Here is a 288358-nt window from a genome sequence, read left to right as displayed (position 1 = left end):
TTAAAAGTACAGTTACTAATACACACAGAAAAGATGTATGACTATCGATACCTGCTTCAAATTTTGTTAAAAAGAACCTCCTGTCATTACTTGGAAAAAAACCCCCAAAACAATAAATCATTGATTTCTGGAAAGTGGGTCTTATAGAATGGAGACTAGGAGGATCGAGTGAAGGTGATGAAATGTGAGTGAAATTAGGGAAAAATTACAAGGAGAAAGGAGGGCAAGACATGAAGAAGCGAAAAATGATCAGAAAAGGAACAGAAAGAGGAAAGAACGGAGGCTCAAAAGACAAATGCAGGTGGATGGAAACAGGACTTGGTTAAAGAAGGGATAATCCCTTGATAGGGCACTTCATTAACATACTAGCTTGTGCTCCCCAGGGGGTTTCACCCATCCATCTTCCTTACTGCTTGATCCACTTGAAGGTCCCCGAGGGCAGGAGATGACCCCCCCGGACGGTTCGTCAGTCCATCACAGGGGAAAAGACACACAGAAGCAGATAATCACACACACACTTACAATCACACACACTTACAATCACACCGACGGGCAATTAAGAGTCACCAATTACCTTCATATCAAATCAGGAAATGGTAGCGCCATTTACACAATGTTTTCAAGTGAAAACGGAAAACATTGGTTGCATTTTGACAGCGGTGCTTGGAGTCATTGCAAACTTTTTCAAAACTGCCCCTAAGATGGAACTTTTTGAAATCACTCCGACTTAGACTCCCTGGAAACTAGTGCTGTCAGTCGAATTTACTAATTAATCGCGATTGTACATGGACTATAACAACAATGGCGGCCTCCAGAGTGACATGACTCCCAGTCCATATTCTCCTGGGACTTGCTCGTTTTATAGCTGAGAGTCACTTGGAAGAACAACCCAACTGTGTTGCCTGTCTCTGCAAACATTTTCAGCATTTCTGTTATTTCAGTGTAAACGGACATCACGTTGCCACGTAAGCATGAAAATGTTCTGAAATGAAAATGTCACAATGATGCATTTTCGCTTGAAATGTTGTCACATAAAACGGCCCCAAAAATGGGATACATTTCTCTCTGGATTCTTCAGTTTTGGTCTTCAGGTTTAGAGAAGCAACTTTGTTTGGTGGCAGGTTGAAATCTCACTGTGGACAGGCCACCACCACGACGGTTGCCAGTCACTCCCAGCACATCTAGTTAAGGTTAATTACAATTGAATCGGTTAAATGGAGAGACATAATCTCCCAAAGTGGATCAATAAAGCATCTAATCTGATTAATCATGTGTTTTTTGAAAAAAATCTTTAGGCGTCCGGTTTGAGGCTTTGCTTTGCTCTGAGGGTGGCAGATTGTGCTTGCTGGCTTCAATCATGAGCAGACTGGAAACCTGACATTATTATTATGAATTATTATTATTGTCATTATTTGTTTTGTTTTTTTAAATATTAATCATTGACTTAATATTGTTTGGAAAAATCTGAAAGAAATGACATTACGAAATGTCGTTGGCTAAAAAGGATAAATGAGTCCACAGAGGAAGGCTGCAGAGGAAGCAGTGGATTTAAGAGTAAAAAGGGTAAAAAAAAAAAAAAAAAAAGTGAAGCAGGCCAGGTGCAAAAGAAGGGAAGAGACAAGGTGTAGAGAGAGAAGATGGATAGATTTTGTGGTGGGTAGAGGACTGGTAGAGGAGATGTTGGTGGAAGGCAGCCAGTGGCAGCGTGAGACAAGATGCTGCAGTGTCAAAGTTAATCGATGCACGCCGGGATAACATATGCCATTCCGTGGACGCATTACAATGTCAGGAGTGTGTGTTTGTGTGTGTGTGCATGCAGCAGGCACGTGCACTCGTCGGGTGAGAAAATAAAGCAAGGCAGAGAGGACGAGAAATCACACACTTTGCCGATTTATCCTTTAATAATGGACCTGGAGAAGACTGGGGAGGAATCGTTCCCGAGATAAGTTATGAGATGAGGTGTGGATTAAAACTGAGGCAAATTATTAGTGTGACCTTGTTTCGACAAACTGAAAGCCGTTATTCAAAGGCTGGATAAACGTTTAATATGTGGCTGCATGTACGACATTAAAAACACATTATGACGTCAGAGGTTGATCAGTTTCTCATCAGTCCTCCGTGTTCCTTTTCTCTCCTGATTGTTGGAATGGATTTTGGAGTTAATTCAGTTGCGAGCTTATCAGTTTTTGTGAGTTCTATTACGAAGAGTTTGAAATGTGTTTATTCCCTTACCTGACAGATACGAGTTTGAGATCCCCCAACAGGGCCTTGAGTGTTCTTCCTCTGCCTTTGTGGATTTCTCTAATCTTCTCTCACGATCCAAAGAAGACGCTAGAGATTATAATTCAATAAAGAGTGAGTGATTTATCGGTTATTATCACTGAGACATGCTGGACAACTTTGGGATAGACTTCCAACTTCACAGGGTGTAAAAAATCGACGCTATTGACAATTATACTTTTGTTTTCCTCTTCCCAGTATTTCCTGTTTGCGTTTCCTCTTGTGTCTCATTTCTTCACCTCATGCAATATTTTCCTCTCCTGCTCCTTATTACCGCCGACCGCACCCTGATGTGTTTTCAGCCGCTCCCCGTCTCTTCTGGTCTCCGTGTTCACTTGACTACCTGTCAGTCCACAGCCTTTGTTCCTACCGTCTCACTTCTTGTGTCTCAGTCTTGTGTTTATTTCCTTTTATTGTGCATTCCCCTCCCCTCAGAGCACTTGTGACATTTAGCTACTTTACAATCTTCTCATGTACCGCTCAGCAGCTCCCGATGCCTCTCGAGATAAGAGCCCCTCCCTCTATCTTATGGAGACGTCTCTGCGTCTCTCGACCTACAAATCACCAAATCATTGATAACCTGCTCTGTGTATTTAGCCTTTATTTCATCGTTATGCCACTACAGATTTATATTAGCGAAGCTGTCACATAAGACGGGCAGTCTTTGCATGTCAACCATCTTCGAGGTCCTCTGATGCATTCCTTTTCATTTTCCGTTCCTTGTGAAACCCCAAAAGATTCAAAGAGAAATGATTGAGAGGAAGGAATGACAGAGAATGAAGTGAATGATACGCTGCCACATTTCTGGGACATATTCAAAACCAGGACATCACATTCAAACTGTATTGTAGTAAAAAAAATAATAATAATGAGGAAAATAATACACTTTCTTTGCATAATATTAAAAGCTATTTATGGCTCGTGCCTCTCAGGAAACTCGGCACAAGTTGGGATAACAATTGATGCTAAATAAATGTGAAGAAAATAGTAAAGGAGTGCAGGGTGGAGCCGCTCTCCATCCCATGATTTTTTTCCCTCCTGGCTGAGTCAGGTGTCGCATTAATCCCTCCCCTGGGATTAGCCCCGCTGCTACATCAGAGATGTGACGAGATTATGTTTAAAAAAAAAAAAAAAAAAATGCAGAAAAGAGAAGAAGGAGGGAGAGGGCGAGAAAGATGAGGGTAAACAACAAAAGGACATTCAGCAGAACAGTCTGGAATTGAAGTGAACTAACCAGGGGCTCACCGGGCCGGCCTGTCTCTGTAAATCTACATCAGCGGATTAATGTGGCTGCGGCGAGCCGAGGAGGGAGAGAGAGAGGCCTGGAAGGAGGCGAAGTGAGGGATTTGCTCCGTGCACCTGTAACCCTACCTGATGTAGCACTCAGAGACAAGGGCATGAGGGAGCGGCGGGGGGGCGAGTGGCGAGAAAAAGACGAGAAGGAGCAAATATAGTACGCCGATGTGGGGCTGCACCTGTAGCGTTGCGTCACCGCGGAATTTTTGAACCGGCTCCTTTTTCCTCGCCTCATTTTAGCCTCTGCCCCCTCCTCCCATGTCCTCTTTGCCCTTTGCTCGCAGTGTTCTCTCTTTCCCGTCATCCCTCTCTTCTTTTCAGCTCAGCTCAGCTCAGCTCCCGTTACCCTGCAGCCACTGTACAGATTTGACTTGGTGGGCGATGAGCCCGCAGCCAGCCTGAACGCCGCGCTCTCCTAAAACCCAAGCTGTATATTGTCAGAGGAGCTTTTGGAGAAGGAGGCAATTTTTGGGAGAAAATGCCTGCTTGACTCTTCCCTCCGTCGGCGGCTCAGGGCTCAGTTTAGACCGGCGCTTCGCCTCACTCCAGCCTCTCAAGGTTGGAGTGACTACAGTGCAGTGAATGCAATGTAGTCAATTAGGCGGGGTTCGAATCCTTGCTCTGCACCGGTGGGGGAAGCTGAGTGAGTAACACTTTCGCCTCACTTAAAGACTGCTGCCGAGGTGCAGACACGCAAGGCACTTAGTCCCCAGCTGCTCTTTGGCTAACAGAGGACAACTGTGGTTATACTGGGCAGAAGAGAACGAAGGAGCTGAATGTGAAGCAGGGCAGTGGGAAATGAGTGAAGTCAACAAAGTCACACGATAGAACAATACAAACTCCTGCTTTATTTTTTTATTTTTTTTTATTTTTTTTACACAGGATACATTGATGCAGTTTAATTTGAGCACTATTAAGTATTATTAAGATAAGGGGTAGTTACAACTCAGTTTAGGAAGAAACTCAGGAAAATCATGTAAATCAATGTCCCCGTCCAGGAAATGTCTGAAAACACAATATATGTCTTTAGAAACGGATTCAGTGTTATTGTGGAGATGAAACTCTGTACTTATTCAGAATTATAGAGAATTGTCATCATTGTGGCTGCAACAAATTAGATGTTATTAATCACGGAATTCATATTTCTCATACATATAGATGTAATTAAGTTTGGATTAGATTAAATTGGAATTGAATTAAGTAAAGGTTCAGGTTTGGAAATCACTAATTACTGAGTTCCAAGCAAGTCGGCCAGAAATCAATTTAATTCAATACAATGCCTCCTGAAAACATGAAAAAAACTACATGTGTGTATTTTGAAGTCGCGTCTAGTTAAATGGAAAGGTGCAGTCATATTTCAGTTTAAAGTTAAGGTTTTGAATGAGATTTAGATTCTGAGGAGCTTACGGTGGGAAAGCTGTAGTCATCGTTCACTTTAGAGTGAGTATCTAGTATATGAATGTACATCAATGGAATGTCCCAGAAAATGTTTTATTTGTATGTGTGGTCTTTGTTTCCCTATATATTGGTGGGAATATCATGTCTGATTGTGCCTGAGGATCAACTAATGTTATGTGAAAGACTTAATACTAGAAGTTGCCAGAGCAGTTGCCCCAGAGCAGTTGCCCCAGTAAGGCAAGAAAGTGTGTGTGAAGCCAAAGCAGTCATTTTTTGAAATGTCAACTTTAGAAAGCAGCAGGAGGCATTCAGTGCAAACTTACACAGTGTGATGAATAACCTAATCTTAGCTTTTATGAATATTCATATGGTTCTTAAAAAAACCCAACAACCTTTAAAAGAAGAATCAGTCAATACAAGCAGTATCTCTGACACAGTGACGCCCACTGCTGTGACTGTGAAGTGACTGAGATTTAACATTTAGCTCATTGTTCAGCTTTCTGCTGCGAAAATGTTCTGAAATGATGGAAATTCTGTTTTTAAAAATACTAATTATGTCCCTTTTCTACATGATTCAGTCGGTTTGTTTTTCTCTATCAACAATCCTCAAACTCTTTTGGAGAATTTGACTTGATCAACATTTTAATTTTCATCTACTTTCAATTATATAGGATGAGTGAAATGAACTACTGCTGCTCGGTTGCCACTGACAGAAGTTTCCAATAAAGACAATTTTTTTTATGATTGAACAGCTTTTGTTTATTAGGACCAATCTGCAAATGAAGCCAGTAAATATGATCCTGTGTAGTTCCGTGTTTTGACTGTAAATGTGGAAGCTGATATGAATGCAAGAGTTGATGATCCATGCAATCACTGGACTAGCTCTGTTTCGATTGGCTGATCACTTATATGTAATGATGATTGCCCGAGCTGGTTTTCAGAGGTCTTTTGAAGCCAGTAATGAGAAGACTCATTCATCTTCTAACTGTTTTCATCCCGGTGTGGGACTGATGGGAGCAGCTCTCTTCTTATTGATCCAAGCTGCTGCTCAGCTGGCTTATATTTAGGGGCTGGGGTGAAACCCCCAGGGATAAAATACCTTTAAACATAATCTTTAAAAACAGTGAAGAGACACGTAACTTCATTTTTCTTTACCACCATCAAAGTGAATATCCATAATTCCAACTTTATGTGTTCAGGCTGACTTATTTAGGTTTGCTGTACGCGAGACGTAACATTCAGCCAATTCTGGCTCTTTTAAATTTTATGTCTCACGCCGAATGAAGCCGTAAGTGGTCCTCCCTGAGTCCGCAAGATGAATTTCAATATGAACTGACAATTAAATTCAATGGACTCCTCTCTTAAAGGAACTGCTTCAGAAGCCAGACAGTGCTTTCCACTGTCAGCCACATTCACGACCACCAACTGACACAGCTCCCCTCACACATCATTTCACAAATCGGCAAAGTCACCAAAAAAAAAATTATCCGTCACGTGTCCTTCCATCTTGCGATCCACTGTCCTTCATGTTCGGGCAGAAGTTTGCAGATTTATAGCACCTCAATCAAGTGAACGGGGGTCATTATCGGAAATCATCAGAGCATGAAGAGATACCACGAACTTCAATTATGAGTGGAGCTTGAAGACATCTAAGACGTGTAGTGCAGGGTCTCTAGCTGGTTTACAGAGACCAGATTGGGTCTTGCTATTTCAGTTTGAGAAGCACATGAAGATCCACTGGCTGCTGTGCACTTTTCTGCATGATAATTATCAACAAGATGAGAAAGGGAAAAGGACTGTCACCTCATTTATGGCTCAATTACAATAAATAAAATGAAAGGTATTAAGATCTGCACAGAGCGAACAGAAACATCTGTATCTCGGCTGATTAAAGATGTATTATCCATGGATTTTGGCTTGGTGGTTTCATGGGTCAGATCAAACGCTTTGAGTCTCTGTGTTATCTTTGACTCTGATTCAAGATCAGAGCGATCAAGCCAGCACTTTCAAAGTGTGCAGGAAATCTAATCCACGTTTCGAACTCGAGCTGCACGACTTCACAGTGTCTTTGTGATTGCATATAAAGGCCTAATTGATTTTGGATCAGTGAATATCACAGCCACCCTGCGGTTTTTCAGATGTCTTCTTCTGGCCTCAGACCTTCCAGTGCTGGTTCAATATCCAGACGCTCAGATCTGCTTGGAAATGTTACTTTTTTTCTTTCTTGGACTTTATGCGCGTGTGATAAGATGGGTGTGGCCAAGAGGCACTGCAGTGAGGGTGCGGTTCCAGCAAGAGTATTGTTCTCTGCACACGTGTGTGTGTGTGTGTGTGTGTGTGTGTGTGTGTGTGTGGTTTCATTACAAAAACAAACGGCAATGGAAATGCCAAGACGATGCATTTTCACACGTAAACGGGACGTAAAGGTTCCTATTTTTCCTGTTAACATGATGTCCCTGATTCCTAGTAAACTACTTTCAAAAGACAAGCAAAGTGAAAAGCACAATCTATTTGTGCAGCGCACGCCATTTAGCATGCTTTACACGGGGTCTGAGTGCGCCGGGCCTTATGGCTTTATTTCACAGTGAAACTGCTGCTAGGTAACCAGAGGATGGTTATTTTCTTGATGAACATTGCCTGCGCGGGTCTTGAAGAACCTGCGGGATGCCTCACACCACAGTGAAGACAGCAGGATTACTGTTCACTGTGCAACGCTGTATACTTAACAGAATGCGTCAGAAATACTACACACCCACTGACCCCACCCCGCAGGAATAACCCCACTCTCTGCTTTTTCCTCTTTGACAAATAGCTCACATGTTGAATCACCAGCCATGCAGCCACACTGTGTGCACAACTATAGGAAGTTTAAATGCCAGAAATCCAAGCTGATATGATTATAGATGATCTCACTGTGGTAAGGGGCTTCTACGCATCGGCGTCTATAAGAAACCCACCGTGACGAGCTGGATTAGCGGCACAGACTGATGGATAGATAATTGTGGCTCATTGCCACATGCAAATAATAACACACATTAGACTAAAAAGTTCCTTTCAATGCTACACAGCTGCCTCGTGGCATTTCTGTCGGCTGAAGTGAAAAATCACATTGACATTTACGACGCATAAATAGCTTCGGTGCAAGCGCAGATACACAAAAACAACGGAAAAGAACAGCGGCTGTATGTATGTGGCGGCTCGACGCGCCCTCGCAGCGAGTGGATCATCAACCTGCTGGAGAGACAATAGTGATGCAGCTGTGGAGCCGTATTTCATTCAGGTCTTTCGGAAGAATGACTTCCTGCTGCTTGTGACTGTAATTGAATTTCCCCCGACCTCTTCTTCTGCAGCTCCGTCGCCTCTTGCTCAGAGCGATTTCTGTAGATGCCCCCGATCTGCCCACAGTCCAGCGGGCTAATAGGATGATAAGCACCATTTGCTTGAGAAGATCTATTTAGTTGTACCTAAATCCCTCCTAATTCGCTCATTTTCTTCACTTTGTTCACAAATGGCAGAGATGAAAGTGGTATTGCATAATCGATCAGCTGTGCACAAGTGATGGTTGCAGTCAGACCTTTTGCATGATACTGCGTATTCTATGTAATTTGATCTATCACTGCATGTGAATTGAAATTGTATTGTAAATCTCCTGAAATTACACACACAGTATCTACTCTTTACCAAAGGTGCATTTTACATTTCTCTGTTTTGCTCAGAGGCACTGCGGCACAACTCTTGACTTAAAATTCAATGTCAACAAAGAGAACACAGTTTGATTTTAAAGTTTGTTTTAGGATTGTTCTTTAAGATTGCTTGTTACACTGGAAATGTTTATTAGTCAAACATCAAAGTCATTTTAGTTATTTTGTGCATGAAGTACATCATGAAAATATTAACATTAAGCTCACTTTGTAATAAATGTTATATAAATCGTTTCAGTTGTATTTTTATTATAGTTATTATAGCAGTTAGTTTTTAAGCATTTGTATTCTGTAGCAGTTCCACCGTACATATAAAAGCTAAAATAGTGTTTTGATGACCTTGAAAGTGACTGATTACAAATATGAAGTAGAATTGAAGTTAAAAGCATGCAAACAGAAGTATTGATTGCTTTGCATTCAGTAGGCTCGGTCTGCTGGAAACTGTATTGTTTAGGTGTTCATTTGATTTCATTCACGATGGAGTGTTTGGATGGATGCCACAAGCATAAAGTGAAAGTGGTGAGGTTATTAAACGTACTGGATCGTTACTGCGAAGAGTACCGGTCCCAACAGTCAAAACTGTGGCAACAGGAGAGGCTAAGAAAAGTCTCCAACTTTTCTGTCTGCCTCAGCAGTACAACACAGCAAATATCTCACAGAGAAGTCCACAAATAAAAGTTGAGGTGGGGCATTTGACCATCTCACCACAATAGCAGCATTTTTGCTGAAGGCTGAGCCGACCGCACCTCCTTTTTTGACTATAATGTCACAATCATAAACATTGGAAACCTTCTCACGTTGTGTCATATATTAATCGAGAAGCATAAACTCTCGTAGTTACGTCTTCCTATCTGCTTTGTCGTCCCGCTGTCATTTGCAGTGTCTACTACATGCATGTTATCGCTGTCTGCGACACTGTGTCTTGTTCTTCACCAGTGGAAGAGTCAGTCTCATCAAACTGTCCATTAGTGGAGGCCGTCCGCTGCTCTCCAGTTGACATGAAGCTGTGTTGTGCTGTCAAAAGTCTGTGGGTTAGCTGCTCACAGACCAGATGAATAAAAGCACTGATGCACAGCATGTAAGGTTAAAAGGGAGTTAACGTGGTCTGACATGCTCTCAGCTGGTCGACGGGGGGGGGGGGTCAATTATAGGCCAGATTTTTGGCTTGTTAAAATGCTCGCAGATGGAAACTGCTCGTATGCCAAATGCCAGTGGATTCAAATGGTGTCGGGTCACCCAGAAGGCCGCTGACAGATATTAGTGAGTCCCACAGATATTGGAAAGTTGGGGAACACTGCACTTAGTGGATCCACAAAATAACAAAATTTGGTTTTACTTTGTGAGAATTGTGGAAAAACAAAAATGCTAATGCATTCAGAGACAACGAGCGTATGTCAGGAGGCAGGATGAGTTCAGAGTCGAGGCGGTGACTTTAATCTGGCACGCCGTGGTGACCAATCTCAAGAGACAGTGGATGCAGCAGCCGCCATGCGACTTGGCAGGTTTTGATGTCTCGTTAGAGACACTGCACCGATCATTGCTTTGTCAGAAAGTGGAAAAACCAGCTGAGTGGATTTTCTGAGGGGAACGTGCTGAGATCCTGCAGAACGTTGGCCATCGAGGCAGCGCGCAGTCGTCCACACCTGCTCTACTGGGCTGGATTGGGGATTTAGGAGATGCTTGTGGCACAGGTGGTTGAATAATGTGATGAGCCTGGGTGGGAAACTTGACAGGAGATGGTTAGTAAGCACATGAGGAATGAGGCTTTTTTTTTTTTCTTTGAAAGAAAAAAGCGAAACATGACATGTAACCACTGACTGCAACAGCAATTATGTAGTTTCTGCATGCTGCAGGACGTTCTCCCCAGGCGTGAAGACTCTTATGTAATCCTTGTTTAAGCTGGAAGGGAAGATGTGTTGTAATGTATGTTTGAGGCACATTTGAAATATGAAAGGAAATGTGCAAACAGCAAGAAAGACAAAGACCGACCAACACATCCCCATTAAATATAAATACTTTTCCCTGTGAATGGAAAAATGTAAATCAAAGCTTGTGTTTTCTCATCTTCCATTGTTCTGTTGCGTGTTTGTTTTCAAGGTGCCTGAGTCAACAGCTTTCTAACCTCAGATAAAAATGACCTTGTGGGTTTCGGTGCATTCAAGACGTGCTCTGTATTCCGATTAGAGAGGATCCGGTGTGGTTATCTTGTGTGTGTGTGAGGTAAATGGTTCACGGTTCTCTGTCCAGCTGTAGGAGTGTGGTGGCTGGCCGGAGTTCAGGTCCTCGGGGAATCTATACGTATGGAGAAAGGTAGTGCTGCAGGCTATAATGATGTTATGCTTTGTTGACCTCTGTCGGACTGATTTTCTATCAAACAGGTACAAACAAGCCAACAAACTGGGGAATAATAGGGAAAAAGAATAGTTGTTCCTCAAGATCTCCATCACCGAAACTGGAAAAACAAAACATTTCAACAATTCAGGCTGAATTGGTGAAATGTTCATGTTTGAGCTGGAGCTGGTCCAATGCCATTGTTCATGTCCCAGAAACCCATGGGGCAGGTTCCCAAAGATGTCGTCAGTTTGAGGAAATGAGTGGTAATGGTCTCTTTTTCATATATTGGTTTATTTTGTGTAGAAGTGACAATTTTTAAGGGAAGTATATTTTAAAGATTTTTTCTGGAAGAGAAAATAAATGAGCCAGAAGCTGAGAAGCCAATCAGCGAGTGACCAAGCAAAAGATGGAATGTGGAAGAATTCTGAGATAAACAACAGCGACCAAGAAACTCTGACTGTAAAATATATCTTTAGCTTGTGCTGATTGGTGATTCAACCGTATGTTATGTTTTTGAATGGTGTTTGAATGTTTTTTCTCTGCATGCATGTGTACAGAGGAATAAAGTAGACTACAAAACACATCACCAACTACCGGCTTAGTGTGCAAACTACAACATTTTCAATAAGAATCACATTTTAGTAAATATTTATAATTTGCACATCTCATTTCTGTTCTCATTTACTGTGATTTCATGGTTTTTATATGTCTCTGTAGGCTTTGACTAATCTTGTGCAGCTACATTCTGCTGGCCACGGTTCCCAGACTGTTCCAGTTGCTATTTCTGTTCATTGGTTCCTCTTTGATGAGGAACTGTTCGAGTCGCTGTTTTTGCTGGTCAGTTTATCTGTTTGTGTGTCTCACGCTACAACAGTCGTCCTCCCTCCATGTTTTCTGCACCTCTGACTGCGTCTGTGTGTTTGCGTGCCATCAGTTGGAAGCTGTTTGATATTTTGATGTTTTATTAGCTTCAGTAACTTTGAAGAGACTTCCATTTTCATGCTCCGCGGAGAAGCTTCCAGCCTGGTTGTTGGTGTTATTGCTCTGATGATAAACATGCTCCCTGAATTATCAGGGTTTAGCTGCTGAGTTCAAACTTCACTAATCTGTTTCCAAATACAGCGACTGCACCTTTTATCTCTTCAACCCAAACAAACATTTATGCAGAAAATGCATTTCCTGCTAAAATGAAGGTCAACAAAATCGTAGCCTTCCTGCTCCAATGTTACATGAACACATCACGTTTATCTTCCAGATATTTCGCCACCATGTAAAGTATAGTTTATGTGCATGCAGTGACTTTGAATGCAGCTTTGAGCGGTGCTCTGTTTTATGAAGACTTCATATTTGCTCCTTTTTACTGTTTCCTATCTGTTTCCACTTCTGTTGTGACAGTGAGTGAATCGCTGCAGCAGATATCACAGAGTCGATCTCCTGTGCCTTTCACTCTTCCTTTATCTGTCTTTTCTTACTATGAACATCTGTCTTCATACATGTCCAAGTCATTCAGGATCTGAAAATTGTTTGTCTTTGGGACCTTTTTTTATATACCTTGAAAATACTTCTTTTTTTTTTTTGGTTTCCTTTTCACACATTTTTTTGGAGACCTGTTGGTACAGTTGGCTTTAGACTTTGTGATCCTCTGGGAAAACTGATTTCAAATGCCCCCCTGGTTGAAGTCAAAGTTCATCTCCTGATACTCAATAGGACTTTGTTCAAGTTTACACCCTCTCAGCTGATCACGTCATTGTGTTATAGTAAGATATTTTTACCATGTGTACATTTGGTTTCACAATCAGCTTAAAGCAAGGCTCAGCAATTTTGTTGATTTTGTTTAAGTTAAATTTTGTTTAATGTTTACCTTTATGTCTCCAGCTCGAGAAAGAGCTGAAGGCCACCACTTAATGTGTGTCTTGCTTTCACATCTTTTTAACAACTAATATATTTTGAAGTTCTGATCGACAAAGCATTGGTTGGCAGTGTTGAGTGTTAATCTCATGAACAATGGAGAACCTTTGACGCACTCCCCATGGAAAGTAATTGAGGACACTCATTACAATGTCTGCCATGTCTCTCCATTGTCTCCTGAGAGGCATTATTATGTCAAACTGCCATATGTCCAGATGTCATTAAACCCATTTCCTAATAATGAGGACCTACACACAATCTTGACACAATCTGTGTGATGCTCTTTATCAAAGACATCAGCAAAGACAGCAACGATACAGCTTTTCTCAGCCATGCAATGTTGACCATACTGTTTTACCTTGTGGGAGGGGGGGAGGGTGTCCCAGTGCTCCTGAGCTGCAGCCAGAGCAGCAGTGCTCTGTCGGCGACCGCCCACCTCACCTGCTAACCTAATTAGTATGCACTGCATGGTGACTTGGTACGCATCCACTCACATTGTAGGGTCAATGTTTCCACTCGCTGATCTGGAAACATAATGGTAGGGAAGGTGTGATGAATTACACTACTTACTCTATTAACATTGCTCGTGGGGGATAATGGTGAGGGCTTCTGCTTTCGCCGTGGCAGAAGTGCCTGGTTTGTGGCGAGGTGTGTTTGGTTAGCGGTGTGGGTCTTTGTTGAACCTTTCTTCCAGGTGGAATATGAGGTCTCTTCTGGTGGGGATTGTGGGTGGGGTCATGTTTGGGGGTTGTGGGGTGGATGGGGCTGTCTATTTGCTCCACTCGCTCTGGTGTCCCTCAGGTGCCAGTGGTTGCAGCTCCAGTCCGTGGGGCCTCGGGGCTGCTTTCAGTGATCTCTGCGACTGTTGGTACGTGGGTCCTTGTGGTGGTTGCTCGCTCTGCCTGACCCCACTGCACCTGGACCTTGACTCCGGGTTGTGTTAATAATCCCCCTTACATACTGAGTGCCACTCCAGCGCTTGGCGAGTCTCATTGCAGAGAACTGTTTATTTGTGGCAGATTGATGTAGTCCATCCCTGCTCCCCCTCACCCTCCTCACTAATGCCTCCTTCCATCACCAATTTCAATCCCACTCACATTTGAGCCATTGTTTACATTGTTTCTTGTATTATTATTATTTTTCATAGTATCAGAGTCTCATTAAAAGTCACGCCCTGCTGTCTCACCTACTTGAAGAGCACTGTGAAGATTCTCCACCTGCACCAGCTCCGATGTTGAGGAATAAAAAAAAAAATGCCTACAGGCAAACACATCAATAATGTAACACTGTTTGAAATTCCTCACAATGAGTGCTTTTATTTCAAAAGAGAATTGTGTTACTTATATGTTGTTGATGCACTCATGCAATCAGCTTCATGTGTTGAATGAATCTGATTCGGGTAAGTGTTTGTATATTGAAACAGATTCTTTATCATTCTTTATGAAAATATAATGTTGCTGCACGGATGGTCATTCAAAGCAAGATCCTGCTGAAAATTAGCCTTTGATCTGCTTTTACTCATCTGGATAAATTTGTTGTTACTTTGTTGATATAAAGTGGATGAAATATTCTGTAAACCCATTACGGGGCAGGAACATCTCCAACCAGCTTGGTTATCATTAGTGTTAATGGGTGTGCTCTGCTGCGCTGGCGTGCAAAGTGCTGGTCAGTGCCACAACATCACGCGCGCTACAGCTGCAGCTAATTGGCTCCGGCGTGTGTTGGAAGGAACAGTGGTAGTTTTAGTTCTGCTGATTACATGGCGAGAACCAGAAATGACACAAGTTTGGAATTTTAAGTAAGCAATACAATTTTTATGATCTTTTATACATGCCTCTGCATAATATATCCCTTAGCATTTTCTTAACTCCCACCACCACCATCATGTCTTCTCCCCACACATTTTTGTCTCACTGATGTTATATCTTCATCCTCAATCAACTGCAGCTGCTCTGTGTGTTTTTAACACCTCCACATTGTTTGGACTACCCCGACTTAAAGATTCATTCTCAACTGCAACTGCAAGCTTTTGTTTTTGTTCAGTACCTTCATCAACGGCTGAGAAAGTTATGTTTTTGTCTTCGTGTATGTATGTATGTATGTATGTATGTATGTTTGTATGTATGTATCAAATAGATTTTGGGATGTTAATATTCAACGCAAAAACCTTTGAAAAGATTTCACGTACAAAGCGGATGGGAGAGGCACCTCATAGAGGAGATAAACATCTGTTGCCAAGGATACGCTCCCTGCTCAGTGATGTTGCTACTTGACCTACCTCGTTAGCATCAATATGAGGTCATGCTAGCCATGCTAACTCAGTTACACAAACAAATGTGGCGGTGGCGAAGGTTATGCGCTTTACCGGGTACCCGTTCCACTTAATGGAATCTCTTTAAGTAGGATGTTCAACATGCATCTTCTTTGCATCCTAAAGCACCGTGGCTCCCTGATCCTGTGTGGTTAATGGAGTGCGAATGTTTTTGCAGATTTCCCCACTTTCCTTTTACTGCACCAGTTTAATTTACATTTCATCCTCGTATGGCCTCCATCTTTTACATTCATAATCGTGCTTTTCTCTGTAATCAGACCACAGCCTCTCACAAGCATAGATACATTGTTCAGCTGTTTTGCTGACTAAAAATAAATGAGGCTGCTGTTCAGCTAGTTCATGCTGCTGTTATGTTTGTTTACTTGCACACAACTTTTTTAATGTAGGCTGAAGGTTCTTATAGTGGCACAGAAAGGTCATGATGGCAGCAAAATCTGCCACACAAAACCTGCATCATGAAGCCATACATGATTATGATATTTCACCCAAAAACAAAAAAAAAACAAATGTCAGAATTACAAAAGCCACAACACAATGCAAAAGCTATTACAGGATAGTGTAAACATCTGAACTATTGAACCAGGATGCTTGGGTTGTAGTGTTGTCTTGTGGGTATTTACATGTTTGTTTTGGGCTTTTACATTGGTATTGCAACTCTTGCATTAGAACTATTTGGAGCTGCCATTCTGAATATTTATCATTACCAACAACTTCAAAATTATTCCTCTAATCCTTTTTTTCTAATTCTTTGTGTCATTAAGCTTCAATGTCATCTAAAGAGTATTAAAACACTTATTAAAGCACTAAATGTTTTAATCCACTATTAAAACTAATCCTCAACAAATGCACAATTTCTTCCAGTTCAAGTTTTCTGAATCCATTAGAGTGTCTAAAAATAGATAAAAGCTGATGATTGTGATTCGTTTTCAGAGTCTAATCTAGTTCTTAATGTCATGCAGACTTTTAATATACTGATACATGTCATGATGCCCCTAAAAAGTCTCACCTGGACTTTCGACGTGATGGCCACATCAATAAAATCCAGACAGCCTTTAAAAGTAATGAGCCTCTGTTTTAACTTCTTACATAACGTCTTTCCTTCAACATCCACAGTTTGTAGCCTCACTGTGACAAAGGAGAGGCTCCAGGACTTTTTGCCACCTGTGTCTCTTGGTTTTTCCACAAACAGAGCTAAAAGCTCACTATTTTAGCAAAGCGAGAAGCACACGCCGACGAAAGATGAATGCTCCAGAACTGTCTGCTGCAGACAAATAACAAGCCATAATTCAAAATGTCATCCCTCCATATCTCCCCGCTTCTCCAACTTCAATGCGTCTTATCTCTGTTTGGGCTCAGTTTTGCAGTGAGAAGTCTTACCTGTACCTTCCTCCGTCCTCTAAACTCCAACCTTGAGTCTCCACTTTTCTCTCTACATTAGTTTCTAGCCTGAAGATTGCATGCAAGGCGACATACCTTCCAATGATTGCACTTCAAATAAATATGGTTTCTCCTCCCTGTCGTCCTAGATCTCCTCCTCCCTCAGAGATGCTTTAATGTTTACAGCTTTCTCCCGGATTCAAACCATGAGAGAGGGCCTTCATTTTCCTCAAATGTTTGGAGTTATAGCCCAGATACAATCATTACTTTCCAGATAATCAATACGTCCCAAACCCATCTTCATGATGAAAATATTCACCAGGAGATTCTTTTCAAAGGCACCCAAGGAGGATCTTCCCCGTGGACGTCAAAGCATATCTCATAAATTTGCTCTCAGATAGAACAGGATATAAACTTCACTGTCTTGAGACATGCTATTTAAAATGAATTTGCTCCACGCTAAATGGAAAAGAGGCAAAGTGCTGAATGTCAGACAAGGACATTGCCAAGCACATGGACAAGGTCACACTTGCTTCGTTTTGCATGCAGTTGGTCAAGTTTATTTTTTTCCCTCAAGAATATATATTTAATTTTAATGGATGAAGCCCTTGATTGCACCAGGGCAACTTGCATTCATTTATCTAATTTCTATACCTGATTTATGTAACTTTGGGCCTGATTCAGTATGATGGTGTGTAAAGAAGGCTCATGCAAATCACTGACCTGAAGTCTTTTTTTTGGTACCATGTGGAACCTTATTTACTGATTCACTGAGTGATAAATGAGAAGTGTAAACAAGCTGCCAGGAGGGATTCTCATCCTGCCCTCTGAGATAAAACACACAGCAGAAACTCATCCTGGTCAGTCTCAAATGTCGCCGTCCGGCTGCAAGGTCATGCTAAAATACTCCGTCGCTTGATTGTGAGAGACAGAGTAATTTGTTTGGCTCGCGTCCTTGCAGCCTACCAGGACCTCGGCCTTAACATTCCGATGGTAAAGTGAAGAATGACTCCTTTAGACGAGTCGATGTCTGCTGCTGCGTCAGCCTGGAAAGACCGTTAGTGTTCAGTCTGTAATCGTACGCATCAGTCGTGCTTGTGGGTGTTTTTCCCAGTTTGGTTCCAGTTGTGGGTCCAGTGTGGTTACTGTTCCAAAATGATTTCCTTTTTGTGACCTATATTAGTTAACATTGTTTCCTCACATCCTGAAGACCAGGACATGATTCTGAGCCAGGGTCTTTCTTTCTGTGTGCAAATGTGCATGTATGAGTTTAATCTGGGTCCAGCTTCATCCCATATCATATACTTGATGATTTGTGGACTGTATATCTCTGTGTTAGTTGCAGTGGACTTACCTATGGAGGGTTCACCCTGGAATCCCCTCCCTGCAACCTTAAATTGGATAAAGTGGGTTTAGATGATGGATGTATGGACCACAGTTCCGTTCACCGGGTGGCAGGATCATTTAGCCAGTTGCTGTGATGAACGACTTGTGCATTAAAACAGAAAACTCTGTTTCTGAACACGTTTGACCTACTTACTGCAAACATTTGGGTCTGTCCGTAGTGTTCTACAATGAGCAAATCTTAGTTTGTCTGGAGTGAGTTTGCATGTTGCCCACTAGTTTAGTTTTGCTTAGTAATTCCTTGCTGACACCACAGGGGCTGTACAGGTACAACCAGGCTGCTGCTCTGGTCTCTTCCATGATCTACCTCCTCCTTTGCTCTTTGTTCAGTGGGATTGGCTCCAGCGACTTTAAACCCTCAGATAGAGCAGATTCAGAAGAGAATGGAGCGAGAATGAAAACATTCATTTCAAACATTAGGATATGACCTACTTTTGCTTAAGGCAGGATATTACCCTTAATTATACTGTTATACTGTTAACTTCACACACTCTGCAGCGATGTGGGGACCGGCTCTGGAATTTGTCGGGGCGCCGTTTTTCAGTGAGCGCAGAGAGACGCTATTATTCTTTAAGAGATCCACGTTTGGAAACTGTCAGGCTGTGCCATTATTCAGCCAATGATAAGTTTCCTGACTCACGCTTGACTCAAGGACATGAGATTCATATTTAAATGAAGCAGCGTGTGCTGTGCTCAAGGCGTGTGACCGAGGCAACATGCGTGCAGGTTTTCTCTACAGTCTCAGCCCCAAACAATCACGAGGGAGATTTTAATCAGCAGCATTTCCCAGCCTGAGGTCGGAACGTTCAACTATATTTCATGAGAGTTACTCTACAAGGGATCATTTAGGTGTTATCGGACTTCTTTTGTCCCGGGGAAGTTTTGAAAAGGGAGCATATGTTCAGCCACACCGTTCATCACAGGCTTCACATGCACACATCCTTTTATTTTCTCCTATTCAGCAAAGCGATGCTACGCATGAGCATCTGAGGGTTTACCGCATTGCTAAAGGGAATATCAGTGTAGCAGCAGCTCATTGAAGAGACTGCTGCACACGCAGTTTCTCTTCAGACAGAGGAGTCCAGATAACCCGTCTCAGAATAGACTTTAAAGGTACATAGAAGAATATTTCACTTGTCAGATACCGGTGCTTTGTGTTGTGTTGTGCTTGTTCCAAAACCCCAAGGAGCATTTAAAATGAACCAAATTAACATTCATCAAATAATAAGAAATAGAAAAGTCACAATAAAATCAGTACGGGAGCTCAGTGCTCATGTCATAATCATGTTCAATGGACTGCGCCATCATCATCAGACAGGTGAAGTCCTGCAGGAGTTCTGTCTTCATGTTGGGAACAGTCAGGTGAAGCAGGGGCAGGAAGTGTGTGAGGTGAGTTGTGCTGGAGTTTTACCAGATGTTCAGACCACATTCACGGTGCAGATGACACAGGGAGTAGTGGGAACCACACTACACGCCCTGGAAGTTATTAAATCCACTCTGAAGCAGTGGCTCTTGAAGATGGGTGCTCCAACTCCACCCACGCCAATGTCAAAAACCCAAAGCCAATTAATTATCTACAATATTTTCTTGCCTGTGAATAAAATGTCCTCCAAAATGCACATAATTACTGTAAGAGGAAAAGTCCTCGATTGTTGTGGGTCTCCTCTTGCTGCTTCAGGTTGTGTTTTCTCCTGATCCATACCGATGGTTCATTAGTGGGGCTTGCCCCTCTCTCACCATGCAGTGTGTATTGCATGCAGTAAAGTGTAAGTACACATGCTCAGACTGTGGCTCCATTCATTCAGTTCACGTGATTTTGATGCCTAGTGGGGCTTGAAGCCCGAAGCTCCACTATCCACGTCATTTAGAAGCTCAGAGCTGATTTAGGCACTGCTTCACAGAACCAGAGCGACTGGTCACAAATACCAGCTTGTTAGCAGCTAAAGCTAATCAACAGTTAAGAATCAAAATGAATTAGGTTGATTATTTACTAGAGTAGGAGTTTGAAACTCTTACTTTGGTGGAGAAACTGGGTGACACGATGTTCAAGAATTTCTGAGTATCTCAAGGTTGTGCAACTGTGCCGGTGGTCTTTGAAACAGCCGACCTATGTTCAAGTCCCTACTCTGCTTTTCTTTTTATCTGCTATTTCCAGTGCACAAACCTTTCATGGGATCAGTGCCTATATGGTGCGTAGAAGTCCATTTATGAGCACTGTATGTGTATTTGGTTGCGCATATGTACAAAAGTCTCAGTTCAGTGAGACAAGGGTTTTCATGTACTTAATGACCAAAGTCTTTCGGGAAAACTTCTTTTTTCTTTCTTTCTTTTATATTTATTTATTTGTTTTGAGCGGTGAGAATAGTATAGAAGAGCAATAATCAGCAGATGGCAGTAATGCAAGTTCATGGACGCCAACTGCTGTTAAACCTAACGTTTTCATCATTTGACAAAAATGTGCAGAAACTCGGGAACTTGTCGAATGTAAAGCATAAGAATAGTACCTTATCAAAACCATGTGATATTCGGCTTTTCATAAATAATTTTTTTTTTTAACAATTTTGAGTTATGGCTTGGATCTCTGTACCGTTTCTTTTTTTTTTTTTTTTAAATAGACCTTTGGAAAATATAACTGCCCACCCCTGTTCCTGGTAGTTGCCATCACTGCAACCTATCAAGGCTATCCATTGGGTAGTTTATGGACCTTTCACATGTCAGCTTCAATTTGGATTTTCAATTGATCTAGGAAATGTGCCTCTAAGACTCTTTACTGGAGCTCTGGTATGGTCGCGACCAAACTCTGTTCAGTTTGGATAACATGCAATCCCCCGCACAGAAAGAGCCAATGCCCAGGCTCAAACCAAAACCAGGTTGTATTCGCACGGTGAGGAGGGAGAGAACTAAAACAGTGACTCTGTGAGTTTTAAGAACAAATCTAGTTGAAATGATCAAGCTTTCACTGTATCAGTTGCTTTCATTTCGTTGGCATTTCCACAAAGTAAACAGCGGCGATGTACCTCCAGTGTTCCCTCTTCACGTCTGTCTTTGTGACAATTTCTGCCCCGAGGTGATAATTTCATGGCAACAGCAATATCATCATGTTCGTATGGCTTTGACCTTTTAACTACTGGTGTACTTGAAATGCTGGTGATGTAAGAGCCGGCCCTTCCACTGTAACTCTCTGAACACGTGAACCAACATAAAAGTTAAAACACTGCAGGCCGTTGGACGCTTGCCCAGAAAACTTTGGAAGTGGGGAAGAATTCCCACCGTGCTGTTTACCATTTTGTCACCTTTTGCATTAACAAAGTGTGCAGATAAGGTTTTGAATACCAAACCTTTGTTTTGTTATTTCACTAATTGCCTCGGCTGAGGCACAAAGTCCCCGCCAGCACTCGTGGCGTCTCTTTGTGAACGTCAAACACAAATCATCCCAGATTCTGAGTGGATTCCTAATTAGTGGAAAGGTGCTGCAAATCAATGGATGCTTGTATTGCAAGGAAGCGATTTCTCTTCAGGGAGAGATCAGCAGGGAATTAAACAGCTGTTATTGAAAATGACTGGGCCAGAATTATACAAAAGACAATTTACACCTTGTTTCCCAGTTGCTTATTCTGCACTGTTCAGTGTGTTTCAGGAAGGATACCAATGACATTTTTGTAATTGTTTGGGGTTTGTTTACCTTTCTCTACATAGCTGTTGATGAACCTTGGGACTTTCCCGCCCCCCACTTGTTCTCGCTCAGAGTCAACAAGGTTAGTCTGTTAACAGTGAGTCGGTGTTGGTCCCCGAACATTTATAATGAAAGTAAAATAATTTTTTTAAAAACCTCAAAGTTGATCATATATCCTTGAAAACACTGGGAATGTATACTTTTGACAATTATTGTTTAGAATCGGCGTTAAATAACATATTTTATCCAATGAAAGATTATTCGGGATGATCAGCTGAACCTAAACCGACGTCTGCGTCAGAGTGAAGTGAAGAAGACATTGCATTTAATTCTGCCCGGCTTGAGGCGATGAAGAGGGCGTTTAATCCCAAAACAACCAGATGAACTCAAAATAATCTGTGTTTGTCATCTGAAATAGGTACAAGTTACATCTGGGAAACCGTTTAGTAAAAGCGACCTAACATCAATGTAAAGCTGCCAAGGCATCAGTTGTACCGTAGATAAACAAAATACACACCATCGCACACAACTCGATGATGGAAATTACTTTGGTTTAAGATTGTTTTTTTTAATTCCAAATAACTGCTCTCAATTAACTCCAGCTGTGGCCTTGGATGTTCTTGTCTTCTTTCTTGTGTATCTACAGTTTCGACAAACAAATCAATCAAAATGTTGTGGTTAAAGTGCTTAGCTGATCACTTCACTTTTGTGAATTAGTTACAGTTAATCGCACATTTGTTCTTGTTTGCAGGGCATCAATGCACAGTGAATAGCAATAATTTATTGCAGTCTTTTTGAAATGAGCATAATGATACATTTACAAAATACACTATACATTAAAATCATGTTTTGGTCAGAGAGTTAATTGGGTTTCCACTCAACTATTCCAATACTTGCTACCTTTTTTGTGGGGAAATTCTTATGATCAAAGTTGATTATGATTTTGCCATTTATCCCCAAAACAAGATGTTTACCACCTTTTTGAATGCAATTGAACTATAATACTGTACAGTAAAACAATGTAAAGGCATTTCTAGTTGATAATCAATGTGTGACTGCAAAGAATATTGGTCTTACTTGTCATCTTACCTTTCATTGTTGTTTCAGCCAGTGTGCTCATGTTATTGATTTTGGACAAGACTGTTGGGAAAAAAAATGCTCTGCCACACAGTTGAGAGTGTAATCAGATTACATTCGGCTTCATTGTCAATTCAGAACAGACCTTCCCGTGAAGTTCTCCGAGCTCTCTCATAGAAATTGTTGAAATGTGTGACAGCAGCAACTGGACAGAGCGCCGAGCACAGGGAGGTTTTTGTCACCGCACGTTCAGGGAAGCAGCCGACTTCAAACAGCGGAGCGTTCACTGTGGATGCCCCCCATGGCGTCTCTGTAAAATCAAAGCCGCTGACAGTTTTTGGCTCTTCTTCAGACAGACCCTTTAAAATTTAATGATACATGTTGCCTGCCTGGTTCCTGACTTTTTCCTAACCTCCCTTCTGACATTTCATTAATTGTGCATCCCGGCGCCGTCAGCCTGCCCGGATATGCAACGCTGCTGTCTGGAGGCGGCACCTGAACGCCTCTGTGTGTCGCAGCTCGGATGATGTGGGTCAACGTGTGATCAGATCAGAACGCCTGTGTGTTGATTCCATTTTCAGCAGTTCAGAGATCAGCTCCAAGTCGTCCGAGTTTGACAATATGAGAAGTAATTAGCTTTTTTTTGTGTGTGTGTGAATAGTTTAGACACCGTTTGGGAAACTCTAATCCTGCCCGGTTTCAAAGTTCTGTTCGTGACACTTTGCTCTTTGATTGAATTGATCCACTCTGGTGCTGAGAACAGAGAAATAATATCTACTATGATATATACATATACATATACATAATATATATACATATATACTGTAATTTTTCCTCTTTTTGCTGCTTCTTTTTATCAGTTTACTATGACTACCATTAGCTTTAGTATCACCAATGGTCAAAGCTGCCATCTCAATAGTTAGAATGACACTGAACTCCAGTTTGCTGCGTCGTAGATGAAAAATGTGATTCTCCGCATGTGACGTAAAGTACTGTTTAATTCAAGAGACCACAGCAAAAACCACCACTGTTATTGTTACAGCCATTGTTGATTAGTTCGACAACTACTTTGTAAGCTGCACAACGCCGTGTGTAATGATGTAGAATGTGCATATTAGAATGGATGTTTAGCATCTCTAGGCCCGCTCGCTGTGGAGCACTTTGGGAGAGGATGATTTAAACCTTGGCTTCATTAATAAATACAGAGTTTGTGAAATGTTGCCAACAGACAGCAGCAAGTACGTGCAGCAGTTCCAGCGAAGCGTGCAGGTGAGGAGCGCTGCAGCAGGCGTAGCTCCAAGCTTTAATGCAAAGTTCTTCTGTGAAAGGGGTTTATTAGGTGTTGTTGCAGCTGCTTTCTGAGCCAACTTGCACATTTCGATTGTGTAACTTTTCTTCGAGGCAATTGCCAGTGCAGGTTCTTTTCTGCTGTTTTCTTTGAGTGGTAGCTCGTATCACAAAGTGGCCCCGGGGTTCAGGAGGCATTCTGAGAAAAGTATTGTACGCAATCGAAGCGTAATGCAGTGCACTCTTTATCAATACTGCTGATAATAAAATTCATAACAATAATTGAGCGGTGCGTAGTATTCCCTATAATGGTGCTTGTAATGCTGCTGCAATCTCTGTTCAATAACTGCCCAGAGAAATTGAATTTTCACTGGCTCAGCAGGGGCTCCACTGTATTACCATACCTGCACTCTGCTGCCATTTCGGTCCGAATATTGCACTGTCTACCTTTCTCAATATCGGTGCAATCAGCTGAGCTGCTGCGGCTAGTCTCGGTTGGCAGCAAGCGACACGTCCCAGCCTCAGATTAACTCTGCAAATGCATTGCAAGAACCCGGAGCTGTTTTTCTGTGTTGTCTTATCCTCTCTCCATGTCCTTTGACAGGCTCGTAAATAATGCAGCAGGACTTTGCCATGATAACCGGCCCAGAGGCAAAAAGCACGCACACACACTTTTTGTTTTGTTTTTGCTATACTGTACATCTCTCCCAATCTTACTTTATGTTGCTGCGGGAGTTCTGCTGATTTCAGCTGTGTTTAAATGTACTCCACGACACTGTTTTCCCTCACTCGTTTGCTTCCAGTGTCATGTTTACAGTTCACAGCTTGCTCCCTCGCTGCGCCGGTCAGAGATCGACAGGCGAGGCAGATTCTCTGAGTTCCTTCGGGGCATGGCTGTTAGCTGTTACTTCGATCATGTCAGCACACAGATACTGATAATGATGCTCTGCCGTGTTCACGCGTCCATGAATAAATGAGTGTTTGAAAAGAAAACTTTCTTGTGGAGTTGATGTGGCTGTCTGAGTGCACGAGGCCTCTGTCCTCATTCAGAACAAATAACCTTGCAGGGTATTGATTTTTGCTCTTTTTGTAGAGTCCTGAGCAAACACCTGGACGGGAACTCTTTGTAGTGAGATATTACACTGAGACAGGAAAAGGTCCAGAGGAGGTCCGTCCCAGGGATTCTCTGCAATGACGGCTTGAGAGTTGCTCTAAATCCAACTGTACACACACAGTGAGAAGGCTTATTGAACTTATGTTCAGATATTTTACTCCCTTTTATAAACTTGCTTCTGAATTATTGAATATTTGCACTTGTTGGTTTGTTGCAGTGTTGTAGAAGTGAACCTTCCACTTCTACAACACTGCAACAAACCCAATATACAGCTTTCATCTGGAATGTTGTTTAAAAAAAGTAAAGAAATCACAAAAAGTGGTCATTTGTACATGTAATTGATTCGGCCCCGTTTGCACGCCAGCGTTTTTAGTGTGAATAAATTGTTCTTGTGTTTATGTTCCAGAAAAGTTTTGCGTTTACGCGACAACATTTTGAAAACACCACAAGTTCATGCTGAACCAGGGGTCTGCAGAAAGTTGCAGGGAGGAAGAGAGAAAAGTAATGGCTTCTAGCAGTGGCAAAAAAAAAAAAAAAAAAAAAAGCAATGGGAGAGAAATAAGTCCTCAGTGCATCATGGGTAGTGTCCAAAGAAGTAAAGCAGTGAACCTCAAGGATGGTGGAGGATCATCTGAGCCAGCCATGTTGAAAAGAAAAGTTTTCAGTCTCATCTTTAAAGTGGTGAGCGTCTTTGCCTCCCGGTTCCACCGGAGAGGAGCCTGATTGCTGAAGGCTCAGTCTGCATTTCCCAAGGAGGTGTCACATGAGGCAGCACAACGAGGTCCTGCAGTCATGGTGAATATGTTAACGGCCTTGCATGTGAAGAGAGAGGGATTTTAAAGCATTCCTTTTTGGGGAGGCAGCCAAGTGAAGCCAATATAAGAGAAATATGGACTCTCTTGCCAGTTCCTGTCAGGACTGTTGATGCAGCGGTTTTGATCAGCTGCAGCTGAGATATTTGAAGTCCCTGATAAGAGGCTATTATAGCGGTCCTGCCGAGACGGAGCCGTCGGATGGACTCGTTCTTCAGAACTACTTTGAGAAAGGATTTTACTCATTTCAGTGCTATTATGCAGGTGAAGAAAGGCAGAACGTTGCTTTAAATGTGAGTTAAATGACAAATCCTGATCAAGAATAGCTAAAACGGACTAAATCTGAGTCATTGAAGGACAAATTGAGTATAATCTCCGTCCATTGATAACTATAGGGTAATATCATATAGTGTGTTTACTGACATTATTAATATGATTTGACAGCAAGATGTATGCATGTACTCCAGAGTCGAGAGTTGAGGTTAATGGTGATGTTCAGACATTTAATCCTCTGGAAAAACAAAGCCTCGGCCGCGAGCTGCGCTGCTGCTGGCTCCACTTCGGTCTGTGTAGAAGCATTTTATATTCTTTTATTACTTATTGCACAGCCTCGTTAGCTTTGTAACTCCACGATTCGACGCCTCTGGTGCGTGTAAAATGAGCATTTATCTTCTCATTTTCTTGCTTGTTTCTGTTGCTATTTCTGTTGACTTTTGTTTTCATGTGATCATTAAGTTCTTCTGGTTCATTTGTTGTTCAGGTCGTGATGTCTTCTTGAGATAATTCCACTTCATCCTGTAAGACATGTTTGTGTTAAGCATCATGTCAGCATAAAACAAATCCATGTAGTTTATCTCACCTTTTTCATGTGAATTTCTGGTTGGTTGGGATAATGGCTCAGAATTTATAGCTGTATGTTCCGTTTTCTTTAATGAAAAACATAAAAAGATTGTAGACTCCCTTTTAATTTGCATTGTCAGGAAAGATATTTTTACCCTCAGTGATGGACAAGAGTTCCGGTTGTTTGCAATCTAAAATGTGTTTTTTGTCTTCTTGTGAGCTTGTCACCCAGTCAATTACCTTATTTTCAAAGCTGAGTATCTCTTCAACTTCAAATCAGGCATGACAAATATTCACACCGTATTGCACAAATACTTTAGCCCTTGACACCTCGAAAAAAGCAGGAACTTCACAAATAAGGAGACACGCACAGAGTAAATGGTTCTAGGAAAAGACAGTTTTTCTTTCAAAACAAATACACAGGTTAGTTTATGTTTATGACAAATTCAAGCAAAAACATGAGCACAAAAGATTGTACCCATTAGTGTCCGTTCAAGATGTCAACTTTGTGCCCTTTGCAGACATTTTCAGAAGAATGACTTTTTTTGTGGCTGTGCTTAGAGTAAGGATGGTGAATCAATACCACTGTTACAGTCCTAATCATATTAATATTTTAGCAATATGTGTTTTCACTATGTGACCCAGTAACCCAGCTGGGAAATCAGAGAGAGGAACTTGAGTGACCTAAAGTATGAATAGAAATGTTTGGACTGATCTGACAGGAACGGGATCCACAGACCTAAACTCAAAATTCTTTTTGACAACTTTCCTGATCCATGCTGCACTCTTACTGTGATCTGCTTTAGTTTGAGCCTCGAGGCAAATTCCTGCAATTTCTTCACACAAATCGATTTCTCTTGGAAACCATTTTAACAAACTTTCGGTGAAGACCATCTCCTTGTTTCTCAAAAACAAGACATTTGCAAGTCAATAACCGACAAAATTAACTTCACGAGAGAGATATTTCTGAGGAATTGTTTTTTCTTCGCATTTTGCCCTTTTGCCTTTATTATTAGAGAAGAACGAGAGGATGATGGATGGTGTAATGTCAAAGTGGCTGGTAGATTAGCCATATTTACACCAGAGCACAGCTGCAGAATATTCGCTGCCTGCCTGCTGTTAATTTTCGAGCCTGTCTGCTGAGGAGGTTTGAGGCCACTTTGTATTTGAACGAATATAACGTCCTCCAAATTACTCCATTTAGGCGGGACCTACTTAGAGAGAGAGTGTGTGTGTGTGTGTGGGGCAACAAATTGAATTCCTCTCACCGCAGGTGGACAGATGGGTTACACAGAGAATGGATGTTCTGTGTTTATGGGTTAAAGCAGGTGTCTCATACAGAAGCAGACAAAAAAGCGCATTGGAAAAATATGCCTTGATCCCTTTCCCTCACACAGACACAAAGGCACAATGAGAAACCCACACACACAACATAATCCCCTTCGGTACCTTTTGTCACCTTTGCCGTCTGGTTCAGCTGTGATGGCGAGCCAGCCGGGTGGCTGGAGCGTCTTCAATGTGGAGGGCCGTGAATTTTTGCCACTGTGATCTACAGGGAGACGTGAGGTTCTAACCCTCTGTGTCCGTGGACGCCGTCGGGGCACCACGTACATCCACTCCCACAGCTGTTCACGTGGCACAGCCGCCATGTTTTTCCACTTCAAGGGCTCCTGTCTGAAATAAAGCAAGTCCTCTTTTTTTTTTTTTTTTGGTTTACCCTTTATTAAAACAAAATGTCCTTTTATTTACGGTGCCAGCTCCAGATGGTGTGAGACATAACCTCAAGACCCCAAAACTCTGAGGCGGGTTTGGTTTGACAAGCCTGGTATGTTTTAATTTCTAATCAGCAAAGAAGGCTTTCACAAATTGTGTACACCGTCCTGGATCATGTTCACTGTGGAGCCGCCTTGAGGGGATAGAAATGCTGGTTTGATGAAACATGCAGTAAAATGTCCAACAACTTGTTTTAGTGTTGTAAAGTTTTTGTGATTGTAATAGTGTCTGATTAACATTCTTTAAAAGCCGATAGTAAATTCTAAAACGGGCGACTGTGCAGACGTTACCACATCGCTTAATTCCATCTTTTGCAGTACCGAATTTTAAAGTCGGGCCATATGAAACATTTGATAAACGCTCGATTGAAGATGGTTTGCCGTCTGCAGATCAAGATTGTTCTCCAGACTGGGAAACACAGCAGTAAATTCTCCTTCTTGATTTTCACCAATAGATTAAACACAAAGGAAAACTTCTATTACAATTCCAACGTGTCACATGCTGTCCAGCATCCTTACTAATATCAAGTGGAAATGTTTTTTTTTTTTTCAGACATCTGTTCATATTTTCAGCTGTGTGCAGTGTTTTGCACTTACCAGGAAAAACAGTTTGCTTCAACTTTACGCAAGTTGTATGACGCGACAAACCTCCAAATGGAATCCATCGCATTTATTTGAATTTGCCGTCAAATATGTTTTTGTTTTTCAAATAATAACTTTCTGCTTCAGTGATTCTGGGGACCTGCAGAAGGCGAACACGTTATTTCTGTTAATTTCGTTCTGGGGTTTGTAACTGAAATGCCTTGCTTAAGGGCACCTTATCTGTATGTGCCAGATGAGCGGGCTTTTAGCCTCAGTTTTCCGACTTCTCTAATCTTGCACGATGGAACAATATGGCTTCTTTGCTCCCCCTAGTTTGCGTGGCTCGCCACCAGATCTCTGCGGAGCTCCCCAAAGTCTGCAGATAACCGCCAGACGACTGCCGCTATTCAAACCAACGGCTCGGAGTTGTTGGTGTGTCCCTGAGATTGGCAGCGTATGGCCTCTGATGGGCTTGGTCTCTGACACATGTGAACATAAGAGGACCAGAGAGCGGCGAGCAGATGGCTCCTCTGCTCTGTTTGAACGCTGCGTTTTAATCGAAAGCTGTAAATTGTTTATCCGGGCTTCAGTTCCAGCATTTGGTTAAAAGAGCGGATGGTAAATACCCCTCCCCCCCAATCTGCTCCTCCAGCTCCTCTCCTCCCAAATGTATATGACCTTTATCTTTGCCGTTTATTGACTTCAGGACTTGGTGGCTGCAGATGAATTTTTTTTTTTTTTTTTTGAGGGAAGAAAAACATCACTTCCTGTCGACAAATTCCTTCTGCAACACGTCAACCGTGTGTCATCACTCTGTTTCTCAGATCGACTTGCTGCTTCGTGGGACATTCAAGAGAGTTAAAGGAGGTGTTGTTGGGGCTGGATTCTCCTCTTTTTTTTTGCTCCGTTCTTCCTCCACCGAGTGCCAGGTGGTTTATTGGCCGTCCGTTTCATGACCGGCAGCCTCGCGGGCGAATCTGACAGCAGGACGATGAATAGTGTTGAGCGATGAATCAGTCTGTGTCCAAAAGGTTTTTTTTTTTTCTCTCTCTCGCTCTCTCTGTCTCTCTCTCTCTCTCTCTCTCTCTCTCTCTCTCTCTCTCTCTCTCTCTCTCTCTCTCTCTCTCTCTCTCTCTCTCTCACATGCTCCCTTAATCCTGGTGGAGAAAACCCTGATCGAGGAAAAAGCAAGATGTTAAAGTCAGAGAGGCAGCGACTGTTTTCCCCTCAAGATTACTTGATTACTTACTTTTTTTTTTTTTGCTTTTATTTTCCCCCTCCATCTCTTCCCTTCTCCATCTATTAATTCTTACTTTGCATTCTCCAGCTGCTGGAAATGAAAGACAAGAGAACGGACAAAAAGAAAGAAAATGATAAAGAGAAAAACGAAGGGGGAAAATGTATGAAATAAAGAGAGAAAGACACAAAGGCAAAGACAGTTATGAACAAAGATTGAAAGAAACACAATAAGCAGCAACAATATGAAGGAAATAGAATGAAAACTGTAAAGAAAGATGGAAGCAAAGAAACTGAACGTGTCAGAAAGAGAATGAAAACTGAGAACAAAGATTTTCTATGATCTTTCTCCATTACATCAGTGATCCTCCTGTCTTTTAATAAACTTTCCCTTCATTTCTTTTTTCCTGTCTTTCACAAGCATCACTGGCCTGTAACGCCATGTTTTTTTATTCATCCCCTTCTTCTGTATCTCCTTGTCAAGAGTTGTTTTTTGCTACCCTCCATTGCAGTCTCACCTCTCCACACCTTCATCCCTTCCCCTTCTCTCTCACTCTTACCTTAGTTACTCTTTTCTTCTATTTTCTCTCTTCTTTTCCTTCAAGCCTGACTTCCTTTGTTGCCTTCCATTTAGAGACTCCCTTTCCATTTTTTTTCTTGACTCCATTTCCTCACTCCTTCATTTCATTGCCTTTCGTTGTGACTCTCATTCCTTTCTTTTCTTTAAGTCTCACCTCATGGTGACCTTCACCCTTCACTTACTTCTGTTTTTCTCTTTTCTCATCTTGCTTTAGTTTCTGGGAAACTCCACTTCGAACCTGGTTTCACTTTGTTCATTCATCTTTCTTTTTTTTGTTTCTCTTTCCTGAAGGTTTCAGTTCTTCTTGACTGTTATTCACTGCTTTTTATGCTTTCTCTTTATTCATTTCTTCAGGTTCCTTTTGTTCTATGTCTCCCTCCTCCGTTTCGTTATTGCCAGCATTTTCACGCCACTCATCTTTGTTTCTTCCTGCAATGAATGCCTTTTCTTTCTTACAATTATTCCCTTTCCACACATCCTGTCATCCCCTTTCTTTCCTCTTCTCTCACTCCATTCTCTTTCCAGACATTTTCAATTTTGTACCTTTTTTAAACCCTTAATTCCTTCAGCTCACCTCTCCTTAAGTTTTCTTTAAACTAATCTCTCATCCACCAGTTATTTTGTATAGATTTTAATTTATTCTTTTCATTTTCTCCTCTCCTTATCACGTCTTCATGCCTCTATTTCCCCCGTTTTTGTTGAATTTTGGATTTTCTTCTCTCCTTTCTGACACTCTTACTTGCAGTCGCTCATCCTTTCATTCTCTTCTCTCTCTACCTCTCCACCCTTGCTTCAGTTCATTCCATCCTTTCATCATTTACTCTGCCCACTTCAGAAACATTTTTTCCCCCTGCTTAGACCATTTACTCCTGCTGCTTTTCCTAATTTCTTTTCCTTTTTTTTTCATCAGTTTTTTTCCCCCTCCTATGATTCTTCCTCCTCCTCAGACTTTGAAATAGTGTATTTCCTGCTGGTCAGTATTGACCAGCCTCTTTCACTCGGACTTCCACTCTGCAGCACAAACGGCCCCGGCCACCATCTTAAATGTATTCTCAGCTGCGACTTACAATCGTCTTCCAGGAAAACACATAAATGAGGGTGTTTCAGGTGCGGAAAGTGCAGATGAGAGCAGTTGACTTGATGCTGTTAGCCCTGCGTGGCGTCATGTTCATTGTGATTTCAACCGGTGCTCAATCTGCTGTGTTGGAAAACCACAGCGATGGCTGGGAGCTCTCAGGCTCAAAATGTTTCAGCAGAACAGGCCCAGGTATAGGGCAGAAATATCAATAGACTGACCAAAACCCCTTTACTGCAGGTCAAAACTGTCTGAGAACAGCTCAACTCCATTTTAAAAGTGCAGGTGGAAGTTAGTTTCAAATATAACTCATCAAATAAATTCAAAATCGCACCTTTTGTCACTTCCCCGTCGGGACGTTGTTAACACTGTAGACACAGACACTTTGATTTTCATTAAAATACCTGACACCTAATGAGTGTGCACCGTGTAAAAAGGTTCCATTAGTGATGTGTCAAAAGTAACACCCATGAACTCCTTTCCGGCTTCAGTTCTTTGAGATCCTCGTTTTGTTTTCAGTGAATCTCAAAGTAACAGGATGTACTTTTTAAAGTCTTGTGTTCAAGTTGACCTACTAAGAGGAGAGACACTGAGGATCGCCTCAGGCTTATCGACCAGATTGCAGAAAACACTAAGAAGAGCTTTGGCTAATTTCTGATTTACAACATCTGGAAACTTTTTCGTTATTTATTATTACATCTGTCTTTGACAAGGGTCACAGATCAGCTCAGCGTTGAGCAGTGGTGAAAATACAAACCCATATATATTATATGATATTGTTTAACAAGGTGGACGTTGGTTCAGGAGTTGATATATTATTATTATTTGTATGGTAGATGGTTTGATCCCTGACATTGGTAAACGTTGATGTGCTTGCATGTCAGCAGTGGGGTGGACATTATTGTACTTTTATATAAGGTTGAACTATCAAAGTGCTTTGATGTTGTATAGCTGAAAATGTTGCTGATGACTCCGGTCCGTTTTGGAAATTTAGTGTATTCAGAAAAGCTTCTGATACAAAGAAGGACATATTTGCATCTGGAAACCTACGAGCAATTATCTAGAGTATGCCACTGCTTTAGAAAGCACCAACCACTAACTGACAAATATGTTTTTGTCATCGTTTTCATCTGGAGCTCAGTCATTTCATTTGCTTTCATGAGGAAAATCAGTGTTTGTTAAGAAAACCATGAAAATAAGATTATCATGTCATTTGTATTTGATTACATTTTGTCACATTGATACAAAGCAATCAATTATTTTTTCAATTCTATCATTACTATGATTTCAGCATTAGTTTGCTAGTGTGGAAAACCTTGTCGTACATTAGTAATTTTCTGATAGCTGAAAAAAAGAGCAGTTTGAATCTGCCATTAGTGTTCAGTCCTCACTGATCAGACTCCAGAAACACACATTCACACATTAAAAAAACTGGTTTTAAAGGATCGTCGGACACTTCAGGCCATACCCGTAGAGCAGAAATAAAACATGAAAGTATTCCAGGTGAGCCGTTTAAAATAGAAGTGTCGGATACATGTGACATGAAGGACCTGAAAACAAAGCCTTTGTTTCCAAGACAGTGGTGACAGCCAGTGAAACTGTGAATACTCATCCATCCATCCATCCTCTGCACACACTTTATCTAGCTTTGGGTCACAAGGACACGAGGAGCCGACGCCCGCTGACTGCCGATGAAGAGCAGGGCACGTCACTGGAATCGCTCATGGACACGCCCACATCACACTGCAGCACTGAAAGATGTATATCCAGTTTTGATTAAGCCTAATTTTTTTTATAAATATGGAGACGTTTTCCTCTTATACATCATAGAAGAAGTGGAGAATGTTTATAGAGGCTCATATTCCCCAATGTTTTCAAATCTTCTTGCTCCACCTTTGTTTGATGGGATAATATTAATAATTCATCTCTGATTGTTCCTGTTTTTTTTGGGAGGGGTTTTTTTTTTTCTTCCAGCTGAAGCAAAAGAAAAGTGACCATATATAATCTGACCTAAAATTTATGTCAGCTTCTGATGCAGAAAGTCCAAACGGTGGCTTAATCTGTGGCACGTTGCGTGAATGAATCCCCGTAATTGTGCAACAATGAAGTGTGATAACTGCAGCTACTGTATAACGACTCCAGCAGAGTTCATTAAGAGTCTCCCCTCTGGAGGGGGAGTGGTGTGTCAAAGTAATTTAAACCACAACCGCAAACACATCCACACACACACACACACCACATGGACCAGTAATCTCTGCTCCCTGGAGGAGAAAGTTGAGCCTCTTGAGCCGCATAAACACGAGTCATTAAAGAAAACCAAAAGACCAAAACCATCCTGCCACCCCAACGTCTCTTTATCGCTCAGATGAAGGCGTGTTCGATTTCCTCGCCATGACTTTGCTCTTGCACCGCCGCCCCATCACTCCCCCACAGATTACAATTAAGGTAATGACCGTTAAAAATTGCCCCTTTATCAATTACTTTGAAACTGCGCGGGAGCGGCGTCGTTAATATCCTCCCGGCCCTCGACGTGCACGCCCTCGGCTTCACGTGCACATTTCTGTCACAAGCTCAACCTTTCCCCAGCCTTCTCATGCATGTTGTATATGCTTTTGTAGTTTTAGCGGCGGGACCTTTAAAACGTGTGGCGGACGTCTGTGTCGACGCGTTCACAAGAGCTGCACGATTCGGCTTGGAAAAAAGGTCAGACATAGCATTCTCTTTCTATTCATGAAGGCCTTCACACACCAAGGAGAAAACGTGCTTCTTTTTTTTCCCTTTTTTTCGTCAAGTTGTTTTTCTTTGCCACAAATATGACAGCTTTTTTTTATATTCTCAATAATGGTGATAAATGCTCTGAGGAGTCTACTCAACAAATACACAACCAAATGAAAACATTGGGGCTTTTGGAATGAACATGAAAATTAATCTTCTTTCGTCAAATGAAGAGGGAGAAACCAATTAAACACAGCGGGAAGGTCATGGGTTTGAATACTATGTGGAGTTTGCATATTCTCTCCAAGTGTGTGTGGGTTTGTTCCCACTGTCCCAAACAATTGAATGGCAAGATGCTAAAACTCAATGATTATCTACGATTAGAGCGAGTCTGTGCCTTGTAATCAAGATACTTATATTAAAAATGGCGTTTTTAGACAGATTGACATATCTGTGAATGGACTGTGTAACTTCAGCCCCACATATTGGATAATGTCTTCCAACATACATAGGTACGCTGTGATGTGACTACAGTAACAGGATCAGACAGACGTGGATCCAAAATTTGTATTTCACTATCTTTTCAAGTGGGAATAATGCGGATTTTAGTAGTTTCTGATGATCCCAAACAGAGAAACGGACCCCTCCTCCTCACTGCAGGATTTCAAAGTTGTTATTTTGAAATGGCTTTAAAGCCATTTGTGTCTTTGTACTGCATTGCAATGTGATATACAACAAGAATTGTTTATGTATGCACATCTGCTTGGTCTGTTCCAAGACCTGAATATGTGCACAGCTCAAATCCATCTGTGTGCTGCTTATGATTTGTGCGTGCTCGAAGTCTGATTGTCTATAAAGCAGGAAACAAAACATTTCACCGCTCACCCGCACCGCCATCCATATGCTCCAGGTGAGACGATTACTTATTACACACACACAGACACACACACACACACACGGTGCTACGCATACATGGCTTTGGCGCAAAAATTCCTTTTATGCAAAAAAAAAAAAGCCAAGTGCATCAGTTTAAGAAAAACTATGAAAAAGCAGACAGAAAAACAGAAATGTAGAAGAAGCAGAAGCATCGAAGTCGCCAGGCGTAACCTGCCTGCAGGGATTCTCGGCCTATAAACTAATGATTGCCTGTCATCAAGATGAATTTGCTTGGCATTTATGTTTAAAGTCCCCATCTGCATTGCAGCTCTTGTTGGGCAGGAAGATTAAAAATCATTCAAGCTTATGAATGAATTAACAATTAAGTCGCTTCGTTGCTGTTATTTTATGAGAATTCTCAGCTATTTTCTGTGAAAGTGTCCAACGACTAGTTTGGTCAATCATACTCTGCACGAGCATAAACAAGCAAGTAATTAACTACTTTCACTGTTAGCCAGGCAACAAATGTTAATGTCAGTGTTAATGGGCTATAATTGCAATAATGCAGACTCGACACAAACGCAGATCACTGCGAAAAATCAAACTACTAAAAATGTGTATGAAACTCCCACATCAATGGAAAGGATGTTAGATTGTGTGCATGCGTGTTTGCATTTTCATGTTGCAGCTGCTAATAAAGCTACAATGCAGTCAAAGGCAGAATGTTAAATATTCAACAGGTATTTAATCATTTAGACGACTACGGCTGCAAACCAACTCATGTTTCATAATCACTTTTTTCTTCAACTGTGACATCACCTCAGGCTGGATGTTTCTTTAAAAGCAGCAGAGAAAGGTGGTTAACTTAAATCCTCAGTACATAAAAAGGAAGAAAGTACCGCGAGGCGAAATAAATAATAATAAATAACAAAAGAGCTGTTGTTTTCACATAATTGTGTTGGATAATAAGTTTTCATCCTGTTACCTGATGACAAAATAACTCATTTGGCCTTTTGTTAATAAATGGTTAATTTTGTTTGTCTAATTAAGCAGATATAAAAGAAAACGATGCCTGGAATCAGACCTGGGTCCTCTCACTGTGAATGTCGCTGCTCACCACGGCAACCCCCCGGACGGCCCATTGTTTAATGCATTTTGAATTAACTCTGAATTTGCTGAACAAACATCACTATTGAAGAAATATAATGATTCTGAGGATAAAACTCTCCTGTTTGCTGAAATGAGTGGAATTTCTATGAGAGGAGCCATACAGAGCCCCCACAATCACCGAGATTAAATCTGGGATATCTTTGATTACAAAAAGCAGAATAAAGGAGCGATAAAAGGAACAGTGGAAAGAATAGAGTGGTTTCTTATCAGAGAAAGATAAAATTAAAAACACTGACCGCTTGTAATTAAACCACATAAGATCTTCTCCAAATGCATTATTAAACAATATTGGCTCCCCGGATGTCTCATTAATGCGGCTGTGTTCTGGGTGACAGCTTTTAAAAATGGATTCAGTAATTCAAGATGTGGTAACAAAGTCCGGCTTGTTCCCGCATGTTGTGAAGCAACGTTTCAACATGTGAAAGGTTTTTTTTTTTTTGCTGCCTTTTCTGTCTCAAAGACAGTGATTTTCATTTCTCTTCGCATTGCTCCATGGATTTTTTTCTTCTGCAGCGGCTACTGAAGCCCGTTCTTTCTTTGATGCTGCAAAAATCAATAGACAAGTCACTTTTTGACATAGAAATTGTAACTCCAATTGCTGGTCACCATTGATTTCTGTCTGAATTCAACCTGCGAGCGTTTGAGCAAACATTAATTCACTGCGGCAGATAAAGCACACCAGCCTAAAATTAGTACATTGCTAAGCTTGTTAGTTACTTATTTAAAAGTGAAGTCATCGTGGCTGTAGCATCAGGTGTCGGGAGGAAGATGCTTTCAAATCTGGATACTATTAAAAGAAGATTGATTTATGAATGAATGTGTTTGTAGTTTCATCCACTAGTGGCCCAACATGAAAACTACATCATTTTCAATGTTTCCAAAACTTTTGCCTACAGTTATAATAGCTAAATGAAGCTTCATTAATTTACTCAAGTTACTCAACCTATTGTCAAAAACTAACTTGTGGGTATAATTTCAACACTGTTCAGTGTCGACAAATGACTCGTGTCTTCACCCAGTTACATTTACTTAAGTAACTTTTAGGATGAATTGCATTTGTGAGAGTAGTTTTCAAATTTAAGGGAAAAAAAGGGAATTTTACACTGAGCTTCTTGTGGCTTATTTCCTTCACTTTTTAAATTAGATTCTATTAAAATAATCTTGGTATTTATTTGTACTTAAGCACCATCATCTGATCATGTGACTGTAAATTCAAATAAACAACTCTATATCAATCTGCAAAAGAAAAAAAAAATCGCAAAATGAACAACAATTACAGAGTGATTCTTTTTGGGACAAAGTAGGATAAAAGTCCACTTCAGTTTATTTTGTTTAGCCATTTACCAATAATCCCTGATGGTGTAAATTAATGTGTTGGAGTGTGTGTAGCAGTCACAAGCAGTCCTGAATTAACAAGTTTACTCAAGCAAATTTTTTATTCAATATTATCAGAAGAAGCAATGTTCCTTTAATTAAAACTTGTATTGTTCCCAACAGTGCCAGTTGAACAGTTTCAATGAGCAACAAAAAGACGACTCCAGGCAAATTACTTAGAGAATTATTTGATTTCTTATTTTTGGGTTTGCTGCTGAAATTCTCAAAAGCTTCAGAGAAAGGTAGATAAGCAGCAGCAACCTGCTTTAAAACAGCAATCAGAGCAATACACATTTAAAAAAAAAAAAAAAATTGGGATACAATTGTTTTGGCAAAAATGCAAATTGAACTCCAGAATGTCTTTTTGAAGTTTTAGTAAAAGTAAAATCATCAATATTCCCGCTAAGTGCCTCGGAGTACGTTCAGTTCTTTTGTTTTTTGAGTTCACAAAGTGCTGTAGAGCCGACGTTTGGCGTCTTCCGGCAGAGGATGAGTTTGATTTCTGTGCTAAGAGCCGAAAGCACTTTGGTGTGCAACTCTTGTAAATGGAAACGACGTAAATCAGCAAACTGTGGAGGAGTTGCGGTGGACATTAATGAAGGGGCGGTGCGCTCTTGCACCGCTGAAAGCCTTTTCACGCCTCTCGGACATCGTCAGCAGTTTGAATGTAAGTGAGTGAAAGGAGAAGAAAGGTCCGTCGTTTGGTTTGATGGAAGAAAGAAGGACGTCCAACGTCTGAAGCTTTTGTGTGAATTTCTGCTGATGTGTCCGTCTGTGACGCCCACCTTCTGTAGTTTCTGTCAATTTAACGAACATTTGCAATTTTTTACATGTTCCCCCTGATGAGCGTCATTCTTCTCAGCTGTAAATGAAGCGAGCTGCTTGTGCCGGTCTTTACTCTGCGGGAAGAGGCGGACAAAGTGTGTCTCATGTCAGCTGAATACATGACGCAGCACTTCTGACTCGCCCAGTCCGACAGTCGGATGCTCGGCCGAACCTGTGAGCTGGGTGTTCAGTGAAACGTTTATCTGGAGACTTTCCAGAAACGATCGACCGAGCCTGAATATTCAGCACACTGATGATGAAAATCTATAATTAAAAAAAGAAAAAGAAAAAAAAGCCCCACTGAATGCGTCATAATAAATTGATTTACTCAAAAGGATTGTGGACAAGAAACTCAAGGGGTAGAAATCAGAGCACAACTTTCACCTTTCCATTAATCATATAAATACAATTCTACGACTCCATTCAGGAAGAAGTAATGAATTTCCCAGCATGCATTTTTTTTCTTTTACCATTTGAGCATAAATCAGAGTATCAGAGAATCAATAATTAACTGAATACAAGTTGTGTTTTGCAACTAGATGTCCAGAGTAAAGGTGACAAAGGCAACAAGGACACATTATTAATTAAAAAGGTATAAAATAGGCTACGATGACAAAAACCTTCCATGTTGTGTTGTACGTTTTGTTGTCCCATAATATCCTAAAAGAAACTTTACGTAACTTTGAGGCGGTAATGTGACAAACTGTAGAAACTTCAAGGGGAATGAATACTTTATCCAGGCACCGTATGGAAGCATATGGAGCAACACTGAAAAAGCAAAGGGGCTATTCTTTGTCATGTTATGATGTAAAACTAGAGTTAAAGAGATGAAGAAGGAGCACAAACAGCTTAATGCATCATTTTTGCCTTTTCGTGTCATAAAAAGCTTTGCATTTACACAACAACTTTTTGAAAAAGACCTTTGTTTACACCGAAATAGCGGCAATACTGAAAATGATGTAGTTTTCATGTCGGGCCACCAGAGAGTGCCGTTGTTTTTCTAATGAAACCACACATGTGGAAAGAACAATATTGTGTAAAGTAGGCAGCTTTTCAGAAAAGTTCCTCTATTAAAATGAAGACAAAGTCAGAGCATTTTTGAAAAGTTCCACCTTGAGAGCCAGAGTACCGTTGCTGTGTTGAGGCCCCCCCATGTGTCGCCCCCTGCTGGTGAGGGCGAGCCGCTGTGCGCCCTCCGCTGAGCTCCGTTACGATCAACAATGACGGAGGCTGAAGTGCAGTGGTACGAAGAGCTCGGTAAACTCAATGAAAATGTCATGAATAAATAAAATAAAAAAAAAAAATGTAATATAAAATGTGGAAAACTATTCATTTTTATGTTTCGTCCGACCTTTTGAGCCGCAGCACCGACGCACAAGATGACAAGAGGGACTAAATCAGTTTCCTTTGCATAATGACTCAAGGGATGAATGTATCACGGACCTTATTTGTCATGATTGCCAGCAGATCTTTTTTCCCCCCGAGCCGAAGTGATGTGTGCGCTGGAGACTAAACACTGAATGTTGTTGCTTTTGGTGGGGGGGGGGGGGGGAACAAAGCAATCTCGGCGACGAGGCTCAAGTGTATTTTTTCATGATTTAGCGAGTTTCACAAGATCTTCTCCCCACATAAAGTATCTCGCTATCAAACCGGGGGGGGATCTCACATGTTTTTTGTTTTTTTCTCCTCCCGCATTAAACATGAGCCGGCGTGCAGAAAATAATGAGCACAGACTCGCTCAGTGATTCTTCACAGGCAGCTTCGACCCCCTGCCGGCGCTAAACGCTTTTGGGTGGCCGAAAGTTTATCTAATGAACGTGTGAAATTACACTTGTGATATAACCTCATATCCTTGGTGAAGAGTCCTGGTCGCTTCTCCAATAATGAGTATTTGCAGCCTGGAGGCCCCGGCTGCTAATAAATCAAGCAGAGTTGCTTGAAAACAGGAAACAAAGATCCGGTCTGAGTTCTTGTTTTGTGGCTTTGATTCGCTTGTTGCTTGGCTTTTATCGTTCGTTATTACAAAAACTGCCAGCAGGACCCACTAGTGGTCTTTCAGTAAAATCTATACCGTTTACATTTTTTTTGCTATTTTCCATCGTTTTTAAAATGTTGCTGTTTAAACCCCAAAACCTTTCTGAATGAAAAACACAAAAACGACACGTTTTTATCTTGAAATGTGGCATAAACGGAACAGTTAGAACGGTTACTCCTTGCAATTTTAGCTTTTTAAAACCTTTTATTGGTTTCATTTTATGATTTAAGCCAATTTACCATTTTAGGGTAGGGCAGCAGTTTTACGGATTTATAGCTGTTTTATTTATTTTACTTATTTTTTTTTAAGTTCAACCACCAGAAAGTGACAGGCCTTGAGGGAACGTGCTTGGATCCGTGATAGACCTCGGGATGAACCGTCGTGCACCTTGGAGCCTCCGAGACCAAACAGCCACTTGTCAAGACTAAAATACAAAGAAAAATTTTTTCCAAAATCCCACGGTGCACTACGTTTAGGGCAAACGGGGCTGCCGTTAATGTATAATGTATACCTAGCGTTATAAGCTGATTAAACTGGTAACTGGCTCCACCTGCGTTTTAAGATCAATATTGATCAATACTGCCTTTGTTGGAGGTCAGAGATTTCCAACCTTTCACCCATCAATGATCTCATAATGGCCAAACTAAATACCTGCCAATTATATTTGACTGTTCACCATTTTAAATGTAATAAAGCCAATCGTGTGAGTTTTTAAATACATTTAAATGGCATCAAAAGAAATGATTTGAAACACTGCAGCCATTAATACATTACTGTATGAAGAGGACTACTTTTTTTTTTTTTTTTTTTGAAAAAAATATTTTGAGTTTTGTTCTTTTTCCATGCAGTTTGCTTTGCAAAATTTGTTATATTCCTATATTGAGAATACATTATATGCAGTACTCCAATACTATGTACTCAGTACATTTATTAGCGATATTTTTCTCATTAAAATGGCCAGAATGTGAAGAAGGTAATGCACCTGAACACATCACTTAAAGCTGTCAGCTACTAAGCAGCATTTTAACTTTTCAACTACACAGCTTATTTCTTTTCAGAAATACATTTCTCTGAACTGTTTCAGTAATAAAAGAGACGGTTTGTGTCCGACCCGACCGGGGATGTTGGACTGGTTTTAACTGCAGGAAGTGTCTGCAGACAGGGGGCGGAGTCACAAGACCTTATGCGAGCTGGGTGCACTGTGCGCCCCTGTTGAGTTTGCGCCCTGGGCGGCTGCCCACTTCGCCCACGGCAAAATCTGTCACTGCCTTGGAGGAAGGATTGTTCTCTTCGAGTCCACTTCTCTGCGGAGTTTGTAAGTTCCTTCTATGTTTGTACAGTCCAGAAAACCTGAGTTGTGTGCAGGTCAGTGTGTGTCTCGGGAAGTTTTTGTTTGAGGAGAGCTCTCCACTTCTCCACCATGCCTCTATATTGTAATTAACCTGGTGGCACAGATCAGCAGGATACACAGCAGCTTTGACAGACTCATTAGTTTCTTTGGGTGGAGTTTGGTGAAGGAAGCAATCACACACAGGATCCATTGAGTGATTGAACGACAGAACCGGTGTGTTAATTATCTCCAATTGGAGAAATCTGCCAGCGAAGCTTCACATCAGCGCTGATATACGGTGGCCTGTGATGAAATCTGAGAATATATGTCTCCTGTTTCCCCCCCTGCTTGCAGGCAAATTAAAAGTGAAGGATTTGGCTTTGTTAATTAGTGCACCTTTTCCTCTGTAAAACACACAGAGTCCATCTAGTCAGAGCCTTAAAGAAAGTGGTGCTCAGCACTTTATAGTCTGTTAGTTGAATGACACTTGTACTGCGAGCTATTGGTGTATTGAGCCGTCACTTTATATGTCTGCAGCATTTCTTATGAATAAAGCGGCTCCTTTGGGTCTAATTTCCGTCTTCTTGTCCAATTTATCCCAAAGGGAAAGTTGTGGAAGCTAATGTAGCTGAGAAATCGAATTTTATATTTTACTTTATCTTGGATGGAGCTAGAGCCTGGCCAAAATGTTTCTTCATTTGGGGAAAAAACATACAATTGGAAAAAAAATATTTTGAAACTGAATGTTCAAGGTTTGATCTTCAATTTTGAAAAATTAAAAACACTGTATTAAAAAGAAAAATAAGTGTATGAATTTCTTTTTTTTTAACTTAGAATTTTGATTCAGCCCTGGAATTGTCTTGATAAAATCCTTCATTTTCATTTTTCACTCTGAAATATACATAATTATAAATGTAGGTGTTATTTTTTTCAGTTGCAGGATTAATGTTTTGAGATTAGGATCTTATTATTTTCATATTCTACTCCAGTTTCAATATTTTTTCACATCGTTTGTTTTTGTTCAGGTTACAAATTTTTGTCCCCTTTCTGTAAATTCAAAAGAATTCCAGAGCTGAATCAAAATTCTAAGTAAAAAAAAATTCATACTTTAAAATTTTTTTTTTAATAGTTTTTAATTTTTCAAAATTGAAGATTTCAACATTTCTTTTTCAATCACATTTTTTATTTTCAAATGAACAAACATTTTGGCCTGGATCCAGCTCCACAATCTTGTTTCTCAAGGAGAATTTTGAAATCTAAATAATAATCTACTCTTATATGTTTGGCTCTAATGTTGTACTTTTGCTGTGTCAAATTAAGATTTTGCATATTTGGTATGAATTAAGGGCTGAACAGTGGTTAGCTGTCTTACCTCACAGGGAGAATTCCTGGTTCGAGTCTGGTATTGATGATCAATCTCTGCAGTTTGCGCGTTCTCCCTGTGAATATGTAGGTCTTCTCTCTGGCATATTTTCAAATCCAGATCGAAAGAGGTGGAGAAGGTGATGAAAACTAATGATCGTGAACGAACGTTTAACAAATATGAGTAATGAATGGAATGGGCGACAGGAGAGGAAAACTGACATGTTAACAAAGACCAAAATCTGACATGGTCTGATTTTATAAAAGTCTTATTTCCAAGATATTATTAAACTTTACTTTCTTGTAAAGTAATCACACTTTCCTGCACCATAGTCACCCTTCTTTCATTTCACGTCTCTTGCGTCACACTTGAGTTTTCCCTGAACTCCGACTGCTCTCTAAACCTCTGCAGCCACTCGTGCACACGGTTAATGTCAGGAGGTAACTTACTGCAGTAATCCACTACTTTCTGCTCCTCGTACTAGTAGAACGGATGTGTTCATAAAGTTTTGCATTGTTTCATTCTGATTAAAAACAATTGCCACCAAAAGCTGCACAGTAATGTTTCCAGTTCAGCGAACACAAATCCCCGCCGGAGACAGACAGACGTAGTAAATATCATCGGTTTACAACTCGCCTCGGTACTGAAACGACTGTAAATAACGTCAGGACTCTGTACCGTTAAGGCTAGTGATGAATTGACGTATTCCACATTTATAATGACTTCATTTTATTGGGATTTTAAAGGCTAATCTTTCATTATAGTCAAACATTGATGCACCAGTTATTTATTTGTGAATAGCCCGGGGCATTTTCATACAGATTGTATGTGACAAATTAATTGAAGTAATGAAAATGCCTCCTGGTCTGCAGCTCAAATGCTCAACGTTACGACGAAACAACCGAAGTCCCAGGCTCATTTGTACCCAAAGAGCCAGCTGCTGGGGGGGGGGGGGGGAGAGAGAAAAGGCATGTAATAATAAAAAGACATGTTTTCTCCTGCTGTGATAAAAGCTGCCGAGACGCCCTTGAGCAAAGCGCAGAACCTCTCTTTGCTCCACTGGCTCTGCTTTGGCAGTTTTGTTGCTGAGGTGGCAGCTCTGCTATCTGCCCAGGATAAATGGAGCTTAAAAAAAAAAAACTGCGATAGGTCAGAAACGTCATTATGTATCTTATTGAAACCAGAGGAAGTCTTCTTTAACTGTGTGAAATTTCCATTCCTGGCACAGTGGCGGGGAGTGGATATCCGTGGAAAGCGGTTTGCTGTGACGAAATTGAATCCCATCCATCAGAATGTGCGTGCGTGCGTGCATGCGCACATGCAGCTGGATGTTCAAATCAACATGTGACCTTCCACATGTGCAATTGTGTTTCTGGGGGAGGAGTTGGTTCTGCGTTGGTACATTATTTAGGAGGAGGGGTTGGGGGGGGGGTGCTGTCAGTGTTCGTGGTCAAGGAACAGCAAGATGGATCGTGGGATGTGTTCGTGTGTTCGTGTGTGTGTGTGTTTTCAGGAACGCATTGGTTAAAATATTAATGAACGGTTCCACTCTATCAATAAGGAGAGCTCATTTGTAAGAAAGGAACATTGTTTATTGATGCGATACAAATTAAATGTTTGATAGTGTTGAGGATGAGGACGAGCAGCAATTTTATCGACACTTCAACCGGATGACAGCTGTGAGACAGACTGGACTCTCGGGGGGGGGGGGGGGGGGGGGGGGGGTCTTGATGCAGGTGGAGCAGTGGTTGATGGAAGTGTGGGATGGTGTGAAGTATGAGAAATGGCGGCACTCGGAGAAAGAAATACAGGAAGATGATGGGACAGATGCACACAAGTTTACACGACAACACAGTCAAAACTAAAAATTTTGCGTCGATTCTGCAACATTTTTGAAAACCATGTTTACATGGAAACATCAGAAACGCTGAAAACAATGCAGTTTTCCCACTCGTGGGTGCTGTTCACTTGAACATTGTGTTTAATGGGGCATTAGTTTCTCCAATAAGAGCTGTCTGTCTGCGTGTTGGTGGTTCACGTTAACTTTTTTGGTTGCTGCTTTTTACCTTCAGACTCTCGAGCGTCTTCCTCCCACTGGCCGACGTTCCTTCATGGGTGAATCGGTCTTAAATCAAGCGTCGTGACTCAGCGGATATCCACATTTCCTTCTCGCCGTGTGTAAATGTGACTTGCATATTGTCGTCTTGCACTGGATCAGTTTTTATTTGTAGAAGTCTGAAACTTGCATAGCGTGCTTTCAAACCTGAACACGATGAAAATGTATTTTTTTCCCATAACAACCACAAAAACTCATGTCAGTCCAGTGACAACCCCCCCCCCCCCCCCCCCACTGTAAATGTCTATTTTTTTTCAGAATGAGTGAAAATTGTCATTTTCTGCCCTTTCGTCATGAGGACATATTGATCTGTTGTTTGTGGACGCCGCATCTGTGCACCACAGTTGAGTCATCGCTGTATTGCCGCCTGAATATCCACCAGCGAAGGCCGTTCGAACCGGAGCCGTGTCGCACAACGTGACAAAACTCCAGCAAGAAATGGCAGCTGACATCTGACGATTTCCTCGAGTTCTGGAAAACTTTACCCATATATTTAAAACGGCTTGGAAACGTTATATTTCCTGATTGTTTCTCCAGCTGTAGTTGCAGTTTAAGCATTTGCTCGTGTGTTTCTTTCAATTTTGTAGCTTTCCTGTCGTTTACGGCCACATACTCCATTGTCTGTCAATTTGATCAAAATATGAGATCTTACAGATGATAATGGACTCCATTAACATTTAGACTAGTTTATGTCATTCTATGGCCAAATGTTTTCAGTTATATTTAAGGGGAATTTTCAACCAAAGACTGAAAAAGTAGACTGACAACGTGTCGCAGTCCAGCTTTAGCTCCATCGGACTCTGCGAACTATTGTTTTAGTGGGTTTATCTAGATCATCACGTCTCTTTCTGCTGCTTTTCTTTTGGGTTTTAGTAGCTGTGGCTCCACCAGCAGTGTGTGAGTTGGTGGCAGAGAAGATTATCTGATGGCAGCCATCTTCGAACTCGTCTCACTGTTCGATATAGAATCAATGGTTTCAAGGCACAAGCACTGACACTGAGGTGATTCACCGTTTGTCTGAGACGATTGAAATGGTGATTCTTCTATAGCTTCATACACATAAACCGCCACACAATCCTCGGAGATTGTGACTTCTGGATTTGGAGTGTTTGATGATACGTCAGTCTGAAATGTGCAGATAAATCATTGATCTCTGAAAGATGCCAACACACTCAATGAGACAATGTTTGCACAGTCGATGTATAAAGACTTTACTGAGACACATACTGTACAGCTTCAGACGCTAAGCTAATGAACCGGGCTACTTTTGCTTTGACTGCCATGAAGTCGGTTTCTTACAGACTGCGTGATTATATGCTATTTTCGATGTAGGTGCACAGATGACATCGTCTTGAGTGTCTTGGATAGAGAAATCTCCACAAACAGATGCTTTGACACTCCAATGTGATCGTTTTGAATCGGTTTCTTTTTTACCTCTTGTGTTGTTGTTGTTGTTGCAGACACAATACGCATGCTTTCCAATGTCGTCACCCGGGTGTGTGTGTGTGTGCATGTCAGGAGTGTGAAGAGGCAGACAGCTCCCATTGCTCTTCGGGTTGAGAGCACAGTGTCTGCCGACATGTCGACAGGCTCGCAGGGAGAGATACTGCTTATAATCACAGTGTCTGGGCATGTCGGTTCAGGTCTCAGCGTCGCGTCTCTCTCGGTGTGTCTATCTAAACGCCAGCAGTCAGGTCGGTTAGACAGTCGCTTTTGGATGACCACATTTTAGCCTTCATATTTTTTTTTTCTTCTTTGCCCCATTCTTTGACTGTCTTCATCTAACGGCCTCCGGGAGGAGATCTGTCCCCGGCTGAAATGTGGCGTGTGGGTTTTGTTCCCGTCAACTGCAATAGGGTGACACATTTTATTGTGCAACTTTAAACCCGTTTGACAAGCGCTTGTAGTGAGGCGAAGCTTCTCCGATGCCACACGGGGGGGGGAGTGCACTTGTGTTTGCATATCATGAATGCGTTTGTTCCTGTGCGAGGCTCGTAGAGTGCCGCCGCCCCGACTGGTGCCAGTCTAAGTCGGGCAATGACGGTGCTTTTCTCCGAGACAGAGATGGATGGCCGTTCAGTGGAGGGTCAAGGATACAGCTGCCTCAGCCTCCGAGCACCACCAGTGAGAAAGAAGCTTTGGCTCCAGATTATACAAAGGTTGTTCCAAAATTATCTTTTGACAGGAGATGAGGAATAAAAAAAAAAAAAAAATACAGCTCAGTTAAGAGCTTCTGCTGTGATCATCCTCCAGTGAAAGTCAGAGAAATGAACATGTGATTCAACACCGGCGACCTTGACTCACATTTCATCTCCGCAAAAAAACAATCTGTATGACGATGCCCGGGGCTGTTCGCAGCTTTAACTCGGATTTTCCTGCATTTCACCAAACTTGTCAATTGCGACTGTCACATAGATGATTGAGCAAAATGGTGTTAGTTTTGTTTCTGTGGGGGCGATTTTGCCAACAATCAAATAGATTTGAGAAAAAGTAGGTGTTGTTGATATTTTCAGTTTCAAGCCAGAATGCGAGGGCAAAGTTGGAGTTGTGCACATGAAGCCTGCAGCTGCATCCGAATACTTTTCAACTTGGTTTTCCATTGCATGGCCATTGAAACTTCCATTTCTTCAGTCCCACTGAGCAACAGTGGTCCCAATCACCTCTTTAAGGCTTAAAGACATTTTTATAATATAACTGACTTAAAAGAGCATCTTTACTAACTTTAAAAAATGGCGGAATTAAACAAATGTAAATATTCTTTCATAAATAATTCAAGGGTTGGATTTTTTTATTGGTGTGTCCAGCCCTCTGTCTAATGTAAGCTGGAATAGATGGTAAACTAAAAAGTCCCACCAGTTATGTGGGAAGTTGTATTCTCTTTCTCCGGGCCTCATTTTGTGCTTGCAAAGCTGTGAATAAACCCGCCCAAGAGACATATCTAATTGAGTTATCATTGCTATCAACTCAACTTGGTCAACTACTTCATTGATTTGTCTAGAAACGACCAAATGTAAAAAGAAATAAAGGCTGATCGGCTCTCTACTTATCTTTGCATTGCTGGCCAAATGTTGGAGCCCCGAAACATCATTTCCAGAGTGTTATTAGTTCACCTGCAAGCCCTTCATTATCTACGAAGATAATGGGAGCATGGACGCAGTGGCAGCGGTGGTTAATTACTTTGTTCAGCAAAACTACAAAGGACGAGTCGAAAGTTTCAACTTGACTTTTCGCCAAATGCGTTTCTCATGAGATCACTGATGCGAGGAGAAAAAGACACGCATCAGCTGATCCGTCCATCGTGTATGAGTGAATGTGACGCATCGTCAAGCAGGAGATGTTTATTTGCATAAGAGTATAACTGAATAACAATACATTGAGTCAATTTCATCACCACTGTCATCAATAAACCTTTTCTTCATCACATTTAATTAGATATATATTGATTAAAGTTAATATATTTTTGTCAAAAATATAGAATTGAACTACTTTGGGATGGTTGAACATTCACCAGGTCAATGTGACCCTGTAACTTTTCTGTTGGTTCACAGGTGAACATGACATGAGAGTCGTCGTTACGGAGGTGTCCAAGGCGTTCTGGTTCTCTCTAATCAAGTTTCCGATGAGACGATTTTCTCTGTATCTTTTCACATCAGCCTCCTAGTTGGGTGTCATGGAAATCTCCTGAATGCAGCTGAAAACCCACGTGTGTCTTGTGTCGCCTCAGGAGCCGTAAAGCAGCAAGGAAGAAGGATTCGACTGCAGTTATTGCAAATCAATTTTATGTAAAATAGCAGTGATTGATTATTGAGAATATGTGTTAATATTTCTGAAATCATCATCTTTGGAGTCTGGAGTGTTTCCCGCTTCAGACATGGGTTTATAAAAAATGTCAATATCACTTAAGACATCAAACACATAGGGGCCACAAGCAGCCCAGCTTTTATCTGTGGTGGGCTGGACTGGTAAAATAGTGCTGTAATAACCTTTAAACAGTAACTTTTCATTTGCGCAGACATTAAAACAATGTGGTCCATCCGAGGAGTTAATATTGGGCCGTCACGCAGGATAAGTTTGCTGAACAACAGGTTCTTTAGCCAGTAAATAAATACAGGAAATGATTAATCTGTGATGAGCTGGAGGGTGCTTTACCACGCTTTTGGCTGCATTTCAGTTTGGACTATCCTGGAAAGTGATTGAATGAACAATTTTTGAATGTATAATATTAGAATGTGGTAAACATATTGTATTCAAAGGACTATTTTGGTATTTCCTCTTTTTGTCCTCCAATTTGCTTTACATTTACTTGGCTTTATCAAACTGTCAATGTGTGCTGTTTACCAAAAAGAAATGGATTTCCACATATCTCTTCGAGGATGTCCACATTTCTTTGAACTGGCTCTTGATGGGTAATGGGGGTCAAGGGTGGAGGGAGTTATTGATTTCCTTTGGATTACTGCAAACAAGAACCCCATCTCTCTTTTGGCCTTTAACATTCCCTCACACACACAACCTCACACACACACTTTATTGTTTTGTCAATAGCATAAAACCTCACTTATAGCTTTTTCACTGTCATATATATTTATATACACACACACACACACACATGCAGATCTGCAAACAGCTGCCTCAGCGTATGGTGCTGACCAGACTGCTGGCTAAGCTGTAATCCATTCTGCTGCTGCAGATGTGTGTGTGTCTTTAAGTGTTAGGTTTATAGCTGTGGCTCGGTTCTTCAGGGAGTCTGGGACTTTCACATTTGTGTGTTTGTGTGACTGAGTGAAAATGTGTGTGTTTGGGAATGCTTCAACCCGTGGAGTCACTGTCAGAGGTGTGTGTGTGTGTGTGTGTGTGTGTGTGTGTGTGTGTGTGTGTGTGTGTGTGTGTGTGTGTGTGTGTGTGTGTGTGTGTGTGTGTGTGTGTGTGTGTGTGTGTGTGTGTGTGTGTGTGTGTGTGTGTGTGTGTGTGTGTGTGTGTGTGTGTGTGTGTGTGTGTGTGTGGGCGGGCTAGTCTTCTTCCCTTTAGGTTATCTTGCAGGTGTCTTTGCATGTTGCACATCACATGACGGCAGAGTTTGTTCGTTAACGCAGTTGTTATTGTTGCTGCCAGGCGCTTTGAAGCTCACGCCGCCGGCTGACACCGAGCAGATAAGCTGCGACCACACGGGTCGCTCCTGGGCAAATCCACACTGGTCAATATTTAGGCAACAGCAGGGCCCAGTGGTCCTTGGACCTGAATGGCGTTGGTTTGATCCCAACAGGGCGGGATTTCAGATGGCAGAAAATGTGAGTTGCAGCAGGAAAGTATGATGTAGTGTTGTTTACTGGAGTAATGGTGGTAAAGTGTGGGTGTTGTATTGGAGGTTGGGTCATGAGAACATCCATTGAGATTATACTAATATAATAGAAATAGTTGATGGGGAGGAGAAAAATAGTCATGTCAGAAGGAATTGAGTGACGGACGAGTCAAGTAATTGAGCAAAACCCGAAACCATGAATCGCTCCCGAGGTTGAAAAATCATCCTGGGAACATATGGGTGCATGAATATGATTCTTTTTTCCTGTTCATTCATCATGATTTAGGTCATCTCCTAAATTCTTTGACTGAATCGCAGAAACAAAAGGCTCTTCATAAACCTGCGTGTTTGTTTTGGGGTTTTGTGTGTGTGTGCACACAGGTTTAGTAGATCAGGCTCAAAGATGTCCAAACCAATTACTCACAAATGGCCTTCGTCTTCAACAAGGTCTTCATTCTGCAACTGATTGGTACCACAGAAGAAGTAACTCTGTAGCCTCTTGGCCACTGGTCCAAACGTCATACCCTTTCTAAATAGTTCCAAGTAGAGGTGGTTAAAGCCCACAGTTATACCTACAGGGGTTTTTGACCTGCAACCTTGGCTTCACAGAAATAACTGACTGTAAACTATGTGACCATTGTATCTTATGTTCATTTCAACAAAACAAACATGAAGCTCCCTTTTTTTTTGTCCTGAACTATTCCATCAGATTGGTGTCTCCAACTAATACTAGATGTAAACGCCGAGGCCTGCCATGTATTTTGATTGTATATTATCTCCACTCCTAGAGATTGACCTCCACCCTCCCAGTAATGGCGTTGATGGCAATCACCAAAACCTAATGTAGCTCGATAATTATCAAATAATTAAAGTCTTCTTCTGATAAACTCTTCGATCACCTGCTGGTTTTCATGCTGGTCTTCCCTGAAGGGAACGACTAATTACTGGCCATATAATTTCAATCTGCACCTTTTAATGAACTGAACATGCTGTGATCATTGCTATTACCTGTAATTAATCATCCCAGTGAATGAAATATTAAATCAGGGATTTATACCAATGCCAACGTTTCACGAAACTCACTGTAAGTCGAGTATTTAACGTCTTTAATGAAATAATCTGTTTATTTCACCTCAGCATGAATGAAAATGTGCAACTCTGTGACAAATGGAATGTATAATGTCTGTATTCATCAGCCTGTGTTTATAATCCTCGTTTGCAGGCTGCCAGAGCTGAGAGCCAGACAGTTGGCGAGATATTAGCAAGATATCTCTCATTGGCAGCCTGGCAGGCCCGAGGAGCCTGTGAGCCTTATAACCAAAAGACTAATTGAAATACTTGAAATGGCGGGAAATGTGCATGAATTATTAGCCTACTGAGGATAACTTTGGGTTTTAGTTTGGGTTTTTGGTAAAAAATCCGTCAAAGAAGAGGATCCAGGTTCCAGATGTGTGACACGCTTCCAGCAGTGTGTGTCTGACACCTGAAGCTGCTGTTGGTGCCGAGGAAGATTCTCACTGTAAGCAATGGTGCTTGAATATATCAGCGGTTGTGTGTGTGAATTGGTGAATGAGAATCACCAATCCAATCCATCATGTGGATCACATGATGGATTCTGGGATTTCTCAGTTGTTGATATACGTCCAACAAATAAAATCTGAAGTCAGTGGAATTGGTGGGGCTTAGAGAGAAAACAATTCAACAACTACTAGAATGTATACACCACAGTTGTTTGGCATTTAGTTGGCACACACTAAGAGACGAGAGCATGGATTGAAAAGAACAAATCTTTATTCCTTTTTTTTCTTGGCTGTTTTAGAAGCCAAGTAAACAATGTTTTAGTGTTTTGTTTTGTTTTTTGCCGCCGTACTGATTTCTGATTCGCAATGCTGTTATCACCCTATTCTGTGTTATTCTTTTTGAAACACTCTTGGCGTTATTGGTTTGAGTGAAACGAACTCCGTCATGATTTCCTATCGTGCAGTTTTCATGTTGCATTTGTGGAGGCAGGAGCTCCGTCACAATCGACATTCATGCTACTTCCTCAATCCGCCATTAGCCTATTGGCATAGAGATGAATAAATGCTCTCATGTAAGTGACAATAAATACGATTTTGAAAATATTTTGAACTTTGAATGCAAAGCAAACCTGCTGGAAAACCACAACGTGAGCATGAAGCCTCAGACACTTGTAGCCACATGGCAGCATTCATGTATTCTTCCTTGAATCAACAACAGCACAGTGCTGCTGCCGCTGGGTACTTTTGTTCCGACCAGCCTGCACATGTACGCTGCTGCAGATATAATGAAAACCAGAACATGTATTGTCTTGCATGCTATGGTTTCTGCGGTTTCCATGGTCACACAGCGCAGCATTGTTGTAAGATGCAAAATGACCAATCCTGCATGCAAAGGCAATGAGAGTCTCCACACTGACTTCTCGGGGCTGGTTTGGATGTCGTGGATCATCTCTGCAGCGCATTCAGGATGTGCTTCTGTTTGAGTAACACTCGAACAGGGATCTGCATAAAAACCACCAAACCTTTGCAGTTTTTTTGTTTTTTTTTAAACGTCACATAGTGCCGTCTTATTCTTGTGAAAAGGTTTACTTGGTAATGTGGTCTGAAAAGCTGTAGGTGCTGAACAATGGTCCCGGGACAAACCGTTCCAACAAGTGAAGCAGACAGGGATTTGTTGAGCAGCATCTTTATGAATGGGAGCAGGAGAAGAAAGCATTCTGTTTATAATCTTACAGGATTATGTCTCTGTGAGGTAGGTTTCTTTACATGGACTGGGAGACACTTATAGCGTCAACCAAGCGTCTATCGGGTAGAAAAGACGGATTGCACTTGAGAGATGTGCAGATAGGGTTCAAGATACACTTTTACCTAATTTCTGTAATTTGTAAAAAAACAACAAAAACTCATACTGTAAAATGTACATGCATATAATTATGCCACAATGTTGAGTAACTACAGCTCTCATGGTGTGCTGCTGTTAATATTAATAATTTTATAGTACAATGAGCAAATAATTTCACGGACTGTACACTAATGGAACATCTGTAAAGGAGTGGGAAGAAGAGTGCAACTTATTCAAGTCTGTAAACTCATAATGATAGAAGATTTAGATGATAAAGTAGGATGTTTGGTGCTAAAACAGTAAAAACAGCCCTGCTGCAACATATACATTCATGCTGCATAATGGGTATAAGGCAACTTGAGGTTTATACAGTAGAAATCGTCTGTGCTGCAGCATTAATGTGAAAAAATATGTTGTTGTAAAGTCCAAAATTAGAATTTGTGCGTAGCCAACGTATTACATTACTGTAGTGACAGACTCCAGTCCACTTGTGATTCTTGATAATGTGATGTTGCAGCGCTGCTCCTCGTGGCTCTTCAAATTATGAGGCAATGCAATTCATTCAGGAAAAAAAAGTCAATTAAAATCAGAGACCACAACAACCAGCTCATTATTTTTTAATTACATATACAAATGAGTTGCGTATACATCCATGGCTCTGCTGCAGAATTACTGCAATCTGTGGCAGTCATGGGGAAGTACACATAACTCTCAGCAGACTCCAACAATGATTTCATGTCTTTATGTGCATTATTAGAAAAAAAAAAAGAGCATCCAGGGTTGTGATTAATACTAGAGACTGGCGCCAAAATCAATTGTTAGTAAATAGACTTTTAGCAGAAAAAGTAGATTTAGTGTTTATTTGTTGCTGCCTCAGCATTGTAATGACAAAAATGATCAAACCTTTAATGTGTTTTCAGCTTTTGCAGAACGTTGGTAAGCTTTCAAGCAGGAATGCGGTCGCCTATAGTGTATGTTTTGAGCTGACAGCAGTGCTTCTAGTCATCAGAAGGCAGAACTACTCCAAATCGTTTCTATTGTCACTGTGAGTCAGCAAAACTCAAGAGAAAAACTCCTGAACAAAGTTTTGACAGGAATGGCTGCGACATTAGTCGATTCACATTCTTTTGTTCAAATTCAGTCAGAAGCAGCTGAAACTACATTTTTCAAAGGATTTTGGTTGATTTCATTTTAAAAAAAAAAGGAAAAAATGGAGGCAATTTTTTTTGTCACTGACTGAAGTGATAAGAGGAAATGCACTTCGCTTGGAGCCGTCAACAAACTGATAAGACTTGATTACTGTAATCTCAAATTCATTTGCATGAGACATTTTGAAATGGATTCCTTGGCATGTTTAATTCAGCGTTGTGGTGAAATCTGAAGTCCCCCGCAGAGAAGCCTTCATTGGCCTATCGGATGCTGCTTTATTGATCAGATGACCTACTTCCTCTCTTTTTTGAACAATAGTGTAACCCAGAAAAGTTTGAAGCTGCCGCGGACATCAGCTGAGATTCATGAAGAAGCACAGGAAGTCCTCTGAAGCTGTACACGTTGTTTTTGTGGCTCTGGACTATTATAATGATGCTGCTTTGCTTTAACACAACAGTGTTATTCTTCATTATCCCGTTCATCCATCATGTGCAGCGCTTCAGAAATCCCCCTCTACTATCAGTATAATGGAGCATTTAAGGGTATTTGTGTTCTGCGTGCAGTCCATGGTAAACAGACCAGAAATCACAAAGCTCTCTATCAACATTTCTTCACAAAGGGGAAAGAAAACCCCTCGTATCTCCAAACATCCATTTTCTACTCCACTTTTTCTTTGTTGTGGTGCAGAGTATGCGTGATAAACATCTCTATATTTATTTTGCAAAACCAAATAATTACTACAGAAAATTACTGCAATCTCGAGATAAAGCCACTTTTAATGAAACCTTCTGCTGCAAAATACAGTTAAATATTAAAAAAAACAAAAAACAACTCTTCTTCTGTAGCTGTTTCATTTTGCATGTTTGCACAAACTCACCCTGGCAGCATAGCTTCGAAACTAATGCAAATTTGTGATCTTTCATGGCAGCGGCAGATTTTTTATCTCAGGTTTCAATTTTTATAAATTTTTTTTTTTTTTTTACAATTTTCCAATTTGCTTGGTGGTTTTGCCGGATTGGAGGCTTTTGTGGGCCGGTTTTGGCCCATGGGCTTATGTTTGACACCCCTGCAATATAATAATGATCAATACACCCTTATATACTGATCTTTATTTAATTACCTGCCATATATACTAACTGGCTAAATTGTGATTATTCTCATAAGAAGGCGGCTTCGCATGGAGGGGCTGTCAATCGGATATTTCATTACTGGGGTGTTTTTGCACCTTTTAATATGAAAGAATTGAAACCATGTTAGTTTTCTCACAAATCAGAGGATTCTGAAGAGAAAACAGTGGAATAAATACACCTCCATTTGAGAAAGGCGAGTTCCTTGCTACTCCATATTTAAAACCAGTCCAGGTCTTCCCCACTGCTGTGCGTACGGTGAAGAGAAAAGGCTCCAGAGTTACTGTGATGCATTTCCACGACTGCATTGGATGTGTGCCGGTCCTCTGTGGCTGCAGCACGGTGGAGTAAATTAAGGATTGTTGAAGCTGGATGTATAGAAGAAGAAAGGAAAATAATAGAATTCAATAAAGGTCAATTTCGGCAGCTGGGGAGGCGGCTTGCATCGGGAATCCATTAGTCATTGCGGCTGTGCCTAATTAAGTTGCTTTTGTATCGCCGGTTGACCGTGCAGCGATGGCAGTAATGGCGGTGTGGACGCCTTTTCCCATAACAGTTTGCGTATGAAGATCATCTGTTGTGTGCTTCTGTCAAACACTGATGGAGTTATATCAAACTGTCCGTTCAACATTAAAGACGCGTTTCTGCAGCGTCGTCACGGAGTTACGCCACATGCTTCAGACACACATTGAAAGCGGTGTTGGTGAAACGGCTTCGGCTCGGATTGAACTGTGTTCTCGCCAGGTGAGAAATGGCAGCCGTCCGTACTCGCCCACCTCCTTGCCATCATTGCCGTCGGCAGTGCGAGCCCTTTAATATCGGCCTGAATAATGCAAATGCGTTCCACAAAGCCAGAGTCGCTGCTTTACCTCATCCCAGTCCAGAGCGAGCCACATCAGGAGTATTTCTCCTCCTGCCATCGCCTCAATATCTCTTTTCTCCCGTTTTCCACTTTGCCCTCCATTTCCTGTCTCTCAATCTTTTCCCTCCGCTGCTCTGCTCATTACAGCCCACACTCACTGGAGTTTATTGCTTTGCTTTCTGCTTTTTCGCATTTGCTCCTTTTCTTTTCATTTTTTTTTTTATTTTTATCTCCAGAATGAGTGAATGAAAATGTGGTCATGTGCACACGCTGGCCATTTCGCTGATTTGTTCTCTCCATCACCTCCTCGCTGCTTCCCTCTCTGCCTCCCGGTGCTTATGGCTCCGTGTCCGTGAGAGCTTTTCTGACATACTTTCAACCCAAACTGCGCTTCATGTTTCCTCCTCTGCTGCAGGTTAGTTGCTCCTCATTTACACAGTGAGAAGTTTTTCACCCTGCATATCTCCACACCTCAGCCGCTCACTCCTAAGACTCCTCGAAATGGAAGCGAGGGGTCGCAGGAGTGGAATTAAAGACGGCAAACAAGAGGAGGAAAACCCTTTTGTATCAGAGCAGAGATAACGTGATAGTGGGGGGGGGGGGATCACACTGCTGGTCGTTTGCAGGAGCGATTGTGTCTCTGCTTGTATGAATGCACACATCCTTCACACTGATTCCAGGAGTTATTTACATAGCGTATATACAATATGAACTAACCTGCACCTGTTCCAGACACCTGCATTTCCATATTGGTCAGACATGTAATGTTTCGCTTCTGGATGTTTACTGAAGCGCATGAGAGGGAAAAATATGTAACCTTCAGTTTGTTTCATTAGGAAACTGTAGAAAACTCTTATTTGCAATTATTAAAGACATTAGTTATTTATTGAAAAGAACAGTGGATTAATTTTGTTATTAGGAAAATTAAGGTTTTTTCTTACCGTTTATTGAAAATATGAGACGAGCTACTTAAGACAGCCTGTTGGATTCACACTGGGTGAGGTCCTGAGTGTGGGAGAGACACGGATTTCAATCCCTTGGTGTAAAAACCAACTGAGCGTTGTTTTTAATTGCCTCCATTAATGAGTCCTTTTCACTGTGACACATTAGCAGAGCCGTCGGGCTCAGGGATAAGTAAACAGGATTTCAGTGAAAGAGCAACTGTTCAGACCACTGAACTCAAACTTCCAGCCCACACACTCCCCCGAGAATTACCATTTATATTGCAACTTAAATGATCAAATGCATATAATTTCTTTACAAAGATGATGAATAAAAAGTAGCTGTTGTGGGGCAGCGTGGCTCGATTGGTCAAGCGGTCGTCTCCCAATCGCCTCGCTTCTGTCAGTCTGCCCCGGAGCAGCTGTGGCTACATACGTAGTTTACCACCATCGAGTATGGAATGAATAATGCAATGTAAAGCATCTTTGTGACTTTCAAGCACTTTTTTGGCACTCAAAGTGTGAAAGGCAATGTTTCTTTACTTGCTGTCCAGGCCCTTCTACTTTTGTATTATTGTAGTTTATTTATTTAACAGTGCAGCCGGCCTCTCGCAGTCCTCTTGTCAGAGCTTCATCTTTGACAGATCACAAACATCCTGTGTGAGTCTCCTTCTCTTGAAAACCTTCAGTTCACTGGCGTTGCTTCAGTGCATCGACTTCCAGAAAAAACAGGAGCACAGTTACCTTTGAATGCGTGCAATGACTTAATGCGAGTTGTGCCATCTGTTCTGTGAAGTTTTATTCCTTGTAAAATCAGATATAATTGACCTTTTTATTGCAATGTTAATGCTTTTTATTTGGAAACCACCGTCAGCAGTGTGGTGTGTGTGAGTTGTTTGGGAGGGAAATGCGTTTCAGCACCTTGGCATGAGTTTGAGCGAGCCTGAGGGGGAAAGCGGGTGGGAGGGGGGTTAATTAAAGAAATTGAATGGAATGAGGGAGTGTGTAATGGAGGGCAGTGGAGGTAAGAGGGAGGGAAAGATGGACGATGTGTGTAGGTAATGTTCAAGAAGCGTATCTGTGTGTGTGTGAGAGGTATTTGGCATGCTCAATGGCTTGAGGATGATGCATCGACTTGCACTGTTTACATTTCCTTAAGTTGGTGAACACCCGGTCAAGGCCTCGGCTGATTCGCTTCCTGTCACGTATTTCAGTCTCACACACGCACACACACACATACACACACCTACCCACCACCGAGTGATGGATTATTGAACTCTACACTGAAAGTTATATTTCTAGAATATTGTGTGATCTGGCATTATAAATAGACAATCAAAGCTGAGCTATTAGCCTTTCTCATGACATGTACATTTGCTACAGTTAACAAAGCGCATTAATGAAGTCTTGCTTCTCTTCTTTGTGTAATAGATGTCCTTGCGTGAGAAAACCCATCATACTCGGCTGTTGTAACCCACAACCACAACAGAGGGGAAGCAATGTTAAGAACTTTAATTGTGCTTCATCACTAACTATGGATTAGAGTGGGTGTTTAAGGAGCCATGGCTGTGGACTGATGAGTACATTTCACTGCAGAAATCAAAGAAAGAAATATGATGTACATTTCAGGACATATTCACTATGATGCTGAAGTTTTTTTTTTTGTTTGTTTTTTTTTCAAACTCATCTTAGTTCAAGGATTATATTCAGTCCAGTGTAATCACAATTCAGAATAACCAGTGAAACAATATCCCACTGATAAATGAATCTTTTTAGACAGCCTAAACATTTTGAAAGAAAATGATTCATGCAGAGTCAGCATGTTTTCAAAAACCTACCTTATGCTGGAGCTGTCATGCTAATTAGAATGAATGACCCTGTGGTTCTAGATTTCTGGGATTAATTATATTGCAAGCAAGAGTAGCATTAGAATACAATCTAATGCTACACTTGTTTGCTGCGTCACTAATATCACGCCACTGCAATTTCTACTTGTGTGGACAAATTTCAGATCGTAGTGGACACAATATGCACAACGGCTACTTTTAAAATTCATTATTAGGTTTACAGTTTGCAAAGGGATCCTGCAGGCTGACTAAACCCACGCTGAGGCCACCTGTGTGAAACCCAACCCCAAACGCTCATGTTGAGTTGGTCAGTGTTGCTCTCTGTGGATGATTATGCGTTCTCTGTGTTCGCCCCGTGATGGACGGCCCACCTCTCCACGTGTATCCTGTCCTTCGCACAATGTCAGCTGGGATTAGCTCCGGCTCCTCACAACCTTAACCCATAATGCCCAGCTGTCACCCATCCAACATGACACTTCCTGCGTCAGCCGTGACTCAAACTAATGAAGGAAGTTTGCGATCTTAAATGACTGACATAATTACGGTGTTCGCTTATCATGGATAAAGCAAGTACATTGTCTGTCTTCAGGCTTATTTATGCTCTCCATACACACAAATGCAGATGTCAACATCACCACCACTAAAAAAAACTCTGCATTCAGTATCTTGAAATGAGCATTGTTTCATTCAGAGGACTGTCAAATACCAAAGGGAAACATAGTTTGTTTATTTTTTTTAGAGAGAGAAGACGCAAACGTGATCAAAATGGCCTCGTGTATCTGTATCATATCGAGCATAAATGACCTTCAAGTTACCTACAACACACACACACACACACACACACACACACACCACCGCCACCAACAAAACAGCAACATCCTCACTCAGTCTTCTTTTAAACATTTAAGAAGATCTTAGAAACAGGGTTGATTAGAGGTATAAACAATTCCAGGTCTGAAAACACTTTTAGTATGATCAAGAGATTAAAAATCAAAAGATAAATTGAAGCGCAAACCCCTCTCGATGGGACAGTTGCCATCATGTTTAGATATGCATTATGCTTTTCTCGTCAGAGAAAAATATTTTATTGGGACGCATGAGACAATGTTGACAGCTGTTTAAAAACCATATATTTTATGACCACATTCAACAGGAAATCGAGCAAAGTGATGCTTGAAGATCAGGATCACAATCGACTATTATTTTCAGTATTAAAATGATCATCCAAACTGTTCTTTCTACAATTCAACAAAAGTGCGGATACTGTATTGTTCATCACTATGTTCCATTCCCTCTCTCTTCCCTTCACCTGCCTCCAGCCGACACACACACAGAAAAAAAAAAAAAAAATCATTATTTGCAGTGTGTCTGTACAGTAAAGGGACCTTCGCCCCCCCTGCTTGTTATGAAGCCAGGAGTCGTTTGCCGGGAAGCGCACAGAACAGGACACCCAGCAGGTCGCTGCCTGTAATGATGCTCTGTGGAGTGAAGGCCGCGCTGATGGCTTTTTACATGCATCTGCACTGCGCCCGGGTGTAATTGCATGTTGCGCGTAATAGTGTGTGTCCACGTTCACGCTCTGTTTCATGCACTGTGTTCATTTGTCCATGTCTTTGATATGCTGATAAGTATGCATGAAGTGTAGTTTTTTTTTTTTTTCTGTTTTTTTTTCTGAGGCGCGGCCCTGTGTTTGTGGGTGCGCGCGTGGCGGCGAGTAACGGCAGATTTATAGGCATGCCTCCACGCTCACCAGTGATGTGGGACCGAGTCATGAATCAGCTCGGCCTGTAATGAATTCTGATGGCCCACAGGAGAGGAAGAGGAGGAGGAAGAGGAGGCATGGCAAAGGGGAGAAAGAGAAGAAAGGATGGAGTGGGAGAGGAGATGGTCGGAAAATTGAGGTTGGAAAGAAAGAGAGAGAAAAGAACGGAAGGCAAAGATTGAGAGGGAGAGGAGGGGAGGAAGGAAGGAAGAACATTGTGGAGCTGTGTGGGTCCATTGATTGATCACAAGAAACACAGTTTGGTCCTCGCACTCTGGGTACTTATGGAGGAAAATATCACTTCTCACAATCTCCTTTTCTGACCTGATATCACTGTGAAACCATTAAATACTTTCCTGTAGCTACAAAATGTATAACAGTTGTTTAAATCGCATTAGAAACCACAGCAGTGTTTTGATGCAGCGTGTGATGAATAATTAAAAGATCTAAATGCAGCTCAGTTTTGAATGATTTCTTTGCTTGTTGCAAAATCTGAGCTTTTAAAATGTTTGTAGTATAGAGATAAACCATAAAAAGAAGGCTTCCCAGGGTAAGTTTTACAAATATCAGGTGTGTGCCATATAATATCTGATGTGAAAAGTAGTGAGCATTGATAGTACCGTTCTAGTAAGAAATTAAATTACCTCAATTTTGACCTAAATACAGTCATTCAGTTCCATATAACTCCTTTGACACAAACATAATCACTGTGAAAACGGTTATATTGTTACTCTAACAGGAGGAATACAATCCTGTGTGTTTAAGGTTTTCTTCACACTTGGGATGTTCCCAGCCTCACATATATCCGCTGACTAAACAAAAAAAAAATGCTGAGTCCAAATTTGACACAATTTCCAGTTGATTATTTAAAAAAAAAAAAAAAATTCTCCCTGTCTTTCTCAGATTCATTTGAAGCCTTTAAGCCACAAACTTAATCAACAATGTCTTGATGCTGCTGAAGCTGGACACTCTTTGTGCCATGACACTCTTACAATTTTGCATCCCAGCGCTGTGTCAATGTACTCAACTTATTCGATCAATTTCCTGACATGTTTACCTTTAACAAAGATGGGAGCATATCTTGTGAGGCTACTGCAGTAGCCAGCAGTTTTCTTCTCAGACCGTGCAGATGATGTTTCTCCGGGTAAACGATGTCAAACTGTTATTTCATCTCCATTACATGATTACATATATTGAATACATTTATTATTTTAATCAAAGGTTAAGTTGTTGTGTTTTTGTAACCAACTTTGCGCAAACACTACTGAACCAAATTCTATGAAATGTTCAGGGATGATTTGTCATAGTCCAAGGACCAATTAATCAAAATTTGGAATGTTAACAAATAACCCTTTCTGTATTAATGCCAAGAAACTGTGAAAAAAAAAATCCTTTGTAAAGTGGATGAGTGAGGTACCTCTGCTGCCATGGAGATGCTCCCTGCTCAGTGTTTCACACGGTGATGTAGCAACCTGATCTACCCAGTTAGCATTGAAATGAGCTAAAGGCTAACATGCTTGCGATGTTAACATGGTTCAACAAACAAACGCAGCGTTGGCGACGGTATATGCGCTCTACCGACTTGTGACGTTAGAATTGAGAACCCTCATGAAAAAAATACATTTGCAAACAAAGAGGTGTAATCGTACAGTGTAACATGTTACAAAAAGCCCACTGTAACCAATTGGAAAGCAAAGCCAGAAAAGTAACCTAACTCGCATTGTTTGAGCATCAAGTGGAAACGGGAAAATGAGTCATAGCCTTAGCATTAAAAAAAAAAAAAAAAAAAAAACATATATGAAGAGAAAAATGTTGAGGAAAAGGAAGCTGCTGGGCAGCAGAAGTAGATGTAATGAACCCGCAGGGGAGCGGCCACGCTCACTCTGCCCTCGGTGCAGGAGGTTCAAAGCTCCTGAGGATGTGCACTGTATTCAGCTTTGTGGGTAAGCTGACCCAAATTGATGTGGATTGATCGCGGCAGAGACTCCCGACCGCTCCTCTCCCCCCCCCGTAGAGCAGCCGTCTCCAGACACATCTGCGGGTGCATTACTACAGAGCCTCGTATCATCGAACTCCTGGGTTTTAATTTCTCTTCTCCGTTTGTCCGTTGAAAGATGCCCGTTTGTTGTGGAGCGGCTCCAGATGGTGATGTTCACGAATCGCAGCACCGACATGCACACGCGCAGCAAAACACTTCCAAACATCACCTGCAGGGCTTTTTTGTCTGTGCGCAGCCCTGCTCTCATTCATACACTGGATTTAAAGTATTTCGCTGCATGTGCCTTGACACTTTCTCAAGGATTTGGTTATTTGCCTTCAGTTGCAGATGTTTGAAATGCCGCAGGGCTGTGGTGCACCCCCCCCCCCCCCCCCCCCCCCCCACACCCGCGTGTCAGGCAGCAGAATACTGATTGATGATCAATCATGCATTAGCAGCCTTCGCACAAGCAGAGGAGGGGAAAAAGAAAAAAATCCATCTCAGCCAGCACTGCAATGTGCAGAACTTACGCTCCAGCTTCAAGCCACACACTTTGGCAAGGTTTTGTCTTCTTATTCCTGTGGAGGGCATTTCTGGAGGTTTCATTGTGTTTTTTTTTTCCCAGCAACAGATCCATTCGCATGCATGTTTTGAGACATTTTTGTCACTGCAGCTGGTCATCCCTCATGTTTTTCTTGATTTATAACAATCATACCGGTGTTTTAAAAAAATGTCCCAAGTTCCCTTGATTTTCAAATCATAACCATGAGGGTATCCCTTTGTGGTTACGCTCGTTCCTGAAACTAATTTTATTTCCTTTGGCATTTTGCGCTGAAAAGATTTACACAGTTATCAAGAATGAGGGGAAAAAAAACCAAAACACATCAGTCGTCATCATATATCCAAAGGATTAGCACTCAGTAATCGACACACTGATTTTAATTTCACACTATGATAGACGGATACATAAAAGAAGTATTTTCCCCCCTTTTTGTGTTTTCACACAGATTGGAGTTCATTTACACAGCTAAAGGATTGACAGGCTGCGAGTCGAGCTCTACAACGCTGGACGGAACACATTACTAAATCTGTAATACTGGAATCACGTGGTTGTGAGATTGCAGTTGCTACGCCAGCATTTCCACTAATATTCAATTACTAATCAATGTAACAGTCGTCCTTTACATGCAGCCAGCACCTGACAGGCGTCTCGTGACAACGAGACGTGTGGTTTTTGCCCACTCATAGGTTTCATTCTTTCTTACAGAATAAAAGAGAGCTCATTTTGTACTTCATAACAAGGCTATTATGCTGATATGTGGACATGTGGATGCTTTATTTTTGGTCAAGTAAGAAGTAGAAGAAGACATTTTTATTTTATCCAGGGAGTCCTAAAGACTAGAAAGTTTTGTGCAATGCAAAAGATGTTTGAGGCACAGCCCACAATGTCGCTGGACTGCAGTGCAGCATGACAATTGGAGGGAAAAAAAAAAAACGGTTGCAAAAAAACACAATGATTCGCCTTGTCTTTACAAGCATGGAGCCTTGAAACATCTTTATAAAATATTTTACCTCTCATTCAAGAGCAGTAAAGGTGAAATCTGATCTAAAGAAGCCATCTTTATCGAACTCAAACTTGGAAAAAAGTAACATCGCTGCTGTCGAGATTAATGGACAAATTCAAACTGAGAGGGAACAATGATGCCTGAAATGTGTGTGAGGGAGACGTAATACTTGTATTGTTTCACTACAATCTAATATAGAAAGACAACAAGCGCAAGTTGTTTATACCAGTTGAATGCATCTGGATGCGTGCCATCTCCAATTCTTAGTTCATTATTTGAGCTTTAAGCACACTGACTGTCTCCACGAGCAGCAAGTGTAACACCGAGAGCAACATCATCAAACGATTGATGAAGCTTCATCTGTTTTTTTTTTTTTTTTTTTTATTTCATTCAGCAGCTGTGTTTGTCAGCATCCCTCCTGAATTTAGTCTTGCAGTTCCGGAAGTCAAAAAAGATTCAAACGCGGTTGATTTTCAGTGAACGGTGCGTTAATGCAATCTCAGATCACCTGTATTTCCAATACTCCAGCCAGTTACTTTCACTTTGAAGACTCAAAAGATGATGAAAATCTTTTCAGAAGTTGTGCTTTTCTCGCTACAAGAATAATCTGCGGCGCCCGTGTTAACTTTAATCGATACACAGAAGATAATCTCGTCCCGTGGAAAGATAAGGCAACATAAAACAAGATGAGGTTTTAATGATGCTGAAGGGAAAGTGGGTCACGGCGGCGGCAAACTGAGATTTTTGAAGAAAATATAATAACTGGAACATGGTGGAGATTGGAGATGAAGATAACAACCTTTATCATCATTAATCATACTGACATTATCACCTTAAAATAGCTTTTACCCATAAGGATGGCTTTTCTTAATCGTGAGACTCGGTATGGGAGGCCAAGGGCAGTTCCAACGCTTCAATCAGGAACAAGTTCAAAGTCACCTGGTTCCATCCTCATGTTGTCAGTGTGGTTTTGTCTGGAAACACTCAGTTTCAAAGGTAAAAACTCTGTTTTGACCGTTGAAATATTTTTGAAATAGTCTGCTGGGATTGGTTCCTTCATCTTGATGCGGCGGTATCGACAACGGAGGAAGGAACTGATGCTCAATCTTTGAAATGACATGATGTTTGTAGTTTATTTTATATTTAGGTTAACTGTATAGACAATAGCTAACATTCTGGGTACTCAAAATGTTAGTCATATTCCCCCTGTTAAAGACAGTTGCACATTCAGCAGGTTTATTATGGTGAAATATATGTTCTGACTGACGGATCTACATTTGTGTTTTTATCAGAGATGTGTGAAGTCTTTAAGATGATAAAAGGTTGGCGATAGCAACAGAACTGCCAGAAATGTCACACATTTTCCCGGTCTCCTTGCGTTCCCTACAATTTTTAACTTTTAAACAATATTTTACACCTATTTTATGTCTGCTGAATAATACTTATTGTTGGCATCACTATAAACATGAGACAATGTTGTCACCAATGACTATTCGGGATGTGTCTCAATATATGTTGAGTTCACGATTTAAGTTTAATTCAAGCAGTACAACCATTTAGATCACAGAGCATCTTCCCCCAACTGACGTCCACTGTCACTCAAAGTGGAAAACACACAATCAAATAAATGTCTCTGTCATGTTGGATGCAGTGTTTCAGCATTCCCAGCATGTAAACGGTGCGGCGGCTGAGGGCTGACATCACGCCAGGAGCCCGGCAGCTGTTTGGCAGATTGCTGCACGTTCTGAATATGTCCAAGGCTGAGTGTCAACAGCTTGAGCCTGCACACTGCGAGCAGCCAAGGCCAACAACATGACTAATAGGACATATTAAAGACTGTGTAGGATTCAGGTATGAATCACATGAAAGCTCATGGTGCATGCTGCAGTCCTCTGATTCTGTACATAGAACGATGTTCATCCAGTATTTGGGCTTTTCTTGAGATTTGAGCTTGTGGTCCATCACCTTCTCATCCACTAATCCGCTTATACGTAGGTCCTTTGTCCTTTTGGGAGCTTTTGACTTAATATGAGCAAGCAGGTCATTTAAGCTTCCTCGAGGTAAATGGTGAAAAAAGTCAACTCTGCACACAAGCTGATGAAAAGTTCAGAGTGCCTCTTGCTGTAGTCTTCTGTATTCCCATCTGCAAGAAAAGTATTCAATCATCACTTTGCTGCTTCATGTGTTTCTGTAGGAAAAGTAGAGCAAGTCTGTAATTCAGAATTCTAATTATATTGCATTTGCATCATGCAATATTTCTATTTCAGTATGAGCGTAGTTTTTCTATGTCCATACTGAATTCAGTCCAAGCATTATAGGTAAAAAAATCACAGATGAGCACACGTTGTACACAAAAAGAAAATACGGCAGACTCTTGTCTTGTTGTCGATTGATCTACTCCAAGATATAAGAAAATAATTCAGGAGCATCTTTGAAAAGTGGCAAGCCCGAGCCTGCAGCCAGCGTCTGCTGGATTCTCTTTCGACAGTGTGGAGCGAACATGGCGTGCGTTAGCATGCGAGTGCAGCGGGAGGTTTTGCCGACAAACACTCTTGCGTCACGCTAATTGAGCAGTTCAGAGCGAAGCCTTTCAAAATGCGGGCACATAATGTTTCCTCCAATGAGCTCATTGTGTCTCTTCTTTTGAATGTTCTTTAGATAATTATCCTTCTTTTAACAAGGTTCTTATTTCCCTGCACGATAATATGCACTAAGACATTGACTCAATGTAACTGTGGATTTCAAGGACCTGAGTGCAGGTCAGACTATATTGTTTGAGCTTAAATGTGGGGGTATTTTTGGTTGATTGAGTGGAAATATCTAAAAGCTTTTCACAACACTTGGACTTGGTTCACTGGTACTTGAATCTCTCTGTTTTTATTCTGTTCATATGTCACTCTTTATTCTTTGCTCTGGGTACATTTAGCAAATTCTTGTGTCTGTAAAAAATGTTTTTCTTTCATAAACTCTGCAGTTCCTTTCTGAATTGAATTTGTTTGCAGGGATGGAAAAACAACACAATAAGATATTCAGTGTCAATGGAGCATGCATTATATTGCTATAAATGTGACTAAGGATATATTCAACGAGACGGGGCAACACATCATCAGTCATTCTTTCCGTCATTTGCTGGCTTGTCCTTTTTACATATATTCTGTAAATTAAACTCGACTTCTTTCACTTACTGGCTGCTTCATTCTTATAGAAAACAGGGCCATGCTGATAGATTTGCATTTGCTTATAAGGTTTCATTTATGTTCTGCAAACAGTCGTTATTATATTACATTTTGAACCATCGTTGATGACATCCAGAAAACATCATTACAATGATTATAGCTCAATAGGTTCTGTCCCCTTCATGACTGAATCTCCTCCTTTGAAGTAGTTGTGTGTTTAGTTTCTCAACCCTCCACTGTGTTGAAAAGCCTGGTGATAACTGTCTCTGCTTGGTGCTTTTACTTTAAAACACCCGTTAATGGCAGGAAGTGGTCGGACAGAAACTCACCTTGTAAAGTAACCTAACGGCTAAGAAATGAGCATCAACAGCAAAGCAAAGGAAGGCTGTATGAAATGGGCTGTAAAGGTTCTATTGCTCCAAATAGTCATTTGTTGGATTTACTACAAATTAAATGCAACAAATGAAAATGTGTACTTTAAATGTTACGAGTCTTAACCAACACTATTCACCCTGTGTCATCCTACTGATGAGCAAAAGAGAAAAAAGTGGAAAATCGGCAAAATCGTCTTCATGTGGCAGGATGACTCTTTGGTGTTTAGTTAAAAAAGACTGCTCTAATACAAGTTCTGCCTCCTCTTACATGTGTTCAATAACTATGGTTCGTCCAAACGTGGCTGTGTCACCAAACGACTGCAGCATTTAGTATAAGAATGAAATACAAACTATTTTTTCATTGTCCACAACTTGTGCTGGGGTGCTCTTGAAGCGTGAGGCTTCACTCAGCTGCTAACAGGCAGTGGGCTGCTTGTGTAAGTGTTGGTCAGTTGTTACATGTGTGAGTGTGTATCACCCTTTAGGCTACCGCAAACACCCGCAAATGGCACATAATGGTGAAAAAGAAATGAGGAATCCTCTTGTTGAGGATGTTGAAATGTCTACCTGACTCTCGGTATGAGTAATAATAATCAATTGTGTCTGGTGTATAATCACAGATCATTAGAGAAGTGTTTATTGAGTAGCTTCACAGTTTCATACTGGCCGTATTTGTGCTGTCAAAGAAGTGCGATATGTAGTTTCTTTCAGTCCGTGAGGCAGAGACTTGAGCTGAAAGTTATGTCGAGAATTGGAGAAAAAAAATTGATTATTGCCATATTAAACTCAGTTGAATGAAAACTTTCATGAATGTACTCGCCATAAATCGCAAACCTTGTTGGAAAACTCTTCCGTCATGTGTGTTTTCAGAAGAACCAGCAGAAAACGTTGTGTTCACTGGGTAAACACGCTCAAACTGTAAAGATCAGACTGATGCTTTTAATACTGGATTAACAGCAGTCTTCAAAATCACACATTCGACTGCTGTTTTAATGCTTTGTGACATAAAATCTACGCATAAACATGGAGATGGTACTCAAAAACCTTTTTAGGTGTTTCAATTCCTTGTTAGATTTCATGAGAAATGGTGACAACAAGGCAACTTGCAATGCTTGCTAAGTGGCTATTTCATCTAAGGGAGGAAACGCAACCAATACACAGAAACAACTGCACACACAGCATGCAATAACTTTGAATGAACATTGCATTTTGAATCAGCTCCAAAGTGAATCTCAACACAGTGGCAATGTTGGCGCGACCTCTCCTGTTAAAACCTCAGGTTTCATTTCCAAACAACAGTCGATATTAGAATCGGTAAAGAACCAATAAAGAGCAGAATCAATTCCCATCCCTACTCATAAAGCCTGTTGGGCTACTGATTAATAGTGTCGTGTTCGTTTTAGCTTAGAATTCTTTCATAAAATGCATCTAAAATATTATCCTCAGTTGTTCTCATCAGTCTGGACCCGCTCAGAGGACACAATGCTTCTAAAGCCCGTCACAGACTCAGACTATGGTTTGTTTTGCCCTCTTTTGAGCCACACCGGTTTAATTGTACTAAATCTAAACTCACTGATCTTTTCTTCCTTGCACCACTTGTTAGCCAACATTATAGATGACAGTGAGCGACGTACAATGCAGTGTGAACAAACAAAGCCTGCCTGCAGGATTCCTGTGTACAGAACCCAAAGTGCATTGGTTGCTGTAATATCTTCATTACCTTTTTTATTTTCTTGGGATTTCAATTCAGTTGGAACATTTATGTCCAAATCATTGAGGAATATCTCTTCAAGGTTGATAATTTTCATATATTGTAAAGCGCAATTCACTGCAGCCTCAGTGTTCAGACTGGGATGCTCGGCTTGGCCTTTTGTGTCTCTGCCCTCTCACAGTGTGTTCCTCCTCTCTCTCTGCATATATAGTCCTCATATATCTGACACTCCATTCATCGCTCAGTTCCTCCTCTATACCTCTGTCACCTCCAGTTCTTTCTTTACGTTTCCTTATTTTGCTTCTTCTTACTATTTATTCTCCATAGTCCTGCTCCTGCCTGATCCTCTGAGCACCCCCCGACCCGACCCCCCCCCCCCCCCCCCCTCCCCCCTGCCACAACACTTGCATGCTGCGATTCGTTTCTCTGTCTGTGTTGGATCGTGGAAAAACAAGTACATTTGTGAGAGATGAAAAACCAGTCTTCCAAACTTCGTCTCAGAGGAAATGACCTGACCCGCATTCTCGACTTTTCCTTTCCCCCTCTGCTGATTTATTCAAGCTACAAAGCTGCACTATGTCAGTCTGGATTTCATATTCGGCACAGGAAACGTTCATGTACTCAACAGGCGTTTTGTTTGAGGACAATTTGGTTTCACTTGATATTGTGGGATGGTTCTGCTTTGTTTTACTGTGGTTTTTGCTCCAAAATCAGGATCTGTGGTGGCTTTGCTGCCTTTACTGGCAGGTGCACAGATAAAGTCTAATTTGTTTAGTGTAATGATCAGTTGGTCCATTCGCCTCATACCGAGAGTGTTCTGCTTTTATTGGTGGTTTTATGCATGTACCTTCCCTTTGTGTTTCCTCTCACAGTTTCACCCTATATGCATCTTATTGCATATAAGCGACTCAATGTGAAGAGCACCCAGTAAACAGAGGCATTTACAAATTGAGTTCCTGAAATAGCTAATATTCTATTCATGCATCTGATGAAAGCCAAGCGACTTGCACTGATTTTATGTTCGAGCATTTGCGGAGATGAAGAAAGCCTTTGGAGAAAACTCCAATCAAAGGCTCATGCAGGCCTTTGCTAGCTGGAAGAGGCTCCAGCCACAAAGATCCTGCTCTGGATGAAGTGCATGTAGACGCTAGGTGGAAGAATAGTAATGTGGCATACACGGACCGTTGCCTCTACTTATAAAATATATCAAAGTGGTTGTCTTCTTTGCTATATTGATGTGAATGTGGAGCTAAACACTGGTCATCAGGTATGATTCCAAGATTAAAGGGCTTGGTTTAGACGACGTCCTATCCCAAAATAATGAAACGGGTTTTTTGCCGAGTGTCTGCACATTTCAATGAGGAATTCAAACGGCAGAGAATGTGCAGCTTCTTCGCCGCAGAAATCGTCTTGTATTTATGGAGTTACCGAGTGTCTGAGCAGGAGCAATAAATATAAAGATGAGTGGGTGGAGTGCGTCATTTATTTACATTGTTTACTGGAGAATGAGCCTTTGGGACGGCTGCATAAATCAACCGTCCCACAGGAGATAACGCATCAGCGCGTACTGTTAGCAACGCTCGTAGGAGAAGGTATGATGGGAGTTTTCTAAATCGTTCTCCTCTGTGTTTCCTCTTTAGGTTCTCCTCTGCTCATCAGGTGAAGCATTGTGAGCCGCTGGGGCCCCTCCCCCACCCACCACCTTCCCTCCCCTCCTCACCCCGTTCCCCCCCCCCCACCCCCCCACCCCCGCCCGAAGAGGCGTCACCCTCCAGACGACATTCCTCAACTCCCTCCTGGCCTCACCTGCCAAATCCCATCCGACGGCTGCCACTGGCCCTCCCTTTACCCCATGGTGGCCCCAAGGCCCACCCTCTCACTGCTGTTGGCTGTCCTGGCCTGCTCGGGGCCCGTGCACCCCTCGCCCCCCCTGCTGCTCCGGCCCCGGGAGAGAGAGAGGGACTCGGGTGGTGTCAACATTGCCGTGGTCCACTCGGGCTCCTCCCTACTCCCGGAGACGGCGGCGGCGGGAGGTGCGGGGGTGGGCGAGCCGGGGCTGGGAGTTGGTCCCGGAAACGGTCCAGGAGGGGGAGGGGGAGGCGCCGGAGGGGCGGCGGGAGGAGGAGCCGCAGGTGGTGGAGGAGGAGGAGGAGGAGGAGGAAGGGGGGTGACGGATACAGCTTCATTGGCAGGAGTGGCTGCGATGGCCGCTTTTTCCTCCTCCTCGTCTTACCTGTCGCTGGCGGCGCTGGTGGGGGAGACGGTGATGACGCCCTCGGGTCAAGCCAACGTCATCTACCTGGCCGTGAACGAGAGCAGCCCGGGAACACTGCTGCTGCAGCTGTGTGAGCTGCTGGCCACCACGCCACTGCAGGTTCGTCCCACCTCTCCAGATAGGGTTGTCACAATGACAGATTTCTCCCTCAAAATCATTGCGTCTCATGATGCCAGCGCTCCAACAGCGAAGCAGATTGTACCACACAATCTATCAAAGTCTTCTTCAGTTTTATTTATCATGCGTTTAGTCTTTTACTCTGGATCTTTAGTATTTCTGGCACAACTGGCACGCCATCCAACTTTTTCATTCTCCAGAAGATTAATTTTTTTTCTTAGGGTAGCTGAATGTTTTCTGAGCGTATCCGTCTGTGTGTATATATATATATATATATATATACATACAAGTGTGTGTGTGTGTGTGTGTGTGTGTGTACAGACACACACACATCTACTTCGATGACCATGTCACACTTGTACTGAAGAACCTCTCAAAGCTGATTAATTCACTTCAGTGTGACGAGGATCTTAAACTTCATAAAAACTTTTTAAAAAACATTTTTTCAATCAAGTTCACTTTTCTTAATTAAGTTACATTTTTATGAAACATGGTATACACTATACTACTTTGCAAAATTTAGTATCATTTAGTATATAATGTACTACACACAACAAGCTGTTTTCTACCCGAGTATCCTCAATATTCTTTAACTCATTTATGTATAATGATATATTGTACAAAATGTTAGAGTTCTGTGCTGTAAAAGTTCTAAATTTCCCCAGAGCCCTTTATGTGCTTTATTATATTGTATACATGGGCATACAGCTGTTTTATCCTTTAAAACCATTACATTTTCTGTCAACTATTTGATATTTACAGGATTATCAAATATCAACTCTGATAAAATATTCTTTACTGCAGGAGACTATTTTTTTTTTCTTTTATAGAATCCTTTTTTTAAAGAACAGGTATATAATATACACAACAATAAGACAGTCTTCTACTTGAGTAGTCTATAATCCTTTTGCCATTTGCAGTTTTACTTGTGGGCATCCTTTTGCATTAGTAAGTTTACACAAAAAACAGGAAATAGCAACTCCACAGGGCACCTGTACTATAATGTATTTTAGGGTAGGGGTTTTATCTGCAATAGTTTAATGATGGACCCCATTACACCATGTACAAGGTATTCTGCATTGTAGGCACTTGCATGATTATAAGAGTAACCTTTATTCAGAAGCAGATTGAAATTGCTCAGCAAATCAGCTCAATTGGGATAATGGTCGCAGTTTTTTTGAAGACTCTTCCCTCAAAAAGCATTCACTTGGTTGCACAGGGAATAAAGGGTGGCGTGCAAATCCCGTTTAATTTCAGACATCTGCACATGTGGCCACTTGCCAAAAGTTGTGGGAGGGATTGTCGTTGTCAGGAAGTTAGTGAGAGCTATGCTTTTCCTCTTGTGTTTTGTTCATTCATGTTCATTGGGCTGTGTGTTCATCTATTCACTCATTCATTCATAGTATGACTTGTGGATTGGAGCTGATCTGAGCTGCGTGTGATCACACAGATGGAGGTAAAAAAAAAAAACATGTTGCATGCTTTACTGCTCATTTGTTTGCCATTTATGAATCCATTTGTTCCATCCATTGCCAGCACATAATACTTATCCAGTCTGTTGTTTTAGAGAAACAAACATTGAGGGTCTTGTCTTCCATCAAGTTTAATATTAACCCTTTTAAGTGCAAGCTTATTTCCAGGTCCTGTCAGTTTGTCTATTTGCATATCAAATGCTTCCCTGTGTGAATTGAGCTGTCGGCTGCACTTAGCTTCAATTTGCTCCCCAGAATCGCTACAAGAAAACAAGCACTAAGTCATCAACCCAGCACCAAATCAAGATTGCACCACCTCGTATCATAACATGGACTAATGGCAATTTCCAGCACTTTCATGCCTTCTTCCTAAATGTATTAGCGAGGTGACAGGTTTGTCTTCAGAGCTAATATCACACACATACACACACAGAGCAGGTGGACAAAACTTCTCCAAAACTTTATTTTTTTTTTGCAGTGGCAGTTCAGCGTGAACACAACAGCTGCACTTGTTAGTGAGCCATGTCGGAGCTGAGGTGGCCCGTAAGCCGAGAGCTTATCTGTTGTTTCTGAGGTGTATAGCAGCTTGAGCTGTGCGAAAACAACACACACACACACACACACACACACACACACACACACACACACACACACACACACACACACACACACACACACACACACACACACACACACACACACACACACACACACACACACACACACACACGCACACACACTTCTCTTGACAGGATGCCAGTTCACTGCACGGGCTTAATGCTGATTTTATCTTCAAAACATTGATTGGCAAGCAGCAAAAAGTTTGTGATTTTTTAAAAACCTCAAATGGCAATTTCATGTCTTAACTGAATTTGAGCTTTTATCTTGAATAATCTGAGGAGCATTTAAAGAGTCTTGTTCTTGTTCTAATAGTATGCTCATATAATAAGATGAAATTCATTCGTCAGTGTTTTTTTTGTATAACAGTGAAACCGGCTGCAGCTTTAAGAAGTAAAATCCTGCGTCTAAATTTGATCGAATGGCCTTTTCACTCTGTAAACAGTAACTTCTACATCTTGCGTCCAGGGTTTGGTGTTTGAGGAGGAGAGACCGCCGCCTCCGAACCGTGCCCCTCTCGCCCCCATGCTGGAGTTCGTCTCCGCCCAGACGGGGGTTCCTGTGGTTGCAGTTGGGGGAGGGGCCAGCCTGGGACGAGAGCCACAGGTAAAGACGCTCTGCTGGTTTTGCATCATAGATCTGAATCGGACGATAAAACCAAGACGGTTGGAAATCAGTGCATGACTGCATCTTGACCTTTACAAACCATTTGGAGTTTGATCCGCTGGGATTCATTTATTATTGCGTTCATAGTTTGTGTTCATTACTAGAAGTTTGGGGGTTTGTCCCAAACAAGCCTTTTTTTCAAACCTGCTGTCAGGTTGCAATCTGTATACGGACTAATCTGATTTCGGGGGAAAACCCAATGCTATTACAAGGTGTGAAAAGCACGCAGACGGCAATGGGGTCGGGATGCAATCGGATCAGCCAGAACACATCCAGAGGCGGTCAAGCTCCCACCGTGATGGAATCCCAGAAGGTGTAAATATAATCTGTACAGCGTGACCATATCCTGGCGGCTACAGCATGCTTTAAAGAAGCTACAGGTACTTGCTGGAATATCTGCTCAGTTCTGGTAGCAGTTGGTGGATCTATTGATCTATTGTTTATTTACTGTTTGGAAATTCTGAATTTTCTGCAACAATCTACAACTATTTAATATGATGGGATACAAAGAATACATGGTATCGTCTTACTTTTCTATTTCAAATACCAACGTCACAGATTGAAATGAAAAGACATTCAGAAAAAGTGTTTTTAATGGAGATCAGTGTCACATCAATGCCACAAAAAGTAGGACAGGTTGTTCCAACTTGCACGACATAAGATATACCAATGTTGTTGATCACAATCAAACCTCATAATCCTGTTATTTCTTTAAAGGGAAACATTTTGCTTATCTTGGGCTTTTTAAAAATAAATGATTAACATTTCAAATCCATCAAAATGGATATAGTGAGTTAAAATCTAAGAAATGAATGATCCTTTGGTAATTCTTCATCTTGAAATATGAAGAATTACAAGATGTATGATGGTTTAATAGTTAGTTTGGCCACAAGGCAGAGCAGAGGGTTGGAAAAAGCTTCGAGAGACTGAACAACATATAACTTATAAAGAACATGGATTGTAAAACCCAAAGAAAGAGGCCAAAATGTAATAGTAAAGCTGCAGCGTCATGTGATCATGGGTTTCTTTTGCAGTGATTTGGTCCATTGTTCATGTCAAAATATTAATTAGAGCAGCTTTTGAATCGGCATGAAGCCTCCACCTACCAGCAGCAGGAAGCGAGGTGAAGTTTGTTCCAGGAAATGTTTTGCCTCACGTATTTACCCTCACGTCGCGCGCTCAGCACCCCGACTGAGCCGAAATTTACATTCCAGGCTTTTGAGTTTTGAGTAATGTGGATATAATTCTCTTTATCTTGAACCCGGGCGCTGCCTGTCTGAGGGAAATACAAACGAGCGCCTGAACGAGCTGTAATGTTTGTTCAGACTGAAGCCTCCTGCAGGATGCGTTTATTTGCTAAACGCCGAGTGTTTCGGAGAACGTTGGCGGTCTGACCTCATCAGTGAGCCGTGATGAAGAGGAGGGGGGGAAATTAAAATGTTGTCAGAATTGCTCCAGTTCTGTCACGGCCGCTAAGCTCATCAGAACGGCTTCTCCTCGCCAAGTGGAGGAAATGTGCCGGGAATCGGAGGTGATTTTTGTGCATGCTTCATCAATGGCGCCGCAGTCCTGTGCAATTATGGTCAAACGTCAGAGACGAGAAGAGGTGCATCAGCGCCTGCTTCTTGGCCAGAAATTATGAACGTGCTAATTGACGGCGGCTGCTGTGTCACCTTGTCGCTGCAGCGCGTCGTCATGCGCTCATTACTGGACCGTGTCGTCGCTACAGTCAGTTAATCCAGTTCCACCGACGGATTGCCGGCGATAAGTAGATCAAGCTAAAGCAAGGCGGGCTAGCATGACAGGTGTGATATTTAATAAGCGGGCCAGTTTGTTTAAAGTGCATCATCTTGACAGTGTAACAAGGTTATTGTGATTTCTACACTAATGCAACATCGGCTCCGGTAACAGTTAATTTAACACAATCAGCTCGACTCTGAACTGTCAGCCTCTGCAAATGATTGAATATCAAAAGCAGCTTTGTTTTCAAGTGGGAGGAGAGGCTGCTGAGGTAAAGACATACTTTTACACTTCATTACACCCTCTTTGATTTCATCTTTACAACACTGTGTGTCTACCCTCGTCTGCAAGAACACGTGTCACATCAATGTATAAGTCATTTACATCCTAATGACTATTTATGTACTGTTGGAGGTCACAGTTGACGTACTAATTTAATTATTAAAGAATATTCTGTCTTGCATAACAGTATAAAATGCAATGATTGTATCTATTATCTGTAGATCGTGAGATTTTCTGTCTGTTGTATATTGGTGGCTCAAACTGACCCCTGTGGCATCGTTTAAAAGATAAATATGAAGTTCAGCAATATTTGGATTTTTTTTTAAATTTTGACTACATTGGGGAATTTTTTTGTGAATTAGTTTTGAGCTCATTAGTTAGCTTCACAAAAAATAAACAAATATATAAAAAAAGCTCTGTCTTGTCACTGGCCTGCTGCTAATTCAACTAAAACACTTAAATTTGATTATTTTTGTTTCAAATCTTGTTCTTGCTTCTGAAATTGTCTCAAATTGAAAATATTATTTATTGAAAACTCCTAAGCCCTGTCAAGATGACAACACTTCAAAGGAACATTTTGTTTTTGTTCTTTTTTTTTTTAATCATTTTTGCTTCAGAAACGTTTTGCACTTACACGGTAACATTTTGAAAACAAGAGCAATCAGAAATCTCTTGATATCCTCAAAAGGTTGACCTGGGCTAATATCTGCCTGTGGTGACGATTTCACCAAAATTTGAGCAATAGTTTTAACGTAATCTTGCTCACAGTCATACAGATAAGTATCCGCCAATGATTTAATAACATCCTTGGCGGAGGTAACAATGTCCTTTTACATGACAACGGCAGAAATACTGAAAATGATGTAGTTTTCCTGTGCAGCCACTAGTGGGTGCTGTTGGTGGTTTTTGTAATGACAACCTCACACATGCAGAGAACAATGCGCTATAAACATAAACAATGGGAGTACACAGACGACCAAGTTAGATTATTACGGTAACTGTCAACTATAAAATGCTGTTTACAAAATATTGCATTTTTGAGTAGCAAAGGGGAACTCTACGTAAAGGAATATACGACAGAGTGAGATATGTTAGTAGAACAGAGGCAAATTCAATTCCTCCAAGCTGAGAGTTTTGCTTTGAATGTCTTCCAAAATAAACTCCAATCAATTCTGAATTTCCGTTGCTTCTGAAACGCGACGTCAGTTTCTTCACGTTTCTGCTGAACGCCCGCGGGACAAAGGGGAGACTTTATTTTGACTTGAGGCGGGTCACACGGATTAGCACGAAGTCCTCGCGCCCCCACATGCTCCCTCCTCGCTCGCTCTCCGCCGGGTTGAGGGGAGCAGACGAGCTTACATCATAAATCGCGCCGCCGGTTTGATATGTGACCCAGTTCAGTTCGGCGCAACCTGAGGTGAGGCCCCGGCGACGCGGGAGGGTGGGACCGCTCCCCTGAAGTTCCCCCCTTTGATCATCCACGCGCTCCAACAGATGCGCAGCCTTGATGATTCAGTTAAACACATGCCCTCTGTCTCGTATAATGCCGACAAAGAAGAGAAGTAATTACTCTCAAAACACTCAGAAAATGTTTGGATGTCACAAGTTCGGCTCTCGTGCTCATTTACGTTGCAACATTCAAGGACCAAAAGAGATTTTTTTTTTTTTTTTTTTTACATTTTCCACCAAACAAAATTAATCTGGATCACAAAACATGTTTAACATTTAAATTGAGGATAATGAAGTTCTATCAAGTTTTGTGCTAGATTGAATATTGGAAGTTTCATCACAGCAGTTCATAATTGTCGACATATTATGTTTCTTTTTTGCTTTTGTCGCTATTTTTATTGGATTCTTCCAGTTCAGTGGTTTTTAACTGTTTTCCACTCCTTTTAAGCGGCAGTGCTTTCAAAAGGACACTGAGAACTTTTGATCTGTTTTGTTGTGTCCGTTTACATGACAATGGTGCTCGGAGCCACTGGAATTGCAAACTTTTGAAAACTGCTCCCAAGGTGGAACTTTTTGAAATAGGGCTGACTCCGTCTCCATGGAAACGGTGAAAAACACACCTTTTCTGAATGCTCTGATTGTCTGATCCGAAATATTGGCCGTATTATTGTTGGCTGGAAATTAAAATGGCTCAACAGGTTTGTTTTTTTTAAATCTTTACAAATAAATGAAATTAAGAGAAAAACCTTAAATTATATATAGTTTTGGGTTTATAGTTCTAACCACTAAAGAGGAACTTTAAAGTGCCTTAGACTCTGGGTTTAGTTAGCATAAAGGTTTTTTTTTTTTGGTCATCTGGTGCTTGGCACATCTATTAGAGTAAATGTGATTGGAAGCAGTGAGAGGAAGGTGATTGTAGATTCACAGTGAAATCCCTCTTGAAGAGATGAGGACTTTGTGGACAGACGGACCCTTGACATTAAACTGAAGTCAATCCCGAAACAAAACTGAGTCTGACCAGACACACCCACTGTGATTATTCACCTCCATTGCCTCCGTTGTACTATTACAGGAAAATCCTCTGAGAAGTTACTTGTGTGGACACTGTGATGGAAATGTCTGTTACACGTCAGTTCATCACAAACGTCTCACTAAGTTCTGTGTCTGGTTTCTTTTTTCTGGCTCCTCTCATTGTGTCTCTGTGACTTCAGTCCTTCTCAGTCTGATGTCACTCCTGCTGTCGTCCCGTTTCCCTTCGTGTTAATTCGGTCTGGACATCATGTCCCTGCTGTCTGTTCTTTTTTTTTTATTCTTTTGTTTCTCCTCCTTTTGTCTGTTGCTGAGATTTGTGCTTTAGATTTCCACCTTATCTGAATGAAATTCTGATCCTTTACCTGCGACCCTGATTTGCATTCAAGGCGCAGCTCAACGAAGGCACTCTAAATGCAGTCGCATTGAAACAAAATAAAACCTTTGGCTTCGTGTAAAGCAATGCAAGACATGATGTTTTATGAATAATTTTTTAATATGCCTGCATTTGGTCCTGTTATGGTAGCGGATAACACTTTCTCAAGGGACATGGTACAGTTTTAAAAATAATGTTCCGCTTCATAACTAATTACTGTTTTATTATTGCTGCTGATGTTTTAGTTACTGACATTCTTACTTGGAATAATTGCCCATGAGTATAGCATATCTTCCACAAATTAAACTCAAAGGAATCCGTCATAGCCTGAGCCACACAGGCCTGACAGCTCACAGGGTTGTGGACATTTTATTTAGACAGTCACCGAGTTACTTCACGGCTAAATAACTGTTTATTTGCAGAAACTAGTGAATTAACTAACTGCCCTGTTATTATAGAGTGATTTCAGTCATTTGCAGAACACAGCATAGACAAACCGCTCCTCTGCCACACTGGCATGCATTTCCGTCTCTTTTCAGTTTCTTTAACACCGGTCTAAATGGAACGACGTCCTAATGACAACCAGCTTTCTACTTTCAGCATCTTTGACAAATTATATAGACGATAAAAAACAATTCCTTCAAAAAATATGAAATGATGGTTCTGTATATGTTGTGCATGTTTTATGACATCTAAATTCTACCAATAACTTATTTAATGTTTGATGTATTGTCTTTCTTTTAACAATATTTGCAAAATACACTGGTAGATTAAGCCATGTATTTAAGCAAAATCTCATTAAGAACTCATTCTTAAAAAGTCGCCCGGTGGACAATTGTTAAAAAAAAAATCTGTGGCACCTATGACTCAGAATAAATTACAATCTGACTATATTGATGCGGTTTATTAGAAAAAAAGTGAACATTGACCAGCAAATCAGTTATTTGACTGACTTTCTCTTTGGCATGGGATTGAATATGAATTATATCACTGGCTATTTTGAACGTTGATGTTCACATTCACACATGTTGACATTACCGTACCTCCCAGACACTCACGTGTTTGCTGGATCCTCTGCCACCCCCCCCCCCCCCCCCCCCTCCCCAGGAGAGCGGCTCCATCTACCTCCAGTTCACCTGCTCCACCTCGCTGCAGCTCGAGGTGATCTTCGAAGTACTTGAAGAATACGACTGGACCTCTTTCTCTGTCGTCACCACCCGTCACCACGGCTACGAGGACTTCCTGGCCATGGTCGAGGGCATGACGGACGGCTCTTTCATCGGCTGGGAGAAGAAGAGCGTGGTGATCCTGAACGTGACGGACGATCCCGGCGGGGCGCGGACCAAACGGATGCTCAAAGACAACGAAGCCCAGGTGAGGGGTCAGAAATACAGATGTCAATTTTGATTGTTCAAGGGTTGAAATGTTTAATCCAACGTCATGTAAAAGTATAACATTCAATCTGAGTTTCTTCTGCCGGAGTCCACCAGCTTCGTTTCAGCTCCTGGCTCAGATAACAGAAACTGTATTTTTCAGCCATGAAATAAGAGTTATGACTTCATGCAAAAACAATTCTAAAAGACATAATCGTGCAAATATGCAGTAACTTGTGATGCGCGCAATCACAGAAAGAGAAAATCTAAATAATAGAACTTGCAATTAGATTTTAGTTGTTCTTTAAAAGTCTAATGGCAACACCGTGGGATGATTTGCACCTTGAGTTACAATATGGCGGTATAAAGCTCCTCCTTCTCCTTTGGGGGGTTTTAACCAGGGAGGTCTGGGGTCAGGGAGGCTGAAGCAATGCAGCCACGGCATCAACAACAACGACTCACCGTGGAAGCTCATTAAGCTTGTTTGAGGGCCAGCGATTAATTTATATTCACACTCACACACACACACTATCTTGCACACCTGGGAGCTTTGTAGTGTAACAACAACATTTATCTGTTGTCTCTGCGGTCTTCTGTTCTTTTTGCAGCGGGTGAGTGTTCAGTTTTTTTTGTTAAGTGATACTTCAGCGGGGCTTCATTTGCCCACTTGTGCCTTTTGATTGGAGGATTTTTCGGCACGAGTTTCATTTCCCACAAATGTCACAACATGAAATCAGCATGTACAGCTCGGTATTCATCAAATGTACAAGATGAAAGCCCTCCTAAGAAGCTTACTTGTGGCGAAAAAGATGGTATTTGTGTGATGCTCAACTGATTCAATTGGGTGCTACAAGTGAGCGTCATTCCCTAGTGTACTTGTAATGACGGAAAGAAAGAGTTAGACAATTTCTCACTGGCTGAGGTGGAGTAGTGAGGAAGAAGTCGTGAGGCAGTCATTTATTGATATCTGTTCTGAAGACTATATACACATCACGGTTGTTTGTGGCTACCTATGAGCCACAAGCTAACCTGCGTTGCCAGTGTGGATTAAAGACTTCCAGTTTCGGTTTGGACCAATCGGGCCGAATTCTGATCACACAGGGCTGAGATTGGAACTAAAACAAATGAAACCCCTTCTTGCTCAAGATCGCACGTTCAGATGTTCACGAGAGCATCGTGATGGATTATCTCTTTAATTTAGTGGCGAAAAAGACAGAAAATATCAAATACTAGCAGCTAGTTAGGTGAGTGTTTGTTTGTGAGAATATTTAGTTTGTCCGTGTTTCTCTGGAAACGCAGTGTGACATATCTTCCTCAGGACTTAAAGGTCTCTATGCTTTTATAACATGATATGAAACATCATTTTTTTTTTTCCTTTTCCTTTTTGGAAGCATTCTTCTACAGTGTCATAGTTTTTTATCTAAATATTATGAAAAATCCCCAGGGTCTCAGGTTGCAGTCTCGAAAGTGCAGCCTGAAGCAGATTTGAGAAATTAGACGTTACACTGATCCATTGCTCAGAAACTTTTTCCAACCTTTAACAGCATAAAGGTCACAAATGAAGAGACGACTGTTCAACATAAAAGCTGTGGAGAATGAACATATTCCAGAGGAAATGGACGGTTCAAAGCAGAGGAGACGCCTTCTGAGGTGACCTTCACTGAGGTCCAACACATCAGATAAGACGAAGGAGTTTCAGTGCACCACTGGACCTGTTCCCTTTCTCCTTTTTCAGCCTTTGTGATGGAGCCATATATTCTCACTCCTCCTTTCACACGAGAGCTATTTTGTCTGCATTCATCCTCGACTCTCATCTTTTTTTTTTTTTTATACCATTGTCAGCTTAAATGACCTTTTGTTAAAATGAAGTCCGTGAAAAGGAACAAAGAAACATAATAAGCAGAGAATGAGGTGACCCAAACTAAAGACACCAGAGTGAACATGATGTAATATAATGAAAGTGATATGAAATGAATGAGCTCCATACACACACATGTACATGTTTCAATTTAGATCTTTCTTCATCGTTCTTTTGGTTGAGAAGATTGGACAGAACATGCCGGGATTCAGACACGGGAACCAGTGAAGCGTGTTGAGATTCATGTCAGCAGCTTTGAAAGTTAATACATTCAAAGAGAAGATTTTTTTTACTGCCAGTGACATTTGTATTTATTACACAAAGTTGGGAGGGAAAGTGACATTTACTGACAGTTTTATGTGCCCCTGCCTGCCACCGATATTCACTTTGATCTCCCATATTTTTGCGTCTTGATTGATCTTGACGGTATTTAAAAGCTTAATGTGCGCCATACGTCAGAATAATCACATCCAAGAACAGAACAGATCCGTGTCTTCTCACTGTCAACTTTACTGTACATCTCCTCTGGAAGACGCCCAGTTTACAACAAAAGTCACATTTCTATTTTGTAGAGTAAAAGTGAGAATCAAGCCATGATTTGGTCATTATTGCTCTCTTTGATATATTGTTATCACAACTTTTGTGACACTCGTGATGTAAATGTGCAAGGTGAAACTATGAATGTGGCAAAAGACCAAAAAAAAGTAAAACCTTTTTCATTATTAAAATGTAATTAAAACAGACCAACTTTACACGATTTGATGAAACAAGCGTGACGGTTGCAGGATGTGAAGCTAATACATATCAGAAGGTTTTGTCAAATTGCATCAATCCCAAAAGCTCCATTAACATGCAATTATAAACATGCATATTTATTAGGAAATTGAGCAGAAGGGAATATGTTTAGGGGAAGTTGTGAAACTGTCTCCATCACCACAGCGAGCCACACTCCGTGGTTGTATCTTTGATAGTTTCAGCAGCTCAGCTGTGTAATTATCGTTTTAGAAATGGCACTGATAAACTCTGTTGTCTTCTTCTTTTTATAATAATAATAATAATGATAATAATAATGATAACCTGGGACTTGGTCGTCTGTTCACACAAATGTATGAATTTCCCAAAAGTGGTTAATAAAATCTGTTTATTGTTAAGTTTACTGGCAAATATAAGGTTTGTTCTTTACACACGTGCGTTTGGTTTCATTACATAAGCAAACAGCAGCACCCTCTCCACGCCACCACGAGACACATAACTTTAGCTTTTAACTGAATGCGCCTGTAACACATGGAAGCTGGAGTGTCACGTGATACTTTGAACTCATTTTACAGACCGGTGTTACCGTTCATTTGCAAGCAGCTGCTGGGGCCCCTGAACCAGCGTCCAGGTTCACACCATCACGACTGCATCAGGTCGTGATGCATAGTGCAAGGCTTTCGGATCATGTCCAAGGATGTGTTGTTTTTCTGGGTTTTTTTCCACTGAAATGTTGCCCTCTGGGTATTGTGTTCTACAGTCCCAGGGTCAAAATCATCCATCAATATTTTGTATTTTCAACAGCGGTGCATGAATAGACGTCCTTGGACAGAGAAGCTTATTTTCCTGTGTTTATTTTTGCTTTTTGGAGAGCTTGCATGCTTTCAAAGCGGATTTGGTGTGCATGTGTGATGTGAATTACTTTCCATCGCAACCTTTTTCGACTCTTCATGTATTTTTGTGTCAATTATTATAAAGATAGTCAGAATGTGCTCCAGCCTGCCTTTTATCAGTACAGATCACATGATGCAAAAACGTTTATTTGTTTGAACTAAAGAGTCCAGATTCCTCCCACAAATCCAAAGACTAGTTATTCCCAGATGTATGTGTCAGTCTGAATGAATTATTCCGAATTAAGTGATCAGGCAATGTGCAGGCTGATTTATTTTCTTAAATATCAAAACAGGGGCCAATAACCTGGATTGTTGTGGTTTTAATTAGAAAGTACCTGAAGTTCACCTTCAAGGCAAGCTGGCAGCAGTAACGGACATGCTTTTAAAGATCTATCGCATCGTTTCAATTGGCTCAGGTCAATGTAATCAAATAGTACTGTTTGCATGACACAATTTTAATCAGATTATTTGGTTGTTGTGTAATGTGGTTGATTGCTTACTGTCCATTTAACCACAACCATTGTTGATTGGGATGAAGTCCAGCTTTCTGTGATTGTAGTTGTAAAAGCAGATCATGAAGGATGAATTATGGGACATTACTGTTTTTGGTTTGCTTGCCAAAACTGAGTGGAAAAAACGAAACCACTTTTTCCAGTTGCTGCGATTTATGGATTTAATGTTTTGGCCTTAATTGCGATGTAAATTATGTTTCAATAAGTTGCATTTTTCCCCATTTAGAATGCGACTCCAGCAATGGATTGGTATCTGGCTTGGATCATACTTTCTACGGGATTGCATCTATGATAAGATAATTGGACTTGAAATTGACAGAAAGGGTATCTATTGCATCTTTTATATAGACGTTTAAAACACAACCAATGTGTGAAGTAAAGAAGTGAAAAGCCAGAGTCGTTTATTGGGTTTTTCACTGTTTTTTGCCAAAAATACTTCAACCCCTCATTGTGCCCGTCACACTGCTTTCTACATTATTGTGCTCCATATCTCTTACCTGGACCCTTTTTGTATTCTGTTAGGGTGGTTGTATGCCAGCGTTTGCATAATCCCCCATGTTGCTACATCCTTTGATGGAAAACCAAAGGCTACAGCTTCCTAATGCATCCACACTGGAGCTATAGTGCAGGTTTTGTATTTAATACTGTTTGTGGATACAAGCTCTGCATTGTGAGCATGTGCTGATATCTTTTCTTCATGCGCGCGCGCGCGCACACACACACACACACACACAGAGACTCTGTGTCATTGATTGAACAGGCTTCATCTGTTCTGTGATATGGGGGTAATTCACAAAGAAGGAATTTCTTTTTCTGCATCCTGTTTTATTCCTCTGCTTCACTCACCTCCCTGCCCGTCTCATAGACAGTGTATGTGGATGTGAACAATCTGTATTTTATTTAGCCATAGAATTGAAATTAGCGCCTTTCGTCCCGAAAGAATTCCTGTGCTCCTCCAAAAACATCAATGTTCCTTGCAGACCTGACAAGCCTGTGCCATGGCTAATGCAAAATTATTAATCTTACATGTTTTTTTTTTTTTTGTTTTTTTTTAAATGCATGATCTTTGAAGCACCAGGGAAGCTGGAGTTCTGCGTTTGGCATTTATTTTGCTTCAAAGGCTGCCCTCGCCAATTAGCATACGGCAGGCAGCAGCTGATGATTTGTATCTGTGTGTTGTGACTGGGAGGAACGACAGCGAGCGTGCTGCTTTCCCTCCGCATGCTTGAATTGCTTCGGTTTGTCATCACAGCAGAACAAATGCATGACAGACCAAGCAGTGCACCGACAAAGAACCTGCGCAATCCCACATATTACAATGTCATTTGCCAATCAAGTGTAATAATTTCAATCTGACCGCGTCTGACCAGCCGTTTCAGTGATTTACAGTGCAGTTTATACGACCTTCATCAGCAGCACTGCGAAATGCCAACTAAGTTTTGACCATGTTTGACTTAATCATGCATAGAAAAGGGTGTTTTCTCGAGTTCAATTTAAATCAAGAACATTTAAATGGATTTTGAGCTCGACTACACAATCAATACTATATTTTTGCACTGAAAGACATTTGAACGCTTCAAACACATTTCTGTCAGAATCAAGTTCAATACGAAACGTGCTTTTAAAAGTTCGCCTTGGGTTACCGATCAAGAAGCAAACTGGAGGAAAACATTGAAATATCAGCATTTCTGTTCTTCCTAGCGCTTCTTCTGGACCACGTTAAGTTATTTTTTCCTATTGAGTCAATATGAAGCATGGAGTTTCACTTAAAGAAGAAAAATGTGATTAATCACAAAATCTAACATCAATCTTCTGAGACTGTGTGTTAATGCTTCCCCTTTCATTCCTCCAGCAAACGATGTATAATGTCAATATGACAGAGTTAGGGACTATAAGCACGTTAAACTGAAGTCTGATGGCAAAATTAGCTTCTTTTGAACTGCGCATTATGTCCACCAGCTGGATACTAACTGTGTGCCAGTTGGCACGAGGCTTGTGGTCATCCATCCACCCATCCATCCATCCATCTATCCATCCGTCCATAATCGCCACCCACTTGATCAAAACTAATGTTGGGGTGTGCTGGATAGGATCCAAACCGAGGCTGGCCATAAACCAGAGTGCTCTTTTTTCAGATCGCCTGTCAGTCACAGGGCTGACAAACAGAGTCGCAGCCTATTCAGGGCCGGTTTTGGCCCAGTGGCCTTATGTTTGACATCCGAGAAGATAGATTGTGGGTTTCGGCTTCCGCTCACAATCTGAAGGCATGCCTGATGGGTTAAATGTTGACTTTAAATATGCTGTGGTACTTGTCTGAAGAGATGATGGACAAGATATTAAGGAGCTGATGAATAAATGAGACACGGCACTCTTCCTGTTACTTTCTGTGCGGACTTTACATATCATTAAAAGACCTGCGCGTGATTGTGTGTGTCTGTTGACATGAACACAGCATCTCCTTCCCCTTCATCCAGCATTAACATGAATAAACTCTTTAATCACAAACCTCATTAAGATAAATCAGGTATTGATGATGGATTGATGGCTGCTGATTAGTGCTGTTCTTTTGTGCCTTGGCTCATCTCATTATGAACGTTTTCTTTTTGTCCAACCATGACATGGAGTGTGTAGTTGAGGTGGAGAGTTAGTGTTTTTAATTGCTTTATTCAAAGAAGCGCTGCATAAAAAAATGGAAAACATTGATCCAATATGCTTTCTGATGCTAGTTGCATGTAACAAGGATTCAATCTGAAGCATTCCCTCTCAAATATAATGAAACATTCAATCTGAGACTAGTTTTTAAGTAAATTGTGTTTTGTGTTTGGGGATATTCTGGAAAAATGTTTAAACCGTTAAACTCTGCCACGGTAACGTATGAAGACCCACAGGGATCTAAATGAAATGTTTTTTTCCGAAGATGAGGTGTCCACAATTTGAAAAATGAGACACCGGCCCTCACAAACTGATTGATGGCACAAAATTATAACAAATTATGAGTCTTTCTGAAGGCTGGCAGGAATAAGTGGAACTCAACTCCGTCTCCCACGGATCAGGAGGAGGAGGGGGGGGAGCGTTTCATCGCCGACATGTGGAGTGACAAACTTCAAGCCCGAGGAGCGCCATATGTAAAGAGGTTTAAATATACACTTGACTGCTCGGGGGACGTGATTGACGGGGACCGAGGAGTCAGTGTGGACCTCATGCGAGCCCCCCATCCCATCCGCTGTCAGCTGAGTGGGCGGGACCGACGTCATCTTGCTGTCCTCTCTGACGTGAATAGCAGCAGTGCATGTGCAGCATGTGACAGTGTCCCCCCCACGCCACACGCCCGCTGCGATCGCTGCGCTTGAGCCAAGCGTCTCCGCTCGGACGGAATTCAGTTTTTTAGAGACTCGTCGATTGTCTCGCAAAAAAAAAAACGACGGCGCCAATTCTCCTCGAGTGCTTCCTCTGAGTAATCAGCTGAAGCACCCTCGGCTTCGCACGCACGCCGAGTCCCCGCACTCCTCCACTTTTTTTTTTTTACTCTCACTTTGTCTTTTTAATCTCGCCCTACCCTCCCATTAAATCCGCTGCCTTTAATAATGTATGAGGAGGAATTGCAAGCAGACCGAGAGGCGTTCTTTTTCAAGTGCAGCCCACTCTGATGGAAAAACACATCGAGAGGCACCAACATATAAGTGCAACAAGTATATCGGTGTGTAAATTATTATAATCCACAGAATTGTAACCTCCTCATTTCTTGCCACTCAGATCGACAATACCTTGTTTCCTTTAAAACTGACTACATCCATCTGTTCTTCAAACTTCTTCATGCCTCCTCTGTTTGTCTTTCTCCTTCCTCCTTTACATTCACTTAAATCCTCCTCCTCCTCCTCTTCCTCACACCGCTTCCTGCATTAATCCACTGCTCTCGTCGTCCCGCAGGTCCGGCTGCTGTACTGCTCCCTGGAGGAGGCCGAGCTGGTTTTCCGGGCGGCCTGGGCGGCGGGTCAGGCCGGGCCCAGTCACATGTGGTTCGCAGTGGGACCGGCTCTGTCCGGACTGGGTCTGGAGGGGCTGCCAAAGGCCCTGTTCGCTATTCGGCCGCAGGGCTGGAGGGACGAGCCACGCAGGTACGAAGACGTCGAACGGTCTCACAGATTTCATGGGTTCATTCAACGGTTGAAACTTGAGGGACATTAGAGCAGAAAAGAGGGGATAATAAATGTTTTTACACAATGCTGGAATACAGTATAGTAAAGTCTAAGATGGTCAGTCGGCTCCCTTCAGACGGCAAATATGAATTTCATGAATGATTCTTTTATGAAAAGATTGATATTTACGCCTTTTAATATTTACCAAACAATGTTTGTTCTTTTAATCACAGAAAAAAGTGAAAGTAGTTTTTACAAAACCGGCTAATTGATGTGAGCCACCTTGTTTCTTCCACGAGCTGCAATAATCTAAAACCACAGCGACAATAAAGCTCCATACGGTTCCAGTTGAAATCACCATCAGCTGCTGGGATGTACATTATGTCCATATGGCAGCAGTCATGAGTGCAACCTTTTCATTTCCGACATCAGACAGCTGATGGCAGCTGTGACATGTGAGGACAGAATAAGAAGAATCTTACTGAGTTTTCCTCAGAATAAATATAAATAACTTGTTTTCTTTTAATTTATTTCCCCTCTCTAATTACATCAGGCTTTTAAAAAAAAACTGTTTTAGGATTAAAACGATAATCCTTCATATCAGACATCAATTATATGCACTTTCAATTCCTGTTTTTAAAATTTCAAAGGGAATGCCTGAAAGGCATCACAGATCAAAACAGATGTTTGTGTTTCATTGTACAGTTTAACATGTGCTGTTAAAAAGTTGTTGAACACCAGCGAGATGTCATCCTCTATCAAACAGAGCCTGTCCACTACATTGACATTGGTTTTATACTTCAGGGTTTGAAAAAACTAAAACAAAATCATCCATTTAACAAGATGCAAAGTAATATACCTGCAGCATCTTTTTCCTGTTTGTGCACGTTTAACCGTGCTCATCAGGAGCAGCTTCTTCCCAGAGGCATCACATTAGTTTTAGTCTTCAGCTAGTGCCTCATTTGCATGCGATTAAGGCAATGAAGGTGCATCCTCTTATTACCAGTTGTTGATTCAAAGGCATGGAATTTGACGCCGTTATCATGTTAATCTATTCAGATATGAAGTTCGAGTTAGGAGCAGCTATATGATTTGTTCTAGAAGTTTACACCTCGAGGTCCCATAACGCAAACCCGAACAGGAAGATCTTACAATCTTTTGTTTTCAAACCAGGAAGTGAACGTCTGTTGTGCTCAGTGATTCTCTGTGTGAAGTGTGTTTTCATTGTTGCATTACCACGATGAACGATTCCAGGCAGCTCAGGCAAAGGCAACAAAATGACATATTGGTTGGAAGTTCCCCAGTTTCTGGTTGGCAGACTGGAGATCGACTGACTGATTCTCATAAAAGCTGTTTAAGCTTCCTCGAAGATGTTCAGGAAAAGGTTCCAAGCAGTGCTTGTTTGTATAAATGCTGCAGATATTCAGACTGTCAACAATGTTGCTTTTTATATTAAGATATACCTGAAGAAGCTCTGCTGACTTCAAACACAAAACGATAAACATTTCAAAGTAATCCGAGGAGCCCTGGAACAAGTGCAGTAATGGCCAATAATACATTGATTTTAGCCAATTTGGTTGTAATAAAAGGCCATTACTTTCCAATAATGTCATAGAATATCTTTACTAACATAATTGAGAGAGAGTACTTCATTCTATAATAATATCCTCCATAAATTAATATGTCTACAATGTGTTCCACAACAACACAGGCACTGGTTGGTTCGCTGAAATGGGCGTTTTAGCGCTCAGCTCCCATCTCAACCAATGAAAACTGTTATTAAACTGTTATTATTATTAAAATTCAACATTTTGAATGACTATGCCACTTGAAATCTGGAAAAAAATACGTATGTATAGTTAATGCAGTCCTGTTTATGGATTTTTACAATATTGGCTGCTTTTTAAACTTCACTTTACTCATTTTTTTGGCAAAAATGTAGATGAACAATAATATAATATACAGTATAATTTATCATATATTCTAAGGTATGTCATCATTTGCTTATTACCTTAAAACAGCCATAGTTATGCCATTATTGGCTGTTAGAACCCCTCTCTGGAATGTGTCGTGTGGTTTCTCAGTCTAAATTTGATTGACGTCAGATCAGGCTAAACCTGGCACGACACCATAAGGGCCTGGACCCAAAGTTTAGAACCGTTTCCTTAAGGCGGGTACTCGTTGTGCAACTCAGACGAATCACGCCAATGTCTTTGGATGTCATCACCACAATCACAAACAACCCGTGATTATTTTCTGACATCGCTAGATGTGTACTGGCGTCCGTCCCGCTAACAACAACAAATGGAAACTCGGCAGAGAAGTGGACGCCAGCAGTGCAGCAAAATCAGTAGTTAGCAGAATCCCAATGTGGTCAAATGCTGGGTCATGTTCACATTCTCAGGTTTAATCCCAAACCTTTTTTTTTGTCGTGCAGATTAATACCAAAACTACAGCTTGATTCTTTCAACTTTACATGCTTCCTGAATGCACCAGCGACATACGCAGATGATATCTTGCTATTTTGTGCTGCAGTACATTACATTAGTGGACATTGTGCATTCAAATTACTTAAATTTTACATTATAATCACCTGCAAATAGCTTTCAAATACAAACACAACTTATTTTGTTGCGTTTGTTTCAGTTGTAGAAACTTTATTTCTCTGTACGTTTTTTGGTTTGTTTTGTTTTTGTTTTTGTTCTGTTTTGTTTTGTTTTATTTTTACCCATATTAAGTGAATTCTGCAATGCTGAATCTTGAGCTGCTGGGAGACAACCTTGTGATTTAAAAAATTCATGAGGATCAGTGAGCAAATAAACTTTCTTTTCTTCACCCCTGAAAGTGTTTTCTTTCTCCCCCTTATGCAGTAACATGCTCTGTTTATGATGTTGGGATGGCCTGATTCCACTGCGGGGGTCATTAAATTTTCATCAAATCTCATCTAAATAAACTGACCAAATGAATCCAGGTGGGAATACGATCATTCATTGATCTTCAACACTATCGGGGAGAGAGGTGCAGGAGGAACACAGTTACTAAATAACCAGCAACTGTTCCGCAGCAACAAAGTGGAATGTTTGATCAGCAAAAGTGAGTTTAATGTCACTCGAAGAGCAAAATGGAGTTAACCTCTTTAGAACAGAAAGAAAGATGGACCTGATTTAATTTGCTTTGACAACTAAGAATGTGCAGAGACATCGTAAAACATTCTTAAGAATGTATAGTAATACTTGATAAGACGGAAAACCTTCAGCAAGCTACAAGAATATGGAATCCCTTGTTCGGTATCTTGTCTAGAAACGGGGGCAAAATGACAGAATATCGATTTAGCTCATTTGCTTTATTTAAAGTTGAGCGTTCCCAATCTAGGAAAATACTGGGATAAGTTTATGTGAATTGATTATTGTGCAATGCACAATGTGATTTCTGTATTGTTCGTTATTACATCTGTTTTAAATGCTTCGGAAAGGGAAATGTCATTGAGTGCTGTTATTGTGGTGAGAGGCAGTTCCTCAGCTGACGCCCCACAACTTTTATTTCTGAACTCTATGAGATATTTTCTTGATGGTACCTTTCCTCTAGTCTCGCAGTTTTTCTGAATCTCAGTTCATTGAAGCACTCCATGGCAAACAAATCTGAAAATAATATTTCCAGCTGATCATTCTCGTGTAAACAGTGTATAAATACTACTGTTGGCACATAAACGTCGATCCTGGCTTTATTCTCAGATGATCACGTGCAACAATCACACAAACCTAATGCACAATTTAGCACCTTTTACACTGAACCTTCTTCCAGTGAATCAGGCTTTAAATATCCACAAAACCATGTGATACAACTTTCATATTGATTTATGTTCCTGCACTTTAGAATCCTGCCTGTCGGCCGGCCATGTTCAGCCCTCCGAGTGTGAGAGCTCTCCCCGCTCTCCAAGCCGCATTTCATGCCTTCATTTTCGAGCGCCTGTGAAATTTATCGTCGCCGCTCGAAGCCCATGTGAGCAGCTCGCTTGTCAGAAGCAGACAGCACATCCCTCTGTGGAACACAGACGCCGTGTCCCGACGCCGAGGCTGCGAGCTTGAAGCAACGTGACACAGATTCCGCTAGATATTTGATGAAGCTCGTCCCCGCTCAGCCCTGATGATGACTTCTTACAAACAACCTGAAATTATGCCTTCATCCATTATCTATACCCACCAGGGTTTAGGTTGTAGGGAGCCGGAGACAATCACTCTTAACATTGGGTGAAATGCTTAATCCTGAATTTGTACTTGATTTATCAGGCATCTGTACTTTACTTGAATGTTTATTTTAGAAATATTTGTACTTTCTTTCCAATCATTCAACTAGTTCTTTACTTTTTTATAGGTTGGTCTACAATCTTTATGACCAAAAATCAAAACTGAAAGCCATTCTTGCACTTTCCTGAAAAATTTTAACTGTCAAAATAACGATTACACAGCTTAGCTACCTTTATTTACCAAAAGCTGTAATTTATCTTGTTTTTTATGAAATTCAATGACATATTAGCCATTATAGCAGTTTAAGCTGTCTTCACTTACACAGCGATTTCAAGTAAAACCTAAAAACCTCTGTTGCATTTTGGGGATCTGTTTAGACGACTAAAAACACAGTTTGTTTGTTTTTAAACGCTCAGACTCCGTCTCCATGGAAGCAGAACCACAACTTTTCTGAAATGCTACAGCACAGATGTGATTTGTTTGTTTCAAGTTGATAATTGAACCAAGGTAAAAAAAAAAAAAAAGTCCCAAACAAATTGCCCATGTTACATTCTCTGACTTAATGAGTTGAGGTGAAGCATCTGAATACACCATTAAACAATTGAGCGATGGATTATCGGATACTCAGGGCTCCAAAGGAAATGCCTAATGCACACTTTAAGTCTGTGCAATTAAACAACAGAAATGACTGTGACAGTGGCTGTGTGTAAATGTAGCTGCAACTCATCCTGAGCTGCTGTTTGTGTTGTTGTGACAGCTCAATCCTCCAGAGAGCTGTTCTCAACCAAAAAGAGATGGTCCCATGATTTGGTACGGTAGTTTTGCGTTAAAGAAGCTGCTTGCAGAAGTTTCACATTCCTGCACAGATAACAGTTTTCTCCCATGCGTCGTTATCCTCTATCTTTTTTCTTTTTTTTTTTGATTCTGCATGCAATTACATTGTCGGATGATCTCTGTTCTACCACCAGTAAAGCCAGCAGGTTTTTATTCATTTGACAGAATGTGAACGAGACGCATGAGAGTGTGATCATTGTGCTTCCTCACCTGGAGAGGGAGCGTCGATGAAGAAAACCAAATTTCATGCACAATTCCTCACATGCACTTTTGAACTCTCCCCAGCAGTCGCCTCCTCTCTCTCGCCCTGCTTCGCTGGTCGCGTTTGAAGTGGTAATTCACTGAATTATGGAGGCAAAAGTCCATTCAAATGCTTCCTGAATTTTGTCTGGCTGGCGAGCGCCTCGTCACGGGCAGGACCAACTGTTGGTCCTTAATGTTTTACTCTGCATAATGAATCACGGAATCGTGTCTAATCAGCTGTGAGGAGTGTTTGCTGTTGTTTATAAGTGCTGACTTACAAATCAGACTTGACTTGACAGTCATATTAAAATGCGCAGCTTTTATAAGAGGCTCTCGCTTCACACAGATCAAAGTCTGATCTATTATTAAATTGTCCTGAGACGGACTGCGAAGAGACTCTAATATTTATTTATTGGAGCTGGGGATACTTGGCACATAAATAAATTTGGCAACTGGATGCTACGCGTTGTACTTAAGTCATGATTGTATTCATGCATCACCGTCGTGCTACTTAATTCATGGTTCATTATCTTTAACTAAGCAGGTTCAAGTTTTGAGCTCTTTTTAAAGTGTCGTGTCATGGATTTGACTACCGGACAAATGGTGACCTGGTTTATCACCTAAATATCAGTATCTCTGGACGAGCTGGTGAAACAACTCAATAGTGTCTGCAGTGATTTGTTGGAGAAATAAAAACACTTTATAGTAAAGGCAGGTCACGCCGATGCATCTGGGATTTAGCTGGATTCATTACAATATTGGTTATTTAGATCACTGAAAACTACACTGAAGAAGGAAGTCTTATATTTTCTCACCACCAAAGCCTCATGTGGAATGACCGCACACAGTTTTTAAGTTGTTGGAGAGTTGATTCTCGTGCTATTTGAACCACAACAACTACTAACCAATGGTGTATTTACTCTCTTGTTGCCATCTCGTCATTGCAGCTCAGCTATATTACAAAAGACTTTCATCAGCATCCCAGTGCATCTCTCTCACGTCGTCCTCTTACAAATCCCGCAGGCGCATCGCCAAGGGTGTCTCTGTGCTCACCCACGGGGCGATGGCTCTGCGGAGGGACCAGGGGGCCTCCAGCAGGGCGCAGTACGCCGGGAACTGCCAGAGCGACGGGAACCAGACCCACCGAGTGCCAGACAGGATCAGGTGAGCAGGCGGGAGGGGGGGAAGGGGGAGGGGGGGGTGACTTTGAATGTCGATGTCATTCCCAAACAGCAGAGTGAACGAGCAAATACTGCAGCAGCGTGACGGGATAAACAGTGGCCGGCAGCAAAACCACAGAGCTGAGTCATTCTGGACTCAGAGCAGCTGTTCGCGTTCACTCCCCGCAAGAATTAATACCTACATTCAGAACTTTATGGCTCTGTGTGTCTTGACTGTTGCACATTGGCTGTGTGTATTTACTGTATTGTGATTACAAGGATGGCTCACTCTGGCTCTACGACATGTAATACCACTGCGCTTTGTGCAGATCCAGTAATGAAAGGCCTTGACACTGACAACATATTGATTCCACAAGTCGGCAGCGTTGCTCAGGGTCACATTAGCCAGCCAGATACCAAACAGACACTGTGGCGTATTCAGGGCCTGCAGGACAGCGCCTCTGTTTGCTGTTCATACGTGACGAGATTAAACCCACTTCAGTGATGCTGACCCATCCCCGCTGCCGAACCCAGGTGTACCCGTATAAAACTGATTCAGCAGATTGTCTTCTTGATGGTTATACTCAAACCACAGAACTGAAACAGAAAGGTTTTGACTAACGAATGATTGTTATATTTTGGGGAAACTATTGTGCGCGTGTTTAATTGTAGTCAAACAGCCCCTCCATGTGTTTATTAGGAACAGATTGGATTCACAGCATCACATCAGCAGGGCCAATGCAGTGTTTTCTCTGTCCTGACTGAGCGTCTCTTGAGGCATGCACAGCTGAATTCAGCCAATACTGCTCAAGGTTTTTAAATAAATGGCCTTGCCCTAAAAAGCACAATGGGAACAGATGGGTCCAGGGTCTTTTTGGCAATCGTGGTGCAGTTAGTGATGCAGGTCAATGTTGGAGGATCAATCCTTCAACTCACCGTGTCTCTGTGTCGAAAGGGCGCCTCATTAAAGACTCAAGTTGTTCCCAACGGTGAGTGCAAGGTATCAAGGCTTTTAATATAATTTCTAGAAATGAATAATGTAATGCAAATAGAAAATATACTGATCCAGGTTAAGCTCCTCAAATCTACTTTGTTTTGATCAACACCGCCGTAGCAAGAGACATTCAACAATTCAAGCAAAATGTGAGGAATGCAGATTTCCTGCAGACGTATAAGAATAGAAAAGCCACAAGACCGTTTGCCCGTCACACTGAGAGTGACATGAACTTTTCAGAGGAAAGTGAGTGAAGCAGCAGGCGAGCACAGGTCCAAGTATCAAGAGCAGGTTTGATTGACTGCTGCTGCTCTTTGGCTCAGTCCCCGGTGAGAACCTTTTGGAGAAGTTGGGTTTTGCTGGGTTTTCAGCTGTCAGGTCCACAGGAGCCGTCTGGTAACCTGCTGCGACACCGGCTCTGGAGATTTGTCCCGACGTTTACTAACATGGTTGTGCCGACGAAGAGAGGGAGGAACATCATGCGCCGGCGGTGGTTTGTGCGGTAATGAGGAGGGAAACGTGAGCTGATGCTTTGCTGAGTGAAAACATGCTGGAGAGCAGGCTGCGGACACTTTTCTGTCAATATCACACACATTAAGAGTTTGATACACACTGATAACACATTATACTACATATTGTGTAAATTATATACATTAGAAATGACAAATATAGTTACTGTTTTGGTTTAATTAGAGAAGACATCTTCATAGAAATAAACAATTTGATGGTAAAGCTGTGAATGATTTTGATGAAACAATCATTTTTATCAGTTATTCTCATTTGGCCTCCTAGAGATTCATTGAAATAATAAAATATTCTTCATAAACAATGAGTCGCAGAGGTTATAGAAGACTTACAAATATTGTTCATTTAAAAATCCTTAACTAGCACAAAGGTTTTTGATCCTCCTTTGATTTAATAGCCATAAATATCTCATTATATCAGTAAATTAAAACCAGCCTGGGTGTATGAGTTTCATGGTTTATAGTCACCTTCCAACACGTTGAGAACCTTTGACCCAATGCTAACTGTTAAAACATCAGCTTGATGTGTTCAACTACAAAGCTTCAATTTCTATCGCAGAACAAAATGAAAATAACAAATTTAAAACGTTTTTTTTTTTTTTGCTGTAAGAACTTGACAAAATGTAATATGTAATGTTCCCGGAGGAGTGTTGTGTGGCAATAAATGCAGATGCAGCAGGTTCAGAGAGAGCGATGGTGCAACGAGGAGGCTAAATTCCAACTGTTCACGCTAGAAAATAACAGATTGGTGCCGATATGACAGATTGATGACGGTGTCAGAGAAATCTTCCTCGCTCAGACAACAAGTGCGAGTGCAGATGGACGGTTAGTGCAGGTTGGCCGCCTGAGCTCTTTAATGAAGTCGGCAGGCTCATTTTAAACTCGGCAAAACATTTCATGCCCTTCAGAATCCGGCTTTTTGTATGCTCTCAATCAGCGGCGGGGGCTGTCTGTCACGCTGATGGGCGCCGGGGCTCATGGGAGTCTCGGCGAGCGGCAGCGATGGTCCCCGCCGCAGCAGCGTGAACGACACCTGTAACACGTGAAGGCTTTCGCTCTCCGGGGAGACGAGCACCTTTCTAAAAATGGCTGCGACTAATGTGACGCTTAGACACAGAACTCGACCGGTTTTTACCATTCGTTCGGCCCGATTCAATCCTGAAATGTATTTATTGTGAGAACATTTGGTCCCTTTGAATCTCGGTAACAACAGATTATAAAGATTACTGTAATTTGACCACTTGTGGGGAAAAAAAAAAAAATCTCTGCCTCTTATTCAATCATTTGCTCCAGAGCTGCTGTCTCTCTCGGCGTCCTGCTTACTGAGCTGGCTGTTGCTTCAGCATTGGCATTGGCAAAGCGGTTTACCTCCTGTCGTGTGAGTAACATCAGCATTAGCGTGTAGCCACAGTCTCTGCGACGAATTAGCAGCCTGAATAAATGCGAGCTCCCCTCCGAAAGAGCTCAGCTTTATTTAACTCTGCTGTTTTGTTTGTTGTTGTCTCGTTTAAGAAGACGTGACATCATTTGTTCCCCGACTTGCATTAAACAATTTAACAGCCATGTAGATATTGGGCAAAAACAAAGAGCATCTTCTTCCAAATAACCACAAAGCTCAGTAATGTGTCACAGCAAAACAAATATAATGCTCTTTCACAAGTTGTGTAATTATTATTTTTTGAATCATTTTTGCAGCATCTGTGAGATGAAAACCATAAAAATATAGCCCTTTTTTTCCTGCAATAGTAATATGTGTCTCCACTGAAAGTCATTAGGAGCTGTTAAAAACAAGCCCATCCCCAGCTTCTATCTGTACATGGATTTATCGGTGCGGGTGGAGAGGTGGGTTGGCTCGACTCTCAGTAAGACAAGATTTACTCACTGTCAGGAGCACTTACTCACCGCCGCCGCTTGCACTGATCAGCGATCACATAGAAACGACAGCAGCTCGCTGCACCTTCTGTTAGAGATCGCTGGAGGTGTTTTCCACGTTTTTTTTTATTCCCAACCTGAGCGCGAAGTGCTAAATCCGTTTCCGTATCACTTCGGTTTCCAGATTGTAGTTACACACGGGGGGAGTAAAGCGTGCCAGCGTGAAAACGTGGCTGCAGTCGCACCTTTTTTCACATCTGCTTTTCTACAACAACAACAACAGGAGGTGATTTCAAATGAATGCACACTAATCTACAAGGTTTTTTTTGGGGGGGGGGCATTTTTCACCTGAGAATGGCACCTGAAATCAACCATCAGCGATTAAAATCTGAAGGTTTCAATGTGTTTATAAAGATTCAAAGCAAAATCTCTCCTTCTCAACATTGCTTAATGAACAACTTTTTTTAATTTTTTTTTTCTGTGATCATAATTCCTCCAAAGCTCAGCTCTGAGATCAATAGTTCTTTAATGGGCATTGTATGATTGCTGGAAACAAATCAACAGTTTGGAGGTGGATGGAGGCCGTAATCATTTGAGGCTCACTCTGGATGTTTTGACATGAGCATGTTTGATACTCAAATAATAGATATTCAGCGACACGTGCTGGTGTTGGCAGAATATTGTGTTCACATTGTCATTCCAAGTCTGTTTTGATTGTGAGCTCGCTGACAGCTTGTCATTATGGGAATAAAACGTCCTGCATGCTTGATGTTAACACCAACTGTGAGGCTCCATCTGAAAATATCTCCCGTCTTGTCGGTTTTTTTTAAATTTCACCGCTGTTTACCTTTGCAAACATTCTCCGATTTTAGTCTGGATGAAGTATATTTTCCTCAGTCAGAGCAAAGTCAGGGTGGCGCTAAAAGAAAGTTAACCTGTATTTTTTTTTCACTGTTAACTGTCTATATAAGTCTATTGTAACTAACGTTAGCATTAGCAGCTTTAGATAACTACTATCCATGTATTGGCTTGTTGGAGGGCCATCTCAGGCATCTTAAATCTGCCTCATTCAAGAACATGCAGCTCATAGAGCCTCTTCCACCAAATAACTGAAGCTGAATTCATTACACTGACATGGACATCGTTGACAGCTCGGCGAATGTGAGGCAACAACACTCCAGGAGGACAGCTATTATTAAGACATGTCCAACTGATGGATGGAATCACATGGAAAGCAATAATTACTTCCCTTACTGCAAAATGTAGAGTAACCTCACTACTATTTTAAGGACTATATAGAAATTAAAGTTGTTGAGAATCTTGCTGCAGCTTCTTTTGCCTCCCAAGTTCTTTATTTTGCATTTTCATGATCTAAACTTGTTGTTTCAATAGTGCAGCTGTGTAGCTATTTCACTCAGTCCTGTTTACTGGAGAGAAGGATTAGCATTATCCAAGATAGCTGGGATGCATTACAGCCTTATATCATTGTTTGCGTTTGTTTATTCATAAGAACCGTCTGTTGCCTGTTGGCATTTAATCTTAGCTGTTTTGTTGCAGCACCAACATCCAGATGATAGAACACAGTGCTGTGAATATATTGTGCTTTTAATTTGTGTGTTATCTAAAACAAAAACAAAAAAAGGGATACAATTTGTAAGATCACTTGCAAAGGGGACTGTAAAATTTTGTCGATTTTACAGTAGAACGAGCTGCTGGAAATGTTTCTTCCGTGTTTGTTTGCTTCTTGAACTGATTGACTGAAGAGCTGAACCCCCACAAGCACAAACATTGAGTACGATGCATCTGTGGAAAAAGTTATAAAACATGTTGGACCAACAAATGAAAAAACAGAAAATATCTTTTGACTAAGTGGTGGGCAGCCAGCCGAGGAAATGCTTCAGCAGACTCCGGTCTGAAACCGGAACTGATTTCGTATGTCATCTCAAACAATGCAAACATTTTCAGACATCGTACATCACATTGTGAGTTGCACATTAATCCATGTGTATAAATACCGCCAGTATTTTGCATGTTTGGCTCAAAATATGACTTGTTGTTAATTAAAAAAAAAAGTTTTACATTTCTGTGTAATCTATTCCTTGTGCCTTCACTGAGCAAAGGCCCTCACACATAAGAAGACCATGAAACCACTGGTAATTAATGGATCCTCACACTTGCCAATATTTGCTCCTCTCCTTGAACAAGAATTTCTGAATAAGTGGGAACAGAGCAGATGCATGATCAGCAAAGCTCTCCTGAATAAATCATTGAAGAACAATAAATCATATTCCATATTATTAATCATCCCGTGCAATTATGTACTACATGAAAACACGAGGATGAAGTTTGACGATGACGCCCTTCTCCACATGTTGGCGCATGAATCATTTATGATTGGAGAGAAGCGGGCACGGTCGAACGCGGGAATCTTTTCACGGAATGAGAGACGTTTTGAGAACAACATCCACAAAGAAACAGTCAGCTGAGACAATAAACATTCTAGTGCTATTTTGCTTTCAAGCAATCTCCATTAGTCCGTCTTGCGGGTTCTTTGTGTTCTTTTTGACAGCCGAGACAGACGCGTGTGTTTAACAAGAAAAACACATGAAACGAGCAGCATTTCACCCCCAAACACCTCTGAACACTTTGCTGCACATGTGCGCAGACGCTGGCAGCTCAAGTGTCAGGAGGCTCAGGCAGGGAAGAAACACAGAGTGTGTGTGAGGAAGACTTGGAATGGATGGATGGATGGATGGATGGATGCAACACAATGCATGAGGCAGGTTACAACCTGGGCGGGTTGCCAGTCAACAATTTGAAGCCTCCGATTTACCTTAACAGCCACATCTGTGACACACAAGCAGGTAGAAGAGGAACTTTCTATGGTCAGGTGACGGGTACACCGTGAAGAAAATTCCAAATGATGTTGCTTAAAGTCTGTGGTCTTGTGTGGTGCAGTGAGATGGCATTACAGATGGCTGACTTTCTGACAATCTCATGACTACTCACAACGACAAGTAGCTGCCACCAACAGCTGCTCTGCACTGAATCAAAATGCAGACAACGACACCATGAATATGACACGACCAACGCCATTGTCCTTGTGTGTAGACGTGTGACGGAGTCGGTGTAACCACAAGTCAATGGGCGTCACCTTTGATTCAGAGGAGGATTTGTAACACCCGTGATGTTTTATTCACCTCATATCAGATAATAACAGGAAGGAGCTGCAGTTCAGGAAGTCTCTGTTTGACAGGAATGAGTTCTTTTCTTTGACTGGAGAACGGTGCCATGTTGAACGCCGCCATGTTGCCTTTTAACGCAAGCCGCTAATTCCATGTAAATACCTCATTGTCCGTTGACATTTAGATTCACACTTTTCTTTTTCAGCGAAGCCCTTTGACTTGACTCATGTCTCAAACGATCCGACTCAGTGTGAAGCAAATTGTGCCCAACAAAACACTGACGGCCTGTTCACCTGGTAAATCCACGTAAAAGTCTTGTGGATTTGAACAATTAGAGTCGCCTCGGTCATCAGGCAGGCGGAGGATGAAGGGAGAGCAGCTTGAGAACGGATTAATGCTGTCAGACAACACGTGCACAGGGAGTGAATAAGTTGTAGACCTAAAGGAGGGACTGAAAGAAAGATTGATAGTTTCTCTGAGAACAAGAATTAAAGAGTGCTTTTCTGTTTTATATTTACATTTAATATGAATGTTGTCATTCTTGAAAGATTGAAGCATTCAATGAAATTTTGCAACACAAAGGACAAAACGTGCAGGGGAGATGGCAGAATGAGCAGTCTTATTAATAACGGCTTTAAATTATAATACGTATTGTTTCGCTTTCCAGTGATGAAGCCTGATGTGAAAGTGTAGTGAGGCAGAACAGATTGAGGAAGGATGAGAAGATAACTTTCTTTGTTCTCTCTGTTGGTCTTAATGATAACTCTAAAAAAAATACCCAAACAAAAGTGATATTGCACGCACAACACACATTATTGATTTAAGAGCGTTTGGCCATGCTGATATTTTAATGGATTCACTCCATCTGGAAACGTGTTGCTTTTAATTGCTTTTTTTTTTTTTTCCCTCATGTGTGCAATTCAGTTCAGCCTCCAGCAGAGAGTCATGTCCTCAGCTGGCTCCTAATGACTTTTGTATGTCAACTTTATGAGGTAATATTTTCAGTATTACACGTCAATCGGCTGATAATCACATCCTACATTGTCTTTTTTTTTTTTTTTTGCTAAATTCTGGAGTACTTTGATACGTTTAATAACTTCCTCCCCAAAAAACCCCTTGCATGCAATACCTCTATTTGAATCCTCCTGTTTGCATGTGATGTCACTCGTGGTTTTATTCTTGAGCTGCAGAAATTACAAAAAAACTCAGAGCTCCATTTATTTGCATGAGCGTGCAACTCGGCACGCTTTACCACATCCTACATTTGGCTCAGTCTGAATGAGTCAGTTGAAATAACATCAGTTAGGAGAAGATAATCTACGATAATATGGATGTTAGTATTTCTGTGCTAACGATAAGACGCAGCAATAAAACAGCTGAGATCAACAAGAAACATGCAGACGGAGGCAGAAAGCTCCCATTCAGTGTTTTTTCGACGAGACATAATATGTGATTTTATGGATGCAGAATTTGCAGTGACATTGTTTCTGCCCCCTCGGAGAAGCTCCTGTTACAAATGTTTAACACGCTGGAGAAGCTTGCTGTGATTGTCGGGGGTCATACTGCAGAAGTCCTGGAGGAGAACAAGCCCAATGAATCCGAGTTATTAGTGAAATAGTAACATTCCGGATGTTAACAGGCAGCTCGGTGACAAATGGAGACACAGTGGAAGTTGAATCAGGGGCTAAAAGAAAGAAAAAAACCCATAAGAGAGAAGATGAAGTGAAAAGAGACGAGTAAGAGGAGAATGACGCTCAGAGGCAGAGACAGTGGATGAAGAGTCAGACTGGAGCTCAGCCCGTCACCTCGGACCCTCGGGGGGGGGGGCCCGACTGCTCATCTGGAGCGGAGGAGTGTCACACCGCCTGCTCTCTGTCTCACTTTCTTAATAACCACACCGTAGGGATCTTCAATAGCCAAATTCAAACACTGCTTCCCTTCTGCTTCCAGCTTCCTCCAGCCTCAGAAACGGTGTCATTGTGTCTTTTTATTGAGATTTGCCCTCAGGAGGCATCGGAGATTTGCCTCGACACGCAACGCAACTTTTAACGGTGAAGTGATTTCACCGTGCATCGGTTTACTGAGACAGAAGTAAACTATATGTTTATGTAAGGATTAAGTAATAATTAGGATGTGTGAACAGAAGTAAATAGATCCCACTAATGTGAGAAATGGAGCTGCGAGACGGGCTTGTATTGCTGAACTTCATCTTCCATCATATCATAGATGAACGACTCATTTGGAGGATCCCTTGCAGTCTTTTTTGTCACTTGTCATTCTCTTTCCTTCCTTCTTTCTCTCCTTCTCTGTCTTTTTCTCGCCTTCTCCCGTTACTCATCAACATGTTTGCTTGTCACCTTCCCATCTGTTGTGCTTCCTGCTCTCCCTTTGGCTCCGCCTCTCTCTCTTTCTTCTGGCTCATACTCACTCTGATTATTGCTTTTATTGCTGGGCTTGACAGATTTCTGTCTGTTTCTTTTCATGTTTTTCATAATTTCTTTATAAATTGATTTGTCATCTCATAAAAAATTCAACATTGTTAAATTTCTTCTTATCACAAGTCCTAAAGTGATCGCTCCCCGACGCTGTGGCGTATGTGATTGTTGTCAGAATTGATGGTGAATAGGATTATAGTGTTCGGTCTGAATCCTGCAGAAAACCTCCCTGAAAGTGAAGGCAGACTTTAATGTGAAGGGAATTGGAGGACAGTCAGACCTGACCCAGAATAGAGCTGAGGATAATTGGACCCAATCCAGATGCAGTCAAGCCAAACAAAAAAGAAACCGACTCTGACAGCAGCACATTGCACCCTCGGTTAATAGCAGCGGCGGACGTGTGATAATATTCGAGCTGATCGCTCTTCCCACTCTCTGCCTCACATCCAAAACAAGACCGTTTCTGTTTGCTAATAAAACTAAATGTATTCAGGACTGATCCCAACATCACTTCCAGGCCTTGGTCAGCTATCCGACAATACATCATGGTGTTTGAAAGCACTGAAACACAAAACTGTTGGATATGCAAATTCATATTCTGGCCTTTATTTGGATGGTAACAGGTTCTGATTAAACTGGAGGTTTCACTTTATTTTGAAAAGCTTTACCTACACTTTGGGGTCGCTCATGGGCCTGAAGCTGTGGCGCATTAACAGTAACATTCAAACCAGTGAATTGGTTACGAGCTTCATTTTCTAATGTCAACGCCACCACTTCTCCTTTTACACATATTCTAGAATGACGTGAAGCCCAGTTTATGTTTTGTTTTGTTTCAGAAAAGCTTCACGTTCACATGGAAACATTTTGAAAATGGGGAATGTCAACTATTAAAAAAACGATTTGAACTTCGACTGAGCATGTGCAGAAGTCCTATTTACAACGGATGTGGTGTGCATGCACAGTAGCAGCATTTCAAGTACATTGTATTTTGCCTCGTCGGGACGGAGCATTTTTCAAAATGTTGTGTTTCCACAGAGACGGAGTCTGAGTATCTTGAAAAAGTTCCACCTAGAGAACCGTTTACAAAAAGTTGCATTGTCAATGGCTCCAAGCACCATTGTCATGTAAACCTCCACCCAGAACGCAAGGAAATGTTTCTGTTTTCACTTTAAAAATGTTGTATAAACGGGGCCTAAATCTTAGAGTATAATCCTTGGTTTTGTTGTTTATTAGTTTTATCATATTACATGTTTTTTACCGGTCACATTTTTCTTGACTATGTAAGATTCACCGTCTCGCTTTGTTGACGCGCCTCAAGAAAACATCCTCTGTTCACAGTCCCGCCTCAGACGCTTCCAGGTTTCAATTCCATCTTTTCATTTATTCTCATGACGGGTCCGACAACTGTGATGTGACATGTCAGTGATTTGAACTGGCTGTGATTAATGCGGAAAAGCAAACATAACACTTTTGTTCAGTTTGTTCCATCTGTCTCCTCCCAGAAGTTCTGCGCTTGAGAAGTATAAACTGTCTTGGTCAGGATTAACTTTGTTCTCGCTCGATTAAACAGGCAAAACAAAAATCGCTCTGTTTTTGTGGAGTATATACAGGATATCCCACTGGAGTAATCTGCTCTGTCAAAGTGAACATCAGTCATCCGATCTTTCTAAGCTAAAGACGCCCCAGATGGAGGCTGCTGCAGCCATTTGAAGGATTTCATGATGGACTTCATTCGGAATGCTGGAGCGTGTAGTTGTGGTACCTGACCTGAGCAAACTGAGATTGTGCTACGTTAACAGTGTGCTGATCTTTTACCCGTAACAGTGAAAGACTGGAAACAACAAAGATATTGAGGGCTTGGTTCAGAACCTTATACATTTACTGGATCTGTAGAATTTGTGCGGCTTTCTGGACTGGGTTCAAGAAAAACAAGGTAACAGTACTAAAAGAACAAGGCTTTTCCTGAGGATTTGAAGTTGTATTTTGTATATTAATTCTGTTCAACTTCATGTAAAGCAGCACATATACAGCAGCTTTGCCATGTTTTTTTTTTTTTTCTTTCAAGTTTGTTGTTGCCAGCACGTGCAGACTGGAGAAGCATTAGTTGTGCTGCTGCGGTTCCTTAAGAGAAGGAATATCCACTGTTTTAGACTTTACCTCATTTCAACCTGTTTGGCAGAGCTTATTTCTCTTTTGGGGCAACAGATGTCTTTCTTGATTTTTCCTCGTGATGTTTCCTCGATGTCTCACCTGGACAATTGTTTACAAAGTGCCTGGTACCAAACAGGAAACCACCTCTGCATTAATGAATTGTGGATGGCATTCGCTTTTGGCCAAGATAATGATCTGTCACCGCCTTGTCCTCCTCTCTCGGCCCGTCTCTGTCTCTCTCTCTCTCTCTCTCTCTCTCCCTCTCTCTCCCTCTTTCTCTGCCTGCCAGCACCGACTCTCCATCTTGTGGCTTTCCTCTTAAACATACATGAAGCGTGTCCCTAAGAGACGAGTTAAAGTTACATGACTCCAGTCCTCCACAGTCGGAATAATTTAGTGAGACGCAGAAAACCAGTGGAAGGGCAAACTGTGACTGGATTCAGTAAAGTGTGCTTAGGGGGGGTTTAAAAAAGGAGGGTTGACTTTGCAGTGTAATTATTCCAAGGCTTTCTTAATGGTTGTGCTGGAGGTGATGGCCGCCGTAATGTTCCTTCATCCGCCTCCGCCAATTATGTGACAAGCCTTCACACCGACTGCTTTTCCCGAAGCTTCCTTCGTCTGCACTTCTGGAATGTCCATTGAGAAACAAGCACATGCAAAGTCTTCTGTCAGGGAAGGAACCATTTAGACTGCTTTAATAAGCACAGATGCTAGCTACGCATTCACAGGCAAAAACATTTCATATCTCATAGTTTCCTGCCGATCCTGCTTTTTCTCAAAGGAGTTCTTTTTTTTATTTTTGCAAGTCCGATCTCAATCTGTGTGCCTGCCTCTTTAAGAGGCGCTGTGCAAAGTTTACTATCTTAGGCATCTGATTAATTATATATTTTGTTTTGCCTGTATTTCGCCATGGGAGCATGTACACAAAAGCACATCAAAATGTGCACAAAATTCAGAAATTGTGAGTTTTGTTAATGATTTGGCTAGCCGCCAAAAAAAAAAAATGGCACTAGTTATTAGTTTCCAGTACCAAATCAACAATCATTGAGTTCTGAATGATAAAACACCTGGATGCTATGCAGAATATTTGCGTGATGTTAAAATAAGCACCACTCAAGCTGATTCTTGATTTCCAATCATTCCTTCGTACAGTTTGTAAAAAATATCCTGCTTCCAATCCAAGTTAAGGCCGTGGACCGCCAACCCCAGCTGACAAAAGGTCAAAGAGCAGATGCACTCAGGACAGGTCATCAGCCATCCATCACCAACTGAAACATTCAGATGCGAAATACAACACATCAAATACTATGAGGAGAAAATTGTGATTAGATTAATGAAACAGTGTAAACTTTCTGTGGTTTTTAAATTGTTCCCTCATCCTGAAAAATATGGTGACATCACTAGAAAGTAAACACATTCCAAGCAATTAATATCACAAACAATCCAAATGATCTTTTTTTTTTTTTTTTCATTCATTTTTTCAACCTTCAACACTCTCGGTAATTACTTATGTGCCACATTTTCACCACAGTGGATCAAAGAGCTGCACCAACAGGCCCGTAAGCACAGATTACTAAAACAACAATCAGCATAATAATCTTGCCCTTATCATCTTTTTTTTTTTTTTTCCAAATTAATGTCGCTCGCCTGAGGGACCATTAAAACATGCATGATTTTTTTTTTTTCTGATTGTTTTGAATGATTTTGCAAAATATTTTGCAGATTCATGGAAATTTGACAACAACTGCACATTTTCGATCTTCTGATGCCATTTTTTTAAATGATAGAATATTAATTAATCTGCCCAATCATCTGTTAGCTCATTGAGATAAATTGTTTTCTTTTTAGTTTGTTTCAATCAATCATCCACCATCAATCTCACTTTTACCTCCTCTTCTTCCATCTTTCTCATTCATAAACGCATTTCCCCCTTTTTCCTTTTCTGTGCCCCCTTCACTTTGCTCTCTCTCGTTCTTTATTGCTCCTTTCTCCTTTATTAAATCATCCCCTCTTGCCCTCCTCTTTGCTTTTCCAACCATCCATCCATCCATCCATCCTCCAGGGACGGCAGTCACAAAGGCATCCGATGCATCGTTTTGCATGTAAATTGGATAATTGGATTTGGCCGCATAAGGCATGTTGTGGCAGGCAGGGAGAAAGGGATGGAAGAAAGGATGGGGGGGTAATAAATAAGGAAGGTGGGGTCGAGAACAAGAGCCACACGAGGAGGTGGAAGTTCTCAAAGAGTCCGCGGTAGAAAACCTGAAATGTATGCACATTCACACATTACAATGCGTCCACTCACAGGCGGAGATGAAGGAGCGAGTTTAAACGCGGCTGCAGTCGCACGCGACCAGCTGACAGAAAGACGTAGGTGCGTCGCAAACTTGCCCTTGAAACGTAGGAGGCTTAATCAGTTTCTGCTGGCCTGCCTGCGGCGCGCTCTACCAGGGGAAGCTCTCCAAAAGCAGCAAAGCCATGCACAATTAAGCATGTAGCCCAGGGAATTACAAATAGGTGAAACGTCACGCATGTCTGCAAAGCAAGGTTCCTGCATCATGCCACGTCATGTCGTTTACTTTCACGTTCCTGCGACATGACCTTTAAAGGTAAACACTGTATTTCTAAAGTTCTGACGCAGGTTTTCAGGTTTCTATTGAGGGATGAACTGCAAAATAATATAAAAATATCATAATATCCTTCAATCTCTTATGTAAGCAGGACATTTTGAAGCCACTTGGCTCAAAATTGAAGATTACCCTTCATTGCAGGGATTTTCCAGATTTACCAAGCCCAGCATTGTGTGCATTGACTCTATTTATGATGATCACTCTTGTAGTAGTAACTCCATTTATGTACGTACAGTATGTACTCCTGCAGTCTATTGAGTTCAGTAAATATCTCTTGTGGTTGAAGCCAACTCCACAGTAAATCAAGAACCCTAAATTAACTGAATTTGTTTGATAAAATAATTATTTTTTTGCATAGATCCACTTTAAATAACGGAACTCCCTACAGGTTGCACCTGAAGCTTAATGAAGTTTGGGTAGATGCACTGCACAGCTTGGCCACATATTTGGTGCGGCGAGGGAAACGTAGGAAGGATGAATTAAAGGAGCAACACCAATCCCAAGTGCAAGTTACCAAAAATTAGATTGATTTAATTGAGTTGCATCAATATTTGTTAATTAACAAGACTCCCTGTTTCCATTTCCAGAATGAAAGTCGAATGAAGATTCTGCCTCAAAACTTCCATACGAGTTGAATCACGATCAGCGTCGTGAGATTAAACGGTTCTATCCGTCCTTTTCTCGTCTGGGAGAATCGTATTAAAACGGGTGTAAATATGTTCTTTGAAGTAGTTACAGCTGAAAATAGGTTGTCTGCATGGACGTAATTCAGACTTAATTACCTAAATGGTCACTGCAGCGCTACGGCTGATTGGTTTTAAAGGGTTTTCTGGAAATTGAGCCTCATTCAAGGTGGTGATCAGGCAGTAGCCGGCTGTGAGCCTCCACATCACTTTCCCACATTATTTTTCTTCCCACATGGTGTCTTTTTCAATGCACATTAATTCTATTTTAATGTTCCATCACACTTCCACACCTCCCCCCCCCCGCTGTGTGCAGCTGATCTGACCTGCCCGCAGAGGAAGGAGAACACAGGGACTCCACAAGGAGTACCCGAACAATCACATTACCCCAGGCATTATTTAATCAGGGAGGGATCGCCGAGCCCGCTCCCATTCACCTGCTCGCCGATCCGGTGCTCCCGACGTGGTAGTTGACTCGCAACATTCACTGCATGCTAAGTCGCCGGTGAGAGCGCGCAGATCTCCTCTGGCTTTGTGACTTCCGCTGCCATCAGTGTGAAAGCTGTCAGCTCTCTGAATCTCTGACACACACACACACACACGCACGCACAGGTTATCCTTGCCGCGACCTGTCCTCTCAGCGCTAATGAAGGCAGTCACGTCAGCGGGATGATGGAGGAGAAGTGCTAATATGAATGTGCGCGCGGCTCTTTGTGCGTGTGCATGCATCTGATACAAGAGCTGCCAGTCTTGCTTATAAACATGCAAATGGAAGCTGTGAAAGGAACATTAAGTTTCTCACGATGATGTCTGATGTCCCTCCCTTCCTCCACTCGTTGCCCTCTCTTCCTCCTCCCACCTCTTTAATTGTCTCTCTGCGTCTTCCTGCCTCTTTCGATCACTCTTGTTTCCTCCGTCTGATTCATCTTCTCCCTCGTCTCTCCTCGGCCGTCTCCTCCTCCTCGTCGTTGCCCTCAGCTTCTCCTGTCCTTCCCCTTCCGCCTGTTATGTCCTCCTCCCCTTGTTACCCCCCCCTCTCCCCTTTTTACTCCTTTCCCACTCCGCTTTCTCTCATCTCTCTTATCCCTTCCTGTCTTGTGCTCTCCTGCTGTGCAACACTATTATTCAATGTCTTATGTAATAAAGTGTCCCATTTCAATACTTTATTACATAATTAAACAAACTAAATCTAATTTACTGGCATCTTATCGTGCCTTTACAACCTGTTCTATAAAATCTGGTTTCATTCCACCTTGTTGGTGTTTAATTAGATATTTTGACCTCCTACCTCACGCTCAAATTAACATTTTATGCAGGTTATTATTTGTTTGCCTTGTGTTCTATGTTGGTCTCTCGTTTTACAATGGAGAAACTGGTTGCAATATGTTCGGAGAAAGCAGTGAAAAAAGAAAGAAGGAAAACATGGGAGTCATTAAAGGTGCTTAACTGTGCACCCAGAACAACTACTAAACGCAGGAAAACAAATTCAGCAGTAAAGTATTCAGATGTTCCCTTTTTTTTTATTTTGAAAGCTTTACATTTATATGATAGAAAAACAGTGCCCATCAAACTGCTACATAACATGAATATTGATGAAATGTTTTATGCCTTTCTATATACGACCATCTATTCTTCATTGTCCATTCCTCTTTATCCAAATCAGGGTAGCAGCTGATTAAGGCTCTTTTTACTTTTACTTCACAACGCTTCAAGTGAAAAAACATTGTTTTCGCGTTTTGGTTTCAGAAAAGTTAAATGTTTACACGGCAACGCTTTGAAAACAACGACCATTTACATGGAAACGGCAGAAACGCTGAAAACAATGTTTTCATGTTGGGCCACTAGTGGGTGCTGTTGGTGATTTTTACAATGAAACCACACACACACACAATATGAACAATATGCTATAAACTTTAACAATGGGAGTATGCAGACATTCTAGTGGACATCGACCGAATTGTTTTCAGTTTGTGAACCTCAGCGGATAATGGCAACTCTCAAATAATAAAAAGCAGCCGAAGGATAATGTCAATGCAAGCTTAGAGGAAGATTCAATATGTGGGATGAGACCTTTGGGGTATCGTAGTTGGCAGTTTTTGATTTTCTTCTCTGGCTTTTTTTTCTCTGGAGGATTTGCATTTCTTAGTTTTGTTTTGCAGGTTATTTAATATATTGGTCATTGGTGGAAAATCCCACGATAAAAGACATCTCAATGTTCTATTATCCATCAGGAAAAAAAGGAGAATTGCTTTTTGTGTATTTCCTCCCAATGGGTTGGAAACAGTGCACAATTTTGCTTCTGACATGTTTCAAAATAATCAAGAGGGAATCCCTCTCCCCACCAAAACACAAAACAATAAATGGATGAACTGATTTAATTTGGAGAAATTTCATTAAAGACCTCTTGATGAATGAGTTCAATTCTTAGTATAATAGTCCAAGCATGAACTATTGAAGTAGAATACAGTGATGTAAAATACATTGCCAAATAGCACTTTTACAACAAAGAAAATAGAATCCAAATGCAAATTTTCTCACCATCAAAATGAAATTTGCTGAATTTGTTGACTAAACTGTATTAATCTAGTCTCGTCAGACTGTAATCCGTAAATCCACCAAACGCCAACAGTCAACAGCGGAGAAAAGCTGTTTGGCATCGACAAAGTTATAAAGCAAAAATGTTTCTGGACTCACAACCCTCCTGTTCAGCTTTGTTTGTTAGTCCTACAATTGCATCTTACACCCAAATACATCATCGTCAACACCATCCACTGAACAGTGAGATACTAGTTGGTTCCGGTGCAGTGGACCGAGACCAGAGCTTCCCAAGTAGTACTACGACAGTACTATCTGGAATCATGTTCTCTACCGATCATGTGGAACTTCAAGGGTCAGGCTTTCTGGCAGTGTAACATATGTTCTGAGAAGTGGCGTTACGACAGAGAGACCGTACTGAGCACCGGGAGCACCGAGTTTATGGAGAGCTGCTTAATAAGAGTGATTATAGGCTGCTGCAAAGACGTGCCGCCAAAAAGCTTTGCTGGCAATGTGAAGGCTTTTATTCATCAACTGGTGGTCACAGGTGGCGATGAGCTTCAGCAGTCAATGCAGAATGCGAGCGGAACATTCGTAATGCGCATTATGTGACTGTAAGGCTCTCCCTAATGGATCTCGATGCCTGTAATTTCTGACTGTCACTCCAGGGTTTTACGTCATGATCGCGACTTGCGGACATTTTTCATCGTCATGAATTTTTTAGTTAACGCACAAGCCTCTCGTCTCGATGTCCTCCATGTTTTCTTTTCGGTTTTTTTGGAGTACAAGGCTCTGCTTGGAGACGACAGAATTGTGTTTGCCTCCAATGCCTTGTTCCAGTTTGGTCCCGGCCATGTAAGACAAAAAAAAAAAAAACAGAAAAACCAAACGCATGTAATGCCAAGCCGTGCACATCGCCATGAAAACCCCTGTGGGACGAGACCGAGACAGAATGAAGGATGGGGAGGAAGAGGGAGATTGATGGACTTGGAAGGAGCAAAAGGAAATAGAGAATCAAGAGATTCAAAGAGAATGACAGCGAGGAGGGAAATTACAGAAAATGAGGGATGTACAGAGAAAGAATAGGAAACAGTGAGCGATGGAACAGCTCTCGATGTGGACAAAAGACGGACAGGATTGTTTTCATCGATACGCTGCCTTTTTTCCTCCCGTCTTGAAGAAAGCCAAATACTTTTTTTGCTTTTGCTGGGCAGCGAAATCAAAGCTCCGATTGCATGAATAATTTCTTATTTGTCAGCAGGATTTGTTTTTAACCGTCCATCTCCCCGTGAGTCCGAAGCATAAAGTAATTATTCCGTTCCGGACCAGAGACCAAGAGCATATCGCTATCAAACGGCATCCCCGTTTTCAATATTTTATCATCATTTCTCTTTGCCGTTTCCACCCCGCTGTTCTTCTCCCCTTCTGCGAGGCGGCCACGGCTCAAGGGCCGAGCCACGCGCTTCAGATCGTATTGATTTTGTTCCGTTGTCACGCGCCATCAGCGCCCGGCTCTCGCGGGATCGCGAAAAGCATCAATTCATCATTTGTGCAGGAGAAATGTGTTATTTACACAAATACGAGCGTCGTGCGTCAGATGTGCTGCGTCGGCTCCCGCGGGACTGCCGAGCCTTGGATGCCTTGGGTTTTCATCATCAATCAACTCCCTTCTTCTATATTCCCACCGAACTAACGTGACCCCGATACTGTCCACGGGCTCGGTCTTTATGAATGGACGATGCTCAGCATTGATATGAGTGAGAGATATAGAAAACTTTCAATCAGGTATTCGGGCCCGAGCCTGAACAAGTTTGAAATATAATGATTTGACTTTTTCTGCAGTCTAAACAAAAAGTAAAGTCAAATGAATTGGGATCGGGGGGGGGGTTAGTGGTTCTTTGTGCATTCCGGCTTCCTCCCACAGTCCAAAAACATGCTTTTGAGCTTGTTTGACGTGAGTTTGTGTCTTGTATCGCACACGACAGAGATGTTCGGTTTGTCATCATGTGACTGCTCAAAGTTACAAAATTGTGCTCACATTTAGGACATTAGATTTAACTCATGCTCGGCCCCATTTTAAATGACGTTTCAAGTGAAATCGCATTGTTTTTTGCATTTTCCTTTCAGAAAGGTTTCGCATTTACACGGCAAAGTTTTGAAAACGTCTGTTTACGTGAAAACGGCAAGAATCACTGAAAATTATGTTTTCATGTTTCGATGAGTGGGTGCTGTTGTTTTGTTTTTGAAATGAAACCACACACACACACATTTACACAGAGAAAAATTTAGTGGCAGACATCTACTGAGCGTGTGCAGAAGAACTGTTTACAACGTCCACATGGAGACGGTCAGAGTTCCACCTTGGAAGTCATTTTCAAAAAGTTGCATTTTCAGTGATTCTGAGCACCGTCGTCACGTAAACGGACCAAAATGCGACAAAAGTCCTGTGTTTTCACTTGGAAATGTCATGGAAGCAGGGCCTTAGTTTATTTTGCAGCTCTGTCATCGATTCATCAATAGTTGTGCCAGAGTAATACTTCTCACACTCAAATTATCAACAAGACTCCTCAGTCGCTAACATGGTGCCTCAAAGCGAAGAGGCCTGAGGTTGGATCTGCTTCTTCTCACTTGTTAACTTTGTGTCGTGGGGTTTTTTTCCTCCAAGCCAAACACAAAAGCATTTTTTGGTGTGTGACTGGTTGCTAGAAAGTAAAAAGGTTCATTGTTGGGTTTTTTTCTCAGCATTTCTTTAGTTATGAGTACAGAGAAGCCGAGAAGCTGCATATTCACCATCCTCTCTGCGGCTCGACAATGTGAAGGTGAAGAAGAACAGCCTTCTTTGGAGCAGGGACTACCATTTAGTGAAGTTTGCTTCTGCAAACTTCTATCTGTGGAGAAATCACATTTCACATTTTGGAGAGGGCCTCCTCCACACGCCAGTGCAGGTGTCTGTGGGAGTTTTTCTTTTTTATTAATGTCAAAACTGTGCACATAATGGCACGTTAAAGAGGAGGTGGTTTCTATTTTCCTGTGGTTCACTGAGGAGCCGGACGATGGTGCTGTCACTTTTGGCATTGTGATAAAATAAGTCATTTTCCCAACTTTTCGTGCAAAAACAGAGTTTAAAAACAAAAGTGATATCTGGCCCGACAAACTTTTTCCATCTATTCTATTTATCAACTAAAGAGTGATAAACTTGAATTTATTTTTGCTGTAAGCTGTTAATTTTAAATTTTAAATGATACCACTGGTAACAATGAAATAATAAATAATAATAAAAAAAAAAAACACAATGAAGCCAATCATTTAGCTTTTGAAATCAATGAATAGCAAAGTTGGATAGAAGTTTTCTCATGCTAGTGCGGGTACTTTTGATTGCTTCAATTATTTTTGGAGTACCCAATTTGTGCTATTTACACTTTAATTGTAAGAAATGCATCCTTCATCCGACTATTCATGTGCTGAAGTGTCATTGAGCGTCACATTCAACCCCAAATTGCTCCCAGTGGAGGCGGAGGAACCTTGAACGCTACCTGTCGCCACTGACGCGTGGGTGAGTGTGATGAACAGTGTAAAGACTGTTGAAGCTGTGAAAATACACAATATAGTTAATTCATTTATCGTTATCATTTGTCTGGGACAAGTAGAGGTTTGCTCGCTTATATGGTCACACCAACAGATTGCTGATTACTGCCATCAAATGACATTTGCATGTGTCTTGACCAACCAATGAACATTGAGAAAGGCTTTAACTGAGGTGAACATATCTGAAATCTCAGGAGATTAATTCAACCAACTTAATTTGCTCTTTTAACATGTATATGGTAAATATACATGGCCATAAATATTGTAAATGGATTTGATCAACTTACTGAATGTGTTAATTACCTTGTAAACTTTACACTGTGATTAAATCTGAAATTTGAAGAAAAAGAAAAATGCAATATGGGAAAGAAATAGATTCCAAAAGTGGCACAATGAAAAAATAACTTTTAATAAACTCTGAAGCTAAAAGTCACGGGAAGGCAGATGAGGAAATGCTATAAATGCATTTAAAATATTATGTATTGATAAACAATGGAATGGTTTTCAGCTACTGTGGATCATAAATGATTTCAGGTAATTCACAGAAATTACAGACACAACAAATATTAATGTCTGTGAATGCGCTGAATGAAGTGTGTCTGTGAGATGCAACGTCTGTGCAATGAATTAGTGATCAACTTCAACAAGTGTGTGCACAATATCCTGTTTATACCCGTTTTTATACGAGCAACCCTTTAATAAATCAGGTCTGATATGAGTCTGCTCTATCAGTTTGATAGAACATATTTATATAGTTTTATATCAATCTCTGAGAGCACATTATTCGCCTTGTCATCAGACCACTAATGTGTTATTTCACAGATTAAACTTAATTAAAATGTGTCCATTGAAATTGACTAATAGTTCTCAGACGTCTCTTGGCAATGTAAAAAATACGAATATCACAAACCAAAATACAGAATTCCAGAGATTTTGAGCGGTAAAATATCAGATAAGTGTGTTACAGTGTGTATCATTTATTATTCTTTTGCCGGTGACTCACCTGCTGATACAGAGAAGGACTTAACCTGTCTGGCTCTTCCCTTTTCATCAGACCGACTACATCCAGCGAGCCACTGATCACAGATTTGTTTCTGCGTGTTTCCCGGGTTGCCTCTCAGCAGCTCCCTTCAAATCTTCCCCGGTGGTCGGCTGTTTAAGATGCAGCGGTTCGGGCTACTCCAGACTCCACAGTCCTCCTGACGACATCTTAAAATGTCTCACACCCAACCTTCTGACGATTTATGAATATTAAAGAGCCACACGCAGCCCAGTTAAATCACACAAAACAGATCCGCTGCTTCTCCGCTCTCCTTCACCACAAAATCTATGAGTCACCCAGGAGTCATGATTGTCTTTACATCTCTGTCAAGCCCACCCCCCCCCCACCCCCCCACCGGTGTTCACGGCCAAGAGCCTTTCATTTGTGCAGCGTGATTCAGCCAAAGGCCTGTCGGTCTCTCATCGGCTGTGATACGTCTGTTTGTGTGGGTAAGGACAGAAGCATTAAATATAGGCATTTTTCTCCACGGCGTGCGACGTGAGTCAGCCACCCGAGGACGCGGCCGAGGCCTTCAGCCACCCCGTCACGGAGAGCGATGGACTGTGAGTCGTCTCATTCAATAGGAGACTATAAGTGTGAGAGAGGAAGAAAAAGAGAAGGACACTTGTTGAGAACGCAGGAGTATTCACTATGCTTTTTATGCACCTTACACGAGGAGAACGTCCGGGTCGGTGACAGAATAGAAAAGAAAGATGGAAGTTCAATCGGCTGAATCGGGAACAACTTCATGGGTATAATATGTTGATGTACAATCTTTTACAGTCATATAATGTCAGACGTGACATAAATCCCTCCCGCCACATCTTTTCGAGCTATTAGGAATATAATATCAACTTTGTTTGTCATTTGGGTTTAAATGACATATATAATAGTCCGTCTCATCCCACAAATGCAAAAGCACGTTGAGTGGCAGCTGTCAGCATAAATGTGTAAGTGTGTGAATGGCGGTGAAATGCTTCGTATGAGTCCATTTACCTCTTATATAATGTTGCATGTGATCGCCGGCAGGCTGAATAACAAACTTGACTATAAGATATGTTGTGACTGTACATTGTTGACAAAGCACAGATGGACTGATCCCAGTAAAGCCTTGCTCTGGAAATGAACCAAACAAAATCAAACAGAACCTCAGCCGATGAAATATCTCACAGGAAGATCGTTTCATTCATCTTTCCTTCAAGCATTATAATTTAGATATGAGATAAATGGAGGCACTAAGTCTTTTGTTATATTGTTTAAAATGTCCAACATTTTGTGGCAAAAGTGTCGGAGAAACCCACGACTTGTTTGTTTTCTTTATTCTCCTTGAGTTTCATCAGAACACATGGAGAGAGAGGGAGAGTGGATATTGGAGTAAAGTCTATAGTAGCGGCAGTAAGAAGCTGGGTCACTAAACCATTGATTGCATCGTCCTGCTGATCTTTACGTGGTTCCAAGACAATCACAGAGCATTCAGTCGAAGGTAATTCATTAAGAACTGAATGAGATGTGGAGGGTCGTCGTTATCGAGGCTGTTTATGGGCGTCGCCTCACAATGCCGGAGTCTCATTTCATTGAAGAAAATCAACTAATCCCACTGCGCTCTCTGCGCTTTAGTTAGTTTGGTAGAAAAAGAAAGAGGTTTGGAAATGTAATGTTGCAGCTTTGATTTGATTAAGAAAAAAATTGTGTTGTTTTTTTTAAAGACCCTTTTGAAGATTTTCCAATCCAGTGAAAATACATCGTTTTTGCGTTTTCATATTAGAAGATTTTGGTGTTTACACAGCAATGTTTTGGCAAAAATATACGTTTCCACATAAGGAAAGCTGAAAATTCTATTTTCAAGTTCGGCCACGAGTGAGTGCTGTTGGTTGTTTTTGTGATGAAACACACGTCCATGCTGATTAATACGCAATAAACAAATGATAAAGATAATGAAGTTGGATTATTACAGGCGACTCGCCATTATAAAACCATCTAGTCCCAGGAGAATCTGGACTCGGATTAATGGACTCATTTACTGAGCATGTGCAGAAGAACTATATACTAAGGCTGTGGTGTACAATTGCATTAGCAGCATTTCAAAATTGTAACTTTTTCTTCTCGTTGTGATTAGGGGAATAATTAAGTGTAAACTCGTTTTTCTGAACAGTGGTGGTTCTTGAAGTTAGTAGGTAACACTGTCACTGGAAAATACCATCATTTTGGATTTACTGGCATATAAAAGTTATTAAAACATGACGAATGCTCTATCAAAGGTTCAGCTACATACCCAGTTCCCGCCATCACATCATGATCCAGCACAACGTTACAGTCCAGCGCTTCCTAAATCTCATCTCACTTTACTGCAAACATTTCACAGATAAACAATCTGATTGTGCTTTGTGTTGATATCCAACGTGTAATTCATCCCACAACCGCGCCACAGTTCAATTGCAAAAAAAGCAATTAATATTCAAAGTGATGTAAGAATATTTCCATGACTGAGAAGAAAGTTTCAACTGACACGTGTCCCCATTTCGTTATTTCAGGGCATATTGCAGTCGTTCCCTGTTTGAAATTGCGGTAAAGATCACAAAGGTCTTTCTCTTTTTAATAACATTGAATAAGTTTGAAATATGAAAAAATAATATCTGAAACAAGAAGATTTTTTTAGTCTACAAGCTTTTATTTCTCTGGAATGATGCGTCTTTGATTCGCAGTGTAGAAAGACATGAGCTGTGCTCTTTTTGTGTGTGTGTGTGTGTGTGCGTGTTAAAGGTTGCTCAAAGCTGCCTTCACGCCATGATTTATTTATTCTATTTTTTCTTTCCATTCCAAAAATATATCCAATAATATGGAACATCAAACCTCTCGCAAATAAATAAATAAAATGGTGAGCTACACATACGAGGAGAGAAAGATGAAGCAAGTTGGAGAGTAAATGCTGACAAATCCCAGACTTTCATTATATGAAGCATGAAGCAACGCTTGATCATTCACTCACTCATCTCTCTCGCTCTCTCTCGCTCTCTCTCTCCCTCCCTCCATCTCTCTCCCTCCATCTCTCCCTCTTCTTACACATTTGAAGATGTAGTAGTGGTTACAAAACCACTTTCCGCCAAAGAGACCGAGTCTGGAATGGAAAATTCACACTCGCATACCAGCGTCTGTGTTCATGATCGCAGGAGTGTGTCCATTAACACACACACCTGTCTTTTCCAGTCAATGATTTCTCTCCTCGCTTTCCTAAATACCACACCTGAGTGGGCAGACGAGTTATTGCAAATAACAGAATAAGACTTTGGGTTTTGTTTTGTTTTGGGGGGGGGTTTTCACAGTGATTTAGCAATGTTGAAATGAAGAGTGAAAAGAAGCATCACCAGCTGTTCCAAAAGTATTTTGTTGTATTTTTCGGGGATTCAAAGACAAATCTAGCGTTCAGTGTTACCACCTACTGGCGTTCCAGTTGTGTTTGGTTATTTCCGCACAGTAATACCAATGCTTCACCGACCCAACGCTCCGCACTCGGTCCCAAAACCCAACCAGGTTGTTTTAATAGGGGGCTGGTGTGAAAACACCCGGAGTAATGTGCTTGTTGTGGTGTTGCTGTAAAACACACGCATACCAGCGCCTGTGTTCATGATCGCAGGAGTGTGTCCATTAACACACACTCCTGTCAGCAATTAGTCAAAACTCGGATAATGTTGCGTTTTCCCGTTTGATTTAATCGCCCATTAAGTTGGAATATTGTCAGTGAAGCTGCAGTTTGTTCTGGTTTGGCGTTTTTTTTTTTTTTTCTTCTTCTTCTCTCTTGCTTCCTCGGGTATTTTAAACACTTTTCTGGGCATGAACTTCTCGGCGCTTGGCCAGGTGTGCCATTACCAGCTGGACGTGTCGCTGGACTGAATCGTCACCTTGAGGAAGTCGGCGCTCAGCTGCCCACCGGTTTGTTCCTGCAGGCCTGTGTGAGCACGCAAAGGTCAGGGTGAACTTCTGTCCCCGCTGATGAAAAGATGGAAGAAAGTTTCACTCTCCAAAGCAACCCCCGAATTGTGCATTTAACCTTCCCTCACCTCCCGTCCTTAATCTCTCTGTGGCTTTCCTTCCTCTCCTTTGTTCCTTCTTCTTTTTGCTTTCTTCAGTGCTTCTTATTTTGTGTTTTTTTTCCCCTCATTTGTGTTTTTCAGGTCGTCTTCTTCAAATCTGTCTTTCTCTTTTTGGTTTATTTAATTCCTCTTTCAAGTGTCTATTGAGTGTTTTATTGACATTTTCTATTGTGTTAATGTTTTTGGTCTTTCCAAGTCTTTCTCTTCAACTTGTTTTGTATATCTTTTTTGTGTCTCGTTATATGTCTTCTCGGTTTCTTCTTCAAGTGGTCATCTCTTGCGTCCGTGTTTTCCTTCAAATGTTCTTTGTGTATTTTCCAAGTACTTTTGTCCTCTTCGAGTCTTCTTCCTCGTGTCTTTATGTAATCTTCTTAAGGTCTTCTTCATGTCTCTTCAAGTCTTCTCAAAGTTTTCTTTGTTTTATTACTTTGTGTCTTTTTCAAACGCTCTTCTTAAGGTCTTCTTTTCTTATTGCAAGTCTTCTTGTTTTGTGTCTTTTGTATTGTAGTTTTTTTCTTTAAGCATTTTCAAGATTCTTCTTTTTCTTTGTCCTTTTCAGGTATTCTTCTTTTGTGTGTCACCTAAATGTATTTATCAAGTCCTCTTCTTTTGTGTCTTCTTCCTCTTCAGGGCTTCTCAAGGCAACGGTGTCCCTTTATTCCCTCTCGCGCTCTCGTCCACAATGTCTGTAATATAACTGATAAACTCATAAAGCGGGCACTTATTCCACAGGTAGAGTCTTTCCCCGTTGCTTGATGCACAGCTATCATGTAATAAATTCATTGATTAAATCAGTCTCCAGCATGGTTCCGCTGTGGTGTAAATATTGTGTCGATGGGGCGCTGCGTTATGTCCCACTGAGACACTCCGGTTCGCCCTCTTCTTCTCCTCTCCTCTACCCTCATGTGATTCTACCTGATGGGTCACCAGTTCAAATCTACATTCTATTTCAGAGAAATTAATTACAGGAAGTAATTACAATGTTATTTGTCCCATTAGCCATTGACTGCATCCCTGCAGCAACTTTCATTTTGTATCTTAATACCGCTGACTTACAACAGGGAATAACAGTCAATCAATTAAGGCTTTTTGAAAATGACTTTACTTGATTGATTCGTAGTTGTTCCGTACATGTAAAGAGCAGCCAAGCAAACCACAACCAAGAGACACTGTGTAATGATAAAGAGGTTATATTGATACCACGTGTATATATAAATATACTCAGAGTGGGACTCAAAATAATCGCAAATATCTCCCATAACCAATAATTGACTACAATAAACATAATCTAATAATGTGAGCGAACGAAACTGGGAACTTTGTGAAAAAAGTCACAATAATATAAGTCAAACTCAACATTGCCTTTGAGACTCACCTCAGCCCTCATAAATCCTATTGAAGCACTTATAAATTTTAGTCCTAATGTTGTTTCACTATTTCATGTATTTTTATAAAAAAAACAAATACCAGAAGAATTGAAGCTACTCGATTTACTTCCAGGTTTTGTGTGGTTTCTGGTCTGAAAAAGAAAATAACAAATAGGATGATAAAAGGTTTGTGGGGGAAACATCTTCAGGTAACATTTTTAAAATACAATGTTAAACTTCTTTGTTTGTTGGATTTTTGCTTTACATCTGTTTGGATCAGCAGTTTCTGTGCTTCCAATGTTGGTGAAGGTTTTTTTTTTGCTGTGATCATCGGATTTTTCTTTCCCCAAATCCTTCATTCTTTCTGGGACCTCTCTGACTGTCACCCCCGATTCCCTCCCTCTCTGTACTGTACCTTCTGCGGGGGAGAAAGAAAAAAAAAAAAAAAGAGAGAAGAAAATGTGTGTTGGTAGCAAGGAGCCACGTGGCATTCAACAGAAGTGAAGAATGAAGGACTGAGGGAGAATTGTAGCCTTGGCACACTCGCCGGCCGGCCGGCGGGCAGCACTCGGCGGAGAAGATGGAGATGCTGCTGACTCGTTCCACTCCGAGCCCGGAGGCAGGCTTTTTCTCTGGGGTGAAACCAGGTGAGACGGAAATATTGGAATCCTCATGGGCCTTCCAGATGTCAGCCAACATCAGCTGCTTGCAGGCGCCCGGCGGGTCAGAAGTCTCCCCGTGCAAAACGCCCGCCGGCAGCTCCTCTGCAGTCAAAACCTGGGTGGACATGAATCCACGCAGGTAGCTTTTTGTCAAAGTGCCCACAGAGATTGCAAAGTGTGTGTGAGGTTACGTCTGTGGCTGATGTGTTTTGGAACTGGATTTTTTCTTTTTTTCTTTTTTCATTTCAGCCGCTGCAGATAGACATGATTACACGCGCAGCAATACTCCCAATATTACTGCGACGTAATGGCAGTGGAGGTGTTTATCATTACGCCGCCGAGCCACCAATCACTTGATGGATGTTGTGATTAGAAGGTAGAAATGCACAACCTCCGGAGTGAATCGGGGGAAGCAGCTGAACACGTCCCTTGAACTTTCCCGCGACGCCGCCATTTGCATGCGTTCCGCAGCCACTTCGCCGAGTCGTCCGCCTCCAAATTTCAGCTTCCTCATATTGTTTGTTTGTAATGACGAGTTCCTGTTGCTCTTGAAATCCGACTTCATGCATTTTTACCAAATCTGTCTCATACGAGCAGTGGGATGAGTGCGCTGCCCGGCGGATTGTGATTCACAGAATAAATTGAAGCAGAGTTTTTTTGTTTTTTTTTCACACCTTTACCACCGTCAGCATGTTCAGTGAGAAGCAGTGCACTTCAGGCGTCTTTATGAGGCAATATTTGTTTGTGTCAGCATTCAGTATGTCATATTTCAGCTCTTTTGTACAAAGCACAATATAGTGTGCTATAGTATGACTCAGTATTGTGTAGGCAGCCTTTCCTACTGAGCAATACATTGACTTTTTAAAGGTAAAAGGGAAAAATTTGACTTAAATAATTTTTACTCTTTTCGACAAACTTTTATATTAACAAATGGATTTAAAAATTATGTTTTAAGTATCAAAAGTAGAAACAAAAAGTCTTATAATATGCTTAAACAACTCTCCGGGGTATTTCACATATTTCAGTGGGAGTTCCTAAAGGACGAACACAGCTTCTGCAAAGAAAATAGCAGAGAGTATGAAACGTTCTATCCAAGTAATGCACGATCTTTTTTAATTCCTCTTAAAAAGTCGCAGTGACTCGACCCATCTGTGGTGACGATCACATTTTAGGAAATTATCTCCAAATTGTGCAGCATCTAAGAGCAACTTGCTTTTGCAATTGCATATAAGTATTTTTATAAAATCCCAGAAAGTGACTGTTGAATTTCCATAATGTGGTTGCCTGGAGTCGTTTTTACTTAAATAGAGCACATGTGCTTTCTTCACCAGTGCGTTTCTCTGATGGAAATAGTTTTATGGTTGATCGTTTAGTTGATCATTTAGTGTTATAAAGTAGTTATTCGAATCATTAATTACTTATTACTGCATACATTTGTTCATGATTGAGTAAAATAAAATTGGGAAAACGGTAATAATGACTCTTTCCTTTGTTATCAAACAAGAAAATGGTTGCCAAGCTGCTCTCTCGCCATCCTGTTCACTAGTGCACCATGCATCATGATGTAAATTAGTACTCTGATAGGAAAAAAAAAAAAGAATATTGGCTTGTTCATTACAGCCATGGGTCATTGGTTTAGTAGCAGTTTAATAATAAGATTTTTCATGAGATAGTTGATCATTTGTCTTAATTTTAAAGAAGCGTTTTTGTCTCGCAGGGAGCAACCGTGCAGCACTCGGCCCGCTGTTCTTCTTACAGACGCACCTATAGGAGCAAAATCTCATTTCCCTCCTGGACTGTAAATCCTTGTGAAGAATAGCTCCCTCTTAAAACCAAAATGGAAATATATTCCGCCGGTTTAAAAAAAAATATGTATTTAACATGGAGAGCCTTATTTAATTTACAATGGGATGGATTAAGCTCTCGCTCACTTCATTTAAAAGTCAAGCACATTAGCAGTGATACACATATAATATCCTGATTTCTGTCGTCCATATTGATGTTTTAAAGTATTTTTACTTTTCAAATTGAACTGGTTGAAGATGTTTGAACCACACTTAATTATTCAATCATCTTTTGAGAATTGGCTCATTATGAGTCTTTTACTTTGAGGAGTGAAAAAAAAAAGCATCAAAGGTTGAGTTTCTAGTGGCATCACAAATATTTACCATATTCCTCAAATGTCATTTCTGTGAAACGAGAGAGAAGTCATGAAGTGGATCTTTAATGAGAGCTGATGAACTGTCTTCGACCAAATGAACTTTTAATTAAGAGTCACTGGCACACTTTTCTGAGTCTTCTTGCAAATGCGATAAAATCTCTTTTAATTATGCAGTTATTGACTTGGGTAGTTTGGTTTTAATGAACATGAACATGAACTTGCAAATTCTGCAGAAGAAAGTACACAAGCAAGGAAATCATTGTCCATTTAATAATTCCAGATTATAAATCGGATTTTCAGTCAAATAAATCTGGAAACTTCCCAGAACACACAGTGGAGCCATTGTGTGGTGGTTCATGCTTCTTGCCTCACAGTCAGAATCTCACTGGTTTGAGTCTGGAGCGGCTGGGTGGAGTTTAAAAACAATTTAAAAACAAGTTGGATGGAGACCATAAAGATTCCTTGTATCATTCGAACGTGAAAATCCTGATTTAGATTTCCAGTCAGGTTTGCAAAGTCTGCCTCTGACTGTACAACAGTGCGGCTCTCCTTTTTGAAGTTGCGGGTCTGTTTCCAGGCCTGAATGCATTTGATTAAGTGTCATTTGCGTTGTTGTCGAGGTTTTCTTTCAGCCGACTCTCGGCTATGTTTGAGAGTATGGTTTCATTAGGATGCTTTTGATGTGCTTTTCTTTTTTTTTTTTTCTTGATGCTTTTAAGGTAGATGTTTCATTAGGAAACATCAAAAGTAAAGCTCTCTTCCTCGGCGGCTGTCGCTCTGCTTCGGACTAACACTCCTCGGTTTTGTCTTCCCCGACATTAAAGGTGCACTGGAGTGCTTGTTCTGCCAGTGCCTACTCTTTCAGCCTTCCTCTCCTCTTAGTTTTCCTCCTTTGTGAGCCTCCCGCTGCTTTCCTGTCACAAGATTGCACCTGAAGATGGGGAGAAGATTTTAGCGAATTCTCTCTGCCTCCCCTCCTCTGGCCTTTGTTTTCTCGCCTCCTTCTGGTCTCCACACTTCAACAATGTGATTTCCTCTCATATGAGCACAAATGTGTTTTGTCTTTAGTTCAGAGTCCCTGATGTTTGTTCCCTGCAGTGAAAGTTTCTGCTCCACTCATATGGCTTTGGTTATTTGATTCTGTTTTTTTTCCTTCAAGCTTCCCCTTCTGCCTTTCTTCTTTTTTTATTACAATCTTTCAGATATTTCCTTGATGGCTTCTTTTCTTTTTTTTTATGGAAAATTAAACTGTTGATTGAGATCCATTAGATCAAACATGCTAAATTAATTGTGTGCGTGCGATATTGTGTGTCAATCATGATCCTCAATGCCTCCAATTAATAACTCCTATGTTTGACCCCCCAATTTTTTTTTCAGTGTATTGTTTGGTTTTTTTTTAATTTGTTAGCATATAGAGCTATAGGAAACTTTCCAACAGTGTGTAATGCTACAACAATATCAATGTCAAAAGTCACAAAAATTAAATAATTTGTTCTAAATGAATATCACTGCCACAACAGGCAGCCCTCATGTGAAACATAACAATATCGAAAAATGGTGATCGATTTATTAATCATATAACCAATAATCACCATGATATTTATAATGAAAGTAGAAGTTGATATCATGTAGTGAAGAAATCAATGGATAAGATGAAGTGTTTGGAAGGTTTTCACATCCTGTATTTATGGCTGATGAGTCTTGCAGAGAGAGTACGCAATGTTTTCTTATTTTCTTTTCTGTCCATTTTATTTCAGCATTTGATGTCTCTCTTTTTTTCCCCCCCCTGCAACTGTGAAGACACCGGAGCCGTACGGCGGTCGATATCACTCAGCGCTCGTCTCATTGCCTTTTATTGTCCTTTTATTGTGATAACGTGTTGGCTTTTGACGGCGTTTGTTTCTGCAATTTCATCAAGCTAAAGCCGTTAGTCAAAGCAATACGCATTTAAAAATGCATCGATAAAGGAGCAAGTGTGGCAGCATGTCTTTATTCAAAGACACAACCCGGAGAAGCCGAGGAGTACTAACAGGCTGGAAAACACAGGAGGGTGTTTTACGCTGTAATAAGAAGCTCTAACCTCTAATTTTTGTTTCAGGTACTTCACAAACATATCCATCGGTGGGCGGGACTATTCCTTCAACAATGATGGCTACCTGTCCAAACCTCTGCTGGACGTCATCTCCTACGACAATGGGAGGGGCTGGGAAGAGGTCAGTACACAGCTGGGCCCGATTGGCGCTAATTGTCGTAACGCGGCAACTAGATAGACTAACGGCAATTTCACAGCCCATCGCACCTGCTAACTCATCACTGTTCACTTTCACCTTCCTGCATTCTCCCTCCCTCCCGTCTTACCTCTCCCAGATCTCATTAGATCCACCCTCCCCTCTCCCCCCCCCGCCTCTCGTGCCTCGGTTTGTCAGGCTTGTTAGCCGGTGTTTACCCAGAGCCCAATATCCTCGCCGTCAGGGGCCGTGTATGGCATTTGTACAGTAATAGCACCAAATCCAAGGTCTGCCCTCCGCGAGTGATTTCAATTCCTCAAGACTTCCTCCGACCTGAGAAAAACAAGTAAACCTTTTTGTGTTTCCCCGCTGTGATCCATTTGTTCTTGACTTTTTAAGACTCGGTGTGTTTACTGACGAGAGCAGACTCAGGGCCCCATCATTTCAAGGAAGATAACCAAAAAAAAAGTAAAATCAACATTTAACAAGTGGGAAAAAAGGGGAAAACACACATCAGTGTAACAATGGGAAATTACTCAAATCTGTACGAGTTCTTCACTAACCTATCACAGGTATACTTTGTACTATTACATCTTTTTTAGTTTGTCTTCAGAAAAGAACCATATAAATGATACAGGATTTAGTTTAGAAGGATTTCAGGAATAAGTAAATTCAATTTAGAGAATTATCACACCCGTCATATCAGTACAAACAGTGTGGAAAACACTGTACATGGTCTTCATTAAGTAGTAAAGCGGTCGAATCATCTTCAGCTGATTTAACCCTTGTTGTTTTCAGCTCAGCCCCATTGAATATTGAGACTTAAGAGCAGTTTTCTCAATCCACAGAGCTTCTGTCTGAAACACAAAATCAATATGTATCATGGTGACCAGTGCGATTGATCAACAGCAGACGTCTGTGTCCTTTGTTAATTATGACTAATGCATTTTGTTCTCCCTCCAGTTGGGTGTAAAATGTGTCTGGCAACTAATTTGTCAAGATTAACTGACTTGTTTGAAAAAAAAAAAGGAAGAAGAATGTCCAGAAAACGGACTATGGCCCCATTTAAATCACAATTTTTTGAGTGAAAACTGAAAACGTTCATTGTGTTTTAGGTCTCCATTTCCACCCCAGAACAGTTGCTGTACATTTTATGAATGGATGCATGTTTACAGTCACAGCAGCGTATTTTTATTTTTTTTAATTTTACAATATGATTATTCATTTTACTTGCATGGTATGCTGTTACATTAAATATCGCATCATTCTTTTTATTTGTCACAAAATGTTTTCCCATTGAGGACTCGGACAGGATATTGGATCCGCGCGCTTCTTCACTGAGTTGTACAGGACTGGGTACATTTTAAAAGTGTGGGTTGTTCTTCGTCCTCAGCCTGTTGCAGAGGTGGCGAATGTATTTCTTTTGTTTATTAAAGTGGAGAAAAGGATGTGAAAAAAATACCGATTCAACCTCTGGATGATAATATATTCTGGTCATGTACATGTTAACAATTTACACACCACTTTATGTACGTGGTTTATATGTAAATGTACCCCCGCAGCTACAGCGTATACACCCCCTTTTAAACCACACATAGACACAAACAGTAATCGTGTCTGAAAAGGTGTGGGAGGAAGCAAAGCTTTTTTTTTTTTTTTTATTCTCTGCTCTTCTTTCTGAAATGTGCTCAAGCAAAATTTAAATGTGACTTTATTGAGAATCAATGCCTTTTGAAGGCATTGTGAACATGTTGTGGTGGGTGGCACATGAACACTCGCAACAGTTTACAGCGCCCATGAGTCAACCAGTATCATCTTTTTTTTTTTTTTTCCCTCACTCAAAACTCACAGCTTAATGTGAATTTTGTGACTTTACCTGCTTCTGGCCCGTCAATGTCTTGTGGTGTTAGTCCTGCATTCATTATTAAGTGTGTGTGAATAAAAGGTGAAAGGCCTCGGGGTTTTCTCACACTGAGTAGCTCTCCGTCTCCTGAGCTTTCAGCTGTCCCACTCACCGGGAAGGAGGTGAATACCATCTGCATTTTAAATTAAAATGTGCAAGTTTTTCTTTTTCGACCTCCATGATTATCAAATGAGTGGCAGACATTTAACCTCATCATCAGTCATTTTAAATTCTGTAACTTCTACACATTAATTGTGGAGCTGTGTTTTTATCAAGGAAACATTACAAAAAAAAAAAAATCCAGCAAACAAACAACTGAAAAAGTCCAAGGTTCTGAAAGTACACAAAATAGATGCAAGAGCTTTCCACTTGTTGTTACTCGACTTCCTCTTTTGGGTAATCGCTCCATCCATCCATCCATCCATCCATCCATCCATCCATCCAGATTGCATAAGGAAAACTGAGTACCCAGAGCCAACTGACACATACACAGAAACAACATGCAAACTATATGTCGAGTATATTTGTGCTTTGAGTCGAGAGTACTAAAAAGTACTCTGCTGTGTCCTCAGATGTCCCACTCATGATACAACAAAGTATCTTGACAGTGACACACGGATTATGAATCCTGAATGTGGGAGAATATTGAACTGAAGAGTTTTATAACTCATCCATGTTGTTATCGGTCTGGTTTTGCAGACGATAACAAGCTTCAGAGCAACATTCAGGTCAGGGGAAATACATGGAATCAAACCTGACAAACAGAGACACACTGATTATAAAAAAAAAAAAAAAAAAAAAATCAGAGACATCGCTTTAAGGTGCATCTATTTTTGGAGTGTGTCGTCTATTTGCAGCTTGTTTCTTGTGTTTTGTTCGATCCTTTGTTTTTGTTGCATCAAGTCTGTCTTTTTGTCTGGCCTTTAGGAGATTAGAGACAATAAGATGTGTCCAGCGCACAGAGACAACAAACTGAAGTGATGCTTCATTGGTCTCCACCTTTTCTGAGGCGTCTCGTGGTTCCTGCGTTGAGTTTTTACTGAATGAAAGCTGAAAGAGGAGACAGGTCACTCTCTCCTCCTCGGTGGGTTTGGGGGAAGATACTGACTGCAGGAAGCAGGACAAAATAGAAAGACGACAGATGAGAGTTTAAGTTACACTGCTGTTCTGAAAAGGCGTCTGCTGTGCTGCTCCTTCATATCTGATGTTCAGGTTTGGTGAAGAGCAAATCAGCACGGTGCCCAAGTTCAAATAAAAAAACCCTCCCACGACTTTACCACATCTCCAGTCTCCACATGTTTCCTATTCTGGGTTCTTATTTCAGTCTTTCAGTCCATTCACCGTTCACAGTAGATACACATGCAGCTACACTTTACGTAAGTATGTATAGGCAGTCAGTCTTCTAACACCAAACACAAAGTGACACACACTGGCGCTTACAGACAATGATAATAGTCGGCAATCAACCTATTTAACCTTCGGTGGTGGCAGGATAATACAGAACATGTAAATTTCACACTGGCCCGGTGTGCTGATTACTCCGACACTGTACAGCGAAGAAATTACTGGAATAAAAAAGTCCTCTGTGTATAAATGCATTAACAGTAGATAAACGGTTATGTGTGGCAATAAAAGAAGCTGTTTGTGACAAACCCACGGGGAATTATTACCCAGCTCTGAAGTTTCCCTCAGCTCGATTCACTGTTTTAGCTTTTTTTTTTTTTTTTTCCCCGCTCATCCCGTACAGCATTGGCTTGCTGACGCTGGACAAACCCCACAAAGAGTGAACACAATGGAGCCTGGGACATAAGACAGTTTGCTCAGTCGTACTTTTTAGATACCACCTGCTTGAAGTGCAAGTTGGAGATTAATGTGGAACATGCTGAGGCCTCCCGATTGAAACACCATCTCTACGCTGATGACATGTTTCAGTTCAGATCACGACCAAGCCATTGTAGTGAAACGGCCCCTCTCAAAATCCCCAACACATCCTCAACATCTTCATCCTCTTTGATTCCAGTGCTGCTTTTGACATTATCAAACATTCCATCTCTAATCCTCATGTCTACCTTAACTGGATCAAATAATGTGTATCCCACAGGCTACAGTTCATCTCCATCATGAACTGCCAATCCCTCCATGCTCCTCTCCCCCAACATTCACTTCTCAGTCCCCACCACGTCATAGTATCTGTATTATCATACAGATTATTTGATGATATCCAGCTCCTCGTCTTCACCAAGATTACAAAGTCCTGGCTCAAATACATTTTCTTTTAACTGAACATTGACAGTCTCAACCTCCTCATCTTCTACCAGCACATCAGACACAAAGTGGAACAGCCTCCTTCCACATGTTTGCTCTTCTCTCTCCTCCTCCTCCTCCTTTTCATTGCTTCCTGTCTCGACTGTAACAGTCTCCTCTACTGCTCACCAGCAAAAACTCATCATTTGCAAAGCCTTGATATACCGCACTACCAGTCTGGACTCCTTCATTAGCTCCCCGGATCAGCCTGTTCTATCACCGTTCCCTCTCCAGAAGCCACCTACGAATCCCTCATCCAGTCAGAAGGATCCAACCCCTGCAAAGCAACTTGTTTGGCAGAGATGACAATATAAGGGAGAGATGAGCAAGCCAAAGCTCAGGACAGGGTTGGTTGGCGAACTGTGGCTTTACTGTATGTCCATGATGGGATGAATGAGTGAGTAAGTAGCTTTGACGAATAGATCTATAGATTAATTGTAGAAAGTCATTAGTGTAAGTGTCTTGTGCTTTGACCTAAAGGATCTCATGCAGTGTGACTTCACTGACCCTCACTGCTCTGTCCTTCACTCCGACGTCAGGTGTCCAAACATCGCAGTCCTCCGTCTTCATGTTATCTGAATTAACCTTTGCTGAACTGAGTCATGACGCCTATTTGCGGAGCTCAGCGGTCTCATGTCGGCTGAATGAACATGGGGCTTCACAGCTCATTGAGAGATCTGTGACAATATTTATCCAACAGTGAGAGAACTGACAGAGACTTTTATTTACTCTCGCTTCGGGCAAAGAAAAACACATTTTCGGATTTTTTTTTTTTTTGTGTGTGGAGCATTTCTGTTTCTATCAGGACATGAGCGAACGCTAACGGTGCTAACCTGCTGAGTTGCCCAGGAGGTGGTAAACAAATCCAAATCCCTTAATTCAGGCCAGAGTGAAGATCCAACTTTTTTTGGTGAATATAAATAGAACTGAGCATCAACGCTCAAAGAAAAGTTTAGTACTGCGGTTGTGTTTGATCCTCTGACTCCACATGACCTTTGTCCTCCGTTTGCTTTTGCTGCTTGTTCTTTCATCAAATCAGCGGTTCTCGATTTTCTTCAGGTTTTATTGTTGTCTGCACATGTCTGTGTGATTTCATTACAAAAACAAGCCACAGCGCCCTCCCGTGGCCTGTCATACTAGCTACACCATTGTTCGCTGTTGCGGTGTAAATGCACCACTTTTTTTTTACAGGTTAGGTGTTGTCACATGAAATTTTGTCAACGGGGCCTAAAAGTGAAACCATGAAGTTTATAATCGCACAAGTCAATTTATCATGTAGTTCAGTGCATGTCAAATACATTTTAGTTCAACGGCCACACCTGCTACTCTTAGAAAATGTGTTAAAATGTCTGTTTCTTGGTGAGTTGGCCATATTGGGTACTCTAGCAGGCCAGTTTTGGCCCATGGGCCTTCAGTTTGATGCCCGTGTTCTCAGTGAATCAAGGCTTCATCGTCTGCTAGTTGAGGTTTCAAATGGAGCAACGGCTCAACAGGAGGCGAAAGAAGAGCACAAACCATGAGAGAGAAGCCGCTTTTCTTAGCCGTGGTTAAATTGCCCCCAGTGGCAAACAATCTTCACTTTTATACATCCAGAGCTGCTCAGAATTAATCTCATTTAACTTATACAAAGATGCGTCGTTAGACAATTCCGATTCTCCTTTATATCAGTGCTTATTCCTCAGCTTTACAGCAACACTTGAATATTGTTGCATCGAGTCTTTTGCAGTGTATCCCTTCAGAGGATTGTGCTGTTTAGTTATTTATGTTTGTGCACACTGCTGCAGAATGCATTGCAAATGAAAGGCTTCTTTTGTTGGATTTTTTTTGCTGTCGGTCGAGGCTTCTTTCATGAACACCGTATCCTGTGAATGTTGGAAGTTACGTGATGCAACAACACAGCAAGTCACCTGAAATTTGTTTGCACTCCGAGCATAAATAGGCCGCATGCGGCGGATCACTGAGGGAGTGAGACGAGCGAGGGGGAGTGCCGTTCTCACCGGTGTGACCGAGGAGCTGCACACACTTTAATTCCACTTCAGATTAATTTAAAGGTGCAATCAAAGTTTGACGGCCTCACAACCTGGAGTGATCACAGTCCATCTGCGGGGTTGATGGAGCTGATGGAGCTCGTCGTCCAGTTTAGTGATTCACAGGAGGCTCCAGAGGGGAGCAGGTTTTAAATCTCACCTCATGCTGAGGATCATTCAGTCAACTGCAGAAACATGAAACGCATACAGAAAAATCATTTTAAAATCAATATGAATATGAAGTGAAAGCGTAGCATTTATCTATCGAGCACTTTCAAACTACAAACCGTTGATCAGGCTGATTAGAGTTCATTTCAAAAAGCACATTTAGAACTTTATATAGCAGCTGTTCATAGTCACTGGATTCAAATATTCTTCTGCCAGCACTTTTTTATTGAGGGTATTACCAAAGTAGATTGTTTTCCTACAATCGTACATTTGCTTTACTTAAAAAAAAAAAAAAGATTTTAATCATAGAATTTCCATGGGCACAATGTTAGATTTCCAATTACTGAGTACAACCACACCAGGATAAACATATTAAGGTAATGAGGAATCTGTCAAAAACATTTTAAAAGTACTGGCATCAAAAAGCATGAAGACGTGGACGAGACATCATGGCACATGGAGGGGGAGGGGGGACTTTAAAGGATATAATTGAAACCCATTAGTGTAATAAAACGTTGAGATGTTTGTTTGGAGCTTGAATATTTTAACCTTTTAGTCAGAGTCAGTGTCATGTGGAGCAGGGTGACACGACTAACAGAGTGATTGGAGAATGTGATTACAATGATTAACGATCACACGAAACAATCTGCAGGAATCACATCTAACAAATGTATTAAACATTTTCTTATCTCCTTCCTATATCACATTGCCAAAGCAAGACATTCTGCTCGAATGCTGTTATGATGTGAGCTATCTGTACTAATACTCTCAAAAAGTCTCATATTTCAAACCAAAATTGTAATACCTTTACTCATTACCATTTCTACCATTCAACTGTATACAACTGCTATAGTAAAGAGCACATTATCATTACTGTATATTAATATGTACAATTAGTGTCATGCAAATCTGAAGTGTGTACTGTAATCATGTGTTCATAGCGGCCCAGCCTTGTTTCATACAGTATCTTTCTAGCATTTATTTCTGAATGAATGCGTTTCCCCAGCTCCAAGCCAAGCGGAGTAATGGTGACTCACCCTGGAACAGTTTGTACGATTGTTATTCTCATCACTGAGTGTTTGGTCTTTGTGTGAAAAGGTCCTCTGGTGCTTTGATAGTGATGAGTTGTACCTCTGCTGCTGCTGCTGCTGCTGCTGCTGCTGCTGCTGCTGCTGCTGCTGCTGGGGAGAAAAGTACTGGAGAAAACGCTTATTAAAAAAAAGTCAAATCATTGACAGGAGAAAGGTAGCAGATCAGGTTATCGATCCTGCAGAGCATTTTGGTGACAATGACTGCTAAAGTCATTCTTCAAGACAACTCAATGCATGCCGGAGTGTTGATTTTGGACGTAATGCACATTGAATTATTGATTCATCCAAGTCGTGGACCCAAAAACTATCGAGCTCTGACACTAAACGTGCTGTAAGAGTACTGTAATGGACTGTAATGGAAAACCAAGATGGACACGGAGGGACTGAAAATGATTGTCACTCTGATGCTTGAAAATTACATCCCATGTCTGAGGATATTTGTTCGAGCTCCATGGAAACTGTGACCCACAGAATAGCAAACAATTTGCTCTCGCTGTATTCTGCTCTCAGGCAATCCATGGATTCAGGCTGTGCGTGTGTGTGTGTGCGTGTGTGTGTGTGTGTGTGTGTGTGTGTGTGTGTGTGTGTGTGTGTGTGTGTGTGTGTGTGTGTGTGTGTGTGTGTGTGTGTGTGTGAGTGAGTGAGTCTATTAAGCAGTTGATAAGGCGTTTACATTCGTTAATGCAAAACATGTTAGAATGGGTGAAATGGAGGACAAGTGAGCAGAGGAGAGCAATTTATTGCACATCACAAATTATGTGATGTGGCTATTATTGTTTATGCAGCAGGGGGAGGAAAGTGCAAAACCAGAGAGAGACGGAGCGAGCGTCGGAGGAAGTGCAATGAGGTCCCTCGTTTGCATCACAGTTCCCCGTGCTAATATGTTAAAATGGCCAGAATGAGAATCAGAGGATTGTGTGATAGTTGTGTGTTTTATTCATGTCGCTACTCTGTCTTTGTTTTCCTGTTTGTACAATGTTAAATACTCTTTTATGCTTCCGTCTACCACAGAATGTTACTGAACTGATCGCCCACCTGGGGACAAATGCCTAGTTCAATTGCACCAGCTGAGAATAATACATGACTTCTATTGTCCTGCACCACAGCAGATCTTTTAACATGTTTAACGTGCATATGGGGTTCTGCAATCAGGATTTGTTCATTGATAGATTAATGTAATTCAGAATCGCTGTGATTTAGGCATGGTTTATGTATATGTAGTGCCAGTTATGTGTGTGTCTACCTTTGAACTCTGATTTAGTGAAATAACAGTAAGATGGATACATGTAATCACACTGTAGTTCAAGGACTGCTTCTTATTTTTATCAATAAATAAAAAAATCATAGCCATCTTAACTGAGATTTGTAGACAAAAAGGAAAAAAGAATGCACTGTCCACACTGTTTGAGAAAGGAATGTTATTTAAAATACCACCTTATCTTGAGACATTAAAACTTTTGGTAGAAACCGAATGATCCTTCCTTAAATCAGCCGTTGTTTACAAGCCTAAATCTTACTTTCTGGATGCATTGGATGTACACTTGAAAAAGGACATAATGTAACTTCTACTGTTTATAGGAACATGTCATCAGCATATCATCAAACATAGTTTCAAAAAAGCAAATACAGAATAATTTTGTGTCCAAAGTTGAAATCTCAGTTTTGATATGTTTTTTTTTTTTAACCAATTCTACAAATACTGTGGGTTTAATATTCAGAGCCACATTAATGATCATTATTGATGTCGAATGGGGGAAATGAGCGTTTGAAAACGGATAGATAATACATTCCCTAAAATATATCACATAAAAAAAGCAGTCACCTCAACAAATGCAAGCTGCGATGTTGATAAGAGAATTATAATTTACTGCCGCACGTAGTAACAAAAGCAAATCCTCACAAAGTTTATCATCTGCTTTTTGTTAAAGATCCAGTCATACGATTAAAATTAAAGTGAGGGTTGATTCCAGCCACGCAGCGATTAAGGTGAAGGTAATCCTAAAGTCCTGATGAGCAACAAAATCACGTGCATGCATGGGTTTAAAGAGGCTTTGCATGTTATTTTTCTCCACAAATCCCAGCAGCCAGGTCTGATGCACCAGAGCATCCTCTGAAAGTAATCATGTGAATATTTGACACCATTTAGCATTTTGTTGCACGTTTGACACATCGTCGTTGCACATCCATCAAGGAAAAATGCTCAGCAGATGTAAACACATTTGGATGTGGGCCACTCTAAACTACTGAGCCAGTAGTTTCCACGAGCGATCGTCTTCTAGTCAAAGACAATGAACTCAGCCACGGTAAACAGGCTGCTTATTGTACGGGCTCACAGTATTCAAGGAGACATTCTCCTTTGCAGCTGCCTCAGTGGATATAATCCAGCCAGCAGACAGATGGACCGGGCTACCTGCGGTCATCATATCCGCTAACGTACTTTAAGCAAGTTGCAATCAGAGTTGTCGGGTTCCCGTTGTTCTGTGATTTGTAATGCTGTCCCCCGGAGGCTTTCTGTGCAGCTCTGAGGATCTCCAGACACAGGGACCAATCACTGAATGCAAAGACTCGGGGATAATCAGTCACTGGCGGCGTCAGAGTGGCGGAGTACCTATGTACTTCTGTGTTTGCCAGTGACACACGGCAATTTAATGCAGTAGATAATTTTGAACAACATCTACAGACTCATCTCGGGGGCTTTTTCCATCATTAATACAGCCAATACTGAAAGCATGAGAAGAGAAATGAAAAGTTGTGCAGCTCGGTACACAGTTCTTAAAATATCTGGGACACAAGCATGCCCCAAGTTCTAATGGACTTATGGCAAAGTACTGGACCACCTCTTTTGATATTATTTTCAACACTTTTATCCACTACAGCTGAATGAACCTCTTCCTTCCAGATCCAGTAGCAGCGTTTAAAGTCAAACTGATTGCAGCTTTGTGAAGGCTACGATTTCATTTCCACTGGCCTTGAAGTTCGATTAATTTTGTGTCATTCCTGATCCTGAAAGGCCAAAGACTGAGGTTCTCCACGACGGAGTAGCCAGCTCTTAATCAGATGATTGAAGTCTCTTAAATTCGGATAAATGTTTAATCGGTAAATGTTTCAGGTCGTGGCCATAACTTAACTTTAACATTTTGAATTAATTGGGTTGTTGCCATGAACATTTTTTGATTCCATGACATCTTTAATTGTGCTGTCAACTTTATTATGCTGACTGCCAGTCAAATGACCTGCTAAAACAAAATTCAATTGTAGGAAACCAAAAATATTACATTAACACCCAACCAACTTGGTTTGTCAATATTTTACTGAAATGTGATGATATTTCATGTCTCAACAGCTCTTAAACCAGCTCTTGCAACAGGAGAAACGAAAGGCATACATTTAAAAAGAGCAAAATAAAAAGTATGCGATAGTGGCCTGAATAGATGGATCACACATTATTTCAACTGAAGGGAGTGAGACATGCACAGGACAAGAAGATTAAATCAACCTTAAATTTCAAGTAAGTTATGAAACCACTAAACTTGTCAAACCAAACAAGGTTTCTTATCTCTGTCTGACCAAATATTTTAAAGTCTAAACTTTATCTATCAGAACTGACTCCATGATGGATTTTTCCTACACAGGGCCTGTACAGGGAGACTTGTTGTTTAGGGCCTGTTTACCAGACATCCATCAACTGCATAATTTTTCTGTTTTCATTTCAGACAGGTTTTCAGAAACAAAAAGGTTCTGAAAGATCTCATGTCCACATGGAAACAGCTGAAATTGCTGGCGTGTGCATGTTGGGGCCACTAATTATTTGGGGGTTTTTTTGGGATACGAATGCTTTTGTGCAGACGATATTATTTCATAAACACTGAATCTTCTATGCCTTATAGGCATCTGTTAAAAACATAGAGAGGAACTAAAGGACTTCACCATCTGTTTGTTTCCTCCAGGTCGGCTGGTGGGAGAACGGACATCTTCGTCTTCGTTACCATTCTTTGTCTCGGTACGGTTCCTTCTTGAAGCCCCTGGACGATGCCCAGCACCTCCGAGTGGTCACACTGGAGGAGAGGCCCTTCGTCATCGTGGAGCCTGCTGACCCGGGTACCAGCTCCTGTATCCGGGACTCGGTGCCCTGCCGCATGCCTGTCAACTCCAGGTATTGTGCCACCACCACCACCACAATGGCAACCTTGTGTTTCCATCTTTCCAAACACAGTTTTTAGTTGTTAGAACAATTAGTGCATTTATTAAAGTAATGAGTGTTTTTTTCTCAGGTGAAAACTTGTGAACTCACAGACCTTTCAAACAAGCTCTATATGGCTAATAATGGATTTTGTTATTAAACATTCTCAGACGCTCGGTTTGGTTTCTTTCACTGCGAAACTTTTCAACTTTTCTTGACATAAAATTGACGGTTAAAGTAGCCATTAGAGCAGAACACTGCTCTCACTCTTTCCTCGGCACAGCGGTGGTGAACAACCCATCATCTCCTTGTTCAATTTGAGTTTGATTAAAACAGCATAATGAGAGGTTGGAAATCGTCCAGAATGGCCCAAACAATAGTGACAGAAATAAGTATAGCTGGAGTTGAAGTCGGTTTTGTGACATGTCAAAGAAAGTGAAAGGGCAGGATGACTCGCTTTGACCATGAACAAAGTAAATGAGAAAACTATCGCCGTCACCAGAACATTACAAGCCCTTAACACCTTCTTCTATTTTTCCCCCCATTCATAGCTATACCATCAGACAAAAAAAATAGTTGGTAAAGTTTGAAAAAGTAGTAAGAAAAGAGCATCTTGATATCAGAAGGTGCCATGTACTGATCCCTTGTGAAATTGAAATGTCTCGCCACATGTCCACAAGCGGGACAGTAAATCTTCACCATCTGCAGGTGTTGGTGTGGAAAAGCTTGAAGATGGATTCTCAGTCTGTTGTCACTGGACTCCATTCACAATAACAACATTAATCATCCCAGAGATTTAATTTGTATCCTTCCATCCATCCAAGTATGTTGTACTTTAGATTCAAGAACAAACACTATTCTGTCAAAGCGCTACATTAAAATCTAAGAAGTAGAGTTCTTATCATTTAATGAATCCAGGTGATTAACAGGGAGTGGAATTAGGAAATCCCAACTGCATCAACCAGCCTTTGAAGTGTGAACGTTCTGGACTTATAAGATCTTAAGTGTTATTAAAAGTCAGAGCTTTTACAATATACCGTAGTTTGTTTTGTGGTTATTGTAGTTTCTAAAATGTCGTATATGTTTTCAAAAACATTGAAACGAGTGAAAATGCTTCTTCAAGGATTTTCATGAAAAGATTTGCTGGGAGCTTTCTGACAGCCCGGTGTTCAAACACAGACCTTCTCACTGTGAGGTGACAAATAACTCACTGAAAATTAGCATTTGATGATAAAATCTGACTATAAAAATGTATTACAATTATAAAATTGCACCAGATCAGGATTATTTAACATTACTAAAACATATTAGCTATTTATTCATTACAGTTGATTCAAAGATCCCGTGTAAAGCTAAATGACCTCCTTCTGCAAGTATGTTGCGCTTAAATAGACGAACACAAAAATTGCAAGCACGAAAAAGTGGTTTGACACAGAAAATATGTATTTATGATCAAAAGTCTGCAAGTAAAAGCTGTGGAGAGCATCTGAGGAAATGCCTTTTAAAAACAAACAAACTGCAGAACCTCTGATTCAGTTTAATGTAAAAACACACAATCCTCAACAATACAAATATTTTCAGATGTATTAAAGCACATTGCATATTGTATCTTAATCTATTAGCAGAACTCCTCAGAGTATACTGCAAGAAATGGAGCAAGCGGCCAGTATTTTTATTTCTCACATCAGACAATTTGCTCCAACCCTCAGAAGATCAGCTGTGTGAATACATTCAACATCATCCTGTTTTGTGTGAATATGAAGTCGCTTTCATTAAAATACAAGTCAAAACACTGTGTGCGCGTGTTTGCATCTGGCGTCTCCCTGATAAGCTTCCTTCAGCGTATGACTGGGCCAATAGGACGATAACAAGTTCACCCTCCATCAATGTTATTGGTTGGGAGAGGTTTTCTGCGGTTAATGAATTTACTCAGACTGCAGGGTTCCTCCTGACTCGCCGCTCTGTTTTCTCCCTTATTTATAACATATTTTAAGTTCCTACTGCGTAATTGGTTTGTTATCTTTTTTTTCTCACCTGCTGCAGCTCCTCTGATCTTGCTGCAGTGCGGCGCCTCAGATATTTAGCTTTTATTTTCCCCATGTCACCATAACAAGGTCATGATTTGGTTATTTTGCACTGAAAACAAACATCGATATAAACTGCTCAGGCTGAAGCGAGCACCAAAACTAAACAGCATTTATGAAAGCATTTTTTTTCTATGAGAGCTACAACAAAAGCATAAAGACACTGAGCTTAGGATTGAACAAATGCACTGGATTAGACAAGTGACCACCTTGATGGTGAGTTCCACATTTTGTGAAGTTCAGTGCTGACGATCAGAGTAATTTCTGTTAAAGAACAGTGGCATTTTTGAAAAATCTCATATTAAATAAACTTCCTGAAGCACACCGGGCTTTGTTCTGAAACATTCCATGAAAACGTCAACGGGGGGAATCTTAAATCAAACGTTTTGACTGTACATGAAACAAACAATACAACACTTTGCTTTTATTTGAAGGTGGCTGCTTTATTTCCATTGTACTTCTTTTATACGTGTTGGTGTCTCATTGCTGTTTATCCGGTTTAGTTAGTTTCAATAAAACAATGTCAAACAAGACAAGTAAAGAAATGCAAGAATGTGAGCGATACAGACTCGGAACAGATAATAACTCTGCAGCATACTTGCTTTTTAATGATACGTGCACTCATATCAAGTACGACTGAATTCAGCTTATGGCTTTGCATTTGAAGAATATTTCTCTCACTCACAGCTGAACAGTTTCAGTTTATCAGCTAAGATCGAATCACACTTAATTAATTTAGTACAATTTAGTGCAGTCAATTAATCCCATAATTTATTATATATCGGGTTGTGGGAAAAATCACACAGGAAAGAGTAAAGTACAATTTCTATATTCTTCTCCCTCTCAAAGTACAGCTGCCACACGAATCTCATCTCACATTTTCCTCCTCTCTTTAAACGAACCGCCCTCGTCAACATTTATCCAAAACAAATCAATCTTTCAGTACATATAAAATGACCTTTTGGTTTTATTGGTTTCTCTGGAACAGAATAATGTAGAACATTTAGTCTTAAGTACAGTGAGTGAAAATCAGGTCAGCAGGTGAAATGCATCTAAAAACAAGCTCTCGTTGGGTAGAAACCAACCCAACCTGACAACACTACCACTACTACCAAGATCTTCGTTATGCTTTTGTCTTCAATAAATGGAAAAACGCTGACATGTTTGATTATCACCTGTGTGCACGTCAAACCAGCGCAGTGACAGAATGTGGAGCAAGTCCTGTTTACTGCACCTTCATGCAAATGGCAAATTATGTTGTAGGACTCAGCCAGTAGTTTAAAAGATGTGGCAAACATTATATTCTATAGAACTTATTGAGAAGTTCAGTGCAGAAATGTTAAAGATTATTAAGATATAAATAGTGGAATGATTATCATTTTACACTTGCAACAGCTTGTATAAGTGGCATCTGATGGTGTTATTTATGTATATATTTTTACTTGCCTTAGAAAGCCACAATGTTATCTAATTGTCCCCAAATTATTCATTTTTTACTTTCCTCAGACTTTTCCGATAACAAATTATGTGCTAGTTTTACTTCTCTCCACTACATTTGCAGATTTTTATTTCTTTTTCTGCTGTTTTCTGAGGAAAAAAAAAAGCTCTTTTGATGTAATGCATGGCTTTGTGATATGACCTGAACTGGTTTTAACAATCATGCAACAAACAAAAGGCATAAAGAAAGAAAGATGCATGGTGCTGTAAGTGCTTTAGTCTCTGGAAGAATCCACTTGTTGTGAAGACATTTACAATAATTTGAGCAACTCTGTCTCAGAAAATTGATCTCGGCACAGCTTGTTGTTGAAAAGAAAATGTTTTCAAAATGCATAAGCTGTGTTTCTAGGTAACAGAGCCACAAGGTTTCTATAGCCGAGTGAGTGCGGGAGCATCAAATGGGCACTTTGCCATGGAGAGCTGATGGAGGGCGCAGCAGCCACACCGCTGATAGTCATCGAAATGCACTTGGATTCACACGTGTGCAACCTCCTCACAATGCTCTGTGACTGAAGTGCTCTCAAGATGGACACTCAGAATTCAGGCATACAGGCATTGAGTGGCCGGAGCAGGGTTGCTGTTTTTCTGTGTCGTCAGACAGCATAAAGTGCACCAAATGGAGTTTGGTTGGGTTTTAATAATGTGGTGCTTTTCCCTCCTGAGCTATCTGGCCTGTTGAGCCTTTCCTCTGCAAACACAAAAAACAGCCCAAACTTGTCAGTATCGATCCCTTCACAGTCCCCCAACAATAATTCATACCTTCCTCTCTCTACTGTTCTTCATCTATTATGTTTCCTCTCGCCAGAGGTGTTCATCTCTTTGTTTTCAGTTCCCCAGAGAAAGTCATTTTCCTTCCTTTTTCAGTTTCATCAACAGCCAAACAGTCTGTCCCGGTCAAATCATCCTTGATTAAAAACAATGGAGACGAAACTGTTCAAGTATGTCACTTAAATGTCTTTTCTGGCCTCATGTTCTCAGTTTGGGGGTGGACAACTCCGGGCCCATGAAGCACTGCTGCAAAGGATTCTGCATCGACGTCCTAAAGCGACTGGCCAAGATTGTTGGCTTCACCTACGACCTTTACCTGGTGACAAATGGCAGACATGGAAAGAACATTGATGGGGAGTGGAACGGCATGGTGGGAGAGGTAAGGACACTGCTACAGGTGATCTCATTGTGTAGTCAACACAACTGGTTTCTTGCTTGCTTATGTAGACTTTTGGGGTTTTTTCTTGAGATGACTGTTGTATTCGCCGCCATAGAAATACGATTTAATTGAACTGAGTTGAATGGTTGTAAATTAATTCGTCAGTCAATCATATCAATTGTGGTTGAATTGATTTGATTTGTGAAATAATTGCAATTGATTTTATATTGAGATTGTGTCGCATGACCTCCTCACTTGTACTGTCAATTTGGGAAACGATCTTGTTGCCCATGTCTCTTATAGGAGGTCTTTTTTTCAGTAGCTTTGCTCAATCTTGGTGTGTTTGGGACCAACCAATATAACAAACTGGTGCAATCACTATGTTGAGCCTATAATGATCCAAATGGAGGCCTGCCATTACTCAATTACTTCCAATAAATTGTGCGAGACAAGGGACTGATGGTAAACGACCAAATGGAAATGGTCACCAGACATGTGGGCGTCCTCTGGACAGAAATTAGTCCAGTAGAATAAATTGAGTTTAATGATACAAACCTTGGCCATCAGCAATGTTTATGGTTCAGAGAGCAAAATGGCTCTTTCTGATGGAAGGCCGCTCGAGATCGCTCCTTCATTCTCCTCTAAACTGGCACACACACACACACACACACACACACACACACACACACACACACACACACACACACACACACACACACACACACGTACGCAGCCCCTCCACGCTCACCTGTCCCGCCCCCTTCTCCACTCTCAGCCAATCACAGGCCAACTCACTCTAAGAATCTGAACCAACAATCATCATCCCTAAACCTTAACATTGCAACAATACCAAAACTGCAGACATGTTGCACTATTTTTGTCATTTTCCTGAGTAAGCCCCGCCCCTTTTTTCAATCAATTAATCAATCGATGAACGACTTATTTCATTTTAATGAACTTTCTCGTGATGCAACATAAACTCCTGCTTCTGTTGTAATTGTATTTTATGAGCTCTGGTTGTGTACAATATCATCGTCTCTTACAGTCCCATGAGAGCCTTTACTCATTATTGAGGAAGTTATGTGACATAATATGCGTTAATGAAAACTTCCAGTAAGCCGTTGCAATAAGCACGCTGTACTCCCAACTTTAAAACCACTTTTCGTGACTGCAAAGTAAACCAGACAAAGATTTGCTCTCTTCTTTTTCTCCATCACTGTGGAGAGAGGAAGGATGTGCAGCCCCAGATCCATCAAACTTCTCACTCCAGCGGAATTCAAATAGTAACATCGGGGAGAGATAAAGTATGAGTTTATGGAAATCTGTGTTGAGTTGAGACTTGAAAGAAGGCACAGCTCACAGCGTGCGTTTCCTCTGAGGAATTTATTCTAAAATTCAGCGGCCCTGATCACAAACACGCCATGACCTCTTTTTTGTATATGGCTCAGTGAGATATTGTTGTTGTGTTTTTAAATCCCAATTTCTCCCTGTAAAGTGGTACTTGCATTTTCCTTTATGCTACCCTTTTTTTCCCCCCCTCTTTCCTTTTGTTGTGTTTACAAAAAGCGGGTTTGATTCGAGGGCTCCTGTGAAATTCTTTTTATCCTGCTTCAAATCCTTTAAAACGTGACCCAGTGAGAGAGGGTTGGACCCGAATCGAAGGAGAAGAGAGGAAATATGGAGGGGGGGCTGTCAAAAAGATTAGTGCTGGAGAAGCTGAGAGAGAGCGTCGCTCTGTGTGTGTATGTGTGTGGGTGTGCGCACGCGCGCGTGTGTGTGTGTGTGTTGGCAGATACTTAGCCGTTTCCATGTTGCCAATCCCCCTCTGGTGGCTAGATTAATAAGGTGGTTTAACATGGAGTTGGATGCAAATTACCACGGCGTGTTCAGGACTGTGATCCAGTGCCGCTATCTTTGTGAGAACCATTGTAGTAGATGAAGTGACACTTTTGGGATTCTCACCTCTTAAACACTGGAAGTCCTCCAGGTGTCGATTGAAGGTTATGTGCCGAGCTGGAAGCTAGTATTCTCCTTTGTTCTCAGTTTTGTTTTAAGTATTGGTAGAAATGTTGTAGCTCATTTTTACTACCCTGCATTAATCAAGCTCCATTGAACGAAAACACAAAACTGCTGTTGCCTTTTGGGTGTTTTTTTTTTTTAACACAACACTGATGCTTGGAGCCGCTAAAAACACAACTGTCTGAAAACTGCTCCCAAGGTGAAACTTTTTGAAAATGCTCTGACTCTGTTTCCATGGAAACAGGGGGAAATACAACTTTTTGGAAGTGTTGCCACAGCTGGAGTAAACTGGACAATAATAACTGGGACTTGGCAGCTTTATAGTTGACAGTCACCGTAAAAACAATCCGACTTGGTCGTCTGGCCAAACGAATATCCGTTTTCTCCCATTGTTAATGTTTGTTGTTGGTTGTTTTTCATCACAAAAACAACCAACAACACCTACTAGTGGCCCCACATGAGAACTACATTGGTTGTTTGAGTTTCTGTGTCAATGGACACCATTTTCATTTTTTGTAATTTTCCTGAAACAAATACTCAAAAACAATACTGGAAACATCATGTAAATGGGGTCTCAGTCATATTTACTCGTTCGTGCAGGTACTCGCACATCAATGGGAGAAACTTGGATCTTTTAGATTACCACATATCCTTTCAGAAATGTCAAATCTGTGATAGTTTGTGTTTAATATCTTGAGTCAGCTGATATTCAGGAGTTCACAGCTCTTTTGAACCAAATGATTTGTGTATCTGTGCCCAAAGCCTGGAAGTTATGTGCACGTGAGGAATGAGTGAATGTGACCTCCAATGCAAAGTGCTTTGACATTGCTGATTCGGTTGAAAAGCCATTTATAATAAAAGTCAATTTACCATTTAAACTTCATCAAAAACAGGATGGGGACATTAAGCTTTGTCCAGGACACAATAAATAGACACTTTTAATACCCCTCGATTTGACATTCATAATTTCTCTTCGCTCTTGGCTCTCCTCATGAAACACGGATGTAAATGATGATAAAATTGCATGAACCCTATTCAAATATGCTTCAATTTGGAATTGTTTTGACAAATCTTTCTTTGCTGCGCTCGCCTATTGCGAGCTTAACGCTACAATCTAGATATGCTTTATTGTCAGTTAATTGATGCTATTGTTTGTCTGCTCATACTGTCTGTCGGCCCATCCATCCGTCCGTGCACCTCCTGCCTCTACACTTTTGAAAGCACGGTCTGCACGAAAAGGCATAATGCTCTGCCCTTGGTGGTTTTATCTGGCAGCCGTTTTGTTCAAAAAAGTAGTTTGTTTGTCCTTTCATCTCTTTCTGTGCCGCCATTGTGCCCATTTTACTTTAATCTCCCATTACTGCTGAACAAAGTGAAATTTCACTAAAGACCAATGAGTCCTGACCCTTCAGACTTCTGTGTCCTCGTCCTTCAGGTGCAAAAAAAACCCCCAGCAAAAACTTTTAACAATCACCTTTTTTTTGCGATTTCTCGTGATGTCTGGCAGCCTTGCTCTTTTTGTCCCTTTTCAATGAACACCTCCCGCTCGGGGAGTAATTTCCTGCGTCCTTAATGTTTTCTCAGCCTCTGCTGTGAATCATCATCCCAGTGAAATGTGTTGCTGTTACAGCACTGAAGTATTTCCTGAGCAGAAGTGCCACAGGTGCTGCTTTCAGCCCGAGCTGTATTGAAATATCTTAAATGACCCAGTTAAACTAAATGCAATAATCGTCTTGAATTGATTGATCCTGACAGACTAATGACACAGTATCAAAGTGCAAAACCTGAACATAATCAAATGCTTGTAGAAATCCACTTTAAAGTGTCTCTGGAGGCTTCAAAAGCAAACTGGATTTTTCAAAGTAAACTATAAAAGTTCAAGAGTGTTTTTTTTTTTTTTTTCCCCCGCCTACTCTCATCTACTGAAGGTTTGACTGAACACACGTAGTTTCTACGGTGTTTTCTCTCTCAGCACTGAACTATGCATTGAACCGGACCCGTGTCTGCATCCCATTCGTTGACAAACGCCGTGGAGCAGTTTATTGTATGACCAATAAAGAAAAAAGAAAAAATAACAATACATTGATCTTTTTTCCACTTCTTCTCAACCACTGGAGCTCAAGGTTTTGCTTTGTTGGCTGTTTATGTTTGGCCAACAAATCGAAGATGAAATGCACAAAGGAGACATTTTCACATGTCACAGGCACATGTTGGTGGCTCATTTCCGAACGCTCTGGCCCTGTTTACAATGTTTCAGGTGAACATGCATCATTTTTACCTTTTTGCTTCAGATGTATTACATGTTTACACGGCAACATTTTGACAACGATGTCTGTTTACACGGAAACGACAGAAACTCATAAAAAAGATGATGGCGACAGTACCTTGTTGACGTCAGTCAAGTTTCAATATTCAAAGTTTCATTCAATATATTTAAAGTTTCATTTAATATACTCAAGGTTTCAACTGACAACAAAACTTTAATTTTTTCCACAACAGTGCTGTGTTGGATCATTGTGGTGGTGATTTTACCAGGAGCAAACTCGCCAACAGCTCTTAAAATATAAAAAAGAGCCAAAACAGGAACTTTTACACGATACCAAATAACAGAGACGATCTGCTGTTGGAACATGAGGCCTCTGAATCTTGTCACAGCCTGTGTTTGGTTTGTTTTGAGCCCCTCGGTCCGTGCTTGTTTTCAGTTCAACTGTACTGGAGTTTGTTTGGAAGCTACTGGAAACACTGATGCATAGGAGGGTTGCAGGCAGGCAGCATTGGCACCAGGGTTGCATTTAATTGGACCAAACCGGATACATGTGAACACACCCATGAGATATTGTTTAGCTGGACAAAAGTCTCAAAGTAAAGGAAGTTCTGGCTCTGGGACCAATCACAACTGACCGTGGGTGAGTGCAGGGCTAACCCTGGACAGGTTGGCAAAATTGATCAGCTAGTAATAAAAAGAAAATTGAATTAATCATGATTAATTTCAGATTTCTTTCATATTTTGATGGCATATTTCTTGCAAACAATATATTGCTGTCCACTTTTGTCCACGAATATTGACTTTATGTGTAATTGCATATTCACAGTAAATTGTCTCTAATTGTCCGCTCCATCTCTAATTGCCTGTGTTAGACTGCTCATGCATAAGTTACCTCTCCAGGATGCACCCTGCCCTTTTCCTATTGTTTCCTGCCATAGACTTCAGACTCTGCATCTCTCATTTATATAAAGCAGCTTTTGAAGATAATTGTTTACCAGGCTTTTCCAGGTGGTGGATATAGCCGTTGTGTTTGTTGATCAGTGCTTACAAAACAGCTGATTATCTATTCTTAGTCCGACACAAGCAATTAGCCATGCAACTATTGTTTTAATTGTTCGTGGACGTGTTTGTACATTGGAGTGGTTTTAGATGAGGCTTTTCTCACTTTCATAATCAGACATAGACGATTCGCTTTCACTTCAGCACAACATAGAACGCTTTGATCAGATGAATCCAAACATAAAGATGTCAAACCATCAGGACAACAGACAGGAGGAAACTGGGAGGTTCGATGCAAATCCATTAAAGAAGAAGAACATTTTAAGGGCGGTGAAATGCATCTCCGTGGTGGTGACGCATAACTCCAGAGTCTTTTGTCTTTTCCCAACTTTTGGTGCCTGGCCAGGTCTGATTAATGAACCGCTGGTCTGCAGCCAGCTCCTTTTAACCTCCAAAAATCCCCAAGCTGCAGTCAAGTAACCTGTGTTTCTTGCCAGGTGATACACGAGCCGCGTATCTCCTCACTTCTTCACCTTCTGACCACCTGTGTCTCAGTTACAGCCGTCCGAGGATCTCTGAAGAGCCCGGCTCAGTCCCACATGTTCCGCTCAGACCATCCCCTCTTTACTTTTTCTTCTCATTCACACCCGTTTGTGCGTGATTGAACACGATGGCAATGCTCTGCATTGTTTCGAAATGGTCGGCTCCCAGCAATTAAAATGTTGTTTATTTGACAATGGTGCTCAGAGCCAGTAAAAACGCTTTTTAGAAAAGATCTCCCAAGGTGGAAGTTAAGAACAACGCTCCAACAGAAACTTTTCTGAAAAGTAACCCATAATAGCGATCTAACTTTGTCGTCTGACCTTACGAATGTCTGTGTACTTGCCATTAATAATTTTAGCGTATTGTTGTGGGTGTGCGTTTGTGTCGTTTGGCTGCAAAAATAAAATCCCTACAGGAAAACTACATTGTGTTTCTGCCATTTCCGGGTAATCGGACATCTGTTTAGAAACATGAAACGAAAACCCAAAAGTGATGCATTTTCATTTGTAACATTGTCGTGTGAACGGGGCCTCAGACTACAAAATACATGGCAAACTCCAAGACAAAAAACTCATTTAAAAGTTACTCAAGCTATTCACACAAAGTCCATCCGCATCTGTCTGGTTGCACTATTAATGCTATCCAAACTGCCGCGAGTCGGCAACTTTTTGCATTTCAACCTTTTTGGTGAGCTGACTGCACATCGTTTGTCTTCCAGGTGGTTAACAACAGGGCGGACATGGCCATCGGTTCACTCACCATCAACGAAGAACGCTCGGAGGTGGTAGAGTTCTCGGTTCCATTCGTGGAGACGGGTATTAGCGTCATGGTTTCCCGCAGCAACGGCACTGTATCACCCTCCGCCTTCCTTGGTGAGTCTGTCACATGAGCTGCATTTACTTTGGGCTGATTTCTGGTATTTCCATATTGGTGGTTCGTAGCGGCTGTTTTTTGGAGCTGCCACTGCATATTGTCATTAGTTCATAAATCTGCTTCTTTAGAAATCTTGAAGATTTCACAGCAGACCCAAGTCTAACAGATGGAACCTACAATTTGGAGTAATTGAGTTTTGAAGAAGAAACCTACATTATTTCTGCACTACACAGCTGTAGACAAAAGGAGCTTTAAGCTGCATTTACTGCTACTAAAGCAGCAAAACCACTCAAAGAAAATGTAGTACTGCAAAATGTTACAGAACCAGGGGCTGCAAAAAGGGTTTAAAATATAATTTAAGCCAGCAGTGGTACTGAGGTACAGACTATTGCGTCTAAAAAAGTAGTGTCTTAGTTAAAAGTCAAGAAAAGAGGACATCTGGTGTCTCCAAACAACGTATATCAAATCTTTACAATTAGAGTAGAGACATATATACCATATATAATTCATATTGTAATTATTCAAACATCCAAACAACGTACATAAGTTCTGTGTATTGCTGTTCAACTTTGTCTGTTTGTTTACTCAGAGTGCACCTCCAACAAGTCCAACCGAAATAATCCGTTCAAACACTTTTACCAAAACGTAAAAGCCAAAAGTAGAGCTTGCACTCGTCAGCGAAGCACCACAGAGCCATGTTGCTGTAAGACATGGATAATGTAGAAGAAGTAGCAATGAAAGTATTGGTCTGCTATTACTTTCCAGCCTGTGTGGAAAATCTTTCTAAATCCACTTTATTGCCCGAGTGTTTTGAACAAGCCAAGGTTTGGGGGAGCAGAACAGGCAGGAGGGGAAAAGAAAACATTTACAGAGAAGAATTCCATGTCCTTTTTCTCAATGCCTACATTGAAAAGTTAAAATACTTAAACCTATGTTGCACAATTACTGTAAGTGTTGTCCCTTAAGGTTTGGTAGGAATTAGAATCATATTGTCTTGCATTGTTTTGAGAAAAAAAAGGCTTCAAAGCTGATGGGTTACTTTGAAACTGAGCGCTAGCTTTTACATGCTTTTTTCTTCAGAAAACAGAAATAACAATGAGGAAATCAATGAGTTTCATGTACCGTTATTAAATGTTATTTGATGATGCACGTTTTTCACACCCGGATTGTTAGCCTCAGACTAATGGAGGCTAAGAAGAGGTAATAAGATTAAAGGATATGTCTGTTGGGGGGGGGGGGGGGGGGGGTGAAATAGCTGCTCTTGCACCTTGCTCATTACGGCATCATGTGAAGCTGCCAAAACAGCATGGATCTCTGTAATTATGTTAGTATGAACATGATCTTGGGCCACATAATATGAAGTGGTTGTGGCATACTGGTTGGTTCTCTCATCTTGTTCTCCTTATGCATGTGTGGGTTTGTCCGAATGCCCTAATGACAGAGAACGTTTTACACCTTTATGCGTTGAGCCATTACTTTGGCCCCCAGGACTTCTCTCAGTACAAGCGGCCAATCACAGAAAAGATTCAGAAGCACGAAATAAATAGCTGAAGTACAACAACAATTACAACAAAATATATCATCAAGTTTGTTCAATTCCCTTTTTAAGTTAAATCCCAGTTGCAGAAGGAAGTTCATCCGATGTAAAACTAACACAGTCGTCCATACAAGTGGCAACAACTTGTTGTACAAGTATGCCACACACACAAGCTTATTTGCAAAGTATAAACAAAGAAAAAATATTGAATAACATGAGATATCAATTAATGAAGGAGCAGAGTACACTGTGGACAGCAGAGAGACACAGCATCACACATGCAAAGTCACAAATGAACCTACAAGCAAGTGTTTAGACTGAGAAGAGGCCAGCTCTGAAGATAATCAACACACACACACACACACACACTTGGACACCATGCAAATAGATATTGAAAATAGGCTGCTGAGGTTGCTGAGGAATGAACAGGACAACAGTGCTGAGAGCTACACGGTACTGCGAATGATCCTCGGTTATGTAAGAGGCCTTCGCTTCTGATGAGCTTTTGTCTCCCGCTTGAGGAGGCTCACACTCCTGCCTTTGCATCTCAAAGCAAAGCAGCCGACACAGACTTTAGATCTGATATTGTCGCCATTCAAATGAGTTTCCACAGTGAAGCAGGGTGAGCGTCTGTTTCTAGTCATTTAAAAGAAAAAGAAAAAAAAAGACCATTTCAGTCAATGAAGGCTTATTTTTTTTTCCAAGATAACGCCTCTTAATTTACAAATCTTCTTAGACTAATTCAAGACATTTCTTTGCATGACGAGATGGAGAGATGAGAGAAACAGTGGAAGTATATTAACGAATACGAGCGAAATGGGAAAAAAGAGCGATGCAGTGAACTAACCACAAAAGAGTGAGAGGAAGAAAAGAGGCACAGTGGCTTTTGATTTAAGGAGCGATAGAGCCGTTTCAGATGTTGTCAGATATTGTAATCTGAGCAGCGGCTTGTTGACATGCTGCTGTGTATCTGTGTGTATCGGTGTGTGTGTGTGAGTGAGTGAGATTGTGTGACTGCTGTGAAGACTTGAATCTCAATACACACATAGTGGAGAGGAGGAGGAGGCGAGCCATCAGCGATACCAAGTGAGAGAGTGCCAAGATGACCGTGGAGAGCAGCTAGATATCATGGCTGAGGACTTAATGGTGCTCAAATATGAATATATATCTTTACAGGAGACAAGAAAAGGAAGTCCCCAAATCTGATTCGTGGGCAGCAACTGTTTAAACTCTCCATCTGTGCTTCAAACCTGCAGCAGTGATTGTTGCTCGCGCCGCAGGGAGACACACTGAATACATCTGCACCAGCTATTCTTTCCATCAGAATAATTGCATCTGTTGGGCATAATTATCTGTCTCGGGTGTCTTGCTGAGTGATGGCGCAGGAAGACGTGTCAGGTAGTTCATAACACGGCATTAAGTCGGGGAGATGGAGGAGTCGGCAGTTCCAAGTGGTTGCTTTTTAATGTTTGAACAGATGTACAAAAAAAAAGCTACTTCTGCATGTTGGACATTGACTCATTTGCATTAAAAAAAAATTAATCTACGAACAATGGTGTCTGTTTTAAAAATCAATTCAAGAGTGTTGTGCTCGGAGCATGCTGAATGAGGACTAGTGTTCTTTCCTTTGACCTTTCAAGTATTTCATTATGTGTTTTAATTGTGATATTCATATCTGTGTTTTGTCAGTTTCAGTAAAAACCTTTTGTAGTTTTATTAAAGCTGGCGAGTCAATCCACTCCTGAGCTCAGTGAGAATCTGAAATCAAATATATGAGAAAAAAAGTGAATGCGTGATAAAATAAACATGAAGTCAAAAACGAATTAAATGACCTGATTGGGATTAGTAGAAGCATTTCCCTGCACGGTTTCATGGTAGCCATTGTTATCTTTGAATAGGAATCATAATGAACTGATTCTTTGAGTGTTAAACTAATATCTACATGACAATGGTCTTTGGAGCCACTGAAAATGCTACTTTTTAGTAATGGCTCCTCCTCTAAATGGGGGAAAATACAACTTTTTGACATTATGCATATACTCCACAGCCTTAGTAAACACTTCTTCTATAAATGTGCAAGTAGATGGACAACAACAACAAAAACGATAGTGTGCATACCTTTGTCAATGTCACATTTGTCACCATGGGAACCCAGGAGCTGTTCCATCCTGGATGATGACAAATCACCCCTGAACCGTTCATGCAATTCGGGTTCCAAAAAGTTGGTACAATACATGCATACAAAACAATAAATAAATAAATACACACTGGCAAAAACGTAACCTCTCAAACTTTCGTTGGCGAACATAGCAAAGTTTGCCTCCAGTGTCATGACTCCCAGTCCATGCTTTCCTGGGGCTTGGTCGTTTTATAGTTGAGAGTCACCATAATAATAATCCAACTGTCTGTCCATTCAAATGTCTGCGTACTCCCATTGTTGATGACTATATTGTATTATTCTCTGCATGGATGTTTGTGTGTAGTTTAATTTCATGAGGCAGCCAACAGGACGTACTCGTGGCCCAATATGAAAACGACATTGTTTTCAGTCTTTCTGCTGTTTCCATCTAAATGGACATTGTTTTCAAAATGTCGAGTAAATGTGATACTTTTCTGAAAAGAAAACGCAAAAAGGCTCCGTTTTCACTTGAAACAAGGTTTTAAATCTTTTTTGTAGAGTCTAATTCCACTTTTTATGCAGGCAATGAGCAATGTGCAATCCCTCTTCCCTGTATTCTCTTTGTGTATGTATGTTGTCATTATTATTTGCGAGACTTTCATATTGAAGCTGTTCAGTGCTGCAGGATAATTCTGCCATAAAAACTCGCTTTATTTTAACCTCAGTTGAAAGCTGCTCCACCGTCTTCTCCCTCAACTCCGTACGGGATCTATTTCATAGTTACACAGCCGCAGTAGTACATCTATCCATCTGTCAGAGGAGATTTAGGAGACAATCTGAAACATGTCATGGTTGGACGGAGGTACAGAGCTCTGAAGGCCGTTTTATCTTAAGTCTGCTGGGCCAATGGGGGCCGACTCACACTCTATATTACAGCTTAGCCAGTCTGATTGTGTGGGAGCGAGGCTGAGAATGAATGTGTGAGAGTGGATGAGATGTCGGGATGAAAAAAGGAACAGAAACAAAGGTATGGAAGGGCGAAATGATAGCAAACAGAATTGCACAAGCAAAGGTCACCGGTGAAAGAAACAATTGAGTGAGAAAGACAAAATGCTGCGAATGAAGTTGCAGGACTTTTTTTTTTTTTTTTTTTTACTTTTTTGTTTTTATAAACTGATAACAGCTCCTGCAGGGAAACCTTACAGAGCCAGTGACATAGAAGAAGAAAAAGGACGTGAAAAGAGTGAAAAAGGAAAGAATTAACACTAAAAATATGATATTCTATCAGTGGAAAAAGTAGCATGCCCCAGCTGTAACGGCTCGTAAACCCCTGCTGTGAGTCCTGAAACCACGGCTGCTCAGGTCGCATCAGGAAGGGCAAACAGCGAAAAAATACCTGTGCCAAAGCAAGTATGCGGACAATGAGATGAGTTGTGGTAAAGCCAGGAGTCAGCAGCTAAAACTCTGAAACTGAGCCACATTTCAGTTGTACTTTACTGAATCAAAACAACGTCTAAGTCGGTCATGATATCTATTAGAACTAATGATGGGTAGCGACACGTTACAAGTAATGTGTTGCTGTAATCTGATTACTGTCTACAGCATTCTGACGACATTACATTCCGATGATACCGGAAAGAGAAACTCAGTGAGAAAACCCTGGACATTCATTTATCTATTTGGGTTATAGGAGTACATATCCTACTTTTTAAATTATTTTTTTTAATTGTATATGCTGGAATATGCAAAAAAAAAAAAAGAAGAAAAACCACACACAAGTTAACAGAATAAATAGTTGCTTTATTTCATTAAAATCTGGTGTAAAGTTCAGAAAATAGGTTTAAATGTTCAATGTCAGAGACTGTTGCATTTAATTTAACTTCTGCATGATGCAATGAAGTGCATGAAGTTAAAAGATTAAATGAACAAAACGGGTTCATAAGAAAAAAAAGTGCTTCATTTGATTCAGTTTTATATGAATGTGCAGAACAAATAGAAAAGAAGCTGTAATGTCTAATGCATAATAGCGAGTTCAGGCTATGCATCATGTTTTTGAAAAGTAACTAAAGTCAAATAACTAATTACTTTTGAAAATAAGTTATCCATAAAATAACTGGATTATTTTCTCATGACAGTTTTCAGTAACTAATTACTATTTCCAAATAACACTGATTATTATTACTGGGCACACATAACTGGACGTTATTCTGATCACAAGTTGGGACAATTCTATCAGAGTTTAGCCTCCTCATTCAAACTGAATTTTATTATTTGGACCCAATAAGTTTATATGCAGATGATATATTCCAATACATTACAGCTCTTTTGACCTGACTTCCATCAGTCCATAGTTTGATTAACCAGCAAGTAGCTCCTAATGTGTTACTTGTTCCTCTCTGCTACCAGGAGATGGCACACAGATGTGGTTTCAATCTTGCCATCAAGTGTAGACATGTTTGTATTCTATTTATTTATTTATTTTGGGGGAAAAAAGGCATTTGAAATTGGCCCTGTGTGTCAGCGAAGCAGAGAGTGTCGTCAGGAGAATGAGAGTGGAGAGGGACGGCGGCATAACCCGACAATCAGCTAAAACGCAGAGTAAAGTACATAACACCTGAAACACTGAGGTTTTTCGTCACGGTTTGTGAAGTACTTAGTTAAGGTGCTCAGAAAAATATTGACTCTGCTGGGGAATATTTTCTTTCTGAGGAGGATTTGTGTTGAATAAAATAATTCAGTGACGGTGCGCCTTTGCGTGGTGGAGCGTCTGTGCACAGTGACAATGCACACAGACCATGAAATTGCAAATAGTTGATGATAGATTCTTAAAAAACCTGTCACCAGTAAATATAGTTTTGACTCTCTCTATCTGCATGATCACTGTGATGACTTATGCATTGGTGTGTTTTGTGTCATGGTGTCTATTATATCATGGTACAAGAAAATACTTAATCAAAGCAAACGGTTCATGATAAATGATACAGATGGCTGGTAATGGTCGACATAGAATATAATTCCCATGAATGCAAAACAGTGATGTTGATACCATTCCTAAAAATGGGAATTCATCTCGGACAGAGGGAGTGAACTGTGTAAAATCTGATCTTGGCTTTGGGCACGTCTGATGTAATCCAGTTTAGAGATACTATTTCAGTTAACAAGCGTATCGTTGGACCTAAAGAAAACCTGAGCAGGTAGAGAGAGATTATGAAAACTCAGTTTATTGTGATTTAGAAAAAAAACTCTCTTTAATACACATCATTTGCTTGATTTTACTTTTAGTGCAAAATTTCTGTTAATTGTTTTACTTCCATCCATCTCTCTTGCTTTCATGCTGTCACAGTGGTGAAATAAAAAAAAAGATTTTCAATATAAATAAATAAATAGATAAAATGAATTTCTATTTTCTTTCTCTGTCAAGGTTGCTTGATAGGTTGCTGTACATGTTGGTATAAGTCTTCAAATTTAAATCTAAATATACTTACTGCACCATAAATGAGCTCTTTGTACAAAGTAGTAGTTCCTCTTAACTTTAACCTTCAATTCTTCCTATATAAGCATACAGGCAGCTCACACTGTGCTGCTGTGTGTGTGTGTATATGTGGAATTGAATGATTGACTGCAGCAGCGAGGCTGTCTCGCATATCGACAATTCAAACGTAAAAGCTTTTACACACCGACAGTAAAGCCGACCTCTCAGACCAAACCACCAACTGCTTTCTTGAGAGCTCTCGAGAGTTGCTGCATTTAGTTGCAGCCAATAGAAGAATGAAACAAACAAAAAAACAAAAACACATACATGCTTTTACAAGTAATAAGTCCAGTGAAATGTTTGGCTTCATGGTGAAGTAGCACTTCACGGATGGCGGTCTGTAATCTGTTAGTGTCAAACTCTATGACAGCCAGTTTTACAAACAGAACGATATATATATATTTTTTTTTTTTCCAGTCTGAACATTTACCTTGAAGTAAGTATCAACCTCAAACTCCACACAGGAGGTCCATCCTGAATCTGAATGGGGGTCTTATTCCTATGTTGCTACCCCCCGTTTGGATGGCGATAACCCCATTTTCAAAAAGGCCCACTTCGGGTTCTGTTTTCAAAAAGTTGTGTTGTCAGTGTCTCTGAGCACTGCCATTGTGTAAACGGACCCCCAAAACGCAACACAACTTTTACGTTTTCACTTGAAAATGTTGTCGTGTGGCCTCGAATATCCGACCTGCCGTTATATTCTTCTTGTGTTTTGATCACGCGATCATGATTGTAGCACGCAGAGCTAAATGTGATCGGGGTATTATTGTTGGGTTTTCACACTGGCAGTTTGAAAAATATAGTGGAGTCAGAAATGGAGGAATATCTCTGTGGCTCCACCCCAAAAAAAATGTTGTTTACTCTTGTCAGATGTTTTATTTGGTTTCAACAACATCGATCCATCCATTTTCTGTTTGGAATCTGACTGCGATCTTCTCCTCCCGGGCGTTTCTCAACCAAACAAACATGCACCGGGGCTGGAAGTGGCGACACTCGCACCTCCACAAATGAACCACACCAACAGAGCAGTCGCACCGGGCGTCGCTTTAATTGAACTCAACCTGCCGAGTGTGAACTGACTCACACACTGCTGAAGCACTTCAACCTGTGTTGCACCTGCTTTGACCATTTTCATTGTATTTTTAACATCAATGTGGTTTTTTTTGTTTGTTTTGTTACCGTCCCATTCCCTCGACTGCAAAAATAAGTTTCCTGTTAAAAGACAACTTGCCAGATCCGATGAAAAAAAAAAGAGCTCTAGTTGTTCTGCAGGCTGACTTCATTAGCATTAATATTAACTTGTAGAAATAGTGGCTTTAATGCATTATCAAAAAAACATGTTGTCTTCATTTCAGCTGTTTTTGTCTTCTTTCTGTTGCCATTACTTGGCCAGACAGTATTATTTGAAAGCATTTAGAGCATTTTCCAGCATCTTCCTCAAACAAACTGATATAACTTGAGCTGAACATGAGTGAGTGAGTCAGTCATCAGAATGAGTCAGTCATCAGAATGACTCACTCACTCACAGTGACACACTGACTGAGCAGAGGTAATCCAAACACTACTCTCCAAAGAAACTTGTTACATTTTAATTTCAGCAACCATTAATTTCATTAACAGACAACACTAACTTAGGCACTCTTGTGTTTCAGGTGTGCTCTGTGTCACATAATGTCTGCATAGTGAACACTTTGGTGCACACCATGGCAGCAAGACTCCCCGCAGGAATAATCTTCGGTACCACATGTTCCATATGGAAAATGGAATATTAACAGCATTCATGTCAACGTTTTAATTGAAGAATACCTCACTCTAATTACAGGCTGTAATGGCGCCATTATGTTAATGTGAACTCAGCCGGTGACATGTCATCCATAACTGTGTGCTTGTCCTTTGCCACTTTTATTCTTTCTGTGCTGTGGTTCAAAGTGTGGCGAGCCCTCGCTCACATCCTCCTCTGTTCACCGACGGAATGAAGGGCACCACTTTGGAATCACTAAAACATGTTCTGGGAGGGATCCTGGCGAGCAGATCGAATACGGAATGATAGTCGCTGCAGCCAAAAATGCCCTTGAGGAAGGGCACATCAGCCTCATTAACCCCGACCTTAACCCTGCTCGCCGCCGTGGATTGTTCACTGGCACCGACACCTGACTGGAGCTGGACTGAGCAGCTGTGGCTCAGGCGATAAAGCAAGTTGTGTTTTAATGCCAAGGTTGCCGGTTGGATCCCCTGTCTCACACTTAGATTCGAGAACCTAACCGCACGGCGCTCGATATGTGGGTGAATGTGGCGGCATAAAGATTTCAGACTATTGAAGCTGTGGAAATGTGCCGTTTAAGTTCATGTGATGATATGAAGGAAGACGGTTTTAAAATTGATCTTCTCCATCTCATATGTCTCAAGAGCACTAAATAATATACTTCAAAACTGATATTTCAACACTTAGTTTTCAGATTTGATCATATATATTTATATATCCCCTTGTAAATATTAATCTATATCTAAGTATACACAAAATACACAAATATAACATATATCTAATAAAACATGTCTGAACAGTAGTAGAAGAAGCAATGAATCACTAGGTTTGCATTATAATATCAAATCAGATTAACTCACAATTTGTAGATGCATTTTCTGTTCGAGCTCCTACAATCCTCTTGTCACATCTTATAAAGTCCTTCAATTTAATGTGTAATATTCAAACTGTTGCCCTACATTTGACTTTCCTCTGCATATTTCTAAAATGAACATCATTTTCTGGTCATTAGTCTGACATGCTACAATAGACGACATCCGAATTGGGAACATTCATTTTTCACATTTTTTGTGTGCTTTTTTTTCCAGGTTAAAGCATAAATGAGGTGGTATAAAGAGCGACTTGGCTAAAAAAAAGCACCCGTGTTCATTTCCAACAATTCCATCAAATAATCTTAAAGTTTCAAACTGGCAAACGACATGAAGACACGAGGAAAATGTGGTCAATACATGATTAACCTTGATTATATACATATGTGACAGACTCAGGTCTAAAGGGAATATATAGATGCTTGGAACCAAACTCTGAGAGAGTGCATAAATGCAACATAAAACACAGAAGCACCTTAACTCAAGGCTGACAGCACTTTGGAAAACAACCAGAAGCTTCTTCAGACTTCTTTCCCGAATGAAAGACTATAAATCAAATGCAACCTTCAGTGTTTGCCGTGCGGCGTGTAATTACGTCCCGGCATTCTTCTTTTGTAAAGGTAAATTTGATTTAACCAGAGGCGCACGGGGCCTTGTGGCTGCGTTAAACTAAAAAGGCAGTATTTCCACTGGAAGGCCAACTCATCAATACACTCCACATGTTGAGCTGATTCATGCACAGTTGATGTTCCTAGACTGAAAAATCCAACCTCATCGGAAATGTACAAATACTATGAATATATGTATGTAATGTTTTACATGACATGTAATGCATTCATTTACTCTTAACTACATGCTTCTGCAATGTAAGAGAAACATAAGGGTTCATGCGAACACCTCCAGGCCTTTGAATCATGAACTAACCTCATGGATTGCAGTAGGAACTTCTTTAAAAACCCACACATGCACAGCGAGAACATGCAAACTCCACAAAGAAACTCGGGGAGAGTACTCACCAGTATCCCACTGACACAACCCTGGAAGTTGTGCCTTGCTCAATAATTTGATAAAAGCTCCGTTCCACAGAATGTAATCAAATACTTCAAATCACTTTTAAATTGCTTTTCCCGGGGCTACCACTAAAACACTATTTAACAAACAAGCTCAGCGTCACACTCAAATCTCAATGTTTTACAAAAACGCTCCGCAAAAGAACATTACAAGTCACGCTCGGCCACTTAGAGGTACATCATGGAATATAATAAAAGCACTGGCTGTAATCTTCAGTCTTTCAGCCATCAGTTAACAGAAGTAAAGCATGAATTATTAAAATCGTATCTCCTTCACGCAGATGCATGTTTGCACACGATTCTTTGGTTTAACATGTTGCTCCCGGTGCATTCAGTACTGGGCCAGATGAAACAGTCCTGAAAAGCTTTTCTTCAGTCAATGGACGCAAACATTGTCATCTATTTGTCCAACATGCTGATTGACTTTCCCTCAGTTTCAGTGGAACAAGTTGAATTACTTGAGATAAACCCGATACATGATAAATCCTTCTTTTTTGAATGTGTATTTCCAACTTTTCATCTTGTCAGCAATGGTCTTTTCCCCATTTTTAACATTAAAACTTAAATATTGAATCCCACATTGATTGAGTTTTTACTTTTTTTTAATTCTCCAAAAATGTTCCTTATGCTATAATTACTACAGCAAATGAAGCCAACATTAAATGTCCCAATGAGTAATTTGTGCAAACTTATATTTACATTATATCCAAACTGTAAGTTGCCTGAATTGAGATATTTAAAACCAAAAACCTACATTTTCATCTCATTTAAGAAATAAATGAACAAGTTGAACACTTTTTGAATATTTCTCAATAAGTATCTGTCGATCATCAATCCGGAGTGATTTAATCTCTTCGCATGTTGCACTGATTCTCACAGCATTTTCATTTCTTTTGGACTTTTATTTTGGAGACACGTAAATGAATAGAAGTCACACACGTGCACGTGACTTGCAGGCAATTTGGACTCACGATCCTACTTGGTCGTCTGTCCGTACGAATGTATCTGCCATTGTTAATGAAAAGTGCGTGTAATGGACATTGTTTTCAAAACGAGGTTGTGTAAACATGGTACCTTGATCGCTATAAAAAAATGTCTCTATGCTTGAAATTTAATTCCCTCTTTCAAAATGTTCCCGTTCTTACATGTTTCGAAGAAATCCAATTAACATGAGACATCTTCATTGTCGTCCTCGCCTCCTCAAACATTTACATTTCAGCTCTTTAGTTATGAATATAGTGCGTGTGGAAGAGTTTATACATCATACATGTCAAGCCAAATTTAATAAAATGCTAGATCATTAAAGACTGAGTAGAAATAAATGATGCATGAAAAAAAAAAATGACACTTGTTTCAGCAGCGATGACATAGCCCCCCCCCCCAAATCCAGTGGGAATTAAAGTCCTGGTGGCAGAGAATGTTTGGCAGCTCGTACGTCCTTAAAAGCCCAGTAACTCTGTCTGGTTGCGGGTTTACTGGATAAATCCTGAGCTTCTCTCCACATGTTTCATCAACATTTGTCTCTGCTTGGAAAAACCAAAGCTAAAAGCCTCGCATGTAAACTTCTCCTCGTCGCCGCACAGGTTTGATTTAGTGTCTGTTCCTGGATGCGAGGCGGAGAGATGAAGGGGTGGAGGAGTCGACCTCTCCGGGTTCGGCTGCCAACGCTGCAGCTGTCAATCACAGCAGCAACATCCTTCACTAATTTGGAAAATCTCTGAAGTGTCTGCTCACTCCTGCAGTTACACCGGCACCCATATTTTTTTTTTTTTTTTGTTCCCACAGACAGACAAGATGACGGGAAACTATTTCCTTCCTTTCTGTGCCTGGAGGCTTTCTGTAATAGGCGGCTGCCATGCTTTGTCATGCAGCCAAGAAATGACACTTAATCCTGAAAGCAAATTAAAGATGAATGTAAGTGATGTAAAAGCGAGGTTTTGTTTAGTTAACTAATATTTATTTTTTCCTGAAATAGATACAGAGCTGATAATCCATCACATAGATGGATATTTTTCTTCCATAACCACACTATTCATGGTGAGAACAGCGAGGCTGGATAACATCATAGAGATAACATAGAGACAAACTACCACACACGCGACCAATTCAGAGAAAATTAACTTCCCGGGTTTGTCTTCAGAAAGCAGGAGAATCAAACACGGCTCCTTTTGCTGTGAGGAAACACTGAGACCAGCTGATTCATATTTCAATCACATTTTCTGTTTTAATCCCCTTGAGGAGTTCATTTCTTTGCATTTAATCAATCCTATCACCGTTAACCTTCGCTACATAGACTACGCTATATTGCCAAAAGTATTCGTTCGCCAGCCTTCCCACCCATATGAATATGATATGAAGTCATTATTGAAATTTCAGTTATTTCAAGATGATCTATTCACTATTTCTCACATTTTCATCCCATTTGTGTGCAGAGACATTGTAAAGCATTTCATAGAAAGTAGTTGAAGCTCTCAGAATGTTCATAATTTTTTTTGGGTGGCTTATATAAGCCTTCAAAAAAAAAAAAAAAATGCTTCTCCGTATTTGTAGCATGTGCTTGTTGGAGGCACGTCTCACCTCTTATTCCTTCACACAGGAAGTGTTTTTCATTTTGGCAGCTTGTGTCAGAGTCTGAGCTGACATGGACGCGGCGGAACGAACAGCCGAGAGAATCGGACCCGTTTTCATGGGGCTCACTCCGTCTCTGTCTTCTCCTTTGTTCATCCTCATTTTTTGCAGCATGAAATTCAACTTGTTTATTCGTCTGCCAAGCTGCTTAAATCACTCCTCTGAGACTTTAGCCAACAAAGTAAGCCAGAGTTCATCACAGCCAACATTTTTCTAATAGTTTCCCGTAGAGACGGAGGTCAGCACAACACAGATCAGACTGAGGAACGGAGATTTATTTTCTAATATTATATGGTTACAGTTTATTTGAGGCAGAAGGGGAGCTCAGAAGAGAGGGGTTTATTTTTGGCTAAATATCTGGCTTTTAAAAGAGGAATAAATTAGATTTGTTGTTAGTTGCTATGGAATGGCCTTTTATTTTATGCAAAATAACACTAAATGTGTACTAGTGTTTTAGTGCAAAAGAGTATTTTTAAATTCTAGGTTGTTTAGATGTATTGTCAAAAACCTGAACAAGTTGATCTAAAATTGTGAATTACTTTCAAATGGCTTGTGATTGTATTATATTGGTGGAAACTGATGAAAGTGGAAAACTGTTTTTAAATTACTGTAATCATAAGTAAATAAATCAGTAATTGCATGTTCTTTCTGGGCGCTGGTTTCTTCTCATATGTCATAATTTTAACAATCTTATGTTAGACTTTGTGAAATCTGCGAATATGTCAGAGCTCTAGAGCTGAAATACTCTCTACTGAACAATCATGATGCAGATATCCCAAGTATTTAAAGGATTGCGATGGTGACGTTTATTTAATTTCTGGAAAACACATTTTACCTCTCAAAAATCCAGTGAAAATTAAAAACCAGGTTGATTTTGAAGCTGGATAACGGCTTTTTTTTCCCCCCAAGAAGAAAAGTAATGTGAGAATACAAAACTGTTCATTTGTTGTACCAAACCTCCGGAGACTCACCACCCGCAGCTGACCCCTACTTTTCAAAACTTCACCAAAAGTTTTTATCTCATTGTGTGGCATTTCAGCCCACCACTGTACTGTTCTGGTTCGTGAGTCACTTGCGGCCTTGTACAGCAGCTGTTTCAAGAGAAAGAGCTCCGGAAACACGAAGAACACGTCCTGCTCAGCTGCAAACAGCAGACGGTTCGAGATAGGCTGAGTTAGAGGAGCACGTTTTGTTGTTAAAGACCTCTTTTCCCTCAGGAATTTGGAGATAAGACTTGATATAGAGCTCACACGGATTGCTGGAAAACCACCTACAATATGAATGAAGATTTTACTGTTTGAAGTGTGAATGAGCAACAACTGTTTCTTTAACCATTATCTCTCATATTGGTCTCTCTTTGTTTTGCCTTCCTGGATCTAAAATGGAATTTGACAACATTGTTTTAAGAACCAAGCTGCATTGTATCCTAAACAGCTGCCAGCACCATATTGTCCCGGCAGAACACTTCAAACTTTTGAGGAACCAGCTTCCAGTTAAGGATACAAAACAGTCTCGTTTTCAGAGTTTGAGACTTTGTTTTGTTTTTTTTGTTAACATTAGGAGTTCAACTGACTCGGGTCACCCTGAGCTGCTGGCGGTTTCGATTATTGGTTCTATGGTCTCTCCAACAGTGAACTCTGCTTCTTATCTACACTTCAAGGTCCCATCAGCCTCCATTGTGTTCCCTATTTTAAAGTTGTTGTGCTCTCTCTCAGTCTCTTCCCAATCGTTGCTCATCTCTGAGTCTGTTTACCATGGAGGTTTCTTTTCTCTCTGATCAACTCCACTTTCCCATGAACTACACACAATCAAAGTGTTTGCACTTTTATTACTAATTCTGGACATTAATGTATTCTTTACTTGGTCACAAGGCTCACAGTCCAGTTATTATGATTAGTAATGTGCTACTTCACAGGCAAACTTCTGAAACTTTCCATGTGTGTGTGTGTGTGTTGCAGAGCCCTATAGCCCAGCAGTGTGGGTGATGATGTTTGTGATGTGCCTGTCGGTGGTGGCTGTCACCGTCTTCATCTTCGAGTTCTTCAGCCCCGTGGGATACAACCGCAGCCTGCAGAGTGCCAAGAGTAAGAGACGGAGTCACTCCAGCATCGGCACGCCAATCAACCCGCCGCCACTGCTCATTTCACAACATTATCACCAACTTGTCACTTTGTCAGTTATGTAAGCCGAGGGGGGCTGATTTGAGGAGGCTGCTTCTGCTCAAATTATGCAAAGTATTCCTCTTTTTCTTTTTTCTCTCTCTCTTTTTTTTTTTTGTATCTGTACATGAGTCAAAACAATCACTCCACACCCACAATCGGGTTTATTTATTTTTCATGACACGGGCGCTGACGATGCGGTGGTGTTGGATTTTGACGGTTTTACAGTACTCGTCGCTTCCTCGTTTATTCCAAACATGGGCTCACTGCTCGTGTGTGCAGCCGCATTCATTTTCAATAATCACCTGGGAATGTTATTCATTACCTTCTAATAAACTGACAACAAGTGACATTAAAACGAGTCAGGGTGACAGTCGGGCGTTTGTTCGTCGCCGGTTGTCACTTACGTTGCCTCGTCTGAGCTGAAACATCCCCTACATGCATGTTTTCAGATCTTCTATTTCATCTTCTAGTTTTGAATAGACTTCAAAGTGATGTATGAAGAAACCTTGGAGGTGAATATATCTGATAGTTGGGCAGGAGCAGGTCTTATGCCTGAAGGATTTTTTTCAAACAAATCAAAAATAAAGCAATAAGTGAGGAGCGAAGCTTATGTTTACTTTATTAAAACCCACATTCATTCATAGAGTTGAATATAGTCTGAGTGCATCTATACATCTATGTTTATCCATCTGTACATCTTCTACACTTCTTTCATCCAGCTTAAGGTCAAAATACTCCGAGCCACTCTCAGCTAACAATAGAAGAACGGCAGTGCAGATCTTCATGTTCATGTCAAAGGACAAACATGAGGCGACTCATGTTTGGTCTTTGGAAGGACACGTCTTTGCTCTGAGCGAACCGGTGGGTGCACAGAGAGAACATGCAAAGTTCTCAAAGAAAGGTTCTATATTGTTATTTTTTATTATTTATATTATTTTTGGCCAAAAACAGGTAGGTGTTCAGGTTGAGCAAACAAAAAACGTATCTTTCACATGTTAAATACATTGTGCATGAGTCCCCAGCTTTTATATCGTCTCTGGCTTTTCTTCATCAACCACATTTGTTCTGTACCTTTTTGCACAAGACGACTCACTCTGTAGTGAAGGACGTACCCTCGTCTTTCACATTTAACAAGCAGCCGCATTACTCCATCTGTCCCTTTTGTTCTTCTGTTCTCCGGCCTTCTCGCTCTTCAGAGACCTCGCAGCTTAATGACTGCTCCTTCAAAACGAGAGTCTGCTGCCAGCATTAATAACTCCAGATGAGGCTTTTCTCAATCACTTCGGTTTGAACATCTAACCACATTCAGTTCTTAGATCATTGTGCAAGTTGAAAGTCCTGCCTTTGAGTCCATATGTTTACTGTCTTTCTGAGGTTTTGGACTCTAGAGGCCCATTCAGAATAAATCTTATTTATTTTGTTAATGTCTAGTCATTGTTTTGGTAGATATGAGTTTGATTGTCAAGGATCACAAGGAACCGTGAGGAGATAAAGTGAGAAATCTTTAAAAAAAATTAACAAAACACAAGGATCATCACCAAAAATACTCTTACCAAAGCAGTTAGCTAGATAGAGGGCAGAAATGTCCATTGAACCATCCATCTTCTACACATGCTTCATTCAAGTCCTTCTAAACACATTTGTCGGTCCCTGCGTCTCTCTTTCAGAGTCTGGAGGATCAAAGTTCACTATTGGCAAATCCGTTTGGCTGCTTTGGGCGCTGGTCTTCAACAACTCTGTACCTGTGGAGAATCCAAGAGGAACCACCAGCAAGATCATGGTGACGTCATTTACAGTGGTTCATCTTTCATATGACTGTCAGGAGGACTGAGTTGTTTCACAATTAAAATGACACCCCTCCAAGGAAAATAGTTCAGGAAACCAAATCTGATTTTCCTTATCATTGCTGCCAATCTATTACTACAATTATTCCCACCAGCAGATTACTCAGGAGGATATACAATAATTCCAAGCTTTGAAATCTTCCACAGATTCTCCAAGGACTTTCAAAAGGGGTATTTTGGTGTGACGTGATAAAAATTCCTCGATCAAACACAAAGAAAGATTGAGAAGGAACATGATGATGTTATGTATACGTTGAAATGGATTTGTTTATTTATTGCTTAACCATCATGTCCCAAGAACCTCACTTCTCACAGCATGATAGGAACAATCTGTGAAAAACCCCAAATATCCCCTAAGTGAGAGCAAAAGGGCCACACGAGGTGAAGAACTCAAGGTGTCGACTGTCTTCCCAAGTTGTGCTTTTCACAAAAACCCAAATCATCTCAAGCACTCATTAGCTGCTCAATGAGCTTCACAAAAACAAGGTCAGATGAGGGAAGGAGAGGATTACTTTTAGTTTCTCTCTCTGTAAATGTGGAAGTTTGCTGCATGTCACTCAGCGGCTGCTGAATAATGCAAAGCATAATTGATGATTTACTTAATCCAATTCCAGTGTAACAAAAATCCAGCGAACATGCAACAGCGTGTTTAATGTTTTCACCTGTTAAAGCACCGTTACCTCTAATCTGATCCAGTTTTGCAGTGCTCGCCGGCTGACAAACCTTTGGAGACAATCGCAGCTAATCACAAGCAGCAATAACAAGATGAGTCCAGTTTTTATTGGAGGTTTAGTCATGAAATGACATCTATTCATTCGTTCATTTTTAATATCTGCTGAACCCTGTTCAGAGTCGCTCAGCCTGCACTTGATGGGTAATTGAGAACAATGTTTTATTGATATCACATATCAAAGATTTAATAGGTTTTACAAAGGTACAAAGGTCTCTTTAGTCACCAGGGAACCAATGCAATAGAAAAGTCTGTGCTTCATCCCCTTGAGCCAGATAGTTTTTTTTTTTTTCACAATAGTCCTCAGTAGCCAGAGCTGATATTGTAAATTCTTCATCGTTGTCATTAAGAGAATTATGCAAATTAACATTTGGCACAAGCACACAGTGCCGTGGAAGCAAATAGCCCCGTTCATCACCGGCTGCAAGTGCACAGTTAATGTTAAGACTAATCCACGCCTCGGTCTCGCTGCATGGCTGAATGTCAACAGCAGAGCAGCATCTTCAAGCAAAGTAAACAACACATGAGTGTCTTAATGCTAAACCCTCAAACAACCTTTAAATTGATTTTTTTTAGACTCCTTGCAACTGTCATTAATTATATCTTGTGGTTACTCAATGGTGGTAATTGTATTCAGATGATCTACTCATGAAGTAATCCAACAAAACAAACACTAGAAAAATGTCCTGCTCTGAGAATAACTCATTTATAAAGCAAGTTAACACACTTTGTAACTTCCATATTTCTTTGCTTTTTCCCAGAACACATTATTTAGTATTTATGCTTAACATTTAGTTCCTGTCCCAATATTTTCAAAATGGACCGCTCTCCATCTCTGTGTCAACAGGGAAAACTCAACTTTGCTGAAGTGTGCAGTGCATTCACACTACAGTCATAGTAAATATTTTTTTCTAAACATGTGCAAGCAGATCAACAATAACAGAGATTGTTCAAGCTTCAATCAAGTGTACATTTATTACACTATCATCTGCATACATGCATTTTTCAGATAGTCTGACTGGAGAAAGACAGTTTAAAGGTGCTTAAATGTTTGCATTGGACTGTTGCATGCACGCAATTGTGGATGTTGGATTACAAGAATGCAGCCTCAGCTCTTGGTGTTTTCCTGGTTTCCAATGTGATTGTTTCAAAACGCTGCCTTCTGAATTTTCAACCGTCATGAGGTAGAAATACATTTGTGCAATTGTGTTTGCAATCATTTTACACAATCCCAATGAGGAGATTCTTCCTCTCAGAGATTAAAATATTTATTGTTGACGTTTGCTTGAAATTAAATTAAAAAGCCACAATCAAAGACAGGGGAAGTATTCAACTATCCTTGTTACATTTATTGTGTATAATGTTGCTACGTTTTTTATATTCTCCAAAGAATCTCTAAAAAAACCACAAAAAAAACGACGTTGAGCCAGGAATTTGCTCTCCGGTGTCACATTATATCCTCTGATGTATATGCTTTTCCCATCAAATCCCTTTTTCCGAATGTTTGCTGCGGAAGATGACACAGTTAACGGAGCACAGCTGCTCTTCCCCATTTAGAGAAAATATTAATTTCTGACAAGAGGATGTGGCAAATAACCAGTCAGATAGCAGTGGGGCAAAAGGCAATCAGCTCCACTTGGCATGTGATTCGTGCCATCTGCTATTACTGCTAAATGCTTTGAGAGTACATATTGTCTTTTAAGACACAGTGGGTGATCCCTGTTTATAGTCTCTGGAGCGCAATGTCATCAAATGCCAACCAGTCACCTTAAAGTGTAGAATAGCAATAAATACAAGCGGGAGCGCATGATCTTATTCCCCACAATGAAGCTATTAGATGGTGCCTGTAGGATTGCCTGTATAGGCAGGTTATTATCATAGAAGGTTTATAACTTTACTGCTCATAAGCTTGTTGCTTCAGCCCACTCCTTTTGAGCAGAATGTGTACTGCTCAAATAAATAAATAAATAAATAAATAAAAATAAAATAAATTAATTAATTTGTTTTGGTGTTTTTTGTGTGTTTCAGAGATGAGAATATACTATTTCTGGACAGGATCATGTGTAATAAAATGGAAGTACAGTCGACATAGAAGTGGTTGAACCGTCTGCTCAGATGTAATTGAGAAAATGTATATTTTAGTGTGTTAATGTCTCCCTTTTACTATTTACACCCAGTACAAGTCCTGAAAAGACAAATGAAATGGTATTTTCAGCGGCTTAAATTGCTGTGCTGACAAACATGACTCCAGCCTCCAGGCAGGACAGTTTTCAGCGGTTGGTTAGCGCAGAAACGTCAAAACGTGAAATGGGTGTCACTGGAATCCTAAAACCCGTTTCACACCTGTCAGGCTCTCCCAGCATTGATGTTACTCCACTGCTCTCCTCCTGCAGGTGCTGGTTTGGGCCTTCTTTGCTGTAATCTTCCTGGCCTCCTACACTGCCAACCTGGCTGCCTTCATGATCCAGGAGGAGTACATTGACACGGTGTCAGGGCTCTCAGATAAGAAGGTACGATCTGTGCTGGACGGATGTGTGAAGTCATGACAGTGTGGAGAACTGTGTGCGCTGGCAGCGCAGAGATTCGAGTGGTACTCCAACAAATTAAAAAAATTCCCAATAAAGTATCAATAAAGAGTTAACAAAAGTGGAATGAAGTATGTCGTTTCCTGTCGTTGTTGCCTTGTAACTGTAGCACAAAGGCCCCTCGCTGAAAAAAAAAAAAAAAAAGAAGGGCTTTTTAGTCTCTTTCGCCATTTTTCCTGCAGCTCCACTCCTGCACTTTAACTGCCTCTCTTTGCCTTCCCCTCTCCCATCATACCACTTTAATCTCCGCCCACCTGTTCCCGCGCAGTTTCAGCAGCCCACCGAGCAGTACCCACCGCTGCGCTTCGGCACGGTGCCAAATGGCAGCACCGAGGAGAACATCCGCGCCAACTATCCCAACATGCACCAGTACATGATCCGCAACAACCAGAAGGGTGTGGAGGAGGCCATCGACAACCTCAAGACGGGGTGGGTAAAGAAAACTGAAAGTGTCGGGTGCTACACTTTCTGTACGAATGGAAAATATATGTATATATATATATATATATATATATCTTAGGGAACTAATCACCTTCCATCTTCCTTTTAAAAGACGGTACCTCAAGATTGAATGTTGTAGCCTGCATATCTAGAAAAAAAACCTGTGCACAGTAGATGCAAACTTTACACAGAAGAAAAAAGACTTTAACCAGGGATATTCTCATTCTTAGAACACAAACAGAAAAGTTATTAACAACTCAAGACACATTTTTAAGATGAACTAAAAAAAAAAAAAAAAGACAAATAGTGATCTGTTCTTGCACTGAGATGCAATTTCAAGGAGATGAGTCTTTAAAAATCTCAGAATATACAGTTCATGATTGAAAAGCAAAATCCTCTTGTATTTCTTTATGCAATTGGGGTGTGATGCGCTGACACACCTCCAGCTGCCTTCACTTTGTTTCAATCAACTGTAGTTGTATTTTCCCATCTTTCCATGGAGTCAGCGCATTTTCAAAAAGTTCCACCTTGGGAGCCATTTTCAAAAAGTAGCGTTGTCAGTGGCTCAGAGCACCGTTGTCATGTAAACAGAACCCCCCCCAAAAGAAAAAAAAAACAAAAAACGAATGTTTGGCTTAAATCGTCACGTAAACAGGGTCTCAGTTACACATTGTACTCTCGTTCAGTCTCTCCCCTTGTATTGATACTTTTTCAGCTATTAGTAAGCAAAACAACAGAATAAATAAACCACCTTCAATGTCATCCTATATCATTGGCCCATAATGCACCATAATGGCTCTATGTTAAGCTGGTTATCTCTTGCGTTTATAGCAATGACATTCTAATAAAGGAGCAAACACAAAACTATATAGTCAAGGTGCCTTTCAATTGTTTTCCCTGCAACATGTAGTGGCGACACTAAAGCACAGAAGGGGCAGGCGATGAGCAATTTCAAGTCTTTGCTGTTGTTTATAAATTAGAATTGTATTCAAGGAAGCCTATTTAATCAGACGTCATCAACGTTAATGGCTCCACTTGTACTTTTAATGAGCATTTCCTGCTCTGAGCTTGAGGATAGGTGCAAAATCAAAGCACCTGTGTGTCTGCAGGGTCTTTGACTATGAAGAGGAATGCACAACAAATGGGAGTGAATCTATATGAAAAGGGAAGCAATTTCAAAGATTAGATCAGGTTAAACAAAAGAAAATTGGTGCGACAAAGTGCTGAGCTGTAATGCCGAGGAGATTCAGAGTGGAACACAATGTCACCCCCCCCAAAAAATAAAAAAATAAAAAAAATCCCAGCAGGTGCAGTTTTTCAGCTGCACTGAGGCATTCAGCCATTTCATCTAAATCAAATCCAAACTCTAAACACAGGAACAGGTGTCCTTTTAGCGTCACGGGCCGCGGTCAGGCCCACAGTTGTTACTGATCTGATGGCACTGAAATGCAACAGGCAATCAGACTTTGTTGTGCTGCGCTCAAAGTAGAAGCAGATATCTGATAATAGAGTCTGTTCAGTGAATGAATGTGAGGGGAACAGTGAGAGACGGAGCAGATGTCTCCATGCAGGCGCCATGTACAAGCCATGATTTGGGTACTTTTGTGTCTCATTCCAAATTTGTTATTGGGAACAATTGGATCTTTTTTCTATCATTATTTAAAAAAAAAATGATGATATGAATGACTGTGTCTCTTTCAGGCCTCTAATGGGAACATTTCCGGAAAAAAAGTGCATCAGTTCAGTAAATGACACCTAAAATGACTAAACTAATATTTTCCATTCTACAGTATCATTTTAAGGTTGCCAATATTCAATATTCTTTCTGATTATTTGGTGTATTTTTTTTTAAGGACGTCAAATAAATTCATCTTAATGATGGTGTGTGACATCATCAGTATTGTACGAGCTCATGGAAGATCATTCTTGATGAATTCTTGTTTTAGTGGTCTTGTCACGTCGTGGAGTTACTGAAATCCCCAAATAAGTCTGTGTTACTTGTGTGCTCTGGATGTGAACCAATAAACATTCAGTCAATGCAGTATCGTTACTAATTTGATAATATTCATTTGTTCCACCCCCAAAAATGTGATACTACAGTGACAAGTTAATTCATAAGTCATTATTGTTAATATTGGACATGTATATAGGGACAGTTAGGCTCTACTTGCATATGATAACAAATACATGTGCTTCAAACATTGTAAACATCACTACCCTTCACCGTCGATGGGAGGTCTGGTGTATATACACCCCCTTTCAATAGCTCCTGATGCATGACTCAGCAGTATCTATGAGCCAGATTGCCTATTTCTTTACCGAGGATGAAGAAGCCATGAACCACCCTACTCTTCCTCTAATTGTCTAGGACTCGCTGCGTTCATTGATTTCAAGAGTTGATGTCTATGTTTGCCATGCAGCATGAGGGCTGACGAGCCAATCGGAGGCAGAGTAGGACGGTCTTTATGAGGCTGCTATAATACTACTGAATGATCAATTATACCATGATGTGACAATGAACAAATACTGTGGATGGATTTTCACTAAATAGAGTCATCTTACATGCCACTGTTTCTAAACCAGGTTCTTGGCTGCTTTAAGAAAAATGGAACATGTAGAGTTTACCCGCTATTCCAGGGACCGCCACACCACCGGGCGCACTATTCGTAGACTGTTCAAACCTCAAAGTTTCATAAAACCACTCATCAAGACCTTCAGCCAGTTCGTATTCTTAACGCAACAATGCCCCTTTAGTTACTGGTGGCACTTGTTTGTTGGTCCGTGTACTTAAGCTTCTGTAAATATGGACGAAATGAACACAGAAATGAAGACCTTGTATGTCTAACATCAAGCATGAATGGGCCTTAAAAGACTGGAGACTTTCCTTTTGTCCTCACTGGCTGAAGGAGAACAAAGTTTTGTATGTATTGCTGTTATAGTCAGTCTGGAAAGGCAGTGTTTGGATTCAATGCGCCCGCGCCTGTATAATACATCGACTCACTCTTTTGTCCGAAATAAAAGCAAAGCTCCCTGCACAACCTTCCAAACACTAAAATGCGTTAAATCTGTACCTTTTTAACAATGGCACCCACTGTATAGGGATCACACCTTTTCTCCTCTTTATATATATATATTTTTGTCCAACTCAAGGCAGTGCTATTGTCTTCACTCGGTTCAATTACTGGAACCCCTTTGCCTGACTCAACCTGTTAGCGCATTGATCCCCGTTGCCTCGGGAGCCTCAGCTGACTGCGGTAACCTGTGCAGCCCCCTAAGTATCATGGCTGTTAAATGGAGCAGGAGGAGAGAGAGAGGGGCTGCCGGGGAAGACTTCTAAATTATATATGTTCACAGCAGCCGCAGTGCAGTGTGAGAATGGTGCCATCCCAGCCTTGGTTTGGCTCTTAAGCGTCTCTTATGTCCGTCGTTTGGGGGTGGGAGGGTGATTATCTGCCCTAGGGAGTGCAAAATGCCGGGAGCACTTACTATAAAATATACACTTGCACACCATGAAATTTGAAGTGTGAGGGTTGCAAAGTGGAGTGATGTTAGTCGATGCAGATGAAGGTTTAATGGGCCGAGCAAGCACACGAAACACATTTCACTGACATGATCCTTTGACGGCTTGCTCCACCTCACCCACCCTGACCTGAACTGGAGCCGCATCGTAACTCTAAATACATCCTGCCATTTGGTTTAGTCCAGCATTTTCGCCCTGCTTTTGCTTTTTGGTTTCATAAAATTATTATATGTACTACGGCCGTGGTGCACATGTGCAGGTGCAGTGTTTCTGCCGCCGACACGGAGACAACCATTTTGAAAAAGTTGCATTTTCCCCATTAACACATAAAGCATGAGAGTCTGAGCCTTTGCAAAACATTTGCAATTTGCCGAGCATAGTTGTCACAACTAGAGTTTTCTGTTTTCACTTGAAAATGTGTAAAGTAAAAGATAAACAAATTTGACTTTTAAATAAAGACATTCTCTGAAGACTATGAATGAAGTCCCAACTATGATTAACCCAAACTGTAATCCGAAGCTAACTTTAGTTACCTATGGCGATGTTTTTTTTTTTTTGTCTTTGCGATCAATGGTGACCATGTGAGTAGATGAAGAGTTTGTGAGAAAGATAAATCTACCCACCCACATACACATGCCCCCACTTGTACTTTTTTTAATCTAATCCAATACATTCCCATAACTAAACTTATTTTTCCCTCATTAACTGGAAACACACACCCTTGCGCTCAAACGCACACACATACACAAGTCAGATAGACTTATTGTAGCGTGGAATTAAAACTCCGATGATGCATTTCTTTTTATTGCACTTTTTTTTTCCAACATTATTTTGTGTCGCTGCCTCTCCTCAGCCTCGTTAATAAATCCCCCGTATCTCTCATTATGTGTTGTTTGTCTTCCTTTCCACATCCTTCTCTCCACCTCTCGTTGTGATAACGTTTTTGCAGAGAAACATTAGTTTATGCCGTCAAAGTGAAGATTTGTGTTTGATTCCACTATCAGAGCAACAGATTTTCACCTCTCCATCTCCAGTCAGCTTTTCTGCTCCTTCTCCAGACTTCCTCTGCTTCTTTGTAATTCTTTCTTATGTCTCCTATTTGGCCTTAACCTCCCCCCTCATTAACTCCTGCTCCCAGCTCATCAACTTTAGCTTCTGCTTTGCTCTTCCTCCTTCCTCCCTGCAGTTTTTATCTCATTTTTCTCCTCCAGTCCTCCTGCCCAGTGTACGCTCCCCCTCAGATCTTTTCTCCTTTCTATCCTTCTGCTGAGCTCCGTCTCTTCGGCAGAAATACTTTGGTTTTATTCTGCCGCTCCCGCAGTGAGAATATAAATTAATGTGAGGCAAAAGAGCAGGTGTAGTGGCAAATCTATCATGAGTTCCTCAGATGTACATCATCAATCTGAGCTGAGCTGTTACAGTTAGTCCATTACCTCGTGATGAACTGGCGTAATTCTCGTTTTATGTACACTGGCTTTTCACAGACTGTCTTCTCTGCTCCGGCACCCCAGCACATTAGAGTCACTTTTTTGAAAGAATTCATTAGTCCATGAGAATTTAAAACAAAAGGCTTAACCGGTTGGTTGGTTGGTTGGTTTGCTGGTTGATATACAAAAATATATCACTCTAAATTGATACTAATTAATCTGCATATAGAATATAGTAACAATCGAAAGGTGGATTTTCATTCATTCGTGATCCTGTGCAAGGTAATAAAACATTTATATCTTATAAAAACTTAGGTTTAGGGACGTTTGAGATTTTATTATGAGCAGTGGACCTGCAAATATCAAACTTACATTACTGCTTGGTTTGAGATTCAATTCTTACTGTATTGCTTCAGAAACATATGTTTATGAGTATCTCGTGGCAATTGTGTCAGTGAATTTTTTCTTCGGTCTATTCAACCAGATCTTTTTCAGATTAGAAAAAAAAAGTTTTAAATACACCGTATCACATATTTCCATATGACAGGTAAATATATTTGTGCAGCTCATCCAGACACAAGGAAATTCCCGGTGCAACAGTCTCAGGTGTTCAGGGAGTTTATTTCACAAGAAACTTAAAAACTAGAAGCTATTAAATTGTCACCTTTCAATTGATTTCCAACCACTGTTGCATTGTTTTTAGGTCTTGTGAATCTATTGTAGGAGGACATAATACATTTTTGTTTGCATTGTAGTGAAGATCTCTCTGTGTGAAAAGGTGTTGACGAGGTCCGGGAAAGGACAGCTTCTGTTTTGTGCCTTGTGCGTACAGAACGCTGTTGTCTCTGGTTTGCCCATCACTCTTGTCGTTTGGTCGAATCGTTTCACTCCCTCTGCTGTCATTTAGCTTCAGGTCAGTGATCTCCCTTCCCTCATTGTCATTTTCATTGTTTTTTTGTTTTGTTTTTTCCTCCTGCAGGAAGCTGGATGCCTTCATTTATGATGCGGCTGTGCTGAACTATATGGCCAGGAAGGACGAGGGCTGCAAGGTAAAAAGAAAAAAGATCTCTGTCATTTCGCAGCTCTCCCAGTGACACACTCATACACAGCCGAAGCCACTGCTAAAGTCCCCTCGCCCTGCAGCTATTGTGTACACGAAAACAAAAAGAGTGTGCACTCACTCTCTTCTTGTCGGAAACACAACAAGCATGCCAAATGAACATTTCTACAAGAGCAACATCTGTGTTAAATATATCAAACGCATCCAATGCATTTATATGTCCCCCGTGGCCGGTAGCTAGTTAATATTGTCATTTTTGGACAGTGCTGGTGTTGATTTATTTATAACTTTGTATTTGATACAGCTCCCGCAGCGAGAATGAAAATCCTGCCCAGTGATCATTTGTAATAAGGTCTGTGGGAGGCCCTGAGCTCCCAGCAGCCTCACACAACAGCCAGTGCTGCAGTAATTATTACAACTGATGTGGATCTATATTAATTCCTCCACTGAAACAATATCCCACTCCTCAGCTGGGGGATTTTTCCGGGATGCCGATATTAGAGCTCAGCCAAATGCATTAATACGACAGCAGACAAAAAAAAAGAAAGAAAAAAAACACAGTTGAAATGAAACGTAATTTCCATTCGCTCATTGCCATCTGCTTCTGTGTGTCTGATTCTCTCTGTGGATTAACGTGTTTGTGTGTTTCAATGGCGATACGGAGGCTGATGTGCATGTGTTTGTTTCTGAAAAGGTAATGACAATCGGCTCCGGCAAAGTGTTTGCCACGACGGGCTACGGCATCGCCCTGAACAAGAACTCCCGCTGGAAACGCCCTTTGGACCTGGCTCTGCTGCAATTGGTTGGAGATGGTGAGAGAACGAGGGGAAGGGGGGGGGTGTATATACACAGCGATTCATTCAGTTTGCCACATCTTGAATGGATTTTGACTTATACTAATATACTCGTTAATGGTTAATTAACTCGGCGGCCCACTGTCATGGGATGCAACAGCCAATCGCAAAAGCATAAGCAGTCCCCTCATAATGCCTACACTGTGTTAATGCAGTTAGATACGCTGGGGTGACCATGCTCCCTGCATGCCAGACCAGCAGCTACTAGAAAAGACATTATATGGCTACAGCAAGGGAAGAATTCCCAGGACAGTCAGGATAAAAAAAAGAAAAAAAAAACCTCTTGGACACTTTGAAAGCATCTCTGAAGGCATCTTACTCTGACTACTGGGAAGAATCAGCACTGGACCGCTTCAAATGACCCTCTGCTGTATGCAGAGGCGCCTCACCGTGTGAGGCCAACAGGGTTACTGCGGCAGAACAACAGAGACAGGCTGACAAGTCATGGGCAAACAGTGTCACCCCCTCCCTGCAGTGAAAGTAATGAAACAGAGCGGATGTGTTAGTCAGCAGGTGGGTCTATCCACGTATTTCTCAGAGCAAATCGCCCCTGGTTCAGCTGAACGACGAGAAAGTTGCACAAAAGTTGTCGAGAGGAAGAGACACTGAACAAGCAAAGAACTTGAGGAGGTAGTCAAGACACTGGTGACCGGTGAGGATGGGGTGAGGTGCAATGCAGTGGATGACAGTCAGTACAGAAGCAAGAGAGGAAGCAGGTTATGAGAACATGAAGAGAAAGATCAATAGAGATGTTTGAAGGGAGAGAGAAGGAAAAGAAAAAGGAAGGGGAGGATGTGATCCCTGGTAAAGCGGTCGGATCACATACACACACACACACACATTCTCTATCAACTCACTTTGATTATGTACAAACCAGTTTTACTCACATTTCACTGAATTAATTTTATTTATGTTCCTCTTGATTTTCTCTCTCTAATGCTGCAATGCTGCACGCCAAACCTGACACAAGTGGCTGATTGTTGAATGGTTTGACTTTTTATTCATGTCGACGCTGCCCTCTAGTGGCTGTAGTGAGTATGATGGGAACAGTGGAGAATGAAGGAATTAAAATACCCACATCTGAGGCGGCATTTATCCGTTGACCGAGGAGACAGTACTCTTCTCACCAATGTATGAGGCAGATTTTACATATTTAAAGTATGTCACGCATGTAATATAATTCAAAGGTCAAGTCTATAAAATGACAGAAAAGAAAGAAAAAAAACATAGTTATGGTAATATTAGCATATCTATTGGTACTGCGCAAAACATCTCGATGCTGGAGCTGTGTTTTCTTTTCTCAGCACACGAATGGTCAGTCACCAAATTGGCTCCTCTGGGGACCAATTTAGCCCGTTTTTTAATTAGCAAGTGGGAAAGAGAGAAAAAAGCCTCAGTGCCTCCTGTGACAGCAATGCCTGGGAGGGTAAGAAAAAAAAAAAAAAAACCACCAGAGGCCGACTGCAGATGGACACTGACTGTTGGAGCTGAGCGGCGCCTCCACACAATGACATGTTGGGCTCCTTGGATCGTTGAACACAGTTACAAAACGGTTGATGTGGGAAATTAAAAGAATAGCTGCTCACACACGGTTGTTAAAGCAGGCAGGTTGTCTTCCAGTCAGAAGGTTGCAGGTTTGATCCCTCGTCTCTCAAAGTGTCCTTGAGCACGACACAGGACATTAATTGAGCACCTTGCAGGGCTCCGTCGGAGGGTGTCTGCCACTCTGGACATCATCTATCATTTTATTAGATCAGAAAAGATGGAATCACCATAGGCCTCAACATATGCTTATAATTGGACAATGCTCATGTATTTCTTAATTAATCAAGTTATTATAATCGCCAATAAACTGCAGTTTTCAACTTGTTTCCAGAGTCGCCACTCATGCCACTCGACCCTCATGCTCACGCTTGTGAAAACGGTCTGGAAAGAGAGGCGCTTCCTCGCGATACCTCTGAAAGAGGAAACCTTTTGAAGCGGAGGCAGCCGTGTGTCACGTCCCACTTGGCTCCTGTACTTTGAAGACAAACAAAGTGCCTTCAGAGTGAAGCTGCGAAGGACCCAGAGACGCAGGAATGTGTACAGTTATAAGTGCTGATGTTGCACCTGAGTTGAAATCCCACAGCAGCGTGCATCCAAAGTTCGCCTCCGCTACACTTCCCCTTTGTGTCACTCACGCTGATTCGCGCTGACTGAGCAAAGCCAACGACGAACACCTCGCACGCCAAAGGACGATAAAAAAGAAAATGTGAATATGAACCTTAAAAAACTGAGGCAGCGATTTACACCCCGGAGAAAAGGCTTTCTGTTTTTATCTCAGCCTTTAAAATTATCTATATATATTTGTGTGTATATATATATATATATATATATATGTGTGTGTGCATGTGGCTTTGAGTACTTCAGAGACCCAGATGTTGATTTTCATTTTGTCGGCAGAGAACAGAGCCACAGAACTCCTTCTGAACACACACTTGACTTTAATGCTTTGCACGTTGCTTGAGATCCGCTTCCAATCCCACATGAAATATCTTCCCAAGCACTACAATAACAGAAACCTCCCTGATATTGTAAAAGATTTTACTACCCGTTGAATCTATTCAGATAATTTAAATAAACATCGTCCAATTGTTTCTTTTAGTGAAACTCGTTGAAAGTTTGCATATTAGTGAAATCCATTTACTTAAAAACATGATTCATATTGTTAGTTATTTAGGAGGGGCGGCCGGGGACATTCGTTTTGAGAGCAAAAGCATTTGCCAAGAATTTTTTTTATTAATCAAGACTGAAAGTCGGAGGTTCGACGACGATCAGATACAACAAAAACAGGACAATCATAAAAGTTTGAGTTTCTTTTGTTCATCAGAAAAAGAAAAAAGTAATTTATACATTCAAACAAGTAAAGACAATTCTATAAAAATATGAAATAATACTACTAAATGTGAGTATGTGTCCTTTTTATATGAGGTAGTAGAAGAAATAGGATGCAATGAAATAAAGCTATAATCACAGTTGTATGATATAAATAATAGCCTGATCGAATGTTTTTTAATGAATTAGTCATATTTATTATTGATATGTAATAATTAATGAACATATATTGCTGTAATTAAGGTAAAGTCTACAATGCTGGTGTGTGAGCATGTGCGCGCATGTGAGATTTTTTTCCCATCCATTCATCTTCTTAACATATTTATTCGACCTGGAGTTGCAACCTGCAGGTCAAGTCACCAACTTATATTAAATGACAGCGCTGCATTACATCAAGTTGCTCCTACAAGAAATCACAAGTCCAAGTGCGTTACTTAAGTCCTCTTGAGGAGATTAATATTTCGGGATCCTCCTCCTCGGAGATCAATTAGATTCAACCTCCTCCTGCACACAGCACTTCTCCCTGGAAACCCCCCTCCGTCTCTCTGGTTCGCTTTTTCCTTCATCATGTACTCTCACAGGCCGGCTGACAAAGCGATTCCTCTCCGAGATGGAGGAACTGTGCACCGACACGCTGATGGGAGCAGCGGTAGCTCACATCATTCACCTCTGTCACTCACAGCGAGACAGCCTCTCGTAACTTTAAACGCTGTGCTCGGGTTTACTCTTTATTCATGAGCTGGATGTTGCTTCTGCCCTGGTTGTCACTCGGATAATGTGTAATTCAATATGACCGGTGTAGAATTCATTTAAAGGCCAAATTGAATAGAATAGAGCAAAGCAATTTAGTTGTTTACTAAGCTGTTACATGTTTTTTAATCAAAGCATAAAAGAAGGGAAATTTAAATCAAAACAAAATCTCAAATGTAATCATTTCTAGTATTTGTATGATTGTGTTTCGTGATAGACCCAAAACACTGTACATTGGTCTGTTATGATGGAAGTGACATACCATTTGTGCTCAAAGCTAAGTTTGTGAAGGTTTTCTTTACTACAATAACATCCTCATATAGACCAGAAAGCATCTTGGGGCACGTTCACACTGCAGGGAAATGAAACCCAATTTAGATTTTTTTTTGCTCACAAGTGACTCACATCCGACTTTTCTTGTGGCTGTACGAAGGCTACAATTACTGTAAGTCAGCAGCGGTGGCAGGCTCTCTCAGAGTTGGGAATGATATATCTATGCCCGCCCTAGCGTTTTGCATTAATTGAGCTGGAAACAGTGAATCACATCTGGCAACCCTGGTGCTGACCGGCGTGCCATGCATATTTACTTCCGTAAACGGAACTGGCTCGGCGTGACTTCACACCGTCTTCCAAACACGTCAGGTCAGATCACGTTCATGTGATCTGTGAATGTGAAACCTCCTGAAATGAAAATGCAAAAATCAATACGTGTTTAATTGAAACGTCAAACGTCGAAAAAGAGATTTTTACCTGCAGGTATGCTGAGACAAGTAGATACTCAAGTGAGGTAAAGATATCTGAGAGGATCAGATAACGAATCACTTAGACATTGAGGGTGTTGAGATTTGGTTATTTTTCCTGTATGTATTTGCCATGAGCATCAAAGAGAAGAGAAATGTTAAAAAAAAATTCAGACTGAGAACAAAAGCTACTTATTGGAAAACAGCCAGTCGATGTGTTTCTATTTGATCAGTTGCCTGCTGTTTACCTGCTTTTCAGGGGTTTGCAATTGATACTAGAGCATAAAACTACCCCAGGTAATACCATCTCCTTAATGCTGTTTCTGCACAGATTGGATAAAGGAGATTTTATTTATCATGCCACTATGAGGATTAGAGCTTGAAGGGCCCTAAGCTCTCACTGCGGTGCGATGGAGGATGCCGGCACGCTGACATAATAGAGGTGAATGTGAGTGAATTGAATTGCTCCCAAAACACAACGAAACTGTCAAGAAATCAAGGGGAGGAAATGTGTCTGTATGTCTTCTCCCTTTCATTCTGTCTCTTTTCTTCGGGGCGTTTTTTGCTGCTGGGAGCAGGTGAGAGAGGAGACGCATGAAACTCGCCCTGTCTGTCAGCTCTTTGTGGGGCAGATTTCTCCCCAAAGAGCCGATTTGTGTGCAGCCGACTGCCATGATTAACGTATTTACCGGGAGATAAAGGCGAGAGAGCGAGGCGGAGAGCCGGACGGCGAGAGGGAGAAATCAAGCGAGCACTCATTGAAACTGGAATTAGATCGCGGGAGCGAGCCGCACACACAGGGTGAACATGCGTATTAAGCGCCTATTGTCGGGGACTGTGTGCGGAAAGGGGTCGATGGAGTTGAGCCCACTTTAATTCGGCTGTCAGGGGACATATGAATTCCCACGTGACTCGGGGGGGGGGGGGGGGGGTAGAGTGAAACGTGGCGCGACAGTCGCACGCGTTGGACTGAGATTTGTGTTTTGTTTGAGCAGATTTGACGTCTCAGTCAACACGTCCGAGTCGCGGTGGCCTAATCCACAAGGCAAAGCTCCATAAAGGAGTTTCCAGCCGGCGTTAATTAACCCGGAGGTCGATTAATATTGTAACTTGTGAGCACTGGGAATTGGAAACTTCCTTTGACTGAGATATCGTCAGAGTGTGTGCGGTGGCGGACTCCGAGGGTGTGTGTGTGTTCTCGTTTAAAAGGTCCTCTGCAACCCGGTCGTACACATCTGTCTGCATGAGTCCCTTTTTGCCTACCCAAGGAAAAGCCTGGTTTCCTTCCCACTGCCACATTCTTTTTGATTAATGCATTAATGGCCGACGCTGAGAGACCCATTACGCGGGAGCTCCGAGTGTGCATCACATGTGACAGCTGTAATGTTTGTGTGCATTCTGTGCATCCCCCCCCCCCCCCCACACTTTCATCTCCCATGTGATAACGCACAGCTCTGCCCGCCGCAGACACCCGGCCATTTCAAAGAGCTGCTCCCTGCTCCCGTTACCATCTCCAATTCCCTGATTCTCTTTGCTATCCCATAACTCCTGCTGCAGATATAATTTCCTTCCGTTTCTCCAGCCTCATGCTCTAATTCATAAGAAGTACATTCTGTGCTCACAGCTTGTAACCTCTGAAAAATGGTAAAACTGTGGCTCCGTTCGGTGGTTACTTACAATACGCATCATCTCACTTTTATTTTCTAGATGTGTAACAAAATAAAGACACTGAAACTTTCTTTTTATGCTTCCATGGCTTCTCTCATGACTTTCTTGGTATAGTTCTTTCCAATTATTTGCAGATCAATACTAAAATGTTAATTGACAGGTTTTGTATTGTGATGATGTTAAAAGAAATTGCATTGATGGCTACTTTTACACATTAGACCACGTCCACGGTATCAGTATCGTATTGGTGATATCTGCCACGGCTCAACTTTGGATCTTGCTTCACCATTTCCTTTAAATTGTGTCTAATCAAGTTGTTCTTTTTCTGATTTTGTAGAATGTGTCTTTCCATAACCTTTTTATTTCACATTTTCTCTTCCAGATGAAATCGACATGTTGGAGCGTCTCTGGCTGTCGGGAATCTGCCACAATGATAAGATTGAGGTACGATGAGCTCACATGTTCTCTGTCAACCAGAAAAACCATTCTCTCTTCACAGTCATTGAAGTGTTAAATCAGGTACTTTTGGCCTTTCAGGCAAACAAATAACGTGAAGCAATTAATATTTCACATCACAACTATGAACTTTGGATTTTATTCCAAATGCAAAGCAATGACGTTCTTGTTCTCGATGTCAGTGGAGAAAATAAGAGATTTACAGTGCATCCCTTTCCACAACCTTATTAAAGACGAGAGAAGATATCCACTGCCTCGTAAAGAAGCTCAAACTCCACCAATGTCACTTCATCACATTTTTAAGGATGTCTGTGGGACTTTAAGACTCTTCTGGGGGCTGGTGTTGACCCTATAAACTGTTGAAAGTTGGGGACCAGAGCATTGAAAAGACAACTCACCCTATGTATTCTTTGTAGTTTGTATGAGTAGCCACCTCCAGAGAACCTTAAAATGTATCGCAAAACTGCAAACAGCTTTTATTGCCAACAGAAACGTACAGCTATGAACAATCAAAGTAGTCAATCAGTTAAAGAGTTCATATTGATTGTTGAAGCCACTTTTTCCAGTGTGTGTGTTTGCGTGTATGTATACACGTGTGTTTTGGTCCCACCAACTCATTGTGAGCTTGAACCCATCTGGTTAATTTGATGCTCTGCGACGATGTAGAAATATGTATTAATTAAAAAGAAAACAAAGTCCAGATAAGTCTGGATTGAATGCTTTCACAGGAACCCAAACCTCTGATATGGAGCATTAATAACTATTGATTCACTCTGAATTCACCCTGGCTCAAGACGACAAAGAGACAGAGAGAGAGAATTTTGAAAATGAACAAACTGCCTGAAAACCTTTTTTGTTTGACATAATAAAAAAATTTAACAAAATTATTTTTAGTGACTGACAGGTTTGGTTCTTTGTGTTGCTCTTTCGAGTGCATTGGCTGTACAAAATCACAGATGGGCGCTCCAACATCCAGTGACGGCAGCAAGGGAGCCTCATTCGTGCTGTTGGTTGTAATTAACTTTTTATCTGCTGTCTGGGAGACAAATTGCCCCTCATTAGTAATAAATACACTCTCCTGTCTAATCTCTGTCCCTATTATTATGTTTCCTTTTACCTCTTTTTACCTTCTGCTCCCATTCATTTTCTCCTTTGTTGCCTCTTTATCTGGCGCTCCCGCAGGTAATGAGCAGTAAGCTGGACATTGACAACATGGCGGGGGTCTTCTACATGCTGCTGGTGGCCATGGGGCTCAGCCTGCTGGTGTTCGCCTGGGAACACCTGGTCTACTGGAAGCTACGGCACTGCGTCAAGCGATCCGGCGGGATGGACTTCCTCCTGGCTCTCAGCAGGGTAATGACTCACGTGGCTGTCAATCGTAAAGTGTTACAAGGGCTTGTGTCCACATTGCATTTTGTTTTTCCTTGAGCGCCAGCATCTTTTTCACAGTTGATCTGATATTATAACCACACAGACGACTTGTTATCCCAATTCCAAATAAATAACTGGAATTCAGACGAGGCTGTGGTTGGGCTTTGTGCAGATACTTTAGCTTAGAGTCTCAGTTAGGGACACGAGGAACTTGTTCTTAGAGATATATTTGACTGGCTGATTCCTGCCAGTGTCACAATGCGGAGGAAACTGAATTTCATGTGGTAAATTAGGTGAAAGTGTTGAAAGTGTAAACAAGACTTCAGACAGAGCTGCAATGGATCTATACTGAAGAGTCACTGTGATCAGTTTTTTCTGTATCAGGGTGAACTCTGAATGTTGGAGATGTGATGCGTCCCCATCAAATCCCCAAAATATCCCTGAAAATCCATATCGCTTCAGAAGTTTACCAAACCCACATCAATAATAATCCAGACTATGAATTTCAATAAATTTTGCTTTTGTGTGCTACAAATATTTTTATTTTTTTCCTTCATCACATTTGACCATAGTTATACTAGCAATAGTTACTGTATGTAATATTTGCCTCTGGGGTTACCTGGTGGACAATTAACGGCTCTAAACAGTCTGGCAGGGATCCTTCCTGCCACAGTGATAACCACTGCACAGCTATGAAATGTTCTACCGGGGATTCAAAAAATCAAAGCCATTAAAATCTTCCGAATAAATGTTTTGGTTTTTTTGCCTCTTATTTCAGTCGGAAATAGCAGATCACACTGATTCACACAACCTCAGTCTAAGAAGAGGGGAACCAATCAGCGAAATCGGCCACTGATTCTTAATACAGTGCTTCAGGAGTGCTGATAAATGATTTATGCAGGACCAGATGTTGTGATACTGTGAAAAGGTGCAAGAAACCTTGAGACCTCATGTTACTTGTATGGACTCTATTCATGAAAAAAAGATTAACGTCACTCAACTGATTGCACCACCGCGGTCATGTTCAGGTCAGCCGAGCTTTCGGTAGAAGGAAGGTTAATGAACACTTGACAGATATGATCAGGAGACGGATTGGGTAGAACGGAGCTGCTGTTTCTTCAGTGTGGCTCGTGGTGGCCCTCAGTGGGGATGAGCAGTGGAAGCCACACGGAGGAGCATCAGTGGGATGAAGGCTTTTGGCTTCGTTCAAGGATGAAAACACAAAGCGTTTAGGCCAGAGTGATGACTTGGCTGCTGTGCAGCTATTTTCCACTTGTGCCAAAGCAGTTCCAGTAAGTTCACCGTGAGGTCGTGAAACATTTAATGCAAATGCAGTGGAAAAACAGGAGGGGTGGAGGAAACAAGAGAAATGGGAAGGGGAAAAAAAGGTAGAAAAAAACTGTTTACGACGGCTAGAAAGATGAGATGGGAAGTCAGAAAGGCGGGTGCTTCACCTGTGGCAGCAAGAGAGAATGATGAAGTGATTGGGGAGGGATGGTGAGGAGGACTGAGGAGGTGAAGTCAGGTGGGGGCTTCTCAGATAATAAGGGAGCAGAGTTGACGGAGGAGACACTTGCAGGTTTGGATGGCAGCGGTACCTGGAGTATGGCAGGTCTTTGGGGGCGGCCAAGGGGAGGTGAAGGAGGGAAAGAAATCAGAAGGGACAGAGGAGAGGGGTGAGGTGGAGGGGCAGAGGCTGCTGGAGTGAGAAGCAGGCTTCACGGAACACTGCAGAGAGATTCTGGAGGGCGACGCCATGTTTGCAATCATTGTGAAGGCAATGCCGCCACATTGGGCCAACGACAAAGAATTGGTGATATATTTCCACGTCTTGCAGTACAATGCTGAGAAAATTAATCATTTATTCAGAGTGTAAGAGTGTTTTAATTGCATCATAAAGAGCCAGGGACATTAAGAGGTGGAATTTCTGAGATTAGACCTCCAACATATTGGCAAGTCAAACTAAATCAAGGTTTTCAATTCACAAAGCTACAGACTCATTCCTTTTGCACAGGAACTCGTTCCTCATCCGGCACTGGTTAATGAGACAAACATGGAAGCAATAAACCAATGTGATAAAACACAGCAAGTTTGTACATGAGCACTGTCGTGCTGCAGAATTAGAATGAGAAGAGACTTATAAATTGCTTTTACTCTGAAAATGTTGCTTCACATACAGAAACAGGACACAGCGTCAAAGACAGGAGGTCCTGCGGTTGCGTGCCGCTCAAAAGTTAAAGTTGGAGGGGGTTCTTTGTTGTATTCCTTAACAAAGACTTCCTTTTCTCAGAGGATAAAGTCTTTGTGTTTACACTCCGTTTGGTCGACTGGTGCTGCCTCAACTTGCACAGTTCCAAACATTTATTTGCCAGTTTTCCACCACATAAGATGAATTCAGCTCACATTTTTTCCATTGTTCTATGAAATTATATTCTGTAGAATGCCGTTGGCACAATCTTTTTCCTTATGACTGATTCATGTTTCTCTTAAGCCCGACGGTTTTTCTCTCGCTGTATATTAAAGACAGGATTTTAAAATTGTACATTATGACCATAGCCTCATAATACATTTAAACTTTTGAATGGTAATTTATATATATAAGAAAATTATTTTTATGTAAAAACCACTTTTAATGGAAAAACCATATATTGACAGCTTTTAAAGTACAATGCATCTTGCTAATGGCATGGCAGAATTCCTTCCGTGTTTTTGGTGGCACAGATTCAACAAAGTTCTTGAAACATTTCTCACTTTTTTTTTTTCCCGACAAGATTAAAATCGTGCAATTGCTGCGGATTTGTGAGCTGAACATCCACGATGTGAATCGTCTGTTTCACCAGATTCAGATTCAGATTCAGATTCAGATTCAGATTCAGATTCATTTATTTGCCAATTGCAGTAAAACCACATTGGAATAAATTTGTAAAAGTCCCCAGTGTGCACAAGACAGGTACAGCCATAAAATAACATGAATTAAAAAGTACATAAATAAAACAGGATAAAAGTACAGAAATAAAACAAAGAGAACAGTGAACAATTGACACAGTGAACTCGATCGACTGAAACAGATTCAATAAAGTGCAAGATCATACATTAAAGTGCTCTGTTTAGGCTGATAAGAGCTTGTCGAAAGAAGCTGCTGGCATATCGAGATGTCCTGCATCTCAGCGAACGATATCTTCTGCCAGAAGGAAGAAGCTGGAACAAGGCTTTTCCAGGGTGGCCAGAAGAGTCATTGACGATTCCAAGTGCTCGGTTTAAAAGTCTGGATTTATAAAGAACTTCCAGAACAGGAAGCTCACAGCCCACAGTCCTCTTTGCAGAGCGGAGCACCTTGTTTAGAGCTCTCCTCTCTTTGTCTGTGGTGTTACCAAACCACACAGTCACAGAGCCAACAAATAAACTTTCAATGGTGCAGTGATAAAAATTAAGCAGAATCTTAGAGTTAGTGGTAAATTCTCTAAGTCTACGTAGAAAGTAGAGACGCTGACGAGCTTTTTTAACAACCCGGTTAGTGTTTTTGACCCATTTCAGGTCTTTAGAGAGAGTTAAACCGAGAAACGTGCACTCTACAATCTGCACCTGGGAGTTATCAATAATTACAGGTGTGTGAGAACTGTTCCGGCTAAAGTCAAAGACCAGTTCACATGTTTTTGATGCGTTCAGCTGGAGGTTGTTAGCTTTACTCCACTGAACCACATTTTGGATATCTGCTCTATAAGAGGAATCATCATTATCACTGATGAGACCGATGATGGTGGTGTCATCAGCATATTTGATTATCAAGTTAGAGTCAGAGGAAGATACACAGTCGTGAGTGTACAATGTAAAAATATCTATGTGACTGTATAATCCATTGGGATACAGTGAAATAATTCATCTTCATAATTAAGAAATCAGCTTGAGATCATGTGAGCTTTGTGACACGGTGTGTTATCCTGCTGGAAGTCGTCGTCAGAAGATAGCACACTGTGGTCCTGATCGGGCATGATCAGCAACTCCAGCCTCAGTTTGCTGTTTCAGTTGACGACAGCGACAGATACTTTGGTATTTTGAGTTACGATTCTTTCCTATCATTTTGAATCAATCTCTCACCATCTTCTCTGTACACTCCACTGATGGTTGTGTGTGAAAATCCCAGAAGGTCAGCAGTTCGTTTAATACTCATCCAGCCCACGTGGGCTGGATGAGAAATTCCTTTCCTGCCCATTTCTCAACGTCAGTTTTGCTCATCAATGTAGTGTTTTAAAACATGTAACTACTGGAGTGACAGGTGAGCGTATAACCCGTCTCGTCTACAAGCACAAATCTATTTACACTCCAACTCTCAGTATGTTGATGATGAGAGAAATGCAATCCACCTTGCAGTCCTTTTCATACATGTATCACTTTTTTGGGTTGTTTTGAAAGGCCTTTAATTCATTTTTGAAACGTGTCAGGGTTGTGACATTCAACCAGTCCAGTTGGAGATCTTTGGCTCTTGTGTCTGTGCTGATCCAAGATTGATGAGGTGTCTATTTACCTCGCACTCTCATTATTTATACTGGACATCTAGGTGAAAATCTGTTCTATCCTGTGCAGCCCTCCGATATCTACATAGACCCCTTTATGCATAAACCCTATGAAATCTTGAATATTTTTTGGGAAAATGTTAGCTGTGGAATTCATCCTGCTGAGATTAAAAACATAAATTGAATGCAAAAGAACCCCGCCTCCACCCCCTCTCTCACACACACACACACACACACACACACACACATAGCCAGTTAGTGTCTATCTGCCCCGCTATATGCTGTGCTTGCTTTAAAGTCCCTGCATCTGGTCCCGGTGACTCACTTTAACCCAATCAGTGACTTGCCCAAGTTTCAATTTCACACTGTGCTGCGCTGCCCGTGCTCTGGGGACTGTGATAGCACTTCTACCACTGGGACTGCTGATTCATGTGTCCGGAAGGGCCATTATTACAGTCCCTCCATCAGATCTGTGTCTCGGTGGGGAACAGAGATTTACAAGACGACCCACACATTTTGTCATTAAGATGTGATAGATAGCGGAGGATTGTATGAATCATTTCCACGTGTGGAATAATAGGTTTTGTGATATACATGGCCCATCCCAGTATTGCTAATTGAGTCCCATCGATCTATAGAGAGGTAAATACACAGAGGTGAGAGAGAGCGAGAGAGAGAGACAGAGAGAGCTTAAAATTTAAAATATGTCATGAGGCGCTAGTAATTTATACATATCGCTGACTTTTTTTTATTTCATGTTTTATTCATATCAAAGCTTTGTTGAACGCTGTGGCTGCCGAGATGGAGAAGAAAAAAAAAGCCAGACTGGTGATTTAAAGTGCTCTTGCCATTTTTTTGAGGAGTTCATTAAAAACAGAGTGAGAACAGGCCTATTTAGATTCAAGTGGCAAAAAATAACAGCAGCTACATGCAAGAAAACAAGCAGCTTCGAACTGAACGTGCCATCGTCATGGTCAACTACATTCAGTCTTGATGAAATAGCCGTTACATCAGATAATCTTTTATTTCTAATGTGTATTTACCATGACCATATGTGATGGTTAACGTAATCTACTTACTTCCTTAATAAAAAAAATATACCATTCAAATACTTGCTTATACATTTTAAGCCAGAGTGTCGCTGGTAAAGTAAAACTATCCAGCCGATTAATGTCAGCAAGATGAACACTTGAAAATGTATTTACTTTTCCACCATAGTATGCAATATTATACCTTAAGGATAATTTGAATGGATTGAAGTTCCAGCTATCGAGCAAACCAAACTGTTTGTCTAAACTGTTGTGTCCACTTATTCTGTAATATTTTATTATTGACAATTAAACTGTCAGCGTTCTAATTTCACTTCGTAGGCTAACTTATCAAAATGTATCTCGCTAAAGATAAACATTTTGCCAATTTGAGAAAGAAGTTCTGTCAGACAAGTTAATTTCTGATTCCTGAACCATTTTAAAGCACGATGAAAGCACTGCAGTTTCCTGTTTCTTTATTGTGTTAAATCCACATTAGTTCATGTTAAAGACTATAAAAATTGCACAAATTAATTTGTGCACTGAAAATGAAAAAAAAAACATTGTGGATATACTCGGCTCCTTTCTAGTTTGGTTCAGAAATAGGTAATTTGGTAAATGATAGAAAATCCAGCTGTCTTGACATGCAGCATCGGTTACCAATGGTAACCGATGCTGCATGTTGGGTTTTTTGATAAGCCTTGTATACTCAGGCTGAAGTTTTTTGTTTTTTTGTTTTTTGTTTATTTTTACTCAAATACACACACGTGGTGACACAGAAAACCTTAAGTAGGACAACACAACCTCCAGTGAATTCCCAGCGTCTCAGGAGAAAAAGATTTCTTCAATCACAATGTGAAATTTGTGGAGCTAATGAAGCTACACAGTCTGTTTATGCAATGTGCTGAGTAACGATAAAGGATTATGAAGCTGTAAAAGGTTGTAGCTCAGACCAATGCAAAGTCTTTTTGACACAGCAACCTGCCACAGTGTTACAGGACAGTCTTAGATATTTATAGCAGGTTCTTAGCAGACTGTCTTCGAAAACGGCGTGACAAAATTAATCTTATTATGTTGCATCTTTACAGGTACTAAATAACATGCAGTGTAGACAGTTTGGGCCCTGTTTCAGAATGAGGAGGTTGAAATCAGACACTATATTTTCATTCCTTCTATTGCCTGCTATTTCAGGTGATCACTGTTCATTTTGTCTGAATTGTTACAAATCCTGGGTATGTTATGATAAAATCTGTTGAAAGCAAACATTTGGATTGTATTTTGAATTGTCACAGAGTGACATAATAATCTGTCTCTGCTTATATATCTCAGTTTTTTAAACATGAATTTCATGTGTTTGTAGAGATACTTATCAACAACTGCTCTATACACTTTCACTCTATCTCACACTGATACATGCTCGCACCCAAACACGCACGTCTGCATGCCTGCACACTCACACACTTCCCCCTTATCATACCTAGCAGCCTGCTGGTCTAATTGCAATCTCTCTGCTATCTCTTCACCCAGGGGATGTACAGTTGCTGCCAGTTCGAAGATGAGACGGGAGGGTCCTCTTTACCCCAGTACCACACCGTGACCACCATGCCTACAGTTGCCCAACAGCACCTTGTTACAGCAACAGTCAACAACACGACAGCCATTGCTATGGTGCAACAGCAACCGCAGCAGAAGCACCATCAACAGCAACAGGGGCAGACTTACACGACAATGCTACCAGGATCACCACCAACTACAGGACACTCAGCGATGGCTTTGGGTCCCTCAAATAGCCCTCTGTTGGAAGGCCCCATGCCATGTTCCACGTTCTTGCCCCGCCACGACCGCAGACTGGCAGTGGTTGATCGTTGGAACAGACCAAAGCCAGAGAAAGTCCTGACCACAGGCAGTGGTGGAGTAGGTGTTGGGGGTATAGCGGGAGGAATTACTGATTTACAAGCCCAGCAGCAGTATCAGCAGAATCTTGGACAGCACTGGAGCCTGCAGGGAGGAGTTGCAGGTGGAGCAGGGGTTGTAGGAGACACGGGACTCGATGAATATAAACGCTACTATGGTCCTATAGATCCGGAGGGGCTTGGAGCTACCTCAGATCAACAAGCAGGGGTCCCACAGCAAACTCCCAAAGTCAATCCCCGGAGCTCCAAAGCCTCAGGCATGCCACGGCTGCCTCCAAAAGGCCCACCTCAAGGCCAAGGACACTTAATCTCCAAGCCTCCTCCACCACTCCCATCCTCTCCGCGAAGGCCTCCCTTCTGGCGACGAGGAAGCCTCGGTCAGACAAGAAGAAAGAGCTCAGGAGGTCCGTTGTATGAGAATATACTCCCTCTGGGGAGGCGAGGAGGTGGGAGATATGGTGCAGGTGATGGAGGTGGAAGGAGAGGGCGTCGGCCCCCTCCGCCTCCACCTCTTCCTGTACCCCTTTCTTCCCCAACGCATACCCCTACAACTCCATCCTCTCCATGTCGTTTCTACTCCTCTTGTTCCAGTGCCTCATCTTCATCTTCCTCTTCCACATCATCCTCATCTTCCTCTTCATCTTCTGTGTCACTTTCTCGATCAAATTCCCCCTCCTCTTGCTCCAGTGATAGCTCATACAACTCCTCCCTGAGTTTTCGTTATCGAGCAGGTGATCGGGATTTTACGGTGGATGACGAGTATGACTCAGATCTCCTTACAGAGGAGTCTAGCCTTCTCCTGGGGTCACGCCGGAAGATTCGTTCACGCCGAATGTCATCGCGATCACTGCCATGCAGCCCACCACCTCCACCAATCCCCCCGCGGAAACCTCGTCCCCAGAGAGAATATGGCAGAGAGAGGACCGGCAGCCAGCTGGCCCAATTGCAGGAGTGGTGGGCGTCATGGGGTGACAGAGAGCGAGGGAGGAGTGGCGCACCAAGCCGAGGAGACGGAGCTGTGGGTAGAGAAGAAAAGAGACACCACAAAGAGAGGGAGCGTGAGAGGAAGAGGAGAAAGAAGGGTCGGAAGAAAAAAAAGAGGGAGGAGAGAGAGAGAGAAAGAGAACGCAAGCGACGCAAAGTAAAAAAGAAAAGAAAAAAAGATGAGAAAATAAGGAAGAGAGAACCGAAGAGGTCAGAACAGGAAGGGGCAGAGCCTGATAAAAGAGAAGAACTTAAAACGGCGACACCAGATTATCCGTCTTATCCACCACTGAGGCGAGAGTCCTTTCGTAAAAAAAGTGAGAGCTCAATCAGAAGCTATGGATGGAATATCCCGGGTGAAGATGAAAGGAAGGAAAGAGATGAGAAAGAAAGAGATGATGCAGAAGACAGTAGAGGAAAAGAAAGACTCCACAGAAGGAGGAACAGCAAGCACTACCACAGCTCCAGCAGTAAGCCTTCTACATCTGTCAAGTTCTGGGGAGGGGGTAACCCATCCTCTGATGCTATTCCATCTGCCTTCCTGCCCTTGTTGCCTGCATCCTCCAAAAGGAGGAAGAGTAAAAGTTCAGACAGAGACGCTGTGGGAGTGGAAGGAGAGAGGAGACCATTATTGGGACGGAACGAGAGAAGTGAGTTGCATTCCAAGGAGGGGTTGTCCTTTCATGAGTGGGAGTCTGAAATAGAGGATGAAGAGGATTCTGAGCAGGAAAGGAGGAAATCAGAACGTAGGAAAAGGCGTGGAGGAGGAAGGACAATGTCCGATGAGGAGCGAGAGCGTGATAAGGTGGTCGGAATTTATTCAGACGATGATGGCTCATCAGGAGAATTTGGGAAGTTTGAGAGGTACTGGGAAGACCATGAAGGCAGGGCAGTGGGTGGAATTGGAGGAGGAGGTTGGTTTTTCAGTACCTACCCGTCAAGGGATAAAGCAGGAAGCATCAACAGTAGAGACGACCTCTTTCTGGAGCGAGGAGACAGGTGGGGAACAGCGGAAAGTGGGTGGGGGTCCAGTGCAGGTGGTGGTGGTGGTGGTGGTGGTGGTGGTGGTGGAGGAGGGGATGGAGCCGAAAGAAGTTGGGGATCAGGTTCACACTGGCCCCCACCTCCTCTCACACCACCACCTCCACGCCGATACTGGTCAGTGGACAAGCTCCACATACAAGATGAGAAGAAGAGTAAACGTAAATCAAAGGATAAAGGAAGAGCACACACCGCTTGTTCCTCCTGTCATTCACCACGACACCACCAACAGTCTCATTTGTCCAAGTGGGCCCGTGTTACATCGCGCAGTCAGGAAGAGCTGTTCCACCACTGCCAGAGTTTTGGTGGTCCCTTTAAGCCGAAACACGACTCCTCATCCTCATCCAAGCCTGATCGATCACAGAATCCAACAAAATCTGGCAGCCAGTCAAACCTCAGCATCCAACAGCGGACACAGAGAACTGATAGGGATCGAGATCGAGGAAGACAACCATCCCCGCCTTCGGGCCTCATACCAAACTTGCCACCTGCTCTCCCTGCCCTTCCGGCTCCACCGTCTTCATCACACTCTATCCATGCTCCTCCCCCTACCTCGTCCTCATCAGTATCTTCTCCTTCCGTGGTCTCATCTGCACCGGGGGCACCCCAGGCGTCCTCTATGGCTTCGGCAAGTGCCAAACTGCAGTACCAGAGGTTGCGCTCTGTACCCCAACCCCAGAGGTTTCCTCAGTCTCCTCATTTACCACTCAAAGCCAAGAGCCTTTGCTCACGAAGGGGCTCGGCCCATTTCTCCAGTGTGGAGAGCGAGGTCTGAAGTTCAACAAGGTATCAAAGTCATAAGGGAGTCCTGCAAGGCCGGTGTCAAGCAGGTGTCAGGATCTGAATCTGCCCTGGCAGCAAGCATAGCTGCACAGCCAAGTCAGTACCATATACGCACTGAGCCCTTTCCTAAAGTTCTGCACAAACAAACAAACCAGAAAGCCAAACAAACCCAGTGGGGACGGTCAAAGGAAAACAGGAGCAATCTTATGTTTACTGTTGTTTCCTTCTATTCCTCTTAGTAGGTGAAAGACTACAACCACAGTGACAACTTGGTATACTGAACTGAATTAACCAATACAATAGAAGTAAAGCAGACATCAAAAGTCATACAACTAAAGGAAACTCCTTTGCTAGAGAAAGTAAAGGGCTTCGGATGTTGAAGCAGAGCAGTAGTTTGTATTCAGAAGATTCTTAATGCTTACTGAGAGCTCAGGAACTTTATAGTACTGTATGCCTGCTGCTCTCGGAAGCCTTTAACATGAACAATGTGCTTTTTTCCCCCCACCCTTAACAATTCGCTTACGCCTATTTTAAGTTTTCCTTAACAAACTGTTTACACCCCCGCAGAACTGTGACGCCCACCCAAGGCACCTTTGTTGTGTCTGATCAATACCTTGTTTAGTAGGAGATTAAGGTGATAACCACCTTGTCTTCTCTGATCTCCATTTTTTGTTTTGCTTTTATCCATATCTTTTACCCCTTTTCACTTCTTTGACCCTATAAATTCTTTGTTTCTATTTCTATTTTTCTACTACTATCCCATCTTCATGTCTATCTACTTCTCATCTCTCTTGTCATCTCCTGTCCTGCCCTCTTGGCTCCTCTCCTTGATGTGATTATTCTGTGGGTCCGTGCTTTTCTGTGTTTGTATTCTTGACAACAGGGTAAGTCAGCTGTGACTGATATTCTACTGGCTTAATGAAAAGCTGAGTGCCAAACTTAAGTCAAGCTCCACATCAATTTGTACAACGTGAGCAGCTGTTTCCTTTTATCTTGCTGTCGTCCATCTTCTGCAAAACATGTGCACATACTAATATACACATTCACACATACAGGCACATGCAAGAGGACATGCACCTGAAGAAGTCACTTCATCTGTTTGTTTGTTTGTTTGTTTGTTTGTTTTTTCTTGAGCAATACATTAGTCACCTTCTGTTCATCTTGAAGCTTTATATGTTGAAGTCCTTACTTTACTTCTGTGTTGTAGGTGTTGTTATTAGTGGTGTTCTGTATATCAAGAAGTTTATTACAATGTAAGCACTGTGCCATGCTACTTAAACTTGGGTGCACATAAAGTGTTTCTCTCAACTACCTAACCGAGACAATGGAGGCCATGTCTGTCCCCTCCCTGCATTTGACTGAATGTAAAGTCGGCCACCGACCGGTGTGCTGCAACACCAATTGAGACATTTGAAGATGGAAATTTGTAGCATTTCTGATGGTCAGCATGTGCAATCAAAACATTTGTGACATAGTTGACCTCAGTTATTGTTGACAAAGCATGATGTAAACAATGGTATGCTAACTTTATAGGGCAAGTCTAAAAGAGTTGTTGGGGGGGGGTGGGGGGGTGGTATGGGTGATGGTTTTTAAAAGACTTTAAGTTTTTTTATCTGCAAGAGTTTTAATTAGCACCAATCAACATAGACTAGCTTGCAATCGAGTAGAAGACATACACCTGATATATGAGGGGGTGTCACACGCATTGGGATTCCAGGTGCAGGTAAATTAAATACATTTAGCCCCCGGCTCATTGGTCCTGCCATATATTTTTCGAAAAATATGCAGTTCTGTATTTTAATCAGTACATCTGGGGTTAACTTTGTGCTGAAGAGTCAACGTGACCAGACCGAGATTTGATCAGTGCAAAGATTTTGTGCAAGTGCCGTTTTGATGTCAAAGAGACTGTGCCTGCGTCGGATGCTAGCGGATGAGATGGTGATGAAGACGAATTTGTTCTGAATGATGGTGTATGAAAGACAGAGTAGCACTTCAAGTGATGCTTCGTTGTTTGTTTGTTCTTTTCAATTTTATTTTCAAGAAGTATTTCTCACCTTGTAAATGTGTAACCAAGAGCTATAGCTTTTTCCATCCATGACCAAGCTGACACCAGCAGTTACACACCGATGTCAAGCACTTAGTAGTCCGTGACAACCATCAACATTAGAATTTAGCTTCAGGAAAATGGACATCAGTGATGTATTAGTGAAGAGGCAGGAGCCACAGACACAATAGTGTGTGTTTCTCAGTTGGTTGAAATGCCTGAGCCATCAAGTCTGGTCAGCTCATGTTGTTTGCCTGGAACTGCATCTGAGCCATAATTTACTTCAGCTGAAGAAGGCAAAAGAACACCTAAGTTTTTAACATGAATTTGTTGTGTAGGGTTTGTCTGAATTTCTTTATGGAAAAAAAAGTATCTAAATATATATATCATATATATAGATATATATTTGTGGCCGTGGGTAGCATTAGACAAAAATGTTGTTTAGCATCTTGATATTTGGGGATATTGTTTCTCATTACAAGTCCATTACTGTGAACGTATAATCGTGTTAAAGACGCATATGCCATTATATCCGCTGACAACAGGAACATTATTTACTTCAAAATATAGATTTACATTTTTCTTTAAAAAAAAAAAAAATTGACTGTATTAAATAAAGATGAAGATATTTTAGTGCTGTGCTTTTCACAATCAGCAACCAGCCACTTACAAAGAGGTTCATAAAACCAGGAAAATCATTGAGTGCGACATGTTCCTGTGCATTCGTGTAACAATCAACTCAACTTTGTTCCCCCAAATACAAACAGGACCGTTCAGCTCACAGTTTGTCGGAGCCTTTGCCGAAACACGACAGCATCAGTCAGCTGGCGCTGAAGTGTAACCGTACACGAGTTCAGCACAGCTGCTGCTAGCGGCGTGAAACACAAAGAGAAAAAAAAGCCACCAATCTTCCCTGTTAACCCCACCCCGCACCCCCCCCCCCTCGCCTTTTCTCCTCACGTCTATCCATTGTGTTGGTGCGTGTTTGCAATTGTAAAGCTGATCTGTTTTTTATTTTTTGGTTTCGGTTTCTTTTTTGGGAAAAAAAAAGAAGCAAAGAAGAGTATCTGTGGAAATATTTATTTCATCCAAAAAAAAAAAAAGAAAATAGCATATCTAAATATATATGATAGTATATTTCAAGACTCTATGATCTATGTTCTATAAGTTTGTCTACTGAAATTATGATATTATCTTGATGAATATGTCTTTTTTTTTGTCTCTCTGTCTCTCCTTGTCTCAAACCTACCGCCCAGCTCCCCCACCACCCAGCGAAAACAGAGACCAGTATGTAACTGTGTTTTTGCTCACTTAAGACCAACCATCCGCCTCCATTAGCTATCGACCATAGCTAAACGCTAAGAGTTCAACAAAGTGACAACGCGGAGGGGTGCACGAGTGTCTTATGACCGTGTCACTGTAGCAGTGGTGGCGTGTGTTTGTCTACCCAGAGGGGCCTTTCTTTTTGGTTGGGGCTTCAGATAAATGACTAATTAAACCTTTTATGGATACAGCAGCTTTTATCACAATATCTCACTTATGTAGAGGGTCACATTCTCGACCTGGTTTTGGGTTCAACGGACCCGTGAGTTTATACCTTATTGTACAGTGAGGTGACCTCTTTGAAACACAATGTAGCGAGCAGCACAGGCTTTTTTCCTTATTTTGTTTTTTTTGTTTTTTTTTGGTTGTTTTGCACCTTTTTAGTAGCTGTAATATTATACGAAACATGCACAGCTACCCCTGCCAACCAACCTTTATGGTATACACTGTATAAGGACTTTGATATCCATACATAGTGTGTTGTATCTGCCAAGCTGCTGTGCTGTAAAAGAGAAAAGAAAAAAAAAAAGTACTATACACCACAAACACATGGTTTCCTAATTTTACAAAACTGGTAAAGCTACTACGACACATGTTCGGGCAGAGCTGAATCTGCTCGCTGGTGTGACGTCCACTAAGGCCAAAAGTGGCTGAACCAGGGCTTTCCTTGGATTTTCAAGCAAGAAAAACAGTCCGTATTTCCACTTTTTTTTTTTTTTTTTTTTCTTCCGGAAAACAGTGATTGCACATCCCATGTCAATGGGTAGAACACAGGAAACAACACTGCCTGAGGTCCTTTTTCTCTGAGCCAACTTACATTTACATGCTTACAATGCATTAACTGTACAGTAAGTCAGTATGGCGGAAGGTAATTCTCCAGCTGCTTTTAAAGACATTTGAAGCATTTACTGGTCGGAAGCCCTGGTGAGCCCAGTTTTAGCCTGCAGTGGAAGCACATCCACAGTTTTTGCCTGTACGCCTCTGAACAATGTCTAAAGGCCTTGTATTAATCCTGCTGTATTGACTGACTGTATGGAATGATGGCTGGTCGTGCTGCACTTTATTGTCAGCGCCTCGCACACACACACACACACACGCACACACACACACACACACACACACACACACACACACACACACACACACACACAGACGTGGCGGGACGCTGCCACCACTCTGCTTCACCTCTGCCACCAGTGGGGACGTTGACAATAGTGTGCTGTACTGCAAGCGGGACGAAAATAAAAAGATGATTTTAATAAAGAAGTCTTTCGTCTGAGTTTTATTTGGATGGTTCTATGAAGAGTTGAGCACTGTAAATGTCTTTTTTTTTGGGGGGGGGGGGGGGGGGGGGTTGTTGCCGTTTGTTTGTTTGTCAGATTGGCTTTGATGTCATCAGGAGTTGAACTGTTCATGTGGTCTTTATGTTCAGGACAGTTTCTCAATTCTCTGTCTGGTCGTGTCCCGTTGATGCATTTCAATGTCAGTGTGGAGTTATTGTCATGTTTGTCTGTTTAGTTGATGTTCTGGCTTCACTGTTTCTCTCCTTGTTTCCAAGATGTTGCTGCTTTGCCCTTCAAGTGTCTCGCTTGATGATTAACCCCTGATTGATTCCAGCTGTGTCTCGTCAAGCTTTAACGCTGTAGTTGTGTCCTTGTTGTCCATCTGTTTACCTCCTGTCACCCAATCTTTATATCATTTATCACTTGGATTCCTGTTTTTGCCTAATTAATGTTGTCACGTGGATGTTGTGATGTTTATGGACTTTATAGATTGCTTTTTGTTTCTACACCGTCATCTGAATGTGAATTACTACTAAAGAAATCTGTAAATGCATAATCAAATAAGCACCTGGGGACAATCGGTGAAAACTTTGTCAAAGGTTTGTCCATTTCTCCCCCCCCCCCCTTCTTTAGGCACCAATGGCAGATTTGAAGCTACTTTTAACAAGATGTTTTCTACAGTACAGTTTGAGTCATTGTGTCAAATATTGCAAACATAGATACAACTGTCAATCCAGCTCGTCAAGCTGTGTCGAGCATTAGTTCCTAAATTCTGCAGAAAAAATAGGAATCCTGAACCTCAGCACCTAAAATAGCTCTCACACAATATATCACAAGATATTAACTATCCATCTATTATGTATATCTACATTTGGGTTGTGGTTGCTCAATATATGCTGAGCATAGTTCAGTTAATTGATTGATTTATTAGCGTTAAAAACCGGTCAATTGTCACTATATCTGGAAGAGAACGCCTTCAGGCACTTGGAAAGAATAGATCAATCCTAAATAATTGGATGACGAGGCTTTTTACAATGAATTTCAGGAATTGCTTTTCCAGAGTATGAGAGCCATTCTGTTAAGCACGATAAGCATATTTATTTGCAAGACGCTGAAGAAATCTCGGGCTTATTGTCTTTAAATGTGAAAATCATCCACAGTCTGGAGGCAATTTTAGTTTAGTGGTGGAATTGGATGAACTCCCAATGTTAAGAAAAGGGGCAACAAATTACATGGAATGAATGTGAACAAGTGGGGGAAAGTCAGTGGAAAGAAAGATGAAGAGTAGAGAGAAAATGACAAAGAGAAGACGGCAAGTGCCAGTTAAAGAGCCCAAAACTGGCAAAAAAAAAAAAAGTGCAGAGAAAGAAACATAACGAGAGGAAAGAAGGGAATGTCTGCAGGGTAAGACGGAGCCGGTTGTCATTTCTGACAATAGGCCACCATAGAGCTCCGGAGATATGGATAAATCTCACACACATGCCCTTTTTATAGTCCCGTCTTGCTCCTCTTCACTCAGACGTATTGCTGCCATACACGCATTGTATCCATCCCACACAGCAGGATTTACCTTGTGCTCCCTCTGCTTGTCATTTTGCAGCCCTATAATTAGACGCCAGGTTCAGGAGTTCACTTTTGTTGACTGAAAATGAGCTTTTACCACAAAGCAAGACAGGAGGAGAGGCGATGCACTCCGTTTGACTCCTTTGATTAATGTCGCCTCCAAACAACTCTCCTGGGGTGTGTACCTGCTTACATGTGTGGCGACATAAAACTGCCAACTCGATAAAGTCTAATGTGAAAGATGGTATAATGTCAGGGGGACTGTGGGACTGCTGATGGAGTTCAAGCTTCTTTCGCCAAACGCTCTCGGTGTCAATATTTACAAGACGACCCGAGTCTGTTGAACCTTAATGGATGTGGCGTGACGGTGTGTAAAGTAAATATAACATAGAGATAATGCATCAGCTGCTGACAAAAGCACATGTTCCACAAAGAGCACATGATGTGAATGTACCTTCAACGCACCAGCAAAACATGTCTTATATTTTCTAATGGATGATGTTTTCAGCACAAATATCAGAGAGAGAATTCCAATGAAAGCCCACTGCCAGGCATTGTATGGACCTCATGCTACAACACCAATTCACAAGGGCAGATCAATAGGCGGTGCTTTTCTTTTTGGTCCCTGTTTCACCTAAATGGAGAAAAAGTTTCAAAGTTCAGATTGTGGCGTTTGCCTATTCTCTCTGTTAAGTTGTGCAACACTTATACAACAAGTATACAACAATATTTTCAAGTGAAATCTAAGAATTTGTGTTTTGGGTGGGACCCTTTCCTTTGATTTCATGGCAATAACTGCACTTTCCTTTTGTAGCGGCTTTGTGCAACTCAATGTTTTTTTCTTGACCAAAGTGCTCTTTGACGGGTACTTTTATTGGCTTTTATAGTGGCATGACATCAGAGGTTAAAAATCACAGATTCACTTTGAATGAAGTGATGTCCTGATTCCACATATCAGAGAGGATAACACATTAAATCTTCGTTTTATCAGGACGTCACTTTAGAGTGTAAAATGTGTTTTTATGTTGTTTCTAATGTACTTGTTTTTTTGTTGTTTTTTATCATTAATTATCATCATCAACTTTATTTATAGAGCATCTCTTAAAAACAATGTTTTACTGATTCCACCACAGCAGGAAGTTTCTCCTGCCTGCTGCAATCAGGCACACAGACTCTTTAATCAGCTGTGTGTGTGTGTGTGTGTGTGTGTGTGTGTGTGCGTGTGTGCATGCGTGCGTGCGTGCGTGCGTGCGTGCGTGCGCGTGTGTTTTACATTTTGCTGAAATATGTCATTATGTATCTAATTTGAAATTTCAGCGACACAGTGGCGAGAAGGTTGTGGGTTCAAATACCAGCTGAGGCCCGTCTGTGTGCCGTTTGCATGTTCTCCCCGTGTATGAGTGGGGGTGTTGTCCAGATGTGATCTTGCCTGTACAGGATTAAGTGGTATAGAAGATGGATGGATGAAATGTTATATTCCTTTAATGGGTGTTGGGGATTGCAGAGACCTCAGGGGTCTTTATGTGTCCACAGCAGCGGAAAGAGACACCAATGGCCGAATGGAGCATTTAACTTAAGCTGCAGACCACCGAGGCTGAGGGTTTTTTTTAAAAAGTGCCAACTCAGTCACTTCATCAAAATGTCGCAGTTTTCAAGGTTTCAATGGCCTTTAATTTATCCCAGGTTCCAATAAAGGCAGCAACAGGAGGCGACTCCAAGTGTCTTCCTGTTGCAAGATCAAAAACTGTTCTGACACCGGAAAGCGCTCAATCACATAATGTTGTTTCCGAGAAACGAAAGAAACAAAAACACATGTTTATCAGATTGGATCAAGACTGTGACTCGCCCACTACAGAGTCAGAGTAATTGTTTACTCTTTGTGATTCAGATATAAAGACAGATTTTCTGTTTGTTTGGCAACCCTGACAAACATTATCTGAAAACGGGTCTGGGATATTGACAGAAATGTAAAAACCAACAATCAAAGTCATTTTATACCTGAGTCAAATCTATAGTGAACAAAACAAAATGTTCTTTATTTTCCAGGGTTTTGTCACTGACAATACATGTCTTGTTCAAAAGTGAAGGTAAACAGGCTCCATAACAAAACAATAATTTATAATACTTTCTTCTCTCATATTGAACCAGCAGAAACGTATAAAGATTTATCCACACCGTGGCTCCAACCTTTCTTTGTAAAACGTTCCTCCAATTTAAATCTTTCAAATACGAAGAAAAAAAAGATATGATCATGACTGGATGATTTAGAGAATTGTGAGAAAGTAAATATTCTTAAAAACAACAATTTGATTACTACCGATATGAATAGAAGTTAGTTGTTTTTGTTTGTTTTTTTCAATTATTCAGTTTTTTTCCCCCTCTTTTGGTCATTACCCTGCAGTGAAAACCACAATCATTTGCTGAAAGATTGGAAATGAAAGAAGTTGAGTGTTGGTTTGAAGTTATGTGATGAAAAGAAAAAAAATGAAAAACTATAATGAAGTTTGAATGCTTTTTTCTAATGTGAAAAAATGATTTACAAATATTCATATCTGTTTTAATCGGTTCAGGAAATGTTAAATGTTTTGTTGCTTGAAGACAATTGGCAATCCACATCATTTTTTTCTTTTTTGAATTATTCTTTATGAATATTTCTATTTTCATATTTTTGCATTTGATTTTTCATTGTATTTAATTTGTAGAGACAATCATTTGTTTTGGGCTAATTTTCAAAGGCCTGGTTGATCGGTTCTTCTTAATTTCTCGCAACACTGGTGAAAATTCATCGAAGCCCTAAAACCATAATTTTGTGGCTCCAGCTTTCTGCTGCTCGATCACATTAGCGACAAAACCTTTACAGGAAAAGCTTTGGTACAAAAGAACCACTTAGATCAGTTTTTACCACTGAGCTGTACTCTATTTAGAAAGAAGTGTTTTATACATACAACACCGCAGCATTGACCTTGCATTACTCATGTTTTTTCCACATAAACACAGAATTGGGGGGGGATTTTTTTTCATCAGTTGCCAGTGAAGGCCCGGTTATTACTGAGCCAGTTAAAGTGAAGAATGATCCGATGGGCATGGCGGAGAACATCCACTCGGGAGGAATGGCTTCGCGTACATCCTGCACACAGACACACAACCTTGATGCATGAAATGGCTCCCGAGGCATCATACATTAGCACGCGTACACGTGTCTGATTTATGAGCAAAAAGCTCCAGGTCATATTGATTTAGTGGTGTGTGCGTGTGTGGTGACTTCATGTCGAGTCCTCTAAGACTAGTCGCTTCTGGAAATTACTGAGGCCGTATCTTTGAAACAGATGGATTTCCAGGCTTCATTTGTAAAGGTTTACATTGATGAGGATTTATAATGAATGACCTCTGGCAGGTAATGGAGATAAATACACTCTCTGCGTTGATTTCTTTCTCTCTATCTTCAATTGAGCCATCTTTGAGTCCAATGGTGCCTTGGAATGTCCATGATCGTCCCATCACAAGGGTAGTTATGCAAGTGCTGCTGAGGAGAAATGACATATTGTTTTATAGTTCTGTTGTGCTTAGTATAAACTGTCCGCTGTTTACAGTGTCTCGCTGTAAAAAGAAAAAAAAGTGTCAAGCATATATAGTTTTGTAGTTGGGATAATGAGGATGAGAAACACCAAGATTGTATTTGTTCAGAGCTTCTTGGCTGTCAAGCAAAATAACAACAAATGTCCTGTGAAAATAATTGTCTCTACTTATTCTATTCACCACAGATTCTATTTCATTTCATTTTGTCCACCCATTATAAATTGAAGGATTGAAACACATGGTCACAGTCATAGTTACTGAAAAGATGTTGGGAATAAAAAAAATCTTTATGTTAACAGTAAGGCCTTGTTTAGAAATGTTATTTTTTCATTTCAGAAACATTTTGCATTAACACTGCGATGGCAAATGCTGAAACTAATGGAGTTTTCATGTATGACCACTAGTAGGTACTGCTGGTTGTTTTTGTAGTGGAATCATACACAACGGTGGTTGTGCAGTCAGAGGCAGCAGGGCAAGCACTGCTCGCCTTATCAAAAATTATTGCTGTTTTTTTTTATAATTAAAAAGTGATTCTGAAATCTGTGTCTGGAATCAATTAGTGACTTTAGCAACTTTACCCAGAAGACGACTGGTTATATTTTGTGGGGTTCAAATCTCCTATGTCCTCTCAACGCCTCACAACTCCTTTCCTCTGCTGGGGGCCAGCGGTAACTTCATTGCAACCCTCTGATGGAAGTTGGCTGTTGCTATTGGGTTAAAATGTTGAGTGACAGGATCAACAGCCAATCAGATTTTGATGCGTTATTGACGGAACACCTGAGGGCTAGCGAAGTTTCGAGGGCTGGCCTTTGCCGTCGTCATTGAAATGAGCTTCACTGATTGGGCCGCAGGCAGGTGCGCGATGACGCTCTGTTATTATCTGCTCCGGCTGATGGCGGCTAATTTAACAGCAAGATCGGATGATACGGACCTGCTTCTGGGACCTTTTTTGATTGTGAGTAGAAGAAGACTGATACCAGACGTGGATGAGCCAACTCAGACCAACGAAAGCTTTGCGCAGCATTTGACAGCAGGATGGGTTTAATCTACATGTGACGGGTGAGTGCTAGTTTTTTGTTTTTTTACTTTCTCTGGTTTAGATTGGCGCTGCTGTTGGCATTTGGTGCTGTTGTTATTTAACTTTTTGCAAAGGGATGTTTCCCATACAATCGTGCACACAGACAGACAAGCACGCATACATGACGGTTGTGCGCGAGCCCCCCCCCCCCCCCTTTTCGTGCAAACCTGTTGGAAACAGTGGGAAATGATCTGATGGTGATGCTGCACAGTGGTATCTTGATGTGTTGTGGTTGTTGATCAGTTATGTTAGTGTGGATTAAGTACTGATGCATAGTAGTAATGGCCTTACATTGGATTCGATTGTGTATATACTATAGGACACGGGGGGACTCATTATTGTTCTTGGTTTTGTTTTTCGAATGAAGCACTGCTGTACTTTTGTGTACATTATGCCGTGTGGAGGCCACAGGAGAACGCCTGCATCCATGATGGTGACTCTGTGTTCTCTTCCATCATACTAGTGCCATAATCATTGCAGTGATGATTAATGCGTCTCCTCCCATTCATCTGCAAACCCCTTAAAGTCCCCAAATGACTTAATAAACGGCTGAATTCTCTTAATAGGTGCAATCACAATAGAAACACACGCTTTGATCATTTTTTGACGGGCACAACATATGCTACACTATACAGTCACTGAGTCGCCGGCTGTTTGGAAACGCATTCCTCTCGTTTGATGTTTTGCCTCCAAACTTTACTTTAATTATTTTATCACCTTTATGCTGTTTGCACTGCGGTTTTGTATGTAAGCTACAGCTCCACACATTTATACACTGGTGTAATTTATGTCGAGGAGTGATCATATCTTCATTGATAAATAGTCAAACTCTTGACTGCTTTCTTTCAAATGTCTCTTCTCTTTAAAAAAAGTGAAAGGCATTGGAACTGTTGACTCACAATTTCTGACTGATTATTGGGGAGGAGCACAATACCTTTTATAATGGAACCGAGGTGTTTTTGACACTGGAATCCATTCCCACAGGAATAAACTTATTCAGCATTAAATTACAGACTGTTCAGACTGATTATCTGCCTCACAAACACTTTTTCTAAGTTCTTGTCTTGTTTTTCATGTGTGATGTAAGATGACTGGGAGAGCTTTGCAAAAAGAAGTACCGTTATTAATTGAATAAAACTTTGTACCAGACAGCCACCATCGGGTGGCATCTAAAAAAAAAGAAGAAAAGAAAAAACAGTGTGTGATGATTTGAAAAGGCTCAGTTTTGAAGGAATCGATCATTTCTGAATGACTTTCCACAGCAGTAAAATCATTTTAAACCTCTGATAACTCTGCTGGGGCTGTACTTTCTATTTATACTTCCTGCGTGCAATATTTTTTACAGCTCAGATTGATTGTTCACTGCAGCTTCTTATGACCCCTGGGGCTTCAGGAAACGTCCATGAAGTCCTGATGTGCTGTCCGCTGTTGATTTTATTTGCCACTGTAGTTCTTGGCTGGCTGGAGTTGATATGCGACCCTACTTTTCACATAAAATGTTTAATTATGTATGCAAGCCATTCAATTACCTACAATAACTTACATTTACATACCTGCACATGTCATTTCCAAGGTACTTATTCACATTTATTCATGAGGTCATACTGTTTTCCAAACTCACTAAGGGTCACGTTGAAATGGATTGTCACCTAAATATTGGCTGATTAATCATATGGCAACCTCAAGTTGAGTCTCCATGGTAACAGTAGTCCCCACAGGGCAGTGTTCAATCAGGGTGACATGCCCACAAGTATAGTAACACAGGATCAGACACACATACACACACACACACACACGCACACACACAACACCTTTAATGATGTAAAGCGCTTTGGGGCTGCTAACACAGTTGAAAAGTGCTATTTAAGTGAGGACTATTTACCATTTACTATTCATCTAGTGTCGTTTCCATACATGGTGAACAGTTGCAGTTTCCACTGCACTTCTGTGCACATTTTGACTTGATTTCCTGCAGATTTGCTACAAAATAAGCCGTAAATCCTATTTGCATGCATTTTCCTTACGGGGACTTTAAAATCTTGTCCTCCTTGAACATAACTCTCCATTGAAGCCCGTGTGCGATCAGGTCGACGAGTGAAGAAGAACACGAACGCACACCGTCACTGCCTTCGTCTGCTTGTAGTTTACTTACATGGTCTGCAAGTTGCAGGCGGGGGTGTCATCCTGATGCAACGACCTGACAGTCCTGACGCGTGTGTGTGATCATAATCATGTCCTCTTATGGTGTTTGTCCCTTTGTGTCAGTGTAAGTGCTTAATCATGTGTGTGACTGTGTGTCCTCTCTACACACACACACACACGCACACACACACACACACACACACACACACACACACACACACACAGATGCGTGTCTGGAATACAAGGCAGGGCCTGATGGCAGGGAGAAGAAAGGCGATCGCTCCTGTATCCAGGGGCAACGCAGGTAACGGGAGGATAAGTGGTGATGGCTCGGAGGACGCCGCCGCTCCTCCGAAACGCCTCCACAGCCCCAAAACAGGATTTATGAGAACACATTGCATCACACACCCTAATGAAGTGGCTTACTTGTCTGTCAGATTTGCATGAAATCATAGGAAGAAGCGGCGAACACGAACCTGGGCACACTTTTGTGCACGTTCCTCTTCCAGCCACCTCGCTCCAGCGGCTGATTTCACTGATTAGTTTGTTCCGTCTGATTGGCGGTGCGTTAATCAGTGAAATCACCTGGCGCTCTGATTTGTCCGGGTTTGAACCTGCACATCCTTGGAACACGCTAACACATGATTGTGGCTTCATAATCAATCCAGTAATGACATGGTTTAGAATTTTCTGCATTAACAAAACACTTATGATCGCCTGATTCTTGCCTCCGGTGGGCAGCGGTTTGGTTTGATCCAGCTGAAGTGAGAGGGACGTTTCCCACAGACTGGATTTTTTTTATATTTGTACCTTTTGAGACATTAAAAACTTATTGAGCAACCATTTGAATTTCTGTCTGGTTATAGAGAGAAACTATTTTCTCTATCCTTATTTTTAATTTTCACTTTGTGTTCGGTCACGTGTTGCTTTGTTTGCTAAAAGTAAAGGTAGCAATTGGACATCGAGCATCTGAAGCATTAGATGCTTCAGATGCTAAACCAATTAATATGGTTGTTTAAAAAGGTAAGTTTTGAGATGAGATTTAAATGTATCCAAACAACCATATTAATTTTAATCAATGTAAGTCTGCTGCCAATGTCGGAACATTTGTGGTTACTGTTTTTTACTTGTTTGCATTGCACCTTGGGTGTTTTGAAAAGCAGTGGTAAATAAAATTTATTATTACTGTGAATATTAATTGGTTCTCAGCCCAGAATAAGAGGGTTAAAAGTTGTTTTTCCCCCCAGAGTTGAACTCAAGTGGTAGAAAATGCAACTTTTCTGAAGAGTTGCTACTGGGCACGTGCACCACGACCACAGTAAATAGTTCTTCTGCATATACATGAGTAGATGGACAATGAAAAGAATGTCGGCCTCCAGAGTGCGGCGTCCATATTCTTGTTCTCAAATTATCAGGACGCCATGATCCACAGAGTCAAACTCAATTTAAATAAAAATGAAACCACCATCATCGGTATTCAGAAAAAAAGTAATTTGTGACTGTGAGAAGGGTCGTCTGCGCTTTCAGAGGCTTGAATTTTTCAAATATAGCTGAGGGAGTTTTCCATAAGTCATAATGAGGCTACCTTTTCTCGTCTGTGAGTGATAATTTAAAACCTGGTGCAGACGCAGAGTTCGTGGCCCGGCGTTCTGATGAGCGGTTGGACTCAGGCGGTGTTGAAATATGCAGAGACGTGTCCCTCCAGTCTGAGGGGAGGTGTTGACAATGTTAAGCAGCCGGGGAGGGGGGGGTTCGGACACAAATGCAAAACTGCGGTTAAAAAACACTGCAGTTCATCGGGTTTCGGCGCGGCGCTCCGGCGGGTTTGGGATTACACCGCGGCCGCAGCTATAATGACAGTCCAGTCATTGTTCGGAGGATTGTTCCCCGTGTTTACTCACTCATTCGATATGTGTGGCTTCCTGTCTGCCAAGTATTAAAAAAAAACAAGTCTGTTTGTTTGGGATGTTGGTGGAAATATTTATGGCGTGTGGGGATTCTGTAGTTCACAGAGGTCGGACAATTTTGTTCTTAAACTTTTTGCGTAAACACACAACTTCAGAAACGACGCGGCTGTCATGATTCAAAGTTCCTGCTTCACTAAAACCTGCAGGAAGCCAAAATATCATCGTATGTCCCAATACTGATGAAACCACAACAGATTTCCTCGTCCTTTGAAACGGAATCCACTTCAGTGTCTCAGATACAGAAAGAATATTTGAATTGTTTCCTCCTGACTTTCATACTCGTCTCAGGGATTGAAACTCCATCTTCTTCTGGTAGCTCATTAGTTCAATCTTCTTGGGAACGGAGGAGGTTATTGACTGGATGTGAACATGGACGGGAATGGAGAGTGATTGAAGGGATAAACCAGGCAAGGATCACAAAGCGAGGCAATCGACGGCGGCAGCCGCCGGCGTTTAGACGTTTGTTTCTGTCACGTCTGAGGAGCTGAACATTAAGCCAGTGATGCATCATAAAATAACTATACTGGAACTCCACTACCTTTGGAAAAAACATTGGCGATCACTTTAATGAAATTGGGAATGCAGTTCCAGTTACACGATTAGATGCATTTAGATAAATGTGTTTGTGTGCCTGTTTCATGTCTGTGTTTCGTAGTTGAAACTTCAGAATTAGTTTAATTAAAACAAGTCATAACATTGATATGTCAGAGAAATCATATGGTGAAAATGGAATTAATATGTATAGAATTCATCGAGCGTCACAAATTTACCGCGATCCTACCTTTAAAAACACAAATGTAGCTGCGGATGACGACGAATGTAGTTGGATAGGATGTGAGACAGTGCAAGTATCAAACTCCAGAGAAGAGAAGACAAGAGAAGAGAAGGAAATATGATTTGAACTCATCATAGATTTACATTCATCCCGTTCCGTCACGCACAGGAACCTAGAACCATCGCAACGGCGACTGAAGACCTCCCACGACATCTCCACTGCACCTTCGCCCAGCTGCTCCTCCTCCTCCTCTTATTATTCTCATTAAAAGTGGGACCGTGCATAGCAGTGTACAAGAGGTGGTGCAAAGAAGAAAAAGAAACAAAACTGCACTTCACCCAGCGCTCCGAAACATTCACTTCTGTTTACAATGCTCGTCGCATTTCCGCTCCAAATACTGCCCGAAACTGACACCCAAGCTTGGGCCCACGGAAGGCCCGGTCGGACTCGAACCAACTTTCTTTCGTATGAATTCTATTGAGCTGAATGAAAAACAGAAATACAACCAAATAAATGTGTTTTGACTATTACAGCTTGATAATTTTTTTCCGTTCGGATTTATTATCATTATTATTATTGTTATTTATTTTTAATTTTTTTAACAATTATTATTAGTCTTCTTTAGCTGACATGTAATTTTTCTAGTTTTTGCATTTTGATTTATTTATTTGCTCTGTTATTGATTTCGCTAACATTATCATCCATTTAGAAATTTCAGTATGTTTTAATGTGATTACAAGATTATTCAGCTTATTCTGAGGCTTTACTGTAGTGAATATTGCACATTTTGGTTTTTCTAACTTCAAGACATCTGTTTTATGATATGTAAAAATGTTTTCCAAAACATAAATTTGTGTCACATTTTGAAAAAGTGTTTGATATGTTGTAATGTTTTGCACCTCTTGGCCAACCATAGTGCTCAGATGTAGACTCTCATGCAAAGCATAAAGTTTCAGTGAGAACGGAACATGTATACCTCACTTCCTGTTTACAGTTGGTGGCAATATACTCGATTATTATGGCTGTTAATACTGTGTGCTCAGATATGGACTCTCATGCATCTTGTAACATTTCAGCCAGAATGGAGCCTGTACACCCCACTTCCTGTTTCCAGCTAGCCAGCTATTTACACACACTTCCCATGTCCAGCAGGTAGCATTATGGCCGATGGAGGCAGACTCTGGGTGAGGCTGGGCCGAATCAGGGATTCCACAATAAAAGTTGTACAAAAAAATCCTTAAACATCATTATTCATCATAACAGTTTTAATGATTTTTTTTTTTTGTGAACATGAAGTGTCCTGGACATGTATGGAATCTTGAATGAAGATCATGAAGGGTTCTTCTGAACAGGGTTTCTCTTGCCTCCTCCTTGCTGCTGCTTCTTGTTCAGTAAATTCGGTTGCGCTACAGAGGGTGAGGTAAAATGAAGGCATGTCAAAATTTAAGCCTGTGCCACTTACAGTAGGCATAAAAGATAAGTTCAACTTCTTGAGTTCTTCTTACTTACTGCAAATGTGTTTACTTGACAGGGCAGAAATGTGCTTTGTGAACACTGTGAGTGGTGACACATGGAGAACAACGTCATGCTTCTACCTAGAAAAAAGAGAAGATGGTGAGCTCATAAAAGGTGACTGCTGCCTGACCGCGCATTTACCCGGGAGTCACAAAACATTGTCCTGCGGGCCACGAGTTTGAAACCCCTGTTCTAAAGTTTATATCGTCATATAAAATGTCATGTGCAAATTGTCCACCTACCGAAGCAGAGATGCAACAGGGTCGTCGTCGTCGTCGTCGTCCTCCTCCTGCGCTTGGGTCCATCCGCAAACCACCTCCTATCCCTGACAGGACGAGCCTTCTGAACATGGTTTCTCTTGCCTCCTCCTTGCTGCTGCTTCTTGTTCAGTAAATTCAGTTCCGCTACAGAGGGTCCTCCTCCTCCTCCTCCTCCTCCTGCGCTTGGGTCCATCCGCAAACCACCTCCTATCCCTGACAGAACGAGCCGACCAATCATGGACCAAGCAGACTCGCCCAGATCCACCTCACACCACTGCTCCAAGGATCCTTGTGATCTGTTCCAGTCCGGCCTGCCTGCCTGTGGCCTTTTTCCCTGTGGCCTGTTCCCATCTGGCCTTTCCCCGATCCTCATGAGTAGTTTAAATGAACCAATTTTTCTGTGGTCTTGTTGAGATCCCAACAGCAATTCAATTTTTTTGAGTGGACAATGTACTTTTCTGAGAGAGTACATTCTAAAGCACCTGTGGGCCAAATCTGGTGCTTGTATCACTAAATGAAAGATTGTTCACTGCCTTTTGAAGAGTCGACTCCAGAAGCCTCTTTTCTTCTTTTTCTTGGCCTGGAGTTCTTCCTCTAAGATCTTGATGGCCTCCACTTGACTGATCTTCTCAGTGTGGAGACTCTCATTCTCAGCCATCAGGGTCTTGTTCTCCTTGTGGAGACTCTCCTTCTCAGCCACCAGGGTCTTGTTCTCAGCATGGAGACACTCCTTCTCAGCCACCAGGGTCTTCATCTCACAGTGGAGGGTCTTGTTCTCAGCGTAGAGGGTCTTGTCCTTAACGTGGAGAGTTTGCTTCTCAGCCAGTAAGGTTTTGTTTTCGCCATGGAGGATCTTGTTCTCCGCTAGCAGGGTCTTGTTCTCAGTGTGGAGGGACTTGTTCTCAGCCAGCAGGGTGTTGTTCTCACCATGGAGGGTCTTGTTCTTAGCGAGCAGAGTCTTGTTTTCAGTGTGGAGGGTCTTGTTCTCAGCATGGACTGTCTTCTTGTTAGGCAGCAGGGTCTTGTTTACGCAGAGATTCTGCATGTCACTCCGCAGGCTCTTGTTGTTTGTGCAGAGATTCTCCATTTCAGTCAGCAGGGTCTTGTTCTCAGCATGGAGGGTCTTGTTCTCAGCACGGAGAGTCTTGTTCTCAGCTCCCAACGTCTCCTTCTCAATTTGGAGGGTCCTCTTCTCAGCAAGCAGGCTATTGTTCTTGCCATGGAGGATCTTGTTGTCAGCGTTAAGGGCCTTGTTCTCAGCCAGCAGGTTCTCAGTGTGGAAGGTGTTTTTCTCGGCATGGAGGGTCTCCTTCTCAGCCAGCAGGGTCTGGTTCTCAGCTTGGAGGGTCTTGTTCTCATGCAACAGCCTGTTTCTGTCCTTCACCACCTGCTGGAGCCTCTTCTCTAGATCTCTGAGCTTCATCGTACTCCTGTTCTCACCTTTCTGGACTTCCTGGCTTTTTTTGTCAGCCATTTCTCAAATCACTCTCAAATCGTTTTGAAATGAACTACCAACACGGGGGCTACTATGCTCACAGGTGATACGTCCTCGCAGGTCTACAGTTGATCTCTGTACTGATGTCGTGACCTCGCATAAAAGGCACGTAATGCAGTTGTGCTGTCATTTAACATCAAGGCCAACATCAAGGCCAACATCAAGGCCATTAGATCAAAGGCAGCAAGCTATGATCTTCATTGGCTATTATCTACATGTGCATTAGATCAAAGCCACACCCAGTGATACACCCATATAATATAATTCATTTTATAATACATAAAATTAGTTAGATACACAACATTATGTTTTTCTTTGTTAAACCTCTGAGACCAGTGGACGCACCGGTGCGACCTCATCACATGACTGTTTTAAAAGGCAGTAGCTTCACAGCACAGTGTCATCTGGTCCAGTGTTTCAATCCGTGTCGAAAGTGATATAATATAAAACTACAAGATCATCTTAAAATGATGTTGATAGCCTAAATAAAAAAGTGAAAAAGTGATTATTTTCATGATTTGACCATGTAGTTAGTGTGTAGTGAGTGAGGTTAGAGTGGAGTGTTTTTTAGTTGAGTGAACTCTTTTTTTTTTTTCTATCAAAACAACGAGGCGCCTTATGAACGTCAATCAGGCACTCCTTTTTTTTTTTTTTTTTTTTGAAGGAGAAGAGCACATCAAGTCTGACATTGAGTTTGAGAGTGATTCCGATTACAATATTGAAGACCTCAGCTTATTTTTGTTAGAGGGGAGAGAGGTGTTCCCCAGACCAGGAGAGCTGACCACATTCCTATCCCCATCATTCCAGGCTCCACCACAACAGCCAAAGGCAGGTGAAAATGTAAACATTGCCTGCAGGAACACAAGGAAAGGAAAGACACTCCATGGAAATGCCATGCCTGTGATGTGCCCCTCTGTGTTGTGTTGGACAGAATCTGTTTTTTTGAGTGGCACAAATATTTTTTCTTCACCTGACATTATATGTGTGACTTTTTGTAAATAGTTTTACAAAAACGCCTGAGGCAGTACTTCTATTTCACTGTAAATATCTGTATATAACTGTTTTTTCAGTCCTGTTTTGATACATTTTAGTTAATTGTAATCTAGATTTACTTAATAAGTAAACTAAATGATTCGTTGAGCATGTCTGTGAATGTTATCATCAATAAACCTATGTTTTTCCCAAACCGAATTTGTAGTTTTATGGTGTTTTTAGATCCATTGTGTTAATAAAGTATGCCAAACTGAAACCAATACTTCAGAGCTGCATTTATGAGGTTGTCCTGAACAAAATGACATCAAAAAAGGCAAGGTTTATGGTCCTCACTGCTGCCTGGAACGAAGGAGTTGCTATGTGGGGTGCTCAGGTGGTATTTACTGAACTACACAGTCCAGCAATGAATTAAGTTTTTGTTGAAATGTCTTTCGGATTCTGCTGTGAAGTGGTCAGTGAGGGCTGGAGGACACTGGATTCATTAACGGCTGCACGTAAGCGATACATAAATGTTAATTGTTATTGAATTATAGTGGGATTATTTGTCACCTGCAATTCACCTTAGTTGCAAATTCAAAATAGATCCCTTTCGCATCTTTTCTCCTTTCTCTTTGGCTTTAATTGTAAATGTACTCAACGTGATATGAAGTGATAAATGTGAAACTGGAGGAGCGAACCGTAAAAGTTTTATTAAAAACCATAACTCTGTGTGAAACCACAATTAGGTAATGAAACCTGAAAGAGGCAGCACAGATCCACAGGTGCTTTTATCCGGGTATTAAATTCAAAGGTGTAAAAATTCACATCATGAATGGATGAGTTATAGTTCATTAAAAATTGAGACTAATGAACGATCCACGCTCATAATAATTCTGGGCATTTAAACTTTGACTTCAGGCTGTGGTATTCTCTACCAATTGACATTTGTTTCATTTTTACAAACATATCTTGTCCTTGGTCCAGAAGTGAAAATGCTCTTTTATTGTTTTGTTTTCTTTCGTCATTAAAAGGCCAAATATGAAACCGTACAGAACACAGTCATTCTTGCTTCATCGTGACTCAAAATGTGGAGACTCTCCCAGCTAACAGCAGAAAGATGCAAATAAACTCCAAAATCCATGCAAGTACTGTAAAGCTTATATTTCTCAGTTGAGTTATTTAACAGCTTGTATAGTACTAATCCATTATCGTTTGTTTTTTGTTCCTCCTGCTTTTTTATTTTTGGTTATTATGATTATTTTAGCACTTTCATTTTAATTATGAATGAATCCGAGCAGGAGCCTGAACTGGCACAAAATGGGGATGTTGGTGAAGAGAGCAATCATTATTTCGTGGTCCACTTTATCAGCTTTTAGCATGGCGGCATAGATCGGGACGAGTTCACTTCACTATGAGCTCCTTTCACTTTGCACAGCACTCGTCGCCCCGAGTCTTCCCGGGTTCGCTCCACTCTTCTTCACAGAAAATGACATGTTTACTTTCTGCATACAAAGAAATAAGATTATGTCCACCCAGGTTTTTATTTATTGCAAAGTAATGCCCCTGCAATCAGTCTGTACCCATCGTGTTCCATATTTTCCTCATTTCAAGCCGTCAACAACATGATTTTTTTTTTAATCGTGTGTGTGTGTGCACGCATTGAGATAGTCTGCAGGTGTTGCTTCAGGTTTGTCATTGGGATGCACATATTCCATACATGATGAGAAGGGCTGGAAATAAACTAGTCACAGGAACGAACAAACATCCTCGCCTCCTCATGCGGCAATGTCGGAATAAATTGATTCCCCCTCAATCTCAAAGTGACATGCTTTGCCTTCAGTGTATGCTGCAGGACCAACATATCATTATGCTCAAGGTGCAAATCCTGGAGAAACGGTAAGGCAGTGGGTGTGTTCAGTGGGAAACTTAACTACTGATGTTATGAGTAGGTTTACAGCAGGTTCGTCTAATATGTTGATCAACCGGTTGATAGCGGAGTGTGGAAAGACCCCACGCCATTCAAGTCTGTCCATCAGCGGAGCTGAGGCACCGAGCGGCCAGTGTCCGACAGCTCTCCACATTTAACATGCAAGTCACAAGTGATGGCGGCAGATTTATCATGACTGTGTCATGCAATCATGGTGGAGTGGTTGCTGCAAGTGGTGGCAGATGTTAAAAACCTGAGAAAATGGCATGCAGTTGTGCTCACAGATAAAATGTTGTGTTCAACTCATCGGTTGATCAAGAAGGTGAGAGTGGATGGTTTATGGAGTCGGTTTTGTGAACGTTGCTAGTCCAGTGAAGGTAGCTCTCGAACTACAAAAACAAAAAAAAAAAGGGTTTCAAGACATCCTACCTCAATCTCATCCTGTATAAAGTTTGATGGCTCCAGGACATTGTATGAATTTCCTCTCAGGGACTCAAACCGTATATCTGTGAATGTTCAGCATCAAATCCATCAATCTATCTCACTCTTCCTCCAAAAGGGTTTCTACCGCCTTTCTCCTTTCTGACACATCTCTGTGGGGTTCGGTGAAATTGGTGGAAAGGGAAATGCTAAGTCACAGGATTGAGCCGGACTACAATCACAAGTTGTTCCAGTTTGTGTCTTTGGGCAGGACGTCTTATCACACCCGTTCCTTTGGGAAGCAGGTGTGATTGTTTCTCTGTGTATTCAGGATGTAAGACAAGATGCTCAATGACACCTGGGCCACTCGGCCAATTTGGATTTCCTCGATTACAGCCTGGGGAGGGACATTTTGGGTCCATTGCTTCATGTAGTCCAGACTAAAAGCCCAAGTGGAGCAGCAGCATTATAGTCTGAGAACATTAAATTGATTTTCCCCCCTTTTTCTTTTTTCTGTGGCCACAAGAGGTGATGTTCTCTATACAAACATACGTAATCTGTGTGGCTTACTAACATTTTGATATAAGCATAGTAGTTCTATATCGCAGACACAGGCCCATATATAAAAAACAAAAAAGAACATACAAGTACATAAGAAAACCGAGAAAGAAAAAAAAAAATAAAGCAACTATAACACAAATAGTTGAGCATCACCATAATAACCATCCAACTTTGTCGTCTCTCCTTATGAATATCCACGTGCTCCCATTGTTCATGTTTATAGCGTAAACTACACCATCTTCATCTTTTTTCTGCCATTTCATTGTAAATGGACATTGTTTTCAAAACGCTTGAAACGTTGTCGTGTAAATGAGGCTTAAGTGGAGTCGACATCATTAGCATGCTGAGATATAATCTGATGTTCAATATTTGAATTATTAGATTGTTGATTTCTCAGATGTGTCAACAACTGCATGACTTACAGATCTTTGAAATGGCCAGTTGGGTAACTTGTTTAAAATCTAATAATTGAAACCTTCAAAGGTTCAGATTGCAGGTCTGCAAAGAAGAAAAGAAAATGCATCAGCTTCCTTTCATATGATTGCATAATATGTACAATTAATTAATCCGTCAAGGAAAAAGTCTGATGTGCTCCACTGCTGAGATTAAAATAACTAATTCTTTATCCATAAAGCTCAGCTCGAGTTCTTTAAAATACATTTGTACAACTAACACTTAAACCCTATTCCTCTGAAATTCTGTCCAGCATAAGCCATGTAGTGGAAGCGACTATATTTATCCTAGTGAACCATTGCAAAAGCTGATTGTTAGTTTTGTCACATACTCTCTGAGAGAAGACAGATTCCTGCCACAGCGGCTCTAAATGTGCCACTAAAAACAGATGATATGTACTGTGCTGTGCTCCGTCTTTTGACTGTGAGATTACGAATGCTGTTTTGAGACTGTATTTCAGGCAATGCTATATTTATGTTTTCCTAGGGTTACGGTTTTTGGTGCCGTGGCGTCGAATGGAAAACTCAAAGGGAAAGCATGCCGTTCTTCATTTCTGTCTGTGGTAGGCAGAGTGTAGTGAAAATCAGGCCATGATCGAGACATCCAGAGAGACTGAGTGAGAGAGATTGACGGAAAATGATGCCAGGAAAGCAAATAACAGAAATGAAGAGACAAGGACGGATCAAGAAATTCAAAGGGAAGCGAGCAGAGATATTTCTGATTGTGAGAAATGGCAGATAGACAGATGGGTGCAGTCAAAGTGAGATGGAAGGTAAATAGAACAGAAAAGAGAGTGATGGATTAAGACGTGGTTCCTCATCACCAGTTAAAGCCCCTCTTCAAGTATTTGCCATTATCTATCCTTCCTTTGACTTTGTCTATTTTTCCTGCAGTGTTTTATTGCTTTATTCTTTGCCTGTGATAAGATGTGAAGTTTGACTTTGAAAGTGTCCAACGTCTGCATCCGTGTAATGATGAAAGAGCTGGAAACCTGAAAGGCTTTCACACAACCCGGGTCCTGTGGCTTTAATTCCAAATCATTTTACCAGCATGTAGAGAAACAAAGGTTAGTTGATGAGGGAGTTTGTATGTATGAGTTACTTTTTTTTTTTTTTTTTTTTGAGTGGTGGGAATGGTGAGAACTCGCTGGAAAGGGGAAGAGAAACAGTCATCAGGGATGAGTGGGAAAGAGTATAGATGGATGGATCCAGCAGATGGCGGTAATGCAACTTTATGGATGCAAACCGCTAGAAAGAAGAAGGAGTGTATGATTATCACCATTTAACCTGTAATGTACTTGTGGACTAAATTACTGGCTCTAACACTCGAGCTTACAGCTCCAGTTGGCTCTGGTCATCCTGGACCATTTTCACAGTTTTCTTAATTAAGGTGCTCTAGGTTTAGATATCTGGGCGTCTTTATTTAAAACTACTCATGCCCTCACCTGTGGCTCGCTTTCTCTTCGAGCAGGGGGTCTCTGTCTATGGAGATACAAGATCCTAATCTAAAGTTTGTTGGGGTTTTTTGTCCTATTTCTCTCCTCTTTTTTTTTTGCCTTTGCTCTCATCCCATCCCCTTTTGGCAGATGGCACAACCTCTGAGACAGGAGTGGACTGGGGCAAAACATCAGCCCTGCCCACGTTATCGGTTGACTGAATCAAGCATTGATTTTTGAAGGCAGAGACAAAAACTGACAAAGAGGTCAGATTTGGGCGGGTGGGCAGGGGGAGGATTGAGGTAGTCATGGGCCCTTACACTGTTCTTTTCTCTGTCCAATTGCATCTTCAAAAATCTTTTTCTAGATCAGTGATTCCAACCAAATTTTTTTTTACCATTGTAATTTCTGTTATTTTCTGGAATGAGTTATTTCTTTCTGAGGATGAACTCTTTGGTTTACACTATTTACTGGGTGTTTTGTGCCGCTTCAACTTCAAGTTTCAAACATTAATTCGACTGTTTTTGGCTCCAGAAGATGAATTCAGCTCTAATTCTGTTCATTGTGTCTATAAAGCCATGTTCTATATTTAAAAAAAAAAAAACTTCCTTTGAAATTTTTACAATTTACTCAGTGGTTTGGCCAGATTGGAGCCTCTTTATGCAAAGTTTTGGTCCACCGGTCTTATGTGCGATACCCCTGCTTTAAAATCAAATCAGGGCCCCTGGTTGGGAATCACTGCTCGAGATCCACCTGGATGTTTCCTCTGGTAATCAGCTGCTCCTGAATGGAGATGTTATGAATACATAGCGGTGTCAGCCTATGCATTAATCCACACCTGCAGGTGGGGACCTGTTGACCAGCCACCAGAGACACCAGCTCAGAGACAGTCCACCCCTGCTCTGGTTTATATGACAACATTATCAAATGAACATGGAAATCTTTTTTTTGCTTTTTCCGTCTCTCTTTATATGACGACGGTGCTCAGAGCCACTGAATACGCAACTTTTTGAAAATAGCTCCCAGGATGGACGTTTTCTTAATTGCTACAGTTCCATCTTCCTCCAACACATTATAAAAACGCTCCAACTCCTTCTCTTTGTAGACGGACAAAAAAACAACTTCTAGAAAATGCTTTTACTGCACATGCGCGATAACGCCGTTGTCGATACTTAATTCTGCATGTGCGAGAGTAGATGGACAGTAACGGCATTTCTACCGTTTCCACAAAAACGATGCGTTTTCACTTCAGGGAGCCTGAGTCTGCTTCTGATGAAGGTTTGTTCATGGGAAGAATGACTTCTTCTTACTCTCTAAAGCTTGCTCATGTAGAGGGTTCTTCAATATACGTGACAACAAGATGTTAAATTGTGGCGATATGAAAAAACCTACGTTGAATGATGTTTAGTGCATGTTTTTCAGAGAAGAATGGACGCCATCATTCGGAACAGAAGAGTGAAATGCTATTCTAAATTGTTTTCCACAAACAAAAGCGACATCCAAAGATGTTTTGACGTTACTGGTGCAGAGTCTGAGACACATGAGGGTCACGGAGCGCTGAAGGTCTACTCGAGTAAATAAAAAGAAGAAATGACAGGCAGAGTCAATATGGTATATAGGACTCCGAGAGAGAGGCTGAGAAAGAGATTGGTTAGATGCTCTGTGTCAGCCTCATTGGATTTTCATCTCTTTTTTTTTTTTTTTCCCCTTCATTAGTCTCTATAGTAACTCTCTCTAGCAGGACCTGAGCTGAACATTAAACAGCAGCACAGAAAGCATCACATCCTATTTCCAACTCTCAATTTCTCAAAGCAACGTGCAAAAACCTCAAACTGAAGCACTCGGATTAATAATACCGGTCCCTAATGTCGGAGTAATTCTGTACTCTGAGGACATATCTTCATAAGAGCCTTAAGTCCCATAACTTATCATTTCTATGGTTCTTGGTTTAACTCAAACAGATGCGAGGTTGTGTGTGGGTGTGTGCAATTTTCTGTATTCGAGCCTTTGCAAGGTGAACCCTGCTGACTCAGCCAGCTGGGATGAAATGCTCCAACACAATAACTTGGATATAGCAGGTTTAGAAGTGTAATCGATAGATTTTGCAGCCATGAAATCAATTCGAAATGTTTAGCAACTTCACCAATTTATCTACATCCTCTTTACGCTGCGGTCTATAATGTGGCGTGTCGGATATAAGACACATAGTGGAATGTTGCTTATCTGGTTTGTGTACCTCTCCATTAAACATTTCGACTGATAAAAACTTAGGTAGTGACCTCCAAGCTAAAAAGAAAAAAATCCTCTGTAGAATAAATTGGTTTTTATGTTTTGCTGCTCATTTTGGCATGGAAGAAGCTCGTCCATTAATTTCAAGGGAAATGGTTCTGAATATGTATTCATCAACATGTTCCAATTCTTTAGAGGAATTCAATTTAAATATTAATTTCCTGGCCACCTTCTGCATCTTTTCTCCACCTGAAAATAGTTTTCTTATGAAAGCATTGAGTTAAAAATAAGAGGAATTGGCGCGTCTGATTCAGAATCCTTGATGTGGCGCCGCCGCCGAGTGCCTCCGAGCCCCGAAACGCACCAGCCAGACTTCACCTGCGCCTGCGGTGCAAAGCGACGCCGGAGCGTAGACGTATCGCTTTCATGCCGTCACAACACAATGCACAGTGGCACTCGGCAATGCGTTGACAAGAAGTCGCGTTGTGGCAGCACGCTGGCGATAAGCGGAGATCATCAATCAAACGCCCGAGCAGAGGAAGCTCATGGTCAAATAAAGACCTCGTCAAATTGAAGGAAGTGTTGTGTGTCTGTTCAATACACAGCTGGAATCGTTATATATATATATATATATATATATAAAAAATACTCTCCTTATGATTGCAAACCCTTTAACACCTCTTTTTAACCAGAAAACTGGTGTCCCTGTACACCTGGCTGCGTTTTCTCTCGTAGTAAAAGATTTTAATCAAATTTCATCTCTCTTCCTGGTCTCTGGTATATTTATAAACAGAAATGTAATTCAGATTTAAAAAGGTTGGAACGTCTTTGATTTTACCCAATCAATTCGATAAAATATAAGTTTTTCAATATGGATGAGTTTTGTTTTTTTTCAGTTCATATTGTGTGTTTCAAATTTCTCCTTAAAAACAGGTTCAGATTCATTTCCAGACAAAAGATGGTTGTACAAAAATTTGACATAAAAAATGTAGAAATCATCCAGCCGGTTTGATTCTGGTGTCAGTGTAACTCCGAGTGTCGATCCACTGTCTCATTAACTGTTTTACATTTTAAAGTGTGTCGACTTTCCAGTGAAAGCCAAAAATGAAGCATGACTTTTTCAATCGTCTTTCCTCACACAACATCCCAGAGACATGAAAATGTATGAGTATCTCAAGGTTAAGTGTTTCTACTGAGTCGAGTCGCTCTCAATGGTGATTGCTCCGTTTTTTTTTCTGATTTTTGCGAGCTTATCCAGCAGCAGACACATTTCCACATTCAAAATTTCTCCAAAATTCAACCTTGGTGGAATAGCATTATTGAGATTTTCACAAATGATTTGAAGTAACTCAACGAAGTGGCCAGACTTTGAATGTTTGTGGTAACTGTTGAGGCAATTTTGGCTTGAGCCAGCGAGAAAGAACAACTCCGTAATAAGTCAGAGTTCAAACATCAATTTGAAATGATTTATTACAGAAAATTAAGTTGAATTTGAAAAACAATCAAGCCAATGATATTGTGATTGAAACCAGATTGGGTGCAATCCTCTCTCCGCCGCCATGAGCCTTCAAGAGACTCACACACGGAATCCAGAATTACAGACATTTATTTAAATACAGATATCAGAGGAGGACATGGTCGGTGTTTGTAAAAATCAACAGTTCCAAATTGGGAACCATTAGTTAGAGTCCTATAATATAGAGAAGTTACTTCACAGTGTCCACGTGACAGAAATGTCACGTGCAGCCTGAAGCTGAGTGTCAGTCTTTGACATCGGGAGCTAAAATAACAGAATAAAACTGCGTCACAGTCTTACTATATGTAAGTGACTGTGTTAACATTTTAAATGAAAGTTTAAATAACCTCTTATGTTTTTATTGGACATAAGCGATCAAGTTTTGGAGTCTTGGAACAAACATTTCAGTAAAAAAACTATTTCTTTGTAATTAATGTACATAACTGTTAAAAATGTTGTGTTGCGAGGAGGGTTTACGTCTCTGAATCCAAGTTGTCGGCGCCATCAGTTTCTGCACATTCTCTTCCTCGAACCTCGAGTGTCAGGAGATCCCGTGAAGGTGATAATTCATTTAATTTGGAAACTTATTAAGACCCTGGGACAGGGGGAGGCTGTGGTGAATAAATTAATCAAACCGGCTTCTTGGATTCACTGTCAGTCGGTGCCAGTCTGAGAGTGTAACAGACTGAAACCGACTCGGCTCAGAAGAAGTAATGACTTCCTTTTGTGTTTGTGTGCTTCTGGCCCCATTTAATGTTACCAAATATCATTCGTATTTGTCTTGGCTGACAGATTTTATAAGCTTTCAATCAAAGATGAATACGTATAGGTACCTCTATAAAAACCTGAGTGAGGTAATATGAATCCTCTATCAAAAAACAGTTTTATGAAATGGTAACTGGTAAGACCACACCTTTTTCAACTGTTCTCATGTATGACAAATATAAAAAGTCACATGCCCGCAGAAGTTTTGCTGAATAAAACATTTACTGTTTTTAGGATTGTAGTCGATCATAAAATACTGCCGGAAAAAAGAGAGAAAAACCCTGCTGATTTCTAAATGCACTGCCAAACCACCGTGAGGAAGGAAAGAAGGAAGGATTTTTGGGACATTTCACTGTATTTTGCACCAGAAGCTTTCATTAAAATTGGCTCTATGTTGAGATTGTAGTCATTTCGGGTAGTGATTGCTTGGTTTTTGTGAAAATATTCAACATTTTTCATCGTGTATACCCCGCATCACATCAAAGATAAACATTAAAGTTTGAATTTAAAGGTAAGTACGACACTATTTTACTGGTCCGGCCCACTCGAGGTGAAATAGGACTGTATTTCCCCCCCCCGAACTAAAACGTGTTTGACACCTCTGATTTAATCTGATAACTTTCTTGCTGCGAGGTGACGGAGCTGAACACTGCACCACCATGCAGCTTCTTTGTTGTCATTTTAAACCTCGATTGACTTTTTCCTCACTTCCAAATGAATCAAATTATGGGATCAAATCAAATTATTTATCTAATTTTAGAGTGCGTTTGATTGGGGGGGGGAGAGTTTAATATTTTCTTCTCAACATGCCGTTTGGCTCCTTCACTTCCAGTCACCTGGTTTGATCCCACTCGACACTCCCGCTCCCAATCCTTCCAGCTCAGCTCTCTTTCTTCTGCCAGATTGTTTGCTGTGCTTTCATGGCTCTGCTGTTTGTTCTGGTTTTACTTCTCCCTCCCGACCTGTTCCTCTTTCAGATTTCCTTGTTTGTTTGTTTGTTTGTTTTTTTTTGCCTTGCCTTTTACCATCTTTTACCCTAAATCCTACCTCTGCACAAATCAAGTTGAGCTTCAGCGTTTGAAAGGACTGTAGTCATACGTTCAACGTATTGGTAATCAATCCAGTGGAGATATTTCTTCAGGTCCAGACATCATTTTGCGAACAATAAAGCACAAAGGGCAGTTGGAGGACCAGAAGCCTCAGCGCACTCTCATTCATTTGGATTGAACGATAAACCTATCAAGCTGCCGCAGATGCAATATTATGGACACTGCGAGAGACGGGGGGGCAATAAAGATCTAACTTACTGCCCTTTTAACTGGCGACTGCAGATAATGGTCCCCCTGCTGACCAGAGGAGGGCAGCGTGGCGAGAGTTCACGCTCCCCATCAGAGCCACCCTGGCCTCCCGGTGACCGCGTGCAGCTGCAGGCAAAGGCCCAAAAACAAAAGTGGGCATGGAGTGACACTTTCATCACTGCTTACCAGAGCGTGCGATCAGAAATCTCATGTGACATTCACTTACGGACGTTGACGTAGCTGTAATTGAAATCCCCTCGTGATGCACCGCCACGTGTACCCTCACGTGAATAATAGCCTTTCATGCGTCAACTTATCTTCATCACACACACACACACACACACAAATGTGATTGAAAACCTCATAGAGTGCCGGGCCGAGGTTGACCCGCAGCCCTTCTCGCTCCCGTGGAAGTCAGAAGATGCTGTGAGACAGACTGGGATGTGGCGCAGCTGATGATGGCCTCAGATGTACAGTAAACGCACCGTGAATAATCTGTTTCTAATTCCACCAAGGTGAGGAGGGACAGTGTGGCGATTCACAGGAGGGAGGCGAAGGCAACGAAACAAAAGCACAGTATTAATCTTCTGCAGGCTCCAGATTTCCTACTCTAACTGAGATCATGTGATTCCCTCCCCATACATCTTTAACTTTATATGTCTCAGGTGTCATCTGTGTTATTCCTGAAGAGTCTCTGTGGTGCTTGCAGATTGCTTTCAACACGTTTGTTTAATTTTCTCTTCTCCAGCTGCAAGCAATTCAAGCAGAAATCTGCCAGAGCCGGGATCCAAACCTGAACTCCTTCCTACCGTGCATGACACTCGGGGATTGTCGACAAGGTTTTATTAAAAGGATTTGGACATATCGGTAAATAGTGTCTAATGAAAAATACCCAATGCTACTCATATGTGAAAACCCATAAATCAATCGATCTTTATTTGAAAAGTAGCTTTCATACAAAAAATACTTAGGAAAAAGTGCTTTACACTATTTAAAATCAATACAAAAACACAGATAGGCACGCAAATGAATGATGGATAAGATGGAACGCTTCAACCTCAAGAGCTGTGTGACCATCTTTTAAAACTGAGCAATTTTTCATTTTGGGTGGAAAATGGTTAAAAACAACTCTTTTGATTCTGAAGGTTACACAAGACCTTTCTTGTAAAAGATGGGTTTTCCTTCATAATGTTGCCTGCGCTTACTCATCTGTTACTTGAGCCTGTGTTCCATTTGAGATGGGTTTATTGTAAAATAATGAATAAAAATAATATCAAATTGAATAGAAGATTGCTAAGTCATAGGTACATCCTCTCATAGCTCTTAACAACCAGTCTAAAAACTAAACCTGAAGCATTATTGTGAGAGCAAAGCCATTGTCCTAATGGATGATGGTTGGTGCTTGGTTGTAAGAGGCTGAACATCAATAGGAAGTGAATTCAGATTTTTACTTCTGACCAATGAAATGAAACCTTGCTCACTCTGATCCGAAGACCTGCTGTTGGTTTGACTGATGACATTTTACAGAGCTATTGTGATGCCCTGATAATACAGGATTCTCTTTCATTCAGTTTTCAGGGAACAAATCGATGGGCAAGGTTTCAAATGAGTCTTTAAATCAAGATCATTCTTTCAGCATTGCCACTCACCCTCATGCATTTTTACCTATTTAATATGAGTTAATTCATAAAAAAAGTGCATTCATCACTGAATCTCCACCTAATACACTATCCTAAGGTATATCCCAAAATATATATGTGTGACTTTGTTTTACTTACTTTGTGGGACAAAAAGAAAAATGCATGGCCCAGTAGGCAAAGATTGATTTGGGCTCATGCACATTATGTCAGTGTGTGAGCTGCATGAGTCTGTTTGTGTGTGTGGGGTCTGTCTCGCCTCAGCGTGGAAGCTTTCAAAGTACCTCACACAGAGAAGAGAGGCGGCTTCAATGGTTTTGTGTCTGTCAGTGACAGTGACATAAAAACACCCTTTTAAAGCTGATTTTCCTTCATGCTATCGGCAAGACAACTGCAGGAGAGATGACTGCATTGCAGAGAAACTGAAAACTTTGAAGGTTTCATGAGGCTCATCGATCCACCGCTGAGTCTGTCTGTCCTTTGTTTTTACTTCTAAGTCTCATGGATTTTGTGGCATGGCTCCCCGTGAAATCAGTTGTGAGCTACCATGAAACACGTTGTCAGAGGAGATAAGATAAAGCTTCATTAATGGTGGTAATTGAGGGAGGTTGACTGTGTGCTTTGGGTTCATTTCAGCGATCTGTCCACTAGAGGGGGCCAGATACAGAGAAAGAAAGAAAGTCTTTCCTTGTGTCTACTCTGAATACCTGCCTGAGACTCGCACTACTTAAACCTGACCTAATAAATCCCATTACCATGGCCAGTACAGTAATTACTGGCCAGCTGTAACACTTTTTCTTTCTTTTCTTTTCTTTTTTCGGGGGGGAAACCACGGATGGAATGAACTTCAGGGATGGAGTCACCAGAGTGGAATGAACAGAAACCCAATGGAGCAGAGTGAAGTGGACTCAGGTGAGGGATAATGAAGGGGGGAACAAGCTGGGAAGTCCCACCATTCACATCAGCGCCGCTGCAGCTCCGCAACCACGATGACAGCTCAATAGTGCTGTCAAAAGCCATTAGATCGCATTAGATTTGTGTGTGCGCGTGTGGAGAACACACACCTGCAGCGATGCATCTCACCTGTTACATAACACACACATGAAAGTGCCACGGTGTGGAAAGGCTTCAGTTGTGTAGCATACAGAATGAAAAGAAAAATACTTATTCACACAAATACCTTTCACACCTACAGTACAGGCAAAAGAGCCACAATGAGAGAATGTTGTCGCGACATGACCAAGTATTCGCCATATTGGACGGAGCAACTCTACCTGGTGAAAATAGAAGCACCATACACAGTGTGTCGAGCCTCGTTACTGCCCTTTTGTACTTCATGAGAGACACTTTAAATATGCAAAGCCTAACTGAGATCAGGGCTATGGGAGACCTTGAAAAGTGAAGGACAATAAAGTTCCTTTTAATCTAATCGCACGGTGTGGTAATAAAGTCTGAGCTGGCCGTCCAATATCAGCACCTGCAGGAGGGAAGTGTGTGTGTGTGCGAGTGCGTGTGCGTGTGTGTGTGTGAGAGAGAGAGAGTGATAAGCTTAGTTTAGCCTAGTTAGAAACTATGAAATGCAATATACATACTGTAGGTATATTATTTCTCATATACTGTGGACAGAAAATGGTCTGTAGAACAAAAAAAAACTAAATATAATGATGTAATGTCGTCTTTAGTGATTGAAACTCACCTACCTATGAGCACAGCACAGATACCTGCATGTGTGCATGCGTGTGTGTGCATGTGTGTGTGTCTGTACGTGATGCCTTGGCTGATGACATCCAGCAGGAGATCCGACACCCCTCTGAGCCCGACTCAATCAGAAAGAGAAGAGGAGACGAGCGGCAATGAGGGCGATGGAGGGGGTGAAAATGTAGGTCTGTGTGTGTGTGTGTGTGTGTGTGTGTGTGTGTGTGTGTGTGTGTGTGTGTGTGTGTGTGTGTGTGTGTGTGTGTGTGTGTGTGTGTGTGTGTGTGTGTGTGTGTGTGTGTGTGTGTGTGTGTGTGTGTGTGTGTGTGCGCGTGTGTGTGTGCGTGTGCGTGTGCGTGTGTGTGTGTGTGTGCATATGTCTGTATGAGGCAGGGAACACGGGAACACGTAGCTCTGAATGTCAGTCATGATTCCCTGAGCGTGAATGTAGAAAAGGAATATGAAGTGTGGCTTGTCTCTGTGTGAGTCCGTCATCGTGTTTGGATGGATTCTCTGTGGCGACTTCTCAGAAGAAAACAAATTAAACGTCAAAGTAAATTTGCCCTTTGCAGCTACAGATTGAAACAATTTCTGATCAGGCTCTGGCAAGACCAAACGTAATTCTTTTTGTTTTTAACTTAAGCTCTAAATGCATACAGCAAACAACTATTCAATATTAATTCAATGGGGTTTTTTCAAGTGTATTGTTAGAAATCATGTTGATGTGATGACGTGCAAAATTGAGGAATGTTTTAATCTATGCTCAACCAGGTATAATTTGGTTTGCGCATCTAAATTTGAGCTGAGAAAACCTAATCTCCAGTGAGACACATAAAGGTGGGGGGGGGGGTATGGTATAGATTCCCTAAGATCAGGCTGAACACGATGAAGTCATCCGCAAACGTGATGAAGGCAGTGGACAGAGGGTGCAGTATGGCCCGTGTACAGGAGGAGGTGCTGAGAGTCCGAGATGCAATAGATCCTGGCAGGTTTCACGACCTGAAATCATTCAGTCAGAAAGTCTCTGGACGGTTTTCTTTGGATGACGCTTGCAGCCTTCAGACACAATGGGACCACGGGGATGTGTTGTAGATCGCGGTTAAGACGCCTGCCCGTTGGTCAGCATCTCACCTGATACCCTGTCAGGTCCCTGCTGATTTCCGGCGGCTTTTGCTGCTTTCAGCTTCGCCACACCTGGTGACTCAACGCGAAGAGTTTGAGTCCTGCTCATACCGACCAAGGGCATTAACTACTATTGGAAGACTGCCTTTGTAGTTTTCTTGTCTGTGTGCTACTTTGGCTGTCTTTCTGCCTCTCTTACAACCCCGTACAGAGTTTTGGCACCTGGTTTAAAGCTGGTTTGAAGCCCCTGCCGGCACGATTTGAACTTCTTTAAGAAAATGATTTCCTCCCGAGTGGGATGAGGAGCGGTGAGCGATGATCCCCCAGGTTTTGCGAGGCAGGTGGTTTTGTAGGCGCTCTTGTCTCAGTAGGTCCTGAGGCAGGCTTTGTTGAAGTCGCTCGCGACAGAGAAAGGTCCTCTGGGTAACCCTGCATCTGCCTGGTACGAACGTAATATCAGCTAAGTTAATTTGACCAAAAAAACATGCATTCGAGGTGGGATTACCCCATAAATTGTGACTTTGATTTTCCCTAAATCGCATGATATGGCATAAGAGACGGATTAATGAATGGACAGAGATTACGATTTGATTAAAGGCTGCCGCTCTGTTCGCTGTGCATGCTTTTTTAATTTTCCCTCGAATTTAACTCGCGCTGGATCTTGAGTTGGTTTCTTAAAGGAAATAATGGAAGAAAGGAGCAAAGCAGAGAAACCAAACTTGATTGAAGAACCAGTGGAAATGAATTCCACAGCCAGATATAATAATCCTACAATACACACAATAGAAACATATCTCTCTCTTGGTAGTCTTTTACCCAAAAAAAAAAAAAAAACATTTTTGAGGATGTTCACACAAAGGATTTCATCTCACAGATTTTTTTTTTTATTGAAAGATAAAGATTTCAAAAGTGTTGAGAAGTGAAAGCAGCATTTAATCAATATCATTTCAGCTCCAATAGTGCAGAGCTGGATAAAAAAAAAAAAAGATAGACTCTGCTGAGAAAATTGTGCATCGAAAAGAAAGACCAAGAAGACAAAAGATGACAGTGTTCAGCCGCTCGCTGCAGTTGAAGGAAGAAAAACTGCCCTGGACTAATAAATGAACGCTGCACTGATCATTAATAATCTCAAAAGGGCAAGTCTGCGCTTTGGGTTTGTGTGACGCTGCAATATATCACCACAGCCGTTACAACATGTTAATTAATGAATGCGCCTCAAAATGGGCAATTAACAAATCCGATGACGAGATGAAATGGAGCAAATTCAGTAAGTCTAACGTGTGAAATTGCTCGTGTGGGCAGATGTTGACGGGTACGAATACGATGGTGGAGCCAGCGTCACACATCGATATCACCTCCATCCATCCGCGGTACCAGATGGTGTCGGATAGCAGTGACGACTAAAACAATGGGAAAGAGTTTGAACCTTGATGTCACAGACAGGAACATCGACTGTTGCTGTTAAGGCAGAGGTGTCGCCCGTTAATTTATTCACTTTTTTTTTTTTTTTTTTTTTTTTGCTTTGAAGCCAAGAAAGTTAACTAACATGTAGATACATACATGTGAAAATCCTCAGGGGACAGAAACAAAGCCCCACCAATCAGCCATATCATTATGACCACCTCTCTATTATTATTAACTCCCTGGTTATCTAGCACGTGGAAAAACATACAAACCCCCAATCGACAAGCAGAACCAGTGAGACTCGGTCTGGCTGTAATACCGAGCACTAACACTGCTTAATATGTGTCTTTAAATAAATGACTCCCATCTGTACACACCAGCTATAGAAACCATTATCTCACCAAATGCTTGATTTAGAGGCTGTTCCTTTTGATGACGACGACTTGTCTGTTTCCAACAATCTTGGGTCGTTTGGCTTAAATCCATTACATATTGAATCGTTTCCATTTTCTTCCTGGTGATGAAGTGATGCTATCGGTGATGTCTGAGATCTTATTGCTTGATTTTGCTGCAGAAAGGTCGGATGCATAGATCAGTTAAACGAGTGATTCATGATGTTCTGATACTGTAGGCGACAGACTGAACGACGACTACTGTACCTGATGGGCACATCAAAAGGAAGATGGTTTGCTGCCAGCTTGTGGCAACTTTCTGCCACTACATCTCTTCTTCCATTTTTTCTTCTTCCTATTTGCTCATTTTTTTAATGCGAAGCTGATAAAGAAATATAGATATGCCAATAATTTTGAACAAGGTGGCTGAATGCTTCAAAGAGAGGCAGTTTCCATTTCACCTTTCACCTTTTTTGCTTTTTGGATTCTTTTGATAGGAAAAATTCAACATTGTCATCTCTGTGCGTTCACACAAGTTCAACTCTGTACCACACACACATACACACACATATGCACTTGAGGTCAAGCCTCCAGTCTGGCAGTCTGTCACAGATGTGCCCGAGTCGTGTGGCTGTGGGCTAAAAAACATGCAGCCACTCAGACATTCAGGCCCTCATCTGGCTGAGCAGAAGGCCAGAACTGGGTCAGAGGCATCACAGACCTGAACACACTCTATCTCACACACACACACATTTTAATTCATAGGTCACCTTTCAAGGGTTTCTCTGGATGCACAGATGGAGAGCTGGCTATGCAATGTTTCACTATGGCTAATAGTATTAACAAGCAATCCCTTCTTTTTGCATGAAAGTGTGTGCCAAGACACGTGAGTCAATTATGTTCCATTCTGTGAATGTCCTTTGGAAAATGAGTGTCTGTGTGTGTGTGTGTGTGTGTGTGTGTGTTGGTGTTTCTGCGGGAGATGTGATTACAGTCGTGTGGAGGGAGGCAGTCAGCTCAGCGCTCCAGGTCCCTTCAGGCCTCGGCAGCGTCTGCCATCCCAGTATGGCTCGGGGCGTTTTCTCTTGCTGGGAGGAAGAAAAAAAAAGAAAAAGAAAAGGCTTATCACAATTTCTTTTTTTCTTGGAAATTCAAATACTTTCAGTAATGTAAATAAAAAACAAGACCATCTGTCTGTTCGCTCTGCTTTAATGCCATGCTTCCTTCACATGGTGTTGAGATTCACTGAACTCTTTAACCTGCATTTCATACAGTTTAATGGCGTTTTATTGGTTATTTGCAAACCCTGCTTGGAGGATCAATCACTCCGATGGGCATATTTGAATAATCCACACATAATTTCCACTTTTAACAGATACGGTTTTCTTTATACTGTTGCAGTAATGGCTGTCATCAACTCCAACAATTTTCTATAATTTCACCGTCGGTTTCAAAGTCGATGTCTCTCGGTTTGTTTAATTTTGTATTTGATGCGAGCAAGCATGCGTTTAACCGCTGCGCGCTGATTACTTACCTTTGTCTCATGCGGAGAGCCTCGTGTCACTCAACGCAGCATTTTGCATGTTAATTTTACAGCATGTGCAGCCTTGCCTTACCTCGCCACAAATCCTTCTCTTGTTTTGTTGTTTTTTTTCTCGCTTTGGTAGAATGTATCATTCGAGAGAGAAAATCGATTCGTTCTATGGCAGCGATGCATTAATGATCTGTAAACAAAAGAAAATCCTCACAAAACCTTTCATCTAACAACACAGAAGGCTGGAACGTTTCTTTTTTTTTTTTTTTTTTTATTAATTTATTGACAGCTGTTGCACATCATCACCACCTTATTTAAACAAACTATTGACATTGGGAAAAATGAATAGTGGTGCAACATCGATGACTATTCTTCCGGTTTTCTCAGGAAAACAGTATTATGGATGACGCCTTTTCATTGAGAATGATAGAGTTGGGCTTTAACTGTGCTTTAACTGTGGTTGACCCATAACTGTTAGTCTGGCTCTTGAGTTTGCATTATCTCCCAAGCAGTTCCGATGGAATCTTCTATGAAACTTTAATTCTTAGCAACTCTGACAGTCCCACTTACACATGTGATGTCATCTCTCACATCTAATGCAACTTTGACTGTCAATACTGTCCCACTTACACGTGCGTTAGGGGGTAAAAATGACCTCCAGGGTGGTGAGACTGCTGACATCGGATGTTTAAGTGGGACAGTATTGACAGTCAAAGTTGCATCAGATGTGTGAGATGACATCAGATGTGTAAGTGGGACTGTCAGAGTTGGTAAGGAGTAACATTTCAGAGAAGATTCCATAGTAACTGCTTGTGGAAGAATGGGGTCACGATACAAAAACCGCAATTTCTTAAAATTAATGAAAAAATAAATAAAAATACAAATGGCCTCATGTCACAAACATGTTTTATGAGGAATACCTGGAATATGAAAATATTGCAACTCTTTGCTTTTAAAAGATTTTGAAGAATCACAACCCAGTATGTTGCCAAAACGCATTGATTTGAATTGGGGTCATTTTTGACCCCACGTGTGGAAGAGTGTAGGAACTGGTAGGTTGTGCAACCAAGGGTTAAGCTCATAGTTAGGGCTGGTTCAGACCAGTAAGGACCGTTTTGTAGTGACGCCGCAATAGGTTTAGACCGCTGGGAGACTGCGCTTCTCCTTCCATGCTCTCTTTGCCCATGTAGAATAGTTGGGTTTATCCTGCGAAAGTGCCTTAAGGCGACCTTATTATTCATGGCGCAATATAAATTAATTTGAATTGCTTCAATCATTTAAAAAGTAAGGCAGAAGGAGCACTGCTGAATGCTTATAGCTGAAGAAAAGAGTCAATATGTACACTGTAAAAGCAAAATGATCTGTTTTAGCAGCACATTAAAGGGTTTAATGTGCCTGTTTCCCCGGATCAGACTGGAATTTGAACCATCACTATTACTGCTAATACTCCTGAATCATTAAAACGACTTGGGGACATGGGGCCAGTGTCACATCTTGCGTAACTATAACCATGTCAGTGCACTTCATCTCAGCCTTCAGCCGATGGCTGCCATATTTCACTTCAAGTGTTTACAAGTGTTGGGATGGAGGCGGCCGGAGGCGGGCGCCACCGCCTCTGGCTGCATTTCTACAAACGCATTCCCCTAAAGTTCAGATATTTGCTTCCACTTTATAGCTCTGACAGCTGTCACCGTGCCACATCTGCTACATCTTTGAATTAACCCGTGTCGTTCTATCATTTTATTGCAAGTTATCCTATACAGCTCAAAAGTTTTGATAAGTTGCTCGGACGCCATGTTGAGCGTGAGTTAAGATGATCCTCCGTTTTGTTTCTCCAGCCGCTGCGATTCAGTGCATGGAAGTTGGAAAGGATTAAAGGAGAGAAGAAAAAAATGTCTGAGCCAAGACATAATGCCTCTTTGAAATCCTCCACGCCCCCTGCAGATGACTAATTTTCCTCTTTACTTAAATCCACTCTCCCTCTGTCTTCCTCCCTCTTTTCTTCCCTCTCTCTCTCTCTCTCCCACGGCGGGTCCCTCTCTTTGCCTTCCAGCCTCCTTGCGTCTCACTGTGCTGCTCTTAATGTTAATGCTAAATCATGTTGACATCGTGTATATGATGTTTGTGTTCCTGTGACTAAGCTGATCTTGCTGGCTGATTTCCTTCGTTTTTTTAGCTGTATGCTAAACGCCGCGCTGCTCAGCGACACTGTTGCCGAATCGGAGTGACACCGAAGACGTCTTCATATGCCGCCGTGTTTAATGCAATTATCACCTAAATGTTTTCTCTCTGTCGAAAGGCAGAATGCGCTGCATCCATCAGACAGCTGTGTGCAACTTACCATAATTCACACTAAAAATAGCACATGCAGACGGAGCTAATAAATGACTGCAGCGACGTCTGCCAATGTGAAAAAGCTGATTTTCGGAGGGTTTTAGCCTTCATTTCTCTGTCTTGGCAGCCTGTGTGTCGTTTGTTCTTATTGTTCCCTCCGTCCTCTGCCACATTCTCCCGCTCACCTCTCCTTCATCCTCCCTCCTCTCCCGTCCTCTCCTTCGCTCCGCAGCAACAGTCATAATTGGAATAGAGGCGTACAACACAGTATTGACAGATCCCACAGCAGCAACAATGCACATGCTGACAAGCATATTTCAAGGACAGCGTGGCTTCACACACAATGTACATGCTACATACGGCGCATGACTGTGTCCATATAGCTTACTTTCACTATGAAGGACTGAGCAAGCGCGTTTCCTCGTTGTCTATAAAATGCCAGAAAAATTCAAGAGCTTCTGACTTTAAAAATTTTTTTTTTTAAATCAACTTCTCGCCATGAGAGGTTTATAAAGGTCATAACAAAGGCCAAAAACTCAATTTCCCTTCAGAGCTGGTCTTCACTGGCTTCTCTAATGTCATTCAGTCCTTACATTATCATATTTTAAAGGACTTGCTACTGGGATTTTGATTATTTTGTGCTTTTTAACCAGTCGTTGTGGTGCAGGGTTGAAATAGAATAGAATAGACTGCCATATACAAAAAAAACCCCATTAAATACATCCCATCTGTACAGAGTAGTCTGTATGTGGAGTTATGAAAAGTGCAAACAAAGTCAGGAATCCTTAATAGCCTTGATATCCTTTTCTTAGGTAGTGAATTCACACTATCGGTCATGTCCCAACACACCAACAGGAACACCTGGAGCTGGGATTGGTTCAGAGTCTCGCCAAAAGAAACTTAGACTGATGGACACGCTTGGTGGTTCTCCGTGGTGCTCTTCCACATAGTTCCAGAAGCCACTTTAAATGTTTTAACCCAAACCTTGTTACATAAACATGGTTTACTTTTGCCATCCCTCTACCAAGAAACAGCTGAAAATGGCATAGGGAGATGAAATTTCATGAAACTAACATTTTCCAATCAACACAACACTGTATGTTTTAATAGATCTATATTCTGATCACATTCTAAAGTGTGCATTTCATTTATATTCCCATATAATAATCGTTTTCTTCTGTGTACGTTTACATGGTCACGTACGGCCGGGAAAACATCCCACCCATGACATCAATCCCTCATTCTCCTTATCAACCATCTTCTCTCCGTCCTCCTCCCACTTCTCCCACTTTGTTGTTTTCCAGACGATCCCCTGAAGATGCTGACCTTCCTGTTTGAGACTGTCGAATCAGCAAAATCCCTCTTTTTCTGCTTTCGTCAATCTGCTTCTGTCATCCTTTTCCCTCTTGATCCTGTCTCCATCCTGTAGCTCAGCCCCGTTTGATTTGTTTGCCAGCTCAAAGACTAAAGCACATTTTTGAGAAGGATGGTGTGAAGGCTTTATTTAGCTCATTGCCAGTTTAGTTTTGCTCTTCGAAAAAATTGCGGCACGCACTCGTGCTGGTTGATGCTGGGGATGAATTGGGTTGTATGAAAAAAAGTCAAAATGTTAAAGGTGTTTTGGTGAACAAGAAAATGTTGCCATCAACAGCGTGGACGGGACAGAAGAGATTATTCAAACAGGAAGAAAAGCACACAATTCAAATTCTTTTGCTTTTGCAAAGCGGCTTTTCTATTTGTCTTGTAGTTTGGTTTTCATGTTGTGGATTTTGTGCTTGTGTTGCAGCTTGTGTATTCAGGTTAGAGTTTTTTGGATTTGCTTTATTGCTTTCGCCTTCATGTTGTGCCTTATGAATTTTTGCTATGCCACTATAAAAAACAAAAGCAGTTTGGAAAATGAAAATGAAGGGCTTCAGAACAAAATTGCAACACCAAAAGTATGTGTGATTTATGTAAATGCTGAGTTATTCTGACAAGATGTTGTCTTTAATAATTAAGTCAGTTTGCTTTTATATTGTGAAAAACATTGTGTTTTGAATTACCTGCGTTGAACAAAATGGCTAAATGAAGCACACTGAGTTTTGTTTGTTTTGTTTTGTTTTTTTGTCTCGCTCAACAGTGTGTTTTATGAACTTTACAATCCTTTGTTGTGGTTACAAACTGCCACATGTGCAGTGTTTCAATTGACTTTGAGTGTATTAAATTGTCAATTTTGCTGAATACATTAGAGTGCAGACTGGAGGAAAAAACAACACATGAGAGACAAGTGTATAAATGAACAAGCAGCTTTCTGTATCCTTTTCTGACAAAGAATGATCACCCTCATATCTATGCATATTGGTTCATTTTCTGTTCGTGTCTGTCAGTATAAATAAACTGAGGCCGGTCAAAGCCAGCGTGCTGCAACTGACACACGAATGAAAAATGACGCCTGAACGCGACCGCTCTAAATTTAATCAAAGTTAGACTGATAAAGAAAGATGGTTAAAGGGTGTGTTTTCACATTTTTTCCCACACATACAAAAAATGATTAGCTAGAGCATTTTCCAATCGCAAAGTTTTCAGATTGATCTTTATCAGGCCGCAACTACCGGTGGATGAGTTTCCGTCACGGCAGCTATATCAGCAGCAGTCTGTGAGCAGTTTAATGTAACTGATACATGTTTTGTTTCCCCATCTTATTTGGAAATTCTGATGCTGTCGCACTTTTCAGGATCCTTGGTTTCCCTTCCTCGTGTCCGATTGCTGCCTTGATGTGTTTCACCTGTGTGTGATTGTCTTCACCTGCTGGCCGTGGTACATATATATTCCGGGCGTCTTCTCTGTGGTCTGGATGTTGGTTTGTCTATGTTCATGTGTCTAAGCCTTAGTTTCTGTGATCTCTAGTTTTTTGTTTCTTTGGGATTTTTTTGTTTTTTGTTTTTTATGAGCTCCTCTTCCATTGGTGGCATCTTGAGTCCTCCTTTCTGCAAACCTTAACTGTTGGGGGTGTAAGGTATACTTGCCCCCGAAACTCTACATAGACCAAACAAGTGGTCCAAGTCTCTGTGTGGATGTCTAAACAGACCAAACACAGACTGTGTCAGTGATCTTTTTAGTACAGGTCTTTGTTTATGTGTGCAGTAAAAGGACTAATTCTGCTGATTTTCTTTCTTTACACGTTTTCCCAATAGCTATTACCCCAAGGCTGGTAAAAAGAAAATAAAGTTCACACTGTAATTAGTGTTAGGCTTTTGTCACGCTGTTAATTCATAATAGCAAAACAAACTTGTGGGTTTTCAGAAATTGACCATAGATTTTCCTTTCAAATGGAAAAAATTATAATTTGGTACCATCCATCCATCTTCTATAACTGATTATCTAACTTACAGCCACCGTACACTACAGCTTTTCTTAAGTATGAGCAAAGGCAGTGTTCACCTTGGCGGCTGTCACTCAGTTGATGGAGGGGATCATCTTTCAATCACATGGTTACAGACTCCATCCCCCATGTCGCAATGTCAACCTCAGATCAGAAGCAGAATGAACATCAGACACAGTATTTATCAATCCAGGTCAACTGGATAGTAAATATGACATTATTATGCACCCACAACTGTTTGTCTTTAAAAACACATTAGAGAAGTAATTGCATTGGGTTGAAAATGAGGTAAAAATGGTAAAATCACAAGACACGAAGAGGGAACTTCCGCTAATCTTAGAGGAAGAGGAGATTAGTGGGAAGTTAGATGTGTGACGTGACAACATTACAACTTGCCATCTTTTGTGATTTGGTTGGTTGTTAATGTGAAACCTGTCCAGACCCCCTTCCAGAAACCATCCTAACTGGTCATTTTCACAGTGAAGATGGTATTAAATCTTAAAACTCATTGATTTGATATATTTGTGTTTCGTCCCGACATCCCCAAGCATGTGCAATATGTGTGAAGACATATTTTCTGCCTGCTCAGGGTTTTTCTGCCATGCTGACCACTGCTTCACTGAAAATCCCCAAACCTGCAGTTTCCCCTTAACACGATGAGAACGGTCAGTTTGTACGCAATTTATCGGTAACATAACAGTATGAATGGATAATCAGTTTGTCAGCTAACAGCCATGTAGAAAAGGATCTGGGGAATCACTGCCTGACACCTCATTTTCCTCGATAAGACGTAAACCTCTCCTCCTCCTTGGTGCGAACAGCAACTTCAGCAGATTTCCCCTCAGAGCTCACCTGCTGGCATAAAGACGGCCAGAAGCTGTTTATTGACTCACCAGTATATGCGTTTGTTTATTTGTCCTATAATTTTTTTTATCCCCATATTCACTTTCGGATCTATTTGTTGTTCTATGACCGCCTCCTCGACTTATTTGCCTTTGTCTCCGTCTGTCAAACGACCAGTCACGACTAATAAACTTAATCAATTTGTCAGTGTGCGTGCTCCAGCCGACTGCTGTTTTCATCTCACTGTTTGTGTTGAATGCATTTTCTTTCTGTCCCCGCTGCTCTTTTCTTCTCTCCAACTGCTCCTCGTGTCCTCACATCACCCCAGGTTCCCCCTTTCACATGGTAATCTTCTTTTTATCATGTTTCCTCCATCGTTTATTAATTTATTCCTTCATTTTCCTTCCCTTAGTTCGTGTTTGTTTTCATATTGTCTCCTCTTCTTCCCTTCATCTGCTCACATTCTCATATTAACTCTTTCCTTTGCCTTGTTTTTCCTTTCCACCACTTTGCTTCTGCTTTCTCCTCCTCCTCCTGCCGTCTTCTTCTTGTGCTCCTCTCTTCCTCCAAACATCATTATTCTCTTCATTTTCTCTCCTAATCACAGCGCCACCTCCCTCGCTCACTGTCAGACCTCTCCTCTCATTTAAATGCCCCCTCCGCTCTCTGCCCCTGCACCTCTTCCACCTCATGTTATTTTCCTACTGAAATTCTTTTCTAAAAAATACCCACAGCAACCACATAATGACTCTGAAAGTATTCGGCAGAATCAAAAGGTGCAGCCGTGTTTACGAGAGCTCTGCAGCCTTTGTTTCCTCCCACGCAGACTTTACATGAAGCATAAGATAACAAATCTGTAAATAAACGGGAAAGTGTTTCTGTGGTGGCATTTCTAACCTCCGCCTCACCTCCGTGCAGCTTCACAAGAGGGTTAAAGCCTCTAAAAGGAAGGACTTCATTCATAATTGAATGGTGTGATCTGATTAGGTCAGACAGCAGAGAGCTCATGTTTAGAAAAAGGGCTTTCTTTACAGTTTCTGTGTTTTAGGAGCGTCATATCTTCAAGATGTTTGTACCATAGTGTACTTGCTAATATTGTCAGAAATACTATTGGATAATATAAAATACTGTCAGAAAATGGAAAATATCGTATGATACTGTGAATAAAATGCCATGTATGCTGTGTAGTATGGTGATAAAAGCATGGTGTATTGCATATTTCCATCAAACAAATTATGTTAAACAGTTTATGACTGGGGGGAAAAAACATGGTATGTTGTATAGTCCTGACAAAAACATGGTATAGCTTCAAAAATGTCATGGTAAAGTCAAAATAGAATATGATATACTGTCAATGAAATACTGTGGTAGACTCATGTACCATGCTATATAGGCCATGCTGTGTGATACTGTAACAATACTAATGAACAGTGTACAGCACAGTCACAAAACTGTGATATACTGTATATCATAGTCAAAATGACTTGCTATACCATACGGGAACAAAAAACTACGTCAACAATGAGTGTTTTCAAAGAGTACATTGCATGACACTGCCCAACATGCCATTGTGCTGTCAAGCATAGGAAGGTATACTCAGTGGTATGTGGGTCACTTCTGAGGTATTATTGCACCTTGAGACCATCTGCAATCCCACGTTTGGTTTTGGTATGTACAATCATTTAAAAAAAGATTCCTCCCGCATCTGAGCCCCTTCGGTCCCAGAGGTCTGCTCCGTGGCCTGGATCTCACCGATTGTGTTGTTGTTGTTGTTTACCCTTTGTTTTGTCCCCTAACCCTGACCGCTCCTGGCAGATGGCCGCCCACCTGTGAGTCTGCTCCTCTGGAACGTTTCTTCCTGTGAAAGACAGAGTTTCCCCTCCCACACATCGAGTGCGAATCGCTGTTTGTCTTCTTTAAATTTTATTCTTCAACTTCTCACCTTTATTAAGATCATTTGGCCGTAATACATCAATAAATCTGCACTGAATTCATTATTTTCCAAGTGGATGCACATTTTACATTAACCTGGAGTTAAAACAAGAGTAGATTTATGAGACAAATTTTATGTAGCAGTTTTGAATTAAAATTGACATCATAGTTAGTGATAAAGGAAAGCAGTTGAATGGATTTTTTAAACAATTGTAAGCTATGGTAGCTCTCATGGCCCTACAATAATGCAGTTTATCATTAGTAGGTTTGACTTTTTTTGCTTCTCCAATAAAGAAACGTTTGTAAATACATAAATAAATAATCTATCTCCAGCACACTGCAACATCTACATCTTAAAACAGATTGAAATCTTCTTTTCTGTTTGTCAAAGACTTGTTAGAAATATACAGAATCCATTCAAATGACCCCTAACAGTTCCTTTGGTTCCACTTGAGTACAGTCAGAGTGGATGGCAATGTCACGTGCAGGCAGGCAAACATATGCACACTCAAATATGAATATGAGAGCGTGCACAAATGTAAATACTTGCTACATGAAGATCAGTGTGTACTCGGGCTCATTAGGCACATGCATGGACACATGCAAAGACACACACACACACACACTCAAGTCATTTGACATTTGCATAGCCTGTGCAAATGTGCTAATGTAATGCTGTTCCTGTCATATCTTCATTTAGGTTGTGCCACATAAGGATCTAAATATGAGGAAATGAAGTAAAAAATTGCCTGAATATTCACAATTCCCATGAATGCCAACAGGAGTGTGTCTCTGTTTTGTTCTGTTTTGTTTTCACTGCTGGTAACATTGCGGCTCATGTTGCAAGATAGATGCAATATCATTAAAAAAAAATGCAGTATTTTATATGAACAGACTATATTTTTCTCCCTATTAAATATTTGATTTGTGTTAAAAAAAAAAAAAAAATCAAGAATCTTGAAGTAAGAAAACTCGATTAGTTCCATCCATTCGGAGTGTGCTCTCAGGGGGGCAGGAGCCACTTTCCAGCCAGCAGGCAGGATACACCCCGGTCAATAATCTATAAAAGGGCCGGAATAGAGAGACCATCAATCACATGGACAACTCTTGAGTTTCTTGTGAAGACGGGTTTGTCGAACATCTGTCCCACAGGCCAAAACATGGCCGCCAGTGAGTCCAATCCAGCAAGAAGACAAAGATTTTACCTCCAATTTGTGTCAAAAAGTCAGGAGCTGCTGATTTATTCAGTTGACGTCACAGATAATGTAACCAAACACTGACGCCCTGGAAAATAAGAAGTGACGGATGCCTTATTGATCACAACGTACTGTGAGCCTCAGTCATTCTGTGATTTCTGAAAATGTGCCTGCTGAAGGCTGCAGAAATTATGCGCATTGAAGGGATGGAGGGAGCGTTTGTGATCTGTTTGCAGATTTGAAAGATGGAACCCCTTAAAGCACAGATTCGTGCCTATTGGAGAACTTCTGGATGAAATTGTAAATAAATGAAAAAAACATCATATGTCACACATTCATCCAAAGAGCCATGCTGAGACATGTCTTCGTGTTAATATTATTTAAAATAGCTTTGTGATATATAATGTAGATATCTTCGTAATGTACATATTTTCGCTTCACAAAAAGAAAATGAAAATATGTTGAGCTGTTGCTAACCGCTGCACCACTGCTGGATCAACTCATATAAACAGTAGGAGAGGTTCTTTTAATAGATGGAAACCCCTGAAAAATCATGCAGCCCTCGCCGCCACGGCAGCTACATGCAGACGGAGGAGCTCGCTCTCCCTCATTACCACAGTGCTGGTGCCTGCAGTCCATTGATGTAGAAACCCCTCATTTCAATGCTATCACTCATGGGCGGAGATCAATGCACAGTTGGCTATATATAGCTCTGCTCGAGTATTGGATTTCCCTGGCAGGGAGCTAAAAATAGAGTGAGGGGCGAGAGAGAGAGGGGGCGAGAGGAACCCCAGAGGAATAAGACAAACAGTGTAGGATGAAAGGAGGAGGAGAAAGAGGATCTATATGGACTCCGCAAACTGTATGCAGCTTCTATTTTACCTCCTCTTGACCTGTGAAGTTGTACTGTTCACTTTGTGTTCTCAATTAATTCATTAGGTGAAGAAATAGTAGAATTCAGTTTTGTTTTTTGTGTTTTTATCTCTACATCTGTTTTGATGGAGATAAATGACAGTGTTGCACTTCACTGCTGTTGAACAATTCAGTTGGGGGGGGGGGATGCATTTGTGGATCAGTGCCCACTTCTTCCTTCAGCATCTCGGTGCCAAGGGAGTTTTACTTCAGTTACTCCACAGTGAAGCTCCTAAAGGATGCCCCAGGCGCAAGTAGTAGGTTCCCGTGTCCACTGGGATGTTTTTTTTTTTTTTTTCTAGGAGCTGTGTTAAGCAGAAGATTGTCCTCAATGCTGATCGAGCCGCTGCTGCTGCTGCTGCTGCTGAAGCACAGAGAATCTAAAGGTGGCGGCCAGCAACCAATCTGATTATCAGGGAGTCGCTGGAGCGACGTTTCATTCTGATTCGGTTTTGGTTTTCTGCAAAGCTCATTGACAGAGCAAGTTTTAATTCATTTGCAAAGGTGAATAAACATAACTACTGGGTAGAAAAGTGTAAAATGGAGGTTGAGGTTTTCATCATGTCAGACTGTGTGTTGGGAGAGTGAGAGAGGGGGCGGAGAGGAAGGAGGTCAGTGAGGAGGCTCCTGGATGCAGTGATGGAGGACTGGTGTGAAGGAGGAGGGTGGGGGGGGTGGAAGATGATCTGCTGTACCAACGCAGAACAGGAAAAATTCCTTGTAAACGTCATGTAGACCAGATTTGATGGTATTTGTAATTTCTCACTAAGCTCTTGCAGGTCAGTGAGGGACACTGGAGCGTCACACTGTCCAGGCATGCCTTGCAGGCAAACGTGACCTATAATAGCAGAGGTGACATAAATCAAAGTGTAAGAGTGTGTGTGTGTGTGTGCGTGTGTGTGTGTGTGAGGGTCCGGGGATTTGTGGCGACACTTGAACTTGGTCGTTTTTATATATCAGCTGTCATCACTGGCCCACAAAACTCTATAATAAAAAGAATGGAGTGAAAATGTTCAGGGCTTTATGTTAGGAAACATTTCAAGATGGGTGGCATGTTGATGTTGTGAAAAAGGGAGAGGGGGGGAAATAAAGAAACGCAGGATAACAGCTTGTCGGGGCCCAAGGTGGCTGGTGGGAGGCTGATGAGCAGCGGGCCAGGTGCTTGCACTTTCAAGATTAACACACCTGCTAATTACCTGCAAGCTACAAAACAGCGAGAATGAGGCGAGCAGACGGAGTCAAGTGGGAGAGAGCGTGATTCTGGTTAAGAATGAGGAGCGGCGTCAGTCAAGCCATCTCCGATTCCACTTCATTGAACTTGGAGTTGCCCGGATTCCTTGATTGTCAACCGGCATCAGTGCCGTCCACGTGACACTAGCTACTAAAACACAGGCTATCGTTATTTGTGTGGCACATTTCACCAACAAATCGACTCAATAGCCTTTACACAAACATTAGCAGTTTAGTACATGTATAGCTTTTAATATAAAACATGGTCATGGGATACTACTTGACTAAATATCAATTCAACTGATGTTTGAAGTTGAATTGATGCACTTGTTTTGCACAAATAAAAACAAAACAACTTGTTGTACATTCATCCATCATTTTGTTTCCTTCACTTCACTTGATCTTTAACATGTTTTGTCACTTTGCTGGTTTTATTAGGATCAGATTAATGACCGTATTGATTTTAAATTGCCATTTTTAAGCTTTGTGTAATTACTGAGTTTTGCTCTGTCTTTAATAATGAAGTCACGTTTCACTGAAGTGACAACAGTATTGATCCAGTGATGTTTAATGTAATTCTCAGCCGAACGCCTTTTCTTCATTTTACTACAGAAAGCCTGAAGGGTAATTTTACATCCCGTCAACGAGCAAGTCAATTTCATTTCCAGCGATCTTTATCCGTGCCGTTCCAGCAAACTACACAAAGAGGAATATTGTCACTGAGATTGATCAATCTCATCAATTTTGCAACATTTCTCGTCGACATAATGTGTTGACGATTGTAAAGTGATGGACAATAAGTAAACGATTGCATACTATAGAAAAACACTGCTTTATCATAGATGTTTCTTCACACAGATACTGGAAGAAACTGTAAAAGTCAAGCAAAGTCTGAGGGCTGCAGTTGTGGTTACTTTGTCCCGGATCTCTCGGCAACAGAAGGCATTTTGACTCCGGACCATTTGGCCTGACTCGGGAATAACCAGTGAACTAGGCCATGTGCTCCCTCGCTGTTACTATGTTTGTGATTATGAGTCGAGTAGTAACTCCAGAAATGGCACGACGTTCCTTCACGCTGCTGTTCTGGAGCTTTTTAGAAGAGTTTCATTGGCGTGCCGAGATTCACTTGCAAACTTCACAGACGATTATCTATTATTCAAGTATGATTCACTGAGGTGGAATAGTGCAGTGTCCATGTTCTCCTTGTTTTTGTTTGGTTTTCTACCATTGTACTGTTTCTGAATCTCAAAATAAACCTCAAAGGCTCAAAAGATGGATGATTACCGTACATAGAACTTATGATAAACAATATCTTGGTTCATGGTCATTGTGACAGGGACTTTTTATTCATGAGATTGTGGATTGTCAGAGATTTGAAGACAGGATTTTTAAGAATAATTTGTGTCAAACTATGGCTTTGACTCTGGAGCAGGTGAGTGGAGCGTCGATTCCTTAAAGCCAGGAATTCCTATCTGGAGTTTGCATATTCTTCCTTTATCTGCCTGGTGTTTGTCTTTTCTTCTCGTTTGACAGGGAAGTTCAACTTTGATCATTTCCACAATGAAAAATGTCATCCTCACAACAACAAAAAAATCAAAATTATAAGGAATCAACAAACGTAAAGCTGTTTCAAACATGCATCAACATGTATTGGACATTTTTAACATTGAAAAATTCAGTCATTTGCTTCTATTTCAAATGATACCAGATTCAAATGTAATTGAAATGATTATGAGTTTGATAAAGAGTCACCAGTTACTCACGTCTGAACTCAAGACCAACTTATATTGTTTTAAAACCGAAATTGGGAAGCCAAATGTGTGCAGGAGCAGTCCATCACGTCACAGTAAGACAGTAAAGGACGTTCTTAAAAGCAGTTGTGCTCAGAATGTAATGATTTTAGGGGGATTTTTTCTCCATCTGAGGACAACCAGTAATTAACTTTGCCAAAGTGAATCCGGCAAGGACAGATTTGAGTAAATCACAGTGTCATTACAATGACCTTTTAATGAAATGCTGCAGCACAGTGCAGAAAAATAACAATAGCTCGGGAAGACACCATTTGAATCTACCAGAAGATCATTATGAAGCCTTTTAGAGACTTACATGGAAAGTATTGGGTTTAGATGCAGGCGATATCACAATTTTCCCTCCAACTTACATCCATTTTCATCCCCGGGTGACAAGTTTACACAGTGGTGGACGTTTGGGAGAACAGATTACTCATTCTGCACAACTGACAGATGAGAGCCCACCTGAAGTGGAAACGACCCATTTCGGGCCTGAACTCGTCTTTTTTTATCCGTTCTGAGGGCAGATCCTCTTGAAACGTGTTGGGAATGTAGGGCAGTGGCTGCGAAGAGCTAACATGTGGTGAAGGATGTGATTACCATTGACTCCGGACCCTGTAGAGACCACACGGCCCTTGTCACGTCTCATCAGTGTCTCGTCGCTCTTGAAAGGATGATGATGTATAGATCTGACCGCTCGGCGTTTGGCTTCATCTTGCTTTCATCACAGGAGTCATTGCTTGAAATGTTCTCCTTGAGGTTTGAACATCAGTTGTGTAGCCGAGCAGGAAATACTTACATTTCTGTTGCATTTGGCAGTCTTTTATGTTCTTGTATACTTGTGTCATGATGGGATTTACATTCGTTGCAAAAAAAGTGTACATCCATTGTCAAAGTGGTATACTGACACCAAATTCATCTGAATTTCATTTAGAATGACTATTATCACTCTGCCATGCATGAACCCTGGTCTAAATTCACAATTAATCATTTTAGTAATGCCTGTCTTATTAACAGCTGAGATTTAGTAAACCATGAAGCCTTAAGGGACAGATTTGACTCAGTTGGTAGGACGGGTCATCTTCCCGAGATTGATTTCCATTTCCGCCTGTCAGTGTGGCAAGATGCCCTTGGGGTAAGACACTGAACTCCAAGATTCCGCCATTGGCCAACTAGTGTAGATGAACACAAACTTTTGTGTGACTTTTCTCTTCTTCTCCTTCTTCTTTGACCAAGCAGATCCCCCCCCCCCCCCCCCCCCCACTGGTATGGAATCAATTATAGTGGGGGGGGGGGGGGGTTTCTGCCTGACTGCCACTGTTATCTGAATGACTGTTTTTGGTTTATTATTATTGTTGTTGTACAAATGCTCAATCTCAGTTTTGGCCCAGGTCGTTGGTTTATGTTTATGATGTTGGTGTGTGTTTAGAGGGAGCAGGTGGGATAAACTCCCATTGCTGCCTACATTGATACACACACACACACACACACACACACACACACACACACACACACACACACACACACACACACACACACACACACACACACACACACACACACACACACACACACACACACACACACACACACACACACACACACACAAATGCAGTGAGTCATGAGTCACAGGGCAACGCAGCCTACTGTATCAGTCTGTTGGTCGCCGGGGGCTGATGGGGCCACTCAACCATGAAAGAGGGTATGGAGGCATAAGAAGTACACACACACACACACACACACACACACACTCACATGCAAAACCGCGGGGAGACACATGCACACGATTTCTTTTCTCACAAGCAAATATGTGACATCTTCCCTCCTTTCCTGCTTCTTTCTCTGCTTTAAAAAGGCAGAATTTTCTTTCAATGACCAACACGACCACATGTGCTGGACCTGAACCAAGAGGTTTATACGTGTCAGGTGTCATAATTCTGAATTGTTATATTCTGTTTTTTTTTACCACCACATCTTTCATTAAATATTCGTATTGTATGAGTTTTTATGGCTGTTCAATCAATTCCTGGCACTTTATTTGGAAGTTATCTTCCTCTTCCTGTGGTCAGCCAGGTTTGTGTGGTCTGGGACCTTTCTCTGTTCACCTCCATCAGCTCAATGTGAATGGAGAGATAAATTCTGATAAATGAATACTGATGAGACTTTAAAGGTCCTCTTAATATTCTTTTTACACTCTCACTTTGCACATTGTATTGCGAGACAAATTTGCAATTAGTGCGCTTGTAATTAATCCAGCTTGGTACCACTCCCTCCCCGCCTTTTCCTATCATCGCTCATTTTCTGCTCCCTCCACAGCTCAGCAGGCAGTTTGTCAAACTGTTTTTGTGACATCTCCAAGAGGAAAGAAAACTTTATAACTACGATCAAGCATTTTTAATCTAGTTTAAAGTTCAATAAGTGCCACATAAACCAGTTGTGCCTGCATATACATGTGATTTGTTTTTTTAACTGCATGTTAATGTAAACCTGATTCTTCCATACTTGCATGGTACAGCAAGACAAACTAGCAGATGATTTCCCTTTAACAATTAATCGTGGAAACAGCTCTACATACCATTCCTGGTTTGTTTAACATAGATGTGTTTGAAAGATCAATGCCGCCATCCCCATGGAGTCTGCAGCTCTGACCAGGCATGGAGACCTTAGTTAAGAAACTCTGGTTTGACAGACAAGGCAATTTGATTATAATTGGTATTCTGGACCAATTGGTATTTCAATGATTTATTTATTTTTTTCCCACAGAAGAATTCTGATCCAGTTGTTTTTGAAAGCTGCACGCATTGTTTTTTTTACGCACTTTTATGTCATATATTGGATCGCTCCTGTCATATACAGGCCCGATCAAACCGTATGAGTTAATTCCCTCTGGAGATTTACTCATTGTTGTCAATCATTTTCCCTCCCTGAGTCCTGGAGAAAAGACGCGCTCACAACAGCGGATCTACGACGAGTCTGCCTGTTTTTTGTTCATTAATGACTGATTCCACGCTAATCGTCGCTGTATGTTTGGATCAGTCACGCTGTCAGTGTGCGTGATGTGTCCTCAATAAATTCCAGCCGGCGCGCGCATGTGCCATGCTGCGTGCGCGCGCGCGCCAGTGAGCCTCCTTTTTTTCACACTCGCATCAGTGTAACCCCGGGTACCAGCATCAACAACACACACGCACACACACACACGCACACACGCACGCACACACCAGTCCCACCTCCAAACTACAGTGAAGCCAATTCAAGCGATTCTCCGCAGTGCTGAAAGAGCGGAGTGAAGTACAGAAGGAGGAGGAAGAGGAGGAGTGAAGGAGAAGAGGGGGAGACTCCGGGAAACACGAGAGAGAGAGAGAGTCAGAGTCAGAGAGAGAGAGAGAGAGAGAGAGAGAGAGAGGATTTGGTGTCCAGGCTTCCCAGTGCGCACTGAGCTCGGCTGCACCGTCCGACCAGCTCTCCGCTCTGCAGGGTGAGTAGCGCGATTTCTCCCTGAAACTGCGTCTCTTTCTCCATCTCGTCGTTGCACCTCAAGCCTGACCGCTCCCCCCTTCTTTCTCTCTCCTTCCCCTCTCTCTCTTTTCATTGCATCTGTTTTGAAGATGCTCTCACTCTTTCAGGGCTTTCTTTGGAGGGTTTTGTTGTGGGGTTGTGTTTTTTTTTTTCCGGCTGGACTTTCAGCTGCTGGGAGACGTGAGGGAGGCTGCACGTGCGTGTGGTCGTGTGCTGGCATCGGGGGCGCGTGCTCACCTCGGGGTGAAAGGGGGGTGGTGGTGGCGTTGACAGCTGCTGGTGGTGTGTGTGTGTGTGTGTGTGTGTGTGTGTGTGTGTGTGTGTGTGTGTGTGTGTGTGTGTGTGTGTGTGTGTGTGTGTGTGTGTGTGTGTGTGTGTGTGTGTGTGTGTGTGTGTGTGTGTGTGTGTGTGTGTGTGTGTGCGCGCGCGCGCATGTGTGTGCGTGCGGCTGTCATTGGAGAAACGCGCCGCCGCGTGTGGAAGGTGCTCAGGATGGAGGCTGCGTCCAGACTGGGGAACAGCAGCGCGGTGAAGCCGCTCCGCTCCCAGCGGCTTGTGCAGGGGGAGGAGGGAGGAGGGAGGAGGAGGGAGGGGAGGGGGGGTGGGGGTGTTACCAGGCGTGTGCGTCTATGTGTGTGTGAGTGCTCTAAAAAACTCCTGGCTCCTTCTTGGGGAACCCATCCTGTGATACTGTTCCAGCAGACTGCAGCACTTCTTATTGGGTCTCTCTCTCTCTCTCTCTCTCTCTCTCTCTCTCTCTCTCTCTCTCTCTCTCCACACATGTGCATAAAGTGTGTGTGCATTGTAAGAGAAAAAAATACATATGAAAATGATTCTCCCTGTTCTTTAATGTAGCTCTTGATTAAACGCTGGAAATCCACACATTCATGCACGATGTTGTAATATTTTAGCCTCTTATCTTCTCCCAATCCAAAACAAAAGAATCACTTTTCATTCATGCATGCAGGAGGCAGGGAGGACTACACATGAAAAACGAATGAATGAATATCAAATTTGACTAAAAATGGTCTTTGTGTATGTAATTAGTCAACCATACCTTCTGGTACACGTGACATTATTAACATTTAACACAGATTTCTTGATATATCAGGTCTTAAACTGTTTATCCCTTTAGAGGGGACGCAGAGAGAGAAATTGTGGTTCTGTATTTTGTGTTGTTTCATTTTAAATTGCATCAAGAACACAGAGCTATGGGTTGAATATGGTGGAAAACAAGAGGATGTCATCCAGACCAAAGAGTGGGAGGAGAAGCTCTTCAGGTTCAGTGGATGGATGCCACATTTCCTCATCTTCTCCATCACTCTTCATTGGGAGACATATTGGTTTGAGGCTGCAAAGAGGACTTTTTATTTTCTCTTTTAGTTTCTTTAACAACCAATCGTGTTTTCATTTGACCTTTCCATTGACTTTATTCTTAAGATGAGTGACGATCAAATAGATATGGAGTTCAGCTTAAAATATCCATGATCAGGATATTTTTCTTTATTTGAGTTTGTTGACACTAATTCAAACCTTGTTACTTGGAACGAGATGACTCATTGTCTGTGTTTTCAACCATAGTCACTGTGGAGGTTGACCCTTGACCTTGGGTGTGGGGGACCCCGGTTCAATTCCAGTTGTAGCAGGTAGAACATCTGCTCCAGTCAAACTCGTCTAGTCTTTGTTGCCCAGTGAAATAACTGTTAAACACTAAAAAGGACCTCTGTGACGTGTTCCCTGGATCTGCTCTGCGGTTTTTCACTTCGGTTTTACACGTTTTGTCAAATGAAAAGTCAGGCGAGAGTTTCCTTGGAGGTAATCTCCAGGTAATGAAATGGGAACGACCACAAAAACCTTCATTGTTCTCCATTGAATCTGTCTCGACGAGAGATTTCTACCCCGTGAAGGAGTTTTTCCTCTCTCCTGTCGCTTGTGTGAACGTTGGACTCTTTTAATCTAACGTTCTGTTAGAGGACGGCGTTGAGACTGGCGTCATATAAATCAAACTGAAATGAAAAGCAGGTCAGACATTTAGTCACACCTGGAAAAGGATCTACAGAAGACACACAGGATGAAACGGTTCTTGTTACTGATGCCATTTTAAAAACAAAATCAAGCGAGGGACCAGTTTTGCGTTTCCAATGAGATAACCACTCGCTCTTTAAAGTGAGTTCAGGGCCGGAGGGAAGGTGAGACGGAGGCGGCGGGTTGTACTCTTGCTCCGTGAAGTGACTGCGTCCGACGCGTCGTCGTCGACCGGGCGACAGGAAATGAATCACGAGGCAGCCTCAGTTGTTTAAACGGCTGATTGATGGCGTGAGTCCGTCACGATGGCAGGGTCGGTGCTTCATTTCCCACCGGAGGCTCACTCAAGGTGCCGTCGAGTGTTTTCGGAATTTGTCCAACAGCGGGAGAGACGGGAGTTTCTAACGACGCATCATCACGGCCGCTGTCACTGCGAGACCTCCTGACTCCCGGCGTCCATGTTTTACAAGGGACTCCAGCTGCACGGTCAGCTCGAACTGAGAATAGATCTACATCTTAAAAGAGGGCACGGGAGCGTCTCGTCAAGATGAAACCAATTAAAATGTGTCAGATTCAGTCATTTGGTGTCATTTGAGGTTTGAGGAACACGGTATAATCTGATTGGGGGCGGGATCTAACTCACAGCTTGTGCTTTTCTTACAGTAACACAAACGATTATGAGAGAAAGAGAAATGTGAAGTTTAAGGGAATAATGTTTTTGATTTATTCCTCCAGCAGTGAAAAAAAGAATCGCCGATCCAGATATATACTAGGGAGCAATGCTTCACACTTCAAAGCAAGTTTATTCATGTAGCAGCATTTGGGAACAAAATAATTGAAAGTGCTTTACAAGAACTTAGAAATGCATTAAATTAAAGACGAACGCGTCTAAAATTCTTTTTGCAGATTGTTTGAATTAATTCATAGATATTTGTTTTTGGTTGTTTTTACAGCATTTCCTATCAAAAGGCTTGATTTATTCTTATTATACTTATTAATTGTTGGTCCTTCAGGATAATAAAGAGAAAACTTTAAAAGCTTGAAACAAGGTTGGGTTGACATTACATCACATTGTTGCATCTATTAAGATGACTAATAAATGAATAGACTAAATAAATCAACATACAAGAAAAGTCAGTTTCAACCAATTTGACAGAAAATGGACCAAACCATCATGAAGCAGACGAAGGGGGGGGAGCATGTTGTGTAAAGTGAATGTTTAAGAATGTTTTCTTACATTTTTGGAAATGCAGTTATATCTCCTTTGAATTTCCACCTACTTTTGGATCAGACAACATTCAAGTTCTCAGGAGAGAAAATGACCGGATTTAAGAATCAAGTGCTCATTATATCTTCTAATAACAAAACGTCTGTTTGCTTGTTTTAAAGGGCAGCAGGGTAAAAAGAAGACAGCTGACATCTTCTGCTGAGTACTTCCACCGAAGGAGATGTAAAAGACACTTCTATTGCAGTCTTTCCTGCATCTTATTGTGCAGACAGTGACAAAGTGACAGAGGACAGCTTCAGGGAAAAAAAATAAAAATAAAAATCACATCCTATTCTCTTTCTCTCCACATTTGGTCATTGAGCGCTTTTCGGAAAGTCACAGCTGGTCCAATGTTACATTCCCAGTGCTTTAAAGACGTGAGGCAAAGTCACACAGCGTTGGGTTGGATCGCCACAGTCCAGTGTGTGTCAGCGTATTTAACCCTTTGTTAAAGGAAGTGGTGGTGATGATCAGCCTTTAACCCCCAAACCCATCAGCAGTGATGCATTATTAGTGTTTGAATCCTGCTCAGTTTGAGGTTGAGTCCCCTTCGGGCCACCGAGTGTGACCTCCAACACACATTACACAACAATGAAAGTGAGTGAAGGTGAATGAAGGCTGAATGGTGGAGGGCGTTTTTTTTTTTTTGTGAATGTGCTGGTCCAGACGGATGTGTCACACGTAACGCCGCCTGCCCGCCAGCCGTGGTTCGTGCATGTGTGTGTCCAGGATTTTCCACAAAAAAAAATTGGGGGGGGCCAAGGTCTGTCTCTTCCTCTTTATCTACCACCCATCGGCACATTAACAAAGCCACCTCTTATTTTCTCGTGTGTGTGTGTTTTACCCGCCGCATATGCTAATTATCTTCCCGTCCAGCAGTCGTTCTTCACTCGGCACGATGAGGGTTTGTTTCCCCGGAGCTTTCATGTTTGTGAAGTGCTGCTTGGAGAAACGAGAGTCTTATTGTGACTCGGAGAAACTGAATGTGTCTCATCTTCCGCCAAGTCCAAGAAAAGTCTTTTTAAAAAAAATTACGTTATGATAGTATTTTGGAACAATAAGAAAAAGACGAGGTCGATTCAGCTGGGAAAAGGAAAATGGGCTGCCATGCCGGTTTGTACTTCCTGTTACTGTTCACACTTTGTGTCACTTCTCAAACTGTGAGATAAGACTTCCTATGAAAGCGCGTTGAGAAATCGACTATAATTCTTTATTTACATGCCATTTGATGAACGCTTCAGAAAGTTGCGGGCTGCAGACCTTTGATATTACAAGAAAAGTTAACAGTAGATTATCATTGCGCCCTTCCAAAAAACATTTTGAGTTTATCTTTTTTTTTCCCAAAACATCCCAGCATGCCTCTCCTCTCCTCTCCCCTCTCCTCTGCTTGTCCTTTTCTCTCCCCAAAGCTCCCTGATTTAAATATTCTTTCTTTTTTCTCCCCTCAGTAATCCTTTTTGTCTCCGTCTCACCGGATTCACAGTCTCTGTCTTTATTCCCCTTTTCACATTAATTTGGAGCTTTTTCATGCAAACATGTTTCATGTAATTTTTTTCTTCTTTTTTTTTTAACTCCTCCTTCCCTCCGTCACCCGGTTCTGTGACGTCCCCCCCTTCTGTGACGCCCCCCCCCCCCCCTTCATGTTGTCCTCCATTTTTTATTTTTTTTTAACATCTTTAAATATCCATCTCTTCTGCTGCCAGTTGGCTCGCGCCTCTCGCTGCTGACAGAGGGGACATATTGCCTTCTCAACAGAAAACACCCCAACCCGCCCGCCCCCACCACTAACAGACTAACCGGGGAGCGCCATCTGTGGAGCCCCGCCCGGCACCATGGGACGTGTAGTTTTCGCGGTGCTCAGCAGTTGCTTCGCCCTCCTCTCCGCGCTGACCCCGTGGCCACTGCAGAGTCTTTCATCTTCCTTTAATCTGATTCCCGTTTTAGTTCTCTGCCACTTCTTAACGCTGAGAGCCAACATTGCAATCCTCTCCGGGAGTTTCTCAGAAGTCCCTGCAAGTGACATTGACACTGTGGTTCGTATCAATGACGCTCCATTTGTTTCTTTGCGCACACTTAACAAGTTGAGGTTTGAATTTTTTTTAAGTCCATTTAAACACCGCTTAAGACTATGATCTACTTATAGTTTTCTCCTCACTTTCTCCTTCTGGTGTAACAAAATTCAAAACTTATTTAAATTCCTTCAGCTTTAAACACTCTTGCTTTGTAGTTTCTATCATATATGCTTGTGTGAATAACACATCGCACTCATTAAAACAGACCAAACCCATTAACGTCACATAGAAATGAGCAGCGCAACGCCTCATCCCTTCGCTTTCACAGGCGTCATTTGTCATAAAGCAAGTTAACCAAAGCAAGCTGAAACACTAGTTTTTACTGTACTGTAACTACATTTCTATAGAATCACCCAGTATGAAATTATGATGGGAAGATTGTTGAATTCCACTGCTATAATTCCTTGTATAAATTCTTATCTATTCACAAGGCAGAGTCACAAGTGGTCATATTTACACCTAAAATCCCTGTTTTGGGACTTTTGGTGGAAACCAGAGCACCAGGACACAAACACACTGGGAGAACATGCAAACTCCTAGATCAGAGTGGAACCCATGACTTTCTTACTATGACGTGAAATTGGCAAAGCACTACTTGACCATGCGGCTTTGTAGAAGCTTAAAATCCATGAGTATGCACAGTTCCTGGTCTCGGGTGATCTGGTGCTCTGAATAAATCAAGTATGTAAAAAAAAGAATAGAAGGACAGAGGCTGAATGAATAAACTTAGGTCAGCGGTTTTAATATCTCCGCGGTTGATCTTTTAAACCATTATGTGCCTACTTGTGCTTTGTGCTCTCGGGATACTGGCTTTTCAAATGTCCCAAAGGTCATGACAAAGATGAAACATCGGTGAGCATTCTCATTTCAAGGGGCTCTTAAAGCCGAGCTGGACACCAAACCGCTCAGGCTTCACAACCAGATGTAATCAACACTGATCAGGCAGATGTTGTCAGACTGTGATTCAAATGTTTCCCAATCCAGATTTGTACCTATCTGTTGAAACATCCGGACCGCAGGCATTTCGTGAAGGTCAGACATCATCATCGGAAACTTCTGAACTCTTTGTGAGAGTCCAGACTGTCGGTTACTTCAGCACTGACTGAAGTGATCAGCTGCTTTATACGCACCAAGACTTCAGAATCACTATTGCCAGCTTTATGTCTGCTTTTTCTGCTCTTTTATAGTCTTTTAATTTGTTTAAGAGAAGATTTATCCCCTGCATCAACTACTTATACTTTGTTAGGCTTTTGCACCACCTTCTTTCAGATAAGACTCACCTAATCAGATAAAAGTGTTTACATGATGGAATGATAATCGACCCGGAGCTGAAATCAAATTATTTATTAGCTATTAGCTACTGGTGTCAAGGTGTATTTTCATTCAGAAGAGTTTGGTGTTCACAAAGAGAATCATGGTTATCACAGTTGAATTTGTATAAATCTTTATATCCCATATTAATCCATTGTTATCACTTCCATTTTTTTTTTATCAGATCACATTGAGCTCCGTTCAGCTTGTCTGTGAGCTTCAAACCTCACAACAATCATAAACTCATTCATTAATTAAGAAGCACAATTACCACCTCAACACACCACTATAATTACCAGTGAAGAGGGTTTTTGATAGAAGATAAAAAAAAAAACATCTCCCAGACTTCACTGTACAATGGGCTTCTTATTAAGTAAATGGCCTATTTCCAGAAATTAATTCAGATGTACAAAGCTCCTGATTAAGGGAAATTATTATCACTCCTACACTGTCAACCCCCACTTTAATGTCTTAATTAGTAAAGCATACTCATTCATTAAGCTGGACTTCATTGAGGATGCTTTTAAGCCTCCAATAAAATTAAATCAAATTAATAATATATCCCCCCCCCTCCTCCCAAAAAAAAGTGCACCGTGTGGAGCCTGTTGCTCTGTAATGAATCAGAAAACCAGCAGATTTAATTAAACCTACAGCACTACACTACAAAACTTTACCTTAATTAAGTATTAAGAAGGCAGACAGTTCACTGGATTTAAGTTTGTGGTTATAGATTTGTTTTTCAAAATCACTGAAGCAGAAAATCTGTTCGCCATTTTCCTTTACACAGATACTTCAGAACGAGAAAATTGTCTTTTCCAATTCTGCATTGAAATCGAGCTGACCCTGACCTTTGACCTTGCGTCGTACTGAAGCCTCATACTTGAGTGGAAATCAGTTTGCATTGGAAACTGTGGCATGTGGGAGAGAAAACATACTGCTGTTTTCTTTGGACACTCTGCACTCGGAGCAGAAACAACGCTCATGTTTCGACCTGCTTCTCTCGGTATTCACGGGAGGGTCGCCTCATGTGAAGGAGAACACAGATCTCTGAGGACAACATGCTACAGAAACTGGGTCAAAACCCGAGTGAAACATTATAGTAGAACTTTGTTGTAACAGAATTAGAGGGACGGCCACGCGTTATAAAGATTTCAGCACCACGGTGGTGGACAGCTCCCCAGCACACTGATCACAGTGCAATGGCTATGATCATCAATATCACTCAAATAATGACAGGCAATGGGAATATAATTGGACACAAAGAGAGAAACGAAGATTAAAAGTCATAAAAATGAGATTCAGGAACATTAATGTGAGATAAAGTCTCAAAGGTATGCGATAAAGGCTCATAATAATAGGAGGAGCAGTGGTAGCGTGGTGAGCACGGGGAGGATTTCAGATTCACTTTCAGGTTGAGCAGTAAGGCTTTTACTCTGGTGAGTTTGCATGTTCTTCCTGTGGCTGTGCATCCTCCAGGCATCCTGATTTCCTCTAAAATTGTCGATAGATTTAAGGGGTTCCCTCAACCTCCCACCCCAATGCACGGGTGAAAATGGGAGACAAAGTTATAATAGTAGTCTTTAAAGTAAGAAAGTATCCTAATTAATCAGATATGTGTTAATACTTTAACACATATCTTGACACCATGTGAAAATGAAGCGACAAAATGTAAAGCTATAATACAGATGTACAAACTCTGTATGATGAAATACAAAATAAACATTTGCACTACAAAGTGTAACTTATGACATATAATACAAAAAGATAAAACATGGAAATAATGATCTTTTAAGCGATATTGGTGAAATACAAAGTCAGAGTAATAATATCCAGAGTCATGAGAACGACTTACAAAGTGAAGAAGAACATTGCTGTGCTTCGTATGTAATGTTTATAATAAAAGCAAAACCTCACATTTATGTAAAGTTACTATAATGAGATTACATGACGATGTAATGAGAACGGATATTTTAACTGAGATTCAACATTTACGCTGATTAAGTGAAATCAGTGTGTACACTTCACTTTTAATGTGACAATGTTGTAAATAACTTTAACATTTAGACCAAAATGCTTCATTTTTGGTGTGAAGCATCAGTGATATGACCAAATCATTTCTCTCTGCATTCTTCTCTTTCTTCATTTTCTTGCCTTCATCCTGCTTCTTCTGCCACTAATCCTCCTTCCATTCTCCCGACTCTCTTTTTTATCCCGCTCCCTTTTATCGCTCTTTCTCCCCGCTCTACCTTTTAACCCTCACCGTTCTTCAGTTCTCCTCTCCCCCTGAAAGCCACACTGTGGAAATCCTTCACCCCCCCCCCCCCCCCTCCCCACTCTTCCTGTGCCACATCATTACCTCAGACTTTGTTCCTAAGCACATTCATCTGTAATTCATTACATCGCCACTGCTCCACCATTGGTCCCTGCTCACACAGTTAGTTAGCAGCCAGTGCAGCCTGGGAATTGTGGTTATATTCTCAAGGCTTAAACTACAAAGTGAGCCTCATCTGAGCCCATTTGTTGTCTGCTATCTCAGCAAATACAGGCCTGGCTCATTGTGTGGGGGTGTGTGCTGGTGTTGCTCGTGTTGTGGGGACACACTGGTGTCTCACACACACATACACACACAGTTAATTTGTTGGGTGTTGCTCGGCTTTCAAGGGCGAGAAAAATACTCGATTTGAGATTGAACTGCTAATAGGCTGATGGTGGACCGTCCGTAAGCAGAGCCGTTTTGTTCGAAGTCATCGTGTTCAAAATGAGTGGACGTATATTCAGCTATCAGCCCTTTGCCATCTCAACACCCTTCGTCCCCGCGTCACAGGATTTCAAACCGGAATCCCTTACACTCAAGGTCAACGCTTCACCCGCCGTGCCACCAGAGGGAAACATCAAATATTCAGAAAGTGACACGTCACAACCGTTCTTGTCAGGGCGCTTGTTCTTTCTCTTTCCAGTTTTAAAGCCACAGAATCGTGCACAGAGCTTCAGCGTTCAAGGTTTTACAGTTTTAGTTCCAGAAGGATGAATGCAGGAGTGTCAAACGTGTGGCCCCGCCATGTTTGAAGTGTGCAGTCAGGATAAGAGTTGTTAGAGTTAGGGTATCAGTGGAAATCGTCCCACCGTTGCTGTTGTTGTGTTTGGTGACTTCCTCACTTCTTCACGAACGTACAACACTGAGTTAAAACCAATGACTGAATCCAGATTGAATAGTTGTGCTGTGCAGTGAGATCCATAAGGCTTTGGAGTTCTGATCGGTTATGATCATTTTTATGTTCCATTGACAGGAATTTCCCTTATTTGCTCTAAAATATGTAAAAAAATTGCTTTTGACCGTTATATGATACAATATTTGAGGTACACTGTGATACTAAAGAAAGTTTATACATGTAGAGTTATAACTGGGTTGTTTTTTTACAGATGAGACAAAATATTTGTAGATTTTGATCAGTTGTACATATTTAAACTGTTTTTATTATATCTTTATAGACTAAATAGCATTTCTATGATCTTCCAAAAAAATTCTTCCTTAAAATGTGAGGTTTGAATATTTAAATCGGGGGGATTATAAAGTGCATTTGACGTCTTTATAGGAAACGGTGTTGAAGCACCAAAGAAGGGAATCTCTTTAGGGAAAAACACGTTTTAAAGTTTGATTATGGTGCAGGTGAGCTGAAGGTTTAGGCTTCTGTTTATAATGAGTATCTATATTTGTGTGTGGCATAAAGTGACGGAGCGCTGATGTCGAAATAATGATGAATGTAGATCTGTGTGATGTACAGTTAAAGGTGAAATCTACCAGAAAACATGTTTTTTTTTTCTTTTGTGTGTAAGAAAGAGATTTCTAAGTAGTCTAAGAGCCTCTAAAGGACTGTGATGCCTTCAAAAAGAGTGATAACGTTAAATACAAGCCCCTTTGTACTGATTATTTGTAGATTTCTGAAGGCATGTAATTATAAATGGTAATAAAAACACTCGGCGTGTATCAGACGTGCACGTTAGGGAGAATTAAAGTGTCAAAGGGAAGCGGTGTGGGCGCCCGCGAGGTGAGACGGATGCGCAGATCCTCGCTCCGTCTCCTCTGCTCAGAGACGACGATGGATCTGTGTGTTTTGACTCGGCAGCGCTGAGCGCCTGACTGCCTCTCATGTCGAGCCTGACATTTCCAACACTAACACTGATTCTTATTTACACACACCACGCTCAAATCCACCTTTGTCTTCTTCAGAGGACGCCACTTTCTCCGGGCCCTGATGTCCCCCAGAGTCTCTCGCTGACGTCTCGTTTCTCCTTGTTGCTGCACTTTTGGACATTTATAAGACCAGGGTCTGTGTTTGGTTGCACATTTGAGATATTTTGTGGATAATGTCTTGAGGTCCGCTTCAAAATGTATGTTTTGCCTGGAAAAATAACACGAGTTGCATGGACTTGCAACCACAAATACAAAGACAAACACACACACACATCGTCCAAGTGTTAAAAATGCATGACTTATCCAAGAGCTGGTGTGTTTGAGACTTTGTTTTAGTCAAGGTCTCGCCAAGAGGCTCAAGCATTTTTTATGACTTTCAGAAAGTTTTTGAGTTTACAGCTCTCATGAATTTCGTTAAGAAGTAAAGCATGACTGGAATGCCACAACTACTGTAAGATTTATTAATGTATCATGCTTTTACCTTCAGCGTTAATATCGGCTGTTGTTTCAACAACAGGCCAACAGGTTTGTTTCACATTATAGAGTCTCTTCCTCCCACAAGCTGATGGAACTTCACCTCAACTGAGCTAAAGTCTGGAAAATAACGCAATTAATTAACTAGTCTATGGTAATCCATTTGGTTTCATTAAGTAGAATTTATTATCCGTATCCACAGAGGCGGAGTGGGACCCTCAAAAAGTTGCGTCTTCGGTGGCGCTGAGTGGTTCCGTCTCAGTGGACGCTCGACACACAATCGAAGTTTTACTTTTTAAGGTTAACTGTAATGTTAACTGTAAGTGAACAGCTTCACTTGCACTCTCGCATACCTGCACGTCAGCCATCATCTCTTGCAGGGGATTTCTGATTTACGATACATCAAATATTGGTATCGGGGTGACTCATGTCTTGAGAGCGTGGATCCTCCCTGACACTGCAGAATGTGCTGGCGGCGTCTCACTTGAGTGATGAGGTCACGCTTCAGTCTCTTCCTGCTTGACAGCAAATTTCTCTTTTTGCTTCTTATCTGTTGGGTTCTGATCTTGTCTGCCGAGTTCATTTTGTTCAGTGACGCTTTCTTATCGCCTTGCCTCTTTCTCAGCCTCCACCCATAAACACTGTAAATGCTGCTTGTTATTCGGGATAATAGATGTAAAAAAAAAAAATCAGTTTAACAGTATATTACATCCTCTTGAAGCAGCTTCTGTTGCTTTATGTATAAAATGCAACTTGCTGTGAAAGTGGAGAAATCCTGAGGGGATTCATGTACAGCTTGAGGAGCTTCTTTCTTTTCTTTTTCTTTTTCTTTTCTTTTCTTGTCTTTTCTTTTTAAATGTACCTGATGCAAATTTGACTGGAAGCACTCAAGCTGCTGCAGTTTCTTATGACTCCTCTCACACCGAGTTCACATCAGCAAGTTTTATCTGTGTGCTGCAAAGTTATTTAAAATGTAAAATTAATTGCCTGCTAAGAGTCTTATGTTTTAAGCTGTGATGATTTTTGAATATAAAACGTATGAAGAAACTCTAATACTGTCGAAATGTGCTTATGCCAACAAAATAAAAGTGGGCCCTGAACTGTAGTCGCTTCATTTTCTGCAGATAATCTTCAAAAAAAGAGAAGATTTCTTGATTGCTCTTTCTCTAGTCGTCTGTGCGTGTGAGCATCCCCGAGGAGGCGGGGCTTAGTAGCGGGCTCACCAATTACCGATTAACACCAGAGTGACTGACATGAAATTAAACTAATCAGCATCATTTCATGTCCGAGACTTGGGGCGCTCAACTTTCTCCAGTATATATATATATATATATATATATTTTTTTTTTTTTAGGTTTCTTTCAAAGCATTCTAAAAGGGACTAATGAAGCACCTGCTTGTATTTGTTTGTTAACAAACGAGTCTCAATAAGTGCTCTTTATTTACTAGCTGTTTAAAAGAACTATAATATTTCGTGGTGGGGGGGGGTTAATAATGAAGAGCCCCACCTAAGAATGTCTTCCAACATGTTCCATTTACTGTGCAAATAATTTCATGTTTCATAAATGCATGTAAAGCTCCTGGCATGTTTTATTGAACAGCATTAACACTGCGCAGCTCCAGTCTTAATTAACAGCTCGCGCTGTGCGCTGCTGCAGGTTATGTGAACTGCAGGTGGTCTGGGAGTCAATGTGTAGCAGAAATGAGCAGGCCACGTCTGTGAAGTCGTTTGTGTAAGGAAAAAAAAAAAATGCTTCACATGTTCTGACTTAATGATTATCAATGATGTATGGAAATGTTTATTTTAGGAGGATGCCAGGTGTTTATTGCACCTTGCTCAGTTTCGTGTGTCGATGAGGATGCTTCCTCGACAGCGTGGTGAGAGTGACCTCCATTTTGACTGTATGTATGTGTGTGTGTGTGTGTGTGTGTGTTTGTGTGTGTGAGAGAGAGAGAAAAAGTAGGATGTTTCTCAGTGTGTCAACAGTTGAAGCGATGGATGGCAGAGGCTGTGTTTCTGCCACCTAGTGAGTGTGAAACTGCACTGCAGGAAGCCTGGAAGTCTGAAAGGCCGGCCCTGCCTGCTGGAGCAGCTCATTGAATGATCAGTATCACGCCCAACGGTGCTATTTTGGTCATCAAGAGTGTCAATAACGTATTAAAAATCACGCTAATTTGCCTAAAACTGGTGTATACTTCAATAACTCTGGGGTTTTTTTTCTGTCTCCTCTTCACTGGATGCATCTTTCTCAGTCCAATATTGCCTCATGGGAACATCTGTGAAGTTATTGTTCCCGGGGCTGTATCAGACCAAATTAGGGTCCAAGAAAAAGCAAATAAAAGAATATAGGCATGGATAATCGGGCAAAATGCTGAAAAGAAAACTAATCAAAATGCCTCCTAATGTCCCATTGATCTTCTTACACTGCTTCAGCCAGCTGAGTGTCTCCACTTGCTATTTCAGAATCACTAATTAGCCTCTAAATGCACATTTTGTTTTGTATGTTTGATGTATTTGGAGAACTCATGCACCGGGAGAACATGCAAAGTTCACATTGAAAAGCTATTGAGTACCCATATAAGTTGAGAGTGCTAATATATTACTCCACTGCCTGGCCATTTATTTGTTGTTCTTTTCTAATCCTGTCTCTCTCCACTGCCACGTTAAAAGCTGTCGCTGTAATGGGTGAAGAAGAGACCTCCAGAATAATGAAAATGCTTTCATAAAGGCTTTCTCTCAGGTCAGACGGCCGGAAGATTAAATCAGTGGATGAATTAAAGCCCGGAGACTTTCGAGATGCAAGATCAGAGTCTCATTTACTTCCTGATTGTTGACTGCATCTCTGAAAACAAAAATCAGTTGCTCCAACTCAATCATGGGAGAAACCAGTCAGATCTCTCCAGAATTTCCTGACCCGCCTCGGAGCATTTATCACCCTCCTCTCGGTTTTGTTCAGAAACACGTCTCCATCACTTCTATTTGCACAAAGCGTTCATGCAGTCCAATCATGCAGTTTTAAAAAACAAAAACAGGATTGACTGAGAGCTGGTTTGTTGTGTTTTTCTATTTTCTTTATGAAGATAGTTCAGTCCTTCCAAGGTCTCTCCGCCCCCGCCTCCCCTCCTCTGCTGTTTTCATCTTCTGTCCATAGATGCATAAATATTTAACAGCCGGAGTCGATGGAAGTCAAGGAAGATCAGAATCAGGATTCCTCAGCCTGGGATTCGGCGTCTCTGCCGCGGCTTATGCATTTTTTTTTTTAAAAGTCGAAATCAATGAATTTAATCAATTTTGCTTTGTCCTCCTGTCACCTCTTCTTTTCAGCATTTCTGAATCCCGTCCTCTCCGGATCGTTTTAATCAACAAGCTGTAAACTTTACTTCAAAGTCACACGACGTCTGACGTCTGGTTCTCTCCGTGCAGATGAGTTCGTTCAGCACGAGGGCCCTGACGTTGCTCTCGTCGGTGTTCGGAGCCTGCGGCCTGCTGTTGGTGGGCGTCGCCGTGTCCACGGACTACTGGCTGCTGATGGAGGAGGGGATCGTCCTGCAGCAGAACCAGACCACCGAGGTCAAGATGGCGCTGCACTCCGGCCTGTGGAGGGTCTGCTTCGTGGCAGGTGGGCGACCATTCCAAGCTCATGATTTTTAACGCGAGGCTCCTGAGAAGAAGAATCTGAAGTTCACATCAGTTGAATTGTGAAACAGAGCTAAAAACCTGAAGCTTCATTTGAGAAACGTGACGTATTTGTGTGTGAGTTTAGAGTCAGTGAGACCCGTGCTGAGCGCTACCAACCCTGAACCAAATGGTTTAATCTCCAGACAAATGACATGTATTCAGATCTGTTGTGACGACTGGCTGTGAAACGGTAACGAGACATTCAAATCCAACTTGTGGTCAGAGAACGCCATGCAAGAAAATTCCATTGATAAAAACGTGAATCTCTGGAAGACAAAACTGCCGCTGGGTGGGCGGTGCCAGTTTGTGTTAAAAGATAGTGTGTCTGTTTACACACACACACGCGCGCACACACACACACTAACAACAGCGGGGTGGATACAAATAACTGTCCTTAATGCAGTGGCTGTCTCTGTGTTTGGGGGTCAGGAGGGTGCTGCTCTGGGGAGGCGGCCATGTTTGTGTTTCCCTGTCGTCTGACGCCTGGTACAAAAGGTCAGAGGAGGGAAACGCTGGTGGCATTTGGAGCAGCCGGGTGTGTGTGTGCGTGCGTGCGTGCGTGCGTGCGTGCGTGTGTGCGTGTGTGTGTGTGTGTGTGTGTGAAAGGAACAGAGTGGACAATTTCACATTTATCTGTGCACTTATGCATCATTTTGGCGACATATTTTCATGCATGGATAGATTTTAGTATTCGTATTGTTTCTGTGCCTTCTCTCTCTCTCTCTCTCTCTCTCTCTCTCTCTCTCCACTTTGAAGTTAATCACCATGCCTGTTTCCTCTCTCTCCCTCCGCTCAGACCTCGTGTTCTCCTGAACCTCCTGACCTCCATCTGTCTCTGCCTTTAATTCACTTTTTCTTTCCACACTGTGCCTCCGCATTTCACTTTATTTTTTATTTTTTTTGTGAATCCCGCTATCTCTTTCGAGGTTTCTCACGTCTCCTTCACCTTTCTCTTTATTGGTCCTCCCCCAAATCTGCGTGTTTATCTCCGGCGTGGCCACGCGTCTCGCTGTCTGCCTTTCTCTTTCTCTCTTTTCTTGACCTCGGTTTTGTTGTGTGTTTGTTTATCTCGGTTTTATTTCCATATGCTAAAATTTCCGTGTTCCTCGTGACCCGACCACCCGCCCACTCTTGACTTCTTCTCTTCATTCTCATTCCGTATGTTTCCCTCTCTCCTCCAGGACCCGAGAAGGGCAGATGTGTGGCATCCGAGTATTTCACCGAGCCAGAGATCGAGATTACCACTGAAAACACAGCCAACATACTCAGTAAGTCACCTTCGTACACCTTCGTCATCTCCCAAAGTGCTGCACAGCTTTAAACATGTCGACACATTCACACATCGTGAACGACACGGAGACGTTCAGAGCGACTTGGAGATCAGCGCCCACTTTGAGATCCGCAAGCTGTGCAAGCATGAGCTGCACAGCCTCCTGCAGCATAATTATAATCCTAATATATCATGTTTAGTGGAAGTTTTCACCGTCACTGTGCTACAAGCGGAAGAGGAATCGTGGCGGTTTGGATGCACAAGGTATTTCAAATTTAACTGCGACCACGATTCCAACGTTTACAATGTGCGTATCGCAAAATACTACACTTGTGATCAATTGCTTCCACACTGTGCATTTGAAGTATGTAAGAAAAGTTCACAATAACTCTGTGATTAACACATTTCTATCACAAATTGAATCCATTATTTACTGCTTGTCGGCCTTAACTCTGAACCATTTATCATCTATTTTTATTAAGATTATTTTATTGCATTTTGATCAACATTGCAATCTCTTCTCTTTTTCATGGGTTCATTGAGATCCACTGTTTTTAGAAAAATGTGTAAAAATGTATTCATTTGAAGTCTTTTTAGCCAATTCTTCAGTTTCTACCAGCCTTTTGTATTATGAAACATTTTTAATTTAAATCATGAAAGAGAAAGTTTGAACATTCAGTCCTGAAGGTCGTGACTAAATCAGCTCCGAAATACTTGGATGAAGCATGTTAATGACACTGGAAAGGCAAATGAATGGGCAGTTTCAAAAATACTGGCAAAGTGAAGTCGCAGCAATGATTATAACATCCAAACACAGTAACATGATTGTTTTTATAAATGCATTACATTCATATTTTTATTTTGTAACATGGATCAGATTTCATTTATTTAAGTAATTAATTTTTTTTCTTTTATTTAATATAATAGATGCTAAAACAAAGGTGTATATATATATATATATATATATTAGAAGCAAACATACTCTTGGTTCAGTTTAGATGTTTCAGCTTGTCGAAGCAAAACTGCTCACCGGATATTTTAATTAAACTGTTCCCGAAGATTTGTTGATGTCAAATGCATGAGCAAACTGGAAAAAAAAAACAAACACAGGAGAAAACACAGTTCTCTCTTTCTGTCTCACCGAGTGAAAAACAAGCAGCAGAAAAGTCTTAATTGTCATTGATTGTCTCGTCCAGCCTTCGTCCTCAAGCTGTTGAAGCTTGCTTATGTTTTTGTTTTTTTGGGGGTTTTTTTAAGAGCTCATTGTTTCACGAGGTTTGCTGTGCGCTAAACGAACTGAATATCCAGCATCTAAATTCCCCCGTCTGGTTAAGAAACGTTGTGAAAACCTGTGTTTGTTTTCAAAGCGAACGTGTTTTCTCGCGCGCCCGGTAAATGAATTCTCTGAGATCAACACGGTTCCCCGACGGGGGCGATTTTGTCTCCGGGCGGTTTTAATGATTTAAAATGTTGACACTGAACTGGCCTCGGAGTGCTTCTCCCCTCCACAGTTTGCTCTGTCTGTTTGAAGTAAACCACACACGGGTTGTTGGAGACGCCGGAGGGGGGGGGGGGGGGGGGGGGCGAAGCCGCGCGGTCCATTTAATGCTAGATAAATGTCCTCAGGTAGGCGCACAAGTCATAACACTGCCGAGGGTCGGTGGGAGAGGCTCCTGAATAAATCATGGCCTTTACTGGAGCTGAGCGAGCCGCAGCAGACCTCCCGCTGCACGTTGAGCGTGTCTCACTTCCGTCTGAACAAAACGAGGAAATACCTTCTCTTACGGTTCATTTTCCTCACTTTTTATGTGAACTTCAAATGGAAAATGTCAGTTCATTGCATTCGGCTGAATAAAACAAGATTTTCACACCTAACCTTTTTTTTTTTTTTTAAGGATAATTGCACAAATTATTTTGATAACATTGATTGCGCCGGTGAAAAAAATGTTCACACAATAATGATCAACGAGAAATGGCATCAATTTTGACTTTTATTTCACAAACGTTTCCCATCGAAGAAACGCAATCGTGGAAAATGCTGAAAACTTTGTCATTACCATGTCAGGCCACAAAGTTGGTGTTGTGTGTATGTGTAAAACAGTCGTGCGCACAGAGAACAGCCGGATATGAATGTTGAGGCTTCTTTAAGCTGTAGGGTTGTGTCGGTTGAACTGTAGTACCTTCTACCAAAGAAACTTAGTTACTAACGTAACTCGCTGATAAGGCAGGCAACAGTGCTCGTGAAAAGAAAAGGTGCAACATTTTAAATAAAGGGATAAAATATTCAGCAGAAAAAGGAAACGTTAAAATCAAAGCTGCTATACTAAGGTCCAAGTACAGTCTGGAAGATACAATAATACCCATTAACATAACTTACCTGTTGAAAAGAAGAAACACATTATATTTGAAAATCTTTATTTTATTTAAACTCAAGGTAATCGACGAGCACTTGATTGGGCAGATCATAAGAAACATCCTTGAAAAAATGCGTTTTAAGTCCAAGAAAAGTGTATAAAACTTGAGGAGAAATACATTTTTGAAATTATTGAATCTGTGAAATTAACACTAAAAATTTTAGTTCGACTACGAACACTGAATTAACTCACATTCCAGCACAACAAAATGCTTAATAATGAAGGAAGCTGTGGTGAACAACAAATTGAACAACCTAACTGACAGATTTCATGTAAAGTTAATTAAATTTTGTTTGCTTTGAAGTGTATTAGTGCAGTAAGAATGGCTCAGGATGGACTTTCATCAAGGTTTCACACGTTTGTCTGACTGTAGCATCTTCATCTCCTCCTCCTCCTCCTCCTCCTCCTCCTCCTCCTCCCTCCAGAAATGGTGCGAACTGCCACTCCGTTCCCCATGGTCTCCCTGCTCTTCGTCTTCACTGCCTTCGTCATCAGTAACATCGGACACATCCGGCCGCAGCGCACCATCCTCGCCTTCGTTTCCGGGATATTCTTCATATTGTCAGGTAAAAACAGCTTTGTGGGATAAGAAGCCTGTTTGCTGTGTGAAGCTTCTTCAGCCATCCTCATCAGGCTCCAGAGCTCGTCCCGTTGCAGAGAAGCAACATATGCAAAACCATCAAAAGCCTCACAGAACGCTTAATTTTACACACTTGTGTGGCGCTGCCACACGCACACCCCGGGATTTTTTTTCTCGTCACGGTTTGTTTCCCCGAATTTCCAATTACTCTGCGACGTGGTCTCGTCGTCGCGGAGCGGCAGCCCGGGAGCCAAACGTGGCGGCGCACAGCTGTCAGAAAGTCTGTGGACGGCGGGTCCGCGGAGAGTAAACAACATTTAGCGGCTCTGCAGAGCGCGGCCTGCTCAGTATGCAACGCCGCCAGGAAAGGTGAACTCTCCATCCAGCTAATGAGAGAAACGCGCATCCTCCAAGAAATATTTAAAGGTGTGTGATCAAACGATAAGGCCAGACCGGCGACCTCGGGTCGGTCTCATTTAGCTTCTCTTTAAAGCGCAGACTTTACAGCGCCCGATGGTGAAGATTTAAAGCTCATCCACGCTTATAAAAGGCTTCAGAAGGAATATCGACGTGTACAGAGAGACTGCAGCTGCAGGATTTTAATTACATTCTCACCATCTCGATTGCTTTTAGGTAGATACTGTGGCAACACAAACTAGTTAATAGGTTTTTTTTTTTCGTCGGATTTGAACAATATCTGCATCCTGGAAGCAAAAAGATATGATGTGTGGAATATATGTGTAGTGATTTCCAAGTTACTAAAAATGTATTGATCTCAGTTACAAATTCAATATAGTTACTTTAAGTATGTCATGAAAATCAAAAGAAAATCAAAACTCAATCTCCATTATTTAAGTATCTCCCTGACTTTCTGCTGGTTTGATTGCTACCTATTATTGCACTTTAGAGCATCTTCCTCCAACAAACCACTGTAATTTCCGCAGAACCTAACAAGTATATCAGTCAGGGAGATACTTAAACAATGGAGATTGAGTTTTGATTTTCTTTTGATTTTCACGACATACTTAAAGTAACTATATTAAATTTGTAACTGAGATCAATACATTTTTAGTAACTTGCAAATCACGACACATATATTCCACACATCATATCTTTTTGCTTCCAGGATGCAGATATTGTTCAAATCCGACGAAAAACAAAACTATTAACTAGTTAAGTGGGATGCTGCTGTCAGGACTGTTAGTTCTGGTCTAATAAGACATATGCCGTTTAAAGAGGAGTTTAGTGAAATAGCAATAGCAAATACCAATCGTTCAAATGATTTATCATTTGGGTAAGGGTTAGGCTCCATGTCGCGAACAGTGTTGTGATCAGGAGTCAGAGATTCCCTCTGTTGTCTCATGGCCGTGAAGACCTCGGCTCCATCCAGACGAGAAACCGCCAAATCTACCGAGCCGTGAACACTAAACCCCTCCCTCAACCTGCCAACTTAAATGAGACGTTAAGCATCCAAATAGCAGGCCGAGTGCTTCTCGGGAGCGAGCGCTCTCACAGGTTAATGGTTGGAAGACAGCTCAGTACATGGGAGATTCACTCGGCGGCTCCTCTTCTGTGTTTCCCTGCTGACAGCTTGTCAGACCGTACCTTGTTCTCGCTGCTGGCTGAACAGTGAACGGGATTTAATTCCAAATAATTGCTCTCTGCCGAGGACGCTGCGGGGCAGTGGTGATTTGATGTTTTCGCTTCAGGCTTTTTTTGGGGTGGGGAAAAAAAAAACAACAACACTTTGAAGTTAAAAGCAAACAGCCTGGAAAGGGACTTTGTTGTAGTTTGATGGTTTAATGGGAAAGTCGGTAACGAGGTTTGGTTTTCTTTCTCCCAGTGTGAATCGTCGTCGGCTCTGCGAGCCGGACAGAAACCTGGAGACCTGACAAACCCCTCGTACTGCAGGAGGCATTATCTGTAGACACTGCGGAGGAATTAAACACGGGCATTCAAATCTCGTTACAATCGTCTTTTCGCTAAATGGGAGCAATTCCCCGGGGTCCAGATCCAAATCCATGTGGGAAGCATTCCCAGAAGAGAGGGAGCTTTTATAGCAGCAGAACCATGTGTTTCAGTTTGGAACCGACTGCTTTGGTGTCGACGTGTGCTCTCGAACATTTCGCTTGAAAACATCCATCCATCTTCTATATCGCCTCATCAAACTGATCGGATCCTGGAGTTACGCCAAAAACGGTGAAACCGGTTTCTGAGTGTTTGTGTGTGTGTGAGCGTCCCTGTTGAGATAAAGAGCGTCGGCGGCCAACAGGGTGAGATCACCTCCTCGCATGGCCGCAGGTGACCTCCGGCTCGCCATCAGCTGACGGACTGTTTGTTGTAGGCAGTCGATTTTTTGGGTTGTTTTTTTTTTTGTTTTTTTTCCCCCCCCGCGGGATGAAGTCATCTTCCTGTTCCAGCGAGGGGAGTTTCACCTCACAGATGCCAGCTTAGCATGGAGGACTGCTGACTGGACGCGTGCGGTCATCAAAATGAATCACGCCAAGCGCAGTCATGCATATCTGCACCTCTTTGATGCAGAAGCTCGGCGACGTGGAAGCCTGTGCTGGCAAAAGTGTGAAAAATAAAGAATCAAACACAGAATTACAAACCATGATCCATAGATTTCAGGAAATAAAGAAGACGTTGTTTAATAACAAATATATATATATATATATATACAGTATATGTATCTTACAATGACATATCAGGGTTATTTTAAATGTTTTACTACTTTTTACTTTTCACAACAGACAGGATGTGACATGCATACTTCTCATAACGTAACTCCCAAAATATTAATGGTGTCTAAAGTTAAAGGAGACAATTGAACCTTGAAAAGGGAAGAAATTCAGTTGTTGCACATTTTGTTCATAAAGTCAAAATGAATAGTCTTAAAAAGAGAATATACAGTTAACTAAAGTTAGCATGTCAAGAATCGTGAAAATATTGCAAATATCACTGATAATAACCGATTTAATCCAACTGAATCCCATGAAAATGCAATAAGGAAAAAAAAGACATGCACTGTAAATTCCAAAAGTCCAATCTGGATTATGAGAAGAAAAGAAGAAAATGCTGCGGATGAAATTCAGAGTAAAATGGAAATGTTTGTAATCCTGCAAAAATGTGAGATAAAAATAACGAAAGGTTAAAACAGTCTTTTGTTTTTGTGGATTGTTTGGAATAATGTTGATCTTATAGAGTGTTCAAAGTGTTGTGGAAGGTACTTATTCAGATAAAAACCTCTTTGTCCTCTGACTTTCATAAAGTGGATTCAGAAGTTGAAGAGACATTTTTCTCTTTTTGATGATATTTCTTAAAGGAGCACTAAACAAGACTGAAGCAATGCTTCTGTCGGGCATTAGGTGGCAGTGTTGAGTCACTTCAGCAAATGTTCTCTCTGGTGTTTCTGTTTGTTTTAGTGGCGAAATGAAGAAACTGCTGTTGTGTCCAACGCATTCAGCCACTTTCCTGTTAACTCTCCTCCTTCTGCCTCTTTAAGTGACTCAATGCATCAGAGAGACTGTCGTCTCGTCAGTACGGTGGCCTGGAAGTGCGAAACACTACAAACTCCAGAAAACACTGCCTAATCCAAAAAAACGCTTGCGTTGTATTAATCTCACAATGCCTCACTTTATTTCAAATAGTGTATAGTGTAAAGTTAGACTGTAAATAGGCGCAGAACTTATTTCTCATTCTTAAATATCTAAAGGATGCCTTTCAGTGATTCAACAAAACAAACCGACCCTCCCCTCTGGACACATTTTCTTCAGATAAAGCAGGTACAAAAGATGGGCTATAAAATGAACAACAGTGAATGGAAATGGAAAAAGAAACTCTGCTGGTGAAAGTGTATTTGAGAGATTTTTTACCTTAACAAGTCATTTCAGCAAATAGTAATTGTTTGCCACCCCTTGAGAACAATAAAACCACTTCCCAGCGGCGACTTCTGCCTCAGAAATAAAGTCTTAAGTCAATAATCAGTGTTCCACGGCTGCCAATTTCACCTCTGAAAAGCAAAGTGGCAAATCTGACAATAGGGGTTTTTTTCTTTTCTACACTATTTCTTCTTGCCATTTGTCACAAAAGAACAGTTTGTTCTCTGAAGGCAGCGGTGGATCTGTCGTACACAGCGAGAGAGTCCAAAGAAATCCCAGAAATGTGTGCAGTTTTGTCATTAATGTCACTGTTTGTAGCGTGAAGTGCAGCACTTGTCTCCGTCAGCATGTGTGTATTATTGTGTTGTCATTATGGTCTGCCTCTTTTTCTACCCTTTTCCGTGTGTGTGCATGTGCGTGCGTGTGCATGTGCGTACGTGTTGCGCGCTCACATGTGAGCTCGATGCATCATGCCATTGAGGCTGTGGTGAGCATTCAGCAGAGGCAACACTGCCATCTGGTGGCCAGAGAAGCAAATTACAACAAATTTTTCCCTCCCCTTGATTTCCTTTGAAAATGTCCAGTTTGGCAAAATTCAGCTGATACACACCACAAGACAGGAAACTTTATGGATTGCAAAGGAAATATGTCTGTCAATCAAATATGCAAACTGAAAGTGTATTTTAATGTCACATCATTGCATGTGAAATCATCCATTCATACAGTTTTATACTACTTTATTTATTTCCATGCCTCTCGTCATCATTTGACACTTTAAACACTCACGTTAAGTTCTCAACGTTTTCTTGTTCTGTTTGACTGCGCCTAAGTGGATTATTCAAATAAAAAAGTGCATCCTGAAGTAATATTATAAATATTCGTTAAATATAAAATAGTTGCAATAATTTAATTTAGAAGCGTTCCTGATTATATGACTATATTAGATCAGAAATGCAATAGAAAAATACAACTGAGTAAGTCTTTGTTTTTGGTAGAGATGGGTCATTATTATTTTTTTATTTATTTATTTTTTAAATTTAGATCAAGCCTAAAAGCATCCACTCAGGCATGTTTTACAGATTCTGTCCAACTCCTGATCATCTCTTTAAGGACTCTCCTGCTTTCATCCGAGCCTCTTTGTTCCAACAGCTGCTGCACAAAACCAGCAGGTATCTTCAATCACAACCAGATGGTCGTCTTCTATGAGTGTCTTTCCTATTAGCGGTGCGCCTAATGATGGATAAATACGATGGTAGCTGATGCTGCTGGAGGCTGCCGTTGCTGGTTTCGCAGACATGAAGCAGTTTACATAAAGAGACGTGTTGTCGTTCACAGTTCACGTGTTTCCCATGTTTGTATTGCCAGCGTCAAGCGTCACAAAGCAGAGGGAGTGAGGGAGGATGTTTGTGTTTGGTAGATTATTTCGCCTGTAAGGAACATGTATTTGTCCAACTCATCACACAAATACATGTTTCTCAGACATGTGACCCCAGTTGACAAAGTAAATTAAAAAAAAAAAAGGCAACATTGTCAGAAAACATTATTTTTATATACTTTTTGTATCGTGAGCAGATGCGCAAAGCTGCAGGACCTCCGCAGAACTCTGGTTTAAAACGCGATGCCGGCTTACAGTTATTATATATTTATGTTCTATCGCCGTTATTGTGAGGAACAGAAGTGAAGCATCTGTGAGGAACTATTGTTTGGTGTGTCACTTTTTTATTCTGCAGGATTTTGCAGGTCAGCTGCACGAATTCGCCCATCTACAGCGGAGGAGCTGACATTCGAATTCCTGTGTGTGTGTGTGTGCGCGCGTGTGTGTGTGTGTATAGCTGGAAGAGATAATGATAACATTTCCTGGTTGTACTGTAAAATTGGTCCTGAAAATCCCCAAAAACAGGCTGTAATGTGGTGGAGAGATAACACACACACACACACACACACACACACACACACACACACACACACACACACACACACACTAAAAGCCTATTCATATGAGATTAGTGTTACAAGGTAACAAGGGAAATGTAACATTAGCTGCATACCTATTCAGAGTTCATCCATTAATGAAGGACAGAAAACAAACTATGTTCGATCATCTGTCAGGTTTTGTTTTGGGGTTTGTTTTTTTTCATTCAATATTGTGACCTACAAAAATAATCTGGGCTGGCTTTAGTATAAATCTTTTAGTCTGGTCACAGCTGCAAACATATCCAGCCTGCTTGTGAGTGTAAAACAGGAGTTACCCGACCTTTAGTTGAGTGTTTCCTTTGTATTCTGAGTCTTCGCTGCCACTCCACTCCATAATTCAAAGTGCTTTGTTGTTGTCTCATATCTTGTCATTTCCATTCCGTTTGTGGACTGCGGCTCGTTCCTCATGCTCGCCCCCGACTGTTCCCTTTGTGTCTCGTTTTAATCTGCACTTGTATGAAAGTCCGTTTCACTTCATTTCAATGAGCCTTGCTATTATACCACCTGCTCCTCAGTTCTTCTGCTTTTGTTCTCCAAAAGATGTGATTTTCTCTTAGTAACTCAAATGATTGAAAATGAAAAGAGCAATAAAGTACAGATGGAGAGTCTCAAAGTACCTTCCCTGCGTCCTACAATCCAGACGTGCTTGTTTAGGGAATTGGATCTAAATTCGTTGTGATTGTGTCTGCAGTGATGGTTCAATTCCCTCAATTTTCCCAAGTTGCTCCCACCTGCAAGCGGTAGAGATGCATAAGTCCGTTCCTCATTCAAGTAGGAGAGGAAGAGCTTCAAGCAGTATTGTTTCCACTTTTGATGGCGTCTCGTTTTCACCTGGCACGAACAAGAGTGCGAAAAGGATTATATTCCAGAGGGATTCACATTGCGGGGCTTGCAGAAAGACAAGTACATGGTACAGCCCCTTGAATGAGCCTTTTAATGCTCCCACTCGCTTCGGCAAGAGGATGTTTACTATGCAGATGGGAGGAGAAGAAAAAAAACCCACCATGAGGATAAACCATAGCACCGCAGGATCTCTAGAATTTGTCGCAATAAGCATGTGATTAAAATGTGGTGTGGGTGTGTGTGTGGGTGCGTGTGCGTGTGTGTGTGTGTGCAGGTCTCAGCCTGGTGGTGGGTCTGGTTCTATACATCTCCAGCATCAACGACGAGGTGATGAACCGACCCAGAGAGGCCGAGCAGTTCTTCCACTACCACTATGGCTGGTCCTTCGCCTTCGCCGCCTCCTCCTTCCTGCTCAAAGAGGTGATCAAAGCGCAGCATACACACACACACACACACGCACACGTGCACAAGCACACAGAAGCTCACGGTGATACAAACACATAGTGATGTTTAACATTTAGAAAGACTTGATGTGCTGAGACACACAAACACACATTGTTGGAAATGTGGAGAGTGGATGTCCACCAACCACACACACACACACGCGCGCGCAGGCCTATTCAGCAGAACACACACACATTTAAAAAGTGCCTGCGTAGGAGCCGTCATCCTGCCTGCATCAATATTCATAAATGTTAATAGCTTGAATACTTGGGGGCAGCAGCTCTGTCGCAGCAAAGCTTCGTATGCATCCGATTATTCTTTGCTCGGAGGAGGAGGAGGAAGAGGAGGAGGAGGAGGAAGAGGCTGCTCCTCCTTCATCCTTCATCCCTCTCATTTCATCTCTTTTCTCCTCTGTACCCTCCTCATGTCGCTTCCTTTCTGTTTCACTCATCTTTTTGTGTGTCCTCTACTTTTATCTTGTCGCTTCTCCCGTCTTTTATCTGCTCCTCTTTAATCCTCTGTTGTCCCTTCCCCTTCTTCTTCCTCCCTTATCTCCTCCTGCTCTCCTCCACACTCCTCTTGCCTCCCTGTGCGTTTGTTTTTTTTGTTTTTTTTAATCTCCTCTTGGTCTCTCTCTTGTCTTTTCGGTTTTGTTATCCTCGTCCCTCCTCATACTCATCCTCTGCTGTTCCTCCTCCATAATTTCTCCCCTTCTGTCTCCCCCCCACGTTTACAACTACATATATATGACTTTGTAGAGAAACTGTGTATATAAAACTTTGGTGGAAAATCAAAATAATAAAACCTAACAATACTGTAAAGGACTATAATAAAATTCATGATTCAATAAATTCTTGTTTTCTGATTGGAAGTCACACCAAGTTTTACACCACAATAGGAGAAATCCCCATAAACATTACGACACTGTAAAAATCACACGACTGTGGACAATTTCAGTGGAATTTAAATGACTGTGACAAATCACAATATTTATAGCCCTGCAAGAAACCATAGTAAAGATCACGATTCTGTGGAAAATCTCCTTAAACATCACAGCTCTGTGAGAAAGCCCACTGGCTATAATGTCAGTATTTTGAAGAAACTCTCAGCGGACGTTGCACTTTTAATAAACCACAAATCACTTTTCATACTTGAAGAAAAGTTAACATTATGATACAGCAGTAAAATCTCAGTGAACGTCATTTAAATTGTGGACATTGTGGATCTTTATCCTCATATAGAAAAACAAATCATGACAATACTTTAATTTCAGTTTTTCCTGCTTTGCTTGTTTTCCACTTATTGTACATTTGTAATCCTAATTATACATTTCCTTTCCCTTCATTCACAATTACTGCAGTCTCATTCTGCGCTCTTTTCATCCCATTCATCGTCCACCGCCCTACATTCAGCTCTCGATCTAATTCCTCTCTTTACCTCCTTCCCTGCTTCTCTTCCTTCTCTTCTCCTCTTCCTCTCTCGCTTCCTCCTCCTCTAATCTGCACTGGAGTTGAGAATCGCATTCAGGCCAACTCTTTTCCTCGCGCTCGCACTCGTCAGCGTTGGTTTTCAGGGTTGCTGTAGTGATGATGCTGTGGATGAATAGTGAATGAGCTGCGAATGCTCAGCGGATGCCCGGGTGGAAACATGAATGTGTGTCTGATAATGGCTCGTTCCACGGGAGAGCTCCGAGCCTTTTTGTCAGCTCTTTGCGAAAATTATTATGGATTTGTTTGATTTTAATTCCCCCCCCCCCCCCCCTCGTCATCATTGCAGTGTGTTGCAGTTCAGGCAGAAGGACGTTGCTGATTCTGGTGTTTTGTCAATCTGTTTTGCATTCCTGAATCTGCTGAAAAACTCCGCGATGCTCATTTCCGATTCCCCCGCGGCAATGCAGATGTTGTGCTTTCGTGCACATGTTGTGCAACAGACAGCGCCCCCCCTTCTCTCTCCATCTCAGCTTCTGCTGTTCAGCAGACATTCTCAGTATTGTTTGATCTTCTTCAGTGTTCTCAAACACACTTGGCTTACATGTCTATTTATGCAAAACTACATCACCAGAGCTGTTTACAAAATATCCAATTAAGAAGAAGTGGTAGCTGGTGGGGATTCAATCAATTCAATTCAAGATTCAATCTGAATAAATGACTTTGGAGCTATCAAGAGAAGGCATGTTTACCTCTGATATAAAATGAAAATATGGAATTTATTTCATCGTAAAGATTGTTTATCATCCTTCCGTCTGCTTGGGGCTGCAGCCGATCCCAGCAGGTCTCCAGTCCATCACAGGGGATTTACAGTTAATAAATAAACACACTTTAGACACACAGACACACTTTCAAGCACTAAATTATACAATAACTGCAATTTTCTTGGGGGGGGGGGGGTAATGCTATCTTGAAGAAATGGCCCATTATGGTGCAAAGCAGAGAACAGGAATAAAAAAAAAGCATATGGACACAGAAGATTTGATCAGTTGATGCCCAGATTTCGCAAGTGGAGCCGTTGATGTCCCGCTGAGTGATGTTTAAGGATGGTTTGATGAGTGTTCTTGGTCCAATAATTGCCATGTTGGATTTGTCGCACTTTAGCTTCGGGGAATTTGTTTGAAGTCAGGGTTTTATTTCAGTGATGCAGTTTGTCATTATTGAGTGGGTGGATATGAGGAGATGAATATCAGCGGTGAAGCAGTGGAACTCTGTAACCAATACCCAGTACATAAAGGAATCCACAACAATCTGAAGTCTGGAAAATGTTTTGTGAATCTTCAGTAAGTAAAAGTTAAGGAAGAATGAAAGAATCTGCGGTTACAGATTTGCGTTTGTTGATGTTGACTTGTCTCCACCTTCAGGGCGCGGGGGTAATGTCCGTCTACCTCTTCATGAAGCGTTACGCCGAGGAGGAGCTCTTCCGACCCCACCCTGCTCTCTACCGCCCCCGTATGTCCGACTGCAGCGACTACAGCGGGCAGTTCCTCCATCCGGACTCCTGGCCTCCTCCCCAGCGGGGCCGCAGTCCCTCCGACGTCTCCTCCGACATCTCCATCCAGCTCAACCAGACTCCGCCCCCGCAGGCGCCCCAGAAGGGGGGCAGCAGCTCCCAGGCCACGCCCTCCTCCTCCGGGCCGTCGTCGGCCGCCAGCTACCAGCTGCAGCCGGCCTCCTCCTCCTCCACCTCCTCGTCCTACCCGCACCCCCTTCACCCAGGTGCCACCTCCACCCTACCCAGGGCCTCACACGCCCACGCCCACGCCCACCCTCACCCTCACCCTCACCCCCACCCACACCCGAGCGGGCCCCCGCCCCAGTCCCTGCCCATGGCGGGGCCCCCTGCTGCTGTGCCTCCGCCCCGCTACCACACACACATGCGAATGAGCGCCTCGCCATGCTAGGCTGCTGGAGAACGGGAGGGCAAACGCTACTGGGGAGGGTGACGGGGGGGGGGGGGGGATGTTGGGGGGGGGGGGGGGGGGGTCTGTTACACATGTTAGACATCACGCGACAAAACACACACAACAAACCTTGAACCCTGGGTGTGTGTGGGAGTAGGGAGCTGGAGGGTGGAGGTTTGAGGAAATCAAATGGAAAAATAAATAAATAAATAAATAAAAGGGGAGGAGGAGGCGGCCGGGCAGAGGGATGACTCACCGGCGATGCCGACATGAAGACAGACACTTTACAAAACTTTGAACAGGCTGTGGGCGGGAACATGAGGGGGGGTGGGGGGTGGGGTGGGGGGGGTGCGAAGAGTGAGGGACGCCGTGATTAGCAGCGACACGACGCTTGTGGGGGTTTCTGACGGGTACATTCATCATCGGGGCCGCGATACACAGGCAACAGTGAGGAGCAGCGCGGGAAACAGCCAACCAATTCATGTTCCCAAGGCTGCCCATTCACAAAAAAAAAACTAACAGACAAGCAGTCGACCTTTCACAGTAAATTATCCTTTCACCTACTGAAGACTGAACATGGCTATTACTGTGAAGGAAAACCTTCTGCTGCGCCCAAATGCAACAGGTATAAAACTGCTAAAGTCAACTTGAAAAAAAAAAAAAAGCCAGCTTGATAAATTACACTACAAACATTCAGTTTGTGTCAAGAATTTGATCTTCCGCATTCGATCAAACTGTTTTAAACCTTCAAAACAGCCTTACTGGATTAATGAATCAAGATTAGATTTCACCGACTGCATTTGAAAACGAACAGGAAATAGAAACGATACCACACAGAATGCCGCACCTGCCGAACCTGCTGGCACCTCTCGCCTCTCTACCATGGCCTCCACCTCTCACCCACACACCCAGAGGTAACGTACATATGTGTCCAGATTTATACTGTACAGATATTCCTCCTGCCCGCCCTCATCACGGAGCAAAGAAGAAAAAAAAATCTAATCCTGTATGTTTTAGAGATTTTAGCTAAAGAATTTTATAGGTTGTTTGTATTTTAAGATGGAAGCTTCGGGAATGAATGTTTAATATTCGGTTGAATGAAACCGAGAGACTATTTAATGTGTCGAGCACAGTTTGGAGCTTCACAGGGTTTCTGTAAAATCGCCAATCAGGGAGGAACCTTCTCCTTCAGCAGAGATCAGTCAGTGTGGTTGCTTCCAAGATTTTTGACATGAAACTAGGAGGCAATGCTGCGCTCCAGTTGTCTCGGAATTCCGAATTCCTAACTTGGAGTGAACGTTCCAGTTGATCATATTTGTCAAATAAGAAAGCAGCTCAATGGTAAGGTAGACCTGTATGTGTACAAGTCGTCGAAATGCTGTGAGGAAAAACCCCCAACAAAGAACCTGTGTGAAACTGCACAAGTTCAAATCTATTTCTCTGATCTCAGGATGGCAGAGTTTTTACAACTTCCGCTCCTCAACAACTGGGAATTCCGAGTTCATCGGACAACTGCAACGCACTATAAATGTCAAAGGTGTGTACATAATGGATATAAATGCCAGAATAAGGGAGAAGACTTTACTCCAGGTTCACATCACCTTCCGTTCAGAAAAGAAACACACACACACAGACATATAAAAGAGCTGTAGCAGGACTTTTGCTGTGGTGCATTCAAGAATAACTGGGAATTGGGAGAATTAATCCTCCATTAGGAAAACATGCATTTAAACAATGTTCAAGTAGCAAGTGGGGGATTTCTCAGTGATGTTAACCAAAATCATCTATGTTAAAGTGAAACTTGATTGGTCTCCTCTGACTACACTTCTGTAAGTATTGAAGTGACATCTATTCACTTAACTGGTAATTTCCCAAGTTCCCAGCTCTATGAACGCACCAATACCTGATCCCAATGACGGTAAAAGGCAGATCAAATCCTCCCAACACACTGAGCTAAACTGTCTCATGCAAAATGAAGCATTTAATAAGATATACCTCATCATGTAACACATTTCTTCCGGGTGTCACAAGATACTGTAAAATGTGACGGTAATCATGGAAGAAATCTTCATTTCAAGCACACTGATGAATAATTTTATGCCGATTTCCATCCAGTAGGGGGGTTTAACACAGAATGATTGACCCTCAGTTCCCACAAGAAACATTAACTTTTGTGTGGTGGAATAGTAGCACGCTTCCTGTACCGACAGGTTTGAAATGGAAAGTCACTCTTCCTGGTTTAATGTGAGAAAAGTAGGGTTTAGATAAAGGATAGATAGGAGTTATACTCGCTCGGGGGAACATGAGCTCAGACAGGAAGTAAACTGTCACTTTGAATGAAGTCTCGCCACAACTGATTCACTGTACTTCAGTAGTCACAGATTGTATAATACCCAGCAAGTCGAAGCAGCACCACATGTAGTCTCTTTTTAGAGGAAATACAGAAAAACGTTCCCATTTAATGGCTAAATTGTAGATATTTTTATTAAACTGCCACATTAGTGTTTCCAATATTACATTAAAGAAACTGTAAGAGCCAGTTTGCTGAAGCTGGATAGTCTAAAACTATATTTTATTATTATATTCATTATCTGAATTTAGAAAGCGATGATTTTTCATCCAGACGAGTCGTCCTTTAAATTATTGAATTTCTACAGTATGTTTCAGTGAATTTGTCAAACTACAGTGTTTATTGCTTCTGTAGCATGTTGAGAGTTTGTGTGTGCAGCAGTATTTGTCTTCCCCCCAGTGTTTTCCTGCCTGCAATGAGCAATTTGTTGAAGTGAACCGATTTTAATCATTTATGGTCTGAAATAATCAACAGGGTTGTTTTTTTTTGTTGTTGTTTTTTTAATTAACCATTATCAGTTGATAATAGTTACAAAACAGAGTCTATTACTGAAAACTGCTTTACAGAGAAATAAAGGAAATACATTCAAACAAAGCAAAACAAATCTTAAGTGATTAAGATTATGAAGGATATATAAAAAATGCTTAAGAAAACCATAAAGCAAAAACTTTTTTATAAGATAAAGGTCATAAAATAAGAAAAAAAAACCAATTATTTAATGGAAGACCTGAACAAATATTGTTTTAAGTCCTGATTTAAAAGAAGCAAATGCGTTAGCCGGAAGTTTGTTCCACAGGTGAGGAGCGTAGGAACTAAAAGCTGCTTCACCTCGTTTCCTCTGGCTCGGGGAACATTTATAAACTTCTTCCTGAGGACCTCAGCGGTCGAGACAATAACACCCGAGTGTTGAAACTGTCCACAACCAAACTTTTGAGTGAATTCAGTGCAAAGGATTAATGTGGCACACGATGTTTGTGAACTTTCTTCATGTCTTATGTGCAACACACACACACACACACACACACACACACGCACACACACACACACACACACACACACACACAGTTTGCCTTCTGTCTGAGCTCTCATGTTCCACCGTGTTTGAAAAGATTTGCTTGTTTTTGTAGCATATTATCAATCATGCCTGGCATAGGGCATCGTTTGTAGCCATTTTTTTAGACCCATGAAGGACTTTAAAAAAAAAAAAAAGAAGAAGAAGTTACGCTTACAACCTGTGGTACTGTTAAATAAAGACATTGTAGCAAATTGTTTGCGGTGTTATTAGCATATTTTAATGAATATTTGCGATATGAAAACATAAATAGGAAATAATTTAGCCGCTGATTAATCAAGCTTTTTGCTGATGTTTTGAGATGTTTTCGTTTGAACTGCCAAAGCTGAACATTCATGCCGTTGTCGCACACACACATACGCACACACCACACACACATCTTTATGTAGCTGACATCAGAAGATTTTACTTCTTGACACAGATCAATCTGAACCAACAGCATTTTTTCTTTTCTTTTTTTTTTAATGACATTGCAGGAGAGAAACTGAGATCTGATGCAGTGAATCATTTTTTGAAACACTATTGTTCAAGCTGTGATCGGGGTGTAAATATTCACACTGTATATCCTGTACGCAGACAACCTAAGACGTGCTTACATGAGGTAGAATAAATAGTACGGTTTAAAGATATCTATTTATATTTGCTGTCAGTATCCTTCAAGACTGACTTGTCAATTATCTGAATTATTCTCATATATTTATTTTCAATTATTGATTTTATGTTTGTTTTATTTGGACTATTTCTGATTATGTAGGATTTTTATCTGCAGCAATGTTTTGTTAAGTTTAAAACCAATAAAGCTTGCCTGGATTCAGCCTTTGTTTGCTTCTGTGGATGGAGGGATGAAGGGATGGATAAACAGACAATCATGGACCTTCGGTCAGCTCGTTATCATTCTCATTCTCATCAAAAATCTATACATTCTCAATATGACATCACATTATGTACATTTGTCTTTGTTAAAAAAGGCCAATTCTCATAGAGAATGCCTCATGTTCTGTTACGTATCATATCACAGTCGTTTTCCACAGTGGCAGCCGCAAACAATAAATCCCTGCTTTGTTACCATGGCAACGCAGTGAGAAAGATACAGGCTGTTCCAGATGTGTTGTTCTTCACAGAGAAGTTCTCTACACAAACAAACAGCGCGTTTATGTCACGTGTGGATCAGAACCAGACCTGCCGTGTTAAATAATGTGATTATACATGAATGGTAAAGTGGGCTGAATATTATGTGTGTGCAAAAAAAAAAGAAAAGAAAACAGAAAAGAAAAGGAAAAGGGTGGCAGGTGATTAGAATTAGAATTTAAAGATCTTCCACTCCAGGTCAGAAGGGGGCAGTATTGCACGCAGAGTTTACTAACAAGAAGGAGGAAGAGGAGGCTTCTGCAGAGCTTCATCAGGATTGACCTTTGATTTGAATCAGGTGTGTTGGACCTCAAAACATTTGATGAAAAACTGCTTAATATGACAAGATCAGTTTCAGTCAGGACATTGGCTCATCCTGTCACCGGTTTCTGGAATGCCACAAACATTGATTATCAAGAAAACATCTGCATG

The 288358-nt window shown here is 41.4% G+C and overlaps 2 protein-coding genes across 2 annotated transcripts; both read left to right on the top strand.

Annotated features, from left to right (window-relative positions):
- Positions 1-72384: 72384 nt before the first annotated feature.
- On the top strand, positions 72385-196228 carry LOC308144668 (glutamate receptor ionotropic, NMDA 2D-like; the record flags this gene model as incomplete). The annotated part of the gene is made up of 21 exons (XM_080515848.1): positions 72385-72906; positions 75483-75620; positions 81664-81930; positions 89873-90060; positions 96426-96566; positions 128575-128689; positions 140145-140350; positions 144937-145105; positions 151651-151804; positions 167281-167406; positions 169152-169264; positions 172452-172568; positions 172912-173072; positions 179011-179080; positions 179786-179903; positions 186360-186421; positions 187616-187786; positions 194871-195513; positions 195605-195773; positions 195944-195987; positions 196074-196228. 21 exons carry the CDS (start codon positions 72385-72387, stop codon positions 196226-196228), a joined length of 3849 nt encoding a protein of 1282 aa, XP_080371974.1.
- A 15125-nt stretch (positions 196229-211353) lies between these two features.
- cacng7a (calcium channel, voltage-dependent, gamma subunit 7a) lies at positions 211354-283376 on the top strand (the record flags this gene model as incomplete). Its single annotated transcript, XM_080516151.1, has 6 exons — positions 211354-211377; positions 268325-268520; positions 269761-269847; positions 272689-272829; positions 279816-279961; positions 282837-283376. Exons 2-6 carry the CDS (start codon positions 268325-268327, stop codon positions 283374-283376), a joined length of 1110 nt encoding a protein of 369 aa, XP_080372277.1. The 5' UTR covers positions 211354-211377.
- Positions 283377-288358: the final 4982 nt, after the last annotated feature.

The sequence above is a fragment of the Blennius ocellaris genome (genome assembly GCF_963422515.1).
Source record: "Blennius ocellaris genome assembly, chromosome: 20".
Lineage (NCBI taxonomy): Eukaryota > Metazoa > Chordata > Actinopteri > Blenniiformes > Blenniidae > Blennius > Blennius ocellaris.
This window is presented reverse-complemented; position numbering and strand designations above follow the sequence as displayed.